The sequence below is a fragment of the Oncorhynchus clarkii genome, chromosome 30, assembly GCF_045791955.1.
Source record: "Oncorhynchus clarkii lewisi isolate Uvic-CL-2024 chromosome 30, UVic_Ocla_1.0, whole genome shotgun sequence".
NCBI lineage: Eukaryota > Metazoa > Chordata > Actinopteri > Salmoniformes > Salmonidae > Oncorhynchus > Oncorhynchus clarkii.
The window spans coordinates 5,694,821-5,983,178 of record NC_092176.1 but is presented as its reverse complement, the minus strand read 5'-3'; the positions used below and the strand labels follow the sequence as shown (position 1 = coordinate 5,983,178).

The following is a 288,358-nucleotide window of genomic DNA, read 5'->3' as shown; positions in this document are numbered from 1 at the left end:
TGTTTGGAGGACAAAGAATGCTGAGTTGCATCCAAAGAACACCATACCTACTGTGAAGCATGGGGGTGGAAACATCATGCTTTGGGGCTGTTTTTCTGCAAAGGGACCAGGACGACTGATCCGTGTAAAGGAAAGAATTAATGGGGCCATGTATTGTGAGATTTTGAGTGAAAACCTCCTTCCATCAGCATGGGCATCATGGGCATTGAAGATGAAACGTGGCTGGGTCTTTCAGCATGACAATGATCCCAAACACACCGTCCCAGGCAACGAAGGAGTGGCTTTGTAAGAAGCATTTCAAGGTCCTGGAGTGGCCTAACCATTCTCCAGATCTCAACCACATAGAAAATCTTTGGAGGGAGTTGAAAGTCTGTGTTGCCCAGCAACAGCCCCAAAACATCACTGCTCTAGAGGAGATCTGCATGGAGGAATGGGCCAAAATACCAGCAACAGTGTGTGAAAACCTTGTGAAGACTTACAGAAATTGTTTGACCTCTGTCATTGCCATCAAAGGGTATATAACAAAGTATTGAGATAAACTTTTGTTATTGACCAAATACTTATTTTCCACCATAATTTGCAAATAAATCTATTAAAAATCCTACAATGTGATTTTCTGGAAAAAAAAATATAATTTTGTCTGTCATAGTTGAAGTGTACCTATGATGAAAATTACAGGCCTCTCTCATCTATTTAAGTGGGAGAACTTGCACAATTGGTGGCTGACTAAATACTTTTTTGCCCCACTGTATAGGGCACGAGCCTCTAAGGTGCAGGGTTGAGTAACTGGTTGGTAGCTGGCTAGTGATGGCTATTTATCAGTCTGATGGCCTTGAGATTTAAGCTGTTTTTCAGTTTCAATGCCCCAGCTTTGATCCACCTGTACTGACCTTGCCTTCTGAATGATAGCGGGGTGAACAGGCTGTGGCTTGGGTTGTTGTTGTCCTTGATAATACCCCAGCACCATCTGGAGAGCCCTGCAGTTGTGGGAGGTGCAGTTGCCATACCAGGCGGTGATACAGCCCGACAGGATGTTTTCAATTTGTGCAGCTGTAAAGTTTGTGATGGTCTTAGGAGCCAAGACAGCCTCCTATCTGTGTGGGTGGACCATTTTAGATCGTCAGGGATGTGTACGCTGAGGAACTTGAAGCTTTCCCCATTCCCCACTGTGGTCCTGTCTTTGTGCATAGGGGCGTTCTCCCTCTACTTTCTCCAGAAGTCCATGATCAGCTCCTTTGTTTTGTTGAAGTTGAGGGAGAGGTTATTTTCCTGGAACCACTCCGCCAGGGCCCTCACCTCCTCCCTGTAGGCTGTCTTGTCATTGCTGGTAATCAGGCCGACTATGGTTGTGTCGTCTGCAAACTTGATGATTGAGATGGGGGTGTGTGTGGCCACACAGTCATGGGTGAACAGGGAGTACAGGAGGGGGATGAGTACGCACCCTTGTGGGCCCCTGTGTTGAGGATCAGTGAAGTGGAGTAGTTGTTTCCTACCTTCACCACCTGGGTCCGGCCCGTCTGGAATTCTAGGACCAAATTGCACAGGGTGGTGTTTAGTCATTTGGGTACAGGAACAATGGTGGACATATTGAAGCTAGTGGGGACTGCAGACTGGGATAGGCAGAGATTGAATATATCTTTAAACGCTCCAACCAGCTGGTCTGGCGTGCTCTGAGGACACGGCTAGGGATGCCGTCTGGGCAGGCAGCCTTGCGAGGGTTAACACACTTAAATGCCTTACTGACGTTCATAGAGATCGAGAGCACACAGTCCTTGTGTTATCCTCAAATGGGGCAAAAAAGGTGTTTAGCTTATATGAGAGCAAGTCTTCGGTGACCGCGACGTGGCTGGTTTTCCCTTTGTAATCCGTGATTGTCTGTAGACCCTGCCACATAAGTCTTGTCTCTGAGCCGTTGAATTGCGACTCCAGTTTGTCTCTATACTGACGTTTTGCACGTTTGATTACCTTACGGAGGGAATAACCTTACTGTTTGTATTCTACCAAATTCCAAGTCACCTTGCCATGGTTAAATGCGGTAATTTGCGCTTTCAGTTTAGCATGATAATACAAACATCTGTGTGCTCCATTGATGTATGTTTGTGCGTGGCTTGATTAGTAATGCCTAGGAATACAAATGTGAACACTACGCCATTTGAGAAAACAGCTATCTATGTAAATAGTTGATGATTTTATGCAATTCATTATTACAACTGACTGAACAGTCACAGATGCTATGTGTCAGTATGAGTCAGTTCTCATATTTCTCCCCTTTCAAGGTTATACAATTACAATTGCATAACTAATAGGCTATGTGTTTGTAGATTGACTAAGGTTATAATGACTGGGATCATTTTTGCATATTTTTTGCTGATTTCCAAATGGCATGTAAAAGTTTTAATTGTATAGAAATGCAGTAAATGAGCTTCAACATTTCAAAAAATTCCTGGGGGGGAGATTCCAGACCTCACTAACAGTTGGACTGCAGAGTGAAGGAAAAGCATCCAACAAGTGCTCAGTATATGTGGGAACTCCTTCAAGACTGTTGGAAAAGCATTCCATGTGAAGATGGTTGAGAGAATGCCAAGAGTGTGCAAAGATGTCATCAAGGCAAAGGTTGGCTACTTTGAAGAATCTAAAATCTAAAATATATTTAGATTTGTTTAAAACACTTTTTTGGTTACCTCCTGATTCCATATGTGTTATTTCATAGTTTTGATGTCTTTAATATTATTCTACAATGTTGAAAATAGTAAAAATAAAGAAAAATTATTTAGTATATGTAAAGACAAGATTTAATCAAAATGAGTCTGAAGGGTGACAATATTAGCCTCGACACACCCCTATAATTCACATAATTTGTGAATGAGGCCCAGCATATGTAAAAAAACAATACCTTTTTTTCTGCAACTTTTTAAAATAATAGTCACACACCTAATATAGCCTAGCCCAGAGGCCTATATGTTTTAATAAGGTTTGTATCTCAACTAAAATGGCCAAATAACTTCTTAAAATTAAATACATTAATCCACTTTACAAGGGATGTAGAGCCTAACTGGCATATATAAGCAGTGCGTGAGTTTCAAGTTTGGGGAATAACATTTTCATCATAAAATGTACCTTTATAATAAAAGCATTACAGTACATGCATAATAGCATTTGCGGTAACTTTTGATAGTGGTGTTTTCTGCTAATGGAACATTTGCTCTTTTAACCTACTACCATATGCACATTGCTGCGCTTCTAATGTGAAAAAAATTGCATCCCCTATGTGTCTGTCTTCACTTGTAGCCTGTGAGAAAGACCCAATTCCAGGCATTATCAAGTGCTTGTCAAATTGTGAAGGAGTGACTGACGTAGTGTGTACAGACTGCAGAAAAAAAACAAAGCAGAGCTCGTGCCTTTCAAGCAAATTTTTTCAAATCATCATTAGAGTCGCATCATGCAGCCTTACAATGTATTAAAAATCAAAACATATAGCCCAACATTTTATTAATAATAACTAAAGTTACATTATTAATATCTCAAAATGAAGCATATAAGAATAGCAATTGTTTTGTTAACCGCTCAACACAGAATAGCGCACTCTCTCAAATCATTTGAAGAAAATATCCTTTCTATTTTATTCACCTTTCTTCAATTGTATTCTTCATACTACAACATTTTGCGATGGAATTCGAAGCAAATCTTGTGTGCAAAATGAACTAGTGTAGCCCACATCCATTTGGCATAGCCAGATCAGGACCTAACATAAGGACCACTCAGAGTATGTTATTCTGTTCTTCTGAAATATATTACATGTTCTTCATATCAGGCTTGTCTGAAATACATAAATAACGGATTTATGTTCCAAAGGTCTGCATCAGTGTGGAAGCCAGGAGATGCTAAATGTGTTTATTTTAATTAACGGTCGATTACCGCGAGACCAAAAGTTATTTGCTTGACAATAACTAGCTGACGAAAATTCATGACCACCACAGCCCTATTCACATACACTACATACGCACGCACGCACGCACGCGCGCACACACACACACACACACACACACACACACACACACACACACACACACACACACCACACACACACACACATATACCGACACAACACACATACTGTACATATACATTACACACACACACATACTTTGCACTCATCCTTTGCTGCTGCCACTCTGTTCTTTATTTTACTCTTGTTATTATCTATCCTGATGCCTAGTTGCTTTACCCTGCCTTCATGTACACATCAACCTCAAATACCTCATACCTCTGCACATTGATCTGGTACTGGTACTCAGGGGATATACAGTGCCTTCAGAAAGTATTCAAAACACTTTTTTGCACATTTTGTTGTGTTGCAACTTGAATTTAAAATGAATAAAATTACATTTATTTTGGTGACTGGCCTACAAACAATACACCATAATGTCAAAGTCAAATTATGTTTTTCAAAAAGTATACAAATGAATTACAAATAAAAAGCTGACATGTCTTCAGTCAATAAGTATTCAACCACTTTGTTATGGCAAGCCTAAATTGGTTCAAGTGTAAAAATGCGCTTAACAAGTCATATAACAAGTAGCACGCACTCCCAGTGTGCAATAATTGTGTTTAACATGATTTTTGAATGACTACTGTACCACATCTCTCCCCTTTCAGCAGAACAATAACCTAAAACACAAGGCCAAATCTGCTCTGGTGTTGCTTATCAAGAAGACTGTGACTTTTATGACTTAAATCTACTTGAAAATCTATGGCAAGACTTGAAAATGGTTGTCTAGCCATAATCAACAACCAATTTGACAGAGCTTGAAGATTAAAAAAAAAAAAGTAATAGGCTAATGTTGCACAATCCAGGTGTGGACAGCTTTTAGAGACTTTAGAGACCCAGAAAGACTGCAATCGCTGCCAAAGGTGATTCTTCAAATGATTGATTCAGAGGTGTGCATATTTATGTAAATTAGATATTTCATTCTCCATAAATGTATAAACATCTCTAAAAACATGTTTTCACTTTGTCATTATGGGGTATTGCGTGTAGATTGGTAAAAAAACTTATTTTAAATTCAGGCTAACACAGCAAATTGTGGAATAAGTCAAGGGTTATGAATACTTTCTGAAGGCACTGTAGCTCCATTCTTGTGTATTATATTTAATTCCTCTTGTGTTACTATTTTGATTTGATCATTTGATTTGATTTGACAAGGTCAAACAGCCACTTAACGTTTAAAAGCTTCCATTCCTTATTTCCTTGTTTTACTTGTTTGGAGAATAGTGGTTACGCGTTACATTTTTTTTTACATGAATAACAATCGTCCTGTATCTCTCTCACCTCTCTCACTGATCGACTCTCAGCTAATTCATACAATGAACCAACACTAGCTGTTCTCATAACCTCAATTGGAAAGAGAGCATCAACCTCATTTAAAGGGAAAAGGAGTTTAATATCAAGGAATGTATTATCTCTCGTATTCAGTACTATCTAAAAAAAAAACTACAATTGCACTAGTAACAGTACAATGCTTAAATGAATCATTTAAGCACTCTCTACTTTAAGTGCCAACATTTTGTCACTCGCGACAATCGTCAATGAAGTAAATTTAGCAGTATGGTAAATATTTCTATTGAATCATTGTCAGGCATTGGTGACAGCATGAGGGGCATGGAAAATGTTTATTTGTCAGTGTAACAATTGGACCATGTACTACCCAGGCTATTCTCTGCTGCCTTTTATTAGGAAGCGTTAACAAGTTGCTGTGCGGGCAGGCGGAGGATAAGTACACAGTAATTGACTCCTGCCCTCTCTTATTGTGTTAGAGGCCTAATAAAAGAGTTCTGCTTTCACAGGCGTTACAGACTCACAACGGGCCCGTCTCATTTGTCATCAGTGCTGCTCGCAACAAGCAAACGCCCTGGCAGCTGAACCTGTGCTTTATGATACTGTACTCTGTACTCTGGTAATGTGTGTGTGTGTGTGTCGCATACCTCTCTTCGTCTCCCATCTTTCCCTCCAACTGGCGTCTACCACGGTAGCGTGGCGGAGTGCTGCTAGTTCTCGAAGCTGGCTTGTGTCTGGGCAGGCTCCTTGGAAACAGGCTAGGGTGACAGCGTCAGCTTGACTCTCCTAATGAATGTCTCACTTCCTCTGGCAGTCTCCCCTTGCAGCGCTCAAGGCAGGCCCCACATCTCACCGGTCGACAGCTAGTGCCATCATCGGTGTGACCTAGCAGCCTCCAAACGTAGCCTGCAGACCCAGTGTCACTTTGGCTTTGGCAGGGGCCAGGGGATTGGGGGTAATGTCAGTGCGCTGTGAAGGGTAAACAGATTAATAGAAGCTAATGAGAGTGAGTGGAGCAGCATGGTCGATACGGACGGCGCGCTTGGGAGATGTAATGCTGCTGTTAGCAAGACAACGCTGCCTCACTCTCTCACTTGTACGCTAAGGGAATTGTCCTGGAATTTACAGTTTATAGTACCACGTATATTCCCCTGAGGAAATATGCTACAGTTGAATTCCTAATAAGTGATATACAGTAACAAAGCCACAAGAGGATTATACTCTATACTCTTCTATGCTGTACTATACTACTCACTCAATGACATTTTGTTTTGCCCATACCATAAATGCAGTGGTTACATGATGATTTGTTTTTAAAGCCATTAAAGGACATGAAATAACACCATTTATTAGCTACCTTAAGAGTAATACAAGCATTTATAGGCATATACCTAATTTCATGGAGCAAGACAGTGTATCAATTCATGTTACATTCATTTGTGACATATAATTCCAAATATGATATAATTTCTGGCCTAATGAAGCTAAAAGCTGAGCCCCATTGTCAGCTGTGACAAATGGCTATATCAATGTCCACTGATGACTCAGGGGGCCAGTCAGTCAATGGCTCAGACACTGACTCACCACTGGCACTACAATGAAATGAGTGTAATCACTGGCCAAGCAACCAGTGACAGTGTCTGTCTATGCTCTGCATTTCCTCTAATAGTGCTCCAGGGACAAATTATGCATTGATGATCCAGCCAGCTGGCCACAATGCTCTGTTTTATTTTGTTGCTCTTCGAAGTCATCTTTGAATGATGGTTGTCTGTGTTTCATGATACTTACATCTACAATATCGTAGACTGCAATGATGGAACCACGTGGTTTAATGCTGTATTCCTACCAGAATGTCTAAGTGTCTATGTATGTGGCCTGGGTCCACTGTTGCTCACCAGTAGGTTGTGTCCTCTATGATCAGAGATCAGAGTAGGAGTAGCAGTAGAAGCTGTTCCAGTGGGTCAGTGAAGGGCTTTCACTCTGCCATCCTGGGACAACACAATCCACAGCCTCCGTGGGCCAGATATGACCCGCCCTTTTCTTTCTATTTGATTGTTCTTCTCATGTCGTCCCTCTCTCTCTCTCTCTCTCTCTCTCTCTCTCCCTGACCTCTTTCTCCCCTTTTCACTCAATGTCTTCACATTTTCTGTTTTTCTTTACACTACGTCCCTTTTCTGAGGATATTCTCTCTCCTCGCCCCCATTCTTTCAGGGTGAACCTACATACGCTGACTGAAGACAGTAATCAAGTCACCTATAATCAGAGGGGATCCCTCACAGACACCCCCATCCAACATCGGACATGGTGTCTTCACCTAATTTGTCCCACCGTTCCTCATTCACCAGAGAGTGAACACACATCAATGACAGACATACATCATAATGTGAGTCTCTCTACCAGCATCAGGGTGGGGTGTCTGTGTGAGTAGATTGGGCTTAGGATCACAGCTCCCACATCCAGCCCCCCCCACAACAATCGGGCCCCCACAACAATCCAGCCCCCACAACAATCCAGCCCCCACAACCAGGTACAGTCAGCTCCAAAAGTATTGTGTGAGAAGGCAGAAATATCATACCCCCAAGACATGCTAACCTCTCACCATTGCAATAACAGGGGAGGTTAGCATTTTGGGGGGTATGATTCATAAAGTATTATCCATAATCATGGCAGCAGCCACATTATTGTAAAGTGTTTAGAAATATTATGTTGTTATTTACAATAAAAGAGACTCCAAAGTGAAACAATACATTGTTTACCATTCATTTCCATTCGGCACAAAATTATCTGAAACACAACCAAAACAAAGATCAAATGCATCCAACAAATGTGTAGAGTCACAGGCTTGATGTAGTCAATTCATGCTATGAATATGGGACCAAATACTTCACTTTTGGCTACTTTAATAGAAAAATAATTGAATTTGTCCCAATATTTTTGGATGTATCAGTGTCCCAATACTTTTGGAGGTCACTGTAGCTACCCAGCCCCTCAACCCCACCAGATTCCTACCCAGCCACACAGCGGACTATCATTCTCCTTCGAGAGGCTGAGAGTGAGAGGAAATTAGGAAAGGGTTTATAATCTGTCTCACAAGAGGCATGCATCTGGGAACGTGGATACTGAGATGAAGACCCTGTGTGACAGTAATGCTGATCCTTCATATTGCCTCCTGGATCCCTCTCCCACTATCCCCTGTCCCCCTCCCTATCCCCTGTCTCCTTACCCAACTGTGGCCCCTCACTGGTCCCAAACAGAAAGGGCGTGACAGTGACATGGCGAACCAGGGTCGCAACCTCACGTCCCCCATCATTAGAGGGTAGAGAGGGCAGGGACTTCCTGTTGATGTGGTGGCCAGGGAGGCCACCACACCAGCCAGGCCCCGTCCACCCCCGCCCCCTCTCTCGCCACCCCCTGTACACACACCCCTGCAGAGATGGCCACTAATTGCCACTTTCGCTGCCAGTGTGGGTGTGGAGGGAATGTCAGAGCACTGCACCGGCGCAGGAAAGCCACAGGACTCCGTTCACAGGGGGACCCTGGGGGAGGGAGCCTTATGTGAGCCACTAGACTCTAGCACTCGTTGGCCTCATTGGTCTGCAGGTTTGGAATTATTCTGCTGTGCTTAATTGATCAATTAAAGAAGTTCATTGGCTAGAGAGTCTCTCACCTGGTTTCTCAGGTCTACAAATGACAGAAACCAGTCAAAACTGAAGGCTATGGAGAAGAGGAGATGTATAATGAGTGTTTTTACATTGATGTTAATTTGATTATTTGCACTGCATTCATCGTGCAGCCTTGCTAACATTGATGCTGTGAGGCTATGTGTATGTATAGTAGCGATGTGGACTTGAGTCATGTGACATTTTGAGAGTTGACTTGGCAAAAATAAAAAACACTTGACAGTCGACTTCGACTTGAGCATCTATGACTTGGGAGTTAACTTGGACTCGAGCTGTAACACTAGAGACTAGAGAGATTTGGATTTCCCCCTCCTGAAAGAGCCACACCACCTTCCTCTCCTGTTGAATTAGGTTATTACACCCTGCACATACATTCTTGGCAATTTTGTTTCTCAAAGCGGAGAATCGCATTGGGTTGTATAGGAAATTACTGTTAAAACTTCTTATGACTTGAATCCCGCAAATGGGATTGATATGACAACAGCCAGTGAAAGTGCAGGGCACCAAATTCAAAACAACAAAAATCTCATAGTTAAAATTCCTCAAACATAGAAGTATTTTACACAATTTTAATGATAAACTTGTTGTTAATCTCACCAGAGTGAAAGCACACCAAAAGATTATGTTAGGTCTGCACCTAGACACAGAAAAACACAGCCATTTTTCAAGCCAAAGAGAGGAGTCACAAAAAGCAGAAATAGAGATAAAATGAATCACTAACCTTTGATGATCTTCATCAGATGACACTCATAGGACTTCATGTTACACAATACATGTATGTTTTGTTCGATAAAGTTAATATTTATATACAAACATCTGAGTTTACATTGGCGCGTTATGCTTAGTAGTTCCAAAACATCCGGTGATTTTGCAGAGAGCCACATCAATTTACAGAAATACTCATAATAAACATTGCTAAAAGATACAACTATTATGCATGGAATTATAGATACACTTCTCCTTAATGCAACCGCTGTGTCAGATTTAAAAAAAGCTTTACCGAAAAAGCACACCATGCAATAATCTGAGTACAGCGCTCAGACACCAAATCAAGCCATACAGATATCCACCATGTTGTGGAGTCAACAGAAGTCAGAATTAACATTGTAAATACTCACTTACCTTTGATGATCTTCATCAGAATGCACACCCAGGAATCCCAGTTCCACAATAAATGTTTGATTTGTTTGATAAAGTGCATCATTTATGTCCAAATACCTCCTTTTTGTTCGTGCGTTTAGCCCAGTAATTCAAATTCATGACGCACAGGCCAGACGAAAAGACAAAAAGTTCTGTTACAGTCTGTAGAAACATGTCAAACGAAGTATAGAATCAATCTTTAGGATGTTTTTAACATGAATCTTCAATAATGTTCTAACTGGAGAATTCCTTTGTCTGTAGAATTGCAAAGTCATGCAAGCTAACTCTCACGTGAACGCGCGTTGTCAGCTCATGCCACTCTGGCAGACCTCTGACTCATTCAGCTCCTATTCCCCCCTCCTTTACAGTAGAATCGTCAAACAAGGTTCTAAAGACTGTTGACATCTAGTGGAAGCCTGGAAGCCTTAGGAAGTGCAATATGACCCCATAGACACTGTGTATTTGATAAGCAATGAGTTGAAAACTACAAACCTCAGATTTCCCACTTACTGGTTGGATTTTTTTCTCAGGTTTTTGCCTGCCATATGAGTTCTGTTATACTCACAGACATCATTCAAACAGTTTTAGAAGCTTCAGAGTGTTTTCTAATAATATGCATATATTAGCAACTGGGCCTGAGTATCATACCGTTTACTCTGAGCACGTTATTCATCCAAGCTACTCCATACTGCCCCCAGCAATAATAAGTTAAATTCTGTTCTGCCTAGCGCAGATAATTTATTTCATGATCTGTGAAGTTTATTATGTAGGCCTACAGTATGTACTGTACTGTACTGGTAAGCCAACTGTAAGGAAAACAAAACATATTACCTGAATTTAAAAATGTAATCTAAATATATAAAACACTTAACCATTGACTTGAGGACTCAAAACCCAAAATGTGGGACTTTTGACTTGACTTGACCTGAGCTCTGGAATGTGACATAATACTTGTCCATTATTACTTGGGACTTCACTCAAGATTCAAGGTTAAGAATTAAGACTTTCTTAGGACTTGCTCAATTGTGACTTGGTTCCATCTCTCTGATGTGCAGTAGTTATCTAGTTATCTAAAGAAAAATGTCATGGCCAACACCAAGTCTCCGTCCTCCAATACAATTACATTGAGTGTATAAAACATTAACAACTCCTTTATCATTTTGAGTAGCATCCCCTTTTGCCATCAAACAACCTCAATTTGTCAGGGCATGGATTCTACAAGGTTTCAAAAGCATTTCACAGGGATACTGGCCTGTGTTGACTCCAATACTTCCCATAGTGGATGTCCTTTGAGTGGTGGGCCATTCTTGATACAAACGGGAAACGGTTGAACTTGAAAAACCCAGCAGTGATGCAGTTATTGACACACTCAAACCGGTACACCTGGCACCTAGTACCATATACGCTCAATGACACCTACATCTTTTGTCTTGCCCATTAACCCTCTGAATGGCACACATACACAATCCGTCTCAATTGTCTAAAGGCTTAAAAATCATTATTATCCTGCAGCCTCCCCTTCATTATCACTGATTGACGTAGATTTAACAAGTGACATCAATAAGGGATCATAGCTTTCACCGGGATTCACCTGGTCAAACTATGTCATGGAAAGTGTTCCTAATGTTTTGTACACTCCGTGCATATTAGAGACACTTTGCATTCTTTGCCAAGCAGATAAATAAGGGGCCTATTAAAGTGTGGCTTTTTTATGGTGGCGAGTGAGTTTTATGTTTTAAATATTTTTATAAGCTCTCTTCCACTCTTTTATTGACTACTCATGCCATCTGGAGCCTTATAGCTGTGAAGTGTTTTGTCTAGTTGAAGACTTTTGTCAGTGTGTTTCTCACTACTGTTCACAAACATAATATACAGTTGGGGACAGTGGGGTAAGTCGTGCCAAAGGGTTAGTTGAGCCACCCCTTGTTTCTCGAAAACCATCCAAAAAAGGGAATCATGTGAGAAAATATTTAGGAAGAGGTCATCATTTCATGGAGTCTGTGAAGGAAGAAACCACATGGAAAAAGTGGTAAGCAAGTTAGGTCCAAATTTCCACAAAGTCAAATTAATTTATTGTGTTATAGGTTCCATGATGCTTGTATCTAAACCAGGGGTGTCAAACATACGGCCCGAGGGCCAGATTGTGGTTTGAGTTTAAAAAAAACACAAGTAATGTACTTTAAAATAACTAAAACCAAATCGAAACTGTAGAAATTACAATGGGCGTACATTTATACAATTTATTGGCCGTGTCCAGCTCGCTAATAGTCACTGAAATTAAAGATAGACAGTACCTAAAATTCCCCAAAACCACGGACAGAGGACCACGCTAAAGATTCAGGGCTGTGAAACAAATTAGATTGACACCCCTGACCAAAGTAGATTGTTTTAAGTCGGTTTCATACAGTCTGTTTCATATGTTGGGACTCTATAAGCTGCAATATGAGGTCTTAAACCAAGCATGAATGTGCATCCTTATAGCTGTGTGGGTTAATGTATTCAAAAGGGTTCTTTGTGATAAATTGTGCCATTTGGCCAGGGGCAAGTTGAGCCAATGACTAATCAATATTCCCTGCTGGATTGCAGGCATTGGGCCACTTAGTTGGGTTGTTTTATTTAAAAAGAGCAAGGTTGGCCTCCCGAGTGGTGCAACGGTCTAAGGCACTGCATCACAGTGCTTGAGGCATCACTACAACCCCGGGTTTGATCCCAGGCTGTGTCATAACCAGCAGTGACTGGGAGTCCCATAGGGCAGCACCCAATTGGCCCACCGTTGTCTGGGTTACGGGAGGGTTTGAATAAGGGGGGCTTTACTTGGCTCATCACGCTCTAGCGACTCCTTGTGGCGGCCCGGGCGCCTGCAGGCTGACCCCCGGTCGTCAGTTGAACGGTGTTTCCTCCATTGGTGCAGCTGGCTTCCGGGTAATTAAGCGAAGGGGTTTAAGAAGCGCGGTTTGGGGGGGGGGTCATGTTTCGGAAGACGCATGACTTGACCTTCTCCTCTCCCTAGCCCATTGGGGAGTTGCAGCGATTAGACAAGATTGTAATTGGATCACAAATGGATATCACGGAATTGAGGAGTAAAAGGGTTGAACGACTCAAAAATAATGGCTTGAATGGAGTAAATGGAATGATATGAAACACATGGAAATCATGTGTTTGATGAGTTCGATTACCATTCCATTAATTCCGTTCTACCCATTACTCTGAGCGTTCCTCCCCAATTAATGTGCCACCAACAGCCTGTGGTTGGGATGTTGATGCTGGGTTAGTGATATACTGTATGACCCAGAGGGTCAGATTAGAAGACTGGATGCGTGGTTTAGTAGTGGCGTGGCTTTCAGATAGTTATTTCTGGCCACCCGTGAGAGTAAATGTCATCTGTTTTGCTGTATTGTTAACACATGTTGAAAACATACATTTTATGCCTGCAGCAGTCTGAGAGCTGGGTTGTATAGGCTGACGTAAAGGTAAAAATAGTCTGATGATGAAGGGTGGTTGGCTGGTTGGAGGACCAGCAGGGGCGTTTAGAGGTAGGGGTGGGAGACATTAAGAGGGGGCAGGTCATGGGCTGATATGCCACGGGTTCTGGCACACTGTGAGCTCCTGGAGCACGGGGCCAAGTTTCCAGTCAACACATGAGTCACTCAGCAGAGATGCTCCCAAAATAAATGGCTTCCCTGTTCCAGCAGGAACCACACCCTCTTGTGGTTTCTTGGAGGGGCAGCATGGGTATGGCCGGGCGATGGCCCCAGTGGGGTTTTTGGGGCCGGGTTGAGGGGGTTCGGGTGAAAGGGGGAGGTGATGGGGGTGTGTGGGAAGCATGGGGGTGTGTTTGAGTTCCCAAAATTGTAATGTTTGGGGCAAGCAGCTGGCACCCCCTCAGTCTTTACATTGTTTATTGTTTGCCGCAGTAGGGATTGTAAACAATGGCACGCCCTCTCTCTGGGCGTGCTGTGGCCGGGCCAAGGCTGTGTCTTGAGGCTTGGAGCTGGCTCTAACCCTTTAGACCAGCCTAGGCCGCATCAACACCCCGCAATCTACAACTCTATTGGCCCCTTGTGGAAAGTTTTACAGACTCTCCCTCCCTCCCTCCCTCCCTCCCTCCCTCCCTCCCTCCCTGTCCCTCCCTCCCTGTCTGTCTGTCTGTCTGTCTGTCTCCGCCAATCGTCCTTTCACCATGACATAAAAATGATGTGTGTGACACCAGTCTGTTGAAGCTTCGCAAGAAAGTTCAAAAGTGAGTGTAAAAAAAAGGCCTCTGTACAGTCTCTGAGAGAACTGCAAGTGGTTTGGCTTGTCAAAGGTCAGTAATCCAGACTAAACCAACATACATTTCCAATCTCTCTCTCTCTTTCTCTGTGTGTCTGTCTCTCTCACTTTAATTATCTCTCTCTCTCATCCTTTTAGAGAGACAAAGTGCAGTCAAGCAGAGAGACAGATGTTGGAATTTGTGAAGGAGACACCCAATCAGTCTAGGAATCTCAGAGCCAGGGTCTCTCTCTCTCTCTCATCTATATTAGCTAGCTCAGTGAGTCAGAGGAGGGACAAGAGAGCTGGGAGTCAGTCGTTACCCATGGTGACAGAGGTGTCATTCTTTCCATCTATTATGTATATCTCTTTTTTAATTCAATCAGGTAGTATAGTGGTCTCCAAGCAAACAGCTCAGGGACACACACTGAGAGATGTGATATAGAAGACAATCTTAGGGAGGCAATGGGGATGATCTGATCCCACCTAATGTACTTGATATAAAGAGTTGTCGAAAGCGTGTAGTGCACGGACTGATTTTGTTTTAAAGTACTTGCTAACCCAACTGCTGGTCATCATTGTCAAACATCTGGAACAAAAATCTGTTTTTGAATCTAGAAGAGTTGTTCACTGCTTGTGTATTCTTTGAAAATGTTCTCTAATATTTCAATTCGTATGGTAGTTATTGAAATTAAGAATAGCGACTAAGATGATGGCGTTAATACACACACATTCGAGTTACCTACAGTGCCTCATGCTCCAAACAAGGAAATGCTAATCAATGTACGGTATAATTAATTACATGAGTATGAGCATGTTGTTTATTCCCTTTTTGTTTGTTATTGTCTGTTTTTGTGTATGAACATTTCTTAATATCTATCCGGAGAAAAAAGTATCTTTTGGGAGTATCACCTTGCCTGCATGAGAGAGAAAAAAGATCAAACTGAAAGCATACACCCTTTAATCCACAAACGTTCACCAACACACGCAAACACAAAGACGTACACAAACATGCATGCATGCAAACACACATGCGCACGCAAGCACACACACACACACACACACACATTCACTAAAGCTTCTACGAGCTCCAACTTTGAGAAGTTGGAATGAGAACAAGAACAAGGAGAGTAGGAGAGAGCGAAACGATGGAAAGAAAGAAAGAAAAAACAACTGAATTGGAGCGTGAACGCATTGTCACTCGACGGAGTGTTGCAAACTCCAGGTTCGCTAACAAACAGGGACGACTCCCTCCTTGTCTTTTCCCCCTGAGGACTCGATGCGTTTGGGGAGATAATTGACGAGTCCCTCGGCATGTAGCGAGGGAGGGAACACTTCACACGGCTACACACAGCCACACACAAAGCTCAGCTTGGAGACTGTGTTTCTCTGTATATCTGTATGGCAAAACCAAGAGTGTATGTGTGTGTGAGGAGAAAAGAGTGATTGTTCCCGTCTTTGTATAGCATAATCCATTTCCGCTTCGGCTTGAGAAGAGAGAGAACCTGAAAAAGCTTCAGACTGCACTGAAAGAGGTCTGCTACTCTCTCCATCTCCATTGCTGTGGAACACTTCCCCGGTCTTACACGGTTATACAAAAAACATTCTGTCTGTATTCAACTGTATTCAACTTGTTTTCTTCCCTCGCCAGCTTAAAGATAGTGCCACCTACTTAGATCCGAACGACAACTTACAAAGTAAGGAAGCCACTGTTTGTAATCGATGGAATTTTCACAGTTACAATGCCTTCTCTTTTAGTCCTTTTAAAACGTGTTACATATTCTAAATAACTGTACACAAATGAAGGCAGCTGTTGATTTGGTTTGATAAAATTTCTAACAGGCTGCCAAATTATTGTGTGGTATGATGCCACCCGTTATGTTGTCAAATTAAAAAGGTGAAAATGTCTGCATTCGAGAGGGGCGTAACAAAAAAGGTCTGGAATGTGTATCTGGGAGAAATGACTGGTGCTCCTATAGCAACATTCAATTAGGCACTCTGAGCTGCCTTCAAGTGCTGCCAAACTGAGTTATAAATACCCACAATGGGCCGATCTGGTTGTCTACTGGGTTTATTTGGTCAACAGTTCTGTATGACGAGATTTCTTTGCAGGAGTCGTGAAAGATCTCAGACACAAATGACTTCTTAAACTGTGTTACCCAACAAATATCTAGCATACAGATTGTCTTGGTGGGCATAGTGCAAGCCTCTCAGCCTATCTGCACAGGGGTTGAATCTAAGGGAGGTATTGTTGAGACTAGGGCATCCAGACATGATTGGAGAAGGGGGAGAGGTTGCACAGAGACAAGTTCCCTTAAAATCTGACTGGGACAGAGAAGACTTCCTCAATCACCACATTGAGGAAGCTAGAATATCCACATTCCCACTCTATGTGATACATTTATTCATAGGAAAAAACATCAAAATATCCGGCTACTGTGAGCCAGATTACAAGCACCACTGACTGAGTTTTCCATGCACTGTATGTATCATAGATGACTCAATGAATATCATCCAATAGTGAACAGAACATTATGGATTTAGACAGGGTGACATTGTGATTTTGTGAAAAGGCAGCAGTGTGTGTGTGTGTGTGTGTGTGCACGTGTGCAAGTGTGAGTATGTGTGCACATGTTCGTGGGTGCATTCACGAGTGTGCGTGTGAACATACTTGCATGTGTGTATCTGTGGTGTGTGTGGGTGTATGATTTCTGGTTGATACTGTATGAGTGCTTTAGCTACTAATTTATAAAGAATGCAGCAATAAGTGTGTGTGCGTGCACACATGTATGTTTTCTTGGTGCCATGAGCTGTGTGTGCGGTAGAGATGGCTGCAGTGTTGAGTGTGTGTTCTCTGTCAGTCTGTCCCTGCTGTGGCAGCAGCTCCTGCTGAACGCCTCCGCACTTCCACCCCCTGTAGAGGACTTTGATTGCCGTGGAAACAGCACTTAAGGAGAACATTTGGATTGCCTCCTTTCTCATTTAAAGGTGGTGTTTAATTGGCTCCATTTAATAGAGAAAAAAATTAATAAATACATCACACATTGCTGTGTGATGTATTAGTCGTTGTGTGTTGATGAGAAAGATAAATAAAACCATGAGTGTAAACGCCAACCAGGCTCATAAACAAAAACACAATGTAGGGTGTTAGGGGGGGTAAAATAATAATTTATTTACATTACACCAAACGATACAACATACTCCCAGAAGCACAGTGCATATTTTTTTTATGTCTGTAGACCTTACCATTGCTGAGATATTACAACGTGTGTGTCCGAATTCTGGATGAAAAGGTCTCAGTAGATAATGCACGGGTCAATGGCAAAGTTTTTTCCAAAAATGGCACCAAAAGTATAGTCTTGCTAATACCATCCTCTCCACATCCTTGGCTTGAGTGTCTGGAACGGCTGCTTTGCTTTGTTGGCACGAAACGACGATTATGAAGGGACTGTGCCCTCAGACTTCAAGGCGTCACCCTATGCTTGTTGGATATCCCCGTTTCGAAATTGAACTAATCATGGTCTATTTTTTTATATAGGTCCGCCCCAGCCTCTCCGTTTCCTTCCAGCAAGCCATTCCGGGATAAGCATACACATACGGTAGCTATTTAGCTAGCACAAACCTTCAGAGTTTGGTCATCGTTTGCCACTAACATCTTGAATAGGGAGCATAAATTGTCACATGCACAGGTTTTGTACACTCAGTGTAAATATGTATATACAGTAGCAGTCAAAAGTTTGGACACACCTACTCATTCCAAGGCTTTTCTTTATTTGTACTATTTTCTACTTAGTAGAATAACAGTGGAAAGATCTAAACTATGAAATAACACATATGGAATCATGTAGTAACCAAACAAGTGCTAAACAAATCTAAATGTATTTTATATTTGAGATTCTTCAAAGTAGCCACCAATTGCCTTGACAGCTTTGCATTCTCTTGGCATTCTCTCAACCAGCTTCACGAGGTAGTCACCTGGAATGCATTTCAAATAATAGGCTTGCCTTGTTAAAAGTTAATTTGTGGAATTTCTTTCCTTCTTAATATGTTGGAGCCAATCAGTTGTGTTGTGAAAAGGTAGGGTTGGTATACAGAAGATTTGGTAAAAGACGAAGTCCATATTATGGAAGGAACATCTCAAGTAAGCAAAGAGAAACAACAGTCCATCATTACTTTAAGACATGATGCTTAGTCAATCCGTAAAATGTCAATAACTTAACTGAAAGTTTCTTCAAGAGCAGTTGCAAAAACCATCAAGCGCTATGATGAAACTGGCTCTCATGAGGACCACCACAGGAAAGGAAGACCCAGAGTTACCGCTGCTGCAGAGGATACGTTTATTAGTGTTACCAGCCTCAGAAATTGCAGGCCAAATAAATGCTTCACAGAGTTCAAGTAACAGGCAAATCTCAACATGAACTGTTCAGAGGAGACTGGCGTACAGCAGAACCTAGATCTTCTGCACAGATTCTGTCAGACCTGGGCCCTGACTGTAAATCTCAGTACGATCAAAATAATGGTGTTCCAAAAAAGGTTCAGTCGCCTGGACGACAAATACAAATTCCATCTAGACACCGTTGCCCTAGAGCACACAAAAAAACTATACATAACTCGGCCTAAACATCAGCGCCACAGGTAACTTCCACAAAGTTGTGAACGAACTGAGAGACAAGGCAAGAAGACCTTCTCTGCCATCAAAAGGAATATAGAAGTTGACATACCAATTAGGATCTGGATAAAAATACTTGAGTCAGTTATAGAACCCATTGCCCTTTATGGTTGTGTGGTCTGGGGTCCGCTCACCAACCAATAATTCACAAAATGGGACAAACACCAAATTGATACTCTGCATGCATAATTCTGCAAAAAATATCCTCAGTGTACAACGTAAAACACCTAATAATGCATGCAGAGCAGAATTAGGCCGATACCTGCTAAGTATCAAAACCCATAAAAATAAGCGATTCCCAAACCTTCCATAACAAAGCCATCACCTACAGAGAGATGAACCTGGAGAAGAGTTCCCTAAGCATGCTTTGTTCACAAACACAAACAGACCCCACAAAGCCCCAGGACAGCAACCCAATTAGACCCAACCATATCATGAGAAAACAAAAAGACAATTACTTGACACATTGGAAAGAATTAACAAAAAAACAGAGCAATGCAATTTGAGGTGGAAACTGAGCTGCACTTCCTAACCTCCTGCCAAAGTATGACCATATTAGAGAGATATATTTCCCTCAGATTACACAATTCGAAAATAAACCTCCAATATATAGTGGGCGAAATACCAGTGTGCCATCACAGCAGCAAGATTTCTGACCTGTTGCCACAAGAAAAGGGCAACCAGTGAAGAACAAACACCATTGTAAATACTTACATATTTATGTTCATTTATTTTCCCTTTTGTGCGTTAACTATTTCCACATTGTTAGACATAATATGACATTTGAAATGTCTATATTCCTTTGGAAGTTTTGTGAGCGTAATGTTTACTGTAAATTTGTATTTTTTTATTTTACTTTTGTTTATCTATTTCACTTGCTTTGGCAATGTAAACATATGCTTTCATGCCAATAAAGCCCTTAAATTGAATTGAGTGAGAGTGAGTGAGTGAGTGAGTGAAAGTGAGAGAGAGAGACAACAATTGATGGTTTAAATGTAGACTGTGTTGAGAGTTTAAGCTCTGAGCATAATGATCATGCACTAACACATTACCTTGAACTCTGTCCCACCTGATACCTGGTCCCCACATAGACTTAGACCAGTGGTTCCCAAACTTTGTATAGTCCCGTACCCCTTCAAACATTCAACCTCCAGCTGCAAACCCCCTCTAGCACCAGGGTCAGCGCACTCTCAAATGTTGTTTTTTGTTGCCATCATTGAAAGCCTGCCACACAAACACTATACGATACATTTATTAAACATAAAAATTAGTGTGAGTTTGTCACAACCCGGCTCGTGGGAAGTGACAAAGAGCTCTTATTGGACCAGGGTACAATAAATAATAGAATAATAATCAATCATTTTACTTTTTATTTGGTCATCTTACATACAGTATAAATATGTATTGGTTCATCGAAAATTGTGAATAACTGACCACAGTTTAATGAGAAGGGTATGATTGAAAGGATCCACATAGCTCTGCAATGTTGGGTTGTATTGGAGAGAGACTCATTCTTAAATGATTTTTCACACACAGTCTTGCCTGTATTTAGTTTTCATGCTAGTGAGGGCCGAGAATCCACTCTTACATAAGTATGTGGTTGCAAAGGGCATCAGTGTCTTAAATTCAATTTTTTCAGAACCGCGTGTTGCAATTTCGGTGAGGCTCTCTTGTTCAGATATCAGTAAGTTGACTGGAGGCAGGGCATGAAAGGGAACATGAATCCAGATGTTTGTGTCATCCATTTCGGGACAGTACCTGCGTAAGTGCGCACGCAACTCACTCAGGTGCTAAGCTATATCACATTTGACATTGTCCGTAAGCTTGAGTTCATTTGCACACAAAAAATTATACAATGATGGAAAGACCTGTGTTGTCCTTGTTAATGCAGACAGAGAAGGGCTCCAACTTCTTAATCATAGCCTCAAATTTGTCCCATACATTGAATATAGTTGCGGAGAGTCCCTGTAATCCTAGATTCAGATAATTCAAGTGAGAGAAAAAACATCACCCAGATAGGCCAGTTGTGTGAGAAACTTGTCAACATGCAAGCGGGCAGACAAGTGAAAATTATGGTCAGTAAAGAAAACTTTAAGCACGTCTCTAATTTTTTTTAAAACATGTCAATACTTTGCCCCTTGATAACCAGCATGTATGTTGTAAAAGTGTTACATGGTCGCTGCTCATATCATTGCATAGTGCAGAAAATACACGAGAGTTCAGGTGCCTTGCTTTAACAAAGTTAACCATTTTCTCTGTAGTGTCAAAATTTTATTTCAAACAGTCAGTCATTCCCTTGGCAGCAAGAGCCTATTGGTGGATGCTGCAGTGTACCCAAGTGGCGTCGGGAGCAACTGCTTGCACGCGCGTTACCACTCCACTACAGTGGCTTGTGAAAGTATTCACCCCCTTGGCATTTTTCCTATTTTGTTGTCTTACAACCTGGAATTAAAATAGATTTTGGGGAGGGGTTGTATCATTTGATTTACACAACATGCCTACCACAAACAAGAAATAAGACAAAAAAACTTGAGAGTGCATAACTATTCAATGTTTCTCCTTAAATCACTCATTCATTGTTTCCCCTTAAACCACTCAAGTGTTGCTTTAGCAGTATGCTTAGGGTCATTGTCCTGCTGGAAGGTGAACCTCTGTCCCAGTCTCAAATCTCTTGAAGACTGAAACAGGTTTCCCTCAAGAATTTCCCTGAATTTAGTGCCATCCATCATTCCTTCAATTCTGACCAGTTTCCCAGTCCCTGCCAATGCAAAACATACCCACAGCATGATGCTGCCACCACCATGCTTCACTGTGGAGATGGTGTTCTTGGGGTGAAGAGAGGTGTTGGGTTTGCACCAGATCTAGCGTTTTCTTTGATGGCCAAAAAGCTAGATTTTAGTCTCATTAGTCTCATTTAGTCTCCCACTTGCCTTTTGGCGAACACCAAACTTGTTTGCTTATTTCTTTCTTTAAGCAATGGCTTTTTTCTGACTACTCTTCCGTAAAGCCCAGCTTTGTGGAGTATACGGCTTAAAGTGGTCCTATGGACAGATACTCCAATCTCTGCTGTGGAGCTTTGCAGCTCCTTCAGGGTATCTTTGGACTCTTTGTTGCCTCTGTGATTAATGCCCTCTTTGCCTGGTTCGTGAGTTTTGGTGGGCAGCCCTCTCATGGCAGGTTTGGTGTGGTGCCACTTTTGAATAATGTATTTAATGGTGCTTCGTGGGATGTTCAAAGTTTCTGATATATTTTTATACCCCAACCCTGATCTGTACTTCTCCAAAACTTTGTCCCTGACCTGTTTGGAGAGCTCCTTGGTCTTCATGGTGCCGCTTGCTTGGTGATGCCCCTTGCTTAGTGGTGTTGCTGACTCTGGGGCCTTTCAGAACAGTTGTACATATACTGAGATCATGTGACACTTAGATTGCACACAGGTGGACTTTATTTAACTAATTATGTGACTTCTGAAGGTAATTGGTTGCATCAGATCTTATGTAGGTGCTTCATAGCAAAGGGGGTGAATACATACAGTGGGGCAAAAAAGTATTTAGTCAGCCAGCAATTGTGCAAGTTCTCCCACTTACAAAGATGAGAGAGGCCTGTAATATTCATCATAGGTACACTTCAACCATGACAGACAAAATGAGAAAAAAAATCCCATAAATCACATTGTAGGATTTTTAATGAATTTATTTGCAAATTGGCTGACTAAATCCTTTTTTACATTTTTTTATTTTTTAAACAAGTAATTTTTGGGATTTCACTTCACCAATATGGACTATTTTGTGTATGTCCATTACAGGAAATCCAAATAAAAATCTATTTAAATTACAGATTGTAATGCAAAAAAAATAAAAAATGCCAAGGGGTGTGAATAATTTTGCAAGGCACTGTATGTCTCACTTTCATGGCTTTTGCGCCATTAGTACAGATACCAACATGAGCAGCAGCTCATTCCCACGAGAGTGTAATGGTTAATGTAATTGGATGTTAATTATTTCACTTGGCTACCTGTTTTTGACATTGTGTTGTTATTTTGCTTAACACTATTTTATTTTTGGCTGTAAAACGAGGCTACTCAGACGAGAGAAAAACACTAAACCAAATTTATAGCCCCTTTGGAAAATATAAATGGACTGTTTGAAAATGTGAAGTAAAAAAAATGTAAATAATTATTTGCGTACCCCCGACGGAATTGCACGTACCTGACGTAGACTACTGTCTGTTTGTGTTGTGCATACTTACAGTATCAGTCTAAAGTTTGGGTTTTTCCTTATTTTTACTATTTTCTATATTGTAGAGTAATAGTGAAGATATCAAAACTTTGAAATAGCACATATGGAATTATGTAGTAACCACATTTTTTAAAATAAAGTTTGAATAAAAAATCAAATAAACAGATCAGAATATGTTTTATATTTGAAATTCTTCAAATATCTTGCACACTCTTAGCATTCTCTCAACCAGCTTCACCTGGAATGCTTTTCCAACGGTCTTGAAGGAGTTCCCACATATATTGAGAACTTTTGGCTGCTTTTTTCCCTTCACTCTGCGGTCCAACTCATCCCAAACCATCTCTATTTTTTTTAGGTTGGATGATTGTGGAGGCCAGGTCATCTGATGTACCACTCCATCACTCTCCTTCTTGGTCAAATAGTAAAAATAAAGAAAAACCCCAACTTTTGACTGGTACCATACATTATACCGACTAGTTGGTCAGAAAATAGGCAAAAGAGGCCAGACAAGCAAGATACCTGTTAAACATGACAAGCCTATTAATATCCACTCAACAAAAACCGAATGAGCCTCTGTAATGTGTGTGTGTGTGTGTGGATATACTGGTAGTGATTGCTGGGGGCATTTATAAGCCAGTGGTCTTCCTCCCTCCCTGCCTACTACTCTCTTCCCCTACTTTACTTCCTTTTTCTCTCTCCTGTGTGTGTGTGTGTGTGTGTGTGTGTGTGTGTGTGTGTGTGTGTGTGTGAGAGAGAGAGAGAGAGAGAGAGACCAAATAGGGCTTCTCTCTTCCGCTCAACTACCCATCTACCTAGCAGACTTGCTAAACAAAGCGTGTTAATCTCCAGTCACATCCACAATTCTACATGCAGACTCAATTTCTGCATGTCAAATTGTTCTTAAGAACCTGAGATGTAAACGTTTGTAAGATGATTTTACTTTCACCAAATTGAGAGAGCGAGAGAGGGAGACGAAGAGCACAGTGAGAGAGAACATCTCCCCCATAACCAAGTAGAACGCCCCACTCTCTCCCATTAGCTAACAGTGGCTAGCTATCAAAACAGCTTGTTATCCATCTACTCGCAGGAAATCTACAATTACTTCAACAATTCAGCATGATGTTCCCAAGAATCTGATCTGTGTAATGATAAAAAAAAAATTGTTTTGTCAAACGTATATGGTCAAACAGTGTAGATGAAAGTTTGCTTACCTTCTCAATCAGGCATTTTTTTGATTTCCCCACAAAACTCCTTCCATACATCAGTCAACTTGTATACTTCGAGTTGGTACTCAGCTCATTTATGATTGGACAAGATAACACCTGCCGAAATGGACGAATGTGAAAGCAGTATTTTCGGGAAAGCACGAAAAGTGGTTGTCGGAAGCGTCAATCTGTTCTGGCCCCACTGATTGAGGGAGCTCCCGATATCAGGGAGACATCCTCACGAACGGTTTATAAGACAACATTGACATGTACACACTTTATTTAAAAAAAATAAACATATTTGTGCAAAATGATTTCAATTTCATTCACAGTTGATCAAAATATCATGATTTATAAAGTGAGTGTCCAGGTTTTTTCACGTGACCTGACACCCTACTCTTTGTCATAATCAGAATTTGACACTGACTTATCAATGCATGTAAACACTAATAAATACACAGAGAGACTCTTAAAAACATATATACAGTACATTATAAAAAATAATGCATACTAGTCTAAAGGAGCAGCTTCTAATTTTGTGCCAACATCCATCAAACACCTCAACTTGTTTTTATTTGTATTTGTGTATATGTGTGTGTGTGTGTGTATATATATATATATATATAGCCTGTGATTGCATAGATTGCTTCTAATCTATTACGCTGAACATGTTTTTATGTTCTTGCTGCTATGTTGTTTTGCATCAACATGTCAACACACATGAAGTTGACTCTCAGGAAATTCATATACACACACTAACATACTCTTATAACGGATTAAGCCAGATGGAAATGTACTGCTCTGCTCTGATCACACCACCTCTTGCACAATCAAGACACTCGTCTCTGGACTGCAGGTATATTTACGACTTGTGGCAATCAACCTAACATACACAGTCACAGAGAAACATATTAAAATGCAAACACAGACATAGACACAAACACGCATGCACACACACACGAGTACATACACACACACACACACCTTCCATCGACACACAAACACACTCGTATCATTATTAGTTTGTGTCATCCATCCCTTCCACTTTCTCCAGATAGGAGTACTCACTGTGTCCATGGTCACCTCAGTGGGTCACAGCGGTCAGTGGTCATCCCTCTCGCTCTGACTGTGCTTGTGTTGAACCTTGACCACACCATGACCACATGGGGTGCCCCACGTTCAGGTGAGTGCCCTGCCGTCCGGAGGAGCACAAACCCAGTCCAGTCAGGTCCAGTATGGGGGCAGTGGGGTGTAAGTGGTCAAAGTGTATTTTAATATGTATTCATTACGCTGTGAAAGGGTTGCAGTTGGGGCTCGGCGATTGTGGCGCCAGCGTGTGATTGTGGCAAGACAGGCTGACCGCTCGAAAATGGCTGAGCTAACAGGGACAGGAGGCAGAGTGGCGCGACAGAGCGGCAGTCCAAGTTTGCTCTCGCCACCCGCACTAACACACCTTATAATTATAGATCATCACACAACAAACCACCACACACTGCAAATGCTTGTTAAAGGGAGAAAGACAGAGGGAGAGACTGAGAAAGACAGAGAGAGGGGGAGAAAGATGGAGAGGGACATTGTCAGTGTGCCAAAGGAGTAGGCTGGTTGTGCTTGGTTGAAACTGACAACTTCTGAAGAGACAGCCACCCTGCCATTCTCAGAACAAAACTCCTACACAGACACACAAAATAATAAATAAAGAGAGAAAGGAGAGAGAAACAAAGAACGTGAGAGAGAAAGAGAGAGAGAGAAGACCAAATAGAAGGAGATACAGATGTAGGATTTTATTTGAGCCATTTTGCTACAGCAGGAAAATAATCCTGGAGCAACAGGAAATGTGAATTATTATGTGGATATATTAATGGATATAATTAATGGACAGGTTTTGTAGGGGTTGGTAATTTTTTCATTTGGGCAAATTAAGTTTGACATTTTAAAGTGGAAATTACAAGAAGCCTTTTAGAAGCCTTTTTAAACCTTGGATACACAACACGTTTGCATTTACTGCTGTGCAAGACAATTCTTAGCAACAAAAGAGTGATCAAATTAAGATCCTACATCTGTACAGAGAAAGAAAAATAGTGAGATGAATCAGAAGAAAATGCTGGGAATATTTCTTTACCATTCCCACTCAACCTCTGAACATGCGAGAAAACAGTTTATTTGATGGCTTGGGATGTTTGAAATGGTGAAAAACTTGCTCCTGTCACCTTTGCCTTGCTATGGCCTGTGTTGCTGAGCGTGTGTTTCTCTAAGAGTAGTTGTTCATCTGCTCAACCTCCGCCTGTTGTGTGATAAAGACGCCCTGAGGGAGAAACAGTGGGACCTAGGGTGCTAGGGTTTAGCTGTGTTTGGTTGCTTACAACCCGAGGAGAGAAACAGAGACATAAAATCAATGATGATACGGTTAGTGGAGGTTTAAAAGGAACGTTTACAGAGTATCCCTGGGTGGAAGGTGATGTAGTTTGTGCTTATGAAGGCATGTGATCTAACTCCATCTTGGAATGGAGCAAGGTGCAAATGAACGGCTGTATGAAGCTGTTTATTTCTGAGTGCAAATAGGAATGTTTGTGTGTGTGTTTGCCTGTTTAGGTTTTGTGGCATAAATGAGAGAGTCAAGTTTGTGTGTGTGTGTATCAGAGAGACAGAGAGAGAGAGAGAGAGAGAGAGAGAGAGAGAGAGAGAGAGAGAGACAGAGACAGAGACAGAGAGAGAATGAATGTGAGATAATGAATGTGAGAGGAAATTAATGTGAGAGAGAGAGAGCGACACAGCCAGCCAGCCAGCGTGAGGGTGGGGCCACTATAGGAGGAAGAGGATAAAGGAGAGGGTTAGGGCTATGGACACTACTGCATCTCCTCTGTAGGGGGCAGTCTATCCTGTAATCAGTTGGACCCAACTCCCCTGTGATTCTACACTGTAAAAGGAGTCTACAGGGAGGGGGAGAGGGAAAGACAAATCGGTTAGTCCAGACCAGGCAGTCAAGATAAATTAAACAATTGAAGAAAGTTTAGCAAAAAAAAAGTTATATTCTTACTTGTGACCTTAGCGTAAGTTTATCTTGAGTGTAATAGCAAATAACGTTTTTTTTACAATGGCAAACTTCATCATCCAGTAGATCTGCATCTGCTCTGTAAAACAAGTCATGTGGTTGAAATGGCAGTCGTAATCACATGGGTTTACTATTGAACAGTATGCTTCCCGAAGAGATCACTGAATGATCCCTTTAATATGAAAGCAGCTTGATACCATCCCACACAGGCACAAAGACAGCATGCACCTCCAGTCAATGAGCCAAACAGATTGGCCGGTGTTAAAACCAGCATTTTGGATCTGATCCGATTGTGGGGCGAGCCAAACACTGGGAATGATTGACACTGATTTAGCATAAGCAGGTGTCATTCTCTGAAACATATTTCTGTTGCTCACTGTGTGGGATGGAGGAGGGTGATGGGTGGAGAAGGACCTGTCCATCAATGTAGATTGACTCATTGTTCAGGTTAATGTTTGTTAGATGCAATTGTGCTTATAAAATGTTATACATACACACACAACAATGGGGAGGGACATGTATCAGCCAAGATATAAGGCTCCATAGACTTTACACACTGAAAGACACAGTACAGAAAGCAATATTTTTTTTCTTCCTTTCGCCAGAAACGCTTGGTATCATGTCCCTCCCCTTGAAGTCACTACATAGAATCTGTTGCCGGGGCTCTGCCAAGTTGTGGGAAAATAGCACTTGTTGACAAGCTGCTTGAAACGCAATCAACGCACCTGCCACATTGAGAACCTGAAAGAAGCAACATTTGGATCAGGCACAAGGTTAAATCCTCTGTGTTGAGGACAGAAATACGTGCCAAATCCTCCTTTCAATCAAAAAGTACTCCAAACTGTTTCTCCACTAACTTTAATCCATGATGTTTGTGATGTGTATAAATTCATTTCAAATGTTGGTTTTGATTCATTATTTACAGGAATATATTGATACAAATTTCAAATTCTATCTTTTTTTTTTACCAACATGCTTATTTAAAAAAAATAAAACAGAGACAAAGTAACTATACACTTATCATGGCCCAATAACATTTGCTGAAGTCGTTTTAACATTGTGTGTTTACAGTATTTGCATCTCCTTTCTATCTCAGCTTATTGTCTGCATTGTGACACACGCCTGCCCTTTTCCTACGAGAATTACATTGAAGCCTGAGCTTTGTTTCATTAGAACCTGCACTGTGTTACCTACTTACAAAGCATTAGCGACCCGCTGAGTTCAGAGTGGATGAAGAGTGCTTCCTAATTGGAACTGCACAGCACAATGAAAGAATAAATTGCAATGGTTACTCCTATTTCAAGTTCATCATAATATTGGTTTTTCAACAGGAGGTGAAGCTGAGCCAAGTCAATTACCCTAGTGTCAATATCATTGTTCAGTCATCATTATTTTAAATGAGTCTTTAAAGAAAGAAATGAATTATTATGGATCTACGGCTTGACAGTTTCGTTGGAAACTAACATCAAAACAATGTTTTTACAACAGTGTTCTAATGTATATGATAGGAAACCTTGATAAGACCTTGTGTAGCACACGGTAGGCAGCAACTGTAAATGCATCCTAATGGAACGTATTGTCCATCAAATAATTATATAAATATTATTGTTTGCTCTAACTATGGTCTCGTTTGTTGTAAATATTGTAAATAGTGTTTTTTTTAAATCCATTACTGTTGATAATGTGTTAGTGAATTAGTGCAGAGGGTAGGGACTAGGGTTGGACATTTCCAGTAAATTTCCTAAAATTCCCAGAAATCCTGGTTGAGAATTTGTGGGAAAAAACAGGTAATCTGGGAATCTTCCAACCATCAATTTTCAGGAAAACTTTCTGTAATTTTGTAACCCTATTCAGGACCTTTGTCTTCGGGAGGAATGCAAATGTTTATACATTTTATGTTATCAAGCTGATGTGAACAAAACTAAAGATAATAATGTTCTACCAAGGTTTTGGTCATTTACATTGAGGAGCTGTCCAAACTTTTTTTGTTCCCAAAACTGAAGCCGCAAAGTGACATTTACAGAGGGGAAATGTTTTGAAGAAGAAACTTGATGGTTATTCCACATAGTATGGGATTGGGGGAAAGATTATTAAGTGTTATTTCTGTGGAATGTCTGCATAACAAAGTCCTCTGTGGCTGGGATATTTAATTAGAAGCTGAAGCAGAGACACAATTCAACGGAGAGAGAAAGGGAGGGAAGGCGGGAGTGAGTGAGCAAGTGAGGGAGAGAGAGGGAGAAGGGGGGGGGGGGCAACATCAATTCAAGACAGCTCCCTGTTTTTCCGGCAGGAGATTCCTCTCAGGTACATGCAGCCAACTGCTGCGCTTCGCCTCTTCCTTCGCCTGACCTATTTAGGTAATTGCACTCTTCATTAAAAAGCTCAGTCTGCAAGAGAAATTACACTTCCCCATTGGTATCTAGGTAACCTAATCTCCCTCCGGGGGCCTAATTGCATGGCATGATAACCTCATAGGCCGAGCCTCTTTAAATTTTCATCTCTTTTCAAATAATTATGGATCATTGGAGAGAGGTATTGATTTGATTCATTAACTTCCCGCTCGGTGCCAAGGTTAATGATTACATGGATCCCAATTATACGCTAAAGATCCACCGGACTATTTGCTTTGATTGGCTTCCACTTTATTATTAGCAAAGGCTGTGTTAAAACAATGCTCAGACTGAGAATTTGAGAAAGCTAATTGGATCTGGTAAAATCTGTTTTATTTCACTAGCCCCTGTATATGTACTTGACAAATGCAATGAATATGTATGGCTGAAAAAGTATGTTAGGGACGGTGGGAAGAGATTCAGGAGGGATTGGATGCTGGCTGCAGGGGTGATATGGTTGACCTTAGAGTGTTTCCTTTGAATGTCAAGGGGACATAGGACATCTCCCAAATTGGGTAAGAGAGCGATGATTCAAAAACATCATGTTGACTTGGCAGAGTTATGATTTTTCTAAAATGTGTACCTCCCAAAAAACAAAATGTTCCCCTAAAAGCAACAAAAATTGTACTGAAAAGACAGATTTTTTTTTTATAGATGATTTATTTTCTCCTATATTCAAATTATAATTCAGTAATTGTATACCGTAAAACTTCCATTAATAGCCCAGGCATTTATTTGCTTCAATCCCTGAACACAATCTGTGCTTATTAGAGACAGGCTTCAATTTGAGCCAGGCATCTACTTCCTTAATGCACACAGCTTTTGCTCCATTAAATGTTGAAAAGACTACTGTTTATTGTGACCGGTATGACCAGTATAAATATTATAATAACAAATCCATCGTCGATCAGACTTGCAAAAACTAGGCTGCCTATCATACGCCCCCCGATTTCACAATTCACAAACAATCTCTCACTAGTGCGCCTTGTTGCGCCTTGTATCCCCTGTAGTTGCAGCGAGATCACGGCAGATAGACTTCAGTATTCAACATTTGTCCAGGTACCCAGGACATCGGGTGATGCCTTCTATACTGTCCATTAGGGGCGAAACTGAGCACGCATTACTTTATGCTTAACCGTCAAGTAATTAAAAAATAATAATTAACAACCTATATTCTGTTTTAACGTACCTGTTTTCACTTCACCCATAGACATGTATTCCTCCCGCCTGGACAAACGTTGAATACTGAAGTGAGACCGTGATATCCTGTGGGTAGTTGAGCCGATCATGTCAAGCCACACTGCTGTGACATCCATGGCAATGTTTTTGCTCTCATTAATCTTTTGCACAATCGTTACGGTACTCACTGAAGTTCACTCATAAACCGTTCCTTTAGAGCCTGCGTTTATTTGAAGCAGGAGTTTATTTGCTGAAATGTCCGGCTATTAAAAGGGACAGGTGGCTATTTGAGATGACGTTTAATTGAAGTTTTACAGTATTTTACATTGTTTTCCTATTTCCCACTGTAAAGCTCCTTTATATTGCAGGTGAGTGAGCAGAGTTGTGAGTTCCTCCAGGGTGATTTGAAACAGACTTATGAGGACATTAAAACGACTGTAATGTCTAAATGATTTCCTCCATTAAGTTTCCTCTCCTCTCCTTTCATAATCATTTTTCTTATTTCCGACACAATATGCCAAGGAGGGGAAAGGAAGTGTGCTGTTGCGGATTCACAGACAAATTATGTCTCTCCCTCATAACGTCAAGGAAGCAAAAAAGCAACATTAATAAAGAGTGAGGAAAAGTACATTTGCCGGTTGTTTATATAAGTGGCGGCCTGTTCTGGCAGTCTGGCATGGCAGTCAGCTTGAAGGGCAATTGTGTGTCTACAAGTACGCTCCAAATAACCTTTTTTTTTTCTTCTCGCTGGCTGGACAAGCGGTGTGTGTGTGTGTCCTATTATGTAACACTCTAGACCCTGCCACTGCTTTTACTTTGCCACTGCCCCACATTCAAGACCTCCTGGCTGATCAAATGGAAAGTCATAGGGGATTCATATTACCCCAGGGTACCACATGACAAGCTCTTTTTATATACATACACATACAAAGTTCCCATCTAGACATTGGGTACATTACAATGTACATACTACTTCATACACACACACACACACACACACACACACACACACACACACACACACACACACACACACACACACACACACACACACACACACACACACACACACACACACACACACATATCTCGGCACTGTTTCTGGCCATCCACAGACCCGTCCAACCTCATTAGGTATGAAACACAATAGCCAAAGAAGGATGGAGTAAAGAGAGGTTACTATGATGCAATGGAATGGCAACTCCGCACAGGACTGGAAAGTCTAAATGGTCTTGGCGAAGTGGCTGGGCCCTTGTCTAAGCCTCTCTTGTGTCTAAGCACTCTGCTACCACTACAGTCTCCAGGGAGCTATTACAGTTATTCCACATGCCAAGGTCTGTGGAGGCTCAGGACAAACATGACAGACACACACACATATACAGTCACACGCACGCACACACACACTGAGCACACACACAGACCTGAGCGAAACAGACCCTCACAGACTGTCAAATAGTCATCATGACTATCCACAGTATGTCCACTGTGGCTAAGTTGTTAAAGCATTGCATGGTTGTGGGTTCGATTCCCATGGGGGACCAATTACATTTTTTTTAATGAAAATGTATAAACGCACTGTGTCGCTCTGGATTGAGCATATGCTAAACGATACAAATGTAGAATATTCATCTAGATAGAAACTCAACTTGGTGGTCTCTGTGTGTCTCCCAATGAAGACAATGGAAACACCTCAGTCATTCCACAGTAGCTCTGTGGAGACCTGAAGGCCCTGAAGGGGAGAGACTCTACTCCTGGTTCTTCCCTTCTCTCTCTACCATGAAGGCTTATGTTTGCTTTTACCATCCATCTGCTGGCAGAGAGAGTGCAGACAGCCTGGGCTGCTTTCGTTTTCCCAGTGTTTCAATTCACGGTGGTGGTCCGCAAAATTTCATAGGTACTGCAATGGTAATGTAAGCCTGATCCTGAGTCTCAGTAGTCTAGTTTGTAGGTTTTGACAGTGGCTCAGGGGCATCGGAATGGTTTGGTTGGACGGACTCTGTCTGTCTGTCTGTCTCTCAATTAGGCCCTTCATGAACCAGAGGAGGACATGGAGGAGGGGGGGCAACTTCCTCTCTCTCTCTCTCTCTCTCTCTCTCTCTCTCTCTCTCTCTCTCTCTGGCTCTCTCTCTCTCTGGCTCTCTCTCTCTCTGGCTCTCTCTCTCTGGCTCTCTCCCTTCGTTTCCCGTCTCCCTCGCTCCCTTTTTTCCATTAGCGTTTTATAGAGCACAAGGGGCCGTCCCTGTTGGGTCATTCTCAGCTGTTGAAATGGCAAAAAAAGTGAGAGTTTTAACAAGTGTTTTAAGAGCATGGCTGGGATCACTGGTCTCTGACTCTGAATGTTTGGAGTGTTAACAGGGCCCAGGACACAGCTATGCCCAGGCCCAGCCCCATGCAGACAGAGAGGGATTAAACCTGAGATGTTTGGAGAACTTCTGTTCCTCTTTCCCTCTCCCCCAACTAGACTGGTCCAGGCAGGGCAAGATCAGGTCTTGGTCAAAACTCCTTTGACGAGGCATTGAACTGACCTTGACTGAATGTTTCACTTGCATGATCTCTGATTATAAAAACAACAACTGGAAAACCCTTCAACATGAAAAAATCATCTGTGCCTGTAGCTAAAAAAGCACAAGAGCCATTGCAATATCAATAGGGCTTAAGAGGCACTTGTTAAGGTTAATTTACATAGAGTGTAAATACTCTGCATGGTCTGCTCAGCTCCAATCTCAGACCCATTCATTTAGCTCATTTAACATGGACTCTGATCTGAACAGATGATGTGTCCTAATGGAACACTCCATTCCGTTTTCCTTTGACCTCTTACTGCACTGGGCTGTTTATGCTATTGCTTACAGACGCTATTGTTGCCAACATTCAAACACAAATATTGATTTACTCACTCTCTCATTGCCAGAACCATTGGTGATATTCACCGTATGTAACCATGTATGCAGTTTTACTGAGGTCATAAAGGCAAAATAGCATATTAGATCAATACAAACAAAAACTGTCACATTATCAGATAGGTTTAGACTCAAAGTACAGTGCCTTGCGAAAGTATTCGGCCCCCTTGAACTTTGCGACCTTTTGCCACATTTCATGCTTCAAACATAAAGATATAAAACTGTATTTTTTTGTGGAGAATCAACAACAAGTGGGACACAATCATGAAGTGGAACGACATTTATTGGATATTTCAAACTTTTTTAACAAATCAAAAACTGAAAAATTGGGCGTGCAAAATGATTCAGCCCCTTTACTTTCAGTGCAGCAAACTCTCTCCAGAAGTTCAGTGAGGATATCTGAATGATCCAATGTTGACCTAAATGACTAATGATGATAAATACAATCCACCTGTGTGTAATCAAGTCTCCGTATAAATGCACCTGCACTGTGATAGTCTCAGAGGTCCGTTAAAAGCGCAGAGAGCATCATGAAGAACAAGGAACACACCAGGCAGGTCCGAGATACTGTTGTGAAGAAGTTTAAAGCCGGATTTGGATACAAAAAGATTTCCCAAGCTTTAAACATCCCAAGGAGCACTGTGCAAGCGATAATATTGAAATGGAAGGAGTATCAGACCACTGCAAATCTACCAAGACCTGGCCGTCCCTCTAAACTTTCAGCTCATACAAGGAGAAGACTGATCAGAGATGCAGCCAAGAGGCCCATGATCACTCTGGATAAACTGCAGAGATCTACAGCTGAGGTGGGAGACTCTGTCCATAGGACAACAATCAGTCATATATTGCACAAATCTGGCCTTTATGGAAGAGTGGCAAGAAGAAAGCCATTTCTTAAAGATATCCATAAAAAGTGTTGTTTAAAGTTTGTCACAAGCCTCCTGGGAGACACACCAAACATGTGGAAGAAGGTGCTCTGGTCAGATGAAACCAAAATTGAACTTTTTGGCAACAATGCAAAACGCTATGTTTGGCGTAAAATCAACACAGCTGAACATCCCCATCCCCATCCCCACTGTCAAACATGGTGGTGGCAGCATCATGGTTTGGGCCTGCTTTTCTTCATCAGGGACAGGGAAGATGGTTAAAATTGATGGGAAGATGGATGGAGCCAAATACAGGACCATTCTGGAAGAAAACCTGATGGAGTCTGCAAAAGACCTGAGACTGGGACGGAGATTTGTCTTCCAACAAGACAATGATCCAAAACATGAAGCGAAATCTACAATGGAATGGTTCAAAAATAAACATATCCAGGTGTTAGAATGGCCAAGTCAAAGTCCAGACCTGAATCCAATCGAGAATCTGTGGAAAGAACTGAAAACTGCTGTTCACAAATGCTCTCCATCCAACCTCACTGAGCTCGAGCTGTTTTGCAAGGAGGAATGGGAAAGAATTTCAGTCTCTCGATGTGCAAAACTGATAGAGACATACCCCAAGCGACTTACAGCTGTAATCGCAGCAAAAGGTGGCGCTACAAAGTATTAACTTAAGGGGGCTGAATAATTTTGCACGCCCAATTTGTCAGTCTTTGATTTGTTAAAAAAGTTTGAAATATCCAATAAATGTCGTTCCACTTCATGATTGTGTCCCACTTGTTGTTGATTCTTCACAAAAAAATACAGTTTTATATCTTTATGTTTGAAGCCTGAAATGTGGCAAAAGGTCGCAAAGTTCAAGGGGGCCGAATACTTTCGCAAGGCACTGTATTTTCTCTAACCCTTGAAATATAAATGGAACGTTCTCCAACATTGAAACATGTCTTTGCTGCAAGAACAGCAAAAGAAAAGTTGGTGGAGGCATAGTCTGGCCTTTTCTATGGCCCTCCAGTTAGCCATTGATTCATGTCTGGGGTCTTTGTGTTAAAAAAAAAACACACAAAAAAAACAGTAATGTCCCTCTCTAGGTACGGAACGATCTTGCAGTGTTTTGTATTGCACTCGTTGAGCCAGCCCTAAATCAGTATAATGTTGCACAGCCAGGACTTCTCCACCACTGGTTTGTTGCCAATTTTACCCAAGGCAGGATCCCTAATGGGTTATTCCCCACCTCAGCCCATCCATAGCTCCCAATTCAACCATTTGACAGTCTCTGGAAAGGTGCAGTTCGAGTTGTTTTCTCAAAAGTGTCTCAACATGTGGTGGTAAAGTGGGTTTCAAATATGCCCTGGAGTCATATAACAGTTTTGGCCAAAAACAATGTGTTGAAGAGGAATACATTGAGAAATCCTTGTGGTCCAATGTATTACAATGACCCTCTCCACTGGGATGGCATTACTGCTGTCTTACTACTGTATCTTTACAGTCTTATGATTAACCTCATCGTAGTTTACCCTCTAATAGCTTACCCTCTTAACAACAGTAGTTATTACTAAGCCATTATCCATATGAAGTATGTCCATAGAAAAAAACAAAAAATAGGTTTCCCCTAAAATTAAGAAATGAAATAGTGACAGAGAAAGAAAAACCCAGACTTATGCACAGAACAGTAGACACAATTTGGTGAATCAATCTTTGAAATGAGGAAGCTTCAAGACACTGGGCAGCTATTTTCACTTTGGCACTACTACTACTACTACTACTACTACTACTACTGCTGCATACCACTATGACTGCATTTACAATGCAGAGCTCCAATATCCAAGTTTTGGGGGAGAAAGTGTAGGCCTACATACTTTTTATATGTTTGTTGAAAACATACTTCAGGAAAAAATATCTCACCTGAAAAAAAATACAACTACAGTATATACAGTACCAGTCAAAAGTTTGGACACACCTACTCATTCCAGGGTTTCTATATTTTCTACATTGTAGAATAATAGTGAAGACATCGCAACTATGAAACAACACATGTGGAATTATGTAGTAACCAAAAAAGTGTTAAACAAATCAAAATATGTTTGACATTTTAGATGCTTCAAAGAAACCACCCTTTGCCTTTCTGACAACTTTGAACACTCTGGGTATTCATGATGTAGTCACCTGGAATGCATTTCAATTAACAGGTGTGCCTTGTTAAAAGTTAATTTGTATTTGAGCCAATCAGTTGTGTTGTGACAAGTTAGGGGTGGTATACAGAAGATAGCCCTATTTGGTGAAAGACCAAGTCCATATTATGGCAAGAACAGATCAAATGAGCAAAGAGAAATGACAGTCTATCATTAATTGAAGTCATGAAGGTAAGCCAATCTGGACAATTTAAAGAACTTTGAAAGTGTTTTCAAGTGCAGTTGCCAAAATCATCAAGTGCTATGATGAAACTGGCTCTCATACGGACCGCCACAGGAAAAGAATACCCAGAGTTACCTCTGCTGCAGAGGATAAGTTCATTAGAGTTACTAGCCTCAGATTGCAGCCCAAATAAATGCTTCAAAGAGTTCACGTAACAGACACATCTCAACATCAATTGTTCCGAGGAGACTGTGTGAATCAGGCCTTCATGGTCAAATTGCTGCAAAGAACCCCCTAAAGGACACCAATAAGAAGAAGAGACTTGCTTGGGCCAAGAAACATGAGCAATGGACATTAGACTGGTGGAAATCTGTCCACATTTGAGATGTTTGGTTCCAAACACTGTGTCTTTGTGAGGTGCAGAGTATGTGAAAGAATGATCTCTGCATGTGTGGCTCCCACCGTGAAGCACAGAGGAGGTGGTGTGATGGTGTGGGAGTGCTTTGCTGGTGACACTGTCAGTGATTTATTTAGAATTCAAGGCACACTTAACCAGCATGGCTACCACAGCAATCTGCCGCGAAACACCTTCCCATCTTGTTTGCGCTTAGAGGGACTATCATTTGTTTTTCAACAGGACAATGACCCAAAACACACCTCCAGACTGTGTAAGGGCTATTTGACCAAGGAGAGTGATGGAGTGCTGCATCAGATGACCTGGCCTCCACAATCACCCGACCTCAACCCAATTGAGATGGTTTGGGATGAGTTGGACCACAGAGTGAAGGAGAAGCATACAACAAGTGCTCAGCATATGTGGGAACTCATTCAAGACTGTTGGAAAAGCATTCTTCATGAAGCTGGTTGAGAGAATGCCAAGAGAGTGCAAAGCTGTCATAAAGGCAAATTATTTTTTGATTATTTTTAAACTTTTTTGGTTACTATTTGATTCCATTTGTGTGATTTCATAGTATATATATATATATATATATAGCACATATCAAACTTCTGCACCAAAGTTCCCTTGCATGTAGTGAACATTTATCAGGTTTCGTTTTACATAGTCAGCACAAAGAGTTATGTGTTCTGGGTACCTACTGTAGGGGACAGACCACAGAAGCCACATGATCTGCATATGTGAGCTGCTTCACGCTTAGGCATTTCTATCAGAATACATTTCTAAGGTCAGCCTATACCAAGAACAGTATGAATAGAGAGAGCATTACTGGTAAGGTCGCACCAGGGAATAGTACTGATACTCTGAGGACAAAGAACAGAAAGGCTTTGCTTGTAGGCCTATTGATTCATTATAGGATTTGATGACAAATGAAGCAGACAAATACAATTTAAACAACTTAAACAACTTATTTAAGCTTGCAATGCAAGTCATCTTGCAACCTTAGAGAGATTATGTGGCGCAATGTTGTTTTTTTGCCGTCTTTTTCCAGAGTGTTGATCTTGTGGAAGAGAACAGCTCTTTAAACCAGTGAGGTCACGCGTGATTCAAGTCAGCATTCGACGTCCAGCCATGTCTGAGGATGTCGGGAGATTACTTGGAAACCGGCCAGTAGGGGCAGCAGTGAGCACTGTTACCTTCAAGTAGGTTTCGGTTTTACTATGGCATTGTAGATGGGGATGGCGGATGGGTGTAAGCATCTGATTCCAAAGTTTGTTAGTTTGAATCCAGCGATAGAAAGTTGTTTTTGTTATTTTTGTTATAAGCCTATCCCAAACCTTAACCTTTACCTTAACCTTAACCATCCGGAGTTAATGCCTGACCTTAAGAATTTGTAGTTAATGCCTGAACATAACCCTAACCTTAAAAATTCAGAGTAAATGCCTAAATGTAACCTTAAACACTTTGAAATGTAAAATTTGGAAAAACTTGAGAAACATGGATGAATGTCTAATTCTGTCGTGAGACTGTGAGAGCTGGTAGCTTTTAACGAGCCTGTGTATCTAACCCTCAATAGACTCTCCCAAATCATCTATCACAAAGACACACGTGCACAAAGCTCTCTCTCTCTCTCTCTCTCTCTCTCTCTCTCTCTCTCTCTCTCACACACACGCGCCCCCCCCCCCCCCCCCCCCCACACACCAATTTCCGTGATGGAGATCCGGCAATCCAATCAGGCATGCCATCCTGCTAAAGCAGTGAGTTAACACAGCCAATTAGGTTGTATTTTGCTGGATGTTGATTAGTGAAGTGTTACCCCGGGGCTATGTGGAGGTAAACTACAGCAGTGAACGCAACTGGACCGCTGGCCACTGATGCTACCACTGACTTCTCCTCTTCACTGGGCTATTTGAGGGATGTCCAGTCACTGTGTGTGTAATCTGTTAAAGTAGAATAACAAATACCAAAATGGCACTCCAGTTCCCCCATTCCCAGCAGGCGTTTCGACCCATGGAGGGCAATTTGGACCAAGATTTATTAGACATAATTAACTGACTGCTCCGCTCCTGTCCTAGCACTGATATTTAATTTGCTCAATTAAATAAAGGATCATTTTTTTGTGTATTATTGTCTCTTACACCGGAAAATAATAGGTGCATACTGTGAATGCTTCCTGCTGAACACATCGATCTTCTATCCATACAATGGTATGAAGAGAGAAAAAACTATTACAGAGACATTTTTCATCTGCAGTAGTCCACCAATACACACATAATGTTATACAAGGGAACACACACACACACACACACTGTTTGCATGTAAACACACACACTGGTGGAGTGTTCATTAAAAAAAAGTCCACTTTGAAAGGACAGAAGTTTGGAGTGGCAATGTTTGATCATTGTCTGTGTTTATAAGTACTGTAGGTGAAACCCGTGTGCTGGTAAAACTGTGCAATACCACATTACAGGAATGTGTTAGCCAACAGTCATACTAAGACGTCCATAACTTTGACTCACGTGATTGGCACAGATCAGGAACCTACCAAGCCATAAAACACTTACTTTTCAACTTTTAGATTTGGTCTGATGAAACCAATGTGAAATATTGTAGGACAACATTAAAGGTCCTGTGAGTGAATGTTGGTTACATATTGTTTTTAATGAACTGAGTTAGTCATTCCATAAAAAATTAAAAATAAACAATATAATCAAATTGTATTTTTCACATGTGCCAAATACAGCCAATGAAATGCTTTCTTACGAGCCCTTCCCAACAATGCAGAGTTTAAAAATAAAATAGTAATAGTATGTTTGGTCTGCGTGTGTGTGTGTGTGTGTGTGTGTGTGTGTGTGTGTGTGTGTGTGTGTGTGTGTGTGTGTGTGTGTGTGTGTGTGTGTGTGTGTGTGTGTGTGTGTGTGTGTGTGTGCGTGCGTGCGTGCGTGCGTGCGTGCGTGCGTGCGTGCGTGCGTGCGTGCGTGCGTGTGTGTCGTGAATGTGTGTGGGTTTTGCGTGGGAGTGTCAATGTAGTGTGTGTAAGTAAGTCTGTGTATGGTTTGTATACAGTGCATACAGAAAGTATTCAGACCCTTTGAGTTCCTCCACATTTGTTACTTTAGAGCCTTATTCTAAAATGGACTAAATAAAACATTTTCTGCATTACCATCCTTGAGATGTTTCTAGAACTTGATTGGAGTCACCTGTGATAAATCCAATTGATTGGACATGATTTGGAAAGGCACACATCTGTCTATATAAGGTCCCACAGTTAACAGTGCATGTCAGAGCAAAAACCAAGCCATGAGGTCAAAGGAATTGTCCGTAGAGCTCCAAGACAAGATTGTGTCGAGGCACAGATCTGGGGAAGAGTATCCAAAAAGGTCTGCTGCATTAAAGGTCCCCAAGAAAACAGTGGCCTCCATCATTCTTAAATGGAAGAAGTTTGGAACCACCAAGACTCTTCTTCGAGTTATCCACCCTGCCAAACTGAGCATTCAGGGGAGAAGGGCCTTGGACAGGGAGATGACTAAGATCTACATTTTTCGGGCCTTCCTCTGACAATGTCTGATATAGAGGTCCTGGATGGCAAGGAGCTCGGCCCCAGTGATGTACTGGGCTGTCCTCACCACCTTGGGTACCGCTTTGCGGTTAATGGCGGTGCATTTGGAGTACCAAGTGGTGATGCAGCCAGTCAAGATGCTTTCGATGGTGCAGCTGTAGAACTTTTTGCGGATCAAAGTAACCATACAAAATCTTTTCAGCCTCCTGGGGGGGGAAGAGGCACTGCCGTGTTCTCTTCATTACTTTGCGGGTGTGGGTGGATAATTTTTCATGTCCTTAATGTTGTGGACACAAAGGAACTTGAGACTTGGTAGTCAACTGCATTCGACTACCTAGTCTCATGCTTTCTTCAGTTTCCTATGCGCCTCGACTCCTTCTCGACAGTGTAGAGATTTAATCTCCAAGCACTGGGACTACAGCACAATCCTACAAAAACTTTCACATCCTAATAAGCAGCTCCTGAACATGCAATTGACCGACCACTTCAAAGTAAAGAGAAAGAGGAGAAAATCTAGCAGTTTTCTGATTAAAGTGGTTAATTTACCTTGATTGCCAGTGAATTTCAGCTAATATTACTATAACAAATAAAAGACATAATGATGTAATTGCATTAAAGCAATACCAGATTCCACACTCAAATCCCTTACTGCTTGTGGCCCCATTCTGTCATGTTTTGTTCACACCCTCCGTACTGTATGTGGGAGCGGTAGCCTGTTACAAATATCCAACACTCATACAGATACAGTACCATCACTGTATCACTGTAAAATATGGATTTCTGCATATGAGATACGTGACTGATTCGGCTCGATTCGGTCTCATGTAGCAATATCTTTAATTGTGTTTTTTTATATTGGATAAAAGGGGAGACTCCGAGCTAGAAAAGTTTATGTCATAAACTACAGTTGAGGAACAATGGGAAAGTAATTCTGCTTTTAAAGTTGATAAACTTGTATCCTCACTTTTGAGAAAATGGCCCTTGAATGTTTTGATAAACCTACTGGAGAGCTTTTCCTAGTCTACACCATTCAGCATTGTTCACACCCTCTTAAGCCTTTGTCCCACCCATCTCTTTAATGATTCACATGTGAGGCCATGTACTAAACAACCAAAGGTTTCAAGACTAAAGGCTGGTTTATAATACGTCTATCGACAGTTGTCGCAGTGACATCATGAACATTCTATTGTCATCCAATATCAAACTAGTCATTGTTGTTTTGAAAAAGTATTAACACCAAAACTACAAGTTGCATGACATCAGCAGCCTGGTGGTCCAAAATAGCATAACTAGTCTATTTTAACACCAATAAATCCACCCATTTAAAAATTAATTTAGGGCTCCCGAGTGGTGCACCGGTCTAAGGTACTGCATCGCAGTGCTAGAGGCGTCCCTACAGACCCGGATTCGATCCCAGGCTGTGTCACAGCCAGCCATGACCGGAAGACCCAATTGGCCCAACATTGTCTGGGTTAGGGGAGGGTTTGGCTGGCCAGGATGTCCTTGTCCCATTGCGTTCTAGCAACTCCTTGTGGCGGGCTGAGTGCATGCACGCTGACTTGAGTCACCAGCTGTATGGTGTTTCCTCTGACACATTGATGCGGCTGGCTTCCGGGTTAAGAAAGCAGTGTTTGAAGAAGTAGTGCGCCTTGGCGGGGTCATGTTTCGTAGGACACAGGGCTCTTGATCTTCGCCTCTCCCGAGTCCGTGCGGGAATTGCAGCGATGGGACAAGATTGTAACTTCCAATTGGAAGTCACGAAAAAGGGATTCAAATAATTTAGTATATGTCAATCTAGCAAACTAGGGAACTAAAAGCAACTTTCGAAACAATGTTTGGTTAGTTTCTAGCTTGTTAGGTAGCTAGCTAAGTTCAAATAATGACCATATCATATAGCTGACAACGTCTTCAGCTAATTTGTCTTCATTATTACATGAAAATAAACTCACAACGAGATCAATATTTACAAGATAATGGTGAGCCAATTACACAAAATAGCTTATGGTTGTGAGTTTGATGATATAAAAGTAGTGCATTCTACCAGAGAATTTTAGAACTTGGACACTGTCTCGTTGGCCTAACGTTTATATCCTAATATGACTTTGGTGCAGGTCATGTTCTTCACATTACCGTCTCTGGTAAACACATACTATATCAAATAAAATAAAATTTGATTTTTCACATGCACAGGATACAAAAGGTGTAGTGAAATGGTAACTTGCATGTCTTTTGTTTAGACATGTAGCTAGATAGCTAGCTAGCAAGCTAAACAAGGAACCATAATCTCAACTCAAAACATTACTACCCTGCATGAATCTGGAGGTAGCTAACCCTTCAGGTTCAATGTCAGCTAGCTAGTGAACATTAGCCTATAACTAGGAAGGTAAATGTATCTGAGATATGAATGATATTACTACACAGATCATACACGTAACGTTACCTAGCAAGCCAGCTAATGTCAGCTAGTTAGCTAACAGTACGCTTTAACTTAAAATGCAAATTACTTTCTGACAAAATTCTAAACGTATAATATCTGAAAATATAGCTAGCTAGACTATCTTACCCGTATACTATCACAAATGCCATGGTTGCACTTAGTTTGAAGATGTAATCCGGAGACAGGTGTTTTATACAACAGCCTTCTGTGTGTACTCTTTTCGACTCCCTCTGCATATTTGCAATCAAACAGCAGCATTTTCTCCATCTCCTTAGCTATCATACTCTAATTCCGCCATGCATTCCACAGATTTCAAAATTCAGTCCTCCAGAAAGTGGAGAATAACACTTTTGCAGTTCTACTACATAATATCTTTCAAAGAATCTGCGTTAGAAATGATTACCTACAAATACTGACCAGCTCATGTTATAGACAGAAGTGTGCTACATGGCAGACCAATCCAATCTCATATCTCGGCATGTCCAGATCATCCATTATCTCATCCAATCATGGCTAGCGGGAAGGTTTCTGACTTTTTCCGCGGCTAAACCAACTAGGCTCAAAAATTAACAATTGCATTCGTATTTACAGATGGCATACACATTTTATATTAAGGCACATGAAAGTTCACATGTTCCAGAAGGAATTTCTGCCCCCAAAGGTTACGTTCAAATTCCTCTCCTGTGAAGTAGTGACGTGCCACATACGCCTAGTTTCCTGAAATGTGTCACGTATATGATATCCATTGATAAGACATTATCCAATGGTTATTATAAAATGGGTTGTTTGGATCCTGGATACTGATTGGTTGATAGCAGGGAGTTATACCCGCATTCCATGGGTAATGCATGTTAACACTTTCATTAAATTTATCAACGCTCTTCCACTGTCCCTCTGCCCAGCCAGTCAATGTATAAACATAAACATTTCCCTGTATGCCTATCTGACCTGTGCAACATTTTGCGCAAATGTTGTATATTAGTACGTGCATAAGAATTTGGTGAGACTGACAGCTTCTCTGAGCCTGGTGAATTAATTTATCAGGACTATTTTAATGGATTTATCCAAAGAAATTTAAAAACAAAGTTTACAAAAAATACAAAATGTTCATAGTTTGCAGTCAGCTGGCTGATGTGATTGTGTGTTAGCTTGCCTTTAGTTGGCTAGCTACTGTAGCTAGCAAAGGAGAGGCAAGGTTAGCTTAGCTATCCTCCATAACTACACTGAGTGTACAAACATTAGGAACACCTTCCTAATATTGAGTTGCACTCCCTTCCGCCCTCAGAATAGCCTCAATTCGCCAGGGTATGGACTCTACAAGGTGTCGAAAGCATTCCACAGGGATGCTGGCCAATGTTGACTCCAATACTTCCCACAGTTGTGTGAAGTTGGCTGAATGTCCTTTGGGTGGTGGACCATTCTTGATACACACGGGAAACTGTTGAGCTTTAAAAACCCAGTAGCGTTGCAGTTTTTGACACTCAAACCTGTGCACCTAGCCCCTACTACCATACCCCGTTCAAAGGTACTTTCACCTTGCCCATTCATTCTCTGTATGGCACACACACACAATCCATGTCTCAATTGTCTCAAGGCTTAAAAATCATTATTTAACCTGTCTTCCTCCCTTCATTTACACTGATTGAAGTGGATTTAACAGGCAACATCAATAAGGGATCATAGTTTTCACCGGGATTCAACTGATCAGTCTATGTCAAGGAAAGAGCAGCTGTTCCTAATGTTTGTACACTTTGCACACAGTGTATATTATTGACTTGTCAATCATCTGTTTTTTGCCTATTTCTACATTATTTATTAAATCATAATTTATTGAAGTTATTTTCTCTCATCATCATTAGCTAGCTAGCTACACATCAATGATTTGTTTAGTACAGCAACGTGGAACGAACAGAATGAACGACTGGGTCAAAACATCCAAAATAATTAATGACCAGCTCGTTTGGTTAGCAACTTCAGAACCTCATAACTAACAAGTGGCTTTTGCCCAGACCATATCATATCGTCTGGTGGAAGGATGAAATAAAACAAATTTACTCATTAAAATAAAGTTTTAATGAAAACATGTAGTTCATCTTTTTTTTAAGGTTGGCAACAGTTTTCTAAAAGCAATAATCCCCTCGAACCCAGTGATTATGGTATGATAATCCCTGGGAACAGCCCTCTGGCCTAAAGACAGCCCTTAGTCGGGAGTTATCACATGATAATCCCCGATTTCTCATGCCTTATTGCTTAAATAGTTTCTGATCAGTCTTACTGTAACAGCCTTTTCTAACGAGCCATCAATATAAGAAGCATATTGTCATAAATTGTTCAGCGTTTGCCTGTGATAACCATCTCACAGCAGGTAACAACCTCTAATTGTAAGGTTACAAATGTAACTTTTTGAGCAACCTGACAAAATGCACATAGACATCTGAGTAATAGAGCTGTCGTTCTTATTGAAAGCAAGTCTAATAAGCGGTAGATCTGTTCTATGTGCGGTATTTAAAAAAAAAAAATGTGTCTTATACTTTCAGTTTTCTACACCAGCTTCAAACAGTTGAAAATACAATATTTTTTGTTACGGAACAAATTTTTCACAGCGGTTTAGATGGTACAATGATCTAAACCGCTGTGAAAAATTTGTTCCGTAACAAAAAATATTGTAATTTCAACTTCTCTGCATGGCACAATGATTCTCTTCAATGCCTCCCGGGTGGCTCAGTGGTTAAGGGTGCTGTACTGCAGCGCCAGCTGTGCCATCAGAGTCCCTGGGTTCGTGCCCAGGCTCTGTCGTAACCGGCCGCGACCGGGAGGTCCGTGGGGCGACGCACAATTGGCCTAGCGTCGTCCGGGTTAGGGAGGGATTGGTCGGTAGGGATGTCCTTGTCTCATCGCGCACCAGCGACTCCTGTGGCGGGCCGGGCCCAGTGCGCGCTAACCAAGGTGCACGGTGTTTCCTCCGACACATTGGTGCAGCTGGCTTCTGGGTTGGATGCGCGCTGTGTTAAGAAGCAGTGCGGCTTGTTTGGGTTGTGTATCGGAGGACGCATGACTTTCAACCTTCGTCTCTCCCGAGCCCGTACGGGAGTTGTAGCGATGAGACAAGATAGTAGCTACTACAACAATTAGATACCACGAAATTGGGGAGAAAAAGGGGTAAAATTCAACAACAAAAAAAATATTATCTTCAATATACTTGCTTATTTTGCCACATAAACTGAAATTTGGTGAACTACTATAATTTTAGCAACCAGAAAATGGCAGAGTGATTTCTGCATAGTGCATCTTTAACACATACCTTTTCATCTATCTAGTTTGTAAGACAAAAACAATCAGACTGCATCAATGGCATATTGTTTGGGAAAAACAACAAATGTACTTGCTTCAAACAACATCTAATGATGAATACCAAAAAATACTACAAAGTTGTCATTAATGTCACTATTGAATTGCAAAAGGATAGAAATGAGGAAGAGCACAATTGGTCTCGTTTCACAGGTTTCATCACAGTCTTTTGGTTTGGGCGGTTATTGGGGGGGGGTGTTGGCAATGGGGGGGAGTTGTGGTAATGGTGCAGTGTGTGTATGTATATGCGTTCACGTGTGCGTGCATGCGTGTGAGTGTCTGCGTGCATCTGTCTCTATGTCTGTGTGTGAGTGAGTGTGGTGGAAACCCCCCACAGTCTTGACCTCCAGCCCAGCTGCTCTTGATGGCAGTGTTGAAACGCCTCACTTCCTGCGAGGCCGCAGATGCAGACAGAAACGGCTCATGATGACTGTGGGGGGATATTGACCACTCAGCGATGATACATATTTTTTCCATCTGTTCAGAGACACATTTGTGAAACGCGAGCCGCTCAGGAAGTACGAGCGCGTCTGTCATTCAGTCACTCAGTCAGAGGTGCCTCCCTGACTATCGACTTCCTGTCTCACTTCCTCAAAATTGAGAAGAGGCTTAGATGCGCTCAAACCCTTGATTTTATAATTTGTTGCTGCTTTACAGTATATGTTTATTATAGACAAGGAGTGGAAAACCAGCAAAGTAATCAAATCACATTTATATGAAAGTGATCTGAAATCAAAACAAAATTGCGATGAGTGTCCTTTTGTGACTACTCTAACATTGCTATCTCTCTGTGTATTTAATCAAGCATTGTCTGCATGTCTTTGTTTGTGTTGGAAAGAGAGATATGACTTATCTATGTGATTGTGTGTGTATGTGTTTGTGCAAACACGTGTGTATGTGGGAATGTGTGTGTTCGTGTGCATGTGTGTTTATGCATGGGTGCATGAGTGCGTGCATCTATGCGTGTGTGTGTGTAATTATGAAGACGAGAATGGGAATGCCCTCAAGCTGCTTGTTCCATCAGACAAGGCAGAGTCAGACTCAGATAGATCCTGTCTACCTTCCCTTAACCTTAATTTGTCAGGATGCAGCATGTTAAAAGGCCTGGGGACCATTGGAATCTGTCAACTAATTTCTAAATGTTGTTTTTCTGTGCCATAACAAAGGGGTTCAAACGTGCATCCACTCATGCAGCATGAGATCACCCACTCCTTTCTCCTTTGCATGTTGCTTTTTTTCATTAAGGGAGGTGCACCACTGAAATAGTTTTGCTTAAAGGTAGCCATGAATAAGTCTTAAATTCAAAAGAAGGTTACAAAAAACTTAAGATAATGTTCCTAAATATTTTCCTGATGCTACCACCTGTTTATTTTTGATGTAGGAGAACGTGCAGAGGTCATTACAGTGCATGAAAGGTACTAATGTTACGGTGCGTGAATGAGGACCCAAAAGCGAATCAACTTAAACAGAGCTTCTTTAATTACCAAACATAGGTAGGCTCAGATGGACCGGCAGATTCCGACAGGACAGGACAAGGTTATAGCAAACATGACGACAGTCTGGTTCAGGCATGAATGACACAAACAAACAAGAATCCGACAAGGACAGGAACAAAAACAGAGAGAGATATAGGGACCTAATCAGAGGGAAAAAGGGAACAGGTGGGAAACGGGGTGACGAGGTGGTTAGGAGGAGACAAGGCACAGCTGGTGGAAATTGGGGGAGAAAAGGTAACCTAACAACGACCAGCAGAGGGAGACAGGGTGAAGGGAAAGGACAGAGACAAGACAACATGACAGTACATGACAGTACCCCCCCACTCACCGAGCGCCTCCTGGCGCACTCGAGGAGGAAACCTGGCGGCAACGGAGGAAATCATCAATCAGCGCACGGTCCAGCACGTCCCGAGAGGGAACCCAACTCCTCTCCTCAGGACCGTACCCCTCCCAGTCAACTAGGTACTGATGACCACGGCCCCGAGGACGCATGTCCAAGATTTTACGGACCCTGTAGATAGGTGCGCCCTCGACAAGGATGGGGGGGGGGGGGGGGGAAGACGAGCGGGGGCGCGAAGAACGGGCTTAACACAGGAGACATGGAAGACCGGGTGGACGCGACGAAGATATCGCGGAAGAAGAAGTCGCACTGCGACAGGATTAATGACCTGAGAGATACGGAATGGACCAATGAACCGCGGGGTCAACTTGCGAGAAGCCGTCTTAAGGGGAAGGTTCTGAGTGGAGAGCCAAACTCTCTGACCGCGACAATATCTAGGGCTCTTAGTTCTACGCTTATTAGCAGCTCTCACAGTCTGCGCCCTATAACGGCAAAGTGCAGACCTGACCCTCTTCCAGGTGCGCTCGCAACGTTGGACAAAAGCCTGAGCGGAGGGGACGCTGGACTCGGCGAACTGAGATGAGAACAACGGAGGCTGGTACCCGAGGCTACTCTGAAAAGGAGATAGCCCGGTCGCAGACGAAGGAAGCGAGTTGTGGGCGTATTCTGCCCAGGGGAGCTGTTCTGACCAAGACGCAGGGTTGCGAAACGAAAGACTGCGTAAGATGCGACCAATAGTCTGATTGGCCCGTTCTGCTTGACCGTTAGACTGGGGGTGAAAGCCGGAAGAGAGACTGACGGAAGCCCCAATCAAACGGCAAAACTCCCTCCAAAATTGAGACGTGAATTGCGGACCTCTGTCCGAAACGACGTCTGACGGAAGGCCATGAATTCTGAAAACATTCTCGATGATGATTTGTGCCGTCTCTTTAGCAGAAGGAAGCTTAGCAAGGGGAATGAAATGAGCCGCCTTAGAGAACCTATCGACAACCGTAAGAATAACAGTCTTCCCCGCTGACGAAGGCAGTCCGGTGACAAAATCTAAGGCGATGTGAGACCACGGTCGAGAGGGAATAGGAAGCGGCCTGAGACGGCCGGCAGGAGGAGAGTTACCGGACTTAGTCTGCGCGCAGACCGAACAAGCAGCCACGAAACGACGCGTGTCATGCTCCCGGGTGGGCCACCAGAAACGCTGGCGAATGGAAGCAAGCGTACCCCGAACGCCAGGGTGGCCGGCTAACTTGGCAGAGTGAGCCCACTGAAGAACGGCCAGACGAGTAGGAACGGGAACGAAAAGAAGGTTCCTAGGACAAGCGCGCGGCGACGGAGTTTGAGTGAGTGCTTGCTTTACCTGCCTCTCAATTCCCCAGACAGTCAACCCGACAACACGCCCCTCAGGGAGAATCCCCTCGGGGTCAGTGGAGGCTACTGAAGAACTGAAGAGACGAGACAAAGCATCAGGCTTGGTGTTCTTAGAGCCCGGACGATAAGAAATCACGAACTCGAAACGAGCGAAAAACAGCGCCCAACGCGCCTGACGCGCATTAAGTCGTTTGGCAGAACGGATGTACTCAAGGTTCCTATGGTCAGTCCAAACGACAAAAGGAACGGTCGCCCCCTCCAACCACTGTCGCCATTCGCCTAGGGCTAACCGGATGGCGAGCAGTTCGCGGTTACCCACATCATAGTTACGTTCCGACGGCGACAGGCGATGAGAAAAATACGCGCATGGGTGGACCTTGTCGTCAGAGAGGGAGCGCTGAGAAAGGATGGCTCCCACTCCCACCTCTGACGCGTCAACCTCGACAACGAACTGTCTAGAGACGTCAGGTGTAACAAGGATAGGAGCGGATGTAAAACGATTCTTGAGGAGATCAAAAGCTCCCTGGGCGGAAACGGACCACTTAAAGCACGTCTTGACAGAAGTAAGGGCTGTGAGAGGAGCTGCCACCTGACCGAAATTACGGATGAAACGACGATAGAAGTTCGCGAAGCCGAGAAAGCGCTGCAGCTCGACGCGTGACTTAGGGACGGGCCAATCAATGACAGCTTGGACCTTAGCGGGATCCATCTTAATGCCTTCAGCGGAAATAACTGAACCGAGAAATGTGACGGAGGAGGCATGAAAAGTGCACTTCTCAGCCTTCACAAAAAGACAATTCTCTAAAAGGCGCTGGAGGACACGTCGAACGTGCTGAACATGAATCTGGAGTGACGGTGAAAAAATCAGGATATCGTCAAGGTAAACGAAAACAAAGATGTTCAGCATGTCTCTCAGGACATCATTGACTAATGCCTGAAAGACAGCTGGAGCGTTAGCGAGGCCGAAAGGAAGAACCCGGTATTCAAAGTGCCCTAACGGAGTGTTAAACGCCGTCTTCCACTCGTCCCCCTCCCTGATGCGCACGAGATGGTAAGCGTTACGAAGGTCCAACTTAGTGAAAAACCTGGCTCCCTGCAGGATCTCGAAGGCTGAAGACATAAGAGGAAGCGGATAACGATTCTTCACTGTTATGTCATTCAGCCCTCGATAATCCATGCAGGGGCGCAGAGACCCGTCCTTCTTCTTGACAAAAAAAAAACCCCGCTCCGGCGGGAGAGGAGGAGGGGACTATGGTACCGGCGTCAAGAGCTACAGACAAATAATCTTCGAGAGCCTTACGTTCGGGAGCCGACAGAGAGTATAGTCTACCCCGGGGGGGGGTGGTTCCCGGAAGGAGATCAATACTACAATCATACGACCGGTGTGGAGGAAGAGAGGTGGCCCTGGACCGACTGAACACCGTGCGCAGATCGTGATATTCCTCCGGCACCCCTGTCAAATCACCAGGCTCCTCCTGTGAAGAAGAGACAGAGGAAACAGGAGGGATAGCAGACATTAAACATTTCACATGACAAGAGACGTTCCAGGAGAGGATAGAATTACTAGACCAATTAATGGAAGGATTATGACAAACTAGCCAGGGATGGCCCAAAACAACAGGTGTAAAAGGTGAACGAAAAATCAAAAAAGAAATGGTTTCACTATGATTACCAGAAACAGTGAGGGTTAAAGGTAGCGTCTCACGCTGAATCCTGGGGAGAGGACTACCATCCAGGGCGAACAAGGCCGTGGGCTCCTTTAACTGTCTGAGAGGAATGTCATGTTCCCGAGCCCAGGTCTCGTCCATAAAACAGCCCTCCGCCCCAGAGTCTATTAAGGCACTGCAGGAAGCTGACGAACCGGTCCAGCGTAGATGGACCGACAAGGTAGTGCAGGATCTTGAAGGAGAGACAGGAGTAGTAGCGCTCACCAGTAGCCCTCCGCTTACTGATGAGCTCTGGCTTTTACTGGACATGAAGTGACAAAATGACCAGCAGAACCGCAATAGAGACAGAGGCGGTTGGTGATTCTCCGTTCCCTCTCCTTAGTCGAGATGCGGATACCTCCCAGCTGCATAGGCTCAGCTCCCGAGCCGGCAGAGGAAGATGGTAGTGATGCGGAGAGGGGGGCATCGGAGAGCGCGAGCTCCTTTCCACGAGCTCGGTGACGAAGATCAACCCGTCGCTCAATGCGAATAGCGAGTTCAATCAAGGAATCCACGCTGGAAGGAACCTCCCGGGAGAGAATCTCATCCTTTACCTCTGCGCGGAGACCCTCCAGAAGACGAGCGAGCAAGGCCGGCTCGTTCCAGCCACTGGAGGCAGCAAGAGTGCGAAACTCAATAGAGTAGTCAGTTATGGATCGATTGCCTTGACATAGGGACGACAGGGCCCTGGAAGCCTCCTCCCCAAAAACAGATCGATCAAAAACCCGTATCATCTCCTCCTTAAAGTCCTGATACTGGTTAGTACACTCAGCCCTTGCCCCCCAGATTGCCGTGCCCCACTCACGAGCCCGTCCAATAAGGAGAGATATGACGTAGGCGACACGAGCAGTGCTCCTGGAGAAAGTGTAGGGCTGGAGAGAAAACACAATATCACACTGGGTGAGGAACGAGCGGCATTCAGTGGGCTCCCCAGAGTAACACGGCGGGTTATTGATTCTGGGCTCCGGAGATTCGAAAGCCCTGGAAGTGGCCGGTGGATCGAGGCGGAGATGGTGAACCTGTTCTGTGAGGTTGGAGACTTGGGTGGCCAGGGTCTCAACGGCATGTCGAGCAGCAGACAATTCCTGCTCGTGTCTGCCTAGCATCGCTCCCTGGATCCCGACGGCTGAGTGGAGAGGATCCGAAGTCGCTGGGTCCATTCTTGGTCGGATTCTTCTGTTACGGTGCGTGAATGAGGACCCAAAAGCGAATCAACTTAAACAGAGCTTCTTTAATTACCAAACATAGGTAGGCTCAGATGGACCGGCAGATTCCGACAGGACAGGACAAGGTTATAGCAAACATGACGACAGTCTGGTTCAGGCATGAATGACACAAACAAACAAGAATCCGACAAGGACAGGAACAAAAACAGAGAGAGATATAGGGACCTAATCAGAGGGAAAAAGGGAACAGGTGGGAAACGGGGTGACGAGGTGGTTAGGAGGAGACAAGGCACAGCTGGTGGAAATTGGGGGAGAAAAGGTAACCTAACAACGACCAGCAGAGGGAGACAGGGTGAAGGGAAAGGACAGAGACAAGACAACATGACAGTACATGACAACTAATGTTAAGGTCTGATCTGTGTGCAACATGTAGGAAACCACCCCAGGGTGACACAAAATAAAACAGTCCTTATGGTCCCCATTACTCTTGATTTATGCAGAACAAATGAGTAATTTCTTGATACTTTGACTCGATTAGAAATTTTATTTAGATTTTTTTTTTTTGTGATCTCTCTAAGTATCAGAAATATTTAAATTGTTTTATCTGACTTTATTCTCCCTCTCTCTCTCTCTAATGTATTTTATTGACATGGGAAACATATGCTTACATTGCCAAAGCAAGTGAAATAGATAATAAACGAAAGTGAAATAAACAATAAAAAATTAACAGTAAGCCTCCCGAGTGGCACAGTTGTCTATGGCACTGCGCCACAGTGCTAGCTGTGCCAACAGAGACCCTGGTTCGAGTCCAGGATCTGTCACAGCCGGCCGCAACCGGGAGACCCATGGGGCAGCGCACAATTGGCCCAGTGTTGTCCGGGTTAGGGGGTTTGGCCGCCAGGGATGTTCTTGTTCCAATGCGCTCTAGCGACTCCTGAGGTGGGCAGGGCGAAGTGCACGCTGACACGATCGCCAGGTGTACGGTGTTTCCTCCGACACATTGGTGTGGCTGGCTTCCGGGTTAAGCGGGCATTGTGTCAAGAAGCAGTGTGGCTTGCTTGGGTTGTGTTTTGGAGGATGCACGCATGTAGAATTTAACATATTTTTTCTGGATTCTGATAATTAGCAGTTATTGGCCTAATTCTGCTCTGCATATATCACTTTTTGTTTTACATTGTACACTGGGGATATATTACTCTGAATTCTGAGTCTCAATTGGGTGTTTGTCCCATTTTGTGAATTCTGGTTTGGTGAGCGGACCCCAGACCTCAAAACCATAAAGGGCAATGGTTTCTATAACTGATTCAAGTATATTTAGCAAGATCCTAATTGGTATGTCAAATTATATGTTTGTTTTGATGGGGTAGAAGGCCCTTTTTGCCTTGTCTCTGAGATCGTTCACAGCTTTGTGGAAGTTACCTGTGGCGCTGATGGTTAGACTGAGGTATGTATCGTATTTGGTGTCTAGATGGAATTTGCATTTGTGGTCCTGCCAAGTGGACCTTTTTTGGAACACCATTATTTTTGTCTTACTGAGATTTACTGTCAGGTCCCAGGTCTGTGCAGAAGATCTAGGTACTGCTGTAGACCCTCCTTGGTTGATGACAGAAGCACCAGATTATCAGCAAATAGTAGACATTTGACTTCAGATTCTAGTAGGGTGAGGCCGGGTGCTGCAGACTGTTCTAGTTCCCTCGTCAATTCTTTGATGTATATGTTGAAGAAGGTGGGGCTCAAGCTGCATCAAGCTGCAAGCTGTTAACGACAATGCAGAGGATTTTCCCAAGGTTGCAGTTTATGCATATCCCACGGTAGTTATTGGGGTCAAATTTGTCTCTCTCTCTAATTATTTCACTCACTAAAGCCACTCATGAGCAGTTGATAGAGTGGTTGTGTGGTTGTGTATGACTTACCGTTGATGGGGAACGATAGAACGTTGGCCTCCGTGGTCTGGTTGCTGTGATGGACAAGTGGAAAGAGAGACAGACACTTTCAGTTCCCTATTCTGGCATGTGTAACTGTCCCTCTCTGGCTTGGCAAAAAATAGCTACCAACCGTGCACTACTTTCTGTAGAGTTCTGATTAAGATCAGCTTACTAATTTAACATGTAACTAAAATATATTACTTTATACCTGTACAGTATTTGGGAAATGAGACAAACGTTACGCTGCACTCACACTGTCAAATAAATGCTTATAATCCCTAATGAAATATGTCCTTGTTCTTGCATACATTTCTGAGGATGAACGTTTTATGAACATATAGGCCTACAATTCCACACAGATGCTAAATGGCATATAGGACTAATAGAAACAAATTCATAATCCAAACCAAACAGATTTGTGGGGTGGAGTAGATCATCAGAGTGCTAAGAACTTCAGTAGCCACAGCGAGGGAGTGTTTGTGCGTGTGTGTGTGTGCGTGTGTGTGTGTGGGTGGGTGGTAGTAGCTCGTAGACAGTTCAGCTGCTTGCTCCTCACCAGAGTGTGCCTGTGTGGCCAGCGTCTCCTTGGCCTGTGTTGCAGGAGGTCCTCCACAAGCCAAATCAATTCAAATTGTATTAGTCACATGTGCCAAATACAAAAGGTTGTAGACCTTCCTTTGAAATGCTTAATTACGAGCCCGTAACCAACAATGCAGTTAAAAAAATACATACGGAAAAGAACAAGAGATAAAAGTAACTAGTAATTAAAGAGCATCAGTAAAATAACAATAGCAAGACAATATAGGGGGGGTACAGATACAGAGTCAATGTGGGGCGGCACCGGTTAGTTGAGGTAGTATGTACATGTAGGTAGAGTTATTAAAGTGACTATGCGTAGATGACAACAGAGAATAGCAGTGGTGTAAGGGGGGGGGGGACAATGCAAATGGTATTTGTAGCCATTTGACTAGATGTTCAGGAGTCTTATGGCTTGGGGGTAGAAGCTGTTTAGAAGCCTCTTGGACCTAGACTTGGGGCTCCGGTACTGCTTGCCGTGCGGTAGCAGAGTGAACAATCTATGTCTAGGGTGGCTGGAGTCTTTGACGATTTTTAGGGCCGTCCTCTGACACCGCCTGGTATAGAGGTCCTGGATGGCAGGAAGCTTGTCCCCAGTGATATACTGGGCCGTTCGCACTACCCTCTGTAGTGCCTTGCGATCCTAGGCCGAGCAGTTGCCATACCAGGCAGTGATGAAACCAGTCAGGATGCTCTCGAGGGTGCAGCTGTAGAATGTTTTGACTTTTCAGTCTCCTGATGGGGAATAGGTTTTGTTGTGTCGTCTTCACGACTATCTTGGTGTGCTTTGACCATGTTTGTTTGTTGGTGATGTGGACACCAAGGAACTTGAAGCTCTCAACCTGCTCCACTGCAGCCCCGTCGATGAGAATGGGGGTGTGCTCGTTCTTTTTTTCCTGTAGTCCACAATCATCTCCTTTGTCTTGATCACGTTGAGGGAGAAGTTGTTGTCCTGGCACCACACGGCCAGGTCTCTGAACTCCTCCCTATAGGCTGTCTCGTCGTTGTCGGTGATCAGTCCTACCACTGTTCTGTCATCGGCAAATTTAATGATAGTGTTGGAGTCGTGCCTGGCTGTGCAGTCATGAGTGAACAAGGATTACAGGAAGGGACTGAGCACGCACCTCTGAGGGGCTCCTGTGTTGAGGATCAGAGTGGCGGAGGGAGTTTAGTCCCAGGGTCCTTAGCTTATTGATGAGCTTTGAGGGCACTATGGTGTTGAACGCTGAGCTGTAGTCAATGAATATCATTGTCACATAGATGTTCCTTTTGTCCAGGTGGGAAAGGGCAGTGTGGTGCAATAGAGATTGCATCATCTGTGGATCTGTTGAGATGGTATGCAAATTGGAGTGGGTTTAGGGTTTCTGGGATGATGGTGTTGATGTGAGCCATTACCAGCATTTCGAAGCACTTCATGGCTACAGACATGAGTTCTACGGGTCAGTAGTCATTTAGGCAGGTTACCGTAGTTTCAGAAGTGACATTCGGCAGAACACTGTCTTATTTACTGAAAGCATGTGAAGCTTTCCACTCCAGAAACATTTGTCCTGAGTGAAATAAAAAGGGGTTTGTCCTCGAAGGCCGCTTGGGAAGTGGTCCACAACACTCGTTAAGCAACTCTCAACCACATTGAAAACACAGGCCAGTCCACAACAGAGGTTTGTTTTGCACCGGCTTTGCCCTGCATTGCTCAGAGAATAGACTGCTTATTGGCCCCTCTGTCCATATGTGTCTCTTTACTTTGGAGAGTGTGGTGAAGTGATTATGTCAACAAGGAGAATTACTGTATTTACAGCCCTTTCCCATTTCATATTACCATATGCAGACGATTTCACACATGAGTGGTGCAGTGTTTTAGGGGTGTCACACTTAAACAGTGTTGTCCGAGATTGTGTTTCTAGCATGTTTCATATCATTCCAGTTTGGGATCTTAACAGCATGGGAGTTGTTCAAGAGCAGTACATAATGCTTTTATGTTTCACTTGAAGCGGGACACAACATGTAAAACATAATCAAATATTGATAAGAAATATAAGAAATGAGCTAAACTCACTTTGTTTCTCTTGAGGAGATCTATGTCTCCTCAAGAGTATGGAAATCTTTGTCGAGCGTATAGGCAAAAGGAAAAGAGGGAAATAAGTAAGAAGAAAAAAAGAAAGAAAGAACGACCCAGAACAGAACCATCAGAGGGGTCATTAATGAGCATTGCTCATGCTGTCATGGCAACCATTATCACAGTAATGTCGCTAATGGCATCGGAGACAGGGCAAGAGAAAGATGTGAAAATTATTGTCAGATTCAATTAGCTCCCTTCCCCCGAACTCAGCTGGTCTGCTGCAGGCCTCCATTGATTAGCTATCAAATTGAATGAAAAATGGGAGCAGTTGAATTCAGATACTCCTTATAGATAGAAGAAGTGGGCTGACCCCATCAAACAGCCTTAATCCTCATCATTACTGACATATTTCTGTGTATTAGGATGCAAATAACCACTTTCACAATGTGATCACCTTGACTATTGTTGATACCATCGCATGTGCAGTAGAGTATACAGCCTCTCAACATAGTAGGGTAAATTAATTCTATGTAATTTTGCAAGGATGTTGTCCAAGGATTTATGTCCAAATCAATATTTGATCTGAGTTTTTTACTGACACAAAAGTCACCACACATGAAGGTCATTTGATGGCCTAGTTTAGTAACTGTACATTATGCTCTACGTGTTTATTCAAAGTGACACTTGTGGAACCCAACTCTTTAAAGGGATAGTTCACCCAAATTACACAACATATTGGTTCATTTCTTACCCTGTAAGCAGTCTATTGACAGGGTAACCCATGCTTTGGTTTTGTGTATCAATGTTTGTCTTCAATTGCTACATTTTTTGCATTGTCGCCCAAAAACCAAAGTTAATATCTATGATATAAGTTGTTTTTGTGCATGTTTCATCTCCAAATTAAGTTACATTAAGATGATTTGGACATGCATTGGTTTTTGGACAAAAAAAGGCACCACCAAAACCAAAGCATGGAATGGACTGCTTAGATGGTAAGGAAATGGACTGCTTAGATGGTAAGGAAATCAATATGTCATTTTTTTACAAGTCAACCTGACACTAGTTATTTCCAGTGTAGTGTTTTGCACACCAGGACAAGATGGGTTCCACAAATGTCATGTGTAGTGGTGTTTTTGTGGACTTTAATGTAGTATTCAATGTAGTTTTATTGTGAACTGCACTATGCTGTAGTATTTTTGCAGACTGTAGTATTTCATGTAGTTATTTTGCAGACATTACTGTAGTATTTACTACAGTGTTTCTGTTTTATTATCTTTGACATAGAAGTGTAGAACTTATCCTTCAGAGAACCTATTCGAGAAATACTAAAAGAGCTAATTTTCCATCACAGGTAGGTTGGTTGGTTGGTTGGTTGGTTGGTTGGTTGGTTGGTTGGTTGGTTGGTTGGTTGGTAGGTAGGTAGATGTCTGTCTGTGTAGTTCAGCACTTCTGTTCTTTTATACACAATATGGTTTATATTTGGTATGTAGGTTTCTCATTTATGGGTGGCACAAATTGTGATATGGGGGAGGGGAATGGGCATGGTATATTCTAATTAAATACTGCAGAATTTATTATAGTTAGAAAAGTGTAGTGTTTTTGTGGACTGTATTATAGTATTTACTACAGTGTTTTTATTGTGGATAATACTGTAGTATTTACTATAGTATTCTACAGTATACTACAACATTCTATAGTAAGTACTACACATGATCGAGGGATCCTACGTTGTGTAGTATAGTATTCTACAGTATACCATAGAATTCTATAGTAAGTACTGTAGTATTCTATAGCAAACTTTGGTATTTTTTTATGTTGGAAATATCAACTGAGAATGAAAAAGTGGGTGATTCTTGAGAACGCTGGTGACTAAATGAGAAACAGATTGGGCTAAGAGGCAGGTGGTTAGAAGAGTGGGAACAAGTGAAACCATGGGGACGTTAAAGATCAGGGTGCTGGAATAATCCGGATTGATGAGTCTGATTTAGTCAACATGTTTGTGTGCTCCGGAATGGGTGAGGTTTTGGTAGCAGCCACATTAGAGAGTGCGACTCGGACGGCGAGATTCCTGTGGCCAGACAACGACAGCGCTTCTTGCCCACTCCACCTCCCTGATGTTTGCTGGCCCTGCAGTCGACAATAAACTCCAACTCAGAACATGCTCAACGTCCATATTTCCAGACTATTTTTACAGAGGGGTACAGCAGACCCTGGTTAGTCGACTCCCACTCTATTACTCCAACGGAAAGTCATTCATTAAAGGCAAAACTTTCAAACTCCAAAATGTTTTTGTAGCGGGGGGAGGTTTGCCTTTTCCTGAATGAGTTTCACCAAGGTTTGCATCCTAAGTATATTTAGATTACTAATGGCCTATGTCTACACACTGGGCTCGATTCAATCAGATCCGCTTTAGCCAACATCTACAGAGCAGTTGTTTTGGCAGTGTCAAAGGTGGAGCTACGTTAGAGTTGTCAAATCCAAAAGTGGCACCCGGCATTACACTTTCTCGAACTTCTGACAATGATCGCAAGAGCAGCTGCTCATTGGGCCAGATGATGACCATCAGCCAGGGTAGGGTGGCTCTCCCCTGAGCTTTGTGCTCCACTTTCTGGCTCTGGGAACACAGATCCTGGAGCCCTGGAGTCTCCTCTGGGATTATCTGTTTGGACTGGCAGGCAGGCAGGCCTGGGGTGGCTTTGGATCATGCAGTCACCCGCCCCCATCTGTGGAGAGGCTCCCAAATAGGGTCCAAGAGAGATAGAACAATATGACCGCCCGGACGTTTGTGTCAACAAAGAGAGTATGATCTTTTGTGTGCTGTTCGATGTGATGTTCATCAGGCAGGAGATGCACCTCCTTGTCTTCGGTTCTTGGAGAAGTTGCCGAGAGTGTGTCCATGTATTTCCCTCCTCTTTCTTCGCAGGGAATTGGAAGTCTTGCTTTGCAAGGAGGTATATCTCATCAATAACTTGAAAATGTTAGACCAATTCCTGTCTTTTTTTTTTAAATTGGTGAGTGTTGAAATGTTGGTGTTGACCAAATTGAAATAATATTATTCTCCTACATAGATTAATTGCTTAAAGAGTTTGACGAGATAATTTATTCTGGCCCACAGGCTGGGGACCCTTCCCTGATGTTGCGTTGGTATGGTTCACGTAATTTTAAAAGTCCAATGCAGCCGGTTTTATCTCAATATCAAATCATTTCTTGGTAACAATTAAGTTTTTATTCAAAATAGTCCAAATTTTAAAAAATAGTTTCTCAGTAAAGAGCCATTTCTCAAGCCAGAACTTTGCTAGGACTGTCTGAGAGTGGTCTGTGGGGAGGGGAAAACTGAATACTACATTAAAACTGCATATCAACATTTTCACAATTTCTCAGTATTATCCCATCCTCATAGTGTGGAAACATATACAAAACAGGAATATAATGTTTTGCCTGCACTGGGCCTTTAAATATTGCATAATGTTAAAGGACTGGGACTTCAAATGGTACATATCAAATTACTGCAATTACTATAGACAGCCATCTAAAACACACAGCATGAAGCTGTGTGCTTAAAAGCTTTTCATGTGTGATAAAGGCTCCCAGGCCAAGCCAAAAACCAAAAATTATATGAACTGCTGCAACCCTAGAGCTTAATGCAAATGGTAACTTCCTTTAATTCTTGCATAGGCTTTGGAAGGATGTTCCTTATAAAATTACACTGCTGTGGTTTAGTGCAAGTGGTGTTTAGTAATTGGCTGTGTGGGAGACATGTAAAGGTGATTGAAATCTAATAGCCACATCAAACACCCAACCTTATTAGAGTCATTAGTAAAGTGTCAAGTCCTTACTGTTGATCTGCTGCATCAATGTAGGAGTTAGTTTCTTGATGGAAATGCCTAGTCTTGATGACCATGGTTGGTTTGTTCCGCAAATTAAAAGTAGCAAAGATCCCTGATGTTCTTCAAAACATTTCAAATAAAGCTTGATAAAGTTTGAATGGGAAAACCAATGGGAATCTTTAACGCACACTACCCTTCCACTCAATGTGACTGACAGTGTTGACCCATTTGACTTTTACCAGTCTAGTATTATTATGGATAAATAAGGAGGACATGTAATATTCCATCCTTGTCAAACTTTTAGACCTGACTTTTTGCTCAGGGCTTATAGTAAACTTGGTAACACATTACTGTAGGTGTCCTAATTCATGCCTTCATAAAGCCTTTAAAGCAGCTACATAACACATTGCAACATTTGTCGTAAGCTATCATAAACAGTTTTAAATAGTTATGAGAAACGGCATAAGATATTACTAAACTAGTTATAAGGGGTGTCATAGATGACTGTTCATACTGTAGGCATATGCTCTAATGTCAACTGTTAATAAAAAATGATTTCACAAAGTCTGCATGACAACTTATATCATATGTTATTACATGTTACATAAGTCTGTGTCACATTATTACATTGAATGGAAGGACGGGTGCCATAACCATGTAGTATGCCATTATAGAGTGTTCAGACACATCAAGTAAAGTTACATTCATTTAAGGTGTTATGAACCGTTATGAATGTGCTTCATTCGAATGTGCTTAATACCACAGGATGAGATGAGGTGATCTCCAAGAAACATGGTCAAATTGGAGCACAGATGTATTTAGGATATATTTTTATTTAGACAACAAGACAAACTGCTAAGTTATACAAATTGCACATCCAGATATAAAGGTGGTCCACTGCCAGCTACATGAGCCGACATCTGTCTTCTTCCAATTTCAGTGATATGATTCACTGGCACAAGAGCTCAAGAGCTACCTAGCTAGCTAGCTATGCATCGATTGGGGCCACAGTGGGACTGCCCGTGCTCATGTCTTGGCCTTGCGGGTGAATGAATGGCTAGCTAGCTAGTGGCAATACTGTCAAATTACTGTTAAATGAAACACTTTGTTTGGACTATGTATAGAAGGGCTCTCCAACACTGTTCCCAGAGAGCTACAGTCAATGTTGGAAATACTTAGCTAACTACGGGGTGGCAGGTAGCCTAGTGGTTAGAGCATTGGGCCAGTAAACAAAAGGTTGCTGGATCGAATACCCGAGCTGACAAGGTAAAAACGTGTCGTTCTGCCCCTGAACAAAGCAGTTAACACACTGTTCCCCGGTAGGCCGTAATTGTAAATAACAGTTTGATCTTAACTGACTTGCCTAGTTAAAAAACAACCAATGAAAGTCACTGTAGCATGCACAAAATCCTGCTGTCACAATGTTGTGCAGAGCAGTTCATTGTTTCTTTTGTTGTCAAAATAAAAAAATCCAAAATATATCTGTGTGCCCATTTGCCGATGTTTCTTGGAGATCCTGAATGGATCTGTGAGACTCAACTCATCCTGTGGTATTAAGCACATTCATAACTGTTATCATTTTACTTAACCCTTGTGTAGTCTTAACACTCTGTATACTCCCCTTGTCCTGAGGGTAAAAAATGACCCGCCTTTACTAAACCTGTCATTCATCACAAACTTTGTGAATATCTGGGTTTCCCTCTTCACAATGCAGAAAGACTGCATTTAATCAGTGAACATCATTCGTTTTTATTACAACACACCTGTCATAATTGTTTTCTTTACTAAAGTAGAGGTTGATTATTATTATTATCATTATTAATATTATTGCTAAAGGTACTGCATAGGTGTAAACATTAGCCTAAGAAAGTAGTAGAAATGTGCAGAAAGTAGTTTTGAATGCATTTTATTTTGTTGGGAAATAATAACAGTCAAACTTTTTGGGCAACATAGTGATATATTATTATATACTGTACAATCTTCTCCCATTTTTTGAACCATTGACCCTACCCACAAGGTGTACAAACAACAACAATACATTTGAATAAAACAAGATAACAGATACAAAACAGAAATGTGGAGAACATAAATCAATCAACAGTAATTAGCACATGTAGGACAGCATGCAAGTGTGTGTGTATGGACTTTGCAGATGTATTTCTCACATGTGAAGCACATAGCATTTGTTTTACAGTCCTTCTTTGGGGGGCAGAATTGGCATCTCCTCCTCTTGCTTGCCCCAGCTGCAGCCTCAGGACAAGGACTGATGATCAGGACAAGATTCAGCCCCCTGAACAGCTTTCACAAGTGCTGCAGAGGGTGGTGTGCGGTGGAAGCGCTCCCTTCTTTGAATTTGTGGGATTACAAGTGCATTTCCCAGCTGCTCCAGGAACACCTTCCTCTTGTTCCGCCTATCAGGCATCCATGTAGGGTTGATCTTGTTCCATATAAAGAAGGCATTGTATGAGGACACATCATTGATGCTATGGAAGATGACCAGGGGCCAGCAGGCAGTCATCCTCTTGCAGCCGTAAATTCCATTCACCTTGTCCAGGTTGTCCACGACTCCTTTGTTGTGGTTGTAGTTCAGGATGATGGCTGGCTTCCTGTCCTCACAATCACTGATCTCAGCCATTTTGTGCAGTGTTCTCAGGAGGACCACACTCTTGTTCCTCTTTGGGAGGTAAGAAACTAGAGTGGTGGTCGGTTTGAAGGCAAACTTTGATGAGGCCTGTCTCGCCCTTTTGCGAGGAGTGCAGGGGGGAACTCAGGCTTTCGAACTGTGCCAACCATGGCGGGCTGTCATTTGTCTTTTAGTGAGGAGTGGCTTCCGTCTGCCGTGCTGTAGAGATGGTTGTCCTTCTGGAAGGTTCTCCCACCTCCACAGAGGAACTGTGGAGCTCTGTCAGAGTGACCATTGGGTTCTTGGTCACCTCTCCAACCATAACTTATAGAAATGTTGCGCAACATGAGCTCATGGACTCTCATGAAGTGTTTGATTAGATTTTTGAATACATTTGCGAAACAGCCCTATGAACAACTGAATAATTTCTGCACAAACTGTCAAAAACCCTCCCAGGGAAGTTCATCTGCATTCTCGTCGTCCTCACCAGGGTCTTGACCTGACTGCAGTTCAGTGTCTTAACCGATTTCAGTGGGCAAATGCTCACCTTCGATGGCCACTGACATGCTGGAGAAGTGTGCTCTTCACGGATGAATCCTGGTATCAACTGTACTGGGCAGATGGCAGACAGCGTGTATGGCATCATGTGGGGGAGATGTTTTCTGATGTCAACATTGTGAGTGCACCATAGTGGCCGGTGAGGTTATCGTATGGGCAGGCATAAGCAACTGACAACAAACACAATTACATTTTATCGATGGCAATTTGTATGCACAGAGATACCTTGACGAGATCCTGAGGCCCATTGTCGTGCCATTCATCCGCCGCCATCACCTCATGTTTCAGCATGATAATGCACGGCGCAATGTCGCAAGGATCTTTACACAATTCCTGGAAGCTGAAAATATCCTAGTTGATCGATGTCTTGTATACTCACAATACATGTCACCCATTGAGCATGTTTGGGATGCTCAGGATTGACATTTACGACAGTGATTCCCAGTTCCCGCCAATATCCAGCAACTTTGCATAGCCATAATGAAGATGAATTGGGACAACATTCCACAGGCCACAATCAACAGCCTGATCAACTCCATGCGAGGGAAATGTGTCATGCTGCTTTAGTCAAATGGTGGTCACACCAGATACTGACTGGTTTTCTGATCCCCTCCCCTACCTTTTTCTTTGTAAGGTACTGTATCTGTGACCGACAAATGCATATCTGTATTCCCAGCCATGTGAAATCCATAGATTAGGTCCTAATTAATTTACGAACAGTAACTCAGTAAAATCTTAGAAATTGTTGCATGTGGCATTTATATTTTTATTCAGTATACTTATGAAAGTTATGACAAATGTTTTAATGTGCTATATAGCTGTTATAAGAACTTTATGAATACATAAATAAGGACAGCTACAGTAAAGTGTCACCATAAACTCTTCTTTGAATGATGTCCCGAGCAGACAGTACGTGTCAATGATAAGAGAGCACATTGGACAAGTAGGGCCACTGCCACCACTCTAACATTATTTACAGAGGCAGGACACCCTAGCTCGCTCCCAGCTCTGGCTTGGTTATTTTAGGTAAAGCAGAACCAGAAGCCAGCTGTGACTTTCTCTCTCTCTACCTGGATCCAGCCTCCACTGCTGGCTTATTAGTGTTGCCACACCAGACCATCCTACCCTACAGCCCCACCGCTGTATTCACAATGCCCTCCAAGCTGACACAACCACTTTCTAGCAACCATTCAATCAAACTGTGTTACTGCTACCATCTCTCAATTAGGTTTCCTTCTTCGGCCCATTCCTTACCACACTACACTTTGTCTGTTTATTGCTTTTACATCCACCTCTGCTCCATCAGACCATTTGCAATGCCTTGATTAATCTTTCCATGTTTTGTATGTATGCATTCCCATTTGTATGTATGTATGCATTCACACTTTCTACTGCATACATTCTATAAACAGTCACTACATTTTCCATTCAAACTGGGAGAACTGGTGTGCACCATGTCACAACACAATAAGCAGCCAGCATCAGTAGCAAGCCAAACTCAGACTCACACAGCCATTGAGTCCTCAGTCCATCCGTCCCCACATCTGTACACCCTCCAAAATGATATGTAGCTGTCCCACATTTAAAAAACAGCCCATACTGACCAGCTGTGCTTGCAGGTCCTACATCATCATTGCTCATGGTTGTCGCGCACCCATACACAAACAACAACCACAAAACTAAAGGTATAGGTTACAACACAAATATACACTACACCAAGGCACGTGGTTTCCTACTTGTGTCCCCCACTCCCCACTCCCTTCTCCCATCTCACCCCCAACCACCCCAGCCTCACGCCTCCATAAGACCACCAAAAGGTATTGTAATTCAACGTCTCGGACGGACCACCAACGCTCTTCCTCACTGTGCTCAACGCCAACTCTCCTGCCAGTGGACAGACACTCTGCCAGCCCCTGGGACTTGGACTGAAAAAGACCCGCCTTGGACCCAATCTGAAATGTCACACTACTCTCTGGAGTATATTAAAGATAAACTCTCCCCTGTTTAATAAGACTGCAGTTGCATGCATTTGACTATTATAGTTGCATGATGGTTCACTTGGTTTGGTCAATATACTATGCTGCTGGTCATGTGCTCAAATATTATGGTAATTATATTTACCACCGAGTTTTATAATGTAGTTTGTTGTGAACACTTTCTATTGAAACACTTTCTATGAAAGTGAAAATGGTTACCATTGTTTGCTCTTATAATGTTATCATACAACTAAATGATAACCGGATTACAACATTCCCATATATTAAGGGAATGCTTCTTGTTAACACAGCGATGACAATTAATTTGCAGTCTATCCACTCATGGATACCAAAGCTCAATCTTCTTTTGTCATAGTCAGAAATCAATTTAGGAAACAGAGAATGTTTTTTCTGGTCCAGTCATTGTTCTAATACTCAATGCTGTATTGCTAATTCTCATGTAATCAAAATCTACATTTCTGTACACGCTCGTCCCTCCGACAAGGCAATTCATGAACATAGGGGTAATCACAATAATTATGTAGTGACAGAATATGCTGATTATGTGATTAAGTGTGCATGTAATTGGCAATATTGTTATTTTTAGCTAGAAGTTAATTGCTAATGGAGATCTTGTAATTGGATCAGCCAATTGCAACATTGCAAATCTATTAACTGCTAATAATTGCTGCAAAGTGAGAACAGAGAGAGTGGGAGGAAGGTGTTTACAGGGATAAGTATCTGTCTTTGTGGTGGAGCGTGTGGGGGAAAAAACATTGTCAAATGTTACACTTGCAGCTTTACCCTTATATGAGAAAATGTTGGATTATTTCCCAACGTGATTCTAACTAGTTTGTGTGTGGCTCGAGATAGAAGGGGAACAATATAGGAAAAAACCTGTATTACAAGGTAATCATAATGTCCTGTTCCTTGTTATATAATGGTAGGGACACAATAATACTTACTGTAATTTGACAAATGTTTTTCTGAGAAATGTGTTTATGGTAAAAATCAATTAGAGGATGCCAAAAACCACAGTCTCGAAAATAGCTTACGTGTTCACGGACATCTGTTTGTGTGTAAACAACCACCTTCTCCGTCACAAGCCGCCTATCCTACATGTAAATATACTATAGTAGACAGTGGTATAAATACTAGTAGTATTCACTGTAGTGTTTTTGCTGACTTTACTGTAGTGTTCATTGTAGTATGATGTAGTATGTACAGTTAACAATAGTATCAATACTCTAGTAAAATAAAACTTTAGTGTGTACACTATAGTAATTATTGTAGTGTTTTTGCGGATTGTATACGCAAAAAAATACAAATGCAACAAGTATGGTTGGTCCCATGTTTCATGATCTAAATTAAAAGATCCCATATATTTCTGTACAGCACTTTGAGATATCAGCTGATGTACGAAGGGCTATATAAATAAATTTGATTTTGATTTGATATTTGTCATACGCACAAAAAAAGCATATTTCTCAAAAATGTTGTGCGCAAATTTCTTTACCTCCCTGTTAGAGAGCATTTCTCCTTTGCCAAGATAATCCTGAAATCTAATCTAAGAAAAGCCAACTGACATTTACTCCTGAGGTGTTGACCTGTTGCACCCTCGACAACCACTGTGGTTATTTTAATTTGACTCTGCTGGTCATCTATGAACATTTGAACATCTTGACCATATTCTGTTATAATCTCCACCCGGCACAGCCAGAAGAGGACTGGCCACCCCTCATAGCCTGGTTCATCTCTAGGTTTCTTCCTAGGTTCTGGCCTTTCAAGGGAGTTTTCCTAGCCATCGTGATTCTACACCTGCATTGCTTGCTGTTTGGGGTTTTAGTCTGGGTTTCTGTACAGCACTTTGTGACATCAGCTGATGTAAGAAGAGCTTTATAAATAAATTGTATTTGATATGATTTGATTTGATCCATCCACCTTACAGGTGTGGCATATCAGGAAGCTGACTAAACGGATCATTCCACAGATGCACGTTGTGCTCGGGACAAAAAAAGGCCACTCTAAAATGTGCAACACAACACAATACCACAGATGTTTCAAGTCTTAAGGGAGCATGAGACTGGCATGCTGACTGCAAGCATGTCCACCAGAGCTGTTGCAAGATAATTGAATGTTAATTTCTCTACCATAAGCTGCCTCCAACGTCATGTTAGATAATTTGGCAGTACATCCTACCAGCCTCACAAACGCAGACCATGTGTAACCACACAAGCCCAGGACCTCAACATCCGGCTTCATCACCTGTGGGATCATCTGAGACCAGCCACCCGGACAGCTGATGAAACTGTGGGGTTTGCATGCCCAAATCATTTCTGCACAAACTGTCAGAAACCATCTCAGGGAAGCTGATCTGTGTGCTTGTCGTCCTCACCAGGGTCTTGACCTGACTGCAGTTTGGCATCGTAACCGACTTCAGTGGGCAAATGCTCACCTTCGATGGCCACTGGCATGCTGGAGAAGTGTGCCCTTCACGGATGAATCCCTGTTTCAACTGTACCAGGCAGATGGCAAACAGAGTGTATGGTGTTGTATAGGCAAGCGGTTTGCTGATGTCAACGTTGTGACACCCCATGGTGGCAGTGGGGTTATGGTATGTGCAGGCATAAACTATGGACAACAAACAGACTTGCATTTTATCGATTGCAATTTAAATGCACAGAGAGACCGTGATGTGATTCTGAGGCCCATTGTCGTGCCATTCATCTGCCGCCTTCACCTCATCTTTCAGCATGATAATGCACAGCCCCATGTCTCAACAATCTGTACACAGTTTCAAGAAGGTGAACATTTCCCAGTTCTTCCATGGACTGCATACTCATTAGACATGTTTTGGTTTGCTCTGGTTTGACGTGTACGACAGAGTGTTCCAGTTCCAGCCACTATCCAGCAATTTCACACGGCCATTAGAGGAGTGGGACAACATTCCACAGGCCACAGTCAATGACCTGATCAACTCCATGCAAAGGAGATGTGTTGCGCTGCATGAGGCAAATGATGGTCACACTAAGTACTGACTGGTTTTCTTACCCACGTCCCTACTTTATTTTAAAGGTATCTGTATTCCCAGACATGTGAAATCCATTGATTAGGGCCTAATGCATTTTTCTTTATTTAATGGTTTCCTCATATTAACTGTAACTCAGTAACATTTTTTAAATTGTTGCGTATATATTTTTGATAGTTAAAAAACTGTAGTGTTTTAGAAGACTGTATTCTTAGTATGTCTATAGTTTTCTACAATATACTAAAACATTCTATAGTGTTGGATTCTAGCTTGAAATAATAGCTATACTAGAAGTTAATGATTTCATGTAAGGGTCAGACCCTTTTTTTCAATTTCCACCTAAAATGACGTACTCAAATCTAACTGCCTGTAGCTCAGGACCTGAAGCAAGGATATGCATATTCTTGATACCATTTGAAAGGAAACACTTTGAAGTTTGTGGAAATGTGAAATGAATGTAGGAGAATATAACACATTAGATCTGGTAAAAGATAATACAAACACAAACACATCTGTATTCTTTTTTTTCAAGGTAATACATTGAGAAATGATTCATTTAGATGTTGTCCACAAGATTGCAGCAGTATGTGTGCAAAGTTGATCCGACTGATCCAGTGAAGAATTACATCACTGCACAATATTTTGTATCAAGTCTGCCAGGAGTTAGCCCAAATGTGCCAAATTGGTAAATGTATACATTTTGAAGAACATAACTATAGAGAACATACAAAAATCCTGGATCATTAGCTTCCCTACAGAAAATACACCAACCTTCACACATCTAGATAGCCGGGCTGGGTGGGTGTGGAGGCAGAGACAGCAGTTTTTTTCAAACAAAACTACACTCCATTTTATCTCTGGGACCCTCAGGGTGACAAATCAGAGCAAGATTAGTGAATGTAAGTACATTATTTACCTTCGGAGGTGAACATATCAAACCAGTTGCAGTGATAAAGGTGTTTTGTTGTTGTGCACCATCCTCAAAGAGTAGCATGGTATTTTCTTGCTGTAATAGCTACTGTACACAAGTTAGATTAACAAGAAGTTCAGCATTCTGCCCATATAAGATGTCTGTGTCCCAGAATGTGGGCTGTTATCAACATCATTCTAGTCACATGTTTGCATATTGAGCAACAACTGTCGCGCTTTAGGGACACCGATCCCGTAGAGGATAAGGAATGCATTTGGTGGGGTCAATTGAGTGTGGCTAAGAACTAGGGGTCTGGAAAGTTACTGAGTGAGGGAAAAGGCATTCATTTGGTTGCGGTCACTGATAAGGTTGGATAGCTGTGTATTAGTGAGGAATTTGGGCCGAGGTCATGTCAGGTCAGAACAGTTTTATTACACACACCACCTAGGTTCCTGCCTATCAACATACAGTGCCTTGCGAAAGTATTCGGCCCCCTTGAACTTTGCAACCTTTTACCACATTTCAGGCTTCAAACATAAAGATATAAAACTGTATTTTTTTGTGAAGAATCAACAACAAGTGGGACACAATTATGAAGTGGAACGACATTTATTGGATATTTCAAACTTTTTTAACAAATCAAAAACTGAAAAATTGGGCGTGCAAAATTATTCAGCCCCTTTACTTTCAGTGCAGCAAACTCTCTCCAGAAGTTCAGTGAGGATCTCTGAATGATCCAATGTTGACCTAAATGACTAATGATGATAAATACAATCCACCTGTGTGTAATCAAGTCTCCGTATAAATGCACCTGCACTGTAATAGTCTCAGAGGTCCGTTAAAAGCGCAGAGAGCATCATGAAGAACAAGGAACACACCAGGCAGGTCCGAGATACTGTTGTGAAGAAGTTTAAAGCCGGATTTGGATACAAAAATATTTCCCAAGCTTTAAACATCCCAAGGAGCACTGTGCAAGCAATAATATTGAAATGGAAGGAGTATCAGACCACTGCAAATCTACCAAGACCTGGCCGTCCCTCTAAACTTTCAGCTCATACAAGGAGAAGACTGATCAGAGATGCAGCCAAGAGGCCCATGATCACTCTGGATGAACTGCAGAGATCTACAGCTGAGGTGGGAGACTCTGTCCATAGGACAACAATCAGTCATATATTGCACAAATCTGGCCTTTATGGAAGAGTGGCAAGAAGAAAGCCATTTCTTAAAGATATCCATAAAAAGTGTTGTTTAAAGTTTGCCACAAGCCACCTGGGAGACACACCAAACATGTGGAAGAAGGTGCTCTGGTCAGATGAAACCAAAATGGAACTTTTTGGCAACAATGCAAAATGTTATGTTTGGCGTAAAAGCAACACAGCTCATCAACCTGAACACACCATCCCCACTGTCAAACATGGTGGTGGCAGCATCATGGTTTGGGCCTGCTTTTCTTCAGCAGGGACAGGGAAGATGGTTAAAATTGATGGGAAGATGGATGGAGCCAAATACAGGACCATTCTGGAAGAAAACCTGATGGAGTCTGCAAAAGACCTGAGACTGGGACGGAGATTTGTCTTCCAACAAGACAATGATCCAAAACATAAAGCAAAATCTAACAATGGAATGGTTCAAAAATAAACATATCCAGGTGTTAGAATGGCCAAGTCAAAGTCCAGACCTGAATCCAATCGAGAATCTGTGGAAAGAACTGAAAACTGCTGTTCACAAATGCTCTCCATCCAACCTCACTGAGCTCGAGCTGTTTTGCAAGGAGGAATGGGAAAAAATGTCAGTCTCTCGATGTGCAAAACTGATAGAGACATACCCCAAGCGACTTACAGCTGTAATCGCAGCAAAAGGTGGCGCTACAATGTATTAACTTAAGGGGGCTGAATAATTTTGCACGCCCAATTTTTCAGTTTTTGATTTGTTAAAAAAGTTTGAAATATCCAATAAATGTTGTTCCACTTCATGATTGTGTCCCACTTGTTGTTGATTCTTCACAAAAAAATACAGTTTTATATCTTTATGTTTGAAGCCTGAAATGTGGCAAAAGGTTGCAAAGTTCAAGGGGGCCGAATACTTTCGCAAGGCACTGTATATGTATTGGCTGTCTAGATGTACAAGGAGGAGACTCTGCCTAATAGGAGGGTACAAATACTTGCTGGTGGAAACATGTCTTTGTCTTTTCAGCTGTTTGACCCAGTGGGTGAATAAACATGGTTTGAGCTTTGACTAGTTGTCCGTTAGTTTTTCACTCTCTTTGTCAGAACCTAACAATAGTAAGTACTACACATGCTTGAGGGATACTACAGTGTGTGGTATAGTATTCTACAGTATACTACAGTTTACTACACAATTCTATAGTAAGTACTGTAGTATTCTTTAGCAAAGTATTTTTTTCACAAGTAGGATGTTTCTCCACCTGACAGCATTATCTTTCATATTACTGCAACACACATCCTCCACCAACTATGCTGATGTCCTGCAACAAAGAGAAGGAGGAAGTGAAAACGATTCCAACAATTGCAACAGGTGTTGGAATTAAACTAGATGAGGAGGGTGTGACCTCACATGAAAGAGCAATAAATTGTTCCTCGCTATTAGCAAGTGTGTAACTGGTTATAAGTAATTATGAGAGAGTGAGACATGGAAAAAAAGAGCAAGAGAGTGAGAGAAAGAGAAAGAGAGAGAGGAGAGAGGTGGGAGGGAGAGAGGGAGGTGTCCTGTATGGTACGATGTGCTGTATGTCATACTGTACTCAGAATGAGTGGCATGTCATTAAACGTCAGAGTGATGAACAATGTGAAACCGTGCTGATGTGTGTTCTTCTGCAGCTAAGCAAGATATAACATTGGCGACGAAGATGGTTGAATTCAGCTTACCGCCGCCAGCACCATTCCTCCCCGTGCCTGGTGAACCTCCAGTCCGTGGAATAACTGGCTTTAAAGTTTCAACACTTATCTCAAAGCTATGGACTTTTCTACAATCGCCAACAATCGGAGGACAGCACAGCTCCATCACTGTCTCGGTACAGAGGAACCAAGGAATTTCAGAGCACTTGGACCGGCTCCCATATTCACCTCTGCAGTCAGATTCCTACGGAACAACTTCGATGGGAAAGTGCGAGTGCTCCTCCGACGCTACCGGCTACGGAAAATACACCAACAGCCTGGTGATTCCATTCAAACTACATGGCTAATTTGAGGGATTTAGCTTTCTCTTATAACTACGGGACACGTCAGGATGAGATTATCAGGGATCAGCTGATAGAGGGGACCTTATGTGAAAAGACAATGGAGAAACTGATTTTTGAATTGGATAATTACTTGGAGCTATTAAATTAGCACTCCAGGTTGTAGCGGCTTTGGAATGCTCTACTATGCTAACAGACAGCTCTGCAGCATAAACTGGGCCTCCAGCCATTCTCACACAGCAGATTCAGCCCACGCAGGTGCACTACAGCAATCACGTGCTTCGCACGCTCTCCCACGTCGATAGCTGAATGGACACAGACACCGATAGCTGAATGGACAAAGACACCGGCATGCCCACACACCAGGCACACAGACAAACAGAAGTAGCTGTGGCAACTTTGGGGCTAACTCTCACGATCCAAGGGCTTCAAACTACCCAGCACATGGAAAGATACAGTGCCTTGCAAAAATATTCATCCCCTTGTCGTTTTTCCTTTTTTGTTGCATTAGAACCTATAATTTAAATACATTTTTATTTGTATTGTATGTAATGAACATACACAAAATAGTCCAAAATGAAATGAAAAATAGCTTGTTTAAAAAAATAATAATTTAAATAAAAAAAATGTAAAATTGCGTGTGCATATGTGTTCACCCCCTTTGCTATGAAGCACCTAAATAAGATCTGGTGCAAACAATTACCTTCAGAAGTCACATAATTCGTTAAATAAAGTACACCTGTGGGCAATCTAAGTGTCACATGATCTCAGTATATATTCACCTGTTCTGAAAGGCCCGAGTCTGCAACAGCATGAAGAAAGGGGCACCACCAAGCAAGTGGTACCATGAAGACCAAGTAGCACTCCAAACAGGTCACATAAAAAGTTGTGGAGAAGTACAGATCAGGGTTGGGTTATAAAAAAAATGTCTGAAACTTTGAACATCCCACAGGTCACCATTAAATCCAATACAATTTTTTTTTAAGGATATGGCACCACAACAAACCTGCCAAGAGAGGGCCGCCCACCAAAACTCATGGAGCAGGTAAGGAAAGCATTAATCAGAGAGGCAACAAAGAGATCAAAGATAACCCTGAAGGAGCTGCAAAGCTCCATAGCGGAGATTAGAGTATCTGTCCATAGGAGCACTTTAAGCAGTACACTCCACAGACTGGGCTTTACGGAAGAGTGTCCAGAAAAAAACATTGCTTAAAGTATAAAATAAGCAAACACGTTTGGTGTTCGCCAAAAGGCAAGTGGGAGACTCCACAAACATATGGAAGAAGGTACTCTGGTCAGATGAGACTAAATTTAGCTTTTTGGCCATCAAGGAAAACGCTATGTTGGGTGCAAACCCAACACCTCTCATCATCCCGAGAACAACAATGAAGCATGGTGGTGGCAGCATCATTCTGTGGGGATGTTTTTCATCGGCACGGACTGGGAAACTGGTCAGAATTGAAGGAATGATGGATGGCGCTAAATACAGGCAAATTCTTCAGGGAAACCTGTTTCAGTCTTCCATAAATTTGAGACTGGGACGGAGGTTCACCTTCCAGTTGGACAATGACCCTAAGCATACTGCTAAAGCAACACTTGAGTGGTTTAAGGGGAAACATTTAAATGTCTTGGAATGGCCTAGTCAAAGCCTAGACCTCAATCCAATTGAGAATCTGTGGTATGACTTAAAGATTGCTGTACACCAGAGGAACCCATCCAACTAGAAGGAGCAAGAGCACAGATTTGCATTAAAGAATGGGCAAAAAATCCCAGTGGCTAGATGTGCCAAGCCTATAGAGGAATACATCAAGAGACTTGCATCTGTAAATGCTGCTAAAGGTGGCTCTACAAGTATTGACTTTGGGGGGCGTGAATAGTTATGCATGCTCAAGTTTTCCATTTTTTGTCTGATTTCTTGTTTATTTTGTTGCACCTCAAAGTGGTAGGCATGTTAATCAAATGATACAAATCAGTTGGAGGTTGGACAGTTGGAGGCAGACATCATTGAGCCAGTCAACGCTGCTCACTGGATTTTAAACTTGCTGTGAACAAGGCTGTTGTCCCGGATAAGTACCCCTTGCCTACAGCTGAGGAGCTGGCCGCACAATTCCACGGCTCCAGGTACTTCACGAAGCTCGACCTGCGTCAACGCCTACTCCCCATCAGGAGATTTGGCATGGGTCCTCAGATCGTGAAAAAGTTATACAACTGCACCATGGTTGCATCACCGCCTGGTACGGCAATTGCTCGGCCTCCGACCGCAAGGCACTACAGAGGGTAGTGTGTACAGCCCAGTACATCACTAAGTCAAAGCTTCCTGCCATCCAGGACCTCTATACCAGGCGGTGGCAGAGGAAAGCCCTACAAATTGCCCAAGACTCCAGCCACTCTAGTCATAGACTGTTCTTACTGCTACCACATGGCAAGTGGTACCGGAGCGCCAAGTCTAAGTCCAAAAGGCTTCTCAACAGCTTCTACCCCCAAGCCATAAGACTCCTGAACAGCTAATCAAATGGCTACTCAAATGGCTATTTGCATTGTTTTAGACTGCTGCAACTCTCTGTTTATTATCTATGCATAGTCACTTTACCTCTACCTACATGTACCCATTACACCAACTAACTTGACTAACCTGTGCCCCAGCACATTGACTCTGTACCGGTATCCCCTGTATATAGCCTCGCTATTATTATTTTATTGTTGCTCTTGAATTATTTGTTTGGTCAAGGGCTTGTGTCACACCCTGATCTGTTTCACCTTTCTTTGTGCTTGTCTCCACCGCCCTCCAGGTGTCACCCATCTTCCCCATTTCCCCAGTGTACTTATACCTGTGTTCTCTATTTGTCTGTTGCCAGTTTGTTTTGTTTCGTCAAGTCTACCATCGTTCCTGTCTGTCTCTAGTTCCTTTTTTCTAGCTTTCCTGGTTTTTGACCATTCTGCCTGCCTTGACCCTGAGCCTGCCTATTGTTCTGTACTTTGTTGTACCACCCTGGATTACTGACCTCTGGCTGTCCTGACCCTGAGCCTGTCTGCTGTTCTGTACCTTTCGGACTCTGCTCTGACCTACTGACCTCTGCCTGCCCTTGATCAGTTGCTTGCCTGCCCCCATGTTTTTGTAATACACTTTTGTTACTTCGAAACTGTCTGCATCTGGGGCTTCTCCTGAGCCTTAACACTTGTAAGTAAGCATTTCACTGTAAGGACTGCACCTGTTGTATTCGGCACATGTGAAAACAACAATTTGATTTTTTTATTGTCTTCAGGTGCCCCTCCACCCAACCAGCAGAGACCTCAAGACCTTCGTCACACATGCTACACATGCATGCCTTTTGGACTTAGCTACGCCGCCAGCTGCTTACAGAAGGTGATGAACACCATCCTCGCTGAAATACCCGGGTGGCAGTCTATCTGGACGACATCATGGTTCACAGCCCTGACCTCAACATCCATGACCACCGACTTCACAGAGTATTCAGTGCTCTACCTTGGAACAACATGACCCTGAACAGCGAAAAGTGCACCTTTGCAGCTCCAGCCGTCAAGTTTGTGGGGTTCCACCTGTCAGCCAAAAGCATTGCCCCATTTATGTTGAACATTGAAGCCATCCACCCCATCCCGGAAACTACCTCAGCCTCTTAGGTGGCCTCATTCTTGGGCATGGCAGCCTATTACCTCCGGTTTCTGCCCCAATACTCTCAGACCCCAGCACCCCTTCGCCAGCTCCTCAAGGAGGACGAGCCATGGGCCTGAACTGTGGCCTGCTCAGACGCCGTCTGCTCACTGAAGAGCCAGCTCACCACAGCTCCAGTCTTGGCTCACTTTGAACTTGTCTGCCCCACTATTGTCACCTGGGACGCCTCAGCTGAAGCACTAGGAGCTGTCCTCTCACAGCTACAGAATGACATTGAGAGGCCCATCGCCCCACTGAGCAACCGCACTCTGTGGGTGAACGAGAAGCACTGGCCTGTGTCTGGGCGTGTGAAAGGTGGCACTTCTACCTGTACTGCCATTTGTTCACGCTCCGAACCGACCACCAGTCCCTCACAATGCTATCTACTGTCACAACCCAAGCCTCAGCCTCAACCCATTCAACTGGACATCTGGCGAGATCCATGGGCATGCAATCCCTCAACCTTAGCACTTCCTGGTGGTGATGGATGACCACTCTAAGTGGCCATGAGTGGTTCCTCTCGGAACTGTCACAGCACGGGCCATCAGGGTTATCCTAGACAGCCTGTTCATAAGGTGGGGCCTACCCTTCACCCCCACCAGTGACAATGGACCCCAGCTAACCTCTTTTGAGTTCTCCTCTTATCTCAGCAACAAGGGAATCAAACGCATCTGCATAGCCTACTACAACTCACAATCTAAATGAGGGTGGAATGCTTCAACCAAACACTGAAGAATGGCATCAGAGCGCACCTGGTCCAGGGGTGCACGTTCCAAACTGCCTTGAACCAAACGCTAATGCACTATAGAGCAAGCAAACACAACAACACAGGTCTCCCCGGTATTTCTCATGATAGGTTCTGAGATGGAACTGCAACTGGACTCCGAACACAGAGCGTGGAAGCACCGGCAACTAGGCGCGTCCAAGAAAATCAGGCAGTGACCAGGCACCAAAGAGCAATGAAACAGCATTTCAACAAGGGTGAAGAATTTCTCCCATTTTACAGGGTGAAGAAGCTGATCATCCAAGAGTCATAATGGAGCCGAGCCCAACGGCCTCAGCGGTGCAACAAAATGGCCTCATTCTGATCGGACCCCTTGTAGGTCAGTCGACAACTGGGGCCCACGGCCTTCATGCTGAGCAATGGATCACGCTGGCACGCAACCTTCTCAGTAAAGTCCATGCCCCTCAAGGAATTCAACTGCCCACACAACGGACATACAGGCCAGAGACACCAGCTGATGGACCTCCTCCACTACAACTACCCGAGCCCCAGCCTCTGTGGGCTCCCAAAGGTTCAGAGCCACAAGCTGTAGCGGCTGAAGAACGGCTATTCGGGCATGACCTCGCCCTGCTCGTCTGGAGGACTACTTAACATCCTTTCATTCTTATGTTCCATTAGGTGTCTTAGCCAACCTCCAGGTTAGTGGACTAAACTGTCTAGTTTGGAAAGTTGTTGTTTACCTCTTCCGTTTAAGGGTTCATGTTTCTTTCTTACAGGTATCATGCTCGGTTCTTGTCCTATGGACATTTTTATATATGGTACCAGTCCCTGATTTGGAAAGGGGGGGTGCTATGTATGGTACGATGTGCTGCATATTGTACTGTACATTGTTATGGTTCACGTATGAATGGGTTGTCAGAACGAGTGGCACATGTCATTAAACGTCAGAGTGATGTACAATGTGAAACCGTGCAGATGTGCGTTCTTCTACAGCTAAGCTAGATATAACAGGAGGCCTGTACTGTATCATCTGACTGGGGGCTCTTCTCTGGTGCTATCAGATGGAGGCGTCCAAGTGATCAGTCTCCTAGCCCCTCGCAGTGCAGTGCACGGCCCAGTCACAGCACTGATAGGACGGGACCATTAAAAACCTTTTATCAGCCCAGCACTGGTGTGATTGAAAGGCTCTGATAGCTTCTCTGTGATCCCCGCAGTCTCGGGAAAATCACTCTTTATCAGTCATCGCATCCCTCACTACAGAGAATAGAGCGAAAGAAAAAGAAAGGTCCAGCTAGGGAGAAAGAAAGACAAAGACTGCTGATCTAGGTCTTTGACTGTCACGGGGGAGACATTGTCTGCTCTCCAAAAGACAGCCCATATATGATAGGATCAGACTCCTTTTTATAAAGACATTTGCAATGTCACATTTCTTTTCCAGTTAACAATGTCACAAACTACAAACACAACATAGACATCAACGCAGTGTCGCTGAGAGCTGGTGCCCTCTGGTTTTCTATGGCTCTACCTTGTCTCCCTTGAGCTGCAGTCATTTCAGCCAGAGGGCTATAGAGGCCAGGGCATGGTGTAGGACAGAGGCCTGGGGTACAAAGGCATGTCCTTGAATGTAGGGGCACTTGACTGGCGTGCAAAGGGCCAGCTCATTGGCGCTAAGCCTGAGTGCCCTCCTATCAGTGCAGACAGAGGAGAGCCCAACCCAGGACTCAGTAGAAGGCTTCGAAAGAACAGGTAAGGATCAAAGGAGAGAGAATGTGTGTGTGTGTGTGTGTGTGTGTGTGTGTGTGTAGGGCAGACTCCAGAAATACAGTGCCTTGCGAAAGTATTCGGCCCCCTTGAACTTTGCGACCTTTTGCCACATTTCAGGCTTCAAACATAAAGATATAAAACTGTATTTTTTTGTGAAGAATCAACAACAAGTGGGACACAATCATGAAGTGGAACGACATTTATTGGATATTTCAAACTTTTTTAACAAATCAAAAACTGAAAAATTGGGCGTGCAAAATTATTCAGCCCCCTTAAGTTAATACTTTGTAGCGCCACCTTTTGCTGCGATTACAGCTGTAAGTCGCTTGGGGTATGTCTCTATCAGTTTTGCACATCGAGAGACTGAATTTTTTTCCCATTCCTCCTTGCAAAACAGCTCGAGCTCAGTGAGGTTGGATGGAGAGCATTTGTGAACAGCAGTTTTCAGTTCTTTCCACAGATTCTCGATTGGATTCAGGTCTAGACTTTGACTTGGCCATTCTAACACCTGGATATGTTTATTTTTGAACCATTCCATTGTAGATTTTGCTTTATGTTTTGGATCATTGTCTTGTTGGAAGACAAATCTCCGTCCCAGTCTCAGGTCTTTTGCAGACTCCATCAGGTTTTCTTCCAGAATGGTCCTGTATTTGGCTCCATCCATCTTCCCATCAATTTTAACCATCTTCCCTGTCCCTGCTGAAGAAAAGCAGGCCCAAACCATGATGCTGCCACCACCATGTTTGACAGTGGGGATGGTGTGTTCAGCTGTGTTGCTTTTACCCCAAACATAACGTTTTGCATTGTTGCCAAAAAGTTCCATTTTGGTTTCATCTGACCAGAGCACCTTCTTCCACATGTTTGGTGTGTCTCCCAGGTGGCTTGTGGCAAACTTTAAACTACACTTTTTATGGATATCTTTAAGAAATGGCTTTCTTCTTGCCACTCTTCCATAAAGGCCAGATTTGTGCAATATACGACTGATTGTTGTCCTATGGACAGAGTCTCCCACCTCAGCTGTAGATCTCTGCAGTTCATCCAGAGTGATCATGGGCCTCTTGGCTGCATCTCTGATCAGTCTTCTCTTTGTATGAGCTGAAAGTTTAGAGGGACGGCCAGGTCTTGGTAGATTTCCAGCGGTCTGATACTCCTTCCATTTCAATATTATCGCTTGCACAGTGCTCCTTGGGATGTTTAAAGCTTGGGAAATCTTTTTGTATCCAAATCCGGCTTTAAACTTCTTCACAACAGTATCTCGGACCTGCCTGGTGTGTTTCGTGTTCTTCATGATGCTCTCTGCGCTTTTAACGGGACCTCTGAGACTATCACAGTGCAGGTGCATTTATACGGAGACTTGATTACACAGGTGGATTGTATTTATCATCATTAGTCATTTAGGTCAACATTGGATCATTCAGAGATCCTCACTGAACTTCTGGAGAGAGTTTGCTGCACTGAAAGTAAAGGGGCTGAATAATTTTGCACGCCCAATTTTTCATTTTTGGATTTGTTAAAAAAGTTTGAAATATCCAATAAATGTCGTTCCACTTCATGATTGTGTCCCACTTGTTGTTGATTCTTCACAAAAAAATACAGTTTTATATATTTATGTTTGAAGCCTGAAATGTGGCAAAAGGTCGCAAAGTTCAAGGGGGCCGAATACTTTCGCAAGGCACTGTAAGTGACATAAGCGGTCGCTAGGGGGCCTTTCACCCCCCCCAAACAAACAAGAAAGATGAGGTGTGGTCTCAATTTACGGTTGAGTTAGAATAGTAGAACTTACACAACGTGCAAGTTTATAATTTGGTTGTGCATCAGGAGTTTGTATTGTTTTGTCAGTCACTGACAGTTACTCAATTAGCCATGTCAGCTAACAATTCTTAGATTGATAAGTTAGTCTAGTCAGTTATCTAAACTTGTAGTCATCATGGCCGAATACTAACCGGGCACACAGGGCACGTTCCCAGGGGCCCTAACCTCCAGTGGGTTCCCATAGATTTTTTTTGTCACTCTCACTCAGATATCATTAACAGGGCAGAAGTCATGACAAAATGTGTAGAATTGAAGGGAATTAGCTTTAAAACTGCAATAATGGCAAAATGTGTAAAAATGCAGGAAATGTTGCCTGCTCGGTGGTAGAGCCCTGTATTGGCATGAATTTGAACCCCTAACCATGCTCACAAAGTTAAGGCCCTACCCTATTCAGGCCCGATTGCTTCTGCCAAATTTAGGGCCCAGCCCTGCCCGAAATCAGAAATAGCGAAAGAAAATTTAGTAGCCTAAATCCATTAGCTTCTCCTTTCGGTCTGTCACTTGCTCCCTCTGAGTGACAGAGAGTAAAATCTCACTTAGGGCCCACAAAAGGCTAGAGCTGGCCCTGTGTGCGCGGGTGTGTGTATGTGTCTTTGTCTCTGAATCAAATAGGCTTCGCAAAAATAGCATGGTCACTGTGGTAGAATGTTTTTATAATGCGATTTTAAGTTGATTTAAGTCCCATCTGGTAGCCTAATTTCAGATGTGTGGATGTAAACAGGATTACTAGATACATTGTTCATCTTGCAAAGCATAGAAACAAACTATTACATTAATCTGACTATTAATCATATTATTGCGTGCATGTAACCGTACTCAATGACTTATCGACTCACACGTTAGAGTGAGGAAATCACAGAGGACTAGATTGAGTTGGAATCTAATTTTAAGAGTAACTCATATAGGTTGTCAATCTGAGACTCCCTGGAGTTTGACTCCCTAGATTTAAAGGCAAAGTTAGAGTTGCGTACGGAAGTTGAAAGTCAGTGAAAGTTTCTCTAGTCTTCTGTGCTGTTGATGGATGTAGAGCACCCGTTTGGGATTTACTTTGAAAACACTTTGCCATTGAAGGACTAATGAAGCTTGTCCATCTCCAGTATCCAGTCTGAGACCAAGGGAGCACGCACACACACAAATACACACACACCCTCTATCCATCCTCTGACTAAGACTTCACATCGCTGACATCACTTACACAATCAAACAAAGGCAATCATGCAGGAATGCAGTGGTGTAAAGTGCTTAAGTAAAAATACGTTAAAGTACTACTTAAGTAGTTTGTTGGGGTATTTATACTTTCTTTCTATTCATATTTCTGTAAACTTGTACTTTACTACATTCCTAAAGAAAATAATATACTTTATACTCCATACATTTTCCCTGACACACAAAAATACTCGATTACATTTTGAATGATTACAAGGACAGGAAAATTGTTAAATTCACGATCACATCCCTGGTCATCCCTACTGCCCCTGATCTGGCGGACTCAATAAACACAAATGCTTTGTTTGTAAATAAGTGTTGGAACATGCCCTCCGCAAATAAAATTTCAAAAACTAAAATGATGTTGTTTGGTTAATATAAGGAATTTGAAAATGATTTATACTTTTACATTTACCTTTGATACTTAAGTATATTTAAGACTTTAACTCAAGTAGTATTTTACTGGGTGACTTTCATTTTTACTTGAATCACTTTCTATTAAGGTATCTTTCCTTTTACTCAAGTATGACATTTGGGTACTTTTTCCACCACTGCAGGAATGACAACAACATCCCAGAGGTCTGTCTGCGTACACTGACAGAAAGTAAGGGTCGATGGGTTTGTGTCAGAGTTTGCAATGCCTTCATCCAGTATAGCCTGGGGATGGTTTGTTTGAACAGCGAAAGCTAAGGGGGATTCAACGTCAGGCTGTGTTGCAGTTTAACAGCGCAACTAATAAGCCCAGGTCCCAGAGTCACCCCAGCCAAGGTACCAATTCCACGGAACACTAGATTTCTATTAATTAAATCATAATTGGGTTTTATATATTTATTTGCCTGAGACATTGGCAGAAAGAGGAGAAAGATTAGGCAGAGATTTGCATGTAAAATGTACGAGCTTCATTAGGCTACCTTGGCAAAGACGGAAACGTTGGGCTGCCTGCGGGGCACACAGATGGCTCTGTATGTTTGCTAATTTGCTCCTCTTTCAAGGTCATTAGTTCTTTTTGGTGAACTTTCAAAAGTTTGTTTGAGGTGGGTGGGTTTTCGATGTGTGCTGTGTGACAAATCATTTTGTTACCATGTGGATGCACATGGATATATTGGTTGGATAGATATCATTTACTGTCAAAGAGTGGGTTGAGTCAACATAGGTTGTGTCTAAAAAGGTCTATCAAGTGAGATCCTGGTCAAATTAAAAGTTACACAAGTAGCAAAGAAAGCAACAACGGCCAGACTGTGAACAAACACATCAATTATCCCATTAAACAAAGAGACAAGGGCAAGTGAAATGCTATGTCCTCAGAGAGAAAAGAACATGCATCATCTTCCCCCTTGTTTTATCATATCTGCCCCATGAAGGTGTAGAGGTTTCACACAGACAGCATATATGTTGTTCCCTCCACAACAGGAATACATACAGACACATTGTACTGCCTGCTGGAAGTAATCTAATCAGCATCCACTCGGCTGTTTAGATTACCTCATTACTCAATGGTGGTCTGGGAAGCTGAATCAAGGTTTTTAAAGTGCAATTTTCACCATTTTCTCTTCCCTCTTTAGACAGGACTGTTTGGTTTTCTTTTGGCAGGAAATTAGTTTTGACATAATGTATTTTTGCCCAGGCAGCATTACATAAACTCTGACAGGGCTGGCACGATGTGTGTGGTGCTGCTAGCTTTGTTTGCCTAAAGAGTCACCGCTTTTCTGTCACTCAAAATGGGTGTAAATAATTTAGATAAATTCGGCTGTTTCTCTAATATTTCATGCAGGCATAATGTTAATCTCCTACTGAGCACTTGTCTTGATGGATGTCTGTATTCTTCTGTTTCTGTGTTTGATTGCATGACTGGTGTCAATTATTTTGTGAATAATATTTTTTAAATCATTCTAAAATGGTGTCATATAAAGGTTTATTTTTATACACTGTATTTGCTGCACATCATACATTGCATTACATTCAGATGTAATGTCTTTACATTTACAAGTCAAATCAGATGAATTAACTTCTAATCATCAGTGTAGAACGGATAATTCTTATCAAAAAAACATATTGCAAAAAAATAAGCTTTGTAAAATGTACCATACGGCTATGAAGCACAAAATGTGTGCCATCTTTGTCTTTGACTGAATCCTTGGATCATCATTAAAAGTGGAACTGACAGTGTTTTAGCAACATTCAATCGTATCAAAATCTGGTCATATACAGTACCAGTCAAAAGTTTGGACACACCTACTCATTCAAGGGTTTTTTCTTGATTTTTACAATTTTCTACATTGTATAGTAATAGTGAAGACATCAAATTCTATGAAATAACACACATGGAATCTTTTAATAACCAAAACAAATACAAATATATTTAATATTCTTCAAAGTATCCACCCATTTCCTTGATAACAGCTTTGCACACTATTGGCATTCTCTCAACAAGCTTCATGAGGAATCCTTTTCCAACAAGTCAGCCCAAACCATCTCAATTGGGTTGAGGTTGGGTGATTATGGAGGCCAGGCCAGGCCATCTGATGCAGCACTCCATCCCTATCCTTCTTGGTCAAATAGCCCTTACACAGCCTGCAGGTGTGTTTTGGGTCATTGTCCTGTTGAAATACCAATGATCGTCCCACTAAGCGCAAACCAGATAGGATGGCTTATCGCTGTTAAGTGTGCCTTGAATTCTAAATAAATCACAGTGTCACCAGCATCAACACACCTGATCCTCCATGCTTCACGATGGGAATCATATATGCAGAGATCATCCATTCACTAACTCTGCGTCTCACAGAGACACGGTGGTAGGAACCAAAAATCTCAGATTTGGACTCATCAGCCCAACGGACAGATTTCCACCAATCTAATGTCCATTGCTCATGTTTCTTGGCCCAAGCAAGTCTATTCTTATTATTGGTGTCCTTTAGAAGTGGTTTCTTTGCAACACTTTGACCATGAAGGTCTGATTCGCACAGTCTCAAATCAAATCAAATTCTATTTGTCACATACACATGGTTAGCAGACGTTAATGCGAGTGTAGCGAAATGCTTGTACTTCTAGTTTCGACAATGCAGTAATAACCAACGAGTAATCTAACCTAACAATTGCACAGCTACCTTATACACACAAGTGTAAAGGGGTGAAGAATTTGTACATTAAAATATATGAATGAGCGATGGTACAGAATGGCATAGGCAAGATGCAGTAGATGGTATCGAGTACAATATATACATATGAGATGAGTAATGTAGGGTATGTAAACATATAAAAGTGGCATTGTTTAAAGTGGCTAGTGATACATGTATAACATAAAGATGGCAAGATGCAGTAGATGGTATCGAGTACAGTATATACATATGAGATTAGTAATGTATGGTATGTAAACATTATTTTAAGTGCCATTGTTTAAAGTGCCTAGTGATACTTTTTTAACATCAATGTTTCCATTATTAAAGTGGCCGCGGGTTGAGTCAGTATGTTGGCAGCAGCCACTCAATGTTAGTGGTGGCTGTTTAACAGTCTGATGGCCTTGAGATAGAGGCTGTTTTTCAGTCTCTCTGTCCCTGCTTTGATGCACCTGTACTGACCTCACCTTCTGGATGATAGCGGGGTGAACAGGCAGTGGCTCGGGTGGTTGTTGTCTTTGATAATCTTTATGGCCTTCCTGTGACATCGGGTGGTGTAGGTGTCATGGAGGGCAGGTAGTTTGCCCCCGGTGATGTGTTGTGCAGACCTCACGACCCTCTGGAGAGCCTTACGGTTGTGGGTGGAGCAGTTGCTGTACCAGGCGGTGATACAGCCCGACAGGAATCTCTCGATTGTGCATCTGTAAAAGTTTGTGAGTGCTTTTGGTGACAAGCCGGATTTCATCAGCCTCCTGAGGTAGAAGAGGTGCTGCTGCGCCTTCTTCACCACGCTGTCTGTGTGGGTGGACCAATTCGGTTTGTCCGTGTGGGTGGACCAATTCAGTTTGTCCGTCGCAACAGTTAATGTTGGGCTATGTCTGTTACTTATTTATTTGGGCTGTAATCTGAGGTGAAGTTAACTCTAATGAACATATCCTATGCAGCAGTAACTCAGGGTCTTCCTTTCCTTTGGCGGTCCTCATGAAAGCCAGTTTCATCGTAGCACTTGAGGTTTTGAGACTGCACATAGTTTTTGAGACTGCACTTAAAGAAACTGTCAAAGTTCTTGAAATTTTCCGCATTGACTGACCTTCATGTCTTAAAGTAATGATGGACTGTTGTTTATCTTTGCTCATTTGAGCTGTTCTTGCCATAATATGAACTTGGTCTTTTACAAAATAGGGCTATCTTCTGTATACCACCCTACCTTGTCACAACACAACTGATTGTGTGAAATGTAATTAAAATTAACTTTTAACAAGGCACACCTGATAACTGAAATGCATTCCAAGAGACTACCTCATGAAGCTGGTTGTGAGACTGCCAAGAGTGTGCAAAGCTATCATCAAGGAAAAGGGTGGTTACTTTGACGAATCTCAAATATAAAATATATTGGTATTTGTTTTACACTTTTTTGGTTACTACATGATTCCGTATGTGTTATTTCATAGTTTTGATGTCTTCACTATTATTCTACAATGTAATGTAAAAATAAAGAAAAACCTTTGTATGAGTAGGCATGTCCAAACTTTTGACTGGCACTGTATATTCCTATGAAAAATATGACGCTTTAGTTATGCGTGCACTTAGTTTGTGTCAATTTCATAAATTCATAGAATGTTTGGGAATGAAATATAGTTAGGCATTTGTGAAAATGCTATAGCAATATATAGTGAGAATGCGGCCGTGGACAATTAATAGACACTGCAGGAAATAAAACCTAATAAAAACATATATCTTGTCCAGGACCAGAGCCTACTCAGACTGGTGCACCATAGCCAATCAGAGCTACAGTTGTCCTATATGCAAATAAGCAATTTGTCACACCCGCCTGCCGTCGTTCCCTTTGAACTGGACTGTGTGTTTACAGGCAGTAGCAACAGCGCAACTTAAATAAATCATTGGCATTTGCCAAAAGTCACAAATACACCTGAATGGATTTCTGCAAATACATAAATTCCAAAGGAATCCTCTTACATTTTGAAACTTCAAAGTCCTATCGATCAAACAACCATAAAAAGTCACATAAAATCTCTCCCTCAGTCACCTATGTACATCATCAACAACAACATAAACAACTAATTCCCTGAGTGAGATCAGGGAGCAGGAACATTAGAGAACCACTCTCAAACTTTGTAAACTAATTGGCCATCAAAATTCTACTGAAACAATGGGGAATAGTAGCCTGCTCGTCCTTTCTGCAACTTCCCTGCCAATGCATGCTTGTCCCAACCCATCTTTTGACAACATCAATGCCAAATACAGCTAGCTAACTTGCAAAGCAATTCACATTTCTTGCTAGCTAACCAAATGACACCTGCATCTCTAGCTGTAGCCATCAAAAAACAATATGAGGGGAAGAAGTCAGTCACTCACCCACTGTAACGATCGTTGTAGGTGGAAGAAGGAGAGGACCAAGGTGCAGCGTGGTACGTATTCATGATCTTTTAATTACACTGAAATCTAGAACAAAAATAACAAAAACGGAACAAACGAAACAGCCCTGTCTGGTACAGAGACAGAGACAGAAAACAACTACCCACAACTCAAGGGCGAAACCAGGCTGCCTCACTATGGTTCTCAATCAGAGACAACGATTGACAGCTGCCTCTGATTGTGAACCATACCAGGCCAAACAGAGGAGGGTCTGGGTGGGCATCTGTCCGCGGTGGCGGCTCTGGCGCGGGATGTGGACCCCACTCCACCTCTGGGCTCACTTAGGTGGCGCCTTTGGAACAGTGACCCTCGCCGCCGACCCCGGACTGGGGACCCTTTCAGCGGACTCCCGAATAGACGGGAGACTGGCAGCGCCGGAGTGAAGGGCGACTCTGGCAGCGCAGGGAGTGACGGGCGACTCTGGCAGCGCCGGAGTGACGGGCGACTCTGGCAGCTCCTGACTGACGGGCTGCTCTGGCAGCACCTGACTGACGGGCGGCTCTGGCAGCTCCTGACTGACGGGCTGCTCTGGCAGCTCCTGACTGACGGGCGGCTCTGGCAGGTCCTGACTGATGGGCGGCTCTGGAGCGTCCGGACTTGAGGGACACACAGGAGACTTGTTTCTTAGAATAGGCACAGTACTCACCAGGGTGGAGAGATCTACTGGAGGGCTGGTCCTTGGAGGAGGCACAGGATAGACCGGTCCGTGGAGGCGCACTGGAGGTCTCGAACTAAGGGCCTGAACAACCCGTCCTGGCTGGATGTTGATTTTAGCCCGGCACTTGCAGGGCGCAGGCACAGGACGCACTGGGCTGTGCAGACCCACGGGAGACACAGTGCGTAGGGCTGGTGCCATATAACACGGACCGAGGAGACGCACTGGAGACCAGATGCGCTGAGCCGGCTTCATCCCTCCTGGCTCAATGCCCACTCTAGCAGGACCGATACGAGGAGCTGCGATGTAGCGCACCGGGCTATGCGCTATGCGTGCGCACTGGGGACACCGTGCGCCTCACCCCATAACACGGTGCCTGCCTGTTCAACCTCTCACCACGGTAAGCATGGGGAGTTGGCTCAGGTCTCCTACCTGACTTAGCCACACTCCCCGTGTGTCCCCTCCAATAACTTTTTGGGGCTGCCTCTCGGGCTTCCTTGTCAGCTTCCGTGTTCCCTCGTGCCGCTGGTTCACCTCTCCTGCTACCTCCGCTCTCCTTCCAGCCAGGATCTCCTCCCATGTGCAGGATCCCTTGCCGTCCAGAATGTCCTCCCATATCCATTCCTCCTTATAGTGCTGCTCCTCCTCACCACTCAAGGGCAAAACCAGGCTGCCTCAGTATGGTTCTCAATCAGAGCCAACGATTGTCAGCTACCTCTGATTGGGAACTATACCAGGCCAAACACATGGGAACTATACCAGGCCAAACACATAGAAATACAAACATAGAACAAAACATTGAAGGCCCACCCCAACTCACGCCCTGACCAACCTAATAGAGACATAAAAAAAGGAACTAAGGTCAGGACGTGACACCCACTTCTCCAGTGACATGACATCCTCCCAGCAGATAGCTAGCTAGCTAATGTTAGCCTCTGTGTTTTTAGCTTTCTAAATAAATTGCTAGCTACATAAATAGATACACTAGTCCAGGGGTGTCAAACTCAATCAGCGCACGGGTCATTTTGAAAAACACAATGAATTCGAGGGCCAGGCATAGCTCATTTGTTGTTGTTTTTTAAACGAGCAACTGTGACCTAATCCGGCAATTGTATTATTAGACCAAATACGTCCCTTTATAGTGTCTACTTATGTACATAGGATACTGTATATAGCATTTTAACATAATAAAACTAAAGAGATAAATCATATTGTCCAACCTTTGCTGCTATGCTTAGCCGCTATGCTTGTGCATAATATGCTGCGATCCTAATCAAAAAGCATTTAGCACAAAACAAAAACAAAAACGTAGCCATAGGTTTGTCGTTACATTTAAACTTAAAACATGTTTGAAATGTTTTTGCACTGCATGGATCACCTGTGCGGTTGAATGCAGCATTACTGCATGGTGCACTCAAAATGTATTGTAGTTGAGTGGCCAGACTAGGCTAACACTCAAATGTTGCTGTAATAAGCCTACATGTTCCTCCTTTGCTGGTGTTTTGTTGCAGGTTTAGTTTTTTGGTTATTCATTGTCAAGCTTTAAAAACCGATGCCAGACTGCAACATTTTAGTAGCCTAGCTAGAACTGTGGCATGTGTCTGTACACTTTCCCTCTGCTGCACGCTGTAAATGGGACACACAAAAGCAGGGCAATTGAAGTTGAATTCACCAATGCGAGCGTATCAGGCTGTAATTTCATAAAGTAGATGACTCAACTGTTGACTCATTTATACTCGCCTGTGTGTCCTATGCGGCCCACGGGCCTTGTGTTTGACACATGTGTGCTAGCCTATTAGCCACCTTTGACTGACTTGTGATCATTGCCCTTGCTCATTTGATTGTATTGACATTCCCTGCCTTAGTTACATTCGTCCACTATTGTTCAAAATAATGAGTAATTGAAACTGAAACAGTGCATCCCGAATGGGTGGAGGAAGAAAACAATGTACCATGCCAGCTGTGATTTACGTCATACATTTTCTGAGGACTACCAAGAAATGCATTGGTGAATTATATGAATCATGCATTGAACTGCAACCATCTATTCTGCTAATAATGCCTTACTGTATATTATGGGATTTTGAATCAAACATAACCTATTTTTAAAACCTCTTATAAAGTTGGTTTTGAAGCAGAAACATGGAATTTGACATTGTTGTAGATATTATGGTTGTCTATTTATTGCATATCTGCAAAGTAGTTAAAATGCTGTCAGTTTCACTTTAAAACAATGTAAAGGAATTTGTTTCCAATAAATCGACTTTGACATGAGAATGACTACATTCAAAGGGTTAAGAAAAGATGTGGTAAAACCATCTGAATCAACAAAAATCTAAGCCACATCAGCATATTGCATATATAAGAGTATATCATATTTTAGCATTATAATTGGTTTCAACCAAGAACACAATAGAGTGAGTTACCAAGAGAATGAGAGAAAAATATAGGCTGAGGCATGTATCCATCCAGATTTTAGTATAGACATAATGTAAGTGTGATAATTCAAAATGAGCATGTCGAATTCTTCTGCTTCTGAGATAGGCAATAGTACTTTGTCTTTCAGGGCCATGTTTCACTTAATAATAAAATAGAAAGGGGAAAAAAGTTTAATCAGCCTGCATATTATTGAAGACATACTGCAGACGGACGGCCTTTGCTAGTAGATAGAGAATTAAAAAATTTGACTTTTACTATTATCTAACTGCAATTAGTTTAACCCTTTTATCTATCCCCATTTGTAACGCTATTTGGACCATTTCACAGCGCCTGGAATTGTGGCCAGTGAGAATAAAATTGATATAGTTTGGGAGATACAGTACCATCAGCCCAGAGGGAAAAGGGGAGAGCCTCATCATTTCACAGTCCATCCTCATGGCTTAAATCCAGCTACTAGCCATATAGGATTCGGTATTAGTTCATTTCTCTTATATGAATCATGGCGGCTTGAGAGTGGGGAATTTAATCTAACGCCATCCATCTTTTCTTTATCACCCTCCATACACACTGAATGTTAACTGCATTTACAGTTCACATTACAGGTCAAAAGTATGAGGTCAAAATATGACGAAAGGCATAAGAAATCCTCACAGAGGCTTCCCTTAATTTCTTTGACAATAATAATTAGATATGTGTGAAATACCTTTTTGCCAAAACACGCCACACACAAAAATCACAACAAAAGTTAGGACCTTAAAGACTGTAGTAGTAAGTCCTCACTCTAAAACCAATTTTATTCTTCAGGAGATGAACAGGAGAAATAAATTATGATTTTCTCTTTCCAGATATTATTTTGACTAAGACATCTTATTAGTATACAGTGAAGAAGTCTTTAATTAAGGTATCTGAAGGATTTTAATGTCTTGGGATTGTCACTTGTTTTCTTAAAAGCCATTATTCAACATTCACTAATGAATGCATTGTATTTATTTGTGTTATTTTTAGCATTTTCTTCATGCTAATTGGCTGCTTTCATAGTTCTTTTTTTTTCTTCAAATTAGGGCATTGCAGTTACTTCAAAATTTCCCTGCATAATTTGAGCTTTGATTGATTTATTTATTTCTGTGCAACTTGCTACATACGGACAAGGTCAGACTCTTGAGGAAAAGCTAATAGGATCCTGGTATAATGTGCTCCTCTCAGATATGTATAAGTTCAACGCCATGCCATACATTTGAATTGTGAAGAACAACACATTAAAGATAGTAGCGTTAGTTGAGACAACGTAGTTTTGCATCCAACGTTGTAATGAACAACAACAGCAATAAAATGCAACCCCTAGTGGGATGGGTTCAACAACACAAACCTTGACCCTGCCCTAATGGGAATGCGAAGAATTCTCACTATTCTCCACAAAAGGGGACAGAAAAAGGACAGAGAGAGAGAAAGAGAGAGAGAGAGAGAGAGATCGTCCATCATTCCTTTTGTCTCAAGGACAATGTCTGAGGAAGAGGTTTCACTCATCCAGGTCTGCTGACCACTCAGAGGTTATCCTCTACATTGGAAGGGCTGTACTGCAGTGATAAAGCAGGAGTTATCCATGTGTTATCAAGGTTATCAATGGAGGTTGTCTGGTACTATATGAAACAGCAACAGGATTGTGTTAGTAACATGTATGTTCCTTTGGGAAGGAAATTAGACATATCTCACATGACCAAGTGTGTTTAGCCTACTACATATCGAGAGTAACCTAATTGTAGATCTGTTAGCTGCTCATACATCATTTTCCTATTTGGGAAACTCCCTTGTACCAGACGGGGAAGATATAGCTAGCGTGGGCCAATAAAAAACAATCCAACTTCATAAGTTAAAGACTGCACAAACTTACTGTTTTTAGTACAAATAAAACATTTAAAGAAAACTCTCACAGTATACACATGCTATCAGGTGAACAGGAACACATAATATGCCATTGAGAACAAGATGATTAGCATCTTAGCATTGATAGCATTGACGCAGCTGATGCACCATGCCCAGGGACTAATATCCAATACCCTTCGTACTGGCTCTGGTATGATATTGAATGAATGGAAATGAACTGACTATGGCTATGCTCTGCTGAAGCAGTATGTAGTACAGTTTGTGGGTTGTAATGTATTTTTTGGAAGATTGTGTGAGGCAACTCTCTCCTAGTAGGCTCTAATGGTCAGTGTGTGATATAGGCCTGGCTGGGCTCCTCTGACAGTGAGAGAGGGGGATAACACATAGATGAGGAGCAGGCAGGGAGGGAGATGGAGAGAGAGCAGCACTCAGACACTCATTAGCCACGAGCCACTATCTGAAGTGTGTCAATAGACTGATGTTACAATGGTGTTAAAGCCCTGTCCAAGAGAAAGAGAGAGAAAGGTAGCAAGGAATAGGGGGATATATCGAGAGGGCGAAGAAGATGAAAGAGAGAGGGAATGAATAGGAAGAGAGAGGGAGAGACAATGAGGTAGATGGAGGGAGAGAGAGAGAGAGAAAAGAGAGAGATCCCCCACCATTCCAGCACCTGTCACACCTTGAGATAATCATCCATCATGTCTTGCTGGTGACTGGAGGGTGTGTGGTCCTTTTTAATGGCTGCCATTGACACAATTCGTCTGCTCTGCCACCCACAGCCTGTCACCAAAGTACTACTGTTGCAATGGGTTCTGTTTTATTTCACCCGCGGCCGAGAGAGGAGAGACATATGCATCCCTGTCTTAAAGGAGCCATTTAGAAAGAAGGTGATGCACGTTTATTTAAAATAAACAAAATGCAATCATATTACTATTAAGACTGTATGGAAGCTAGTGTCATTGAGCTGACAACTCAAATGTCATAACTCAATCAAGAGCATATTTTTTGGATACTTTTCTTCATTTTTCATTTCACTTTTCTTTCACTTTTTCATTCAAGTATGAATTAATATCATCCTTGTATTGTAAAACATATTTTTCAGAGTAGACTTTTCGATTATTTGAGTGAATTTTGGACTATTACAAGAGTAGACTATTAGAATGTAACCAGAGTAAACTTTAGACTATTACCAGAGTGGATTATCAGAGTAAACCAGAGTAGACTATTAGACTATCAGAGGAGATTTTAAAACTGCTACCAGAGTAAACTCTGAAACTATCGGAGTAAAATGGAGCCCCTTTGTTTCAGGGCTTTTGGGGGAGGGGGGGGGGGGGGGGGGGGGGGGGGTTAGGATAAACATGGAAAATTGGGTCTCTGGTAAACACATGCTTATGAGATCTTATATGTTTTGTACTACGAGATCATCTTCATCAGATAACGTAACTTTTTGTGAATTTTTAAGCATTTATGTAATCAAAACAAGGCTTCATAATTCATAAAGTACATGTTAACTGATTGATCATCTCCCATAGAACAAAACATATAAGATATCCTAAGCCTGTGTTAACCTCAGACCTTTTTTTCGGCGTTTATCCCAAACCCCATTCTTTTTACCTATTAATTTCCCACATAGGAATGGCTGAGCGAACAAGTGGTAACTCATATCTGGGTTTTTGGACTACAAGCTGGCGAGCTGTATAGCTCATCTGACATGGCTGGAAGTCCCATGGTGCAGTGGGGTGGGCAGGAACGTGAGCGGAAGCTGCTTAGCTAATGGAGGACCCCGGTGGGAGGTAGCACAAGCCCAGGGCCTCTAGCGAGCTTTAACAGAAGGCCAGGAAGATTCCCGCCTGCTGTGGTTTCTCAGTTTCAGATGATTCTAGTTTCAGGTGACATGCATCATGCTCTATTAGCAGACTCTTCCGACCACAGTTTTCTTTGGCAGCCACACAGGTTCTGCAGCTCCAAGCCTAGGACTAGTTTTCCACACGCCGCCTCCTCCATCAAACACATACACACAAATATACATAAACACACACATACATTATATAGACACTTAGAGACACACAAACTCACCCACACATATGGGAACACATACTGTATGTACTTACAACTAAGGATCCATGCACACTTACCAAAACACTACATACATACGCTATTGAATGAAACACATTGAGACTCTTACTAGAATCAGACATACAGATACAGATAGCAGACAAACACCACCACCTCACACACATATAGGCATACACACCTCCCACCCACCAGCCCCCAATCACCACACACACTCCCAAGTATTGTCCATGCCCCAAAAGTTGATACCTGCCTCGACAGACTAGCGATGGAGGTATTGGGCACCAGTGGTGTTTATGAAATACAGAACTGTGTCCACACATTCTGCAGCCTCTGTGAAGTGGTCAGATACAGGTCCCTCTCCCTGCCCTCAGCACACAATCCTGCATTCTGGGTGGCTCCAGGACATAGTCAATGTCGCCTCACTCGCTCTTCCTTTCTCTCCTTCTTTCCTCCCACCTTTTTTCTCTCTCTCTTCTTTTGCTCTCTTTTTCGTGGTGTTTTTCCTCCCTCTTACTCTTTTTTCCTATATTCCTCTACGTCTCCCTTTCTTTCTCCTTACCTCTCTTGCTCTCTTGTTTTCTTGTGTTGAATTAAAGGGGAATTTCACCCTGGCTCTGCCATGACATATAGTCATTACTATATTAATCTCTCCCAATCTCGGGGAAAGAGGCGTCAATACAGTCCCTGGATTGAATACAGGCTGAATCACATCCGGCCGTGATTGGGAGTCCCATAGGGAAGTGCACAATTGGCCCAGCGTTGTCCGGGTTTGGCAGGGGTAGGTCGTCATTGTAATTAAGAATTTGTTCTTAACTGACTTGCCTAGTTAAATAAAGGTTAAAAAAAGCACAAAGTCCAGCATTCATAGCGAATTCTGATACCACCCGCTAGGTAGAGGGGGTGTGCTCAAACATGAATAATGGCACTGTTTACTTCAAACCAGTGTTGACAACTTAGCAACTTTGTCGCTTTATTTAGTGAGCATTCAGGCCCCTCTAGCGACACATTTTCAAAAAAGCGACTAGCAACAAATCTAGCAACTTTTTCTGGTGTTATTGGAGACTTTTGGAGACTCTGACGTGAAAGCACGTATCGTTCTTACTCTTTTCAACGAGCAGCGGGTTCTGCCGTGGGCCCCACACCCGTCCCAAAGCACTCACAGGCGGCCCAGTACTCGCGCAGCAGTCCCTCCCAGCTGCAGTCCCTCCCAGCTGCAGTCAGATCAGGAGATGCTCACCCCTCCCTGTCCAGTCTGCAAATGAATCGCGCATGCGGGAAGCCGCCGCTGACTATACCACCCTGGCTTACATTTAAAAATAATAATTAACCTGAACTAGTTACCATAATTTTTTCACATTGCCATTGACAGTTTTTTCTATTGTGTCTTTTTGGTCCATTTAGATTGTTAAATGTAGATTGTATACAAAAGACATGTAAAAAAAATCTTATGGTTAAAAATGTTCATGTTTTACTGTGACTTGTTGTAGACTTGTTGTGGACCATAAGGATAAAAACCAAACCAAAAATATTATATTAAAAAAATTAAATAAAACTAAGTAACTCTGCCAGAGTGTCTCTTTTGGGTCACTTTTGCCAGTCCCAAGCCCAGATAAAGGAGGAGGGTTGGAATTGTGACATAAAAAAAATAAGAATCGACAGAAGAAAGTTCATTTGTAGTTCTAAACATATTTAGGGTATTTTATACTCACTTTTTGTCTCTCCCACGACGTTATTCCTCTCTCCTACAGCGTTCATCACAATTACATGCACATGGCCAATTATGCAAATTCGGTGATGACGTCATTTAGCGACTAGTGAATTTTAGGACAAGCAATAGCTACTTTCCTTACTGAGGAGTTGGCAAAACTGCTTCAAACGACCACACACAGTAATGTCAGAACTTCTCTAGGCAAGATTTTTTTTGTCATCATTCCTATCCGGTGTTGTGTGCTAATTACAAACTAGCGCAAAAATGAGTTATCTTTCACAATGATACCTAAAATAGATTCACCCTGATCCTGCCAGTGGCTTGCGGCTATCAAGAATGATGCTGGGACCGAAGATTATTAGAAGCATTTTCAGTCTGAACTTTTTCTTCACAACAAAACAGAAGATTCTCAATTAGAGGTAACCACAGCGTTAGCTAGCTTGCTAGCAGAGCTGGGTAAGTTAGCTAGCTAATGTTGCAGTCCTGTATTGAACTCTAAAAGCCATCAGCTAAAGCAATCTCTTGGTATACACAGAGTCAATCAATTTCGCCTATGCCACAGTAGTCACTGCTAGACTCATACAGTGCCTTGCGAAAGTATTCGGCCCCCTTGAACTTTGCGACCTTTTGACACATTTCAGGCTTCAAACATAAAGATATAAAACTGTATTTTTTTGTGAAGAATCAACAACAAGTGGGACACAATCATGAAGTGGAACGACATTTATTGGATATTTCAAACTTTTTTAACAAATCAAAAACTGAAAAATTGGGCGTGCAAAATTATTCAGCCCTTTTACTTTCAGTGCAGCAAACTCTCTCCAGAAGTTCAGTGAGGATCTCTGAATGATCCAATGTTGACCTAAATGACTAATGATGATAAATACAATCCACCTGTGTGTAATCAAGTCTCCGTATAAATGCACCTGCACTGTGATAGTCTCAGAGGTCCGTTAAAAGCGCAGAGAGCATCATGAAGAACAAGGAACACATCAGGCAGGTCCGAGATACTGTTGTGAAGAAGTTTAAAGCCGGATTTGGATACAAAAAGATTTCCCAAGCTTTAAACATCCCAAGGAGCACTGTGCAAGCGATAATATTGAAATGGAAGGAGTATCAGACCACTGCAAATCTACCAAGACCTGGCCGTCCCTCTAAACTTTCAGCTCATACAAGGAGAAGACTGATCAGAGATGCAGCCAAGAGGCCCATGATCACTCTGGATGAACTGCAGAGATCTACAGCTGAGGTGGGAGACTCTGTCCATAGGACAACAATCAGTCGTATATTGCACAAATCTGGCCTTTATGGAAGAGTGGCAAGAAAGCCATTTCTTAAAGATATCCATAAAAAGTGTTGTTTAAAGTTTGCCACAAGCCACCTGGGAGACACACCAAACATGTGGAAGAAGGTGCTCTGGTCAGATGAAACCAAAATTGAACTTTTTGGCAACAATGCAAAACGTTATGTTTGGCGTAAAAGCAACACAGCTGAACACACCATCCCCACTGTCAAACATGGTGGTGGCAGCATCATGGTTTGGGCCTGCTTTTCTTCAGCAGGGACAGGGAAGATGGTTAAAATTAATGGGAAGATCGATGCAGGACCATTCTGGAAGAAAACCTGATGGAGTCTGCAAAAGACCTGAGACTGGGACGGAGATTTGTCTTCCAACAAGACAACGATCCAAAACATAAAGCAAATCTACAATGGAATGGTTCAAAAATAAACATATCCAGGTGTTAGAATGGCCAAGTCAAAGTCCAGACCTGAATCCAATCGAGAATCTGTGGAAAGAACTGAAAACTGCTGTTCACAAATGCTCTCCATCCAACCTCACTGAGCTCGAGCTGTTTTGCAAGGAGGAATGGGAATATTTTATGGGGTTACATGTGGTTAGAGGTAGCCTGAGGACCACAGAGTACTTACCCGACCAATAATCAATTTAGTCAGAAACCTGCAAGGGACACTGAAAGGTATAAAAATCAAGACTACAACAGTAATGACACAACTGCCTAATTCCTCTCTGCAGATTCTCAAAACACAATACAAAGACATGTCTACAAAATTCCCCTGCAAAGGGCTATTATTGAAAATAATGATCTCTCAATGGGCTGGGGCAGTTTACAGACAGTACTTTGAGATAAGGAAGGTTGTTTGTTGTTGTGCTAAGACAGTAAATGTATTGTTGTGTATGAGAACGTTTGAGGTGGCATTTCTGCTCAATCTCCCATACACAACCATTAATACTGGAAAATAACTGCTTTCCTAAGACTTTTCACACCTTCTTTAGCCCGGCAGGCCATTCAATTTGTCTCAAAAGCAGCTCCCAATGTCCCCTCATTTTCCCCAAACCATTCGCTAGCCGGTTCCATTCGGTTGATACCTTTATGAACAAAGGCATGCTGCCTTACATCACCTCCACAAAAAGCATACAATTCTAAACCACAACCATGTCTTTCCAGAAGATAGCATACAGACAAAAAGGGAGAAAGGACTTATCTAGAAAGTCTGATTTTCTAGGAGACTTCTAAAACACATGGAGGAATAGAGACCGCAGCAGTTCAACAACCAGGACAAAAGAAAGATGAGTGAGGGGTGGGGGTTGGAAGGTGGTATTGCGGGTCACAGGCTTTGGCAGCACGGTAGTTTGTTTTTCTGCCCATCGGTGGTGGGGGGGACACTGATGTCCACTACATTGTTGCCTGGAGACTCGTCATGTGCTGATCTGTCAGCTATCTGCTTCTGTGATACGATTCGGTGGATTTCTGTGCAGTACCAGCAAACCTTCTGCAAGAGGACCAAACAGTTGGTGGTTAAGGAGCCCTATACCACTTTCGGCAGACTCTTATCCAGCTGGCCGTTCACTGCCATTTGCACCAAGAATCTCAGATTCCCCAGCCCACCACTGCCAGTGTACCAAAGCCAGATAAAGGACTATGGCTAAAGGTTAACACAGGCAGCCCAATTCTGATATTTTGAGCAATCAGATCCTTCTGAAAAATATCTGATGTGATTAAGACCAATTAGTATAAGAATATCAGAATTGGGCTGACTGTGTAAATGCAACCAGTGTGTGGCTCAGCATAAGACAGCTCGGTGCACCTGCCTTCTTCCCCCGTGTCCGGACTTAAGACTTTCAAATCGCTTTGAGCCCGTATACCAGCTGTCTTCTGCCGGGGGCTTGGGTGTTCCATCCATGACTGTGGATGCCCCTCCAGCTACCTCTCCCTGTCCTAGTCAATCAACTGCCTGGGCACAGCCTGGACCACCGCGGCACCCCTCTGCTCGGTCCTTTTGGCATCTCAGCAGCCCTCTAATCAGGTGAGTTCTGTGGCTCTGGCTTCGCAATCTGCTTTGAGACACGGCAGAGGCCAGATCATTCTAGAGATTGTGATAGGGAGTTCGATGGTAGGGAATATATCTGTACCTGGGGTAAATATTTTGTGTTTTCCTGTGGCAAAAGTTCAGAATATCACCAGGTTACTTCCCAAGGCTGTGAGTCAGTCACTGGGGGCTGATACTGTCATAGTTCATGTAGGGTCAAAGGACATTATAAAGGGCAGCTCAGAACAGCTGAAGATGGATTTTAAAGAACTGATTGGGTCTCTACTTGACACCAACACAGGGAGGGCCCTCTGCCCTCCCTAAATCGTGGTATTGAATGGTTCAGCAAACTTTTAGCCCTCCGTAACTGTCTATGAGACTTTTTCAGTTCTGTGGGTGTAACATTTATTGACTAATGTGATACCTTCTGGAAACAAAGCTCATATTATAAGAAGGATGGGATCCACCCAAATCATTTGGGTTCCTGGATCCTTTCACATCATTATAAGGTTGCTTTCAGACAATGATTTATCACTAGACCAGCTCCAGCTCATTTAATCCCTACCATTGTGTCGCTGAGCTGTCATAATGCTTCAGCAGATGCACATTATCTTAGGGGTGTTGGAAGACACAATGCTGATCCTACAGCTATTATAAGCAGTAATCATACTGTATGCCTATGAACCATAATAATATGGTTAGCACTGAGGTGGTGTGTCCTAGTATGAAGTTCACTGTGTGCAGCTCACCCTGCACTAATAAAAAATAACCGAGCATGTCTACCTATGCTAAGCTTCCCAGTAATGTAAGAAAAACAATCAAGTATCCCAGAAAAGTGAGAAAAATAGCCCACATTAACATATGTAGCTTAAAGACCTCTTAGAGCTACCCCCCTACTTTTTAAAATTTCCGCCTGAAGATATTCCCAAATCTACCTGCCTGGAGCTCAGGCTCAGAACCAAGGATATGCATATTCTTGGTACCATTTGAAAGAAAACACTCAGAAGTTTGTGTAAATGTGAATTGAATGTAGAAGAATATAACACAATAGATCTGGTTTACATAATACAATGAAAAAAGCATGTGTTTTTTATTTTTATTGTTGTATCATCATCTTTAAAATGAACAAGATAAAACAACCATTCAGATATGATGATGGGGACAATTTCAGTGAAAAACATAAGATGGCAACAGTACTTGTGCAACGTTTCAGAATGATAACTTCCAAAATTAGTGTTTTTTATCATGAAGTCACCCAGGTGTCCCACACAAGTAGCCCAAATGTACCCAAGTGGCCAAATTGGTGAAGTTATACATTTTGAATGGAATAACTATATACAAAATACCAAAATGGTATTCTAACACACACCCCCCCCAAAAAAATTGAGAAAAAACATGAACAAAACACTTTCAATATTTGGAAGACCCTCAGTCCTCTCAACAATATTATGCTGCTGATGCCAGGTGCCATTGCACATCCATGCCTGCAGAAATACATTTGCGCAAATGAACACCACTTGTGGCAGGAGCTGGATGAACCAGCTTCAGTGAGGGATGGACACCTTGGCACTGGGGGCTCCCATTCGGAGTCAATGTCACTGTGAAAGAAAATGTTCAGTTAGAATAGTTTCACATATGAGCCCTGTATCAACAGGTATAATAAACATATATATATATATATATATATATATATATATATATATATATATACAGTGCCTTGCGAAAGTATTCGGCCCCCTTGAACTTTGCGACCTTTTGCCACATTTCAGGCTTCAAACATAAAGATATAAAACTGTATTTTTTTGTGAAGAATCAACAACAAGTGGGACACAATCATGAAGTGGAAAGACATTTATTGGATATTTCAAACTTTTTTAACAAATCAAAAACTGAAAAATTGGGCGTGCAAAATTATTCAGCCCCCTTAAGTTAATACTTTGTAGCGCCACCTTTTGCTGCGATTACAGCTGTCAGTTGCTTGGGGTATGCCTCTATCAGTTTTGCACATCGAGAGACTGAAATTTTTTCCCATTCCTCCTTGCAAAACAGCTCGAGCTCAGTGAGGTTGGATGGAGAGCATTTGTGAACAGCAGTTTTCAGTTCTTTCCACAGATTCTCGATTGGATTCAGGTCTGGACATTGACTTGGCCATTCTAACACCTGGATATGTTTATTTTTAAACCATTCCATTGTAGATTTTGCTTTATGTTTTGACTCATTGTCTTGTTGGAAGACAAATCTCTGTCCCAGTCTCAGGTCTTTTGCAGACTCCATCAGGTTTTCTTCCAGAATGGTCTTGTATTTGGCTCCATCCATCTTCCCATCAATTTTAACCATCTTCCCTGTCCCTGCTGAAGAAAAGCAGGCCCAAACCATGATGCTGCCACCACCATGTTTGACAGTGAGGATGGTGTGTTCAGGGTGATGAGCTGTGTTGCTTTTACGCCAAACATAACGTTTTGCATTGTTGCCAATTGTTTCATCTGACCAGAGCACCTTCTTCCACATGTTTGGTGTGTCTCCCAGGTGGCTTGTGGCAAACTTTAAACGACACTTTTTATGGATATCTTTAAGAAATGGCTTTCTTCTTGCCACTCTTCCATAAAGGCCAGATTTGTGCAATATACGACTGATTGTTGTCCTATGGACAGAGTCTCCCACCTCAGCTGTAGATCTCTGCAGTTCATCCAGAGTGATCATGGGCCTTTTGGCTGCATCTCTGATCAGTCTTCTCCTTGTATGAGCTGAAAGTTTAGAGGGACAGCCAGGTCTTGGTAGATTTGCAGTGGTCTGATACTCCTTCCATTTCAATATTATCGCTTGCACAGTGCTCCTTGGGATGTTTAAAGATTGGGAAATCTTTTTGTATCCAAATCCGGCTTTAAACTTCTTCACAACAGTATCTTGGACCTGCTTGGTGTGTTCCTTGTTCTTCATGATGCTCTCTGCGCTTTTAACGGACCTCTGAGACTATCACAGTGCAGGTGCATTTATACGGAGACTTGATTACACACAGGTGGATTGTATTTATCATCATTAGTCATTTAGGTCAACATTGGATCATTCAGAGATCCTCACTGAACTTTTGGAGAGAGTTTGCTGCACTGAAAGTAAAGGGGCTGAATAATTTTGCACGCCCAATTTTTCAGTTTTTGATTTGTTAAAAAAGTTTGAAATATCCAATAAATGTCGTTCCACTTCATGATTGTGTCCCACTTGTTGTTGATTCTTCACAAAAAAATACAGTTTTATATCTTTATGTTTGAAGCCTGAAATGTGGCAAAAGGTCGCAAAGTTCAAGGGGGCCGAATACTTTCGCAAGGCACTGTATATATATAGAGTACAGGGAACATAAGGTTTAATATATTATTATAGACCTGCCAGATCTGCTGTCTCATTTATATTATGACATTTCAGCTAGATCTACTGTCTCTATTATATTATGACAGACCAGCTAGATCTACTGTGTTTATTATATTACAACAGACCAGCTGTATCTACTGTCTCCATTTCACTTTGGCCATTGTTGTGGGCCTGCAATCCTCTCAACAGCCTCAAATAGGCTATTTCATTTCACAAATAATATTTTCTATAATTTCAAACAACGGCATTAGCATGAGAAGAACTTACCAGTCCAAAACGATGTCCTCTCCGTTCAAACAATTCCTCCATTTGGGAATCGCTAAATGAATCGTCCTCGATCAATTTCTTCTAAAATTGTGTGTACATCTGTATATCTAGACTTAGATTGAGCTTTTCCTGACTTAGTCGCCATACTGATTGATATATAAACAGCTGAATATGCGCTTTACCAAAACAATGCTGCGCGCAACATGCGTTGCTCCTTCCGGTATGAATCGCCAATGGCAAATGAACCTCTTTACGCCGGAGTTTACTACATGGGTTGGTCTTCCAACACATAAACATTACATATTGCCGTTTACCTCAGCTCATTGGCTATCTACCCAGCTAGATTTTAAGACGATCAGTGGTCATTGGGTTAAAATACAGTCAATCAACGAAACAGCGGGCAAATCATTGGTGCACAATGATGTCATTACTTGTTGTCTTCAAATCGGTTTCTTTCAGGCAATACGTCCCGCGAAATGACCCATCATGTTTGGTTGTGCTACAAACAAACCAGTTGATTGCAATGAAACCAAACATGACTGGAAAAGTCACGTTCTGTGTGTGTATTTACCTCGAATGTGTCGTCGAAAATGGAATGAGACGGAATTCACGACACAAGCGGTTCACAAAATGTTTCGTGATAGGCTATAAAAATGGATTTTATCAAACATAAAAACATTCATTGTGTAACAATGAGCATTGGGATTGCAAACAGAGGAAGATCGTCAAAGGTAAACAATTTATTTTATTGCAGTTTGTGATTTTGTTACGCCTGTGCTGGTTGAAAAAGTTGTTTTTTATGGGGCTCTATCCTCAGATAATCGCATCGTATTCTTTCGCAGTAAATCATTTTTTAAATCTGACAACGCAGTTGGATTAGCAAGATTCTAGGCTTTCAAAACATGTGGGACACTTGTATTTTCATGAATGTTTAATATGACTATCATTGTATGTTGTTAAATTTCAGCCCGCTACCTGGTTCCGTGCGCAGAGGGGTTAATAAACAAGGTTAATGAAATCAGTCATTTTTTAGGAACAGATGACATTCATATTCTGACAATCTCTGAAACTCACTTAGATAATACCTTTGATATTACAGTGGTAGCAATACATGGTTACAAGATCTACAGAAAATACAGAAATACCAAAGGTGGAGGTAATTCTGTTAAAATTCAGAACCACATTCCGGTAAAGCTTAGAGAGGATCTCATGTTAAATACTGTTGAAGTAATATGGCTACAGGTTATTCTGCATTACCTACAACCCATTGTGGTGGGAAGCTGCTATAGACCACCAAGTGCTAACAGTCAGTATCTGGATAACATGTGTGAAATGCTTGATAATGTATGTGATATCAATAGAGAGGTGTACTTTCTTGGTGATTAAAATACTGACTGGCTTTCATCAGGCTGCCCACTCAAGAGAAAGCTTCAAACTGTAACTAGTGCCTTGCAACTTGGTTCAGGTTATCAATAGACCTACCAGGGTAGTTACTAACAGTACAGGAATTATTATCATATCTTTACTAATGCTGCAGAAATTTGTTTGAAAGCATTATCCAAATCCATCAGATATAGTGATCACAATATAGTAGCCATATCTAGGAAAACCAAAGTTCCAAAGGCTGGGCCTAATATTGTATATAAGAGGTCATAGAACAAGTTCTGTAGTGATTCCTATGTTGTTGATGTGAATAATATTTGTTGGTCTGTGGTTTGTAATGACTAGCATCCACACGCTGCACTTGACACATTAATGAAATTGCTTATCTCAGTTACTAATAAGCATGCACCTATTAAGAAAATGACTGTAAAAACGGTTAACTTCTCTGGGATATGTGGGATGGTAGCGTCCCACCTCGCCAACAGCCAGTGAAATTGCAGGGCGCCAAATTCAAAACAACAAAAATCCCATAATTACAATTCCTCAAACATACAAGTATTTTACACCATTTTAAAGATAAACGTCTTGTAAATCCAGCCACAGTGTCCGATTTCAAATAGGCTTTACGGCCGAAAGCACACCAAACGATTATGTTAGGTCAGCAACTAGTCACTGAAACCATACAGCCATTTTCCAGCCAAGGAGAGGGCTCAAAAAAACAGAAATAGCAATTAAATTAATCAATAACCTTTGATGATCTTCATCAGATGGGTTTTGTTCGATAAAGTTAATCTTTATGTCCAAAAACCTCATTTGAAATTGGTGTGTTATTATCAGAACTGCATTAACTCAAACAAAACATTCAGTGAAAGTGCAGAGAGCCACATCAAATTCAAAAATACTCATAATAAACATTGATAAAAGATACAAGTGTTATGGAAATGGAAATATAGATAAACTTCTCCTTAATGCAACCGCTGTGTCAGATTTCAAAATGGCTTTACGGCGTAAGCACACCTTGCGATTACGTTAGGTCAGCGCTAGTCACAGAAAAACATCCAGCCATTTTCCAAAGAAGGAGAGGTGTCAGAAAAGTCAGAAATAGCGTTATAAATATTAACTTACCTTTGATGATCTTGATCGGAATGCACTCACAGGAATCCCAGCTCCACAATAAATGTTTGTTTTGTTCGATAAAGTCCATCATTTATGTCCAAATACCTCCTTTTTGTTTGCGCGTTTAGACCAGTAATCCAAATGCATAATCACTTGTTCAGATGAAATGTCAAAAAAGTTATATTACATTTCGTAGAAACATGTCAAACGATGTAGAGAATCAATCTTTAGGATGTTTTTAACATAAATCTTCAATAATGTTCCAACCAGAGAATTCCGTCTTTAGAACTGCAATGGAACGCAGCTACCTCTCACGGGAGTGCGCGTCATCAGCTCATGGCACTCTGCCAGACACCTGGTTGAAACAGCTCTCTTTCTCTCCCCATTCACAGTAGAAGCCTCAAACAAGCTCCAAAGACTGTTGACATCTAGTGGAAGCCTTAGGAAGTGCAATATGACCCCATAGACACTGTATATTCCATAGGCAATGACTTGAAAAACTACAAACCTCAGATTTCCCACTTCCGGGTTGGATGTTTTCTCAGGTTTTTGCCTGCCATATGAGTTATGTTATACTCACAGACATCATTCAAACAGTTATAGAACCTTCAGAGTGATTTCTATACAAATCTGCTAATTATATGCATATTCTAGCTTTTGGGCCTGAGTAGCAGGCAGTTTACTCTGGGCAGCTTTTTATCCAAGCTACTCAATACTGCCCTCCAATCCAAAAGAAGTTAAATCCCAGTGGATTGATGAGGAATTGAAAAAATTGTATGGTTGAGAGGGATGAGGCAAAAGTGATGGCAAATAGGTCTGGCTGTACAACCGATTGGCAAACGTACTGCAAATTGAGAAATCATGTGAGTAAACTGAATAAAATAGAAACTACACTATGAAACAAAGACAAATAACAAAGATTGATAGTAAAAAAAAGCTTTGGAGCACCTTAAATACAATTTTGGGCAAAAAGGCAAACTCCGCTCCATCATTCATTGAATCAAATGGCTCATTCATCACAAAACCCACTGATATTGCCATCTACTTTAATTATTTTTTTAATGGGCAAGATTAGCAAATTTAGGCATGGCATGCCAGCAACTAACTTTGACACTACACATGCAAGTATATCTGACCCAATTATGAAAGACAAGCAGTGAATTTTGAATTTCGTAAACTAAGTGTGGAAGAGGTGAACAAATTATTGTTGTCTATCAACAATGACCAGCCACCGGTGTCTGACAACGTGGATGGAAAATTACTGAGGGTAATAACGGCTGATATGGCCACTTCTATTTGCCATATCTTCAATTTAAGCCTACAAGAAAGTGTGTGCCCTCAGGCCTGGAGGCAAGAAAACGTTATTCCCCTTCCTAAGAATAGTAAAGCCCCCTTCACTGGCTCAAAAAGCCAACCAATCAGCCTGTTACCAATTCTTAGTAAACTTTTGGAAAAAATTGTGTTTGACCAGATGCAATGTGAAGAGAAAGAATACTGCTAAAGAGTTCAATGCCACGATTCAGAGAGGGCCAGATATGATGTGTCTTTTGTCAGTGTTTAGCAGAGAGTCAATCAGCTCTTTAAAATCCAATATCAACTGTTCAGAGCTGCCCTTCATAATGTAATTAAAACCCACATGGACTACGATAGAATTAATTTCCATGTGCTGGCGTAGTACATTCGGGAGCAGCTTAGTAATTTTATTTACTCAAGCTCCGGGATAGGACATTGTTTTTACACCAGGAACATGTTTTACCATGGAGCTGCCCAAAATCACAGCTGGTGAGAAGGATGAGGAAATCTATCCACTCCCATGCTTCACAGTATTCGGAGTACCGCTTATGGATGGGCGAGAGACAAGATAACTTGAGCCCGTTGCTCCCGGCGCCAGGTGCAGTCCGCCGACAGATGAAGCCCCGCTCGATCCAGAGCAGGGACGGAAGGTTGCCGACGTTGACTTCGAAATTGTAGAAGTAGGCACTGTGGCCGCAGACACAGGCAATCTCAGTGACGAAGGTGCAGGAAAATCAGGCTCCAGGACGGTGAAACTATTCGTTGTTTATATCCGCTCCGGGCCTCTCGTTGGGAGTGTAGGCTGCTTTGCAGGAGGCCGCTGTCTTTGGCTTCCAAGGCTTGTGATATGCAACCATTGTTGATTGCCTTGCTCCTCTTTCTGTGCTCCTTCAACTCTGCTATCAGATGGGGGAGCTCCGGGCAACACCGGCCAGTCGAATTACGACAAACGGCGGAGATGCATTCAACAAGCGCAAACGCCGTCCAGCCACCAGTGTAGAACATGTACAGTGCCTTGCGAAAGTATTCGGCCCCCTTGAACTTTGCGACCTTTTGCCACATTTCAGGCTTCAAACATAAAGATATAAAACTGTATTTTTTTGTGCAGAATCAACAACAAGTGGGACACAATCATGAAGTGGAACAACATTTATTGGATATTTCAAACTTTTTTAACAAATCAAAAACTGAAAAATTGGGTTCAGCTGCACACTGATGACGTATGTGGTCTGCTTGTGGCTAGAGGTATTGACATGGTATTGGCATGTTGAATGCACCGAACTGTCTGTTTGAACTACTGGCACACAGCGCGGACACCCATGCATAACCCACAAGACTTGCCACCAGAGATCTCTTCACAGTCACCAAGTCCAGAACAAACTATAGCAGTAAAATTTGATTTAAAAAACAGATAAAATACACCTTATGGAACAGTGGGGACTGTGAAGCAACTCAAACATAGACACATGCATACAAACACACAATAACACACGATAACACACAATGGCGGCGCACATATTGTTGGATTATTTTATGGCGCAAAAATAAGTATTTTTGTTCATGATGGAGCTTTTTTTTAATTCAAACTAACCCCCTGAAACTGGACACAGACATTTTGCGAGACTCCTGATTCCCTGAATCCAGGATGAAAAAGACATCGCTAAGGTTGGTCCAAAACTCTCTAAGCTACACCAAACATATGCCCAGGTTGTCAGTAGGACAAAAAAAAGAACAAAATTAGTTTGTACAATTTGAGCAACAGTTGAACTGTACCAGCATAATATCAACATTACGGAACACAGAGGTGACATGTACAACATTATCTAGCCTAATAAAAAGAAATGGGGCATAACCCTCAAACTTTGCACAGTGACCAGACTATACAAATGAGCCTAGGCAGACAGTATCTAGTATTTTTTTTATAGTAAAACCAGCTTCAATTTTAGAGATTTACAACAATACGTTTTTGTATTACTGTTTCTCCTCACTGATTGCTAGTAATCTTAGCTGGATATGCAATACCTATAATTTACATCTGTTGGGAATCCTATCCTGCCTTTAATTTTGTGATCGAAATGCATCCAAGGTCATAATCATAACCAATCTCCACCCTTGTCAATTATGTTACATAGCTAGCTTTTAAAATTGTTTACACTTGCTGATCTGACACGTTTACTAACAAGTTACAAATGCAAAGCATGGAGCCTAACAAGTTACCATTTGCTGGTAAACCTCCTAGCTTTAGGGGGCTGGTTGTAACATTGTAACTTGCTGTTTAGTAACTAGCCATATCTACAACTAAAAGAGAAGAGGTTTTACAATCAAGATACAAAATGTCTATTTTTAGTCATGTATGGCTACCAGTAGTTGTCTAACTACATAGTTAGTTAAGCTAGCAAAATAATTTGATTTCCCCCACTGTAACACCGTAGTATGTTAGCAAGCAGTACACAATATGGGTTTCAGTAATTTACTTAGCTAAGCACCGTATTTGTCATCTGCCCTCTTGGTGCTGGCATCGACTGTAGATGAGCTTCTAATGTTATCTAAATCCAAATATTTGTTTAGAATGCTTTTCGCTATATTCTGGTTGAATGTCACCATGTAGTTAATAGTTGCTCCATCTTCAAATTCGTGTTGAGAGGAATCATTTGAAGCCATTGTGTCTGGTCAGTTCTTCCAGTTATGCCCAAAGAATTGCTATTAAATCCCCCCCCCCCCCCCCCATCATCAAAACACCGGAATCCTTCATAGGGTGTATCATTCAGCGGGCAAAACCCTGACCTGCCTCCCTCCTGGGCACTTGTGTGAAACACATCTCACCCTCCTAGAAATGCCCCAGACACGATAAAAACAAGCCCATATTCCCCCAGGGTGAAATTTCCCCAAGAAGGAAAGAAAACATAGGCCTATGAAAGTAGACAGTGCTGGTGTGACATTGCCTACCTAAACACTGAAAGGCACTGTCACCTCCTGGGGTTTGCGTGGACATTTACAGTGGAACAACTTGAAATGGTGTACCTTTCCTTTTGGTATAGTGCACAGCTTTTGTGAAAATGACAACTCTGTTACAGCACAATATTCATTGTTTCAATATTATTACCCAATACAGGGCTGGCTGTACTGTAAAGTAAGGAGTAAGGCTAGGGAAGAGGCTTGGATGTACTGTAGTCTGGAATAAGGCCAGGCTTGTGAAGAGGCTTGTCTGATATACCTAATTGAAGCGAGAGGCAGACAAATGGGTTGACTGGAAACTCTTTGGGGTTTTTCAAGTGACTGTAACGGTTTCTCTGGGTTAGCATAGAGGGTGTCTATTTACACATGTCAAATCTTGTGCTTATGTCACGGGCAATGAATAAAGTGGTTGTGACAATTCATGCCCATTCACTGAGTAGCAGTGATTGAGATGTTTGGTCAATACACCAACTCCTTAGCAACCATTTCTGAAGTTAAATGGAACTGAAATTGATGCTCTGGCCGGTACCCAATACACACACAATTGGGTACGGCTTCATTGTGGCTTGTATAAAAATGATTGATTCTGGTTAAACCATTTTGCCAAATAATTGAAATCACCATAAAGGCTGTTCAATCTGAGTTACTGTTTTTATTCGTTTGCATCAGTTTAAAATGTTTTATGATGAATTCCTATATGGCGCATATTGCGAATCAATAGATGTTTTTCTCACCAATCTACAACAATACCCCACAATGACAAAGGGAAAAGTAGTTCTGTGAAAATGTTTTCAAATGTAGTGAAAATAAAATATAGGAAATACAGGTATGGCATTTACATAAGCATTCACACTGCTAGGTCAATACATGTTAGAATCACCTCTGACAGGGATTACAGCTGTGAGTCTTTCTGGGAAAGTCTCTAAGAGCTTTGCACACCTGGATTGTACAATATTTGAACATTATTATTTAAAAAATTATTCAAGCCCTGTCAAGTTGTTTGTTGATCATTGTTAGAAATACATTTTTGAGTCTTGTCAGATGTTCAAGCCTATTTAAGTCAAATATGTAAATAGACCACTCAGGAACATTCAACGTCATCTTGGTTATCAACTCCAGTGTATATGACCTTGTGTTTTAGGTTATTGTCCTGCTGAAAGGTGAATTTGTCTCCCAGTGTCTGATAGAAATCAGATTAAACCAGGTTTGCCTCTAGGATTTTCTTTGTACTTAGCTATATTCTGTTTCTTTTTATCCTAAAAAGCTCTCTAGTCCTTGCCAATGACAAGCATTCCCATAACATGATGCAGCCACCACAATGGTTGAAAATATGAAGTGGTACTTGGTGATGTATTGTGTTGGATTTGCCCCAAACATAACGTGCTGTATAAAGTTTATTTCTTAGATTTTTTTAGTTACAGTTTTACTTTGGTGTCTTATGGCAAACAGGATGCATATTTTGGAATATTTTTATCCTGTACAGTCTTCCTTCTTTTCACTCTGTCATTGAGGTTAGTATTGTGGAGTAGCTAGAATGTTGTTGATCCATCCTCAGTTACAGTATCTCTAATCAAAGCCATTAAATTATGTAACTGTTTTAAAGTCACCATTGGCCTCATGGTGAAATCCCTGAGTGGTTTCCTTCCTCTCTGGAAACTGAGTTATGAAGGATGCCTGTATCTTTGTAGTAACTGGGTGCATTGATACAGCATCTAAAGTGTAATTAATAACTTCACCATGCTCAAAGGGATATTCATTGTCTGCTTTTTTTTTGTACCCATCTACCATTAGCACAGGAGGTAGGTGGCACCTTAATTGTGGATGACGGGCTTGTGGTAATGGCTGGATCAAAATAGGTGTAATGGTAGTAAATACATTAAACACATGGTTTCCATGTGTTTGATGCCATTCCATATGCTCTGTTCCAGCCATTATTATGAGCCGTCCTCCCCTCAGCAGCCTCCACCAGGTGTAAACTAGGATTTGGAATCACATTCAGCTGAATCTCATCTTTTTTTTTATTCTGTGCTTTCTATAGTAGTAGTTTTTCCTGTTTCCTTTTATTTATTTTTTGAAACCTCCCTGGTCTTTGTGGTTGAATCTGTGTTTGAAATTCCCTGCTTGACTGAGGGGCCTTTATAGATACTAATTGTATGTGTGGGGTAGAGATGAGGTAGTCATTCAAAAATCATGTTAAACACTAATGTTGCAGACAGAGTGAGTCCATGCAATTTGTTATTTGAATGGTTAAGCACATTTTTACTCTTGAACTTTTTTAGTCTTGCCAAACAAAGTTCTTGAATACTTATTGACTGAAAACATTTAAGCTTTTCATTTTAAATTAATTCATAAACATTTGTGAAAAACATAATTTCACTTTGATAATTTAATCAATTATAAGTTCCGCCATTGGCGGATGTGGTGGATTGAGACACAGCCCATTCAAAAAACAGATATCTCTATCTTTTTTATTATGCTAATTGTATTTCCGTGGGGGTGCAGACATAGACCCTAGGTTAATGCACCACTCTGGATTGACCGATGGAAATGAATAAGGAAACCCTAAGAGCCAGAACACGTGACTTATGGGCATATTATTTACATGCTGTTCCTGCCACGATGTTTGCGGAGGGAGATAATTTGACAGTCAGATAAACCAGCAGACAGACAGATAAACAGACCTTTGGGCTGTGACAGAGATCTCACTGTCAGTCTCACTGTAAGTCCTGTTCCTCTCTCAACTCCTAACAGCCATGGGGCAATATTTGAGTAGACAGTCTCAAGTCTTCCAAATATTGAACAACATGGCTGTTTTTCTCTTGACTGTTTTTACTCTTTTTTGGGAGATGCAAATAAATCCCAAACAAACAAGCAGGCAAGCTGGTGAAGATTTGGCCTGACTCGTCAGAGAGGGAAGACACACACACACAGAGAAAGAGATGGGGCAGGCAAGTGGGTGAGATATTATCAGAGAGACTGACATTACGGCTCTGTCTGGCCTTTCAGACCACCCAGTTCTGGCTCTCATCACAGCTTGCTGCTGCTGCCACTGCTTTAAAGTGGTATAGTAGCCAGGCTTGGGAGTATGTGCCCATACATACAGGCTAAACCATAACTTCTTCACTCATTCGATCTCCCTCTCTCTTGAATCTCATGAATCTGCCTCTCATTGGATATCATGAATCTGTTACAGATACAGCATGCCACTCATTTAATTTTGATCAAAACTACTAGCTCTATCAAATACTGTCCTCTACTTTACGTAATATTCCCACAATTGAACGTTCCTGTTATCAATACAATTGAAGTTTAGTTTGAACTCAATCATGAAATATGAGCCCCCACCCATATGTGACACCATATCAGCCTTTTATGTAGTTCTAAAAGCGTCTGTTTGGTGTAGGAGTGGCAGAGTGACAGTTGTGTGGTGTCTTTGTGTTGGTACTGGTGTCTGAGAGTGTGTGTGCTCTGCATGACGTTGTCACACCTCTCCCGGAATCCTGCTCTGTTTCCCGCGGCGTTCCTGGATCCTGGAACGTGTCTCTGTGGTGCTGTAGGGCCGTGGGCGTCTGGCACAGATAGCGCTCTGACAGCATGGTGACGGACAGGCGGGAAACTTCCCCCTGCTCCCTGCCCAACACACTATCACAAAAATGGTGAAATAGACATAAATTACTTATTCAAAAATCATATATTTTTTTGTCCACCATAAGATTTTCTAGCTAAGTAGTTAAAGGGGTAGCTAACATGCTAGCTAAGTAGTTGCAAAGTTGCTAATTAGCTAAATTGCAAAAGTTGTCCATAATGCGATTCGGAACACACAGTGTTTTGTTTGCTAGACCTTTACGTTATATCCCCACCAATCCTACCCGATTAGGGTTGCAAATTAAGGGTATTACTGGAAACATTTATGTAACCTATCACAAGACATCTGATGGCCCTTTTGGATACTTAAGATTATCACAGGTGTCTGTAATAGTCTCTGGCCCTCCATGTGGACGTATCACATATAAAATATATGAAATAATTGAAAAGATGATTTAAAAGTAAATGACAAAGCTGTAAAACATTATCATAAATACAAACCATCAATTTAGTGAATACCATTGGTGTTTACAAACTTTTTTTTTTTACTATGCCAATACGTATTTGTTGTCAATGTTTTAGTGTCAAACTGGTGGTACTTGTGAAAAAAGTAAATAGTTGCAGAGTTAATAGAAACAATTGCCATTGTTGTATAATTTATATTTAGTTGAAGTTGGAAGTTTACATACACCTTAGCTAAATACATTTAAACTCAGTTTTTCACAATACCTGACATTTAATCCTAGTAAAATAATCTCTGTCGTAGGATCACCACTTTACTTTAAGAATGTGAAATGTCAGAATAATAGTAGAGAGAATTAATGATTTATTTAAGCTTTTCTTTCTTTCATCACATTCCCAGTGGGTCATAAGTTTACATGAACTAAATTAGTATTTGGTAGCATTGCCTTTAAATTGTTTAAAACCTCTTATGGATCCCTTTGCGTGTCAATCCCTTTAGCGGAATCAATTTGACAACATCCAGTGAAATTGCAGGGCGCCAAATTCAAAAACAGAAATACTCATAATAAGAATTCATAAAACATACAAGTGTTATACATCAAAATACAGTTTAACTTCTTGTTAATCCAGCCACAGTGTCAGATTTCAAAAAGGCTTCACCGCGAAAGCAGACCACCCATTATCTGCGGACAGCGCCCCGCATACCAACACATGAAAATCATACACTGCTCAAAAAAATAAAGGGAACACAATGTAACTCCAAGTCAACTCCAAGTCAATCACACTTCTGTGAAATCAAACTGTCCACTTAGGAAGCAACACTGATTGACAATACATTTCACATGCTGTTGTGCAAATGGAATAGACAACAGGTGGAAATTACAGGCATTTAGCAAGACACCCCCAATAAAGGAGTGGTTCTGCAGGTGGGGACCACAGACCACTTCTCAGTTCCTATGCTTCCTGGCTGATGTTTTGGTTACTTTTGAATGCTGGCGGTGTTTTCACTCAAGTGGTAGCATGAGACGGAGTCTACAACCCACACAAGTGGCTCAGGTAGTGCAGCTCATCCAGGATGGCACATTAATGCGAGATGTGGCAAGAAGGTTTGCTGTGTCTGTCAGCATAGTGTCCAGAGCATGGAGGCGCTACCAGGAGACAGGCCAGTACATCAGGAGATGTGGAGGAGGCCGTAGGAGGGCAACAACCCAGCAGCAGGACCGCTACCTCCGCCTTTGTGCAAGGAGAAGCACTGCCAGAGCCCTGCAAAATGACCTCCAGCAGGCCACAAATGTGCATGTGTCTGCTCAAACGGTCAGAAACAGACTCCATATGACTCCCTCCTCCATATGAGGGCCCGACGTCCACAGGTGGGGGTTGTGCTTACAGCCCAACACCGTGCAGGACGTTTGGCATTTGCCAGAGAACACCAAGATTGGCAAATTCACCACTGGCGCCCTGTGCTCTTCACAGATGAAAGCAGGTTCACACTGAGCACATGTGACAGACGTGACAGTCTGGAGACGCCGTGGAGAACGTTCTGCTGCCTGCAACATCCTCCAGCATGACCGGTTTGGCGGTGGGTCAGTCATGGTGTGGGGTGGCATTTTTTGGGGGGGCCGCACAGCCCTCTATGTGCTCGCCAGAGGTAGCCTGACTGCCATTAGGTACCGAGATGAGATTCTCAGACCCCTTGTGAGACCATATGCTGGTGTGGTTGGCCCTGGGTTCCTCCTACTGCAAGACAATGCTAGACCTCATGTGGCTGGAGTGTGTCAGCAGTTCCTGCAAGTGGAAGGCATTGATGCTATGGACTGGCCCGCCCGTTCCCCAGACCTGAATCCAATTGAGCACATCTGGGACATCCACCAACGCCACGTTGCACCACAGACTGTCCAGGAGTTGGCGGATGCTTTAGTCCAGGTCTGGGAAGAGATCCCTCAGGAGACCATCCGCCACCTCATCAGGAGCATGCCCAGGCGTTGTAGGGAGGTCATACAGGGTATTTGTGCGGGCTTGTTCTCTGTTATTTGGTGTTGGTGTATTAGTGTGATCTATATTTTTCCGGACAGTTTTAGTCCTTTGTATTTTGGACGGGTTGTTTCAGGCGCCCTTGTGTTTCGCATGTCCGTGTCTCCACTGTCTTTGGAATAAAATATCCACGTATGGAATTACCTGCTCTCTGCACTTGACTCCTCCACTCACCATTCATAGAAGTCGTAACAGACATTAACACCTTTTTTGTGTGTGTCACAAACTTCACATGAATAATTTATATCCATGTCACAATCATTTATGATAGTGGGTTGCCCTGCCTGCTGCCTGCTCCTGGTACAACTCAGAGTGTGTATTGTGTTGTTGATATCAACTTTGTACGAAATGTAATGACGATGATGCATGCAATCAGTGACACTTATATTCATGCCCCCACTGAAATTAATGCCCTGAAAAGATTTAATGCAACCATTAGCAGGGTGAGAAAGATACCAACTATCACAAAGAAGATCTTAATAAAATCGGTAGTGAGCTTGCCCCACAATCACTTACAAAATACACGTGCTGGCATATACCTTTTGTTCCTAAGTTTCTCTGTTTGTTTGGTTATTCACAAATGACATTGGCAATCCTTTATTCTTCTCTGGCAGTGGCCTGTAGGGGAAAGGCTAATATATTGTGTGTCAATTCACAGCATGAAAACTTTAAGATCTATATAAGGTTACAACTTATTTTCTAAGAGAAAAGCGAAATGCATTATTTATGAACATATTCCCAGTCCATGGTTAATTGTTTATTTTTCACAATGTTTTTGATCTAACCAGCCAGACATTTAGTGTAGTCTGGAAAGAGCTGAGTATTTCCATTACACTCTGTTAATATATATCATTATTGTGTGTCATAGTTAAGTTTGTGTTGGTTTGAAGTTTCGCACTCAGCTAAATCTGTTGGATGGGCCGGTAAACAGGTGTCCTGGACTCTCTGTTGTCACTAAAGATCCCATGGCACTTGTCCTGGCGACATTCCCAATCTGACCCTCCTACCATCACGGTCACCTAATCATCCCCAGCTTACAATTGGCTCATTCATCCCCCTCCTCTACCTTGTAACCGTTCCCCAGGTCATTGCTGTAAATGAGAATGTGTTCTCAGTCAACTAAGGGTTAAATAAATAAATACAACTAAATACTAAATCCCATAGAAACGCATTTAATAAAACATTCATGAATGGCAAAAGGGACAGTCAAAAACTAAATCATAAGAAACACCGCTCTGGCTCTGCCACCTTTCACCGCAGATGCGGAAGTGCGACACTGGTGAATGTGGTGGATTGAGATGCATCCAACGCAAAAAAAACATATCTGTAGCATAATTTAAGAATGATGGAGGCCACTGTGTTCTTGGGGACCTTCAATGCTGCAGACACTTTTTTGGTAACCTTCCCCAGATCTATGCTTCGACACAATCCTGTCTCAGAGCTCTACAGACAATTCCTTGGACCTCATGGCTTGGTTTTTGCTCTGACATGCACTGTCAACTGTGGGACCTTATAGACAAGTGTGTGCCTTTCCAAATCATGTTCAATGGAATTTACCACAGGTGGACTCCAATCAAGTTATAGAAACATCTCAAGGATGATCAATGGAAACAGGATGCGCGTGAGCTGAATTTTGAGTCTCATAGCAAAGGGTCTGAATGCTTATGTAAAAAGGTATTTCATTTTTTTTATTTGAATTTGCAAAAAATTCAAAAAACCTGTTTACCCTTTGTCAATTTGGGGAATTGTGTGTAGATTGATGAGGATATTTTTTTTATTTCATCCATTTTAGACTAAGGCTGTAACATAACAAAATGTGGAAATATTTAAGGGGTCTGAATACTTTCCTAATGCACTGTAAATGGACTACTGGGCAGTATAAAATGTCCCTCTCTGCCAGCTCTCTGGAAACAATACCTCACAACACTAACAAACTCAAAATGGCCACTATGGGGGATCCACTAGGTCTCCCCATTCCTTCCTAGGGCTCCACTCTCGGGCATCATTGGCAAACATTCAGCCTGCAGGCTGTGCACACAGCTCTGCTTTGTTTTGAACTGTTTTATAATGTAATTACAGGGAGCCATTTTCTTTATTCTTGTTTAAACTGCTTTCATGACTGTTTGATTTCATCTGCGGCCTGGGCGTTTGCTTCCACTAAAATCCCATCTAAATGGTTGAAAGTGCTGAGCAGGCAACTAGGGCCTGTAACGTTAACCCAGGAATGTACCCAGCACTGTTCATTAGAGAAAGCCTTGTGAAGAACACTTTGGCGTCTGTGTACTTCACTTCACTCTTCTACGTTGTTTTACTCAACGGCATATTGAAGAATATCTCAATCTGATTATACAAGCCCTATGATGACTGTAAAGGGGCATGTATATAGTAAAATTAAATTAAATTGTAGTGCTAGTAGAGCACCGGTGTGTCAATCTAAATTACATAACAAAACATATCCCCATCAAAATCCATCAGTTTAAACGGAAGAAGTTTGGAACCAGCAAGACTCTTTCTAGAGCTGGCCGCCCAGCCAAACTGAGCAATTGGTGGAGAAGGGCCTTGGTCAGGGAGGTGACCAAGAACCCGATGGTCACTCTGACAGAGCACCAGAGTTCCTCTGTGGAGATGCTAGAATCTTCCAGAAGGACAACCGTCTCTGCAGCACTCCAGCAATCAGGCCAAAATGGTAGAGTGGCCAGACGGAAGCCACTCCTCAGTAAAAGGCACATGACAACCCGCTTGGAGTTTGCCAAAATGCACCTAAACAAGATTCTCTGGTCTGATGAAACCTAGCTTGAACTCTTTGGCTTGAATGCCAAGCATCATGTCTGGAGGAAACCTGGCACCATCCCTACCGCAAAGCATGGTGGTGGCAGCATCATGCTGTGGGGATGTTTTTCAGTGGCAGGGACTGGGAGAAGAGTCAGGATCGAGGAAAATATAAATGGAGCAGTACAGTGAGATCCTTGATGAAAACCCACTTCAGGGCCTCAGACTGGGGTGAAGGTTCACCTTCCAAAGGGAAACGACCCTAAGTACACAGCCAAGACAACACATTCAGGACAAGTCTCTGAATGTCCTTGAGTTGCCAAGCCAGAGCCTGGACTTCACCCCATCAAACATCTCTTGAGAAACCTGAAATTAGCTGTGCAGCGATGCTCCCTAACCAACCTGACAGAGCTTGAGAGGATCTACAGAGAAGAATGGGAGAAACTCCCTGAATACAGGTGTGCCAAGCTTGTAGCGTCATACCCAAGAAAACTCAAGGCTGTAATCGCTGCCAAAGGTGTTTCAATAAAGTACTGAGTAAAGGGTCTGAATACTTATGTAAATAAGATACTTCCGTTTCAAAATGTTAATACATTTGCAAAAAATTCTAAAAACCTGTTCTTGCTTTGTCTTTATGGTGTGTAAATTGATGAGAGAAAAACCCCCAGTTGAATCCATTTTAGAATAAGGCTGTAAATCAACAACATTTGGAAAAAGTCATGGGGTCTGAATACCTTCCGAATGCATAGTATGTTTTCTCCCACGTTGGATATAAGCTTTTACTCAATGTGTCTTCTGTTATGGTCTGCATAGATCAACAAATATGAATATGACCAGCGGAGGGGATGGAAAAACAGGCATAAACAACTGACCGTGTTTACTTTAAAGGTGTTGAAACAAACATTTTCATACCTTTTTGTCCTAAAGACATCCTCCCACTGAATTATTCCATAAAAACCTCAGGAGTCTTTATTCCCCGTTATCTGATTTGAAGATGCTATCCCTTGCCTCGACAGCCTTGCCACACATTTTTACATAAACGAAAACCTAAATGTCCCTTGTCTGTCACGAATGCTGAATTACATTTTATTTGAACTTACTCTGTCGATTTTTCTTGGGGTTATTTCTTATATGGGAATTTGAGGCAAAATATTCACAGGAAAGCATTATTAAACTAACTTCAAAACATGGGTTTCTCTGTGTGGCTATAACAATGTATTTGCTTATCACCTAAGGCAAGTGCACAAGACGGTAGTACTGTATATGAATGTAATGCATGCATGCATACTAACCGAAGTTAAAGATTATCTATTATATTGACAAAATATTTGAGTGACCACTCTAACAATGGAAAAACATGTCATTAAAGATCGAGTTGAGGTGGTGCCATTCTAGCCAAAGAAAGGGCAGATACGCATGTGAACAACAGGCCATATAGATAGATAGATCATCTTTGTATTTGTGCCATTATATCATTTTTGATAGCATGGGCAGTGCCACTGAGGCAATCTCCATTTTAAAGTAGTACATTTTCTTCTTCATTGGCTGATTGCTCCCAACTCATAGGAATTCCCAAACAGTTGACTATTTTAAAATGGTGGAAGCACTCAATGGCAATGTCAATGCTAAAATGGGTTATATCTATATTGAGTCCTCTCTATGACAACAGTCACAACACTGATATAAAGTCTTTCTTTTTTTTGTTCCCGAAATGCTACATGCGATCACTTACATCAGTGTATTTGTAACAACCTAACCATTACAAAACGTATAATCGATCAAATAAGCCTCACATAGCAAATTATCAATGACATTTTTTGTTGACCGAATTTGACAGTCTCCTTGATCGCCACACAAAAAAACTCTCCCTTTCGCCACTTGCTCTCTGCCAAAGTCTTGAAGCCAGGGTCAGACAGACCCAAAATTCCAGATAGGCTGGTCCAGTTTTAGCCCAGTGGGCCTGTGTAACTTATTTTTTTACACAAATTGATCAATAACTGACTAATAAAGGGGGCCTCAAGTCAGAAAATGGGCTGGTGTCGGGCCCACTGCTTGTAGTTGTTTACAATGGTTTTGCTATGTGCCCGAAGGGTATGCTACGATGCAAGCTAGATAAACTCAGGGTTTTTTAAAGGTAACCAGCTACAGTTAGCTTCACGTTCCAGTTCAGGCTTCATCCATGTTACAAAAGGTGTAGTGCACCTGCCGCTTGCTCAAGACTGCTCTAGCTGGGCTTGTGACTGCATGTGCATGTGGCTAGTCGTACACCGTACTCTTTATTGAGACAATGCTGAAACATAAATCCATTGGCAAGTCATTGCCTTATTTTCACAATTGAAAGAAAAGTTTTCTTGCAAATTCAGCAGGCTATAGTGTGAAATAGGTTGTTAAAAGTGTATGTAGCCAGGTGGTAAAAGCAGTGTGTAAGAGTGAGAGCAAGCAATTACAGCTGTGGAATCCCTCTTGGGTCCAACCTTACTTTAGATGGGTAATTTATACTGTACCGGAATATATCTTATTTTGCATCATCTGCAGTGTGTAAGAGTTTGTTTTGTAATATTTATGCCAGATGGTCATGATAGCCTGTTGATACTTTCAGATTGACCTGAGGATCTTAGCTTTTTGCTAGCTGAATACCAGTGCTCTCAGAACCATGTTGTAGAGTTGATAACATTGTTTAAATCGTGAGTAATTATAAGAATGACATTCTATTTCAAGTAAAGCTTCAGGGTATTGTATTTTGTTTCATGTTTTATTGTAATTTATGTGTTGTTAAGGCATTTCCCCACTGCTTTATGGGCAAGATGAGGATTTTATCACGTATGAAGGTAAGACCCAGATTCAGACGAAGTCGAATTAACAATGGTTTAATAATCCAACACCTCTCCATCACTTTTGACAACTCCACGGTGTCCCCCTCCCAGAGTGGAAAGAACCTTGGCGTGACCCTGGACAACATCCTGTTGCTCTCTGAAAACATCAAAGCAGTGACTTCTGCAGGTTCATGCTCTACAACATCTGTAGAGTATGACCTTTCCTCACACAGGAAGTGGCACAGGTCCTAATCCAAGCACTTGTCATCTCCCGTCTAGACTACTGCAACTCTATTGGGTCCCCAGTGGCTCTGCTTGGCTGGATCAGCTTACACTGGATCAAAGCATTGGCACTAAAGCATTAGGGGAGGGGTGTAAAAGGGAAGGAGGGATGAGAGCTGGGGTAAGGGCCTAAGGGCTGAGGATAGTGAGGATGGTGAGAGGAGGGGAAGATTTTGGGGAAGGGTGTATAAGGGCTTGGTGTGCCTAGAACAGGAACCCCCCCATCAGCACTGGCTCTGGAAAGATCCCAAACAGCTGAGCTCTACCTACCCAACCCTTACCTCTCCCCTCCCCCACCTTACCTCACCCCACCTACCTCCACCAACCCCAACCCCCATGAGTCTATTTACTCATCCGCTTGTTCGCCAGCAGCGACAGCATCTCCTGAACCTGCCCCCCCCTCCACTTAGACAACCCATCCCTCCATCCTCCCCTCTGCCCTATCATCTTCCTCTGAGATATGATGAGCGAGGAGCAGCACATTACCTCTCTCACTGCTCTCCTCTCTACCTCTCCCGGCACTGTTATATTTCTTCTCTCACCTCTTCCTTTTCTCCTCCTTTCATATTCCAGGGTGCTTTTCTTCTTTACTTCCGATCGCACTTCTCCTCAAGGTATCAGTGTGTGGTATCTCAGTCGCTGGAGTTAGTGGAGTCTCTTAAAAGTGCTAGCTCATTAAGGGGGAATGTTTGGATATGCCTAGTTTGTATTTTTAGTGTGTTTGTTTGTGCAGGCTGTGTTCTCTGTGTCTAGTATGTGTGGTGTAAAGCAGAAGTATCGGAAAAGTGCTGAGTCTCATCCTCTCTGTTCCACTGTGGCGACCCAAAAACTTTTTTTCCCAGTATAACAACAGCATCCGTGTGCCATGTTGAACATTATGCTTTGTGAAACGATATGGTACACAGGCCTGCTGTGCTGTGTATGGCATGGCCCCGAACCTATAAAACCAACTACAAAAGGGGAATTTGTGTCTTATCTACAGTATATTATCTGAGGAAAACCTTTGAGCTATACATTCCTCCCAAGTGGGATGTGGTGTTTTTCCAGACATACTGTAGAAACTTGATGCGACATTGTCTGCTCCTGCTCTGTTGATTCCCTCTCTTTCCACGTACAAGCCCTGACCCAGGTCTCTCATCCTCTGAGATTGCTTTTTAATTGACTATCTGAAACAGAAAACCATCCCCTAACACATAAGGCGAAGGTCTAACAACCCAAAGGCTGCATTTTCAAGACTCATCACAGACAACTTTAGCATTTTAGCTAATTAGCAACTTTGCAATGACTTACTATTTTTTAACTACTTTGCAACTACTGTTAGCTAACCCTTACCCTAACCTTAACCCTTTAACCTACCTCCTAGCCCTAACCTTGACCCTAACCTTAAGCCCTAACCCTAAACCCTTGCCTGGTTAATGTTAGCCACCTAGCTAATGTTAGCATTAGCCACCTAGCCACCTAGGTAACATTAGCCACAACAAATTGGAATTCGTAACATATCATACAAATTTGAATCCGTAACATGTCATACAAATTGTAATTCGTAATTTATCTTACGAATTGAATTATGGACAACCACAAATTAATGCACAGTGTTTTCCATTAGCGCTGGCCGTCAGCTAATCAGCCGGTTACAGACTCATTTTCAGATAGCTACTTTTTCCACTTCATATTAAATAGGCTACTTTTCATTTAAAATTTTAAATTTGCTAGTACGTCGAGCCCTCTCCCGCTAGAATGAACAATATGCATTGTCTAGTAAGCTATTGATAAGATTTGCGCCAGTCAGTCACAATGCAAGCGTTAAAACCTCTTGAGTGTAGGGGGCAGTATTTTGATGTTTGGATGAAAAACGTACCATATTAAACTGCCTATTTCTCAGGCCCACAATCTAGAATATGCATATAATTGTCAGATTAGGATAGAAAACACTCTAAAGTTTCCAAAACTGTCAAAATATTGTCTGTGAGTATAACAGAACTGATAATGCAGGCGAAAACCTGAGAAAATCAAACCAGGAAGTGGCCTCTATTTTGAAAGCTCCAATGTTCCATATTCTGTCTTCGCTCCATTTAAAGGGATATCAACCAGATTCCTTTTCCTATGGTTTCCCCATGGTGTGAACAGTCTTGGACATAGTTTCAGGATTTTATTTTGAAAAATGAGCGAGAAAGATCACATCGCGTCATTGTATGGCTGGGTGCCTGCAGCGTTTTGCATGCTCAACAGCTTGGTGCAGCAATTTTCTCTCTCTCTACTATTGAAGAAGCTACATACCCGGTTGATATATTGTTGATTATATATTGTAAAAACAACCTGAGGATTGATTATAAAAAACGTTTGAAATGTTTCTACGAACATTACGGATACTATTTGGAATTTTTGTCTGCGATGTCGTGACCGCTCGAGCCTGTGGATTTCTGAACATGACGCGCCAACCAAATGGATGTATTTTGGATATAAAAATATATTATTGTGTAACTGGGAGTCTCGTGAGTGCAAACATCCGAAGATCATCAAAGGTAAGCAATTTAATTTATTGCTTTTCTGACTTTCGTGACCAATCTACTTGGCTGCTAGCTGTTTGTAATATTTTGTCTACTGAGAGAGATGTGCTTACATAAACGCTTGGTATGCTTTCGCCGAAAAGCTTTATTGAAATCTGACACGCCAGTTGGATTAACAACAAGCTAAGCTGTGTTTTGCTATATTGTTATATTTTTAGTCATTTATTTTGAATTTGGCGCTCTGCAATTCAGCGGTGGTTGACGAAAATGATCCCGCTAACGGGATGGGTGCATCAAGAAGTTTTAACAAGGGATAGCAGTCTGCTGTCTGTCCTGCCTCCCAGTAGAATTTGTTTGCACTGTTTGGTGAATGTCGAATTTCTTCACACCAAGGAGGGAGAGGGCATGATGCTTTTGAATTTGCACGTCCCATGTAGGCCTAATGTAAGTTGTATCGATTCATCGAATTCGTCGATTTAGGGCTTTATTCAATCAGATCCGCTTTAGCCGACATCCACATAGTTGATGTTTTGGCTGTGTAGGAGGTGGAACTGCATTAGAGCTATCAAATCCACAAGCGGCTCCTGTCATTATATGTTTACAATGCCACTGGCTGCACCGTTATGCATAACGACAAATCCCATGCAGCCTTGTTTACAAGTTCGAACATTGGAATGTGAGCTGTAATCTGCACCTTGATTAGGATTGTCATTATTTCAGTGAATGATTTTTAAATGTGAGCATAATTATTTATATTCAGCCCACACCTTCTCGTTCTGAACTTCTAATGAACAATATGCATTGTCTAGTAAGCTAATGATAAGATTGGCGCCAGTCAGTCACAAGAGAGTAGTAGTCACAACACAAACCACAGTTGGGTCACCTGCTATTGTTTTCCCTTCTACTTTCATACTGTTATGATCAGCTCATAACTTTTTATTTTCTCTTTCTGTCATCTCTTTCCGGTGGTCAAAGCAAGACTGAAAACAGTCTGGACAACCCATCACTCTCACTCTCCCTCTCACACTCTCTCTCTCTCTCTCTCTCTCTCTCACTCCCAGTTAATGTCACCTCTCCCCATCATTTCGAATCCCACCATACCTTCTCCACTATGCAATCTGGTTTCCGAGCTGGTCATAGGTGCACCTCAGCCATGCTCAAGGTCCTAAACGATATCATAACCACCATCGATAAAAGACAGTACTGTGCAGCTGTCTTCATCGACCTGGCCAAGGCTTTCGACTCTGTCATCACCGCATTCTTATCGTCAGACTCAATAGCCTTGGTTTCTCAAATGACTGCACCGCCTGATTCACCAACTACTTCTCAGATAGAGTTCAATGTGCCAAATCGGAGGGCCTGTTGTCCGGACCTCTGGCAGTCTCTATTGGGGCTCCACAAGGCTCAATCCTTGGGCCGACTCCTTTCTCTCTATATATCAATGATATTGCTCTTGCTGCTGGTGATTCTCTGATTCACCTCTACACAGACAACACCATGCTGTATAAATCCGGCCCTTCTTTAGACACTGTGCTAACAAACCTCCAAACGAGCTTCAATGCCATACAACACTCCTTCCGTGGCCTTTAACTGCTTTTAAATGCAAGTAAAACTAAGTGCAAGACCTTCAACCAATTTCTGTGTGCACCCTCCTGACTAGCATCACTACTCCGGATGGTTTTGACCAAGAATATGTGGACAACTACAAATACCTAGGTGTCTGGTTAGACTGTAAACTTGCCTTCCAGACTCACATTAAGCATCTCCAATCCAAAATTACATCTAGAATCGGCTTCCTATTTTGCAACAAAGCCTCCTTCACTCATGCCGCCAAACATACCCTCATACAACTGACTATCCTACCGTTCCTTGACTTCGGCGATGTAATTTACAAAATAGCCCCCAACACTCTACTCAGCAAACTGAATGTAGTCTATCACAGTGCCATCCGTTTTATCACCAAAGTCCCATATACTACCCACCATTGCGACCTCTATGCTCTCATTGGCTGGCCCTCACTACATATCCGTTGCCAAACCCACTGGCTCCAGGTCATCGAAAAGTCTTTGTTTGGTAAAGCCCTGCCTTATCTCAGCTCACTGGTCACAATAGCAACACCCACCCGTAGCACGCGCTCCAGCAGGTATATTTCACTGGTCATCCCCAAAGCCAACACTTCCTTTGGCCGCCTTTCCTTACAGTTCGCTGCTACCAATGACTGGAACAAATTGCAAAAATCTCTGAAGCTGGAGTCTTATATCTCCCTCTCTGACTTTAAGCATCAGCTGTCAGAGCAGCTTACCGATAACTGTACCTGTACACAGCCAATCTGTAAATAGCACACCCAACTCCCTCATCCCCATATTATTACTTACCCTCTTGCGCTTTGCACCCCAGTATCTCTACTTGCACATCATCATCTGCACATATATCACTCCAGTATTAATGCTAAATTATTTTCGCCTCTATGGCCTATTTAATGCCTACCTTCCTACTCTTCTACATTTGCACACACTGTACATAGATCTTTCTATTTTCTATTGTGTTATTTACTGTATGTTTGTTTGTGTAGTTTTACGGACAATTATTTTTGCTCTGACCTGCACTGTCAACTGTGGGACCCTAAATAGGCAGGTGTGTGCCTTTCCAAATCATGTCTAATCAATTGAATTTACCACAGTTGAATCAATGGAAAAGGGATACACCTGAATTCAATTTCGAGTCTCATAGCAAAGGGTCTGGATACTTATGTAAATAAGCAATTTCTGTTTTGTTTTTTTAACTGTTTTCGCTTTGTCATTATGGGGTGTAGATTGATGAGGAAAAAATGTATTTAATCCATTTTAGAATAAGGCGGTAACGTAACAAAATGTTGAAAAGGGGAAGGGGTCTGAATACTTTCCGAATGCCTGTTTTGCATGTTATTTTGGCATTAATGCGTGTCACATATCAGTTTGCAAACAGTGTAAAAAAAATAAATTAATCTGCATACAAACATGCTCACTGTTTTGCTTTCTTGAGTAAGGCAGCTCCAAAATACAGGTGTTTCATCCTAGCTCATTGCTTTCTGTGGCAGTGGGGCAACCTGCGGGAAAATATGAAGCATAGGGGTTGGTAATATTCTCTAGTTGCGCCGTGATTGGCTCAGTGTTCTGTCACTCATGGGGACACTACATCACTGCAAAATCTATGTGGAGAGCTTGAAAATTCATGCCCCTTGGGTGCTGCCATAGAGTTACATTAGTGCCCATCCAAGTGCCCATCCAAGAAGGCTGAATGTCATTGGCCACAGATAAAATTAGGTCAAATCACATTATATCTACAGTAGCTTTGATTGGACTGATATCAACATAATTTCAAAATCTTAGCTAGCAAGCTAGACAAGCAGTCATCATCATGAATTAAGTCAACAATCTTCTGGCAAACCCTTTTCAATCCTTGTCATATGAAGAGAAATTATACATAAAATGTATCGGTGCTCATCGGCCATTGCACATAAACATCACACAACCAGTTGGAAATTGCAAATTCAACAACGAGTGATTTGGAAAGAATCCGTGGCTAACTGCAAGCTTTGCGTGGTTCAAATCTGGGTTTGAAGGTCTATTTTCAAAGCTTAAAAGGATAAACATTCAACACCATGGCTCAGAAAAGGTTGACTACATTGGCCATGCTGTCAATCCAGCATGACTTCTGCCACGTTCAAAACAACTGGAAACTCTGATCTTGGAAATCTCAGACTTCCGTGAGTTCAAGACAACTGGTGAAAAACGAGCTCTGAACAGGTAAATAAATGTTTTACCTTCAGCCATCTCGGAATTCCAAGTCAGGAACTCTGGTCTCCAGACAATACCAGACTTTGATGACAGAGTTGGATGACAAAATTTGCCCACAAGAAGGACCGCCGCACCTCCTTCCTGTTCAAGTGAGCAGAGCACAACAAGGTGAGTCCAAAAAGGTATTCTATGCTGCTGCATAAATTATGTAATATGCCAGGGAGCTATGTATACTGTATCTAAGAAAGTATTACTAAGTGTATGTTTTGTAGTAAGCTGTTAGTAGCCCATGTGCTTCACCTTAATAATGTGGTTCCTTTCCCACTCATAATTTAGCCTACCATCCTGACTTGGTGGTGCACATATATCATATAGCCTGTTTTAGAGAAATGTAATCATCAAATATTGTAAGAGCTTAAACTGTCTGCTTATATGCCCCCTTTATTTATCCTACGGTTCTGACTTGGTGTACAGGGAGAAAACTGTAAGAATGGCCCATGTTCTGAATTCTGTTGCTGTGCATTTCAAAAGTGTTGAACAAATAGTTATATTGACTACGTCCATCCTGCTGTAGCTCACTTTTTAATGTCTTAATCGCAATTACGGCTTGCCTCGTATACGCTCGTCCCTCCCTGATGCCATAGTTTGTAAATCTCAAATGTTCATAGAATCCACATTTGTTTAAGCAAGTCAGCCATATCAGCTATGTTTTTTTAAAGGCAGTAAATGAGGCTGAATTAACTTATTTGCTGCCATACAAGGCTACGTTGATAGCCAGGTGTAGAAGTGGTAAGGATTCACTCCATGGTGCTGAAAAGAAAGCTCTGCTTTTGGGACAGCTTTATGTAGGCTCTGATAGTCTGTGGGCACCGTTTTTCACCGTTATAATGCAAATAATGTATTGTTTAGTGTTGTGTTGTGTAGTTTGCCCCACCAAGATTTACTTGCTAAAATCGCCACTGCAGAGGTCTATGTTTCACAAGTTTGGACAGTACAGTAGAGCACAGGAGAGAACAGTACAGCACATTTCAGAACAGTACTTTAAAGTCAAGAAAAGTACAGTAGAGTTCAGTACAGTACAATAGAGCACACTAGAGTAGAGCACCGTGTAATGTACTGCGTTGTAGTGTACTCTACTATACTGTATGTACTGAACATATCGACTTTACTGTAATGTATCTGTCCCATGTGGCTCAGTTGGTAGAGCATGGCACTTGCAATGACAAGGTTATGGATTCGATACACATGGGCGACCAGAAAAGAGCATCTGCTTAATTACAAAAAATGTAAATGTACTGAATTGTAATGTGATGTCCAAACTTGTAAAACATAGACAGCTATGATGGTTTGAGATGTGGTCTGGTCCCAACCAAGGTCTTGTTTGGGGGCGGAGCACATTATCATAATAGCGAGTGTGTAGAATAATATCTAAATATGCAAATATGTTTATTTCTACCTTTGCATACTTATTTTTTAATTTATTTTAACCCCCCTTTTCTCCCGAATTTCATGGTGTCCAATTGTTGTAGCTACTATCTTGTCTCATCGCTACAACTCCCGTACGGGCTCGGGAAAGTCATGCGTCCTCCGATACACAACCCAACCAGCCACACTGCTTCTTAACACAGCGCGCATCCAACCCGGAAGCCAGCCGCACCAATGTGTTGGAGGAAACACCGTGCACCTGGCGACCTTGGTTAGCGCACACTGCGCCCGGCCTACCACAGGAGTTACTGGTGCGCGATGAGACAAGGATATCCCTACCGGCCAAGCCCTCCCTAACCCGGACGACGCTAGGCCAATTGTGCGTCGCCCCACGGACCTCCCGGTCGCGGGCGCGTGCCCAGAATCTCTGGTGGCACAGCCCTTAACCACTGTGCCACCCGGGAGGCCCTACCTTTGCATACCTATTCAGGATACATTACCATGAAGTGAATTATATTCATATCCATAATTATGCATTTCTTTATAGTACAAATCAGGGACCCATGATGTGTTACTGATATTCCGTTACCGGATGTAAATTCACTTCACCTACTGGAGTTCAATAACCCTTTTTTTTGTCAAACTCAAGGTGACATTTCATAGCTTTCAAAAAATACATATTTCTACACACATCTTTGAATCTTCATCCGGAGCAGATATTTCACATTTTGGGAAACATGGTCCCATAATATACTGAGGGAGATTTTACCATAGTCCTGTTACCAAACTTTTGTTCTTCAGAGTTATTCCAGCAAATGTGATTTTGTGAAATTGTCTGTATAAATTGATCAAATTAGTCCTTGTGCATAGAGTTGTATGATTTGTTAAATAAGGTCATCTTTATTTCTTAGTCAAATGTGACCCTTTCTGTAATGCGAGGAAATTGGCTTGTACAAATTAATCAGGCATCACTGTAGTTCCTAAATGCTTCTGACAATTTTACAGGCGCTGGCAGTCCCAGTCTGTGAGTGGGAACACCGGCGGTGGCGAAGCAGCAGTCTTACCCGATGAGGAGATGTGGACGTCTGCCACACTTGGCCTATAAGGGCCCTGGGGTTAGAGAGGGTTCAGAGACCAACCACTCGTCAATACACTGCCAGTCCACAGGCCTCCCTCCACCTTGAAAATCACTTTGCCCAAAACAGAGAGAGAGAAGTGAAAAGGACGAAGAGAGGAAATGTAGTGAGTTACCATGACGAGGAAGCGAAGGGGAAAACACAAACAGAGGAGGGTGGGGGCTGGGTAGTCGGATGTGAGAGGTTGACAGCTTCGCTGGCTATTCTGGCGCCTATTGTGGTGGTAGTGTGGGCGTCAAGGACATTACACACCCCTCCTCTTTGACCCCCTCCTTTCTCCCCCTTTTTCTCTAACACATATCTATGGCTGTCTCTTTACACTTCCCCTCCTCATGTAGCTTACCCATCTTCCTAAACCTCTATCATGATTGTCACCGTCCGTTGGCTGTTACACTCAGAGACAGGAAGAACACCTGTGTCAGGCCAGGCTGCATCTAAATGGGGTACTGGCAGTGTGTGTGTGTGTGTGTGTGTGTGTGTGTGTGTGTGTGTGTGTGTGTGTGTGTGTGTGTGTGTGTGTGTGTGTGTGTGTGTGTGTGTGTGTGTGTGTGAGCGTGCGTGCGTGCGTGCGTGCGTGCGTGCGTGCGTGCGTGCGTGAGTACGCGTATGTATGTGTGTGCCCAATCATGTCTGAATTCACACAAATGGGTATGACGATGTGCTGGGCAAAGACTGGACAGACACAACAACTGATGTCAAGCCAACACTCAGACACTGAGAAAGGCTTGTCTGCTGTGTGTAATGAGAAAAAAAAGATAATAAGATGTATTGAACCAACAGAGTGGAGAAAAGAACAACAACAAATCAACAGAGCGAAACAGAGGAGTGAATAACACAGTTCAGATGAGGTGCCCACAAACAGCAGAAAAGGCAGCCCTGTATCGATTTGGAGTAGCAAGCCTAGCAGCATCAGGAGTTTTCATCTATCCAGGAAGTGTTTCTACACACACAGGATGGACCACGGGGGATATGAGCTGTGTGTGTTTGTGTGTTTGTGTGTATGTGTGTGTTTGTGTTTCAAGCTGCAGCCTTTTAGCTCAGGAAAGGCCTAAAGGTTGGTGGAATATAGGCAAATAAAGAATTAATCTTTCCACTTCATATGTAAATAACTGTGAATAATACAGTTATGTAAGTCTTTCAAGCACACACATCAGATATCCATATGGAAGTCTGCTGAAATGTCACATTTCTACTGTACAGTGACTCACAGGGCCACCTGGAATATATGACACCACGTCTACTGTGGCACAGGACATCCCTTTGAGGGGAACTGGGTCACCAGTCAAATATTCATGGGCTGTGGGCTTCGCTTCACCAGTGACTGCATAGAGACAAACCTCAGGACAGCATGGAGCTACCTGCCAGTTGCGGAGGCCCCAGAGCTACATGGCCTGTTTGGGTGAGTGTCTGTCATGCGATCTGTTGTCATGGGATAAGGTGACAGCAACTGGGTACACAAACTACATTTCTGCCGAAAGAGCTCTATTTTGGTGGCCTGTGGTACATTCTAATGCCTTGATTCCATCCAAAATACACAGCGAAATGATTAAATACTTTATTTAGTTTACCTCCCAGATTGGAAAAATGTGTTGTGGTATTGTATAGAAAGATGTGTTTTTACAATTTACATTTCTAAAAATGTGTGAATTCAGTGTATTATTAATTAATGTACTGTTTTGCTGCAAGATATGAATTGCCACAATGATGTTTGTTCTTCAAATAATGTATTTCATTAAAACACAACATTTTTGTAAATAACCCACATGATCTTGGGAAAATAAATTAAAGGTTAAATTGAAAAAATTAAAAGGGCTACATCAGTCTTAAGAATTATATATCTTTCCTAAATGTATTTAAAATTATATTTACTAGGGCCCTATATAATCCCATTTTTGCCTGATTCCATTTGGTTCTTTCCCATATTTTCCCCATTTAGTTTTTCCATGTTTCCATTTTTCCAATGTTTTCAGGTTTTCACACATTTTCTTTTAAAACAACTAAATTGTATGTGATAAATCCACAACCATGCTTAATAAATCACATCAGGAGAACACTTTGAGGTCTGGGAAAAATCTGGGTGTCTTTACCTCTAACACCTCTAATCCAGGCTGGATCACAACCGGCCGTCATTGTCCGATAGGGAGGCGCACACTGGGCCCAGCGTCGTCCAGGTTTGGCCAGTGTAGGACGTCATTGTAAATAAGAATTTGTTGTTAACTGGCTTGCCTAGTTAATTAAAGGTTTAACAAATATATATATAACATCCTCTCACTGTCAACTGCTGTTATTTTCAGCAAATGTAACATACAGTATGTAAAATATTTGTATGAAACATAACAAGATTCAACAACTGAGACATAAACCGAACAAGTTCCACAGACATGTGACTAACAGAAATGGAGTAATGTGTCTCTGAACAAAGGGGGGTCAAAATAACATTCAGTATCTGGTGTGGCCACCAGCTGCATTAAGTACTGCAGTGCATCTCCTCCCCATGGACTGCACCAGATTTGCCAGTTCTTACTGTGAGATTTTATTCCACTCATCCACCAAGGCACCTGCAAGTTCCCAGACATTTCTGGGGGGAATGGCCCTAGCCCTCACCCTCCGATCCAACAGGTCCCCTCAATGGGATTGCGATCCGAGCTCTCCGCTGGCCATGGAAGAACGCTGACATTCCTGTCTAGCAGGAAGTCAACCACAAAATGAGCAGTATGGCTGGTGGCATTGTCATGCTGGAGGGTCATGTCAGGATGAGCCTGCAGGAAGGGTACCACATGAGGGAGGAGGATGTTTTCCCTGTAACGCACAGCGTTGAGATTGCCTGCAATGACAACAAGCTCTGTCCGATGATGCAGTGACACATCGCCCCAGGCCATGACGGACCATCCACCTCCAAATCGATCCCGCTCCAGAGTACAGGCCTCGGTGTAACGCTCATTCCTTGGAGGATAAACACAAATCCGACCATCACCCCTGGTGAGACAAAACCGCAACTCATCAGTGAAGACCACTTTTTTCAAGTCCTGTCTGGTCCAGCGACAGTGGGTTTGTGCCCATAGGCCAACGTTGTTGCAGGTGATGTCCGGTGAGGACTTGCCTTACTACAGGACTACAAGCCCTCAGTCCAGACTCTCTCAGGCTATTGCAGACAGTTTGTGCACTGATGGCGGGATTGTGCATTCCTGGTATAACTCTGCAGTTGTTGTTGCCATCTTATACCTGTCCCGCAGGTGTGATGTTTGGATGTACCGATCCTGTGCAGGTGATGTTACACGTGGTCTGCCACGGCGAAGACGATCAGTTGTCCGTTCTGTCTCCCTGTAGCGCTGTCTTAGGCATCTCACAGTACGGATATTGCAATTTATTGCTCTGGCAACACCTGCAGTCCTCATGCCTCCTTACAGCATAACTAAGGCACGTTCACGCAGATGAGCAGGGACCCTGGGCATCTTTCTTTTGATGTTTTTCAAAGTCAGTAGAAAGGCCTCTTTAGTGTCTTAAGTTTTCATAACTGTGACTTAATTGTCTACCGTCTGTACGCTGTTAACGACCATTCCACAGGTGCATGTTCATTAATTGTTTATGGTTCATTGAAAGCATGGGAAACAGAGTTTAAACCCTTTACAATGAAAATCTGTGAAGTTATTTGGATTTTAATTAATTATCTTTGAAAGACAGGGTCCTGAAAAAGGGACGTTTCTTTTTTTGCTTAGTTTATATATAAGTAAGAAGAATATTTCAGGTGTTCACCTAGCAAATCAAATTTATTTGTCACATACACATGGTTAGCAGATGTTAATGCGAGTGTAGCGAAATGCTTGTGCTTCTAGTTCCGACAATGCAGTAATAACCAACGAGTAATCTAGCTAACAATTCCAAAACTACTACCTTATACACACAAGTGTAAAGGGATAAAGAATATGTACATAAAGATATATGATTTAGTGATGGTACAGAGCGGCATAGGCAAGATGCAGTAGATGGTATCGAGTACAGTATATACATATGAGATGAGTATGTAAACAAAGTGGCATAGTTTAAAGTGGCTAGTGATACATGTATTACATAAAGATGCAATAGATGATATAGAGTACAGTATATACGTATACATATGAGATAAATCATGTAGGGTATGTAAACATTATATTAAGTAGCAAGCAAGAGAGTGTTGCAAGCAAGAGGCTGTTGTTTAGCTGTGTTAATGTGTGGCACGAAAACAAATTGATGACAATAAATGTGATATCGTTCTGCCACGTAAGCATAGGCTACTTTGTAGATAACATTTAAGCAAGGTTTTCCATCTACCTGAAGTGTTTTCATTAGCAGCATTGCTAACGGCTACACAAAGTGGTAGACGCATGCACAGCACACACACACACATACAGGGGCATTCTTGTTAACTCTTCAGGAAATAAGAATCACTGATGCATTCTGTTCATGTCTTATAATAAACTTGGGCAAATTAATAGAACTAAGGGCAATAAATAATGGTATATTGTTGAATTCTGTTTTAATGCCGAGATATCATTAGGGCCATAATGATCATATTTGGTCCAGAATGAGGCTCTCCACTACCTATTGTTCTTGCAGTGATTATTCAACATCTTCATTGAGTGTTTCAAAATGTATCTGCAGATAATCGGCAAAAAGCCTAGGCCTACCAGTAGCCTATGCAAATTAGGGAGCCATATGAACAGCTCTCTCACCTATGTGAGTGGGTAGTGTCGCCTAAGCCATTCGATAGGCTACACTGACTAACGAGACGAGAGTCACTGAATTTAGCGTCACTCTCTGGCAAGTCCCAACATCCTAGGAAAGGAAACCTAGGAAATCCCTTGGTTTACTAGAATGGAATTACTCTTTGACTCAGATTTTTCACTTTAAAATGTAGGCTATGCCAAACAAAAACCATTGATTTCAACATTTGAAACCTCTTAAAGATCGTACCATTCTTTCAATTTTTGCGGAAAATGACATACCCAAATTGAATGACCACCATTGAACAGATTGTGTGAGGGATGGTGTATGTGTGTGTGTGTGGGTGTGTGTGGTCTGTGCAATTGTATCCATTATTTGTTTCATTACATCCATATGTAGGCCTGTATACGGTATTCTCTCTATATCTGTTCATTGTATGGTTGTGTGCTTCTTTGCTGTGTCTGTGTAATCTAGGTGTGTATGCCCAGGAGTGCGTGTGTGAAACTACAGATGGGTGTGTACTACTGAGCAGAAGATCACCTTGACTGTGGCCTATCAGAGAGCCGTGGGCTGTGGAGCTGAGGAGGCGGGGTTGGGCTGGTTTCCAAAATGCTGTTCTGCTCAGCATAGCCATCTACATCCCCCTCCTCTGACTGATTACAGGTAAGTCCCAGGTATAGCACTGCCCAGGGAGCCTATTAGAAAGCCAAAGTCAATGACGGCGACTACTGAGACAAAAACATACACCTAGGCCGCTACACCTCCTCCCACAACACCTGACCACCTTCTCCCCTCCTCCTCCTCCCCACCTCCTCCTCCTCTCTGTATGCTGGTCCTGTCAGACAGCTGCTGAACCAGGCTGTGTTCAACATAGGGATTTACCTCCTCTGTCTTATAGTATGGGCAAGTTGGTATCTCTAAAATGATTAGTTATAATAAAAGTGTATATGCTGTATCCTATCCTTATTTATTTGACCCTTATTTAACTAGGCAAGTCAGTAAAGAACAAATTCTTATTTATATTGACGGCCTACCAAAAGGCAACACGTCTCCTCCGGGAACAGGGGCTGGGATAAAAAACGTATGTATATATATATTCAATACAACACTACATAAAGAGAGCCCTACGTCAACAACATAGCAAGGCAGCAACACATGACAACACACCATGTTAGCAACACAACATGACAAGACCATGGTAGCAACACAACATGGTAGCAGCACATAACATGGTACAAACATTATTGGGCACAGACAACAGCACAAAGGGCAAGAAGGTAGAGACAGCAATGCATCACGCAAAGCAGCCACAACTGTCAGTAAGAGTGTCCATGATTGAGTCTTTGAATGAAAAGATTGGCATCTTGTCTTTTCTTATTTATCCACCACTAATAATCAAAATCACTTACACCATCTCTTCACTTATCACCTCTTCTCTTATATCCTCCTATTGCCTTATTTTTATTTTCTCTTCTTCCTCTGTTCTTCATTCCTTAAATGTGCTTTCCCCTCCTATACCCCACCCGTTAACCCCCCTTTTCTCTCCTCTATAACCCACATTTTTAAACCACAGGGAAAATCAGGAAGCCACTGGACAATGGTACCAGCCCCCTAGAAATCCACTAGCAATAAAATGGGAGAATTTTGCTGCTATTCTGAGACGCTCTGCCATTTTATAGCCAGTCAGCCCATTGCTCTGTAGTTTGTCTGGAGCGAAACACAGACCGGAACCCTCCAAGCTATTTTCAGGCCCTTTCTAAAAAAACTTTATTGTGAACATATAATTACAGGCCTTCTATGCTGTACTTATTTTCCAAACAATATGGTGTACTTTTACACAAGGACATGAAATTACTCTCCATTCAGAACGTGCTGTTAGACAACAAGGCACTTGATATACTGTGGACAGCCGAGCTACGATTGACTGCCCTGCTAAACCCTGGCTAGGAGCCTTTCTTCTCCTCTCCTGTGCTATGTTCTCTCTGCTCTCTAATTACCCACATGCCACTCTAGTGGCCATGTAATGATGGTGATGGTGATGATGATGGTGATGGTGACAGAATGACTATGGCCTTGTTGGCAACACCTCTCACTTCAATGTCAAATCTAGATGCAGAGCTGGGAGAGAAAGAGAGAACAAGAGAGACAGAGAAAGAGAGAGAGAAACATTCATCTCATTTTGAGCATGAACATTTAAAAAAAAATTGCTTACATTTTTTATAATTAAATAATTAAACAGAGTTAGCCTACTTATACATTGTTTAAGGAAATAATATATTTCATAAAGAGTATCTACGGGGAGGGTTGATAGACTTGTGAGTGATAGACAAATACTCTGTGCGAGTAAATTCCTTAGTGGCACTATTCATCCCTCTCTCCCTCCTTCCCTCCAGCTGGGAGGACTTCAGGGGAATTGAACCAGGCTCTCTCAGCCCAGGGAAGAAATTACAAATAAGTACTTCCAGCTTACTGGAAGAGCCACGTGTCAGAGGCTTCAGGCAGGGCTGGCTCTAGCCCTTTAGGGATCATAAGCGAGATTTGGTGGTCCATGGAGCAGAGATATTTTTTTTGCAATTTTATGACAAGTTTCATGCAACTCAACTGATTTAGCCAGCGGGCAGAGGGAGAAAAATGTCAGTTTTACAGCTAATTCCCTTCAATTTTACCCATTTTGCCATGGGGTGAAGATACGTTTTTTTTCAGTTTAAAAGCTAATTTCCTGCTATTTTACACATTTTGGCATGGCTTATGCCATGTTAATGACATCTGGGTGAGAGTGAATAACAAAATCAATGGGGACCCTGGAGGTCAGGGGCCCTGGGACACGTGCCCTGCGTGCCTTGTACCTTGCATTCTTGGTCGGTATCCGGCCATGATTACTACAAATTTAGATAGCTGGCCTTTTTTTTTTACATGGCTAATTGAGTGACTGTCAGTGCCTTACATAACAAGAGAAAAGTTTCTGATGCACAACCAAATTTCCAACTTACACCTTGTGTATTCTACTATCCTAACTTGCGGCTGGCGGCTTGTGTCCCTAAGCGACCGCTTATGTCGCTTATGCCTGCAGTCGACCCAGGCTCCAGGACAGGAAATAGAAGGGACATCTTAGACTGTCGCACAAAGGATTCTGTGTTCTAGGAGCACTCTGCAAGAGGCAGGCTGAGCCAAACTACAGTGTAGAAAGATGTAGAATACCTTTCATTTCTTTATTTTTCTCTGTCTCTTTTGGAACAAGTTGATGAAGTTCCTGAATCAATCAGTTCTCCAGTAACCAGGCAACAGCCCCAGTATTTTTTTCTCTCTCAGTCTTACTCCCTTTCTCCCTCTCTCTTTCTCCCTCTCTCTGCTCTGTTGTCACTCAGTCGTCAGCGGGCCCGTGTCTGACAGTGACTGCATTGTTCTCTCCATTTGTCACTGCTCTCCTTTTGGTCAGACAGCCGCCCCGGTCATAATTGGTGGAAATGTTACCAGCATCTGGGTCTGGTGAGCATCTCCAACGACAGCGGTTGTCCAGGCGGCCGACGTTGGCTACTACGCTGGAGTACCTGCCACTCAGCATTACCAGTGGCACGCCCAGAAGAGACAAGGCATTTCACGCTTCCAAGAAATGAGGCCGTTTGAGAGCAACATTTGATAATATGCTTATTTCACCTCCCCCACAACCCCCTCCACCACTAACCCCGACCCTCAGGGAAGGAAAGTAAAGGGGGTGGAGAATTTTTAATAGCACTTTGGGACAGGGCTGGAGAATGAATCTCTCGACAGCGCAACGTGTCATAATGTCATTTTTATAATGCCATTTTATATTTCTTTCTACTGTAAAATCACTGCCTCTATAATGACAGAAGACATGGGATTCTCGTTTGCATTGAAAAGAGAGGGAGGATAAATCAAATCAACTTGTATTGGTCACATACACATATTTAGCAGATGTTATTGCGGGTGTAGCAAAATGCTTGTGTTCCTAGCTCCAACAGTGCAGTAGTATCTAACTATTCACAACAATACACACAAATCTAAAAGTAAAATAATGGTATTAAGAAATATATAAATATTAGATTGCTCAATGTCGGAGTGGCATTGACTAAAAAACAGTCGAATAGAATACAGTATATACATTTGAGATGAGTAAAGCAGTGTGTAAACATTAAAGTGACTAGCGTTCCATTTTTAAAGTGGCCAGTGATTCCAAGTTCATGTATAAAGCGCAGCAGCCTCTAAGGTGCAGGGTTGAGTAACCGGGTGGAAGCCGGCTAGTGATGGCCATTTAACAGTCTGAAGGCCTTGAGATAGAAGTTGTTTTTCAGTCTCTCTGTCCCAACTTTGATTCACCTGTACTGACCTCGCCTTCTGGATGATAGCGGGGTCAACAGGCCATGGATCGGGTGGTTGATGTCCTTTTTCGCCTTTCTCTTACATTGGGTGCTGTAAGTGTCCTGGAGGGCAGGTAGTTTGCCCCCGGTGATGCGTTGGGCAGACCGCACCACCCTCTGGAGAGCACTGGTGTTGCGGGCGGTGCAGTTGTCATACCTGGCTGTGATATAGCCCGACAGGATGCTCTCAATTGTCCCGAGGTTCATCTATGGGGACTCTTACTCCCTTTCTTTCAACCCTTTCTCTGCCTCCCTCTCCTCTATTTCCCCACTCTCTTTCCCCTCATGACCATTTCCAATCCACTGGTGCGGTGGCAGTTCTCTGCCGGCATGAAATCCTGAACACTAATCTGCGTTTGTAGAGGTACCAACACCGTCCATGGAGCTATGGCTGTCAGGCAAGGGATAGTAATATTATAGATAGCCTTGGTTATATACCACCTATTAATATACCGTGTTTTCAACTTACTTGTGTTGATCAGAAACATCTGGATAGGTGTAAGCAATAGGGTGTATGCACTTTGAAGTAAATCTCTGCTCAGAAAGCCCTTACAGAAAGCCTTTAAATTGCTGAAATAAGTAAAACAACCCAATGATGAGAGTATAGTCAGAAGAACTGATACCTGACACGGAAATGGTGGCGTAACAGGAAGATTGGAATACCATGAACCAAGAGTTTTAGGTCAAATCCCAGGTGAGGGAGGACATGTTGAATGAAAATTACTGTACAAATGATATGCACAATGTGTGTAAAATATGTAGATTAAAAACACTTTATTAAGATGTGTGTGTGTGTCCTTAACTTTGCCTACAGACAAAGAGCTGTGAATGTGTCAGTGGTTTACCAATCATGGCCTTGATTGGAAAAGAAACAAGGCTTGATGTGGGGGGAGAACGTTTCTTTGGAATCTCCTGACCACTGATACACAGAAATCCCACTTGGCACAGATGACAATTCAACATCTATTCCATGTTGGTTCCATGTCATTTTATTGAAAGTATGTGTATAAACAACATTGATTCAACCAGTCTTTGACAATTCACTGTTATCCACACTGTGAAGTAGGATAATCACTTGGATAATCACTTGGATAATCACTTACTGAAGTAGTACGTGACGTATCAAGACGCCAACTCCAAGCCTTGACCAAAATAAAATGACATGGCAGACAATTTATCTCGCCTCAGATCCGTAACCAGTAGTAAATACATTTCAATTAAGGTTATTTTAAAAGGTAAAACTAATCTAACATTCCCGCACTCCAATAACATTGTCGCTGAGGTGGACTTGCTAGCCAGCTACAGGATTTGAGTTCTCAGCCATTTTCTAAACATAGCTAGCTGTACTCAGAGCTTGCCATTATGCAGCTGGTTAGCCTGCTATGATTACACCATGATCAACAACTGCTGACTCGTTCGATTTCAGACAAATACGGTATGTTCAACTTGTAACAGTCCACATTTCAGAGGATAACTGACTAAAATCAAAGACAATCTACTATATTGACTAGAGGTGTCACCTCTTCTTCTAAGCTGAAATGTAGCTAGCTAGCTATCATACTTGTCTACTGGCCAATAGTAACCAACCATGAACAGAGTATTTTTAGGCTACTACAGGAACCATAGGCTGCTACAGGAACTAGAGTGCCACTGAATTTAGTAACAATAGCAATGTTCTGCAATATTATCAATCACATATGCATCTTGAGACAAACAACTCTCTAAAACTTGATTTTCCTTGTTTTCTATGTCAATCTATGGATGGAGGTAATTAGGTGTACATTCCATGTTATGTTTTCAACTTGGTTTAAAATGCAGAAACAAAAAAAAATCATTTTAAGGACACTTGATCTTACAAGCATTTCGCTACACCCACAATAACATCTGCTAATCACATGTATTTGACCAATCCAATTTGATTTGGTCCCTCCTCTTGTTACTGCCTCATAGTGTTCACCCGTGATGTTCTTCTGATTTAGGGCAATAACAAAACATACATTGTAGTGTCAGTTGACTCAAATGATTTTTAAAACTATTGCTTAACTTGGTTAGCTAACTAACAAAGCACACAGTAATTGGTGAGTCAGCTGGCTAATTTGACTAACACCAACGCAACTAAGCTACCTACAAAGCACAGCTAGCTAAACCATAATTAGCTAGTGCTAGCGAGGCTAGCTAGCTATGTTAGCTAACACACATATACTGCATGGCTGAAGTTCAACAGCTAGCATCACGTCTAGCAAACTATAATGTTAGAAATGTAAATAAAACCAGTCAAATTACAAATATATGTATTAGCACCTAATTGGTGATTGTAAATTCGTATCTAGCTGTCTTGACTTGACAACTTGTGGTGGCAACTCTTGGTTGCTGCAGCATGTGGTGAGCTGAGATCTAATGAGAGTCCTCTCGCCATGGCCAGTGAATGCTCTGGCCGTGGCTGCATGATGTCAGTAAGTGGATTGGGGGAACTATTTTTTGTAGCCTAGTGAAATGGCAACAGTCAGTCATTTGGCCTCATGGTTTCTGACACTGCTGAAGTGTGCGGTAATTCCCTGGCAATGCACAGTCTGTCATGTGTGAATGCTTACATGTTCTGAGAACATGGCAGCCATGTTTTGTGCATATTTGGTGTGACGTTGGTTGGATGTTCTCCTAACATTCAGAAAACTTTACAACTGAATGTTCTTGCAACATCCCATGAAACTTGTCTAGAACATTAATATTGGACATTCTGAGAACATGGTTACCACATTCTGGGTAACTTCTGTTTGTCATTAAGGGAATGTTCCCCTAATGCAAAAACATGCTAAATACACCACATGAACAAAAGTATATGGACACCTGCTTGTCGAACATCTCATTCCAAAATCATGGGCATTAATATGGAGTTGATCCCCCTTTTGCTACTACAACAGCTTCCACTCTTCTGGGAAGGCTTTCCACTAGATGTTGGAACTTTGCTGCAGGGGACTTGCTTCCATTCAGCCACAAGAGCATTAGTGAAGTCGGGCACTGATGTTGGGGGATTAGGTCTGACTCGCAGTCGGCGTTCCAATTCATCCCAAAGGTATTACATGGGGTTGAGATCAGGGCTCTGTGCAAGCCAGTTAAATTCTTCCACAACGATCTCGACTAAACATTTCTCTATGGACTTCGCGTTGTGCACAGGGGCATTGTCATGCTGAAACAGGAAAGGCCTGTCCCCAAACTGTTGCACAGAAAGTTGGAAGCACAGAATCATCTAGAATGTGATTGTATGCTGTAGCATTAAGATTTCCCTTCACTGGAACTAAGGAGCCCAAACCATGTAAAACAGCCCAGACCATTATTCCTCCTCCACCGAACTTTACAGTTGACACCATGCATTATGGCAGGTAGCATTCTCCTGGTATCCGCCAATCCCAGGTTTGTCCATCGGACTGCCAGATGGTGAAGCGTGATTCATCACTCCAAGGAACATGTTTACACTTCTCAAAAGTCCAATGGCGGCTTAGCTTTACACCACTCCAGCCGACGCTTGGCATTGCGCATGGTGATCTTAGGATGCTAGGTGATGGAAACCCATTTCATGAAGCTCCCGATAAACAGTTGCTGAAGTTGCTTCCAGAGGCAGTTTGGAACTCAGTAGTGAGTGTTGCAACCTAGGACAGAATAATTTTACGTGCTTTAGCACTCAGCTTGTGTGGCCTACCAATTCGCGGCTGAGCCGTTATTGCTCCTAGACTTTTCCACTTCACAATAACAGCACTTACAGTTGAACTGTGCAGCTCTAGCAGGGCAGACATTTAACGAACTGACTTGTTGGAAAGGTGGCATCCTATGACGCTGCCACATTAAAAGTCACTGGACTCTGGCTGTGTGCTCTATTTTATACACCTGTCACAGGTACTCACAAGACCAACGAAGATGGGATCAATAACCGACAAGACAATGGTGAACAGGCACATACAGTATACAGCATACAATTACTAATCAGGGGAATTGGAATCAGGTGTGCTTCCGCCGAAGTTGGTCCCTCTCCTTGTTCGGGCGGCATTCGGTGGTCGAAGTCACCGGCTTTCTAGTCACCACCGATCCAAGTTTCATTTTGTTTTGTCTTCATTATACACACTTGGTTTCCATTCCATAATCCCTTTCTGTTTTGTGCGTGGTTGTCGTTTTCATGTGGTTACATTATTTTGTGTTCTGGATATTTGTGTTTTTCCTTGTTGGAACATTGCTTAATTTTGGAGTAAATTCTCTGCTTATTACTCATACCTGTGTCCTGCGCCTGACTCCGCCTTATCCATTCACCTAATCGTTGACAGATGTCTAGAGGCCGGTGACGTAGACCTCTGGGAACTGGTGCATGGAAAGAGCAGCAGTACCGGGGGAATCCGTGACGGTGACAGAAAAGGCATAGGGACCAAGACCAAAACCAACGCATATACAAAAACACAGGAATGTAATCCGAACAAAAGAGCAAGGTTAAACCTCTAATAAATACACGGGACGAGACCCATAAACAGTGAATGGGACGAGACACTTAATAACAATTGCACAATACTACACAGGACGAGATCCGTAATAGTGAGTACACAATACACGCAGCACGAAAGCCTAAACAAAGAACAGAACAAGACCACCGGACATGGGAACAATAACTGACAAGACAATGGTAAACACAGGGCACATATATATAATTACTTATCAGGGCAATTGGAATCAGGTGTGCGTAATGAAAATTCAAAAATCATTCTCTCTACCAAGAATTTTTAGCTGGGGTGCATCCTGTGATTGTTCTGTGTCCACATTCTTATTGTGTCCACATTTTTAGTGTAGATGTATGAACAGAAGATGCGTTGTGATTGAAATATTCCACTAAAGCATGATCTGAGTTGCAATTTGGCATTATTAAACCAGATCTACACCTGGAGAAAGGCCCTGGCTTTCTGATAAGGGTTACATTACATTTGATACACCAGTTAGTTTGATTTGATTAAATATGAAATTCTAATTTATCTTTCCCAGCTGCAAAATAATTTTTGCATTTTAGTCAAAACCACTTGGCTCATTCTGTGCAGAACATTCAGTGACTGTCTACTCTCCACTTGTGCAGCATATGTTTTGAAGACGTATCAAAATCTAATTACGGGACATTATGCATAATCTTTCGTCACTTCTACTGTATATCAACGTATTCATTGAATTGAACATAAATACTGCATACTGTACATGTGCGATCAGTGTTCACCTAAACAGAAACTGGATGGACAGACTGGAGGGTGAATGATGTCCATCAGTTCAGGATGCCTTTTAAATACACACATCACATAATATTTGCTGCTATTTCATATCCTTGCATGAGCAAACACACAGGTGGTCAGGGGAAGGAGGGGGCCACCCGGTCCGAGGGCATCATATTCAAACTGTGGCTGCTCTCGGCTCCTGACTGTCCATGGCCTCAATGGGGCCTGCCTGCCTCTCCCAAACGGATGAATACAGGTATTCAGTCCAGGAATCCAGCAGCCACCGAAATATCCAGTCCAAACAGACATGGTGGCTCTTCTAGGTAAATACAGAGTTGTGCCAAAAACACAGCCCTGACCGGCAGAGGCCTCTACGAGTCTAGTGTTCAGTCTATTTCTGGTTCCGGCTTTGTTACCCGAATAACGAAAATGAGTACATTTCTGTTTCACAACACTCTCATCCTTTATTAAATTGAAGTGAATATTGCCTGTAATAAACATTCAAAGCTGTGTTGGCACTTTGTTTCTGTGCAGAGAAACCGGAAATCAACTCTGAATTACAGACACTACATTATGCTAATCATTTTGGATGCTAGTAGAGGGACTTCACCTCTATAAGTGATAATTTGTCCAAATTATTGATCCAGATTTACTGGCCTCCATAAATCAGGAGACTGGAGAAGGCTTCATGTTTTGAGATATTCTTGGCAGAGACAAAGGGCAAACATGAGGCTTTGGAGAGAGCAAACAGTCCATGAGAAAACAAACCCCGACCACAGCCAGCGAAAACAAACACAACCACATGCATGCAGCCCTCCCTCCTTCCGCATCAGGCTCGCATAATCTCTATGCATTCAATTACTCTCTTTTTGTTTGTTTGCATGGGGGGTTGGAAGGAAATTATGTGAAATAATTTGTTACAGTAAGTGGTTTTACGAGTATTCAGTCATTACTGGGTATGTCATAGTTTACCTAGTTTGATTCCCACCATTACTTCAAATGTATCCGTTTTGTTTACTTATGATTAAAGATATAGTATAAATGGGTTTTAATTCAATGTGACGGGAAGGAATAAAGCTGTGGTCTGATTCCCCCCCTGTACTGTAGCCCAGGCAGAGGTGGGTACGAATCCAGCATCTGATTGGTTCAGGGTTTTGCTCGGCCTTGTCCCACTGTACTATTATAAAGCAGTGTGGACTGGTATGTTGGACAGGGTGGCAGCAGCAGTGCAGCAATGCTGCTGATAGCGTAACTACAGGCAGTACCGTAGGTCTCTCTGGGGGATAGGCAGCTCTGGTGAGACCCACTGGCGAGACCCACGTTTCTCACATTACCACAACGACTCGTTATCAGAAAGAGACACCACTGTTCAACTTCTGAAATAGTGGGGCCAACTTGTAGACAGGGCAAGGAGACGGGAGAAACCAAAGTGCTTGTGTCTATGATTGGTTGGATAACTGCATTAGAGAGTCAGACACAGCTATTGGCAATGATAGCGGTCAATCACAGTACGACTCATTGTTGATTGCTCTGTGTCGTATTTCAATGTTTTAGTAAGTCGATATTTATGTTGACCTAAATGATAACACTTGAAAGCAAATTAAGAATGCAATCAATGGATTTGAAAAAAATCACACAGTTTAATATTATTCTTTATAATCAGTTGATATTTAGCTTGTGTGAAGGCAGAATGAAGTGCAAACAGATATCAACAACTATTACTAACCTTTTACATTAAGTATGACTGGTATCTTTATGCAGGAGCCACATGTAGTCTGGGTAGAGAGAGTGGTCCATAGGCTTTCACATTTATTGAACATAATTGGCACTTAACGTCTTCAATTATTTATTATTGTGAAATCTGACAGTGCTGCTCAGAAGCAAATTGGGATCATCTTCCATGACCACCAAGGATTTGCAGATTGGAGGCAGAACTAAGTTTATTTCCTCTGCTCTACTTTTATCCTTGCAAACGAAGCGTTTAAAAGGATCACCCGTGACAGATAACCGCGTTACTGTACAGACGAATAACGTCGCTGCTCTTAAGATCCTGAATTTGCCTGGGTTTTTCTCTCTTGCTCTCACCCAGTCTAATTGTGCAGAAGATCCCGTGGGTTTTAATGTTTGACACAGCGAAACGCTCTTAAATCCTTCACACTGCTCCCTCCCTTATGAGGCTGTGTATCTTAAGAGCAAAAAAAAGGATGTATGTCTAATTCGCAAATTTATCACTTCGCAAAATGATGCATTAAATGAGAGGGGACACGCTCCAATTCGAAATGCTGACATTAGAAAAGAAGTTCTGATTTTGAAAATGGGTTTGGATGGGCACCCCGAATTCCCCACCTACCCACCCGCCCACATCCCCTCGGTTAAACTCACTTGTGCACTCTCTTTCTTCTTCATCTCTCAGTTATTATATCTCTGTCTTTCTCTCTCTTTTTCCTCTCTCTCTGTGGCATTGGTAGTGCCTATTGGACTAGGATGTATGCTCTGTACTCTATGCTTTGTGTGTGTGTTTTACAATGTATGTCTTTCTGCTGACAATCTTCAGGCTCATGTGAATGCCTGTTTATATGCCTGCTTGTTTAATTTCGTGGACAAGGCCAAATTAGTATCCTCTTATGGATTGTGTGCTCTTCAGAAGCCCTGGTTAGATTATCTTCTCGATTCTGCTAACCTTGAGAGACTAAGCACCATTATCAGGAGTACCTACTTAAGTCCATAAATCCATCATTGATTGTGAGCAGTACCGCTAATGAACCCTGAGGCGCACCACAGAGAGAGAATCTTCCCTCTTCTTCTTCTCTTGCTTTTCCAGACTATTCTCTCTCTGAGAAGGGTGTTCCCCAGCTGGCCTTGTCCCTCAAATTACTCCTCCATCATTTGCTCCACATGTAAACCTCTATACAGACAGAGGAGCCCTTCACATCCCCACTTAGACACCGGAAGGAAAACCTTGGTAACTCGTGGACAGAACAAAGAGGAATATTGGCCGGCCCACTGTTTAAATTTTGCTCCCTCTCACTGTACTAGACAAGGACTGTTCTTATTTAGAAGACAAAGTACCATTGACTTACAGTATATTCCATTTAAATTACTAATTTCTCAACTGGTCAATTTCCTGTATGACTGTGCTTCAAAACAGACTGAATTGGTTTTGTATTTGCTTGAGAGTGTGAATAAGACATACTGTAAAGTCAGTCACAGGGATGGGGTGGTCCTTTTCTCTGGGACTGAAACCAAAAATGAGGCATTTGAATGAAACTCAACTGGTAGTGTTGCAACAAACTTGGTCTGTAAGGCCTACCTGTCAAGAAACAAGTTAAAGACCAGTGTAAAACAAGTTAATGTCTGCCCACAAACCAGGATTCCATAGAGACGTTCAAAGGGTCGAGAACTGAATCGATGACAACCCCGTCCGCACATCTGGAGCTGAGGGGAAAACACACAGCACAATAAAAGCAGCACATTAAAAAGGTTCCTCTTTGACACTGTTAATGGCAGTAAGTCCACTGGTGAATTCATGAGGGGAAATATTACAAGTATCAAAATCTGTTGAAAGGTTATTTTGCAATTTCAAAGCGCTACTCTGAATAACAGAAACAGAAAGTTAGAAGTGGTACCCTCGCCATTCTTTGATAAACACACCTAACCGTATCACTCTCTGTATCTAAAAGTAGGAGAGAAACACTGTGGCCACCTAAACCGTCTGTACAAGTCACAGCCCTGGAAAACTGCCATCTTATTTTTGTACACTGACCTTCTCTGCCAGATCAAAATAGCCAGACCAGTATGAACTTCAGAAGCTGATACATGGTCATTTATTGTTGCCCAGTAGCTTGAGAGACATGACAGCAATGTCTCTGGCCCAAACTAGATCTGGCTGGTTTAAACATAACCAAGTAAACATGTTTGATGTTGTAATAGGAATTATTTGAAGGAGTTACACAATCATAACATGGGGACTGTTGATTATATCTAGTGTCAATCACACTATTTGATGTTGCATAACATCACGGTGTACATTTGTATTTAGTAGGATTGCAAAGGGAGGGTGTATTACTGGTAACTTTCTAAGTTTACCAGTAAACTACCAGAATTTCGGTAACTTTTAAGACATCTAGTGGCCCTTTAGCGTACTTCAGATTGTCATAGGTCTGTGAATATTTGTGGGCTGCTGTGTGGCCTTATCACATGTAAAATATATTACATAACTGAATAATGTGATTAAAAAATATATATATATGACAAACCTGTAAAACATTATCTTAAATATAAACCATCATCTTAATAAATACCATTGGTGTTTAATATGAGCATGAAATTATTGTGGACTGCAGGAAAAGGAGGACAGAGCACAACCCGATTCTCATCGACGGGGCTATAGTGGAGCAGGTTGAGAGCTTCAAGTTCCTTGGCGTCCACATCAGCAACATACTAACATGGTCCGAGCACACCAAGACAGCCATGAAGAGGGCACGACAAAACCTATTCCCCCTCAAGAGACTGAACAAATTTGGCATGGGTCCTCAGATCCTCAAAAGGTTTTACAGCTGCACTATCGAGAGCATCCTGACGGGTTGCATCACTGCCTGGTATGGCAGCTGCTCAGCCTCCGACCGCAAGGCACTACAGACGGTAGTGCGTACGGGCCCAGTACATCACTGTGGCCAAGCTTCCTGTCATCCAGGACCTCTCCACCAAGCAGTGTCAGAGGAGTTCCACAGGGATGCTGGCCCATATTCACTCCAATGCTTCCCTCAGTTCCCTCAGTCGTGTCAAGTTGGCTGGATGTCGTTTGGGTGGTGGACCATTCTTGATAAACACAGGAAACTGTTCACCCTCTGAATGGCACACATAGATAATCCATGTCTCAATTGTGTCAAGGCTTAAAAGTATTTTTTTAACCTGTCTCCTCCCCTACACTGACTGAAGGGGATTTAACAAGTGACATCAATAAGGGATCATAGCTTTCACCTGGATTCACCTGGTCAGTCTACAGTATGTTATGGAACGAGCAGGTGTTCTTAATATTTTGTATAGTCAGTGTAGACGCAGATATAAAAAAAATTATACTATACATGAATACATTTTTGTTTGTTGTTCAAGTATAAATGACCAAAGTTACAATAGACTGCCATAAATGATATGTTAATTACCCAAATTACTGAATGTTCTGGTATTTAGTGCTAAATTCCAATGGTTAATATAAACATACTCTGTTTTCACGGGATCATGCCTCTCTCTGGATATACTGTCCCAGTCCATAAAGCCAGCTGGGTTCTCAGTACATCGCGCAGACAGAAATAAAGAACTCTAATGGAAGAAGAAAAGCTGTGATGTATGTTTTATGATAAGCTACTCATGGTGTGATTGTGATAACGTACAGAAATACCTCACAATCACAACCTAGAATACGTCACAATCAAATGCCAAACTTATTACCTCCCAAGACAAATCTATTTGGCTATAGTTACAGCCGTGTATATTCCCCCTCAAGCCGATACTACGACGGCCCTCAAGGAACTACACTGGACTTTGTGCAAACTTGAAACCACATATCCTGAGGATGCATTTATTGTAGCTGGGGATTTCAACAAATAACATTTTAAAGAAAATACTACCGAAGTTATATCAACACCTTGACTGTAGTACTCACGCTGCTAAAACACTTGATCACTGTACTCGCCCTTCCGGGATGGCTACAAGGCCCTCCCCCGACCTCCTTTTGGCAAATCAGATCACGATTCCATTTTGCTCCTCCCTTTCAACACTGGTCTGACTTGTGGATTCAACAATTCAATAGCTCAGACACAAGACGTACAGTTGAAGTCATAAGTTTACATACAGTTCGGTTGGAGTCATTAAAACTCATTTTTCAACCACTCTACAAATTTCTTGTTAACAAACTATAGTTTTAGCAGGTCGGTAAGGACATCTAATTTTTGCAGGACACAAGTCATTATTCCAAACAATTGTTTACAGACAGATTATTTCACTTATAATTCACTGTATCACAAAACTAGTGGGTCAGCAGTTTACATGCACTAAGTTGACTGTGCCTTTAAACAGCTTGGAAAATTCCAGAAAATTATGTCATGGCTTTAGAAGCTTAGGCTAATTGACATAATTTGAGTCAATTGGAGGTTTACCTGTGGATGTATTTCAAGGCATACCTCCAAACAATGCCTCTTTGCTTGACATCATGGGAAAATTAAAAGAAATCCGGCAAGACCTCAGAAAAATAATTGTAGACCTCCACAAGTCTGGTTCATCCTTGGGAGCAAATTCCAAATGCCTGAATGTACCTAGTTAATCTGTACAAACAATAGTACGCAAGTATAAACACAATGGTACCACGCAGCCGTCATACCGCTCAGGAAGGAGACGCGTTTTGTCTCCTAGAGATGAACGTACTCTATGTAAACTTCCAACTAATACCTTTTTTGCACTTTTTGTTAGAACCTCTAAGTAAGCATTACACTGTAAGATCTAAACCTGTTGTATTCGGCGCACGTGACAGATAAACTTTGATTTGATTTGACTTCAACTGTATGTGGCAGGGTCTACTGACAATCATGGATTACAAATTGAAAACATGTCGCGTCGCGGACATCGACGTCTTGCTTCGAAACAAGCGAAACACCTTCTTCATCCGCTTTGAGGATAACACAGTGGCACCGACATGGCCCGCTCACAAGGACTGTGCCGTCTCATTCTCCATGGCCAATGTGAGTAAGACATTTAAGTGTGTTAATACCGGCACAGACGGCATCCCTAGCCGCATCCTCAGAGCATGCGCAGACCAGCTGGCTGGACTGTTTACGGACATATTCAATCTCCCCCTATCCCAGTCCGCTGTCCCCACTTGCTTCAAGATCTCCACCACTGTTCCTGTACCCAAGAAAGCAAAGGTAACTGAACTAATCTCCCCGTAGCACTCACTTCCATCATCATGAAGTGCTTTGAGAGGCTAGATAATGATCATATCGTCTCTACCTTACCTGACACCCTAAACCCACTTAAATTTGCTTACCGCCCCGATAGATCCACAGACGATGCAATCACCATCGCACTGCACACTGCCCTATCCCATCTGTACAAGAGGAATACCTACGTCAGAATGCTGTTTTTTGGCTATAGCTCAGCCTTCAAAACCATAGTACCCTCCAAGCTCATCATTAAGCTCAGGGCCCTGGGTCTCAACCCCGCCCTGTGCAACTGTTTCCTGGACTTCATGATGGTCCTCCCCAGGTGGTAGGAAACAACACCTCCACTTCACAGATCGTCAACACAGGGTCCCCACAAGGGTGCGTACTCAGCCCCCTCCTGTACTCCCTGTTCACCCAAGACTGCATGGCCATCCACGCCTCCAACTCAATCATCAAGTTTGCAGACGACACAACAGTAGTAGGTGTGATTATCAACAATGACGAGACAGCATTCAGGAACGAGGTGAGGACCCTGGCGGAGCGGTGCCAGGAAAATTACTTTTCCAACAACGTCAACAAAATGAAAGCTGATTGTGGACTTCAGGAAACAGCAGAGGGAGCACGCCCCTATGCTCTTCGACGAGACCACAATAGAGAAAATGGAATGCTTCAAGTTCATCGGCATACGCATCCCTGACAATCTGAAATGGTCCACCCACACTGACAGTGTGGAAAAGAAGGTGCAACAGTGCCTATTCAAACTCAGGAGGAAATTTGGAATGGCCCCTAAGACCCTCACAAACTTTTACAGATGCACAATTAAGAGCATCCTGTCGGGATGTATCACCGCCTGGTATGGCAACTGCACCGCCTTCAACCGCAGGGCTCTCCAGTGGGTGATGCGGTATGCCCAATGCATCACCGGGGGCACACTGCCTGCCCTCCAGGACACCTACAGCACCCAATGTCAGAGGAAGGCCAAAAAGATCATCAAGGACATCAACCACCTGAGACATGGCCTGGTCACCCCACTATCATCCAGAAGGTCAAGGTCAGTACAAGTTCATCAAAGCTGGGACCGAGAGACTGAAAAACAGCTTCTATCACAAGGCCAACAATAGTTAAATAGCCATCACTAGCCAGCTACCACCCGGTTACTCAAACCTGCACCTTAGAGGCCGCTGCACTTTATACATGAACTTGGAATCATTGGCCACTTTAAACACTAGTCACTTTAATAATGTTTACATACTGCTTTACTCATCTCATATGTACATACTGTATTCTATTCTACTGTATATTAGTCAATGCCAATCCGACATTACTCATCCTAATATTTATATATTCCTGAAATCCATTCTTTTACTTTTTAGATTTGTGTATTGTTGTGAATTGTTAGATACTAATGCACTGTTGGAGTTAGGGACAAAAGCACTTCGCTACACTCGGAATAACTGCTAAATATGTGTATATATCTGCTAAATATGTGTATGTGACCAATAAAATTCATTTGATTTGGATACCACCCCAACAGATCCACGGACAGAGGGAACCAACGTGAGAATGTTGTTTATCGACACAGCTTGGCATTTAATACCGTAGTGACCCCCAAGCTTTTACATTACAGCCTTATACTAAAGTTGATTAAAACTTCTTAGGGCCGCAATCCCGTTAACAGGATGATATGACAACAGCCAGTGAAAGTGCAGGGCGCCAAATTCAGAACAACAACAAATCTCATAATTAACATTCCTCAAACATACATGTATTTTCTACCGTTTTAAAGGCAATCTTGTTGTAAATCCCACCACAGTGTCCGATTTCAAATAGGCTTTACAGTGAAATCACCACAAACGATTATGTTAGGTGACCACCAACTCACAGAAAATCCCAGCCACTTTTCCAGCCAAAGAGAGGAGTCACAAAAAGCACAAATAGAGATAAAATGAATCACTAACCTTTGATCTTCATCAGATGACACTCATAGGACTTCATGTTACACAATACATGTATGTTTTGTTTGATAAAGTTCATATTTATATCAAAAAATCTGAGTTTACATTGGCGCGTTACATTCACTAGTTCCAAAAATATCCAGTGATTTTGCATAGCCACATCAATTCAACATAAATACTCATCATAAATGTAGATGAAAATAGAAGTTATACGCATGATATTATAGATATACCTCTCCTTAATGCAACCGCTGTGTCAGATTTCAAAAAAACGTTACGGAAAAAGCAAACCATGCAATAATCTGAGACGGCGCTCAGAAAATAAATACAATTATCCGCCAGAAATCAGAAATCACATTATAAATATTCCTTTACCTTTAATGATCTTCATCAGAATGTACTGCCAGGAATCCTTGTTCCACAATAAATGCTTGATTTGTTCAATAATGTCCATTATTTATGTCCAAGTAGCTACTTTTGTTAGCGCGTTTAGTACAAAAATCCTAACGCTTGTGCAGGTCCATCTGAACGTCGGACGAAAAGTTAAAAAAGTTAAATTACAGCTTGAAGAAACTTGTCAAACTAAGTATATAATCAATCTTTAGGGTGTTGTTATCATAAATCTTCAATAAAGTTCCAACCGGAGAATTCCTTTGTGTGTAGAGAAGCCATGGAACGCAGGTCGCTAATCATGTGATTTCCGCCTGACCAGCCCTTGGCTCTCTGCCAGACACCTGGCTCGTTCAGCTTCCATTTAGCCCCACAACACAGTAGAAGCCTCGTTCAAGTTTCTAAATATGGTTGACATCTAGTGGAAGCCCTAAGAAGTGCATCCATATCCCACTGTGAATTCATTAGGGGCTGGGTTGAAAATCGAACAACCTCAGATTTCTCACTTCCTGTTTGGATTTCTTCTCAGGTTTTTGCCTGCCATATGAGCTCTGTTATACTCGCAGACATCATTCAAACAGTTTTAGAAACTTCAGAGTGTTTTCTATCCAATACTAATAATAATATGCATATATTAGCAACTGGGACTGAGGAGCAGGCCGTTTACTCTGGGCACCTCTGGGCACTTTTCATCCAAGCTACTCAATACTGCCCCTGCAGCCATAAGAAGTTAAATAGCTTTTTACCCACATCAATCTACACAAAATACCCTATAATGACAATAGAACATATATTTTAAAAAATATTTGCAGATAAATCTTTGCAGTTTTTTATTTAAAAAACTGAAATATCACATTTACATAAGTATTCAGAAGCTTTACTAAGTAATTTGTTGAAGCGCCTTTGGCAGCAATTACAGCCTTGAGTCTTTTTGGAGATGATGCTACAAGCCTGGCACACTTGTATTTGGGGAGTTTCTCCCATTCTTCTCTGCAGATCCTCTCAAGCTCTATCAGGATGGATGGGGAGCATTGCTGCACAGCTATTTTCAGGTCTCTCCAGAGATGTTGGATTGGGTTCAAGTATGGGCTCTGGCTGGGCCACTCAAGGACATTCAGAGACTTGTCCTGATGCCACTCCTGTGTTTTCTTGGCTGTGTGCTTAGGGTTGTTGTCCTGTTGTTTGAAGGTGAACCTTCACCCCAGTCTGAAGTCCTGAGCACTCTGGAGCAGGTCTTCTTTAAAGATCTCTCTGTACTTTCTCTGTTCATCTTTCCCTCGATCTGACTAGTCTCCCAGTCCCTGCCGCTGAAAAACATCCAAACAGCATGATGCTGCAACCACCATGCTTCACCGTAGGGATGGTGCCAGGTTTCCTTCAGATGTGACGCTTGGCATTCAGGCGAAAGAGTTCAATCTCGGTTTCATAAGACCAGAGAATCTTGTTTCCTTTAGGTGCTTTTTGGCAAACTCCAAGAGGGCTGTCATATGCCTTTTACTGAAGAGTGGCTTTCATCTGCCACTCTACCTTAAAGTCCTGATTGGTGGAGTGCTACAGAGATGGTTGCCCTCCGGGAAGGTTCTCCCATCTCCACAGAGGAACTCTGGAGCTCTGTCCGAGTGACCATCGGATTCTTGGTCACCTCCCTGACCAAGGCTCTTCTCCCCCGATTGCTCAGTTTGGCTGGACTATCAGCTCTATAAAGAGTCTTGAAGGTTCCAAAGTTCTTCCATTTAACAATGATGGAGGCCACTGTGTTCTTGGGGAGCTTCAATGCCGCTGAAATGTTTTGCTAACCTTCCCAGATCTGTGCCTCGACACAATCCTGCCTCAGACAATTCCTTCGACCTCATGGCTTGTTTTTTGCTCTGACATGCACTGTCATCGGTGGGACCTTATATAGACAGGTGTGTGCCTTTCCAAATCATGTCCAATCATTTTAATTTACAACAGGTGGACTCCAATCAAGTCGTAGTAACATCTCATGGAAAGTCAATGGAAACAGGATGCACCTGAGCTCAATTTAGAGGGTATGAATACATATTTAAATAAGGTATTTCTGATTTTATTTTTAATATATTTTCAAACATTTCTAAAAACCTGTTTTCGCTTTGTCATTATGGGGTGTTGTGTGTAGATTGATGAGGAAAATGTTTTAATGAATCCATTTTAGAAGAAGGCTGTAGCATAACAAACTTTGGAAAAAGGGAAGTGGACTGAATACTTTCCCAATGTCCTGTACATCACCAAGGAACTGAAATGGTCCCACCACACCGATACCGTGGATGCTGAAGAAATTTGGCATGGGCCCTAAGACCCTCAGAAACGTCTACAGATGCACCATTGAGAGCATTCTGTAGGGCAGCATCAATGCCTGGTATGGCAACTGCAGCACCCGCACCCTCCATAGAGTGGTTGCGGTCATTCAAACGCATCACCAGGGCACAATGCCTGCCCTCCGGGACATCCACAGCACCCGGTGTTATGGGTAGGGCAAGAATATCATCAAGGACCTCAGCCCCCGAGCCACAGCCTGTTCAGCCTGCTACCATCTAGCAGACGGCGACAGTACAGGTGTATCAAAGCCGAGACCGAGAGACTGATAAACAACTTCTGTCTCCAGGCCATCAGACTGTTGAACAGTCATCACTAGGTTCATCAGCCTGTACATGGGGCAGCAGTCTCATCAGTTCACCGCCTGCAATCTGCCTGGCACTTTAGACACTATCACTAGGCGGATATCGCCCTGTGCTCTGCCTTGCAACTTAGAGACTGCTGCCCCATGTACAGTACATAGAGACATTGAACACTGGTCACGTTAACAATGTTGACATACTGTTTTACCCACTTTATATGTCACGTCCTGACCTTAGTTCCTTTTTTATGTCTCTGTTTTAGTTTGTTCAGGGTGTGAGTTGGGGTGAGAATTCTATGTTTTGTAGTCTAGGTTTTGTATTTCTATGTGTTTGGCCTGGTATGGTTCCCAATCAGAGGCAGCTGGCAATTGTTGTCTCTGATTGAGAACCATACTTAGGCAGCCTGTTTTCCCACTATGGGTGTGGGTAGTTGTTTTCTGTTTTGTGTCTGCACCAGACAGAACTGTTTCGGTTTCATTTCGGTCTCTTGTTGTTTTTTGTCATTCAGTGTTCTGTTCTATTAAATAATCATGAACACTTACCACGCTGCACTTTGGTCCTCACCTTCTTCCACCAACGTTACATTATATGTATTTACTGTAGCAAGTCATGGCTCATCCTATATAACTACTGCTGTACACACATTTTCTATTCATATACTGTCCATACTGTCTATACAAACCATTTATACATATATATTGTGGACATTGCTCAATCTGATATTGCTCGTTCTGATATTTCATGCATTTTTGTGTCGTGTAATTGTATTGCTAGACATTACTGCACTGTTGGAGCTAGAAACATAAGCATTTTGCTGCGTTTGCAAGAACATCAGCAAATATGTATTTGCGACCAATGCACTTTGATTTTGATCACCTTCTAATGCAGAGTGACCCCTTACTAGTATACCCTATAGATTTGAAGGAATAATAAAGAGCAACTGCTGTGCTTGTAACTTTACCTGGAATCAAGAGATCAACACAATAGAAATCAACACCAAACTGTATGAGACCATAGGGGGTTAGTGAGAGGAAGGGAAAATAGGGAGAAGAGAATTGTAAGGTAAAGACAAAAAGTTGACTAGCTTTCACTTCTCCTACCCCCCCACCCCCATCCCTTTGCCCAAGGGGTGAACAACTGCTCCTGATAGAGAGGCGGGGGGGGGGGGGGTGTTCAGTGTGTTCTCCTCTAGTGCCCCTGGGCATGCTACCTTCTCTCCCAACCCTGGTGATCTCCCACCATTTCAAAAACAGACGCTCTGCACACACACGCTCCCTCTCCACATGTGAACTCACACACACAGCTCTGTGATATCTCTCATCTTCTTATGCTGGGCTCTTTGTAGCCGCAGTGCCTGAGCTCGGCAGCAAACAAAGGGCTAAAAAAAGGAGGAAAGGGAATGAGAGTTGTAAAGGTGGAGGAGAGAGGAACGCTTGCTTGCGTTGTCGAGGCGCTGCCTGTTTTAGAGGAGCGCCGGGTGGTGAGCGTTCGCTAGCAGTTGATTTGGAGGGTCGTCCCCAGCTGTGCGCTGAGACAGGAGCGAGCAGACGTGGCAGAGACCCTAATTAGACGGGCCTAAGTGTGCTGAACTGAGGGAGAACCCCGGAGCGGGAGTGAACGCGACTCAGCCCCCACAAACACAGAGGGAGGAGAGCCCCTGCATTAATTACAACGTTTCACAAACCAAGCAAGACACCTCCATGAAGGTTTCTCTCAGAAAGCTTCCGTAACAGACAGAGGTGGAGAGAATGCAGTTATTTAGTTTCACCACAGGCTTTACAATGACATTCATTCAGCTTAGACCAGGCAGCTCAATCTGTTGCCTTGGTATCCAGGGAAGTACAGTGAACATGACCAACATTACATGTAAACAACAGGTATTTAATCAGAGTGCTTTTTGAAAGGGTGTCTTGGTGCACAAGTGTGTATGTGTGCATCCATAAAGTGTTAGTGAACACTTGAGCGTGGGCTTCAGGATGCCCGGCTAGCGGCTCCATCCTCTGAAAGTACCTGGCCTGGGACTGTTCCATCTAACAGAGTCTGCCACTCTCTGGCTGCCACCATGAAAGGGCCAGGGTTTGTTGACGAGGGGCGTGGATTTTGACACCTTGTCAGAATCCTCTCCTTTATAAACAACATAATTGAAGGGGTAAAAGGATAAATCAAATGGTTATTAAAGAGATGATTGATGCACCCGTGTGTCACACGGTGAGGTAATTTTGATAATGAATAGCTATCTCCCTGCGTGTTTATGCGACATACTTACTGTTGCTCCGAGTAGCTGCAGCTCAATCCTCTCTTTCCGCAGATATAAAGCCTATTCCATAACATGGGGCTTGTGAAAGCGATCTTTTTCTATACATGAGAGGATCCAGACCAGAAAATCGTCAAGATATCTGTAAAACTCAAAGCACTTGAGCTACAAGTCACCACCATCATCGGAAGATATGACTCTCACGAACACGGCAGTGTCAATTTAATTGGCTCCTTGACATCCACAAGCTTTACGGCAGTCGTTTGAACTCTCTGTCAGGGTCGTCCTCATTTCGAAGTGGTCTTCTCACAACATCGACTGTCCAGAGCGAACCATAGGAGCTGTAAACTAATGTCACCAATATTGAAAGGGGAGACTCTCATGAACCCGAAGGTGTCGGTTGATCTGCTCTACGATGCACACAAACAGTAACCTAGTACGGGACTGTAAAATTGCACACAAGATTCAGGGGATTCGTCTGAAGGTAAGCTGTAAAAATAGCACAAAATGCATAGGGGGTAAAATGTGCCACGAATAATGTGACCAAACTTAAAAGTCTCTCAGATATAGGACAGACATGTCAAAACCTTGTTCCTTCTGATTTATTTTTGGACCGTCTGTTTTGCCATGTACAAGTGTGTTATTCAATGTGTTTATATGGGCTATAGCATTAAATGCCAAATTAAAGGCTAAATTATCTATTTTATGACCATCTTAAAACAATTCCATATGCTAGTTTAGTAGGTATTTCTATCTAAGGTCTTTAGACCTACAGGGATTAAAGAAATGTCACATTGCTCTATTGCCAACAAAACATTGAATGTAGGTTTTCACTGAAAGAAAGATAAGTTTGCCCACATTTGGTGCCAAGAACAGGGTGAACAGTGAGAGGACATGGGACAATTGTGTGTGGTAACGGCAGACTATTTTGTGCTGTGTTAGCATAACTGCTTAATGTGTACCTGGAGGGTGCAAACAATGGTGTTTGGCCAAGCTCACACAGAAGTGTGTGTGCATGTGTGTGCATGTGTGTGCATGTGTGTGCATGCATGCAGAGAACTGCACTGCTCATTGGCACGTGTCAGGTGTATTCTCACCTGTTTCAAATCTGGGGGTGTCATACACAGACAGAGACATACAGGTAACAGCCAAATAAAGGAAACGCTTGTGTAAATGAGGGATACAAAGTATGTTGAAGCGGGGGCCCTTAAGATACCTTATGTTTGTGTTTCCTTTATGTTAGCAGTTACCTGTATGTCACGGCAAACAGATGTGTGAGCAACAACACTTCATGAATATCCCAGCAACTCACTGAGAGAGTCAATTAGAAAAGGTTAGCAATACTTACTGCTTTCCCTCTGCCTCTGCCTTTATCTCACTCTTACTTTTTGGCATAGGTACTGGCAGTGGTGACGAGGGCATGTAAAATCATATGTGCAGGTATAAACTCTCTAATCTGTGCTTTGCCTGTTGGGATTACCAGAGGATGCTGTGGCACGGCTGTCTTGTGACATTATTACAGAGCCATTTGGGACAACTTCACTGCCGTACTGGAATAACAAGACACCTTTCACAGGTTTATTTAACTGTGTTATACTGTGTCATTACAAACCAAATGTTTAGACATTTCCAAACAACCACGTTGATGGCATACATCGAAATAGGGTACTGCTCCTGGAAGAGCTCTAACGACACTGTTTGCAACCACTTATATTTCTCCATTTATTATAATTAGCTATCTCAAATTAAAATGTACATTGGCTTTATCTACAAGCCTCGCACTACATCCCACTCACTACAGCCTTTCCATACAGCACATAATTACAACCATGCTAAATAGGGTTGAACCATATCAAAACATAATTAATGCCAAATTATATTTGGGTTATCCATTGCTAATACACAGTTTTTTTGCATGCTAATGCCAAATGTTTTGAAACATTCCTGCAATTCAATTACTTGGGAATATCATTAAAGGCAACAAATTTCCAGTTTAATTTGTGTGGATTATATAAGTCACTCCAGAGCCACAAAATCCCCCCTTGGTAAGTGGATTAATTAATTTGAATCAATAAAGTCTCTCTGTCGAGTTTCACTTGCCTAAATAATGCGGCACTGACTTATCAGCTACAGTGTAGGTCCAAGCCCTGCACTTACAGCTCGACAAGAATTTACAGAGACAATTACAGATGTAGGATTCTCTCTCTCTCTCTCTCTCTCTCTATATATATATATATATATATACATACATACAGTATATGCAGCCTACTTTAAATGTAGTTGTTGTTGTGTTACTGAATTGTCCTCATGGCTGATGAAAAGTTTAGTTGTCGCAACTACACATGAAAAACATTTCAGGAACCACATCCTAAATGTTCAACATTGGTTTTGCTGTTTCAGTGTCATTTCACATTACAGGAAAGCATGACACCATTTTGCTACGCCTTAACATGTAAGCCAGCTCCATTGGATTACTCCACATTTCTGCTCGCATCCTAAACGTGTAAAGACAATAATTCATGGTATGTTTGATTTCTACTTTCAATTAAGGATTTACTTCAGCTGTCTGTCAATATGAAGATTACATTTTATGACTGGTGTCTGGTGTCTATATCCCGTCCCAATTTTGAAAAGGAAAACAAATTGGGAGTTAAATGCAAGGGAGAAGTGTGCAGAATTTCTGTGTCCTTTTGGAGCACTGTGTGCTTGAACAGATGTTGACAGATGAGTGACATTGATTGTCACTGGGGATATAAGGTACTGTACATGTGTGCAGCTATTGTAAGTGACCCTTATCACACTGCTGTACATCTGAGACCAGACTGATATTCTGATATCTCAAGTCACTCAAACACCTGATATTCATTCTGCATTTCTCTCTCCCTCCCTCCTACGGTCATATGTGAGGAATCTGATGGGGAGGTGTTGCATTTCTGTTTGTGTGTGTATCTGTCAGATGTCCAGTTGGGAAAACCTGCACTGCCACACTTTTCCTCGAACATAGGGATCAGTGAAAACACAAATCCAAAGCTAAACTGGTCATTCGCATTGCCAATTTTTTACAATCTATCAACATCTTCTTGTCTGAAAGCTAGAACTGATCAGATCTGAACTGATTATGGACTATAATTATGCTCTCTGCCTATGCCAGTCATCATACAAGCATGTTCTGTTTGTTGTAGTTTACAACCAAAGAGAATCCTTCCACTGTAAATTGACACTCTTGGAGGATGACACTAAATATAATGCCGTGCGGAGGTTTAAAGTACACCAAACAGATGGCTTACAAGAGAAAGCTTGTTTTGGAATGGAGGGACCACGGTTTACGTTATTAAATTGTCACATCTGTGTTGTAAATCACAAACCAAACCTGTTACCTAGAATCCTATCAAACTCACACAAAAGTGAAATGAAGAGGTGGGAGATGAAAGTATGATATCAGTGAAGGCCTGAATATGTCCATACGTTATGAATATGCATGAGGTTCAATCAAAGCACGATATTTTGTTTTCTTTTCTAAATCAGATTATCAAGAAACATGTAAAAGCTTGTGCAAACTTGAGGGAAAACAAAGGCATCTGACAATGTCGGGTCTACTGTAGCTCACCTCATCTGCTAGCTCTGGCGTGGGATCATTTTGAGAGCTGATGGATTGGAACAGGTATTTGGTATGGAACTGAGGACACATGTTTCATATTAACAGTTTCCTTAGAAGTCTAATGACGCTGAACATTACAATCCAAAGCTTTTTGATTTGCCAGCAGAAATGAAGCATCACATTTGTTAGTAACGAGCTACATTACCTAATCACAATGTGTGTGTGTGCATGCGTGTGCGTGTGTGTGTTTGTGCAAATGTGCATGTGTGTGTTTGTGTGCAAATCTGCATGTGTGTATTAGTGTTTGTGCATGTGCGAGTGTGTGTGTGCAAAGAGAGAGAGGAGGCAATTGTGGACCCCCACATGTGGTGAGTGAGTGAATCACTGGAGCAGAGTAACTGCCTTAGAATCCAATTGATCTCTCATTTCCGTTCCTGGAGCAGCAGCCTAAAAACACTCTCCACGCCACACTCCTCACCAGGCAATCAGATAGACCTCCGTTAAGAGAGAGACACTGGTGTGGTCATGTAACTGTGTTTATGGTTGGATATATACAGTATACTGTAGGCCTATAGTCTAGTGTACAGTCTACTGACTGCTTCAAAATGCATTGTCTACATGACTCCAGGTTCCAAAGTGATAGCTACTCAGAGTTGGAAAAAGGCCACCTTAGTGTGAGTAAAGCTTCAATATAAGACGGGAATTTTTATTTTCAAAAGTCATATGGACATCTAAACATATCCCTGTGCGGCAGCGGGAGTTTCTATCAGATTATGGTCCCTGACAATACAATACAGACATCAGTAGTTAGATTTTCAAATTTGCATAGAAAATAAGATAGAGCTAGAATTGTCTGAAACGGTGCGTCGATAAAAACAGCTTCGACGTAAAGACATCACACTAAAAAATATATATAATCAGCAAAAACCTACAATGCTGAATTACAATTATGTGGTCGAAGTGTTTCCATTCCATACCAAATTGGCAAAATGAGTATTAACAAGTTGCTGACAACCTATATGCCCTGTTTTGTCCTTTTCATATCTCAGCATGGATGAATGCAAGAATAGACTAATACTTGCCATATTCTAATAATTCTCATTTGCCAACGTATCGCCACGGTCCACGGCATGGTAAGTTGCACTACTGTAGATCTGAAATAATTAGATGGTGAAACTTGCATCCAGCCAACCAGAAAAGCAAGGTGAACTAATTCAGGCATTCTTGAAAGCCAGGCCAATCCTTGTTATTTATTTATTTTGGAAGCAGTAGTAATTTAGAAATAAATGTTGAGTGGAGCTTTATAGTTGTGATGAAATCCTAATTCGGCAATCCGAATTTATTTGAAAAACACTGTTCCCATCATCAATTGCCACAATAATTAAAGTCAGACAAAAGAAAAATCAAACATATTAATATTTTGTCAATCTTTACAAACTTTCTCCTAAATCTGCCATCCATTGCACTTCCCACATATATTTTTTTGCAACATTACTTTTGTCGAATAAACCAGGCCTGCTTACTGTCTTACTTACTGTCTTTTTTCCTGGTCTTAAACCATCTCTGTAGCACCAGAGGCTGTGCATCTCTTGTGCTTAACACAAAAAGAGAGTGTGTGACCTAACAACCTCTCTCTGTGACTGTTTTTCAGGCCGTTTTTTTCCTGACTCTCTTTCTGTTCTTTGAGTGGTGGGCACTTTAACCTAACACACAATAATGGATAATCCCCTCAGGGGGTGTAATGGCACTCCTGATCCATCTGCTCTGACCCTCCACAGCGCAGCAGAACCTAAGCCGGGCCCAGTGCTGCCCTTTCGAGCTGCTTTTTACTTCTCAGTCTCTCCTATCTCTGTGTGCACAATAGGTAGTGGACTTCAGAAATGATGGAAAATCAGTACAAATACACGCTTTTACAGGAACCCCTCCATCTAAAACTACTGCCACCTACTCACCATACCAGAAATTCCACACTAAACTAACACATTCCGTTTGCAATTCTAACATGCTCCATGGCATGTGAAAGGACAAGATAACCTGTTTCCGACACATTTGAACTCAAAATGCACACCAAACTAGCTATTCAAGTGTTTGTGAAAGAAAAGACGGTAGAATGGATTTGTTGTGTTACAAGTCAATTTGTGTTAACATTTTTGTTATCGTGGTAAAATATATATATATATATTTTGTATATTTTGTATATCATATATATATTATATTTCCAACACTTGGAATGGAACTGACGGCCCCTGGTTTAATTTGATCAGTTTCCTTAGAAGTCGAATGACTCTGAAAGGTATAAGTAGCACCAGCATAGGCCAACAGTGTTCTATGGGATGAGATTGTAAATCCAGCATGTTGGCACTCTGACCTCCCAGCACCGAGTTCCAGTGTTTTGTCACTGCGGCTGGATGCCTACATTTGTCACGCTGTGGCAGAGTTCTCTGCTGTTCCTCTGCCGGTTGCTGTGTCGGAGGTCCTCTTCCCAGCCAGATTAGAAAATGACACAAACACTGGGGTGGAAAGGTGTAATTGAAAATGGCATAAGGGCTGAATGGGAGACATTTAAATTTGGTGCTATTAAGCCTGCAGCTCGTGTAGCAGAGGCCTCCGAGGGAACACTTTGAAATGATTACTGTTCCTGACAGGGCCTCGGGAAAACCGTGAAGTCACTGTGTGTGTGTGTGTGTGTGTGTGTGTGTGTGTGTGTGTGTGTGTGTGTGTGTGTGTGTGTGTGTGTGTGTGTGTGTGTGTGTGTGTGTGTGTGTGTGTGTGTGTGTGTGCGTGTGTGTGTGTGTGTGTGCGCGTGTCCCCTTGACTTTTTCCACATTTTGTTGGGTTACAGCCTAAATTTAAAATGGAAGGAATGTAGATTTTTGTTGGGTCACTGGACTACACACAATTCCCCATAATCTCAAAGTGAATTATGTTATTTTATTCAACATAAGTTGAATGGACTCACTCTGTGCAATTATAGTGTTTAACATGATTTTTGACTGACTACCTCATCTCTGTACCCCACACTGTATCCCTCAGTCGAGCAGTGAATTTCAAGCAGTGAACACAGATTCAATCACAAAGACCAGGGAGGTTTTTCAATGCCTCGCAAAGAAAGTAACCTATTGGTAGATTGACATTGACATTGAACATCCATTTGAGCATGGTAAAGTTATGAATTACGCTTTGAATGTTTATCAATACACCCAGTCATTACAAATATACAGGTGTCCTTCTTAACTCAGTTGCCGGAAAGGACGGAAACCATTAATGGCTTTCACCATGGGCCCAATGGTGACTTTAAAATAGTTACAGAGTTTAATGGTGGTTATAGGAGAAAACTGAGGATGGATCAACAACATTATAGTTACTCCACAATACTAATTTAATTGACAGAGTAAAACGGAGGAAGCCTGTACAGAATAAAAACATTCCAAAACATGCATCCTGTTTGCAACAAGGCACTAAAGTATTACAACAGTACACTTTTTGTTCTGCTTCCACCAGACACTGGGAGCTGAATTCACCTTTCAGCAGAACAATAACCTATAACATAAGGCCAAATCTACACTGTTTTTGCTTACCAAGAAGACAGTGAATGTTCCTAAGTGGCCAAGTTACAGTTTTGACTTAAATCTGTGTGAAAATCTATGGCAATACTTGAAAATGGCTGTCTAGCAATGAACAACAACAACAAGTTATACAGAGCTTGAAGAAACTTGAAAATAATATTGGTCAAATATTGTGCAATCCAGGTTTGCAAAGATCTTAGAGACTTACCCAGAATGGTTCACAGCTGTAGTCACTGCCAAAGGTGATTCTCACATGTATTGATTAAGGGGTGTGAAAAATGATGTACTGTATATGAGATATTTCTGTATTTAATTTTCAATACATTTGCAAACATTTCTAAAAACATGTTTTCACTTTGTTAGTGAATTCAGGCTGTAACATAACAAATGTGGAATACGTCAATAGGAATTAATACTTTCTGAAGGCACTGTAAGTGTGTGTGTGTATTTATAATTGTGTGTGTGTGTGTGTGTGTGTGTGTGTGTGTGTGTGTGTGTGTGTGTGTGTGTGTGTGTGTGTGTGTGTGTGTGTGTGTGTGTGTGTGTGTGTGTGTGTGTGTGTGTGTGTGTGTGCATGATGCGTGTGTGTGCATGATGCACGTGTACACATGCATACTTGGACAAGTGTGTTTGTGATTTTGTGTGAGTTTCTCATGTAGCTCTAGGACACGAGTAGGCCTACTGTAGAAGTGCTTTAAATTGGGTGAGGACAAACAAGAGTGGAGTTTCATCAGCAAGATTTTCTCGCTGTCACCATGACATGAGCTAATGGAGGAAACAAGACACCTCTTAATAAAGATGCTTATTTAAGAAACACATCACTGTGTTCTAAGACAACTAAGAAGACAGAAAATGAGGCAGAGTCGTTTGATATCTTGATGCTTTTAGTTGTCTAACGGTAACTGGGAAGGCTTTCATTGTAAATAATACCTCAAAGCTTTATCATAATACTTTTTTACCTTTGCAAATGTGTTCATGTCGAACCTCTGCTAAGACAGACAGTTTTCTTTCACATAATGCTTGTAATTAGACTGACCTTATCTAATTACATTTCTGGCATTCATATTTGCCACAGCAAAACAACTGACATTTTCCCCTTACATAGTAACAGGTTGGTTCTCTGTTTTCCTCCATTGTGAGTTGTTTTTTATCATGTTAAATTAAGTTGACAGTAGAGCCAACACCCTAAACCTCTGGTCTGAGACTTTGTTTTCTCAAGGCAAAAAATAACTGTGGGTTACGGTATGTAACCCCGCTTCTCTGAAGGAGATGAGGGAGACATCTCACCATAGGACACGGCCTCTGTAGAGTTTCATTGGTTGAAGCCGTATTCTATCACCTAAAAGACCAATCAGAGCTTTGTGTGTGTGAACCTTGAAGTCTATATAGCATCCTGCAATGCTCTGGTTTTCTCATTCTAAGAAATACTCCTTGCACGAGTCGTACAAGAGGGGAAATCTGGTGAGACATCTCCCTCATCTCCTTCAGGAAACCCATAGTTATTTTTCAGTCAACTCGGTTTGACATCTCACTGTCGGAAACACGCGCAAAATTCCACAATTGCCAATGGCCTTGCCCTCCTGTAGGAAGGAGCAACCTACACTTCAGGTCAGAGATGGCGCAGTGACATCCAGCCAATATTTGTATCTCTTTTTGTATTTAACCTTTATTTAACTAGACAAGTCAGTTAAGAACAAATTCCTATTTACATGATGGCCTAGGAACAGTGGGTTACCTGCCTTGTTCAGGGGCAGAATGACAGATGTTTACCTTGTCACCTCTGGGATTCGGTCTAGCAACCTTTCGGTTACTAGCCCAAGATATAACTTCCCAAGGTGTGAGAGGAAGTCCAATTAGCTGCCACACAAATCTCAGAGAGAGAGATGCCTCTAAACAATGCCCATGAAGTAGCAGTTAGTGGAATGCACCCGGATACCCAGGGGAGATTGCCATCCCCTACAACTGTATGCCTTGGCAATAGCCTCCACTACCCAATGGGAGAGGGGTAGTGGGTCTTTGTCTGTACAAATACCTACCCGAAGATGGGTTGGAAAAGCAAACAAACAGTTGGTCACACCTCTGGAATACCCTTGTCCTGTCCATGTAGATGTGCAGGGCACACACCAGATACAATGGGAAGAGAATGGTGGGGGGTGGAAGGGAAAGAGATCAGTGGCTAGACTACTATACGTCATGGTAATGACTTTAGGAACGAAGGTGTCGTTATTACGTCTCCTAACCTTGGAGTGGTCAGGGGCAAATTGAGTGAATGAAGTAAGAACCTGAAAGCGCATGTAATATGATTGGCAGTGGCCAAGGTCAGCAAAGAACAGAAGGAAGTGCCTGAGGGCTAGTAACGTTGATATGGGCTCTACTCAGCGAGTCTGACCAAATGCCATTCACCAAACGCCCCTCGGACACTGCCCCTCATCCCTGTAGTGATGCATCCGTCATCACTACTTTGTGCGTGAGGACTCCCAGTGGGGCAGCCTTGCAAAGAAGATTGGGTCTCTTCAGCATTGAAGTGCCAATAGACAGAGGGAATCACACGTCTGTGCCAGTGGAGAGATGGGTTCAAGCTGAGTGAGGTCACCCAGCGCTGGAAGTCCAAGGGGATTATCACAATCATGGAGGCCATGAGCCCAAGACAATTCGGACAAATATCCATTAACTGACTGATGTTCCTGGGAAAAACACTGAGAGGCAGTGGTGAAATCCGTCCCTCTCTCCACATTGAGGGCTGCTTGACAGGTTACAAAGACCAGGGACAATCCATAGATTTGCTTCTGGGTCAGTAATAGCGCGCTCATAGCCCGATTTATCCTGAAGCCCAGAGCGAGAAGATGCGACAGCAGTTGGGCTGTTTGCTCCACTGTCTGAGTCCGAGTGTCGACGCAGATCAACCATAGTCAATGTATGTCAGGACTCTTAAGACTGACTTAGGCCAGGACTCTTATTAAGCGTCTCTCCCGTAAGGTGGGCTAGGGTGGCTTTGGCACACTTTGTGAATGTCCATGGGGCCAGTGACAGACCGAATGAGGCAAACCTCAGATCTCTCCTGTGTGTAGGATAAATTCTGATCATTGAGGTCTACTGACCCTGGGGCGATTGTTAAGGAGCCGTAAATCCAGGATGGAGACCAAGAAATATCGTCTGAAGAACCCCTGGTGAGCTTCCTCCCATTCTTGGCCAAGAGTGACTGTATATTGTCTCTGAGGGCTCATGCCGCTTCCACCTGTGCCCTGGACTGCACTATTCCCATGTAGTCTGTACCTCTGGCCTATGGTGCGGAAGACCCAGGAGGAGATTACACACCCTGTGAGGAGAGCTGAACAAGGCAAACAGTGGTTTTTAGCCACCCCAAAGGGGACTTATGGGTCTTGAGGTGGGGGGCTCATGTATGACCACCCTTGAAGACACTGGTCATCAAGGTCTGAGGTGTTCAGCCAGGGAATTTTCCATTGGAGGAGGGCTGAATCATCCCAATGAATCCATGCCATAAATCTCCAAGTGGGGATAGCCAGTGTCGTGTCTTTGGCTATGCCGGATAAAGTGATATGACATACTATTCTATAAAATCCTTTCTCTGTATTTAATATTACCTGATTGAGCTAATCATATAAATGTAATTAACTAGAAAGTTGGGGCACCACGAAATAATATTTATAGAGCTTTTATCTTCCGAATAAACTCTTAAAGACCTAGTAATATTTTACATCAATAGCAGTCAATATTAATCGTCACCTTATTTCAGTCTCACCTGAAAGTTGTAAATTCTTGGTTATCTTCACGAACAAGTTGAATCAGCAATACAAAATTGGGTTTAATTATTTATTTACTAAATACCTAACTAATCACACAGAATTACATATACACATAATGAATCATACCTTGATTACAAATTATATCATGAAGGAAAACGTCCCTAGCGGAGGGAACAGACATGACAGCTGGTTACACAAAGAAAAGGGGCTGGTTTGAGTGAAAGAGCGGGAAGACTGAGGAACAAAGGGAGAAGCGACGTCTCTATCGTAAATACAGTATCTTATGCATTCTAAATTACCGCCCATTTGGAAAATGCAATAAATATTTACTCTGAGCTGCGCTTCGGTAGGTTGGGATTAGATGGAAGTCCGTGTTGCCCAACGGAGTCCTTTGTCCTTTGTCCTTTGAAGAATGTATCTGCTGGTAAATTGTATAAGTTGTAGTAACGTTGTTGTGCGGTAGATGGGATACTCTGTCTGTTCTTTCCTAGCCCACGTTTGGCTAGGAGGTATCACTTCTGTAGTGAATAAGAGTTCAAAGTTCATACCATTCGCCTGATCTGCCCTAGAAAGCCTATGTTTATTAATTATTAACTTTTATTTAATCAGGGGAGCCCAATTGAGAGCAGGGTCTCATTTTCAATGGTGCCCTGAGGACATAAAATGAAAGATGCAACTACAAGATACAAGATAGAATAACAAGATACAACAACAAGTACATTGCATTAGTCCATAACAAACATCACAGGCATCATAAACACATTATTAAAGTCAATCAATGATAACAATTGCACACCTCGATGACCTAATTTATCATCAGCCATTTTAAACTGCCCCAGCAGCAACAGGGAATCCAAATGTAAAGAATTTGTAAGGGTTTCCAAAAATGTGGAGCTTTAAAACTGAAAGCGGATTTACCTAGTTTGGTTGAGACCCGAGGAATCTTAAACTTTACTAACCAGCCCTGTGAACGGGTTAAGTATCTCATGTTCGTATGCTTTAACAACAAAGTTTGGTAAGTCGGAAGCCTGTAGAGTCGAACTTTGAAAAACAATAAGGGAGCAATGAGGTGATCTACGGGACTTTAATGGGAACCAGCCAGCTTTTTGATACAGGATGCAGTGATGTGTATTAAAACATCACCTGTGATTAAGCAAAGGGGGCTATGGTAAATGGCATTCCAAGGGTTTAAGAGTAGTGACTGCTGCAGCAGTCAAAAACTGTTAAATCTGCCTCCTGCTGTTCAGGGAGAAGCATGATATGTTTCTATAAAATAAATCTACTTTAAATCTCAGCTTCTTAATTAACCAGCTCAACCATATGTTTTTTAAACGCAGGAACCTGCTTGATGAAAGAACCATCCTTTGCATAAATGTGTAACCCATCTCAAATAAATATTTCTATGAGAATTAGAAAACAGCACACATTGGGTTTTCCTGCATTAAGTACCAATTTTAAAACAACGAGGACTTTCTGCAAGGCAACAAAATCCGATTGCAGCTCCAAGCCTGGTTATGCGTTGGGCCAATAGCGTACATATTAACATTGTCATCTGCATACAGATGAATGTTACAGGTTTTTGCAGGTAGACCAATATTATTTATATAAATAGTAAAGAGGACAGGTCCCAACATTGATCCCTGCAGGACACCTTTAGTAATTTCAAGGTGGCTTGACTTGACACCATCAGAAAGCACACATTATGTCCTATCTGACAAATAGTTCCCCAAACCACTTGCAAGACACCTGATCGAGGCTCATTTCAGACAATCTTTGAATGAGTAAGGGATGGTCAACTTTATTCAAGGCCTTGGATAGGTCTATAAATATGGCAGCACAGTGACTCCTATGATCTAAGAAATGCAATATATAATTTAAGACAAGCGTAGCTGCTGAAATTGTACTATGTCAAGGTCTATAAACAGATTGGTACACATTAACAATATAATTTGAAGTTTAAAAAATTCTTAGCTGATAGTTTGGCAGTGATTCTAATATTTTTGCAAGGCAAAATTACAATCACCAGAACGACAAAACAAATTATTTTAGGCTCTAAAATTAGTTTATTATGATCACGTTAGATCCCACGACTAATTCTAAAAAAAATAGCTACAAATCGAGATATTTAATAAATAGTGATCCATTCTGACTACTACATTTGTCTTCACACAGGACCACGTTCTGACACATACCAATCACGGGCCGACAGGCTACGAGAAAGCTCCTGATTGACTCTTTCAGGCAGGATGAAAACAACTACATCAACCATGATCTTTAGCGATTTGTTTGGTGCCATTGAGCAACATGACGAGCTTTAAATTCAAATACTTCCGTCTTCATAAAACTTCATTGAGTTTTACATAGGAATACGTGGATGACATCAGCACTATTACCATCTTTATTTCTGTATTTTATATAACCTTTATTTAACTAGGAAAATCAGTAAAGAACAAATGCTTATTTTACAATGATGGACAACCCTATATACTGGTTTTAATTTTGATATTGCAAGTTTGGTCTAATTTACTCATGAAAGCTTATGAGATTCAGTTAATCAAGCAGTCATTCAATTTCTCCTGTCTTTCTGTGTTGTGTTCTTTAAACCAGAGATATAGGGCTGGCGCTCAAATTGGCCTGGCCATCACTTCAGAGATGGTGCCTGATGCCTCAGCCTGACTCACGCAAGATGAAGATAACAGCGGACTGAGATGATCTACAGCCCTTCACTGGAACCACAGCTGCTTAAAGAAAGAAGTTCTCTTTAAAATATTTGCTTCAATGTATTACATTGGGATTCGCTCAGAATCACTAATTGAGGAAGAACCAATCACACAGTGCCTGTTGGAGACAGACAAGTCGAGTGGCAAATGAGGTGAGTCTCTCCCTTCCTTATAAGGTGCCACTCCCCTGCCCTTTGGTTATTCCCGCCTCGCTTCCTTTGTGAAGAGCACTACTCTCTTGAAGCTCTCCTCAGAACTTCTTGATCCTTGTCTTCCTGCTTAAATGTTCTCAAGCGAACTGTGAGGTTAACTCTGCCTAACATGGGACCTCAGACCCTATCGGTAGTGTTGAGTACTGACCGAAAAGAAAGTTTTTGCTTTGTGTAGAAATTGTTTCCAACTTCTCAGTCTCTGGTGGTAGCTAGCATCACACAGCTAGTTATCGTGACTAGTGTAGCCCTCGTTGCAAGGCTTAAGCTATCTTGGCTAGCTCTCTGGAAAACATGCTAACGACACTAGCATTCCTACCTGCACAAACGGTAACATTGCTAGCTCCCTTCTCTTGTTTAGTTTAACCTATGTTCACTTGTTTGTGTCAACTAGACCAGCTGGTTTAGCCTCACAGCTCCACAGTTGAAGTCAAACTCTGCCCCCACACAGTTCCCTTCGGCTAGCTCTGGGCTAGCTACAGGGTAGCTGCTAGCTAGCTAACGCTTTAGTAGCCTAGTGGCTATAGTGTTCATACTGTGCTCATTCTAGCTAACCATTGGAAGTGAGGCTTCTAACTAGCTAGTTAACATCTATTCTAAGCCTCCTGGCTCAATATTAGCAAGCCCTATTCCATACAAAGGCCACTGCTACCCATCCCAGGGTGATCCAAGCCTAGCACCCCAGGTTTTTGCGCTTGCAGTTCCATGATTTCAGGGAAGGATTTTCACCTTCGATGCATAAATTGCTTGGAAAAGAAACATCCTCAGGTATCACTCAATGACCTTGAGTCCTGTGAGCACTGTAAAACGCTGACTAGGGCAGATCTGAGGAGGAGGCTCAAACATACCTCTGTCTTGGCCTCCCCTTTTACCTCTAGGCCACAGTTCCCCACAACAGATCCATGCTGGGGCGAGGTTATGGATAGCTTCGAATCCCTCCCCTCACTGTCTGAGGACCTAGTGTCAGAGGAAGACAAACTAGGGGATGACTAGGATGACGACGGTATGAATCTTGTGGGTCTCCTCAACTTTGCGATTTAAATGTAGGGTGAAGACTGTTCTCCCACCATATCAAGTGCCTAGGTATCCCTGCACCCAAAACAAGGGAGATACTCTCCCCCACTTGGAGTTTGGGCCATTCAATGTTTTCAAGTGAGCTGCGGCCAGACTTGGCATTGAGTAGCCGGCTCCCTTAGCGGGTCAGGCCTTGGTAAGGGACCTGTACGATGGGAAGACACTCCCATAAGGTGTGGCCCCTGTTAATAAACTGCTTCCCGCGGTCTCAGGTCGTAAGAAAGGCCCCTAACCAGTAAGATCCTTGCTAGGGATTCCAAATTCTGACTTGTGCTCTGATATCTGCTTCACTGATTTCTACTCTCGTAAAAGCCTGGGTTTTCTGCACGTTAACACTAGAAGCGTATTACCTAAAATGGATCAATTGAAAGTGTGGGTTCACAGTTCCAATCCAGATGTGTTGGTCATTACTGAGACGTGGTTAAGGAAGAGTATTTTGAATACTGATTTTAACCTTTCTGGTTATAACCTTTTTCGGCAAAACAGATCTATCAAAGGTGGGGGAGTGGCAATCTTTACCAAGGATCACCTTCAGTGCTCGATTGCCTCTACCAAGTCTGTCCCCAAACAATTAGATTTGGTGGTTTTAAGCATCAAACTTTCATATAGCTCTTTATTGACTGTTGCTGGGTGCTATCATCCTCCATCAGCACCGGCCTGTACCCTATCTGTCTTAAGCTCTCTCCTGGCCCCTTACAATAAGTCTGAATTTGTCCTGCTAGGTGACCTAAACTGGGACATGCTTAAACCACCTGACCAAATCCTAAAGCAATACGACTCCCTAAATATTTCTCAGATTATCACCAATCCCACAAGGTATGACTCCAAACACCCAGAAAAGGCTACTCTCCCTGATGTTATGCTCACAAATAATCCAGATAGGTATCAATCTAGTGTTTTCTGTAATGACCTTAGTGATAACTGTTTTACAGCCTGTGTTCGTAATGGTTGCTCAGTGAAACGACCTGTCCTAATTTGTTATAGGACACTTGCTAAAAAACTTTAATGTGCAAGCCTTCCTTTATGAACATGGCTGAGCTCTTAAATCATCACTTCATTAAGTCAGGATTTATATTTGACTCAGACATGCCTCCTTGCTTGTCCAACATTTCCTCATCTCCTACCCCTTCTAATGCGACCATACCTGATGTTTATCCCTATTTTCCCCTGCCCCTCTACAAAGTTTCTCCATGCAGCCAGTCACTGAGTCCGAGGTGCTAAAGGAGCTCCTGAAACTTGACCCCCCAAAAAAACATCTGGGGCAGATGGTTTAGACCCTTCTTCTTTTAAGGTTGCTGCCCCTATTATCTGACCTATGTATCCTGTCTCACCTTTCTGGGGAGGTTCCCATTGCTTGGAAGGCAGCCGCAGTTCATCCTTTATTCAAAGGGGGAGATCAAGCTGATCCTAACTGTTATAGGCCTATTTCTATTTTCCCCTGTTTATCAAAAGTTTTGGAAGAACTTCTCAAAAATCAACTGACTGGCTTTCTTGATGTCTGTAGTATTCTCTCTGGTATGCAATCTGTTTTCCATTCAGGTTATGCATGTGTCACTGCAACCTTAAATGTCCTCAATGATGTCACCATTGCCCTTGATTCTAAGCAATGTTGTGTTCCTATTTTTATTGACTTGGTCAAAGCTTTTGATACAGTAGACCATTCCATTCTTGTGGGCCGGCTAAGGAGTATTGGTGTCTCTTAGGGGTCTTTGGCCTGGTTTGCTAACTACCTCTCTCAAAGAGTGCAGTGTATAAAATCTGAAAATCTGCTGTCTCAGCCACTGCCTGTCACCAAGGGAGTACACCAAGGCTCAATCCTAGGCCCCACGCTCTTCTCAATTTACATCAACAACATAGCTCAGGCAGTAGGAAGCTCTCTCATCCATCCATTTGCAGATGATACAGTCTTATACTCAGCTGACCCTTCCCTGGATTTTGGGTTAAATGCTCTACAACAAAGCTTTCTTAGTGTCCAACAAGCTTTCTCTACCCTTAACCTTGTTCTGAACACCTCCAAAACAAAGGTCATGTGGTTTGATTAGAAAATGCCCCTCTCCACACAGGTGTGACTACTACCTCTGAGGGTTTAATGCTTGAGGTAGTCACCTCATGCAAGTACTTGGGAGTATGGATAGACCGTACACTGTCCTTCTCTCAGCACATATCAAAGCTACAGGCTAAATTTAAATCTAGACTTGGTTTCCTCTATCATAATCACTCCTCTTTCACCGCAGCTGCTAAACTAACTCTGATTCAGATGACCATCCTACCCATCTTTCACTGGCCAACCATCTCAACACCACGCGCCGTGTTACTAACACCGCAGGTACCTCCCTCACTGGAAAGATGGAGCGCTTTCCTGACTCCATTTATCAGAAGACGTACAAAGCCTCAGCCCAGTCAATCTGAGCATTCAACTCAACCTCTTTATTGATGGCTTATCAGGCCGAGTTAATGGAGGAGGTGGGGAATCAACTGTATTTGGACACCCTGAATCCAGATGCTTGGGATGAGATCTGTTTGATTACAGACCTTAACCTCTGTTCGTCCCGTAATTCCATCAAAGGCTGTGGTCGCACCATGAGCCTGGCGGTGGTGGGAGAGAGGGCACTTTGGTTAAGCTTGTCCAGTTTGACAGACAAAGAGAAAGTTGCACCCGTGATACCCAGGGAGTTGTTCGGGCCCACTTTCGTGCCCTTGCTCACATGGGAAAACGGAGGAGCTTTAATTTACCCCAATGTGCCCTCCTCCCTTAGACTCTCCCCTTGGTGCCTTTTCCGGTTACATACAGCCAGGGGCGGAAGTCAGCATGTTCGCACTTCCTCAGGTGTCATCTGACAAGTGGAACAGGATGACAGATTGCCATTTGCCTTCTACCGTGGTTCTCTTCCCATGCCCTGCAGCAGTTTGCCTCTAAACTGTCTATTGCTTGTAAGCGAACACATTAGAACAGTAGATCCCGAGACCACAAGCTCAGGCTTCCCGTTTCTACACTGAGCTTGGTTCACGCTGTGGGGCCACTGTCCACTCTACCTCCCCCTTTACGGGAGTGGCTGAGGAAATATTTTTGCTCTTGCTAACCCTCCTCCCAGGTCTATACAGGATGACAAAGCTGGGCATGGACCCCCCAGATAGAATTTGTGCCGCCGCAGTTTTGTTTCCCCATAAACGTAACAAATGGAAATGAATTACATTGCCCGATTTTGCCAGTGTAGCGCCACTGGGCTTGCCAGTAGGCTATATGACAGATGGAGGATGTAATAATGTAATATTTAGTTGTGAAAAAAATGCATTGTGATTGGGCACCTACCCAAGCAATGTCATGAGATACCGCCTTCATGACCTTGTTTAAGAAGCTCATTGGATCCCAGCCAGGGTTGGATCAAATTGACCGTTTTCTTTCTCACAGAGAGGGAAAAAAGTTGTTCACTTTTGCAGACAGCTACAGCTATAATAGGCTAGCTAGAAGCTACTAGCTTCGTTAAGTTTTGGTAGCAGTACGCTGAATAATTTTAGCTGGCTAAGCTTTGATCAGCATGGATTTTCAAAAATGGCTGGGCACTGCCAAGAGCGAGAAATCGGGGACAACAATGTTGAGAGCGATGCCGAGCTCACCATGCAGCTAGGGTCTAACACCAGCAGCATGAGTATAACATCACAACAAGCACCTGCACCTCTATTACCCCATCCACTAGCTCCCGATGACCTCTTGGATCTAACCAAAACTAAACTGGTCAATCTTGCAAAGTGAAATCGCAACCAGAGCCAGCAACAAATTAACCCTACTCAGTGTTCTTCAAAGATACGGCATGCCTTTGTCACCGATGCCGACTGTGCTGTTTGCACTGAAACATGGATTAACATTTGGGACGTCTACAACAATGTGCAAAAATTAGCATGTACGGCTTAAAGGGGTCCTATGGACAGATACTCCAATCTCTGCTGTGGAGTTTTGCAGCTCCTTCAGGGATATCATTGGTCTCTTTGTTGCCTCTCTGAATAATGCCCTCCTTGCCAGTTCTGTGAGTTTTGGTGGGCAGCCCTCTCTTGGCAGGTTTGTTGTGGTTCCATATTCTTTCCATTTTATAATAATGGATTTAATGGTGCTCCATGGGATGTTCAAAGTTTCAGATATTTTTTTAGAACCCTGTCCCTGATCTTTACTTCTCCATAACTATGTCCCTGTCCTGTTTGGAGAGCTCCTTGGTCTTCATGGTGCCACTAGCTTGGTGATGCCCCCTGCTAAGTGGTGTTGCAGACTCTGCGGCCATTCAGAGCAACTGTATTTATACTAAGATAATGTGACACTAAAATTGCACATAGGTGGACTTTTTTTAACTAATTATGTGACTTCTGAAGGTAATTGGTTGCACCAGATCTTATTAAGGGGCTTCATAGCAAAGAGCTTGAATACATATGCATGCACCACTTTTCATTTTTTTCTATCATTTTTTGAAGATTTTTTTTCTCCATTCACTTCACCAATTTGGATTATTTTGTGTATGTCCAATATATGAAATCCAAATAAAAATCACTTTATATTACAGGTTGTGATGCAACAAAATAGGAAATATGATGAGGATGAATACTTTTGAAAGGCACTGTATATGGATGAGCGATGGCAGAGTGGCTTAGGCAAGGTGCATTAGATGGTATAAAATACGGTATACATATTTGATAAGAGTAATGTAAGATATGTAAAAATTATAAAAGTGGCATTGTTTAAAGTGACTGGTAATCCATGTATTGGAGTGTCCAGTGATTGGGTCTCAATGTAGGCAGCAGCCTCACTGAGTTGGTGATTGCTGTTTAGCAGTCTGATGGCCTTGAGATAGAAGCTGTTTTTCAATCTCTCTGTCCCAGCTTTGATGAACCTGTACTGACCTCGCCTTCTGGATGATAGCAGTGTGAACAGGCAGTGGTTCGGGTTGTTATTGTCCTTGATGATCTTGTTGGCCTTCCTGTGACATCGGGTGCTGTAGGTGTCATGGAGGGCAGGTACCTTGCCCCCAGTGATGCATTGTGCAGGCCGCACCACCCTCTGAGAGCCTTGCGGTTGAGGGCAGGGCAGTTGCCATACCAGGCTGTGATACAGCCCGACAGGATGCTCTCGATTGTGCATCTGTAAAGGTTTGTCAGGGTTTTGAGTGACAAGCCAATGTATACGCCCAGGAAATTAAAACTTTCCACTTTCTCCACTGCTGTCCCTTCGATGTGGATAGGGGGTGCTCCATCTGCTGTTTCCTGAAGTCCATGGTTATCTCCTTTGTTTTGTTGACTTTGAGTGAGAGGTTGTTTTCCTGACACCACACTCCGGGTGCCCTCGCCTCCTCCCTGTACGCTGCCTCGTCGTTGTTGGTGATCAGGCAAACTACTGTTTTGTCGTCTGCAAACTTAATGATTGAGTTGGAGGCGTGCATGGCCACGCAGTCGTGGGTTAACAGGGAGTACAGGAGAGGGCTGAGCACACACCCTTGTGGAGCCCCAGTGTTGAGGGTCAGCGAAGTGTAGATGTTGTTTCCTACCTTCACCACCTGGGGGTGGCCCATCTGTCCAGAGATTGTTTTCAATTAAAATGTACAAAAATATATATTTTTTAATTGGCTTCTTAGGAAAGAGCAATTTCTCAAGCAAGAGTGGTCTGAGTGGGGAGGGGAAAATGGAAAATTAGCTGTTACTGGCAGAGAGACTTGGAACTCTCTTTCTTATTAGTCTATGAAATAACTTACCGCATGGTGATGTCACCATGGAAGGCCAAAACTTCATCCCACCAAAGCAGGCTGACATTTTACACTAAAAGGCATTATTATAATTTTCTGAATTTCATAGTGTTATTCCAACCTCATTGTGTGGAAATATACACTCAGCGGACAGTTTATTAGGTACACCCATCGAGTACTGGGTCAGACATCTTTTTGCTTCCAGAACAGCCTGAATTCTTAGAGGCATAGAAATGTTGTTTCATTGGTATCAAGGGTCAACTGGTATCAAGGGTCCGAAAAGGTTCTGCCCACCACTGTTGTACTGCGCCGTTATTTGCCTGTTTGTGTCCCGCCTGTTAGCTTGCACAATTCTTTCCATTCTCCTTCAACCTCTCATCAACAAGCTGTTTTAGCCCACAGGACTGCTGCTGACTGGATGTTTTTAGTTTGTCACACTATTCTTGGTAAACCCTAGACACTGTCATGAGTGAAAAGCACAGGAGGCCATCCGTTTCTGAGATACTGGAAACGGCGCAGGGCACAGACGATTATGGCACACTTAAAGTTGCTTAGGTTACTAGTTTTGCCCATTCTAACATTCAATTGAACAGTAACGAAATGCCTCGATGCCTGTCTGCCTGATTTATATAGAAAGCCATGTTTCTTACCCATATTTATAATGGATGGACGTGTCTCCTATTGGAGCTAAACATTTTCGTTAACAGGGTGGTGTACCTAATAAACTGGGTACTAAGTGTGTATATAACTGGGCCTTTAACATCCTTTTTAGCCTCTATCTCTGCCTGTCATATAAGATTCAACATTAACATAATAGGGAAATTTATCTGTTATGACGCTTTATGAAGGGAGCATGTCGCTTACGCCTAGTCTCTAAGCCTTTAGCCTCATCTTGGGAACTGTCTATTGTGCTTGAGACCTTTCGCAGCAGCCTTTTAAGCCACTGGAAAGGTTGGAGATGATATACACTACATGGCCAAAATACAACATTTTATTATGTTTAATTTTGACTTTAAAAAATGTTTTTTTACTTTTATCTTTGACCATCATTCTATCTCCCACACAGCAACTCCACTCCCACTTGTCTCCAATTCCATATACCAACCCTCAGCTTTCCTCAGCCGATCCTATCTTTCTCTGTTTTCCACCCACTCGGGTTTCTACGCAACGCATATCTTTCAACTATGCTGTGATGTTTAACGTACAATTTGTATGAATTGCATGCAGGTCGATATTACATTTTGTCCTCTTTTAACAACCCATGGAAGTGACTTATGGAAATTATTTTTAGCTTTCAGAGAGCAGTTTTTCTTGCGTTTTTCAATGAAACACACGATCTGTTATAGTCACAGCCGTGATTTAACCAGTTTTAGAAACTTCAGAGTGTTTTCTATCCACACATACTAATCATATGCATATACTATATTCCTGGCATGAGTAGCAGGACGCTGAAAAGTTGCGCGATTTTTAACAGAATGTTCGAAAAAGGAGGGGGTAGAAGTAAGTAAGCTGAAAAGCACGACGTCTTGAATCTTGCATTGTTTTATATATCAACTCATACACCATGTACCATGGAATCGGTACATCAAAAATCCCTTCCCAACTATTTTGCAATCTGTATGGAACATGAAGGACATAACTCTACCATTCCAATTTACAATATAATTTAAGAACAAAATACCCTTTTTAAATATCTTTCCCATAAATACAGGTATTTTATCAACCAGCACATTTGAGTTCAGCAATAATATTTGTTGTAATATTTGTTCTATCTTTTCAGGGGGATGAAATTGAAATTGTAGCCAGCTCTGCAATGCTTGTTTGAAAAAGAGAGACCCTGAAAAAAGTATAATTTTCAATTAATCGAAAATGAAACACTGCAATCTGCACAAATGCAAAAAGGCCATTTTTAAACAAAGCTTTTCTTAGTAATCTACTTGAGAACCATTTAGGGTTCAAATGTAACTTTGAATGAGTGAAGCTTTTAGAGAGAGGTTTAGTGCATTTATATTTAATCATCTCAACCCACCCAATTAATTGTCATTATATAGATAGACACGTTTTATTTTGTCTAGTTTAGCGTCCCAGATAAAGTGAAATATTTTTTGCTCATATGATTTGAAAAACAAATCATCAGGAGTAGGCAGCGCCATTAGTAAGTGAGTAAACTGACATATGACTAAGGAGTTAATCAGGGAAAAATTTTCCATAAATAGACAGGTTGCAGGATCTTGTCTATTTTTACAAGTTTTCTTTTGAAATTCATTGTGGAGAGCTTATTTATATATGTTGTGATATGAATACTGAGTATGTCTACTTCACCATCAGCCCATTTTATAGGTAAACTGCAGGGTAATGTAAAAGTTGTATTTTCTAATGATCCAATCCGTAGTATTGTACACCTATCATAATTAGGTTTTAGTCCAGAGAGTACAGAAAAGTTATCTAGATCTTCAATGAGACATTGCAGGGATTTAGCTTGCGGACTTAATATAAAACTTGAGTCATCGACATACATGGACACCTTTGTTTTTAAGCCTTGGAATTATAATCCTCTAATGTTGTTATTGGATCTGATTTTAATAGATAGCATTTCGATTAGCCAGAGCAATAGATATGGTGACAGCAGACACCCTTGTTTAACTCCTCTTGACAATTCAAAACTCTCTGAGAAGTAGCCGTTATTTACTATTTTACACCTGGGGTTGCTATACATTATTTTTTACCCATTTTATAAGAGAATTACTGAAATTGAAAAAATCCAGGCATTTATAAATAAATGCAGTCTTACTTTATCAAATGTCTTTTCAAAATCCGTTGTAAATACTATTCCTGGCTTCTTATATGTTTAATGATGTTCTATTATTTCTAGTAGTTGTCGTATATTATCTCCAATGTATCGTCCATGTAAAAACTATTTTTAATTCTGAGTGCTATGCATTTTGCTAGTATTTTTGCATCACAACATTGACGTGTAAGGGCCCTCCAGTTTTTTAGATAGACTGGGTCTTTATATTTGCCATCTGGGTCTTGTTTTAATAATAAAGAAATCAGACCTTCCTGCTGAGTACCTGACAGACTAACATTTCTATAGGAGTAGTTAAAACAATCTAACAATGGAGCATTTAGTATATAAAAAAATACTTGACATATACCTGTATGCCATCAAGCCCTGGGGTTTTTCCAGACTGAAAGGATTTACTAGCCTCAAAAAGTTATTCCTCTGTAATTTGGCCTACGCACTAATCTTTCTGTACATTTGTTAATTTTACATTTTTTATATTATTTGGAAAGAATTTCTTACCATAATCTTTATTCAGTGGGAAAGGATGAGACGGAAAAGAGAACGTCAAACATAAAAAAAATGTGCTTCCTCTTAAAATATCACTCGGAGAATCATAGATGACTTCAACTTCAGTAACGAGTTTCTGCAAATGCTTTTTGTTAGCGTTCCTGTATTGGAGATTCAGGAATAATTTTGTGAATTTTTCTCCATATTCCTTACAGTTTGCTTTATTTTTGTAATACATTACATTAGATCGTTCTTGAATAAGTTCCTCAAGATCTTTTTGTTTTTCCTCTGACTTATTTTGTATCTCTGTAGTATCGTTTTTATTGCTATCTACCTGCCCTTGTTAGTCTTGTCTCTTTAACTAGAAACTGCTTTTTTATTATTGAAGGAATATTGAATTGAATGACCCCTGAAGCTACATTTAAAGGTATCCAAAACAATAAGGGGATTTGCTCAACCTATACTGTACTGGAAAAATTCAGTTATAAATTATTTTGTCTTAGTGAAAAATAAGTTGTCCTCCAGTAAACTTTGATAAAATTTCCAATAACCCCGTCCACGTGTAAAATCTCTAAGAGTTATGTGAATGCCAATTAGATGATGATCCGATCACATTCTGTCTCCTAATAAGACTGTTTAACCTTTGATGCAAGAGAGAAAGAGACAAGAAAGTAGTCAAGACTACTCAAGTCTCCTCCATGTATATCTCACTAGGTCGGGTTTTTTAGTCTCCAAATATCCACTATTTCTAATGTTTCCATAATATTTTAATATATATAATAATATAATATAATCTCTTTTTCGTCCACTTTCCTATTCAAAAGGATCTACGTTCCTTGCGAATCATTCCTGACTATTTTCACATTCAGATCGACATTTTTGTTAATTAATATCATCACACCCTTTGAGTTCCTTTGTCCATGACAGGAAATTATTTCACCACCCCATTCCTTTTTCCATGCAACTTCATTGAAAGATGTAGAGTGAGTTTCCTGTAAACAGTATATGTTATATTCCTTTTCTTATAGCCATGTAAAGACTAATCTTCTTTTTTTATAATCTGCTACACCATTACAATTATAACTGGCTATACTTATTTCACCCCTGACCATAACTAGATACTATTCTCAGTCTAAATTGACCATAATTAGTGCTTGTAAAATTACTGCAATCAAAGGTATTATGAAGGTCAAGACTTTTAGATGTCTGATATTTAGAATTGAAGAAATAGGTTCTAGCAATATATATTTTATTCCCTTGCCTGTTTGCCTGTGAGCCAATTTGCATTTGATTTATTTTGAATAGCCTGGTAATAGGGCCATTTTTCTATTTTCATAATTGGGTGACACCTTACCTTTAGCCATACATAATTTCTCACCACCATGCATTTCCATCTCCTCCTCTTGATTCTTTATTTTTAATATGTTTCGTTGCAAAAACATGTTACTATTGAAGTTCCCTAACAGATTTCACTTGGTTTCCCAAATTAAGCATTGGGTAGCTGCAGGAACAGGGTTGGAGAGCCCATGACATACAGAGTTTGGGTGGTATATCACCTGTCGTGTTGCGAGAGCATGCTCCTCATTGATGCATAGAGTGAAATAAGTGTTCTTATACTTATTTCTCATATTGCTCATATTAACCACATGCTCAGCTATAAAACCGAAGTAACCTACTGAAAAACGTACAGATGACATGTGTTTTTTCCCCTGCCCCTCTTCCTGCCCATTTGATATTGGACTATTCTGAATCGAAACTAATTGACATATTAGTAGCTAGCTAGCTAGATAAACAATGAACCATTATTCCAACTCATGATGTTACTACCCTGCATGAATCTGCAGGTAGCTAACCTACCAGGTTCAACGTTTGCTAGCTAACATTAGGCTATAACTAGCCAAGCAAATGGCTCTGAGATACAAATAATAAGATCATACACATAACATTAGCTAGCTAACAGTTAACTTTAACTTGAAATGAAACCACTTTCTGTCAAAATTAGAAACGTGTAATATCTGAAAATGTAGCTAATTAGACTTTCTTACCCCTATACATCATGGATGGACGTGTCTCCTATCGGATGCCGTGGTTCCCTTTAGTTTGAAGGGAGACGTGTTTTTTCTCCTTAGCTATCATATTAGAATTCCACTGAATTCAAAACTCGGTCCTCCAGAAAGTGGAGAGCAACACTTATGCAGTTTTACTACGAGATAAAACATTTTTTAAAGCAGCGTTAGAAAGCACTACCTAGACATACTGACCAGCTCAAATAGACAGAAGCAAGCTATATGGCAGACTAATCCGAACTCATCTCTCGGCATGTCCAGCCCACTTATTATCTCAGACAATCATGGCTAGCGGAAAGGTTGCTGACTTTTTCTGTGCCTAAACCAACTAGGCTCATTATTTTTTTAAATGTATTCATATTTACAGATGGCATACAAGTTTGTTATTCAGGCACATGTTCGAGAAGGAATTTCTGACAAAAAAAATGCGTTTAGGTTTTTTCTTTAAAGTTTAAGTTCAAACGGCTCTCCTGTGAAGCAGTACCTAGTTTCCTGAAATGGATCACAAATGATCACTTTTACGCTCAACATAGCCACTTCATATGCGCACCACATTTATATGGATCAAACAAGAGCTTTACGCAAGAGCTACCAACTCTTCGTTTCTTGGGCACCTCCCTGCAAGGGTATGCACCTCCCTCGTCAACGACTCTCCTGATGGATAGTGGAGGCTTTTATGTTGGTTTATAATAGCAGGGGTTTTACGCTTCATGTCGTGTGTACTGTAGGTGCTGAATAAAGAGTTAGCCATGGCACCAGTCATAATCCATCTTTCAAAAGAGCCAAATGGAAGGGATAAAGTTTCAGTCAAAATATTGTTTTTGGACTGAGGTGTGCACACTCCCTCTTACCCTCCCACTTCATCTCTTTCTTCTTTTTCGTTCGTTCTTTCTTTCTTTCCTTTTTTTTCTTTCTGTCTTTCTTTCTTTCTCTCACTCTCTATGTCTCTCTCTATATAAATATAAATATATCTATATCTATATGTATCATTCTTTTGCTTTTCTGTGCTGTGTTTTATCAGCCAATGTCACAGGGGCCTTCTTAGAAAACCAACAGTGCTCATCAGAATAAGTCTTCTGAGGAGGGGTCTGGTTGGTCCATGTTGAGCCAGGCCGGGCTGTTGGGGCTGCCTGCGGGGAAGAGGTATGTGCTAGGTGGTGATTGTGAGCTGCGGTCTGCCCTCTGTCTCCAGGGCCGAACACACACAGAGAGACTTTGTGTGAAGCAGAGGGCTGAGAAGACACGCTGAAGTCAGCTCACGCCACACAGAGCACAAACGCAGGAAAAACACACCGCCACCGCTGAACCCCCCCCCCCCTGTCTTTCACACACACTGTACATACGCAGATGTGCCGACACACACACACACACAGAAACACACACGTCACCTAAGGTAAGGTAATACTTTATGTTACAGCTACAGTGCTTTCAAAAAAGTATTCAGACATGTTGACTTTTCCCACATTTTGTTAAGTTACAGACTTGTTCTAAAATGGATTGAATATTATTATTTTTTCTCAGCAATCTACACACAATACCCCATAATGACAAAGCAAAAACATTTTTTTTAGAAATGTTTGCAAATGTATTAAAAATAAAAAACTGAAATACCTTATTTTCATAAGACCCTTTGGTATGAGGCTCAAATTGATCTCAGGTGCATCCTGTTTCCATTGATCATCCTTGAGATGTTTTTACAACTTGATTGGAGTCCAGCTGTGGTAAATTCAATTGATTGTACATGATTTGGAAAAACACTCATCAGTCTATATAAGGTCCCAAAGTTGACAGTGCATGTCAGAGCAAAAACCAAGCCATAAAGTTGAAGGAATTGTCCGTAGAGCTCCGAGACAGGATTGTGTCGAGGCACAGATCTGGGGAAGGTACAAGAGAATGTCTGCAGCATTGATGAAGCCCAAGAACACAGTGGCCTCCATTGTTAAATGGAAGTCGTTTGGAAACACTAAGACTCTTCCTAGAGCTGACTGCCCGGCCAAACTGAGCAACTGGGAGAGAAAGGCCTTGGTCAGGGAGGTGACCAAGAACGCGATGTTCACTATGACAGAGCTCTAGAGTTCCTCTGTGGAGATGGGAGAACCTTCCAGAAGGACAACCATCTCTGCAATACTCCACCAATCAGGCCTTTATGGTAGAGTGGCCATACTGAAGCCACTCCTCTGTAAAAGGCACATAACAGCCCGCTTTACAGCCCGCCAAAAAGCACCTAAAGACTCTCATACCATGAGAAACAAGATTCTCTGGTCTGATGAAACCAACATTGAACTCCAAGCATCACATCTGGAGGAAACATGGTACCATCCCTACGGTGAAGCATGGTGGTGGCAGCATCATGCTGTGGGGATGTTTTTCAGGGGCAGGGACTGGGAGACTAGTCAGGATCGAGGCAAAGATTAACGGAGTAAAGTACAGAGAGATCCTTGATGAAAACCTGCTCAGAGTGCTCAGGACCTCAGACTGGGTCGAAGTTTCACCTTCCAGTGCTCCCCATCCAACCTGACAGAGCTTGAGAGAATCTGCAGAGAGAAATGGGAGAAACTCCCCAAATACAGGTGTGCCAAGCTTGTAGCATCATACCCAAGAAGACTTGAGGCTGTAATCGCTGCCAAAGGTGCTTCAACAAAGTACTGAGTAAATACTGAATACTCTGAATACTTATGTAGTTGTTTTATTTAAAATTGTTCAATTTTATACATTTGCAAAAATGTCAAAAACCCATTTTTGCTTTTTCATTATGAGGTATTGTGTGTAGATTGATGCGGGGGTGGGGGACTATTTAATACATTTTAGAATAAGGCTGCAACTTAACAAAATGTGGCAAGTGCATTTGGCATGTATCATGCCAATCAGCATTATACAATATTTACTCACATTTACTCACATTAGTCACTCATGAACCCACAAACCGGAAGTGATGGACAGAAACATAAACACAGACAAAAAGAGAAGTAGAAGTACAAATTAATCAGGTGACGCTGAATCAGTAGCTCTCAGCCCGGCCGGCCAACAGCAGTAGTGATGTTATAAAAACATGCATAAATCCAGCCGGCCTTCCACAAATCTGTCAGTGGTTTCACTATTATTGTTCATAATTACCATAATTTGCTGTTGATGATTTAACGATAAAGCAACAGAAAAAATGGGAAAGAAAACGATGAAAGGAGTTTTCAGGGGAGGCGCCATGCCGAGTTTCCTATCGATCTTCTGTCACCTTGTCTTCGACAGAACGCTTTGTGTTCCAACTCTGGCGCAGCCTGCAGTCTCTAGAGCAGTGGCACGTACATCCAGCCACACCCTCTGTCTCACACACACACACACACACACACACACATGCATGCATGCATACACACACACTATCCTTGTGGGAACCAAACAATTGATTCCCACTCAAAATCCTAGTTTCCCTCACCTTAACCGAACCATAACTTAAACCCAAAACCCTAACCCAACATGTAACACCTAAACCTAACCCCTAACCCTAATTCTAATTCTAACCCTAACTGTAACACTAAACCTAACCGCTAAGCCTAAAATAGCCTTTTCCTTGTGGGGACTGGCGAAATGTCCCTACTTGTCAGAATGTTTGTTGTTTTACGATCCTTGAGAGGACTTCTGGTCCCCACAATGATAGTATAACTTAAACACACACACACACTATAAAACACAAAAATACTAAAAGAAACACATTCTCACACATAGGGCCATGGTGTGGACAGACAGTCTTCAGACAGGCCAGATCAGTCCTTGTTTAAGAGGGACAGTACGTTTGCTGGTACCCCTACTAGCTCCTGCGGTCCAGTACTGTACACTGTACCAGGCAAAACTGCCATAGAGTGCCAATCCCTCTTCCTCCTCCTCCACCTTGCCCAGACCAACAGACAGACAGCCAGGCTCCGGGGCTCGGTCTCCCCTCATTGGAGCAGACTCCTGTGGGGAGAGAGACAGGGGAGAGAGCTCAGGATCAGGCCTCCAAAGCCTGGCCCAATCACGCTGGGCGGGAAACCCCAGCCAAAATCAAGACGGCAGGACACCAGTTAGTGTTTGCATGTGTAAAGGCATGCTGTGTTTTGTACTCTCTGGGAGTATGTTTTGCCTTGCAGACCAATGGAGAGAGCATACACTCTTGAACACAGAGATGCTTGTAAAAGTTTGTAAATAATATTGTTTAATTCCTGTGATGATTCAACGTCCTGTAGTGGTATTGTTATGGACTCTATCATACATTAGTATAAAGATTGTAGACAAAGAGATCCCCCTCACTTAAAAAAACAGATAAGTGAATTTCCATTGTCCAGAACCATGTAAACAATATAACAGGATCAGATCAATACTAATGTGTTTGCACAAAGACAACAGCGTGATTCCCTAAACATCAGAGGATGCCGGTGCTCCAACCCAATCTTTAATAACAGTGTCCCCCTTTTCTGTTTAGGAGGAATATTCATCCATATTTCACTCATATTTCCAACATATCACCCCTCATATAATATTATCCATCTGTACATTCGTTTTTTTGATTTCAGTGGAAGCATGAAATAATATAGGAGTACCATTCAATATTGTTAGATTTTGAGATTGTCATATTTTGTCACTGGAAAATAACCACGTAAAAAGAAGTTCCTCTTCTGAACTCTTCCTCTTCTGAACTCTACTTTTGTGATTATTTAGTTGATACTAAGGCTTATTTCATTTATTCAACTTTCTTCTAGCTGCTTTGGATGATTTTATCGGGTATTCATTTAACTATTTCCTGAATATTGTGGTTATTTATAAAAATACTGTCATTTGTTTTATTTTTTTGTGCCCCTTATTGGACGGCAATATTATTTGGGGGGCAATAATCTAATGAATACATGCCACCGCTGACAAAGGTCTGGGTGTCACTGATCCCTCAGAGGACTAAATATACTCAGGAGTGACTGAGGCAGGTGGACCGGCTGGAGGGGAGAGGGGGACATGGGGTGGGGGTGGGTGGTTGGCCAGAACAACTCCTGAGTTCAGTGTGGAAAGAGATCGGAGGCTAAACACAACCCAAAACTGGGGTTTCTGTTCAAAGCCAGCTGGTCTGGCTTTTATACATGCAGGACATTTTTTGTTTTGTTTTTCAGTTAACTTTTTACTCTTCTTTTACTTTTATCTCTAACATGTATCTCTTTTTTTCCCACTTGTGACTGTTTGATTGAGCTGGCCTTCAATTGGTTCTGTAGGGTGATACTTCCTGGAGAAGCAAAGAACGGCACGGGTGAGTTTACAGAGCACAATCCCACCTTCCCCTTTTCCTCTCCATGGTGTACTGTGACTTTCTGCATGTGGAAAAATCAGGTTCTGGCAGTGGTGCTCTTTTTGCCATAGAGTGGATGATGGCATGTTCCAAGCCAACGGCAATAAATCTGTCAAACAACTAACTCTCTTGTAATATAGTATTCGCCTATTGTTAGTAAATTATTCATTTGGACTTTATTGAAAAGTGAAACAATAATTTTGTTGTGTTATCGAACCCATATGGACGGACAAGGGCAGATAATTGACGCTAGGTTGTTTTACCTTAGGTACTTACACTTAGTGCGTGACAGAGAACCAAGTGGATGGAAAATCTTAAGGGTTGAGCTATGCTGAAGCTGGAGATCGGGCAGTCACTAACAGCTGTTGCCAATCACTTCTGTGCGAGTGAATGGCCAATCGAGGCTCCTGTAGCTACATATGTCTACCTTTTTACTTCTCTAAGGCATGACGAAAGGTTTGACTATCTAAAGAAGAACTTAATAATAACAATACTGTATTGTGTATTCAGTCAGTTTGGGTTATTGATCTTCCTAAGGTTAATTGCTAATAACACCTCATTGCGCAATCTGAAATCCTCTGTGAGTGAAAAGCGCCTGGCTTCAACATGCTGTTTTCCTTACAAATGGCTTACACCTGCAAGGTAGCTACCTAAATGGCTGCTGCAGACGTCAATATCAATTTTTGTCACACAGATTAACACTAAGTAAGATATTACACGCTGAGCTGTGAAACAAAGAGGAAATGTGTCATATTCCACCAACTGAAGGGAGTTGATATTGAACCAACTGCCTCTATGAAGGCAGGGGTAGACAAATGTACTCAATAGCAGGCAAATGTCCTAAAACAACCAGGAAGAATTGCATATTCAAACAAAAGTTTAGTTAGATTTTTATGGATGCTGAATGGCTTTGTTAAACTTTTTCTTCAGACATTTGATTTAAGGAAGTCATTTTTGTATTGCCGATTGGGCATGTGGGAATGTTCTGGGAGCCTAATTTAGCAACCAGATTAAAGTTGATGGCCCATCAACAGGCAATTCAGTAGCAGTAATATCTATTATAACAATTTAATAATATCCATAATAACAATAATAATAATAATAACAGAGTTACTGCAAATGAACAAATGTACATTTGTATAATGGTATACATTGTACCATTCTTATTTCTCCCACCAAGATGATTGGGTTAATATAGAGTATTAACCTAGAGTCGCTGTCCATGCCCCCTCGGAAATCGAATTAGCATAATATAAAAATCCCCACAAAAATCGGTCAGTTTTAAGATAGACATATCTGTTTTCTTTTGCATCAATCAACTGTTTTAGGACATCGCATTTCCGCATCGGCAGTGAAAGGTGACAGAGATGGAGCGGTGTTTGTCAGACCACAAAACTGTCTGTTGGGTCTGAAAGGTTTGGCCTACAAAGAAAGATGAGACTCTCATGAACACTATGTGGTGAACACTATATGGTGATCCCCTCAAAAACGTATTGGGACTCTTCTGAAGTTGGTACAGATGATTTTCCATATATTGTTTTGATACTTCAAGGGATCTTAAAATTCTAAATCAAATAGAAAAATGATCATTGGTATGACCTTCTTAAAACAATTTCATATAGCTTAGTAGTAGGTTCAGGCATACATTGTGAGGCACAACCTTTTTTTTACCTCTTAACATTAACCCTGAAAAGAGGAGACATCTCTTCAAACCAGTTTACAAAGATCTCTCTTCACTTACAAACTTTTTGCCACCAAATTCCACCGCTTTGATCGGAAGCGGAGTTGAGAAAACCCTCTCTGCAGGGTGGCGAGCTCTCTTACGCAGGCATCTCTCTCCCTTTGAACCTCCAACCACCACCCCCATCCTGTCGCTTCGCTACCACTCTGTACCATTTCCTGTGTCACTTTCCTGTACCTACCCATCCTCTTGGAAGCTTCTCACAGTCTTGAACCACTCCAAATTGACCTTCTATCCGTAATGACAAATTACACTTATTGTGGGGTCAGTAGTACACCTGACAATCACAGCAAAAAGATAACCATGCGTTTAGGTCTTTGTTTGTATCTAAACTTGGCTACCTTAATTACAGAGATTAGACTTGAGCACATTGTCCTGGTCATTTTATAAGTCTGGTGCAATCGATATGCTTGTTTGGATTTACATTAAGCCTTACGTAGAAAGAAGATTGCGGAGAAAGCAGGATCTATAGGCGTCCATAGCTACTGTTGTGTTTTAATTGCTCTTGTTATATGGCTTGGCAGTAGTTGTCATGGTTATGCTGGATATTGCTGATCCAGACGCCATGATCTTTGGATACACAAGCCATGTTATCGTAGAAAGTGCAATTCATATTCAAAATAAATGATCACTTAACCAAGACGTATTATACACATGGAAGCAGTTTCATCGAAAGGACAAGTATCTTTGTTCCACTGTAATTGCTTGCAGTAACGGGCCTAGTATTTTTATTTTTTCCCCTTTCTCTTCTACTCGCTTTATTATTTCATTTCAAATTTCCACGTCCCAGCGGCAGTCAGGCCTCGTTTATGAAAAATACCTTTCCAGTCTAAGTCTACCCCCCTGAGCAGTGTCGGTGCCGTTTGTACAGTACGCCGCTCGGTTTCTCTGCCGCCCCTACAGAGTGCCAGTGCACTGGGGCTGCCTAAATCTACAAAACATTAATGGTGCTCGCACTACGCGAGGCAGCAAGCCTTTTGATCTGCAGCTAATCTCAGTGGCTTGCCTCCTGTCTGATGGCGTCTGAATAAGAATAAGTGTGACGCTGGAGGCACGGAGAGATTAGACGCCGCCTCACGTCTGCCACACTGTGTCTCCCTTTGCCGGGGGTCGCGGGGCCTACTGGATCATGTTAGGGCTGCGTTTCACATTAAAGCACAACGACTTCCATTTGCTTTGCTTCACAGCTAGATGTTATCAGAGTCAGTTGCTGTATGTGGGAGACACATGCTGCATAGTTCTGCCGAGTGATGTTAAGTAGTCAGGAGAATGGGTGGAGGTCACCGCTGCTGTAGGTAGTTGTGCTGTGTAGTGGTTGTCATGGGAATCATCAGTTCTATTCTCCCGTCCCCAGACCTCATGCCCTCATTTTAGGCCCCAGCCTTACTGATGCACAAACAGCTGTACCACTTTAACCTGGTGGTTTACAAGCCATGCAGGTGTCTGAAAGGCCCAAAGCCTTGCGTATGGACTGACCCTAGATCAGGTCTGGGCACAGTATTGAGAGGTCCTGGGGCCCAGGCTGAACAAGACCTAGGTGGAAGGACATCCTTGTCACGCAAGTGGCCTGGACTCTCAGATCTCATTTGAATAATTTATGATTGGATTTCTTTCCCCCTGTAGCGTGCCAAAGGAGTAGGGCAATATCGCCACAGGGCCTATCCCCACTCACACACATACTGCACTGTACACCCTCTAACCTATCAACCAATTCTGTTACACCACTCTTCTTCTGCCCATTATACCAGCTCTTATGGTGCTAAAGCAAGGTGTGCACTTGTGTTATGTAAGTGTATACATGTACTGTACAGAAGTGTGTGTACGTGTGTGTGTGCAGCATGCCTAATTGCATGTATACTTCAGGGGCAAATATATCATTTTATAATATAAATGAATTCAGCAGCTGGTGAAGAGCATTCAGACTGTGTCTTGTATATGCTGTATAATAACAGCTCAAAACTACAAATGATGATCATGTCAGATTCTTAAATATGATTTACCTTACGGCAGTAGGATTTATGTTAACAACGACCGATACTCTACCTTGATCAGTTTAAATATTCACATTATGACCATGACTGCTGAAATGTCAAATCACGTGTGTGATCTTTCCAATGCCACAGGGTAACACACAACATCTGTCAGGTACAGCCTCTGCTCAGCCTCAGGAAACACTGGTTGGCACCCCTCCACTGGAGAAAAAAAATGTTACGTTGGCATCCCCACTACACAGGCTCTGTTATAGAGGGGCAGAAACAATAAAATAACTCTGCCTGTTTCTGAGCAGTCAGGAGCGAATTACTTTCCAGCCGTTCAAAAGGAGGAAAAATCATTAGCGAGGGAGAAGCCATTCTTTTTTCTCTCCCATGAAGTCATCTGGAGACAAAGGGAACTTTGAGTGAAAGACTGACGAGTAGAGCGAAACCACAGCCATCCTGCGTTCTCTGAAGAGAAGAAACGAGGGAGTTTAGGAAGCGGAGACGACTGTCCCTGTCAGCGTTTGCGATTTTAGCAGCTTGAGGGGCTACAGCAAATGGAAGTTTATGTGAATATTAAAACTCTTCATGTATTGATTAAATATTCAGCACTGTTAATGAGACTGTGGGATGCTATCTACAAAGGAATGGCAATTCTTAATATTTTACGACCCATTGAAACAAAGATGTAGCAATGACATGTATACCTTCCATTAACAAGAAAACTGTGTGGGATACTATCATTTGCAGTTTCTTGTTAGATAGTTGAACAATGAGTCGTCATAAGTTTCACTGGCCAATGCCACGCATAGCTCATTTGCTAAGCCAATTGAATCAGCTTTGACAAGGGTCTATGGCTCCCCTATAGACAGCACCTATAACTGCATAACAACTCAACATGCCGTGCATTGGTCTCCACACGGAGGACATAACAATACTTTGAGCTTTCAACATCAAACCCTGGGAAAGCCATGTGATTATCGTATCATTATTTGAATAATGAATGAGTTTATCTATATAATGACCAGCCAAGTCTTGTATGTTTAGTCGTGAACCGTTTGGCAGAGCAGGGTAGGTGGTGGTTAGCTCAAGGTGAAGACCCAACACGTCCCCAATGGTGGCCTCACCCTTCAGTACCAATAGCAGTAGTTCAGCCAGCGAACACAGTCACACGACCGTGGGCCTTTTCCTGTGGGGTAACAGAAGTGTCAGGCAGAATAAAGGGAGAGCTTGTCCTGCTGCTTGTGCCTCATCCATAATGTATCAGAGGTGTAGTGTTCGGACGCTGTTTGAACAAGACAACATGCAAGCTACCAAAAGCATCTCTCACGTGGCAAAGCTCTGTGACGACTTCACCACTACTTCACCAGTCGTCAAGCAAAAGTTGTGGAAAAACCTTCAACGTGCAGTTACGATAGTCCGTCGACGATATCAAATGAATTCGACATCTAATAAGCTTTTAGCATCGAGAAGTACAATTGTGAACACGCTACCACTGTATGTGCATTGCGTCGTGGTATTGTAGCTTTCGGCCTACAAAAAAATTTAGTTATACATGCCTCACCCAGAAAATCGCCTCTAGCTAAATGAAAGCTCTTTAGGACTTTATGGGGGAAATAATATAAAGTACTGCCACAATGAATAGTGAAAAGACTGGATCTCCGCATTGTATGGAGGAATATTTTACAGTGCTCTTGATCCACTGCTAGTGGGGGGAATAGTGAGGAGGTCGGGCAATTAAAAGAAAGATAGTAATGCTAGTTGAGCCCTGTATTGGACTGTAGGTCTGGGGGTTTTACAGTACAGTATAATCCCCATGTGTCTCCTGCTAACGTTACTGTCACGCTCTGACCTTTATTTCCTTTGTTTTGTATTTATTTAGTATGGTTAGGGCGTGAGTTGGGGTGGGCAGTCTATGTTTGTTTTTCTATGATTTGGGGATTTGTATGTTTCGGCCTAGAATGGTTCTCAATCAGAGGCAGGTGTCATTAGTTGTCTCTGATTGAGAATCATACTTAGGTAGCCTGGGTTGCACTGTTTGTTTGTGGGTGATTGTCTATGTTGATTGCTTGTGTCTGCAAAGTTCTCATTAGCTTCACGGTCGTTATTTTGTTCATTGTTTTTGTATAGTGTGTTTCAGTGTTCAGTGTTTTCTTTATTAAAATTCATGATGAACACATACCACGCCGCATTTTGGTCCTCCGATCCTTCTCGCCTCCCGAGCCGCCCCTCTGTCCCGAGCCGCCCCTCTGTCCCGAGCCGCCCCTGTCCGTGACAGTTACACTGCTTTTATGGGTGAATTCAGTGGCTCAGGCCAGAGAGGGTGACTGGAAAACCACTAGGTCGTACTGAACCATTAGTATCACTGAATCATTGGTAGTTCTGAACCATTAGTAGTACTGAACCATTTCTCACTTCCAGTAGAGAGGGGAAAAACCCAAAACAAAACATATTTAGATATCTTTCTGATACTTGACTTTTCTGACTTTTCAATTCCTACAGTGTATACAGTGTATACAGCTACACAACCTTTTCATAATTCACCACATGCAAATGCACTTCGTTGCACGATGTTCTCACCCTTGAAATGTGGGAAACTATTGTGTCATTGTGTACAGAAGTATATATTAAACACAACTGTCTTGCATAAGGGCATATGGCTTCTGTTAATTAAAAAGTGGCTTTCTTGCCGTTGCTTTTCTAATTATACTGTACAGTGGTATCATTCTACAACTGTAATTACTAATGATATTGCCTTCAGAGTTTCATTATGGGCTTTATTAATAAGGCAGACAAAATTATATGTAATGTAATGCTTTGGATCACTTACACAAATACTGCAGAAGAGGGGAAGAGAAAGATTCCACAGTGTATATCTTTGTCTCTGAATATTCTCCTGTGCACTGTGCAGTGAGTATTGTATTGGTGTATCTTCCATGAGATCAATAGCCAGTACATATGGTGGACTGATCTAGAGATCTCTGGCACTTCCGCTACTGTTTAAGCACAGTAGTAGATTGTAGTGTGATTGTAGTGTGGTACGCAGAGACACGCGCACACACACACGCACGCACACACACACAGGCATAAGCACTCGCACACACACACACACACAATCTATAGACCTATGGATCCTGTGTGAAGTGAGCCTGTAGGTCACTACAATGCATTTGGCCTCATCCTGTAAAATCAAGCCAATGTCAAAATAACACCTGTCTCTCTCCAACTCATTACGGAATAGGAGACAGAGAGAGACTGTTACACACCAACAATTAGAAGCCTCTTCAAATATGTCACTGCAGCGCTAAGCTGATTCTCCGGGGTGGGACTGAGTGCTTGACAACCTTATCAACTGTGACAGGCAGATTGTGTTTTCACATGAGCATGATCGACAACAGATTACACCTGGCCTGGGCTGTTCCTGTTTACCCAGGAAATGTATTGGTGTTTACAGTGCTCTTATGAAAGGCAGACCGGCTCCCTTTTTTTTCTACCCATTACAAAAACACGCACACATCAGGCAGCCTATTATGTGTCACATGCTATAAAGTCACTGCCAGAGAATTCTTTAAAGACTATCTGAGTAAGATCAATATCCGTAACCGCACTTGTGTGTTTGACTCACAACCAGTCATCGTTTTCCTCATCTCCTCCATGCACAATTCATGCCAAACCTCATGAAATTGCATTCGACCAAAAGCCTACCGTGTGTATATACAGAGTGACATATTTTAAATTGCATAATCATTCTGGCAAACAGTACATTATATGCATGTGACTGTCAATTCCCTTAAAGTGCTAAACATGTACAGGTTGGGAATTTCTCATAATGGGGGGGGGGGGGGCAGTGGGATCCAGGGGTGGGCTAAATGTTGTTTTATGGGAAATATAGGTCTATATGCTGTTGTACACAAAATAGTAAACTAGCCAAATCTTCTATGTCGGGCCATGTTAAAAGCAAAGGTATGTTGTAAATTATGCTCCGTGACCCTGCTTCAATTAGATGACGTGACGCATTACTAAGGGAATTAGATTTACTTAAATATGGTTAGTTGATTAACGGACAACATTCAACATTATATATTGTGGCAAGATAAAAGAGGGTGTAGGGGTTGCTATCAGCGGGCCATAATGATATGTAAGGCTACTTTAGGAAACTAGCAAGTCAATCTATTTACAAGGCAGGACAAAGACTATGAGGAGAGTGGGAGACGAGAAGATGTAACAATGTCCTGGAATGCCTGTTCACATGAAAAGAGAGTGGCACAACAATGTCTTCAGATTTGTAACATTTTGTCAGTAACCGTATACCCACAAGACAAAGCAGACTCAGTTAGATGTGCTGACCCGATCAGTATCACGCCTCTCTGCAATACGATCAAGTGCTATAATAACTCAATCCCTATATAAAGTTATCCAATATAAATGATATGATAATGTTACATACACATAGTGTTTGCCCATGATGCAGAGCACGGCTACTTTATTACTATTTTCATACTGTTCAGAGGCCATTGAGTTATACATTGTGCAGCCATAGTGGCATCTAATTTGCAACTCCTTCGAGTAAGTTCAGTAATTTGTGTGCGTTGACTGAGCAAGTCTCTTTACCGTAGACTCCTCCCTCTAGATCCTCGCCACTTCAGGTCAACTTTCCCAATAGTTGTATACTTTCAATATAGCCATTGCATCTCACACACACTCTTCTATAAGTGACTGGTTTACCCAGCATTCTCCCAGTCTGATTACCATCCTCTGATCTCTCCAAGTGCCAACCATTTGAAGACGACCTCAAACACTGATGAATTCGGATGAATCACTGACAGACTACAAACAACACACACACCACAAAGGGCATGGAGTTTGACGACTGAAAACGAAGGAATAGTGAATGTGGTGGTCTGTCAATCCATAGCAACCCCCAGCAAACGACACAATAAAAATACACAGCACCACCCTTTGAGCAAGGCTCCACAAATGATCATCATAAAACTCAGATTCAACTATCCTATACAAAGTGATACGATATGTTAGAGTTACTATGTGACCTGTGTGTGTGTGTGTGTGTGTGGGGGGGGGGGGTTACACTGTTTCAGCATGCTGAGCTTCACGGCCTGCCATTGATAACTGTCATGTTTTGTGATGGGCCTACTATGTCTAACACATTCTAGCCTATCAATTATTCTGGGGTTTAGTCAGAGGAAATGCGATTGAAGATGAAAGGGTCACGTGATGTGAAGGTGGTATCCCGAGTTATCGGACACCACAGGCTTCAGTTGCAGGCAGTAATGTCCGCCCGTCAAGCAGATTAGCAAGCGTGATTTATTTACGTCTGATTTCATGTTTCCCCTTTTTCTCTGTCTTGCCTTGTATTGTACTGAGGTGAAAGGCCTGTACAGGGGTTAAAATAATGCTAAGCGAGTCTATGGCCAGGAATACTTTTGACACAAAGGGGAAATTAAGATTGTTATTTTTCCAACTACTATTCAAGAAACTTGAGGTTGAGATGCATATAATTTGAATATAATAGAGTCCTGGTATTACCAGGCCTATCTGGGATCATCTCACAAATAGGTTTGGCTCCTCTGTCTTATCTGAAGAGGCATGCTTGCTGTTTTTATTGTTATCTTCACACTAATAGAGTGGATGTTTTCAAATCATTTGGTTGGGGGATAACACTTGCTAATTTCCTCATGCTTACTGTCTGTGTCAGGCCTTATCTTGTGAGATAACTGGGGACTGGAGAATGATTGGCAGATGCAGATGCTCTTGTAAATCCGGAACATTGCATTTTCTCACAGAAACATCTACTTGTGCAAAGATCTTGAATGTTTTTAGAAAATATCCTTTGACAAATTGAAACAATACATCATTATTATTACCATTATTATAAGTAGTAGTAGTAGTAGTATTGTGGTTGTTTCATCTAGGCCTATAGGCTATGCTGCATCCGATAAATAAATAAAAAACTAATTAAAGTAAACTATATTTAGCGCTTAATTAATGTCAGTGCGTAAAGTTAATAGAATATATTACAAGGACAACAACAACAGTTTGGTAACTTTAATTTGATGTAGTTGAAAACGCACCCTCCACGGTTATTTAGATCGCATAATCCTACACTGACAGTCCTTTCACGGTGCTTAATTGTCTGTCCTCTTGATCGGGTTTGAGATAGTAATGCATTATTGCTATGCCTCTTTCATTAAAGTAGTTGGGAAATGTGAGCCCGCCCCCTTTCAGGAGTAAAACCGATTATTTCTCCTCGCGCTAAGAGAGGGTGAGTGAGAGACTCGACCGGGATTGTGGGAGCGATCAGAAACAGCCCTCACAACATCATCAGCTACAGACGTCCACGGCTTTAACCGTCCCATTCCTTTCGCCGACACATCACTGGAGACCAAGCAACCATCCTCACTGTCCTCAAACACACTTTCAGACGAGAGACCGACTTGTTTTTTGTTGTTGTCATTTTAGACACACCATAGGCGACTTTTCGGCACGGTTCTTTTTTATGTTGCGTTCCTGCCCGTGCTGGATTTAAGTGCGTCTTTGCGAAGTCTATCCCTGGCACGCCACGGCTTCCTCTACGCTGTCATTCGGCCGGACGACACAGCCGGAGACTGCCTGTGGTATCTCACACTTACCGGACAGATTTCATGCATAATAAAGTGAGTAGCGTGCTCCTACATCTATAATTATTTTTGTCACATCCAGAGGACACGTTGTATCTCGAGCAGCGAGGTCTCTTTATTTATAATTGTATGTGTCCGTTTGACATCACCGGTATACTTGAGCGCGATTTTGAAGCGCGTTGCCTCCCAACAAACTATACAACGTAACCATGACCATTGTATCTCCAGACCTATAGGCTAAACGCAGCAAAGTAGCGTTTTGCGGAGTCTATTTACGAGAGTCAAGGTTTACGTCTTGTGGTATTGTTAATGTGTGCTTTGACCTTGAAGTGTTTATTTCCCACAATATCGCAACGCCGTATCAACAGGCGCACAATGGGCTACTAGGGCGACTCATATTCTCGGTATATGACTTATATTATGTAGTATTTAAAAATGATTACTCTGAAATATTCGTATAGGCCTATTCGTTTCAATATATGTACCGGTAGTCGCGTGTGAATCTACTGAAGCCTATGCATTTATAACGGGTCACAACCCAGAATAACATTCACAGTTTCTGCGGGTCCCACAAATTAGGAAAGTATGGACTGTTAATAATTAAATAATTGTAGGCTTATATGAGCGGCTCATTTTCTAGGTTGAATTCAACTTGTCAAAAGTTAGGCTCGTATTAGATAAACACATTTTACAATTCGACAAAGTTTTCCAAAGAATTCTGAATGAATCTAACTCAACATCACATGTTTTTCTGGTATATTATCAAGATGAGGGTTAGTTATTATACCTTACTGTTTTAAACAGTGTACAATAAGTCACATTCACACCCGTTAACTTACATTACTGCCAGGCCAAATGGTTCAGCTTCCCTACTGTATTTATAGTACGATGTCCATGTGGAATTATACTCAGTCTCTGGAAATTAATTATTGGTGCAAAGTAAGGCACTCAAGCAATGTAGCTAAATTGTGAAGGAAAGATAGCTTGGTGATGACTATTCTGACAAACTGAAGCTTTTTTCTTGGGGGTTAAGGAAGATCTAGTAGGTGGCCGTTTCTACCCATCAGAAAGATAAGGACTTATTCAGCTATGTGTATAGTGTGCTTATACACTTGGTGCTTGTAAATCAGGGCTCTATATTAATTGAATAAATATATTTAAAATATATATTATACATAACATATCGATATTGATAGCTTTTGGTACAGTAGACAATGTTCTGTTAACTGTTTTTTTCTTGAAATGTGTGTGTCTCTTTTACCAGGCTAATTTGAGTTTGTCATAAAGGGTGGGACAGGGAACACTACCTCAAATTACCTGTGGCAATTGCCATTGCTTTTAAGAAATGTCAAATACATTTGCATTCATATTTTGGCATAGAACCCCTTATCGATATTTGCACATAGAGTAAGGCTTGTTTCACATATTAGATTGTGGCTCTGTACTTTTCATTTCTGTTACCATAGGGAAACAGTGGGTAGAGGCTATAGCTAAGACTGAGTGTGTCAAATGCACACTATAATTGTATTCACTCGTATATATAAGATTAATATAATGCAACTTTTTCTACGCTACCTGTAAATTAGTGCCATCATTCGAGATGCAAATGAACTATTTACTCAATGTCATGATTTCTGCAAATGATTCAACTTTATTTAACTACCTTTTTTTTGCGAAAAGTAATTGAGTAGAGGCCGTGATTGTGAAGACATCCTGGAAAAGTACAGCCACATCCAGGGGCATTTGGTGTTGCGACCATCTCTGGGTTGTTTTGTGACTACTGTAAATACAAACACAGCTCAGTGCAAGGCTAATGTCTCTGATTTTATAAGTTCTATTAGCTTAGTAAGATTTCAGTAAAGTGTGATTTGTTTGCTTGATTTGAGGCGCCGTTGTATTTTTGGATTACTCAGTGTTCTTGACGTTCTGCTGTGAAATAACAGAGGTGAAATTGCCTTTGGCAAGGAGCAAAGGACGTACGCTCACGCCTATACTCTACTCTTTCCCACCCCCCCACCATCAATGAAGTTGTTCTGTGTGTCGCTCGCCTGTTGCTCTCTCGGGATTGAGCGTTAGGTTAATCTGCTCAGAGGGAAGGTGAGCGCTCGCATGTGGACACACGATTACACACAGAGGACTCTCTCAGCCAAGCTCTGTCATCTCAGAGACACACACATACTCTCCTTCTCTCTCTCTCTCCCTCTCTTTCTCGCTCTTTCCCCGGCGCTGCTTTGTTTCTCTTACTCTTCTCAGATCTGTCCTTCCTAACAAATCATTGGGGATTTTGGCTGCCGATTCACAAAACCAACAGTGACAACACGCTCTTACCCGTCTCATAAAGAGGGATTAGGGGGTCACGTGTCACTCTGATTGGCCAGCGCATTGAGCCAATTGTCGGGGCACGTTGCCGTACACCAGAGCCTCATTAAAGCTTTATTCAAGTGAAGGGACACCTTTTGAGCCAGGATCAATGCTTTTGCAATAATCCCAAAAAGTAGCTTCAGCCTCCTCTGAGTGGCCAGTGTAGTTAGAATTTTGCTTTGTAGTAGTAATTAATGAATAAAGAGAAGATTTACTGGTTGATATTCAACAGCATGACCTGAGAGAGTTCAGCTCTCTGTTGGCATTCAGTGAAATAAGGGAATCTGTCAAAGAGTGCTTGATTTAAGGCGTACACTAGCATGCTCCATAAACTCTAAAAAGGACTGCTAAATTTGTCCGCTTATGTTTTGAAGGGAATGGTCTCGACGTTGATACCTATGAGCACATGCTATATAAAGCATGGTTCAAAATAGGCTACCATCCTAACGAAGGCAAAAGTAAATCCATGAAAAAAAATTATAAATAGAAACATCACATGCGTTTACGTTTAAGCAAATAGTTTAATAGCCCATATTGGTGTACTTTAAAGCTGTATTTCTTTTTGTTGCAATGGTTGCAAATGTTTTGGGAAGGGGGTTCGCAGAGTTTGCTCAGTTAAACGCCAGTAAAACACTTTCATTTGCAGATTGCAGGTTTGCAAGATCTGGTGGTAGATACTGTAAGTACTCTTTAAACCCTTAGGCTTAAAGAAGTGAGTGATATGCGAAGCAATTACATTTCAGATGTGGAGGGCACATTAAAGTTCACATCATATTCTCACAAATGACTTTGTATTTTTGGTTGCTTTTTCCACTCTAAACGTAACGATCATACACCTAGGAACTCAAGCGTACAGTACACAGGACTCGCCGGGTACCTCGCCGGGTTTCAGTATGAGCCTGTGTTTATTTTACAGCAGGTGTTCCCTCTATGGCTAGGTATGGAAGGAATAGTGTTCTCTTTTCCCTTTTTGCACCATTTTTCTAGCTCATGAAAAGTATCCGAGCCGACCTCAGCATCTGTTTATTTAGTAATTTAGTGCAGATCTCACTTTTATTTTCCGAACTGCTGTATGTGTATATCTTCCCTGGTGTTTGTGGTTTTTTGCAAGCATTGTCTCAGTATCTTTATTAAGATGCAATTACTAATACAGTTAAGAAATAAGCACAAGAAAATAATGTAGTCCTTGAATGGTTTATGATGTATTTGAATGCAGATATGAGTGTGTCCTGGTTCACATAACGATGCAGTCTTCTGTCTCTATCTAGTAATTAGCCATGACGTTCAGCAACTTTTCCTCAGCACTGTAAGTGGAAGAGGGTGTGTGGGGTTTGTTCACTAGGGTGTTAAAGATCACAGAGGAATAGCTCATGCTTTGATGTTTAATTGTATTGTAAAACACATTTTAGAATATTTCAGCATAAAGTAGAATTCTAGCTGTGCTGTGCTGTGCTTTGTGTTTGGTGTTCCTTTTGTGTTGTTCGTTTTGTGTGTGTGTGTGTGTGTGTGTGTGTGTGTGTGTGTGTGTGTGTGTGTGTGTGTGTGTGTGTGTGTGTGTGTGTGTGTGTGTGTGTGTGTGTGTTGTTTGTTTGTTTGTCTAAGTTTTCTTGTGTCTGTTGGTACACATTTAAATAAAAATGTATGTATTTCGGTTTTCTTTCATTCTCACATGGAGGAATTGATGTCTGGAAAGATGGAATGGTATAAAAGAAAGTGTCGTTGTGAGGGCTGGAAAGATAAACTGAGGAAAAACAAACAGTTGTGAAGAGAAAGTAAGGAGACAGAATTTAAATACTTAAGAGATTGTCACGATTGAAGAGCGTGTAGGAGAGAGGGAAAGAATAAGTGTATCTGTCTGTTGGGCAGAAATACTGTATGTCAGTAGATTCATCTCATAACGTGTGAGAGAGAAGTTGTGTTGGGATCCAAACGGTCAACTAGACTAGATTAACAGGACTTCCGGCCTGCTTCTTCCTGTTTCCTGTTTCCTGTCAGGCCTGGTCATCATGGCAGCTGCTCGCTGGGTGGTCTGGGCAGGACAGGACCAGGATGGACAGACCTTAGCGCTACTGACCACGTACACTAATCATGTCACCAGCTCTAGCTTTTAACTGCAAACAGGCCAGGCTAAGATACACCTTAAACACCCACATATGGAGCTCACCATATAGACCTCACCATATAGACCTCTACCCTTGAATATTTGGATTGAGAGTACAGTAGACAACAGAGAAAGGAGGGTTGGATGTGATAAGAGGGAGAGAAACATTTATAGAAGGATCGGGAATTTATTTAAACAGTACGCGATGCATCAAGTAAGTTTGACAATTATATTATGAGCCTGGGTGGTATTCGTGTGGAGTAGATATGAATGGCTTTTACTGTATTCATGTATGTAAGGGTTGTCAGTAAAATGTAGTCTTCAGCAATTAGAAAAGCCAGACATAAGCCATTAAAGACTTCACGTTTTATTTTTGATTCTATATGTTTACTTTCAATAAAATATTCCCTGTGGTACGTATTTTTTTTTAATAGCTGACTTATTGCAGACGAAATCCAGACACCTCGTACTGTACGTGGGAAGCTAGTCTCCCAAAAAACAAATATAGCCTGCCTGGATCTGGAAGGGTCTATTTGACCTGCCCTAAACGTGGTGTGAAATAAAACTGGAATTAACTCCAAATCCTTTTTTTGGGGGGGTGGGTCAGAGGGGTGAGTTGTTTGCTCTTGGTGCACATAAACTCTGAGATGGAAGGCATGTTCCATGATAAAACACAGTGGCTGACCTGTGTCTCTGCCGTGGTGTGGTGTGGCGTAGCGAGGGACGACTTCTCCCTCTCTGTTCAGACGCAAGTCCCACCTCCCCCTTTGGTGTGGCATGCTGTTGGAATTCAACCAATGACAAGAAAAAAAAGAGGAGGGGTTCAAAAAAAGTGCACAAATATTTTCCCATGGCTGTAATTTATCTTTGTCACCCCTGCAATATAGCCGAGTCACTCTGAAACATGGTCCGGTAAGACACACAGAGGTTCCTCTGTGCCCTGGCCTCACATAATCTAACATCCATCTGAAAGCCCACCGCTGCCACCAATGCTGCCTGCCTGCCGCCACTGCCTTCTGCCTGCCGCAATGCTTCACAGCTCACTAATGGGTATTTTTTTTTTAAGATTCAGTGTTCATAATGGAGCCAGGGGTGTAGGCTACGCCATATGCACCCTGTGCTGTTACAAAAAAAAATAGATGTTGTTATAATAGTTGATTTTGTAATCGTTGACTGATGTATAAATGTTAATAATATTGGATCCAAGCTGATTATCAAGTCTGCATTTTTTTTTAATGCTCCAGGTTATTTTATGTCCCCCAAGCCACATCTCCGTAACCACTAGATCCCTAAGCAGGAAGTACTCCGTCCGAGTCCTCTGTTCTGCAGAGCACACAGCTTTACCCAGGCAGTGTCCTTGCCAAAGTCCACAACACTGTTGCTTTCCACTGTCATCGGTGCCATTCCCCAGGCCAGGGTCCGGGCCTTGAAAGAATGTTTCGTACAGGGCTGTCTCGAACACTCAGTGCCGGGGTGAGAAAAAAGAGGAACAGGGAAGGAGAGACGCAGAGAGACTGAGAGGGGGAGAGAATCAAAGAGAGCGACAGACACGTTCCTAAAGCTGACTTCATCTGGGTGTTATATGGCTGTGAAGGGCCGTCTTTTTGTGTTGCTCAATGTTAGACAACACTGACCGTCTTGAAGAATGTACCCTTTCTACTGCCATGTTCTAAACAATTGGTAACGTGTTTTCATTTTTTAAAAGGAGTTCAACGCTTTGATTGTCTGAAATCGTTCAGGATGTTTCCAGGTAGATTTTTGTTGCATTTGAAAAAAAAAATGGAAAAAAAAATGGGGAAAAAAACTTCACAGCATATTGATAATAACAGGTAAATATAACTTATTGAGCTGTGCCACGCAGAAAGGTACATATTCAGAAACTAATTTGGTTCAGAGTGAAATGAGGATTTCAACAAGTCAATATTCCAGAATGCTATAAGGTTCATTAATAATGTTTTTCATTTTCTTTATTAAATGAAACAAGTTTTATTTTATTATTTTCTATACTACAGTAATAATTCTTGAATTCAACAATATGTTTAGAAGCTTTAGTTAACATTTAATAAATCTACTTTATCAGCTAAACTTCGTGCCAAATAGGAACTTGTGCCACTGAAATATGCATTTAGGATAAGTGTGCTCCATCATATGAAATTGTGTAACTTTCCTGTGCAAGTCTACAGAGAAACATGTATAGGTGTCACCGCCTGGCATGGAGGGGTAGGAACGGACAGGGAAAATGACTTATATAAAATACAGTATCTCTCTCTCTCTTGCTCTCTCTCTCTCTCTCTTGCTCTCTCTCTCGCTCTCTCTCGCTCTCTCTCTCGCTCTCTCTCGCTCTCTCTCTCGCTCTCTCTCGCTCTCTCTCTCGCTCTCTCTCTCTCTCTCTCTCTCTCTCTCTCTCTCTCTCTGTCTCTCTCTCTCTTTCTCTGTGTTTCTCTCTCTCTCTCTGTGTCTCTCTCTATATCTATTCACTTTTTAAAGGTTTTCTGTCCGGCTCGCTATTTGCTTTGATACATCGACTTTTCCTACACTGGCTCTTCCAAAGTGCAACTCGTGATGTCATTCGTTTTATTCACACTTTGCAGATGCAATGTCTGGAGAAAGTGAGAAAGTGACAGCGAAAGAAAGGAGACAAGGAAAGAAGGAGAGACCAGAAAAGATGGATGGAAAGAGAGAGCGTTGAGGAGAGGAGATTTGCAGTGCGGTGTTTCATGTATAATGAATGAGGGGCCACTTTGTTTGAAACTTCAGCCTGGCGCTTCACTTCAAGCTTTGCTGGGCAGAGTGGGGCCTTGTGCTCAACACCAAACTCCCTCTGTGCTCTGCTGATGGATGCTTTCACCTGGCTGCCACTGTGGACCAGCCCAGTGGAAAAACAAATAACTCCTCTATGTGTGTGTGTATGTGTGTGTGCGTGCGTGCGTGTGTGTGTATCAAATTTGATTTGTGACACGCTTCGTAAGCAGCAGGTGTAGACTAACAAGGAAATACTGACTTACGGGTCCTTTTCCAACGATGCAGAGTTAAAGATAAAGATTCAAAATAACATGGCCATATACAGGGAGTCAATGTGCAGGTGTATGAGGTCATTGAAGTAGCTATGTATATATGGGTAGGGGTAAAAATGACTAGGCAACGGGATAGATAACGGTGCCTTTGTGTATCTGTGTGTGTCAGCTCAGACAATAAGACAAGGGATGAGGGAAGAGGGAGGGCTCGAGGTGAAGAGCAATGAGTGTTTGTCTAGGAACAGAGCTGCAGTGACACCCAGGCTCCACTAAGGAGAATACTGGCACCCTGCTCTCTACAGAAACAGCCCTGCCTTGTTATTGACTTAACATTTAGGGTCATAGTGTTATATTCTCTTGATTTTGGCATCGTTGTACCTACCTATCTTTCTATACAGCGTGTTTATGTTTTTTCGTGTGTGTGAGTGAGCGGTATTGTTTGGGCTAAAAATGGCCCCAGTCTTTTTTTTGGCACTGTGCTGGGCTCATGGTTTATAAATAGTTGAGGAAGTGTGGGGGGGATACCTACTGTGCTGGTCGCCCTCCTCCACAGGCCCTCTGAGGGCTTCTACGTCACATCCCGACCCCATTACAGTGCTCTTTCGCTGGGCTACTCCAGTTCAGCCCCCATGGGGGACTACCAAACAGGATAGGACTCACATAGAGGGTGTGAGAAAAGTCAAGCCAATGAGAAATTCCTCTACAGTTGGAGACGTTGCTGTTGTCGTCTTGGAGTGTGGATTTGAGCGTGGTCGAATGAGGTGACATTTTGGAAAATGAGGCTAGTGAACTGGTGATAATTGCATGTCTCTCTGATTGTTGAGACTATCAGCAGTGATGACAGCATTGGGCTGTGAGGGTGGTGTTGTGAAAGGAGTGTAAAATGGGTTGCGCTGGAGAAGTCTTTTCTGACACCCACTGCGTCTGCGTGTGTAAACTGGAGGCGCGATGTCCTCACTGTTCTTTGCCATCTATATGCAGACCTGTCATGTTAATTTCATTTCACAGACACTCTTTTGCCTCCCTTTAGAAATAGTTGTTTTCACACTGCACTCAGTCGTTGGGTGATCAGGTCCTCCCATGTATAGGACACGCATGGAATCAATCTTTGAATTGATTTGAGTCATATTTATCACACTTCTGTTAACTGCCGGTGTTGTTCAGTTTGGTTATGCAGCAGCCACGGTGGAAGGAAGAGCAGGGCTGCATGCACCCTCGCGCAATTTGAATGAATGATTTCGAGTGATCTGAGCTGAGCGGACAAATACTAGTTCTGTTGGTTTTTCCTGCTGCCTCTCAGTTATCCCCGGAGGCCCGAGGTCCTTCCCTCATGCACCCATCATAGCTTCTCTAGGATCCAGGGAAGGAGGCCCGAGAGAGGGGCCCGGTCTTCACCCTGTCCCGGCTGCAAAGGGCATCCATAGTACGTCTTTTAGAGAAGCGAATTGGCTTCCTCTGAGTAATTAACTCAGTTCTGAGGGAGGGTAGAGATCTAGATAGACAACACACACGCAATGCGAGTAATTCCATCACACATACCATCCCTGCCTTTGGCATCTTACCTCGGCCTGTTGTTCTCTTTCTAAATGAGCAGCACTGTGCACTGTGGTCCTCTTAATGGTGGGCCCATTATTATATTAACTAGGGCATCCTTGTGAAGAGATAGAGGGAGGCAAGGAGAGAGAGGGAGGGACGGAGAGAGAGATAGGAAGGAGAGAGAGAGAGAGAGAGAGAGAGAGGGGAGAGAGAGAGCCAGGGCTGGCAAGCCTCACTAGTAATAATCAAGTAATAGAGCAGTGTTTTCTTTTCTGAAGGGAATAGTACTGACTGTTATTAATGTGCTTTTGACAGCTTAATATGATAATGGGGCTATGATTATTCTCAGAGAACAGACCGTTTTTTTTATATGTTCTTCAAAAGGATGCCTGTCGATGACCCACTTCTCAGATGGTCGAAAACAAGGAAGAGCGAAACTCCACAGGGAGATAGGAAGAGAGAGAGAGAGAGAGAGAGAGAGAGCGAAGAGAACGAGGGAGAGGTGGGAAGAAAGAAAAAGTAAGAAGGAAAAAGCTCTTGTTAATATTTGCCGGAAGTAAATTCATAATCCTTTTCTGACTCCCCTTCCTCCATATTTTTACTTCTCCTCCTCCTCCTCTACGGGTTAGCTGCCTACCTTCCTGGGCTCCTCTTCCCTCTAGTCTAATCGGAAGAGAAACGCTGGGAACGATAACAGGGATTAGCTTCCGATGCTCGCTAGCTCCCCTCGGTTAAGTACACATGTAATGAGTTGTTTATTTGGGATAATGCGCAGCAGAAGCGGCAGGGGCCCAGAGTTGCCTTTCCCCCCTACAAACACACACACACACACACAGCCCTGGGACAGGTCGCATACTGGACTGGGTGGGTCAGGGGGAGAAGAGGGGGAGGAGGGTCCTTCATCATTCTCAGCCCATTCTTGAGGTCATGTGGCCTGGAAATGTTTCTCAGGCTGGAGAAGAAAAAAAATTTAAACTATGAGAAAATTAAGGGAGGGAACGGAGATAGAGAAGGAGAGGGAGCGAGTGAGGGAGAGATATGTGCCCACCAGTGTGAGTGTGTGAAGTGGAAAAAGCCGTTGGTTAGCGAAGGGGACGTGCTCTGCTATCATTATCCGAGGGTGGGGGGGGGGCGAGGTTATGTGAACGGAGCAGCTGTGCTCCGAGCTGAGGGATTTGAGGGGGGAACTCCAGCTAAGCAGCCAGGTTCTTCACTGTACTGTACGGTCGGACCAGAGCTGAGCCTTGTGAACCAAACCCCCCCTACTCAGCTAGCTCTTCACTTCCCAAATAAGAAACAAATAAATGTTGATGACGAAGGATAAGACTGCAGAAGTGAGAAAAAAACACAGACATGTTTTATATATGCCTCTCTAGGCATTTACTTTTTTCTTATCTCTTTTTATCTCTGGTCTCAAGAAACAGTTTTCATTCAGTGCAGATGGAAATTAGGACCAGAATAACAGTCAAAATACATGAACGAACGTGTAAAGCACTGTTAAATGTTACCTTTTTAGTTTGATACGGTCGAATCTAGAGATCGTCAGCGGATCGTCAGATAAAGACCAAACGTCTCTGTCACCATTTCGGATCACATGCTACAGAAACAGGACCAGGCGCGGCGACAGTGAGACAAGAGAGGGAGAGGGGGAGAGAACAGAGCAAAGCCTGACTGTGCTGTGCTAATGCATACAGCCTGCCACGGTATCCAACAACAAGGCAAAATATCACACATCTTCACATCACACGCTACTCCAACAACAACGACACACACAGAAAGGAACCTAGCTCAAGAACCCGAGGAGTTGAAAGCAAGCAAGGAGGATATAATGTGAAAGAAGTTGTATGGAAGTTTCTGGCGGGGAAATTAAAAGAGAAAGAAAATTCTCTTGTATGTTGAGAGCAAGAGTTAACAAAAAAATTGCCTTGCTAACATGGCACAGCATACACAGTATCACTTGGTGAGGCAAAAAGGAGGGGGAGTACCTTGACAGATTTTCTCATGGTGCGCAGTGGGCTAAAAATAGGGCTTGGCCAAAGCGGTAGTAGGGTTTTTGGCAAGAGGGGCCATCTTTGTGTGATACAGTGGCCTTTGCTATAGTCACGTACAGAGAGGAGACGAGTGCCTCTGCCAAGACGTGTAGCCATGCGGCAGTAATTTAATATTTGTTTGTCTCTTTTCATTTTCTCTCTCTCTCTTTCTCTCTCTCTCTCTCTTCCTCCTCCTCTCTAGAAGGGGTTAAGTAGCAGTAAGCTTTATCAGATCACCCGGGCTGAGGTCTCTTTCAAACCTCTTTTTGCCTTTTTGATTTTGTGCAGCTGTGCGGGCTCTTTAATCATACGGTATCATTTTTCACTTGCTCTCCTCTCATCCCTTCTTCTTCTTGTCCTCCCTCCTCCCCTAACATATGTTAATTCGCTGCTTTCTGTGACAAATTACGAGCGCTGTCTTTGATGAGGTCGGGTTGTGATGGTGCGGGGAGTGGAGTACGGTGGAGCTGCCAGCCCCTCGCTGGTCCCCCTAACCACTCCAAACAGAAGCGCGGCACCCAGCCGCCGTCTAATGAGAGGCTTGGCCTGGCTCTGGCATGGGTCTGGGCTTGGAGGGGCCGCCCCCCAGACTCATTCAGCTCCGCTAACAAAGTGTGATCTGTAGGTACGCCGCCTGCCCGCCCGCTCTCCACACTCAACACTAACTTTACCCTCCCTCCCTCACAGACACACCCCACTGTTGCTTAGAGGGCTGTAGGAGCAGGCTGCAGCTCAGCTACTGGGCATGGATTGAGTTTTTCTTTCAAACTCTGTTGATATACCATTGATATACTTAAGCAAAAAGGCACGAGGGGGTGTGGTGTTTGGTCAATATACCAATGCTAAGGGCTGTGCTAATGCACAACGTAATGCGGAGTGCATGTATACAGCACTTAGAAATGGTATATTGGCTATATACCATAAACCACCTGGGTGCCTTATCGCTATTATAAATTGGTTACCAAGGTAATTAGAACAGTAAAAAGAAACGTTTTGTCATACCCATGGTATGCAGTCTGATATACCACGGCTTTCAGCCAATCACCATTCAGGGCTCGATCCACCCTGTTTATGATGTAATTGATATGATTGTGGGTAGAGTTAAATATACGTATACACATACTCATTTAATTAGATAAGCTAAAGGTGTCCATTTTGTATTTGTTTCTCTGTATGTTTTACTCTATATTCTGGCCAACTCTGAATTGAAACAATGTGTTGTAGTACAACCTAAATGACTGATGTGGGGACATTCAAACTCTTTGTGTGTCTCAAGTTTACAGTGTGTGTGTGTGTGTGTGTGTGTGTGTGTGTGTGTGTGTGTGTGTGTGTGTGTGTGTGTGTGTGTGTGTGTGTGTGTGTGTGTGTGTGTGTGTGTGTGTGTGTGTGTGTGTTACAGAGATACTACCCGGAAACATTACACCAGTCTTGTTTAAACAGACACTAACTGGAACACTCGCAGTTTAATGATGTGCAACGTCAACAGGGCAACAATGCTGACCAATAATCAACCCAATCAGCTTGCGGTAGGCAGAAAAAATAAGAGGAACTGTGACATCATGCTAGCAGACTGGATCACATATTTTCCGATAAGCCAGGGAGGGAACAAGGGATCAGAGGGGTGGGGTATCAGAATCAGTATTTTTTTCAGAGCTCTCTCTGCTCGACTCTCTACCCTCTTCCTCTCTCTCTGCTCGACTCTCTCTCTTTCTCTCTCTCTCCACTCTGCGATCTAGGTTACTCGGTTTCCTTATGGAGCACAGGGACTTTAAAAAAAACAACAGAAGGTTGAATTTATGAAGGACATCCTTGTTGAAGTGTGCAACCTTCTACTTCTTTGCAAATTACCTCCACGCTGTGCACAGTCTCAGTTCAAGGCTGTGGCTCTCGCTTTAGATCAGCCAGACTGTTAGAGAGATACATAATACCACTGTAATGTTACACAAATAGGAATGCAAAGCATTGTTGTTCATCATTGCTGTAGTTTGAGCAAAGCGTGTTAAAATAACACCACATTACTCTTGCAAAGGAATGGTTGACGTATTTATACCTAATTTAGGGTAATACAATACAATACAAGCAACAGGTAATCATCAAGCCTCGATCCGAAGTCACAGAGAGGATGCTTTTTGGCTCAAGGCTCTGTCCGTTAAGGAGGTTGGTAAAAATATCCTGGACCATTTACAGTAACAGTCTAGCCGGCCTATTCTGGTAGATATACTCAGCATTTAGCTTCTAGTGGCCTAAATGTTACCATGGAGCCTGATGTGGAGGGTTGCCATGCCAGTTTTTTTAAGGCTGACTTGACCTAGTATACCCGAAACCACTCCCCAATCGCACACACACACATTCACACACACACACACACACACACACACACACACACGCGCGCGCGCACACACACACACACACACACACACACTCCACAGTCAGAGTCTGCGATCAGATCCAATCCGAGCCTACGTCGTTTTCTTTATTTTTACTATTTTGTACATTGTATAATAATAGTGAAGACATCAAACCTATGAAATAACACATATGGAATCATGTAGTAACCAAAAAAGTGTTAAACAAATCAAAATATATTTTTTATTCTTAAAAGTAGCCACCCTTTGCCTTGATGACAGCTTTGCACACTCTTGGCATTCTCTCAACCAGCTTCATGAGGTAGTCCCCTTGAATGCATTTGTTAACAGTTAATTTGTGGAATTTCTTTCCTTCTTAATGGGTTTGAGCCAATCAGTTGTGTTGTGACATGGTAGGGTTGGTATACAGAAGATAGCCTTATATAGTATGGCAAGAACAGCTCAGGACATGAAGGTCAGTCAATACGGAACATTTCAAGAACGTTGAAGGTTTCTTCAAGTGCAGTCGCAAAAACCATCAAGCACTATGATGAAACTGGCTCTCATGAGGACCGCCACAGGAAAGGAAGACCCAGAGTTACCTCTGCTGCAGAGGATAAGTTAACACTGTTTTTGTCGCTACGTGATTCCTTGAGTTATTTCATAGTTTTGATGTCTTCACTATTATTCTACAATGTAGAAAATAGTCAAAATAAAGAAAAACCCTTGAATGAGTTGGTGTGTCCAAACGTTTGACTGGTACTGTATGTGTGAACACTAGAGCAGAGAAGAGGTTATAAACAGGTCACACTTCAAGAGCACCTATGACTTGTTTTAGTGTTTCCTCATAGACTCTGCTAATAGGTCTATTGTCTATAAACACTTGCATATAGAACTTAGTATAGACACCAAGACAGCTCATGATGCAACTTTTGCGTGCTGATGGATCCCAACATATATATATATATATATATATATATATATATATATATATATATATATATATATAAATATATCCCTCAACTTCCCCATATTTTTCTCTGTGTCTGTCTTTCTGGATCGGCCAAGGCGAACAGAGGGGGAGAAAAAGGAAGCAACTTTGGAAAGTTAGTCCCATAATGGAGTATGCAAAATAGATTACTGTACACGATAACACAATACCGCATACAAGACAGAAAGTGCTAAAAGAAGGTGGTGAAAAGTGAATAGAAAATAAGCTGGCACCCACGCAGGAGTGTTAGCCATGTTAGCTTTAGCTTGTGTCTCTAATTGGGGCCAGGAGGGAGCATTTAGTAATTGCTGTCAGAAGATCACATTTTATTCTCTTCTTCACAGTCACTGCTGTAGGGTAGAGTGAAACAAATTGTCATCAGAGATTTCGAAATGAACAAAGCTTTTAATTAGGCTGATTTCGAATGAGCAAAAAAATAGAGAAAGAAAGTGCGATGGAATCATCGGCGGATCGTCGTCGTCTAACCACGTTGTCGGGTGTTAGAAGACGCCGCCGCCACGAGACGTCACGGAAGTTTGCAGCGTTTGAAAAGGAGACAAAGCGGGCCCCACCCCCTATCCCCTCGCCCTACCCCAACCCCAACCCCCAACCCCGAGCTGCTGAACATTGTTAACTATATCAACAGACATTGTCATCCTTGGCGGAGAACATAATTGGGGGAATATGTCAGTGATTTGTGTGTTCTTAGTGACATGGCCGTGGGCTGTTATCATGGGGGTGGGGTAGTAGTTATTGAAGGGAAATGCTTTTATTCTTTATGGCTTGCTTTCCCTCCTCCTTTCTCTGTCTTAGTACGATAAGATAGTTTCGTAAATGGTGTTGGTTTATTTCATCAGCATCTTTATGAGTTGAAGCAAGTCAAAAATCTTTAGTGACTGTAAGGATAAAGTAAGTGTGTGTGTGTGTGTGTGTGTGTGTGTGTGTGTGTGTGTGTGTGTGTGTGCGTGTGTGTGCGTGCGTGCGTGCGTGTGTGCGTGCGTGTGTGCGTGCGTGTGTGTGTGTGTGAGAAACGAGAGTCTGTGTTTTTATTTTATTTTTTATGTTCCAGTCCAGCAGTCTGTGCCTAAAGGGTGGTTGCACCTGGGGCCTACAGACCTACGTAGCACCATGTGATGTTAGGCAGTGGTTGGACGCTTACTGAAAAACATTACCCCTTCTCAGATGTGTATGCTTGAGGTGAACGTACTGCACAGACTGTGGGGAAAACAACGTGAGAGAGAGACAGGTGGAGAGCGAGAGAGGAAGAAGGGGAAGCTGCGGTGATCAGCTGAAACTAAAGCAATGTGATTCAGCGTTGAACAATGGTTGCTTTCTCCACCACACATGACATCGCTTTCATGTCCCTAACCATTGCACCACCACTACCACCTCACTCTTGTACACCTTCATCCTCCTGCCATCATGCCCCACCTGGAGTCTCGTTTATCAAAGGTACACAACAAAAAGACTATGCCTTGCGTACGGCAAGGTTAGTATTTATAAATTTTTAACTGGGAAAGTGTCTGTGTCTCCACACAAATCTCAGACCATGCGTACGACCAATTACTATTGGTTGATCAACTGCATTGCAAGCTTTTGGGGGAAATGGAGGTGTTTGGATGCGCTGGAATTATAATAACGGTAGGCTAATGAAAACCTTCCAATGTAGACTTGATGATTAAACAGATGCCTTTGCCAATGGTGAGAAGATCGCATAGCAGCATGTTTCGCCGAATATATTTATTGAACTTTTGTTATATAGGCCTAAATCATAATCATATTACAGGACATTTCTGACAAGACTGGTTTATTCCCGCTACACAACAAATATTAGGCTACCATTTATCCAGAAACTATAATGGCCCTGTTCTGATATCTCCAAATCATACAGCAAATGAGGCCATTTTTTGTTACCATAAAAGGTGAATGGAGGGCGTTTTCCAAGCAAGGTTGTAGCACTAGTTCATGGCTCTGATTTTTTTTCATGGAAACGTGTATATATGTTGCACGCAACAGTTTGATAAATCCCAATCATTTGTGGCACACCCAAACCCTTGAATCTACACACACGGCAGAATTGAATAAGACATTTACGCACGGGTTGATAAAAGAGGCCCCTGGACCCTGTCCACCCCGATGTCTTTTCGCAGTGTGGCAAGGATTATTTTACTCAGTCCATCGCCCTCTTCATCTTTACTCATGCCATGGAAAAACTAAAGGCTCACACCACAGCGGTGATTCACCAGAGCCTTTCTGGGGCCTTCCCAAATCATGGTTACCGCTACTTCTGCTTTTTCTGCTCTTCGCTGCTGCACTTTGGTCCACCGTGGCACACGGACATTGGTGTGTCAGATTCGCCAGTCTGCCCACTTACTTCACTCTGATGAGTAGCTACTGTTCATCCAATAATCTGCCACAGCACACAGAGAACCAGCTTCTACATGAACAATTTATCATTCACAACATTCCATTATTGCGCAACGCTCTTCCAAATAATATCATTGGCCTCTAAACCCACCATATTGTCCATTGGGGTATTGTGACTGCTTTGATTGTGGTTTTAATCACCCGCTCAATCCATGATAACCTTATCAGCTATTGCATGCATGAACTGTAGCTAGTGTCCCCAAATCACGTCTCTAGTCCTGATGCAGCAAAAGCCAACAGGCAGGCAGGCAGGCCGGCAGGCAGGCAGGCCGGCAGGCAGGCGACAGGGAGCAGTATTCAGCTGGCAGGCAGCTCTCCCTCTCACTCACTGCTTCCATTGGGCCCATGAAGCAGCTGCAGTTATACAGCTATTGGCCTGCTTTCAAAGGGTGGTTGACGCATTGTGTCAAGTCCCCTTATCCTTGGGGGAGTCAGCAATGGGCTATGGAAAGACAGCTCTCACCTGTCTCTATTTTGGCTCTGACCTGTCCGCCATTCGGGCCCTGTTTCCCTCTGCCTCCTCCTCCTCCTCTCCCCCCTGCTCTACCAGGTCAGAACACAATACTGTAGTAGTCAGCGCTGGACTTAAAAGCCCCTGTTACCTCACAGCCTCTCCACTGAGAGAGGAGTTGAGAGGAGTTTAAAAGGTTTTTATTTGTCTCTCAAAGCACAAATAGATGAAAGAGCACTGTGTGCTGAATGGATTTCCATTGGTCTGATAAAAATGCATGGCAACAGAATGCTAGTTGGAAATGCAGAGGTTCATTGATTGGATGAGGTTTCGCAATAGACATCTTGTAGCTTTTTTAGGTAAGTCAATAACCAAGCCTCTATCATTTGAACACAATTACTTGCATATGCCACTTTATTATTGTGTGTTAATAAAAGTATATAAATATTGTCTGACTGACAAAACGGACTTATTGTCCACTGCACATCAGAAACACACTAAAGACACATCATCAACCTCCTCATATATGTTTTGTTTCCTGTTTAAAGCCATTTGAAGGCTTCAGATTTTTTTTCTACTCAAAACTCATCGTGGGCGGGCAGGGTACTGTTTGGAGCTGCAAAACCAATTTCCACTTGATGCAGTTTTTGTGGAGGAAAGCAATTGCAGTTTGAGGTGCTGAAAGGATGCTCTGTAATGCACAAATGCAAATGCTCCTCTCTCCTATAAGGGTTTAATCTAGCGTAGTAACTCAAAAGGCCTCTATTCACCTAACACCGCCACACAAATATGCACTTCATCCATAATGTCACACGATCGCTTATAAAAGCCTTTAGTTTACTCTTTTTTTCCCTCCTGTTTTTTTTCTAAAGGACATTTAGAGAAGGCCTAACGGGTGTTTTGAGAAACCTTTTATACAGTAGAAAAAAGGGCTTTAGTCCTCTCGGTTCAGGTTTCACAATCACAACGATGTGTCCTGTTGCATCATAAGGAAATACAGATCTGATGGTGGGCAGTGCGGTTGTGGTGATTTTTTTCTCTTGATGGCTAAAAGCTGGAGAGATTTCTTCCAGAAGTATTTTTGCCACAGACATGCCTTGTTTCATGACATGGGATATGGAGGGAACCTCTGTTGGTCTTCCCAATGGTCTTCCCAAGGGTAAAACGCTGACTGGTTGAGGTGGGCAGAAGACTCAGACATCTCTTATTCTCCGGGCGGAGGGCTTGGGAAGCGCAGGGAGTTTAGGGAAGGAAGCACCTTTACACCTTTAATTGTCTGTGGCTGCTGATGTCACATCCTTCCGCTGAGTGTGCTGCGTGTGTGTTTCCTGACTTTCTGTCCACTGAGGTCCTGGGGGCGACTGGGGTGGGGTAGGGGGAGTGAACAGGGGGTAATGGTGGGTTTGGGTGTGCCATGAGGCGAGTCTTTGGGTTTGGGGTTCAGGGTGGGTTTAGAGTGGATACAGGGCCGTGGAATTGAGGTATAATATGCCGTAGATCCAGTTCAACAGCTAATCCAATCAATGTCAGATAGAATAGACTTTGTGAAAATGAAGAGGTAACTTGCCTCCCTTCTCTCCTTAAAGCTGCAATATGTAACTTTTTGGGCGACCTGACCAAATTCACATAGAAATGTGAGTTATAGATCTGTCATTCTCATTGAAAGCAAGTCTAAGAAGTGGTATATCTCTTCTATGTGAGCTATTTCTATTTCTAAGTTTCGTTTTTGCGTCTTTTACTTTTGGTTTTGAACACCAGCTTCAAACAGCTGAAAATACAATATTTTTGGTAATGGAAAATATATGTCATTGTGGTTTAGATGGTACAATGACTCTCTACACTATAAGTGCTTGTTTTGTCACATAAACTGAAATTAGGCAAACTATTCAAATTTTTCCATCCAGGAAATGGCGGAGCGATTTCTGCATATTGCACCTTTAACAATAGACAGTTCTCTCTCCACAAAAACATCTCTGTCTGCTAATGATCCAACTGTAACATGAGTTAATAGAAAGAGGCATGTACCACACACACACACACACACACACACACACACACACACACACACACACACACACACACACACACACACACACACACACACACACACACACACACACACACACACACACACACACACACACATACATACAATCTACACAGCCTCTGAATTGGAAGAACGCTTGAACACATTACACCATGATACACTGCTATCAAGCTAATCCCAGATGTACATTCTGCTAATCTCTTTAGCTGCTAACGCGTTAAATTAGCCCTAATATTTGGTGTGATTCACCACCAGCACAGAGGCCCACCTACGCACGGGCGACAGCCCAGGTTTAGGTCATTCTCTCATGTGTGTTTCCCAAAAGGACATGGGGACGTGGAGGGAGGGAGAGGAATTGATAGCCATTCGTCACCGTGCCTATCTGGGCCTGACAGGCGGAGAGCTCTGCGCTGCTTGATGTGCCACACAGAGGAGTCACTGCCTGTAATGACATTAGAGACACAATGAGAGAGGCAATACACAGTCCCCTGGCCACTGTCTACCCTCTCCCTCCCACACCCAGGCAACACACAGATAAACAGCTGCACCTCCACAAACAGTACACAACTCTAAACACTAGCCCTGCGTACAGTATGATTTTTTTTTTGGGGGGGGGGGGGGGGTATTAAGAGAAGATATATGACAGGGATTCTTAAACGAAACAGAGCCAAGAGAGTATGTGTGTGTGTACTCATATTCAGATTGTTCGGAAACTGTATTAAAGCAGTTTTTCCCCTCCTCATCGAGGAAATGGGAGTTTATTTTAAAAGAGAGAGGGTTTATTTAATGTAGCACACACCTCCTAAAATGATTACTTACTGCAGTGTAATATGTTATTTCAAATCCTCACAACCTAATGTCCTATGAGGATAGAGGATACTGCAGTTTTTTTCAATGCACATGCTATTAGCAAATGTGTATCAGATGTGCTATGGGGAGAGAGCGCCTTCGCCGCCGAGGTGGGGTTCTAGGAAAAGCACTCACCAATCCTGTCATGATAAATGTATTTCTCCAATTCTCAGCATCATAGGCCTACCTCGAGTACGGTTGAAAAATATAAAATGTCAGCATATGTTGGTGTATGTGTTCTTCATGAAGAGGACCTGGGTTTCAGAGTTGTGGTCCCTCATCATTCAGTATATGTTCTCGACATGTCTCTCTCTCTCTTCCTTTTTTTCTGTCTTCCCGCTCCCTGTACCAAAAGCCTTGTTTTGCACCATGTACATTCCTATCAAAGAGAGGAATTAGAGCTGAGGACCAGCCTAGATAATGTTCCTCTTTTTTTCTCTTCACTCTTTGATTATCTCTGGTGCAGTCCTCAACGACAGAACACGAAGAATACCCTTCCTAATATTGAGTTGCACCCCCCCCCCCCCTGCCCTCAGATCAGCCTCAATTCGTTAGGGCATGAACTCCACAGGGATGCTGGCCCATGTTGTTTCCAATGTTATCCCACAGTTGTGTTAACTTGGCTGGATGTCCTTTGGGTGGTGGACCATTCTTGATACACACGGCTCTTTCCCTTCATCTACACTGATTGAAGTGGACTTAACAAGTGACATCAAGAAGGGATAGTTTTTCACCTGGACTCACCTGGTCAGTCTATGTCATGGAAAGAGCAGGTGTTCTTAATGTATTGTACACTCAGTGGATACTGTGTCTATTGAGGCGAGAAGAAACGCTGCCGACGTGCTGTATATTGGTTTTTGGTGACTAAACACTTGGGAGTGAAGTGACCTAGAATCAAGCCTCATGGTGTACTGAGTGTATGTGTTCCCATCACCCTCCCAGCTCCACTTCTGAAAGAGAGAGAGAGAGAGAGTTGGTGAAAACAGAAAGAGTGTTAATTAGTGTTCATTAGATCTATGTGCTGAATCTCCCTCTCTCCCTCCCTTTCTCTCTCCCTCCGTCTGCCTAACAGATGGGAGGGTTGTGGTTAGAGCTCTTCCCCTCCCCCCTGAGAGGTCTGGTGCCTGTTCATAGATCCCTTTTTCGGCTTTTCTCTCGTTTTCTCTCCTCTCTCTCTTTCCCTCTGTCAGCTCTCTCTAGACTCTGCTACTTTTGAGTTCAGACTATTCTGTATAGGTATGGCCACCATTCTTTATCCCGCTCGCTCGCTCCCTCAGCCCATAATTTCTTTCCCAATGTCCACAATGACTTTAGCATTTACCCATACTGGCCCTCCTCCCCCAGTTGTGCTGGGATGCGAACATGCCATCCGTCTCACTTTGTTAAGGAGAGAGAGAAACAAAATCCTTCGGTCTCTCATTCCAAATCTCTTTATTTTGTCTGCTCTGTCCTCTCCCAATATGGTTTGGTTTTGGATTAGTGAATTGGCTTAGTGTGGCGTAGAAAACGTGTTAGTCTTGTGAGTCTTCTCTCTTCCTCTCTTTTCACTCTGCCCTCAACAGTGTCAGTCTCGTTCTTCTGTGGAGTACTCTTTGAGTGCATAAATGGCCAATAACCTCAGCAAAAAAGAAACGTCCCTTTTTCAGGACCCTGTCTTTCAAAGAGAATTCGTAAGAATCCAAATCATTTCACAGATCTTCATTGCAAAGGGTTTTGACACTCTCTTTCCCATGCTTGTTCAATGAACCATAAACAATGAATGAACCTGTGGAACGGTTGTTAAGACACTAACAGCTTACAGACGGTAGGCAATTAAGGTCACAGTTATGAAAACTTAGGACACTAAAGAGGCCTTTCTACTGACTTTCTACTGAAAAACACCAAAAGAAAGATGCCCAGTGTCCCTGCTCATCTATGTGAGTGTCTGTACTGTGAGACACCTAAGACAGCGCTACAGGGATACAGGACGGACAGCTGATTGTCCTCGCAGTTGCAGACCACGTTTAACAACACCTGCACAGGATCGGTGCATCCGAACATCACACCTGTGGGGCAGGTTTAGGATGGCAACCATAACTGCCTGAGTTACACCAGGAATGCACAATCCCTCCATCAGTGCTCAGACTGTCCGCAATAGGCTGAGAGAGGCTGGACTGAGGGCTTGTAGGCCTGGGCCTCACCAGACATCACCGGCAACAACGTTGCCTATGGGCACAAACCCACCGTCACTGGACCAGACAGGGCTGGCAAAAAGTGCTCTTCACTGACTAGTCACGGTTTTGTCTCACCAGGGGTGATGGTCGGATTCGCATTTATCGTCGACGGAATGAGCCTTACACCCAGGCCTGTACTTTGGAACGGCATCGATTTGGAAGTGGAGGGTCCGTCGTGGTCTGGGGCGGTGTGTCACAGCATCATCGTACTGAGCTTGTTGTCATTGCAGGCAATCTCAACGCTGTGCGTTACAGGGAAGACATCCTCCTCCCTCATGTGGTAACCTTCCTGCAGGCTCTTCCTGACATGACCCTCCAGCATGACAATGCCACCAGCCATACTGCTCGTTCTGTGTGTGATTTCCTGCTAGACAGGAATGTCAGTGTTCTGTCATGGCCAGCGAAGAGCCCGGATCTCAATCCCATTGAGCACATCTGGGACTTGTTGGATCGGAGGGTGAGGGCTAGGGCCATTCCCCCCCAGAAATGTCCGGGAACTTGCAGGTGCCTTGGTGGAAGAGTGGGGTAACATCTCACAGCAAGAACTGGCAAATCTGGTGCAGTCCATGAGGAGGAGATGCACTGCAGTACTTAATGCAGCTGGTGGCCACACCAGATACTGACTGTTTCTTTTGATTATGACCCCCCCTTTTTTCAGGGACACATTATTCCATTTCTGTTAGTCACATGTCTGTGGAACTTGTTCAGTTTATGTCTCAGTTGTTGAATCTTGTTATGTTCATGCAAATATTTACACATTTACACACAAATTTGCTGAAAATAAACGCAGTTGACAGTGAGAGGACGTTTCGTTTTTTGCTGAGTTTAGTTCTACCTTGTTGGGGTGGATTTCTCTCTCTCCCTCTCTCCCTCTCTCCCTCTCTCCCTCTCTCTCTTTCTCTCTCTCTCTCTCTCTCTCTCCCTCTCTCTCTTTCTCTTTCTCGCTCTCATTCTGGCCGCAGCGTCTCATGGTGGGAGGGCATCAGAGGGGTAAATCGGATTGAGCTGCTCTGTGGTAATCTGTCAGGGTGGTGGGTGATTACTGTCGCCAGCCATCCCTCCCTCGCCAGCCCTGGAGGAGGTAGAAGGGAGGGACAGAGAGAGGGAGTTGATGTTTGGGAGGCAGTGGGCGATCTCAGGGAGGACTGAGTTGCCTTGCACTCAAATGGGATGGTAGCAGGTGTGTGGGAAAGGGGGTTGAGGGTTGAGGGAGCGTTAAGGAGCTGGGGGGGATCTCGTGTTTGAGGGGAAGGAAAAGGGAGGAAGGGGGATCACCGGCGTGGGGCTAAGCAGCCGTACCTCACATCAGGCGTGTTGGTTGCTGGAGTCAAAGCCCAGATTAAATGTTCAAGACACTGTCAGGTTCTGATTGAGGTATGCTGGCCTGACTGAGGAATTTATATGTCGTTGTACATGTACTGTAGTTGTTGTGTCTGTGTCTGTGGAGTGTTGAGCACCACTGTTAGGCTCTAGTGTTAGTTTGTCTGATGACACTTTCGTCTTCCTGAAAGCACGTTGTTGTTTTTACTGTGAAGACTCCTTAAGATTTGTTCAGTGTAACCATAGAAAGTGTCTTGGAAGAATGAACCACTGTCTGATTTTTGATGCTTTTATCTTTAGTGCCGTTGTTTCCTATGGTTGCTAATGCAGTCAGTGGTCTTGTTTCCGGTGCTCCGTGATCGTGTCATTCGCAGTGGTGCTCCAAACCATCATCACATGAGTGTGGTTTTGTCACAAGGGTGCGAAAGAAGAGCACGCCTTTGTTGAGGCGTTAATGGGATCATTATGCAGAGAGAGAGAGAGAGAGAGAGAGAGAGACTCTGCATGCAGGATTCTGCAAAAATATCCTCAGTGTAGAACGTAGAGCACCAAATAATGCACCTACAGAGAGATGAACCTGGAGAAGAGTCCCCTAAGCAAGCTGGTCCTGGGGCACAAACATACCCCACAGAGCCCCAGGACAGCAGCACAATTAGACCCAACCAAATCATGAGAAAACAAAAAGATAATTACTTGACACATTGGAAATAATTAACAAAAAAACAGAGCAAACTAGAATGCTATTTGGCCCTAAACAGAGAGTACACAGTGGCAGAAAACCTGACTACTGTGACTGACCCAAACTTAAGGAAAGCTTTGACTATGTACAGACTTAGTGAGCATAGCCTTGCTATTGAGAAAGGCCGCCGTAGACAGACATGGCTCTCAAGAGAAGACATGCTATGTGCTCACTGCCCACAAAATGAGGTGGAAACTGAGTTGCACTTCCTAACCTCCTGCCCAATGTATGACCATATTAGAGAGACATATTTCCCTCAGATTACACAGATCCACCAAGAATTCGAAAACAAATCCAATTTTGATAAACTACTGGGTGAAATTCCACAGTGTGCCATCACAGCAGCAAGATTTGTGACCTGTTGCCACAAGAAAAGGGCAACCAGTGAAGAACAAACACCATTGTAAAACAACCCATATTTATACTCATTTATTTTCCCTTGTGTACTTTAACCATTTGTACATTGTTACAACACTGTACACACACACATATATATATATGATATATATGCATGCATACATATATATATATATATTTACTGTTTACTGTAAATTTTTTATTGTTTGTTTCACTTTTGTATATTATCTACCTCACTTGCTTTGGCAATGTTAACACATGTTTCCCATGCCAATAAAGCCCCTTGAATTGAATTGAGCGAGAGAGAGACAGACATATCAACAAAATATAAGAAAGCTCGGGAAATGGTTTCATAGTAATTTTACCATGGAATGATGTGTATACATTTGATGTGGAACTACCCCCGTTCACTTCCATGTATTTTACAGCCCCATAACGGGTTACCTTCAGACAAGTCTTGTGAAGCTTGTGGATGCCGTAGAGCAAAACAACCAACATGTACGTGTTCGTGAGAGTCTCGGCTTTCACATGAGTGTTGGCACAAACGTTGGCACACCTGTTGGACCGACTTCAGAGAAGTCCCGTGACACTTGTGGGGGTCGTAGAGCAAAACAGAGAACACCGTCGTGTTCATGAGAGTCTCAGCTTTCCATAGTGGGTTCATAGTTTCTAGCACAAACCGTTAGGACTCTGCCGATTGTTTTTGTGACAAGACCGATTTTCGGGATGTCTCCTGGTCTGACAAACACCGCTGACATTGATGAATTGGGTGGGTTGAGATGCAACCCATGCAAAAACGAGAAGTCTCGACCTTAAACAGACAGATTTTTATTTATTTATTAAGCTAATTACATTTCTGCGCGGGCACGCCAATTGACTCAAGGGGACAAGCTTGATTGCCATGTTGGAATGAGCATGTGAAGCCTGAGAAACTGTCAACCGGGAGACCATTAGGAGCCATCAGGCTATGGGCTATGTCTAACTGGCTAGATTACCGCTCGCGCCACCTCTCAGGAGAGATGGCCACACCAGTGGCATGCAGAAGGACAGGTGTTTTGAACCTGTGCTCTCCAATGCTGAGGATAATTCTCACTTGTGCTCCTAAAGCAAGATCAGATGGGAGTGTTACAGGGAAGACTTGTGTTTCCGCTCAAGTGAAGGGTCAAACATGCAGCAGTGTGTTCACTATGGGGGTTTGGAGGGGCTTTCCTGTGCTTTATGTCACTTAGTAAACACATGGCTTCAGGTTAGAGGGAGATCAAACAGGAAAGGAAAGATAGGGGGGGAAGTGTGTGTGTGTGTGTGTGTGTGTGTGTGTGTGTGTGTGTGTGTGTGTGTGTGTGTGTGTGTGTGTGTGTGTGTGTGTGTGTGTGTGTGTGTGTGTGTGTGTGTGTGTGTGTGTGCGTGTGCGCATGCGTGTGCGCATGCGTGTGTGTGTATGTGTGCATGCATACATGTGTGTGTGTGTGAGCAGTAGAGAGAGAGAGCGAGAAAGACTGACATGTCTTTTGGTGAAGCGGTGTTGTCTTCCACATCAATGTATCCGGCTCATGCTGCCAGGTGCTGGAAATCTGGTTCAGAAAGGAGAGAAAAGAGAAGAGGGAAAGAGGGAGAAAAAAAAGCAAGGTAGATGGAGGGTTTTTAATACGACGGCTCTGACAGCTCCCTGCATTGCACTGAGCTTAAATAATGGGATGCTCATTTGCATAACGAGGGACGTTATCACCTCTACTGTCAAAAGAAAACACAACAACAGCTCTTCTGCTCTTCCCTGAGATAGATTGGGTTGGCCTACTTTAGCACTCTGGAGAGAAGCACCAGAGATCTGGCTTACCCAAGCGCACACACACACATATGCACAACCTCTTTGGAAGTCAGCTATTTCACTCTCACACACACCATCGGTCCAGCTCAGCCCACACACAAATGCGAGTGCATGCACTGCACACGCTCAAACACAAACACAAACAGACGCGCACGCACAAACAGACAGACACACATGCACGCACGCTCATACACACACACACACACACACACACAGACAGTGGTGTAAAGTACTGACGTAAAAATACTTTAAAGTACCACTTAAGTCGTTTTTTGGGGTATTTGTACTTTACTTTACTATTTCTATTTTTTTTTCGTTTTATTCCACTACACTCCCATACGTTTTCCCTGACACTCATTGATGTCCAATTTATGCAACTATCATTATAACCCGTTGTCATCTCTACTGCCTCTGATCTGGTGGACTCACTAAACACAAAAACTGCATTTGTAAATGAGGTTGGAGTGTGCCCCTGTCTGTCCATACAAATAAAAAAAACATAAAAAATTGCACCGTCTGGTTTTCCTAAAGATACACTGGGCAAAAATCACTCTGCCATTTCCTGGGAGCTAAAATTCTAATAGTATTTCACTTTATGTGACGAAACAAGCAAGTATAGTGTAGGGAATCATTGTACCATCTAAACCGCTGTGAAATATATTTTCCATTCCCAAAATATTGTATTTTCAGCTGTTTGAAGCTGGTGTTCAAAACCAAAAAGTAAAAGATGCAGAAACTAAATGTAAGAATGGGACGCATAGAAATAGCGTACATAGAACAGATCTACCACTTCTTGCGTAGATGCTTTTCAAGGAGAGTGACAGAACTTCAGTAGTATTTTACTGGGTGACTTTCACTTTTACTTGGGCAATTTTCTATTAAGGAAGCTTTACTTTTACTCAAGTATGACAATAGATAGAAAAATCCACCACATATATCCCAGACTTAGGTACAACACACTCGCACACACTCATACACACACACACACACACACACACACACACACACACACACACACACACACACACACACACACACACACACACACACACACACACACACACACACACACACACACACACACTGTGTCCAGGTGGTTTAAGTTATGTTCTTTGTGGAATTTGGTTGTGTGGAATCAGCTCTATTGCTGTGATTTTAAGGGTAAAATCGATAGTGTTTTTGTCTGAACAAGGCAAGGCTAGGTTTTATATCAGCATCCAAGCCATTCTCCATGGTACCCATTTTGGAACCGTATTGGAGGTAGACGAGACTAGTCATACCTTGCTGTCGTTCTGTCAACAAACTGCTGTTTTTCGGGAGGAACAAACTGTATTTCTTAGGCTGGAGGTAATGTTACACTGTAGGTGATTAGAGCGTTTAAGTTAGCAGCACTTTCAAAACACTGTCAAACTCTCTGTGAACGAGGCGAGAGCCTGACAGCACTGTCTCTCCTCATAGTCGGCACGGAAATGCAACAAACCTGATTTGCATGATATCAACAGTGAAAAACACAGCGCTGCTTTCACAACATGTTGACGGATTCTTTGTCTTTCTTCACCCTCCCCTGTGGCTGCGATGATGTGACTTTTCTCTCCCCCACCAATCCCCCCCTGTTTTTTTTTGTTGCCATATTTCATTTCACTTAATGTTTATCCTCTCTCTCTCCTTCTCTCTCTCCTTTTCTCTCCCTCTCTCTATCTGTCTCTTTCTCTCATGCAGATACGGATGCTGGAATCTTTGAATTGATCGGAGCAAGTAAAGAAGAAGAAAGAGCAGTTTGAGGAAAGGCAGAAGAAGAGCAAGGAGAGAAAGCGCAACGTTCTTTAGGGAGAGGAGAGAAGAAAAGGACGGGACGATGGGGAGGAAAAAGATTCAGATCACGCGGATTATGGATGAACGCAACAGACAGGTAAGCCCCATGGAGAAGGGAGGATGGATGAGTGGAGGGTGGATAGGAGGAGGAGTATAGGAGGGGGTGGGGAAACACCTTATTGTGGGCCTGGGAGAGAGGACGGTAGGTGTGCTGACTGAAGTCTTCGGGAGTCTGGATAGGATGGTGTCTTAGTGGTGGTGGTGGGGGGAGGCAGACGGGTGTAGGTGGGATAGCAGGGTAGCCTAGTGGTTCGAGTGTTGGCCTAGCAACCAGAAGGTTGCAAGTTCAAATCCCCAAGCTGACAAGGTACAAATCTGTCGTTCTGCCCCTGAACAGGCAGTTAACCCACTGTTCCTAGGCTGTCATTGAAAATAAGAATTTGTTCTTAACTGACTTGCCTAGTTAAATAAAGGTAAAATAAATAGCAGGATGATTGCTATGGGTACCCTGGGGGTAGTAGTGGGTCTTGTTTTTGTTAAAGCTAGCGGCCCACTCTGAGGCTAACGGGCAACAAACACTGGTGACACCCTTTCATACCCTATCACACCATGCCACCCGCTTTAGGCCATGGCAGTTTAATATGACTATGCATGGGGGTGGGAAGGGAGGGGAAGGGTGGTAGAAAACACAAACAAACAACCAAACAGAGACGGGCTGGTCCGAGGTGGCATTTACTTGCCACACACTGCAGAGCCCGAGAGAGGTGGGTGGAGCTGAGAGAGGTGGGTGGAGCTGAGAGAGCACTGAGAGGCGGACATGCTCCCTCTGTAGCTGAGCTAGTTATTGGGGCTTCTGTAGTTTTCGTCTCCCGGTAGAGATGCACTTCTTAATTTGATCAGTTTTTCACAGCACGTAAATAATCTACGGAGCAATTTCAGTGCCAACCAAAAGTGTATTTGAAATGTTGAAGTCACAATTTTAACTTGTATTTCATGATTTCAACTGAATTGAATTAATATTTGCATTCAGTTTTAAAATTAAATGTCTATTTAATTGAATATTCAAATTCAATATTTAAACATACATTTTCTAAATGGTATACATACATACATATTGCATTAATTGTCTATGTATCAAGTTTACAAACCATAATTTCAAGTAAACCAAAGTTTAAGATATTCAGCTTCTCAGATGCATTCAGATTCAGTTTATGAATTCAGTTCTCTAAATTCAGATTCAAAACCAGTGACAACATCCTGGTACTTTGCCAGCTAGGAAAGGAGAAGAGATAGATTCAAATGCTCTCTGTGGTAAACAGAAGCTTCAGGCGGTTTCTGAAGCCATTTTGAATTTATTTACCTTCTATGAATTTGGCTCTAGCATTTGAACCGCTTTGACTTTAAGCTATTATGACCCCATTCCTGAAAGCTAAGACTCTCTGGAGCATGGATGTGCTCCCCTCTATGATGATCACAGCTGGTTGCGACTTGCCCTAAGTGCCAGATGGCCAGTCCGCCCCTGCTTGAAACTAGACTATGTCAAACACAAACTGACACATCAAACTAACACGTCTTCGTGTCTCAGGCAAGGTTCTCGTCACATAAGCCTGGATCGCCAAACCACGCGTGTAACCTTGCTGGATCTTGACAACGTGCACTAGTGTAGCAGATGGGGGATCTGTGAAACTCACAACTGAAGTGTTGCCCCTAGCACGATTGAAGAAGGCCTTTTTTTAATAGCGTGGTGAGTTGAAATGTTCAGGAGGGCGGGCACAAGCTCTAAATCATTTGGACAGTAACCCTCCAAAAAGTCATTCATAAACCTTTTTCATTTCCATGTGTACTATGAAGCTAAGTGTTTGTTTCTTTGGCTTCAGGAATGTGACTCAGGTCTTGAAAAATAACCATTTTTACTGATTGAAGGTATAAGGGGATATCAGGGAACAAATGCCGTGGTCGAGACTACGACGGCTCCAGTGCAATGAGTGGAGCTTCCTCAGGTGTCCAAAAGTGCTAATCAGACCAAGAGCCTAATGCTTCTTAGGTAGTTCTTCATGCGAAGCGACAGTTACAGGGATGGTAAAAAAAAAACAGCTTGATTTCCATAGCAACGTCAGGGAAATTGGGAAGAAGGAAGTGGTGCTTCAAATAAGCAGTTCTACAACATCTTTAATTGAACCTCTCATTCTCCTTAATTGCCGTTCACAACACATCACGTAAAGAGATTAAATGTATAGGAAGCTCTGGGGACAGGTTGTTTGGATACCGGACATCCCAATAAATTGGCAGATGGATTATCATCTTTAACAGTTCAATGGGGGATTGAACAAAAAAAGCTGTTTCCGAATTTGTTCATACTGGTGAACCGACTTTTGAGTTGTGTGGTTGCAATATGAACAGTCCCTTATCTCTGGTATATCTTAGAATGCATCATTCAGTTTCAAGTTTAAATTGTGTGCAGCGCAATGGAAATATTATGCACAATGTCTCTGGAAAGACTGTCTGGGTTGGAAATACTCAGTAGAGAAAACAGTCAGGCCCGCAACCTGGACCTACATACAGACCGTGGTGAAAACATTTACAAACAAAAATGGAGGACTTAAGGAGACCAGGGTATTGGCCAGACAAAACCTGCTGAGTTCAACAATAAATAGTGGGTGAATTTATCCTCAAGCCGACTACTTTAAAAAAAAAAATGTTAAGCTATTTGATGTGTCATTTTTTATTTAAAAAAGTTCATGAATAGCAGCTAAATAGCAGCTAAATACGGCATATAGATAGTACACTGCATAATGAAACAATCCCTAGTAAGCGAGTGTTTTAAGGGTGGACTGACTGTATTGTTTGGCACTAGGCTGGTTTTACGCACAACAACTTTCTATCCAAGCTGGGAGAGAACGCGAGGACGGCTCATGTCATGCAGGTTCATGTTGTCTATACAGGACAGTTGTATATTCTAACACATCTATTGTAGCTGATTAGTATGCTGTTGCATCAAACATATATTTAACCATCTGCAATGTTTGAATTTCCAACTTTAATTACAGAACACGTAATTGCAATACTGACACCAGCCAGCAGGCAAAAAGTGGCAGCATTGCAACACTGTGTTTAGCTTCGTGAAATGTTAAGACTTGAGAAAATGACGATAAAATATGCCCACCTATAATTTTATGGCTATTAGCTAATGAAATGCTATACATACTCTGGTACCACAGAAAGCCTATAATCGATTCAACAGGCATGCAGCCACATAGATATGTCGCAATTTCAGCACCATGGACAGCAATCGGTAGTCTATACTTTGTGATAACAAAGGGTCACCCCACCTCTGTTTTGGCAAAGGTCTGAGGGATGGACCTAGAGAAATGTAACAACTCTCAAATTCATAGACAGAGCTATGGATACAAGGACTGACCATCCATGATATCAAAATTATAGTTTTAACATGTTTTGAGGCTATACAGTGTTTGACTAAATGTACTTTGTTTCCAACCATTGGAGTAAAACAAGCTTATATTTTGAGTTCTGGTGGGGTATGAGAGTTGAACTAAGCTCATGAGGCATTTACAAGTTGTATTTTTTAAGAATAAATGGGTATTTAGCTTTAATTTATAAGTCCTAAAATGTTTGTAAAACTCAGGATTCTAGATTTAATGTTTAATACATTTTAGAATATGAGGCAAAAATGTAGATAAAGGCAAAGTATTTATCATCAATATCACACAGCTGGCTTCATTTGTGGCCAGATCTTAAAGTAAGTTTGCGTTTTTTTTAAGTGTTTTTTCTCCAATTTATGCTTTGGCCACAAACCAATATAAGATGAGTCAACAACATTATTTTAAAGGTGAGATTTTCAATGGACAGTTAATTGAAATAGAAAGCGACAAAACATTAGCCACACAACCCAGGAAATGGATGGAGAAAAACTTCTCTCTCTCTCTGCCCTCCAGGCCCACAATCCATCACTTCCTGTGGCACCAGTGACCACCGCCACTCTGTCAGCTCCCTGTCAGTCCAATTCGATCCATATGCTGCTAACGTGCCCCCTCCCCTCACAGGTCACACACACCCAGGCTGTCCCTCCCTCCCCAGTCCTCACCACTCTGTGAACCATTATCCCATGCAACTTACTGTCACAATATTCAATGGTTATTACATCCAGCACAGTTGTTGAAAGACTATCTAAGATCCTTCTACTGTGCTTGTCATTCTGTATGGGCTAACATCTAACAGAGTGGCTCACTGACCCCTCTAACCTCTGACAGTATGATATCTCCACATAAACACTGTCATTGGGCTCTCTTCACACTGCCATTGTGACTTGACATAAAAATGTGCTAGAAATCAATTGGACTCCCCTGAAGTGGCTGTTGCAGCTGGGTGGACTGAGTGCTCATTAGTGAGACAAAAGAAATAAGAGAAAAAGAGAGAAGATTGGTGAAAATAGGAGGAGGGGAGTGGAGCTGTCATAAACTGTTATTTCCTACTTGACTTTCTGGGAGATCTACAGTTGTTCCCAGACATCAGTGACAGGTCATTGGAGTCAGTGTGTTGTAGTCAAAAGGAGGAGAGACAGAGAGAGGGAGTGTGGAGGAGGTCAGGGAGTTTCAGTGGAGAAGGCTATCACGTTGCACCAGTGCCCACTTCCTGTCTGCTGTTATCTCAGTCTCCTTTCCCTCCCTCCCTGTCCCACCGCAGACCGGGCTCACCGGTCGCACCAGGCACTCCGGCTCCCGAGGATGAGGAGGGGAGAGAGGGAGACAGGAAGGACACCTGAGGGGAATCGATGCCACAGATATCCGGGTTTCGCTTACAGAGAGAGAGGGAAGGAGGGAGAAAGAGGAGGGGGTAGAGAGAGAAAGAAAGTGAACAAGCATATAACAGTTTATACCTGAGGTCTTATGTAAGTCATTTTACACAAGCCTTTTTACACAATCATTTGCATTCATATTGATACAAAATCCTGATGTAAACTTTTTAATCAACTTTTGAATAAGCTCTTTTGCTTTTTGCCGTACATGGCAATGGTGGTAAAATGACATCAGTTCTCTTATGTCTGAGCCTAGCAATAAGGATATGAAGGTGACCATCACAAGACAGAAGCCTTTGGCACACAGAAACATTTTTTTTTTTTTGTCGAAATGGCTGCCTGGCCTTTGCATATTTTCACTTCCCCTTTGAGGAAACCTCTGTGCGCTTCAGCCAAATAAACATCAGAGGTGTTATCTTTAGCCTCCACATTCTTCGCATGTTTGTGTTATTTTCATGCAAACGAGCTCCCAGCCTGCCCTGAACAAAACTCTTATGACTTAAAATCTACTTAACGCTCACTAAATCACAATCAATCCATACATATGAAGGAATAGATCAAAATTAGTTTGAAGAGGCAGATCTTATTTTCACTCTGACTGGTATGTGGGCAATCAGGCCGATGTGGCTGTCGACATTTGACCTCTCATTTCATACTATCATTGCTATTGCGGCACAATGTAGACATTAAGGGAGCCTTTCACCTCTACTCACTAGAAGCGTCCGCTCCCCTGCTCTCCCTGCCTTTTATTGAGTGGCACCGTTCTGTTAGGGCTGTCAGCACCACCCTGCCACCCACCGGGCTCCGTAGCCCACCATGGCGCCATCATCGCGGGCACGGAACCTCCGTCTCTCTGGGCGGCCACTTTGGCCTGCCACCCCCAGGCCCCGAAACACTTCCCCTGAGCAGGGGCACCACGGCCAGGCCTCCCTGGCGTTGAATGCCTGCCCAGAGCTCTGGACAGAGGGCAGCAGTGTTTGAGCCCTGGCTCCCACCCCCCCGGCCACTCAGACCCTCTCCCAGCCCTGGGCACATGAAAGAGCCCCCTGTGCCATAAACGCATGGGCCGCAGACAGAGAGCAGACACACACACACACACACACACACACACACACACACACACACACACACACACACACACACTTACATACATTTGTATTTAACACACACAAGCACTAGTACATTTAAGTAGAAACACTGAGGAAAACACATCTACCATTCGTCTTGTCGTTAATATCCAGGGTCAGCCATCATGGATTCCAGCTAATTGGGTATAATTGAGGGTAATGCAGAGTGACAGTTCAGCCGTGTGTGTGTGTGTGTGTGTGTGTGTGTGTGTGTGTGTGTGTGTGTGTGTGTGTGTGTGTGTGTGTGTGTGTGTGTGTGTGTGTGTGTGTGTGTGTGTGTGTGTGTGTGTGTGTGTGTGTGCGTGCGTGCTTGTGTGACAGTGGGGGTGGTGGGTTGCAAAGGGGAAGAGCCCCTTTAGAGGGGCCATAGGTTAAACATGGATGAGGTCATCAGTCACAGGAAGTAGACCGCTGAACCCCAGCAATCACATCCCTCCCCAATCACATCCCCCCCAGTCAGGACTCAGAGAGAAGCGAACACAATGATATATCTTCTTTCTCATTTTTCTCTTATGGAGACAACCACAGCACCTCAGAACGAGACATGGTTCTTTCACTCACGACAATTGTGCCGTGTCTCCAATCAACAATGGCGTGGTGAGGAAGCTTGCAAGGTAAATTAACAGCAGGAAAATAATGAGGCCCTCAGGGTATTTCGTCACCCCTGCACTCCTCTTCCCCAGTTTCCCACCTTTTCTCATCTCTTTCTTTTAGTGATCGTTACCTATGCGAGCCAGGCTCCTCTGTGCCAGCCTGCTCAACCCAGAGAGCGCTCGCAAAAATACCTCACCTTTCCTCCACTTCATGCCCTCTTTTGTCTTCTTATCTCTTTTATCTGCCTCTTTTGTGCTCCTCTTGTGCTGCCATTCTCTACTTTGTCCTCTTTTCGTGCGTTTTTGTTTCTCGACGATTCACACGAAAGTCCAAATAAAATTATTGGTGTTTCCTTTTTCCTTCTTTCCCCTCTATCGTTCAACTTGAGCTCTGTGCCACGAGGCATTTTCATCCTCACAAATGAATGAAAAGGAAAAGCTATTTTGGTGAATCTCGCCACCAACACGGCCCTTGCACGGCCCAGCAGGCAGTGGATATATGACTTTCCACTTGTGGTTTTACAGAATAAGCAGGGACATACAGAGCACGACCATACTCGGACAGGAGTGCTTTTCTCAGAAATCAGTGCCTCTGGGAAAATAAAAGCCAATGCAGTCTCTGCATTCGCCATTCTTCATATTGTAATGTCCCCCAAAAAATCTGACATTAGTTATTGATAGACTTCAATTGATTAACTTCAATTGTAATGTTCAAATGTGATCTCTTGCACAGGACCTTTGTTTTTGCTGTACTCTGAAAGTCTAGGACAGGCTATTAGGAGTGGGTGGGTGCTGGGTGGTGCAGGGGAGTAGAGTAAGCATATATTAGAGATGTGAGCTGGAACAAAGCTCCTGTTGTCATCATGCATCTCCAGAAGCCTGTTTGGCCCAGAAGGAGAGTTCAAGCCCAGGTCTCGGGTCTCCTCTCCTTAATCCTTTTGTGTGAGGAGTCCATCTCTTCCTGCTTTGGCTTCTGACAATGAGTGTCTGTGTGGAGGGCATAGGGCTGTGGCGGTCATGAAATGTAGCATCTCCAGGCTTCCACGCATATAAGCTGCATTCAAGCCGCTGACGTGCGCCTTTGGAGCGTCTACAATTAAAAAGTTGAATAAATAAATGGAACAACACCAACACAATAAACCCATTATTTATTTTAGTCTGGTCTAAAGAAACATTGTGATATGAAGAAAATGTATGTCAGAAGAACAGAATATGTTATCTGGCTATGCTCCATGCCATAGTCTGTAGGTGTGTTCTTTTAGCAGACCAGACATGCTTATTAGTCCCCTTACATTATTTTATATTATATGATGTTATAATCAGAAGAATATAATTTAACTTAGCTGAATAACATAGAAAGATGATTTTCCCCATTCCGGAGCAAGTGTGCATATGAAGTGGCTATGTTAAGTGTAAGAGCAGCTGAGAAATAAATATAACAATACTTATTTTACTCCACCCATCAACCACTGTTTTGCAGAGCAGGCTCTCGCTACGCGACAGGTGATAATTCCGCCGAAACTCGGTGTGCTATGGGCTCTCCAACCCTGTTCCTGCAGCTACCCAGTGCTTAATTTGAGAAACCAAGGGAAAACGGTTCGGGAACATTGGCAGTTTTCACAAGGAAACATATTTCACTAAACTGTTGACAGCCCCTCTGCACACTTGAGAAAGGAATAAAGGACAGAGAGAGGAGGAGATGGAAACTTATGGCGGTGAGATATTCTGTATTGCTAAAGGTAATGTTTCAGCCTATTAATGATGAAAATATTTTTAAAAATCCCTATTACTTGGCTATCCAAAATCATATACAAATTCAACAGAATTGTAAGCCGCCCTGCACAATCAATGAACCAACAGCATCATCGATGGCATTACATTCTCTCCCAGACTCGTGGATAGACATTTTGAAGCACAGCATAAGGTAGCCCAGTCCGTCCAGTATGCATAGTAATATAGTCCACACTCAAAGGCGATTACTCAAAATCTGATCTTCAATCAGTTTACTTTGTTTCTCAGCAATGCATAATATGCGGTAGGCTATGTATTGTATTGTATTGTATTGCAATCTTAATTTTAATTCAGGTATTTTTTTCGGGCTTGGACTCATAAGCCTGTGCATATGTATAAGTTCAAATATGCATACGGGTGTTTGAATGAATCATCACCTTAGAAAGCGCTGTCCATCTTGTCGTGTTAGACTTTGAAACAACATCCACAATGACCATCTTTCTTCAAATTGATCGTCAGAGTGAGGCGAGTTTTAAAAGTATGATAGGCGTACTCTTTTGATGATAAGTGTTTGATGTGATTTTCGATTGTATTTGCATTGACGTCAGAGTGGTTAGAGGGACTATAGAGCCCTGACTACCAGGCCGTTAGGGCCCGAATGGTTGTTAGGGTACTTCCAAAACATGTCCTGAGGGCATAAGAGGAGATTACCGTGACTCAACGGTCACGTGAAATTTTACTGCTGTCATGACTCATGTGTGGCGGTAATACGGTCACCGCAACAGCCCCAGGAGGGCCATGGTAATGAGTGCTGGTGTGCATGAGTCTTAACAAAATGTTGTGTGTGTGTTTGCTTTGTTAAATGCCTGCTCTCGGTCCCTGTCTTTCTTCTCCTCCCCCCCCCCAGGGAAGTGCAGGCAGGAGGTGGGAAGCAGAAGCGAAGCCATTGTGAAGGGGAAGCCACCGGGCTCTTCCTGTTATGAGAGGAAATGCATACAAATGTGTTTCCTGTGCCCCCCCCTCCCTCTCTTCATCCTCCCCCGTATGCGGCAGAGAATCAGCCACTCAAATCAAATCAAATCAAACTTTATTTATCACACGCGCCAAATACAATAAGTGAAATGCTTACTTACAAACCCTTAGCCAACATTGCAGAAGAGTTAATAAAATATTTACCAAATAAATTAAAGTAAAAAACAATAAAAAGTAACACAATAAAATAACAATAACAAGGCTATATACATGGGGTACCGGTACCGAGTCGATGTGCTGGGATACAGGTTAGTTGAGGTCATTTGTACATGTAGGTAAATGGAGCTCCTTGTGGTAAACATGTTTGTCCTATTTGTTGATGCCCTCCGTCACGAGGGGACAGGGAAGGAGGGTGTATAGTATGTGAGGAGGCAGGATGTTCAGCCTCTGACCCGTTGAAGTCCTCTAGCAGACAATGCCAAATCGTGAGGCCTTTGGTGGTTTTAATGCACAGGGTATATTCTCACTGTGCATCCTAAGACCATGAACCATTCTGTGCAACAATAGGTTTCTAACTCTAGGGCCCCTGAGAATTCTGCTGTGAAAACACACTCATTCACAGTTTGTTTGGCTTACACTGTTCTCCCCACCAAACCTCCAGCCCTGATAGCAGCAAAGGTGCTACAACAATGTTCTGTTATTAGCATGTTGATATTGCTGACAATGGGATAGGAGATATTGCTAGTCCTCCACTGGACACTCCATTCAAGGCAAACGTAACTGACTACATTTGATTACAGAGTGGAAAGGGGGACCAGAACATTGGTTAGAGATCCCATAGCGACAGGAAGTGCCTACGGTGACATCACCGGCACAAGGGTCGTGTCAGACGGTTAATTGCGTTCACATGTGGGCATTATGTGAGGTCAGTGACTCACAGTGCAGCGTTTCGCAAGCCAACCAGTGAAATGCACCACCACTAACTAGGCCTACCCACTCCATGTTGTAGTAGATACATTCACATGCACATATGGTTGATCAGATGCATTACTTGTATTTTCTATTTCCATGTGAAATACAAAACAAACATTGTTCCTTGTGAGGTGTGAGGTTGTGGTGCATGTGACTTTGAAAGGGTGTCCGTGTGTACTGTTTATACGTGTGTGTGTTTTTTTTAGGTACAGTATAGGTGTGAAGATTATGGAATGGGTTAGGGTTGTTATTTTTTATGTAGGTGTTACTAGGTGATTTTTTTGGTTTCTAGGATATAATATGAGCTGGAGACACAGACCCCCACTGTGCCATGTGCGCTATCAACCACTTAAAAAATAAAAGTTTAAAGTGAGTGGGTGATGCCTCCTCTGAGCCTGCATGTTCGCTCAGCTACTGTTCTTCCGGTAGAATGTACCTTTCCCTAAAGCCTCTGGCACCAGAACGTCAACTTCCTGTAAGTTCCTTCAACTTCCTGCCACCTGAGGAAGACACCACTTAGGATGTGTTCCAAACTAGCCTCACATGACCTTCGAGTGGTGTCTTGTTGAGTTTGTCATGTAGCAAGTAGCCAGCAGCCAGCAGGCCTAGTTAAGCCTTGGTGTTTGTATTTCTGTCCCACTGCATTATAGATTCCAGTGGGCTTGTTATGACAGTTAATCATCCAGTCGCTACCTGCCTTTGGTCCTTGCGTCTGAACGGGGGTTTGTTTTTTTTAGCATTTTGGTATGACTGTAAATGTCACCATGGTATTTAAAGCCCAACGGAGCCATTCTGTGGTGAATCATTTGAGTTGTACTGAAGTCTAAGAGCCTATTTCCATACGTCATGGGAAGGGGAGTTGAAAGCGTGTCCTGTCTCTTCTTTCAACCTCTGTTGTCTTGAGCCTTGGTGGCCATTCGATATGGAGCTCATTGTGGTGTGGTGACATCATTCCCCAACTGAGAGGGAAGGCTGGAACAGGGTCTGTAGTTCATCTGAGGTTGGCCTATACAGAATGGCGCTGCTCATATCATCGTAGAGAAGAGGATGTCATTTGATATTCGATTTCCGTGGTGCATCCTGTCAGATTTCATTTCAGGAAAGGAAAGGCAAAACTCTATTGATATCTATCCGTCTTCTTCTCCTCTTTCAGTCCTGAGAGATTCTCAGCTGCTGAAGACCTCAATGATACACTGAAGGACACTGTAGGAAAGATCTGTATTGATACATTTATTCCTTTACTGGTACATTGATCTGGTCCATCCATATCTGAAGTTTTTGACTCCAGAACTTTCACACTAGTAGACCGAAACAGTTGGCAGTGCTCCTAATCTCTTCCTAGTCATTTGTATTCAGGACAAGTGTAATTGGTTTGTTATTGGGGAGGTTTAGCTCTTGTGTTTTTGGCTCATGTAAGGTGTCGGTAGAGAACAGAAGAGACAAACGCTTCAGTTAATCAACATGCCTCGATCATTACCAACCAGCTGGGCACAGTTCTGGAGATCTCTCTCTCTCGCTCCACTCTCATCAGCTTCCTGCTCCAGTCAAATATAAAGGAGAGGAAAAGAGAGAGAGAGAGAGAGAGAGAGAGAGGGGAAGAGGGAGAGATGTAATTGAGTATCTATAGTCTTGGTGATCTGGAGAGGTGGCAGAAAAGTCGACACTTGAATGTTTCTTATTGTCCTATTAGACCCCAGGTAATTATCATGTTATCACAGGGTCGTGAACCAATCCGATTCCTCCTCCATGCAGAGAACCAATGTAAAAGCACGGGATAGTGTTTATGAAGCAGACACCTAGTGGGTTTCACCTACTGCACTGGTATGACTCCAGCCACCCAACTTTTCTCTGCTACCGCACGGCAAGGGGTACCGGAGAGCCAAGTCTGTGACCAAAAGTCTTTTAAAGCTTCTACCCACATGCCATACGACTGCTGAAGAGTTAATCAAATGGCTACCTTGACTATTTGCATTAATCCCCTTTTTATTTGCACTAACTCTCTTGCACACTCACTGACTCTACCCACACACTCTACCCACACACTCACACATACTCTACTCCAACACACATATACACACACATACACACACACTACATACGCTCACACACACACAAAACACAAACACACACACAACTCACACATAGACACACTTTCACACTCTTCACATACGCTGCTGCTACTCTGTTTATTATCTATCCTGATTGCTTAGTCACTTTTACCCATATCTACATGACAAAAAACGACCGTGCCCCTAACATAGAAATCAGAATGTTTCAGATTAAAATAACGTACTGAACAATATGTGTTATTAAATGTGCTAACTATAAGCTTCTGCTGCTCTATACTACAATTGTGCAGATTTCTAGTTTCCACCTTCATCCTTTGCCTATATTAACAGTATTGCAAACATGTTTGGTTCCTAATATTAACAGAAGCTGTGTGTCGTGATATTTTTATGGTGCTTTATTCTAAATAACTACACAATTGGTGACTTATTTTTTTTTTATATGGTATTGTCGTCAGTCTTAATGAAGAAATTACCAATGATCCATGTTTCAGATTAAGAATGTACAGTGCCTTGCAAAAGTATTCGGCCCCCTTGAACTTTGCGACCTTTTGCCACATTTCAGGCTTCAAACATAAAGATATAAAACTGTATTTTTTTGTGAAGAATCAACAACATGTGGGACACAATCATGAAGTGGAACGACATTTATTGGATATTTCAAACTTTTTTAACAAATCAAAAACTGAAAAATTGGGCGTGCAAAATTATTCAGCCCCCTTAAGTTAATACTTTGTAGCGCCACCTTTTGCTGCGATTACAGCTGTAAGTCGCTTGGGGTATGTCTCTATCAGTTTTGCACATCGAGAGACTGACATTTTTTCCCATTCCTCCTTGCAAAACAGCTCGAGCTCAGTGAGGTTGGATGGAGAGCATTTGTGAACAGCAGTTTTCAGTTCTTTCCACAGATTCTCGATTGGATTCAGGTCTGGACTTTGACTTGGCCATTCTAACACCTGGATATGTTTATTTTTGAACCATTCCATTGTAGATGTTGCTTTATGTATTGGATCATTGTCTTGTTGGAAGACAAATCTCTGTCCCAGTCTCAGTTCTTTTGCAGACTCCATCAGGTTTTCTTCCAGAATGGTCCTGTATTTGGCTCCATCCATCTTCCCATCAATTTTAACCATCTTCCCTGTCCCTGCTGAAGAAAAGCAGGCCCAAACCATGATGCTGCCACCACCATGTTTGACAGTGGGGATGGTGTGTTCAGCTGTGTTGCTTTTACGCCAAACATAACGTTTTGCATTGTTGCCAAAAAGTTCAATTTTGGTTTCATCTGACCAGAGCACCTTCTTCCACATGTTTGGTGTGTCTCCCAGGTGGCTTGTGGCAAACTTTAAACGACACTTTTTATGGATATCTTTAAGAAATGGCTTTCTTCTTGCCACTCTTCCATAAAGGCCAGATTTGTGCAATATACGACTGATTGTTGTCCTATGGACAGAGTCTCCCACCTCAGCTGTAGATCTCTGCAGTTCATCCAGAGTGATCATGGGCCTCTTGGCTGCATCTCTGATCAGTCTTCTCCTTGTATGAGCTGAAAGTTTAGAGGGACGGCCAGGTCTTGGTAGATTTGCAGTGGTCTGATACTCCTTCCATTTCAATATTATCGCTTGCACAGTGCTCCTTGGGATGTTTAAAGCTTGGGAAATCTTTTTGTATCCAAATCCGGCTTTGAACTTCTTCACAACAGTATCTCGGACCTGCCTGGTGTGTTCCTTGTTCTTCATGATGCTCTCTGCGCTTTTAACAGACCTCTGAGACTATCACAGTGCAGGTGCATTTATACAGAGACTTGATTACACACAGGTGGATTGTATTTATCATCATTAGTCATTTAGGTCAACATTGGATCATTCAGAGATCCTCACTGAACTTCTGGAGAGAGTTTGCTGCACTGAAAGTAAAGGGGCTGAATAATTTTGCACGCCCAATTTTTCAGTTTTATATATTTTTGGTTTTTATACCAAAAATACAGTTTTATATCTTTATGTTTGAAGCCTGAAATGTGGCAAAAGGTCGCAAAGTTCAAGGGGGCCGAATACTTTCGCAAGGCACTGTATTACGAATTCTTATAAACAAGGCTAACCCTCTTCTGCCGTATGCATAATTCATAAAAATATGCCTAAATAACGTACACTAAATAAAAAAATTATCCTGAGCTATGTGGACTGTAAGTGGTACCTACAGAGAACACGCTTCTGTGAGACTGCAACTGTAGTGTCAAGACATTAGGTGGGCATTCCTGAGTAAGTTCAGCAGGAGATAAACCATAGCAGAAAATGACAGTATTTTGCCCATCCCCGGGCAGGCTTGGGTAGAACAGGTTAAGGCATTTGTCCTTGTGTTTGTTCCCTGTAAACAAAACTCCGAGGCTACACTGCACCAAGAGCCCAGCGTCGAGCCTTCTTGTGAGCAGACTCGTTTACAATGTCTTTAAAGTTTAATTTACTAAGCTAACTGGTTTTGCAGCTAACTGGATCGCAAGGCTGTTCAACCCGTCTTGGCTCATTGTAGATCTTAGATAGTTCTTTACAAGTTTCAGCTTACTGAAGGCACGTTCCCCTCCAGCAACTGTTACAGGCATTGTGCAGAAGATTCGCGGTGCAACGCACACCTCTCCATAAATGCTCTGTCGCTGCATCTCGTGGATGGCATTTAGGGGCTCTTCAGGACAAAATACCATCTGAAAAAAAGTGGCACCATGTATCGTCTTTATATGTCGCACTTCATTTTCAAATCCACCTGTGAGATCTTTTGGAGTACTTGCTTCTCAATTTGTGGCAAGATAAACTAATTTGGTTTTCAATCATTTTCCTAAATGTAAGTGTTGGTGAAAACTCCTCGCATACTGCTGCAATCGTGTGGAACCGCATGTCCAAATTACTGATTGTCAGGTTAGATTACTCGTTGGTTATTACTGCATTGTCGGAACTAGAAGCACAAGCATTTCGCTACACTCGCCTTACCATCTGCTAACCATGTGTTATGTGACATACAATTTGATTTGATTTGATTATACTATCCAGAGCCATATAAAACACTGTGTTGCGAAATCCAGTGTCTGACTTCTGTTCACCTGCTATGTCATCTTCAGTCTCATCAGGGAAACGTTTTATTTTTTTTCTGGCTGCTCCTCTGTTCGTGGTGAAACTGAGTCGTTACACCCATTTCATTTGCCACCGTGGAGGCTTCTGACAGAAGAGCGTCCCCATTGATTACGCAGAGCCTGTATTTCTTTGCCTTGAGTGTGAGCTGCTTCAGTGTCCAGAGAAATATTTCCTGACTGAAGAATTAGGCTTCCATTCTCAATACACTGCAAAACGTTTACCCAGAAAGTGAGCAGGAAGATTGCCTTCTCTGGCCACAGTGCTTGGATCATCTAAAACCTCGTCTTCCTCACTTCGAAACTGTCCATACTCTTCCTTTCTTTCATTGCTTGCTTGTTCAATCTCTTCTGTCACTCCTTCACTGGCACTGCTGCTACTCTTTAGCTCCTCTTCCTCCTCCCTGCTCTCCTCTGCATCAGAGTCTGTCTGACAGCTTTCTGCTGAGATCCTGCCTACCTGGGGCTCTCTGGGCACTAGGAAGTGAGTACACAAAGGGAATGCTAGGTTTCATGTTCGCTCCTACAAAAAGGTTACCATACTAAAAATCTACTACGGAAAGAAAATACTTTTTAACAGTATATATATCAAATAGAAAACGTATTTAAGTCTGTCTAAGTCATCATGTGCCTTACTTTACAATGTAAAAATGGTTTAGTTATGCTGCTGCTGCTGCTACAAAACAACTGCCTCACCTCCAAGGTCTGCTGTTTCAACTTCATGTAGTCGGCACACGTTGGGATTTTTGTCTACAGCAGTAGTAGTAGTAGCATCTACAGTATGGGTAGGTAGGCTACATTTTAGGTTTTAATTTTAGTCTAGCTAGCTAACAAATGTCACGCAAATATTGGTGAATACAGTTATAATAATATCTAAATAATAGCTAATTAGCTAGCCATAGCTGGTAGCTCATCATCATCATGTTAATAATTACTGCTCTGACTGAGCCGAGTGAGTCCACTGTAGGCAGCTAGCTACCTGTAGCTAGCAAGCTGTCAAGCAGAAAGATGCCTGATCTGATTATGGTTATACGTTTTAATTTTCATCACAGATTTTTTTGTCTAACATTTTTTAAACGATAAACAAATCATTTTCAAAAAATGTAGGGACCCTACCAGGCTAGGGCCCCATGAATCATTCATGTCCCCCCCCCCCCACCCTTTTCTTACTTTTTAACTCTGCATTGTTTGGAAAGGGCTCGTAAATTAAGCATTTTACAGTAAAGTCTTCACCTGTTGTATTCGGCGTATGACTAATACAATTTCATTTGATTTGAGCAGTGTTATACTATCACGGATGGTAACAGACACATGATTTTTAAACAACTTGCATGGTTCTATTTGGAAACCTAAATGGTACCTTTTATGTGTGTGTGCGTGCGTGTGTTTCAAGATGATGTGCTGAGGCACTGGGCCTCAAACATGCATGCACGTACACACGCACACGCACACACACACACGCACACACAAACACACAAAGGTTCCTATATGTGAAGACTGCCTGCATGGTTTCTGTGGAGCAACATTTATATCTACCTGGTGCTTCAGGCGCTATATAAAACAAAGCTCAGCGAGCAAACCCCTGGGCTATTTTTACCAATACAAAGTTGCATCTCTAAGACTGTTAGAAGTCTTAGCTGTACTCTCACAAGCGCACAATGGAGTTAGTGTGTGTGTGTGTGTGTGTGTGTGTGTGTGTGTGTGTGTGTGTGTGTGTGTGTGTTTGTTTGTGAACGAGCGGTTGATACGCTCCAATCATATGAGGGGTCGATATAAAGACTCAGATGTTCTATAATAAAGTGCAGTATGCTTTGATGTCGCCCACAGATGATAAACTGATCTGGCTCATTATCTCTTTAAGACAGATCACTCTCGGTTCCTAAAAATTCTATTCAGCTTCTTTTTTTCTTCTTGCCCGAGTAGATGGACTGTTACAGTAACCTCTCAGTGGGAGGTCGCAGTGGAGAACAGCCCTGACTGTTGAGAAATTCTCTCAAGCAGCTTCAGTTTCATGATTTATGAGTGGAAAAGCTATGATTGCGCCAGATTTCTCTTTCTTCACACATTATGAAGGAAAACAGAGGTCAAGGATGGTGTTTTATTCTATAATACAAAATAATTAGATGTATTTATGAAATGTGTTAATAATAAAATGTAGGATCAGATGTGGGAAAATCCAGTTTGGTGTTGACACAGTGGGGTCTGGTCCGGTCAGGTGTACAAGAACTGAAATCCCCCCATTCCAACCCCCAACAAGGAAAACACAACACACATTCCAGTGCTGAAAACCTGCCTCCCCCTAAATTCACCCTCAGACGTTCACCCTGTAACCTCTCTCATTCTCTCTCCTCCTCTCTTCTTTCTCCCTCTGTCTTTCTCTCCCTAGGTGACATTTACGAAGAGGAAGTTTGGCCTGATGAAGAAGGCGTATGAGCTGAGCGTGCTGTGTGACTGTGAGATCGCCCTCATCATCTTCAACAGCACCAACAAGCTGTTCCAGTATGCCAGCACCGACATGGACAAGGTGCTGCTCAAGTACACGGAGTACAACGAGCCCCATGAGAGCAGGACCAACTCTGATATCGTGGAGGTGAGTCCCCGGACACCGTACACACCACACATGTTCACACATATACACACACACATGCACGCGCACACACACACACACACACACACACACACACACACACACACACACACACACACACACACACACACACAAATTGATACTCAATGACCATAGACTACTAAAGAGTAAGGCATCCATCCAAAGTGTACAGACAACTATCCCTTGGGCTATGTCTTATAGAGACAGGCCCCTATAGCCCGTGGCATCGGTAAGGCCCCTATTTCCCCTGGCATTGGTAAGGCCCTACAGCCCCTGTGAGATTTAGCCCATAGTTAGTGTCCCCTTGGCATTGTTGTGACTCGCGCTCCAGGGGATGTGTTATCCTAGGTCGCCGTGGCGTGGACATGGGTGATGTAAGCCTGGCTCAGGAGGACGTTAAATGGCTGTGTCAGGTGAGCCGCACACCAGGCCGCGGGGACAGGCCAACATGCTCCAACGTGATCAACGTGACCCTGGTTACACAACAGTCACCATGCTGATCTGCCTGACCCTGGTGGCCCACATACAAACACATATGCACGCACGCACACACACACACACAAGCGTGCACACACACACACGCGCACACACACACACAAACACACACACAGTGACTTTAGATTACACAAAGGTTCCCTCTTAAACCGACACAGGCACCCGAACACACAAACACACATACCTGGCTGCACACACAGACACGCAAAGATAACATGCGAGACGAACCCTTGACACAGAAGTACAGGATCATTATGTTTTAGGGAGACATAAAAGAGAAGAAGAGGGTTATTTCTTAGTGAAGTTTACTGACCGCTCCAAAAGTATTAAAGATTACACAGAATAATGAATGCATGCTCCATTGTTGTTGTTGATATACTTACCATTTCAAGTAAAAAAGGAACATATCCTACTTGGAGTAGCTTCTATCAAAAGACAGTGCACTCAAAGCATTCTCCACATTAATGATGAACACATAGACACACCAGACCGTATTCATAAGCATAGAATGCATTTAAGGAGGCATGTACCATATATCATGTTGGTAGCCTTAAGATATGCTCTGCTTGCTATTTGAAACGTACTCTTACCAGACGCATTAGATTATGTTGGTTAAATGCATTGGTCATATGCATTGCTATGTATTAATTACTGGAAAATTATACATTTCAGTGGAATTTATTTTAAGAACACATTTTATCCAGTAGGCCTAGATACGGCCCATCTATAATATAGTATTTACATATAATGTACTGTATGTAGTACCCCCAAGGCCTCTTTGTGTTCTTATGAAATACCCTAATTCCCCTACCATGCAGCGGCATGTAATTCATGTCCAACTACACGCAGAAAGATAACAAGCCTGCTCTCCGTGTCATTTATTTTACATTAACAAATTTAGCAGACACTCGTATCCATATCATAGCCTACATATCCAGTCTCTGCATATAAGCCCTTCGGCAACTGTAGTCGGTGTATTAGTCTCTCCTACAGAGACCGTGAAGAGAGCCGTCACATGTTTCAACAAGCGCCCGTGACCAGACCTGCAGGGGCTTTGAAGCGCTCTATTAGCCGAGTGGAGGATGGCTAACGCATAAACAGCTGTGTCTGAGGAGCACACTAAAGAGTCTAGCGGAGTAGTGCTGTGGCTCTGGCTTCTGTGATCTCGAGGCGGACATGGGTTCCGCTCGCTCAGACCGGACTCGCAGCGGGAGAAATCGATCTGAAGAGGCCATAGCCTTAAGCCGCGGCGTGGTAAAGGGATTGGCCACAGGGCACCCGCGAGCACGTTTAACGTGGGAGGTGGGTGGGTGGGGGGGGGGGGGGGGGGGCTGGATCTCTCCTGCCAAGCCTTGTGTGCCGCTGCTAAGTTACGTCACAGGTGGAGGATGTGGGGGGGTGTGAAGGGGGGGGAAACAAAGGAGACTTCCTGTTGGGTAGGAAGAGCAGCGCATGGAGACAGGAGGACAGTAGGACAGGGAAGGCCGGTCGTAGCAGGAGGGTGTAGGCCAAAGACCAGATAGCAATATACTACCATGTGATGTAGTTGATATTAGTGTATGACTATAGATCTGCAACTGATCAGATATAAACACAAGCACACACACACACACACACAAACAGAGCATCTCAGTGTTTTGCGATGGGCTGCTGTGCCTGGAGGTGTAGTGGGAGGAGAGGCAGTGGTAGAGGAGCACAGTGCAGCGTGTGGGCGGCTGGCAGACAGGCCTGCTACATTAGCAATAAAGCTCTATGTAATTATCATGTCTTTGGTTGATAATTAGCGTTGTTGGGAGAGTGGCACTGAGCGGGTTGCACAGCCTCTCCAGCTACAGTATGTTTAAAAGGGACTCCAGGGCCCTCTCTCTCACTCTCTGTTTTTTTTCTCCTCTCTATTCTTCATTCATCTGGTCGTAACTTTGTTCAGTAGCTGCTATCAAGCTAATCAGGGCCGTGCACAGACCTTTTGGGGTGCGTGTGATTAAACAAAAAAAAGGGCACCACCCGCCCAAAACAAAATTCCCACAACCACGGTCACAGACTCATTGAGCAATTAATACAAGAAGAGTGGGACAATTTGTTCAGTAAAGTATTTTGCAAAACTACTTTGAACTGGAATAAATGCTGGACATGTTAACAATGACCAACACATTTCCAGTCAAAATAAAAAATTGTAAGAAATACTGTACAGATTTAAGATATTCATTTGCTCACCCTGTTGCAGGAGAAAATGTAGTGTATTTTGAGGTTTAAAGAAGCTTCTGAAGTTTGTAATTTCCACTTAGAAATTTCAGACTTGATTTTCCCTTACGAAAAGTGTATCAACCCCAACGAAAATGTCCATGAATTATAATCCGTATAATAATTAACATTTCCTTTTGTAGAAGGATATTTTTCCTGCTGTAGCAAACAGGCTCAAATCACTTAGGAGTCTGGGCGCAATTTAGATTTTGGCCACTAGATGGCAAAGTTTTAGACTGATCCAATGAACCATTGCATTACAGTTCAAAATGCATCAAGTCTCCCCAAATGTGCCGTATTGGTCAATTGATACATTTGTATAAATACAGAGAACATACATAACTACAGAGAACATACAACAAGTATATGGTAATAAAAAATGTAAGTTTACATAAATGATGGATAATTAGCTTCCCTACAGAAAAGACACTAACCTTCACACATCTAGATGACCAAAATCTAAATTGCGCCTAGACTCCTAAGGGATATAATGGCCTTTCTCTTGCATTTCAAAGATGATGGAACAAAAAATACATAGAAAACACATTTCTTTCTTTGTATAATATTTTACCAGATCTAATGTGTTATTTTATCTTACACGTTCTTCTAACTCTGGCCTCTCAAACCAATGTGGACATTCTGGTAATATCTGAAACTTGGCTAAATAATAATCCAACTGTGCCGGGTACTGATACGTCTCTGGCTGGCTATACGGATTTTTTTACAGAGTGTGCAGAGGTGGAGGTGTTTCCATATTTAAAAAAGACAACGTAAATGTGTCTGTATCCCTGTCCCTAAGCAATTTGTTCATCTAGTCCTAAATGTGAGCCGTGGTAATAATGCCCAACTCCAATTAGGGGAGGGGTGGTAGGATTAGTGGAAAATAATAAAGAAGATAAATATATTTTTACAATATATATTTAAAATAATATATATATTTAATTTTAAAATGATATGGGGTATTGGAAATGATGCAGACAATTAAATTGATAGAAGCCACAATCTATCTGCAATATTAAAACTCATCTACCCTCTATAAAAAAAATATTTAATAAATAATAATTCCCAATTTACGCCAGTGGGAATTTATCGCCCTCCCTCTGCCTCAACATGTGCCCTTAGCCAATTGTCTGACTTGCTATCTAACTATGCTAAATCTGAACTATTACTTTTGGGTGATCTTAATCTGGATTGGTTGATGCCAGCTTCTGATAGGCTGAAAGATATCTGCGTTACGCTAAATCTAGCTCAATTGATAACTGAACCAACTCGGCCCAACTTTGAACACCCTGAAAATTCTACAATATTAGATATATTTTGACAAATACTCCTGTAAGTATACAGCCAATGGAATCTTTGCTCATGAGTTGAGTGACCATTGTCCCATTGCCCCATAAGAGATGCAAAGCTACCTAAATCTCACCCTCACATTATTACAAAGAGAAAGTATAGGAATTTCAATGAGATACAATTCTTGTCTGATCTGGGATTGTGTGAAAAGGGGCTGTGTCAGATATCACTGACTTGGATCAGGCCCTAAATTGTTGTACTTTTTTGCTCAACTCTATTGCAGATAAGCATGCTCTGTTAAAAAAAACAAAGGGTAAGGGATAGAGCTAATCCCCCGTTCACGCAAGAACTATCAAATAATCTTCAGAGAGAAATTTAGCTCAAATTTGGGCTAAGGCCGACAGATTCTACGTCTGACTGGTAGTCCTTCAGGGGCTTGAGAAATAGATGTCTATCCCTGGTTAGAAAGGCAAAATTTGTATCCTTCTTGAACTGTGTATCTGAGAATGGTGGGAATCCAGATGACTTCTGGAAGATAGTCAAATCTCTCTCTAAAAAAAAAAACTCCAACCCCTCATTACCCCAGCAGGTTATGACAGCCTCTGGTCCCATAACAGATAAGATGGACATCTGTGGTGCTTTTAACAACCAATTTGCCTCAGCGGGCCATCTATTTGATCAAATTGCTTCTGAAAACTCTGATTCCAGCAGAGGGAGTTTACTCGCCTGAAGTCAGGTCGCAGAGAATGATACAATCCCAGGTACACATTCCTAACTTTAATTTAAGTAATTTGATGTCTATGATGTACAAGTGCCTTACTGAAGATCAAGGTAAAGGCTGACTCACTTGATCCCTTGATCCCACTCTTCAGTGAGATTATTTACAACCCCCCCCCCCAAAAAAAAATAATTGGGGGGGGAAATTATACCACCACCGAAAAGGGCACTTTTGAGACTGGAAGGGCAAAGGGACATGTGCTCTACACAAGTAGAGCCCTATCTGTGCATGTGCCTGATGCTAATCCACGAGGGGGAAGATTGAAATAGACAGAAGAGGGAGAGAGAAGAGAGAGGAAGGGAAAGAAAGAGAAGAGGGAGATAGAGAAGGAGGTTGTGAATGGCTCGATGACTCACTTAGGGAAAACTGTCTCAGTTGAGGATGACACGACCACAAATATATGTACAACCAAAGAGACCAAGATACCAATGTTGTTCTCAGCGACATTCTGCGTTTTGAACCTTTTTGACACCATCAATTGGAGGGAGAGAAAAACTCTTTCAAACTGTAATATCATGAACAAGCACTGCGGAAAATTGAATCAAGATGGTCACCAAAGTCTAAGCAAGGGAAACCAGCTCTTTGCCAATTACTGTGATTGGAGCACAGCAGCCAGGGTAACAAGAGATTAATGATCCAATCCAATGGAAAATGGATGTTCAATTGGAACATGATAGGCCCATCTGTTTCTGAGTATTTTCTAGTTGCCTCCATTGAAGGATTTAGGTATACTCTAGTATTCTTAAACTATCTCTTTAGATTCTCATTTAAATAGTCCTACATGAGAGCATCAGATGCTAGACAAAAGTTGGGAAGGTCCACATAATTAAAGTTAAAGACATTAATATTTAATTTATTGAATTCATTATTTTAATCAATGTTTAAAAAAACAAACACGCATAGTGTACACACAGCTAGGCTATCTGGTTGTGTTGTTGTCCGAACGGCCCTCTGAGTCTCCTCTTGGCAGGTCTGTAGTGCAGTTTGCCACTGGCTCCAGATGAAAAGCTCCAACACACAGATAGATTTCCTATACTCTCCAGCTGCCAGGGCGGTTTCCTGGACATGTGAGCAGCATTAGTGGAGAAATGGGAAGCCGTGTTGGGAAATGACAGGAGAATGGATCTATCCTTTCCTTTTTTATACCTTCTCACCAAGAGTCTTCTCCGAGTTCTCATTGGAGATTTATGACATGGATATGGGGATTCTTAATTGCCAGTGCACATGAAAGACCTTTTTACTTCTAGTGGGTAGACAGAGCCAAGCCAAATGTGGCTGGCGCTCAGTGCAATCGAACAGCCCCAGTCCAACGACACACTCTCTGTGCAGCCTCTGCCAAATCCCCACTCCACAACGTGTTTGTTTTTCCTCTGTGAAACAAAGAGCACACGTTTCAGATGGAGCTGGAGGGTGTAGATTGAGTACCAGCCTAGAGGGGAGGGTGGGGTTTGGCTTGATAGGGGATAGTAGGAGGTGTGGCCGTGATGAAGGTCATAACCTCAGCCTAGTTTAGTGCCCCACGCGCCGAAGCAGTGGCCACGGCTTCACATGGGGCGCCACACAGGCACGTGGCACAGCCCTCAGCCAGGAGAGGAGGGAGAGGAGGTGGGCAAGTGGCCAATCCCATTCCACCCCAGATTAACCTAATCTGAGAGTTCACTTCACCCTTTAATCTTAAAGAGCAGCAGCGAGAACCTGCCTGACCACCCTCCCTCCCTCTCCCCTCTCCTTTATCTCTCTCTCTCTCACTCTCTATCCTCACCTAGCGGGAACTTCGGAATGAGAGGGGGAGGGGGAGCAGAGGGATGGTGAGAAGAGGGAGGGAGGCAGGCTGGTAATTATTTCCAAAGGTCATTCTGTTAATGACTACCTGCTTGGCTAATGAGATTCAGTAAAGCTCACTCACGATGTTTCGCTGGCGTATGTTTCGCCCGTGTGCCGAGACGTGTGAGGAGAAGCACAGGTGTGACTGCAGCCCAGCGTCAGTCCATCGGAGGGAGGGAGGAGAGAAGAGAGCAGGAGAGAATGGAGGTGGGAGGGCATGAGCGTGAGAGAGAAAAAGAGAAATGTACCAACATCCACACACATTTATTATATGCCTCACACAACATTTAATTTGGCAAAGAAACTAGATTTTTTTTTCTCCCACATTTATAAATACCAGGGAGACTAATTATCTGCGTTCAGTCTAATTTGCCTCCAAACTTTTCCTTACGACTTAATTAAAGCATTTTTTCTCCATCGTGTTCTTGCACGTCAACAGACTCCGAGCATGTGATATCCCTTTCAAAGTGCCAGTGTGCTTTTGCCTTATTTCTTGTGAAAATATTTTCAAGCATGTGTGCTATTCTATGTACTTATTTGGATTCTAAACAGCAGAGAGAACATTGGCCTTAAGGGGTTTTCTCTGTGGATTGCTGCTCAATGACTGCTTCTTCTGCCTAACAAAGAGCCCTGCTGTCAACTCCTCCAGTTGCTGTAAACTCCTCCAGTTTAAATGCCTGCACTAATTTACCTCCCCCATTTCTACACATATCAACGTCCAGGAGAAATAAGGAAGTTATCATACGCTGTCTTACAGTTGTCCAGGTTGATGTTGGGCTTGTGTTTGACAGACAGACAGACAGACAGACAGACAGACAGACAGACAGACAGACAGACAGACAGGGTGTGTCAGCAAGAGGCTGTGGATAGATCAGCCACGCTGCTTGTTTTTCAACCTGAGTTGAGGATTAAAGGACGGAAGCTGCTTAGACTGCCTAAGTCAATTAACCTTCTGACCGTGGCATGCTAACGGCATAGGGACAGGTCAAAACAAAGACTGGCATGCCATTTCATCTTTATCTGCCACATATTACATGCTTGTGAAACATCTTCACAGGGTTTCGCGTCATGAATTCCACCAACGTTGAGGCATTTATTTGTACTCTTCCAGTCAGCCCTCCCTAAACCCCCTGTCCCAAGAGCATTTGCGTATGTTTTTTTCTCTCTCTTTCCCCCCCACTCCAGTCTGTGTTTTCCTCGCACTTCCCTGCGATTATAAACAGCTGCGGAGTTCAAGCAGTGCCACGTTAAAATGTGTATGTTTCAGATGTCCAAACTGGGAGCCCCCACTCCTCTCCCTTCTCCCTCCCTCTCTATTTTTGTCATTCTTTTCCCCAATAAATGCCTCAAAAACCGGTAGTGGTCTAAAAATAGATTGTGGCGGAGCTAAATATAGTGCTTGGTTGGCGGGGCTGGCTATGAGAGTGGAGAAGAATAGGCATGGAATAGCTGTGTGTGTGTGCGCGCAAAGCGCCAGGTTGTTCATTCAGTCTCCCTCTCTCACGACAGTGAACACTTGCCTCCAGAGACCACATGCACATGACCCGGGTGGTCAGAGACCCAGTGGTGCCAATAGACATTTGATCCTCGGGATAAAGGATTTCATTCACAGCTTTTTTCTTTCTCTCTTAGACTCCCTGTCTTTTTCTTCTCCTCTCAGAGAAATGAAAGGCACAGCTTCCTTGAAGTTTATCATGCTTCATGAGCAGCCTTGTTTCAACCCGTACAGACTGAAAATAACACACACACTCCTATGCATCAGACGTTTTAGTCATTTAGCAGACACTCTTATCCAGAGCAAGTAAGTGTCATGTTCAAGGGCACATTGGCAGATGTTTCACCTAGTCTGCTCAAGGATTTGAACTAGCAGCCTTTCAGTTACCGGCCCAACACTATAACCGCTAGGCTGCCGCATTATGTCACACGTAGACAAATCTCTATTATTTGTTCATCAGGTTTCAGGTAGTCAAATGTTCAAGGGGTAGTTAAAGTCCTGTTGGGAGTAAGGCTTAATGACATTTGTCACAAGGGTTGAGAAGGGAACTAACGGCAGCTTCACCTCCATTGGGGCTTGAAAATGTCAAGTCGTTTTCACACAAGTTAATTGGCAGGTAATCACCCCTAGCAGGAGTTACAAATCTGAGAGATGTCACCCACCCCCACGGCCAAGGCAACCTGCTGGTGGAACCATAATGAGGCCTGCATGCTAAAGATAAGCTAAAACCTCTCCTCACCATGAGTTCACGGCAGCGCACGGTATTGTACAGAGCCATGATCGCATGGAGCTCCCTTCCATCTCCAATTGCTCAAGCAAACTCCAAAATTACCTTTCAAAAAAAAAGATTAAACAATGTCTTATGGAATGGCAGGGACTGTGAGATTGTAAAAGTCTGTAAAAGTCTCGCTTGCTTTTAGATTCCTCTTTTGGGAGAAGCAAAAGACAACATGGCGGTGTGCGCATGCTGATTACAGTCCTTAGCTCAGCATTTTGTTCCACATCAGACAGACAGACAGACAGCCAGTCCAGAAAAGCAGAACTCCTGACTAGGAACTACAAGTAGCGTTTTGATCATTGCAAACATTCTAAGGTCCATACAAGCGGAAGTCTGAGGTACTCACAACAACAAAAAAGGCCTTTTAAAATAGACCTTTTGAAATGTGTCAATATTTTGTCCCTGTGGTATGGTGTAGTCGTGCAGTGGCAGGCCACTTCTGAGGCCACGCTGCCAAGCGCAGGCTCTTTCACTACACAGCCCAAAAACACTTCACGCCAGTCATTAAGATGAAATGATGCCTTATTCTTTGAAACTATTTGTGGAAAACTTTGAATATTGAATATCTATTCTTATAGCTGGTGTTTCCTGCCATGCCCCTCCCATGGTGGTTGTGGACAGGGAGGGAGGGAGGCAGGGAGGGTGTGGAAACTCAAGGTCACAGCGTGGAGGTCAAACGGCTGGTCATTGTTACTCAGGGCCTCCAGGCCTCTTTCCTGTTGTGGCACCAAGCGATAAGCGACACAGAGACAAAAGACGATAACTGAAGATTGGTGGGCCACCGAGGGGACGGACGGGGTGGGGATAAAGACGACAGGGTGTAGACTCTCTCATTACAGCCAGAACCAAACATTCATGACCAGCTCTTATGTAGCCAGGGGGGTTACAGTACGTACAGTTATTCTCCTAGCGTTACTGGTCAAATACATGTTCTTGGTGTCCCCTGCAGAGTTTTTTTTAAACCCTGGAGGCTAGGAGGGGAGGACATTAGAGATCGGGGTACAAGTGTCCTCTTTATCCTTCTTCACTGTGCTGGCATTGTGCCCTTATAGTGGCTGGCTCATTATGAGTGATTCACTGTGAATGGTCACACTGTCCTCCTGACTGAGGATGCTGCTTCTGCTAACAGTCTGATACAGTCTGATATTGACATGATTTGGGCCGCGAGTGCTTCTTCTTTATGGACAGCACAGTCCTCTTGTGCAGTGGCTGAGACTTGTCTCTGAAACACTCCTGTTTCTCTTTGGACTCCATGACTACTCCACCAGAAGCACCACATCCATGTCCCCTTTCCCAGTTTGAATGGGATGAAAATGAATTGACAGAGGACACGCATGAAAACACCCTCTGTCCATTTCGCATTCTGCTTTTCGTTTAACTCATCCTCCAGTATGGTGATCCCAGACAGCTGTAATTGCACACTTTGGAGAGCAATATTACCAAACGGATTCTAACTGCTAGTCTTTGATTCCTGATTATAGTGTTCCAGAATACCAGGACCAGGGGGCTTCAAAGCAGCCAAATCACTGAGAAGTCATTGATGCATTTATTCATTTTTTAAACGTCGCCTCAACCCCATTGCAGTGGGATTCACAAATTATAACCAAAAAGTATTCTGAATTCGGGGTCCAATAGATTGCCACACATGCACACGCAGATGCACACACACACACACACACACACACACACACACACACACACACACACACACACACACACACACACACACACACACACACACACACACACACACACACCACCTATCTCTGGGCATATCCTCTCTCTCTACATGGTACTGGCATGCTCAGACCACGCTTCATGAAACTGTGGCCTTCCTGTCTTTGGTCTGCCATCTGCTTCCAATAAGCTAAGCCAGGCTGATCCCTCTGATGTTCCCCCACTTGCACAAGTGGCTGAGAGAGAGAGAGAGAAATAGAGAGAGAAGAGAGAAATAGAGATGGGGGGAGCTAGCAGTCCGAGCACTCTATTGCTGTATCCCACCGCTGGCTGCCACCAACAAGGCATCTGTGAATGTGCTTAGAGTGCAGTAACATGACGATGGGGCATGAATCCACAGTGGGCCCCTGCTATCTTGTTAGCTGTGATGGGAAAGGACATTGTTTCTCCCCATAGCTCCTAGTCATTCACAATGGGCTGCTCTCACCAATCTGCTCGGGTGAAATTGAGCATGGTACTTTGTCATGGTGAGGGAGCTCTGTTCTCCGCCCTGTGGCCTCACCCCACACACTTTTGCACACATGGATGAGAGGTTGCCACACACTGGTATGATGGTGTGTGTGTGTGTGTGTGTGTGTGTGTGTGCACCATATTAGACCCAGACAATGACACTCTCTAGGCTCAGTCAGAAACGTGACCAGTAAGAAGTTGTTTATCTCACATAACAATCCCTCATGATTTTCCCTTTCTTCCACACGCCAAACATGATTAACCACAAGTTACCCTGTTATTAAAACCCTTTAATGTGCTTATTTGGCCCAGTGTTTTTCCACCAGCAAGTGCTGAATTTGACCACAAAAGTACAAGAAGACATACAGTGCATTCGGAAAGTATTCAGACTCCTTTACTTTTTTTCCCCTCATCAATATTCACACAATACTCCATAACAACAAAGCAAAAACAGGTTTTTAAACATTTTTGCGCAAAAAAATCATAATAATAACTGAAATATCACATTTAAATAACTATTCAGACCCTTTACTCAGTACTTTGTTGAAGCACCTTTGGCAGCAAGTACAGCCTCGAATCTTCTTGGGTAGGACGCTACAAGCTTGGTACACCTGTATTTGGGGAGTTTCTCCCATTCTTATCTGCAGATCCTCTCAAGCTCTGTCAGGTTGGATGGGGAGCTTCGCTGCACAGCTATTTTCAGGTCTCTCCAGAGATGTTTGATCAGGTTCAAGTCAAGGCTCTGGCTGGGCCACTCAGCGACATTGAAACCTGTCTTGAAGCCACTCCTGCGTTGTCCTGGCTGTTTGCTTAGGGTCATTGTCCTATTAGAAGGTGAACTTTCAACCCAGTCTGCAGTCCTGAGCGCTCTGGGGCAGGTTTTTATCAAGGATCTCTGGACTGCTCCGTTCATCTTTCCCTCGATCCTGATTAGTCTCCCAGTCCCTGCAGCTGAAAAACATCCCCACAGCATGATGTTGCCACCACCATGCTTCACCATAGGGATGGTGACAGGTTTCCTCGAGACCTGACGCTTGGCATTCAGGCCAAAGAGTTCAATCTTGGTTTCATCAGACCAGATATTTTTCTCATGGTCAGAGTCATTTAGGTGCTTTTTGGCAAACTCCAAGCGGGTTGTCATGTGCCTTTTACTGAGTAGTGGCTTCTGTCTGGCCACTCTACCATAAAGGCCTGATTGGTTGAGAGCTGCAGAGATGGTTGTTCCTCTGGAAGGTTCTCCCATCTCCACAGATGAGCTCTGGAGCTCTGTCAGAGTGACCATCGGGTTCTTGGTCACCAAGGCCCTTCTCCCCCGATTGCTCCGTTTGGCCGTGCGACACAATCCTGTCTCGGAGCTCTACGGACAATTCCTTTGACTTCATGACTTGGTTTTTACTCTGACATGCACTGTCAACTGTGGGACCTTATATAGACAGGTGTGTGCCTTCTCCAAATCATGTCTAATCATTTGAATTTACCACAGGTGGGCTCCAATCAAGTTGTAGAGACATCTCAAAGATGATCAAATGAAACAGGATGCACCTGAGCTCAATTTCGAGTCTCATGGTAAAGGGTCTAAATACTAATGTAAATAAGGTATTTCTGTATTTATTTGTAATACATTTGAAAACATTTTTAAAACCTTTGTCATTATGGGGTATCGTGTGTAGATTGATGAGGAAAATTATTTATTTAATCGATTTTAGGATCAGGCTAACACTTTCCGAATGTACTTTATTTACAAGAAAACTATCGTTCTTTCGGTTTTCACTGATCTTTATTAGATAAGGCCATAGTCATTGTCCATAATTTTGTATGCTCTGCTCTCACCCAAAATCTATGCAGTTAATGTTGTTGGTCTTGAGGACCTTGCGAAACATCATCCCCCCATCTGTCACCATTGGTCATAAACACATTATTGAATGTACGCCTTAGCCGTCATACCCCACTGCCAAGATAACCCAGGGATGAGGCCACTGGAATGATCACCAGTTAACACTCCCAAAATACGAGCCAAAGCCCCCACCTGGGCAAAGGTTGTCTCCAACAAGCAAACGAGAGAGAGAGAGATGGTCTGGGTGGCAGAGTTCCCAACAGCCGAACCCTGGTATGGCATGGGCTCTAGCGTCAGCTGTCCCTCACGCTGCGTAAAACTAGAAACCAAAATAACCTGTAGTATACCCCTTGAAATACCCACCCAAAATCACCCTGATTACAAAATAACATGTTCCAAGAAATATTATTATGCATTACATAAGTGTGCATTGCATTCGTGGTTTTGTAATGTACCTTCAAAAAGCATATATTCTCAGCTTAGGGTGTGAGGTGTGAGGTGGGGTGTGGATGCGAAGGGTACAGATGAAGAGGGTACGGTATGTAGGACACAGTGTCTACACTCCTCCTTCTGCACACAGGCCCCCTGACAGGCCGAGCCAGGAGGGAACATCATGAGGAAGGAGTTTAATTAGGAGCACGCCTCCAGAAAGGGAGAGACAGAGACAGAGACACCGAGCCAAGCAGCCGAGCAGTCTTTCCTCTCTCGCGTTCTTGCTTTCTTTCTGCATCACTCTCTCTCTCTCTCTCTCTCTCTCTCTCTCTCTCTCTCTCTCTCTCTCAATCCCTCTTTTCCTCCTGTCTTGCTTCCTCTGTTTCTCATCTCTCTCTCTTTCTCTCACTTCAAAGTGTGTCCAGGATGGTCTATTGTCTGCTTTGTTAGATTGTTCTCCACTCATCAATATAGCTTTGGACTGTGGATCACGGAGCTTTTATCTCCAACTGCTATTAAGATGTCAGCATCTTGGTCTTCGTACCGAGGTATTTTTCTCCCCTCACAATTATTATTTTTAGATAGACAGACGGGAAACATTTGATGACAGTGAAAATATGTGGGAATAAAACAGCGTCGATTTGAGCATTTGACGTGAGTGAGGTGTTTTATCACTATGTTTGCATTATCTACATATCCCCTGAACAGTTGTTTATTTTCCTGTCATTTCTTGACATGGTGTATTTATCTTTCTCTCTATATCGACTATGATTACATTAGCGGGAAAATGTATATTTTTACTTTTATTTATCGTTTTTATACACTGGCCACTTATTTTCTCGCTTTTGAGATGATGTCAGTGGATCTAAAACAGCAGGCCACGATTGGAGCAGCAGTGGATGACGGAGTAGACTGGGTAAGAGAGGCAGGGAACTAAGGAGAGGTCGATGGGCCACAACGACAGAGGGAAGCGAGACACTTCGAGAGAGAGAGAGAGAGAGAGAGAGAGGCCTTCTATGGCCATGTCATGGCTGCATTGCCTCTGATTGGCTGCTGGGCTGGATGGCAGCACTTGGCAACAGGTGTGATGTCCCTGACAGGTGGGCATGTCTGGGATGAGTGGCATAGTGACCTTGCATGGCACCCTTAAACTGCTGAGCCCCGGTGGAAAGCTAAGCCAGGGCCACATGCCTCAAAGTCATATGACACTCCCACCCTCCGTCCCACTACCTCATCAACACCCCCAGACAGGCCCACTGCCCCATATCAGTCACGCCATATGGGTCTCAAGTTTGTAGTACAGTTTGTTACTGTACTACACAACTACACTAAAGACCAGAGCAAAGTCCCCAAATATTTGAAAAAGGGACAGAGAGAGACACAGAGAGAGACACAGAGAGAAACACAGAGAGAGACACAGAGAGAGACACAGAGAGAGACACAGAGAGAGACAGAGACACAGAGAGAGAGAGACAGAGAGAGAGGGACAGAGAGGCTAGTGAATCTTGACACGCTACCTCACCACGAGACGCCTCCGGCATCAAACAGCGATCTCACAAACGAAGCCCTCAGTTCACTAAAACCACACTTTAAAAATAGCTTTATTCTCCTGACATCAGAGATGACTGGAGTGTTATTTGTTTTAGAAACAGGCGGCTCACTCTTAGTCACTTCTATCAATTTACAGTAGTGCGCTTCTCTGCTTGCGACGACAAGCAGAGTGTCACACAAATGAGGAGAATAAAATGGTGAGATTAAATTATTTTAGCATCTCTCTCTCCCATTATCTCACTCTCTCTATTTGTCTCTAGCATTGAGACACACACACACACATATGATCACCATCAAATCTAAGCTGCATTAAAGATAATGTAGTTACATTGGTGGGTGTGATAGGGAAGCCCAGATGAAAGCGTGAAGCGCTGTCGTCTGCTCAGACAGGAGCGGGTTTGTGATACTCCTCCTGTAGACTAATCTCCTTTTATTAAAGCCGGCCTCTGTGGAGGAGAGAGCGAGGGGAAGGGAGGGAGGGGAGGGAAGTGGGTCTTTGATGGAAGCTCTAACTATCAGTTGCTACACCTTTCATTTCACTACTTCACTCACTGTAAATCTAATCGACACAATATGGGACACATCTCTGCACTCAACACTGCAGTGTGTGTGTATGTACACACACACATAAACAAACACACAAGCATATGCAGATCGCTCAAGAGTAGGGTTGCAAAGGGAGGGTATTTTACTGGAAACTTTAGAAGTTTACCAGTAAACTACCAGAATTTTGGTATCTTTCAAGAATTTCATGTAATCTATTACAAAACATCTCGTGGCCTTTTTGGGTACTTCAGATTATCACAGGTGTCTGTAATTATCTCTGGCCCTCTGTGTGGCATCATCACATGTAAAATATATTAAATAATTGAATAAGATGATTTAAAAATAAAATATAGAATGACAAAGCTGTAAAACATTATCCGAAATATAAACCATCAACTTAGTGAATACCATTGGTGTTTCAGCATGACATTTCCTTTATAGATTTGTTTTTACAAACTGTATTTATTTTACTATATCAATATGTATTTGTTGTCAATGTTTTGGCATCAAACTGGCAGCAGTTGTGAATAAAGTCAATAGTTGGAAGAGTTGCAGAGTTAATTGAAAATAATGCCATTGCTGATTAGATGCTTTGTCCATTAATTAGGCTATTTTCTTGAACCATATGGTCTATCTACTCAAAACTCATGGACAATATGGACACAGATATAACAAATGAATGCTATATTGTCTATGAATAAATTATGTGTGGTTTTTTTCCCTAGAGGACACTCGTTTAAAAAAAGAAGTGTTTTAACCCTATCCCAAACTTTAACCCTTACCTTAACCAATCGGAATGAGGGCCTGCATGTAATGTTTTAACCCTATCCGAAACCTGGATCAGAAGGTTGCGTGTTTTTAGTTTTTTAGTTTTAACCCTATCCTAAACCTTAACTCTTACCTTATCCATTCAGAATGAGTGCCTAAACGTTATGTTTTAACCCTATCTAAAACCTTAACCCTTAACTTTCAAAAGGTGGTGTTTGGAGCAACTTTGAAATGCGTTGTTTTGGAGAAATGTGGATAAACGTTGTCTAATTCTGCAGTGAGACTGTGAGAGCTTGTTGCTTACATACCTAAACACACAAATGAAAACACACGTGCTGTAGATACACAAAAACAACACGTGCAGAGAAACGATGTTAGATATAATTGTATCACTACCACTTTAGTGAGATACTGTATATCTTGGTCTAACGAGGGATAGAGAGACAGCTCTTCTCTTCCCTTTCCTCCTTCGGTGGCATTGAGAGAAAGGGGGGGGGGGGGGGTGCTGTGGCCACAGAAACAGGATCAGGTGGCCATCAGGTGGCCAAGAGAGAGATTGCTGCCTGTATACACAGTCTGTCAAACACACACTCTTACACTACCACAGACCTGCCACACACAAACCCAACGCACACATACATCTGTAGCCATAACAGTCCCATTCCGGCCTCCTCAGCTGCCAATGTCAGCAATATGTTTTATTTCAATGTTCATCACTGACTGTGTCTCTGTGTGATTACAATGTATATAGTCCCCATGGCGCCTCATTTGAGAGAGGAGTATGGATTTCATGTATTGTTAGTGAATGCTATTAAATCATTTATGTTCTTCTGAATGTTTAGCTACATGTTAACTTGTTGACAAGGACACCGCTATGTCCCCACCCCACTCCATCCCATCCCACATTGATGGACATGGGAATAGATCCTGTCAAAGCACTTTATGCCACACCAAGGACCACATCCCATTTAGCCCGTCAGTACCCACTTTAACCTCTGTGACACATTAGGCACACACACACTTTAAAAAATTTTTTTTTTTACACATCTCATTCATCATTCCTTCGGTCAGTTGAGTCCATTCTCAGGATCCATTCTAACAAGGGCGTAATTCACATTTCCTCTCCCCTGCTCTACTCTGGGCCCTGTTCCCCTGCCCTTCAACTGTGTTGTGCGACTGCTCTGTTTGCAGACGTTGAGAAAGAAGGGTCTAAACGGCTGTGACAGCCCCGACCCCGACGCAGACGACTCGGTCGGCCACAGCCCCGAGTCTGAGGACAAGTACAGGAAAATAAATGAGGACATTGATCTGATGATCAGCAGACAGAGACTGTGTGTAAGTACCGCCCGACACTCCCTGAGCCTTCTTCTCACCCTTCTCTCCCCCCTCTCTCTCTCTCTCTTTCTTTTCTTTCTTTCTCCCTTCCTCCATCCATGTGTCTGCTGTCCATATGATGGGTTTTTATTGGTGGGACCCGGCAGGCATTAAGCAAGAAGGAGAACAAAGGTGGCGAGAGCCCGGAGCTCGAGTCTGCTCTCACCCTCACCCCGCGCACTGAGGAGAAATACAAACAGATAAATGAGGAGTTTGATCACATGATCAAAACTCATAAGATACCTGTAAGTACTGGACTTACACAGCATGCAGTCTCAGCTGGCTAAATGGCGGACGCTGAGTAACAAGCATCCAAATTAACCCTGCACGTCTGGAGAAAAAAACACAAGATAAGACTTCCTCATACTTTGAAGCACCTATACATGCGTGTATTCATAGCAGCTAACTCATCTAAGCGTCATTACCTTAGTGGTTTAGTTCAAGTATAGTGCGCGCTTCGCCTCTCACACTCTTTAACCTCTGGCTCCATTTGTGACATCACACCTTTAACCCTTTACCCATGATCCCTTGCCTGGCTCTCAGGAGTGGTGTGGTTTGCATGCAGTTCCTCTTCTCCTGCGCCCACGCTATACACAGCTCAGTCACCCGAAACAACAGAGGGACAGATGCTAAGGCTCGAAAACAACAGGCACATAGGCACACACACCTGTGCAGATGTTCACACCCTACTGTAGCCCTCATTACATAAATGTGAATAAAACATTAAATGAAGGCCCTCCCTCACTGTAAAAAAAAAAAAAAAAAAAACACCCACAAGTCTAGTTGATTCAACTCATTACTAATAAGTAACTGGTTCCAGACTTCTTTTGTTTACTCAACTTTTGGTCAAAGTGTTCCCAGAACAACAAAAAAAATGTTGGCCCAAACCTGGCTCCAACTTGAGAAAACATTGGCAGAAATTCTGTCAACTTACGTGTTTGCTCAACTTGCCTCATACATTCTTTCAACCACAAATTATTATTTGGGCATCTTACCTCAACAAAAAAGTATGTGAAACTAGTTACACAAACAGTGCTTTTAATATACAATGTTTTCAACATACATGCAGTATTTGACACACGTGGACATACATAATTGCATTGTTCATGTTCTTTTGTACAGTAATTATTGTTCATGTCGCACCTGGGATTTGAACACACAACTACTTCTTCATGGCATTACTGCCACGCCACCATGCTTGTGTCAATTATCAGTTAATTATCAGTTATTCTCTCATCATTGCTTTGTTTTACTTATTTAAGCAATTTTAGTTTTTTTCTAGATAGTTGTCACATTTTTGTATGGCATATTATTCTGTTTTAATGTTACTCCTTAAACACTACGATAAATACAATTGTTTTCCTTGAGTGTACTTTTAACAGAGCCGAGATTTACTTTGAAGAGCAAAGTGTAGCAATACAGATGAAATCAGTAATTGACACAGAGATGGAGGCGTAGCAGGAATATTGGAATGCTGTGAACCAAGAAGTTGTGAGTTCAAATCCCAGGTGAGAACATGTATAAAGGAACATGCACAATGTAATCATGTGTGTCAAATACGTAAGTTGAAAACATTGTATGTTAAAAGCACTTTGCCTTTTTTTTTAGGTAAGATGCCCAAATATACATTTCTAGTTGATTGAACACATGAGACAATTTGAACAAACATATCATTTTAAGTTGACATCATTTTTGACTATGTTTTCTCATGTTTGGGCCAACAATTTTTTTTTAAGGCAGTGGAACCAGTAACTTAATAATATTTATTTGATACAACATTTGTATTTATTTTTTTACAGTGGAGAGGGCGAGGAGTGCAGTTGTAATAATGAAGGTGGTGAAAATCACATCTAATCAGTAGCAATATATTACCTCGCTGTCATTCAATGATCACTCAGTTGTGACTGTAGAGATGGACCAGTGTCGACCATAACTTCAACTGCACAGAGTAAATAAAGGTCTTAGCAGTTAGTCAGTCCCAAACAACCACAAAATGAATGCCACTCTCAATGGAAGCCAAGTGAGCTCCGCTCTCCATACAAACGCCCATATTGGAATGGTTAGCATTATAGCCATGGAGAAAGAGATGATTCCACAGTAGATCATCGAAAGGGAACAGTAACCTCTGGCAGAGTACTGTAGAGAGGGTGGAGGGGGTGTTGTGGTTAGAGGCCGGGTCGGGGTGAGGTTGGGTTAGGGTTGGGGTTTGGATGGGGGAGAGCAGTGGCAGTAAGGGTGTCTGCACACAACAAGTGGCAGTTCAGTATGTGGTCATGACGTCTGCCTAGCATAGGGCCTCTAGGTCACAGGGGAGGATGAGTGAAAACAGGAAGGATGGCACCACTGAAATGACAGCTTGCAGAGGGGGCCCACTGTACGCACACCCACCCACCCACCCACTCACTCACACACACACACACACACACACACACACACACACACACACACACACACACACACACATTATGAAAATATTTAAACGTGAAATAGAATAGGAGGTGCTCACTTTTGAGCAATTTAAGAAATCAACCCGACACCCAAGACTGCTGGCTAACCCGCGTCTGCAAAGGGCTTCAGCAAAAGCCCGAAAAGAGTGTGAGAGAGAGGGAGAGATGGCAATGAAGACGAGGTGAAAGTCAAGGCTTTTGGACCCCACAAAATTCTATTTGTGTGGCTAAAAGGGAAAAGTTACAGGGGAGAGAAAATTGAAAAAGAAGACGAGGTAGAGCTCATATCCGATTTCCCCTGGCTGATGCTCTCACTGATGAGCCCTTCCATCGCTCTGGGACACATGGCTACAATTAGGACTATATTTTCTACTTCTTTAAGCTAACATCCAGGAGCGACCACTTCCAGGGCACTCCCAAGGTTAAGCCCTATGGTGGAGTGACACGATAAACATGACGAATCTGTCGCTTGGGGCCTAGGGGCCTAGCTACCAACCAACCTCATCCACATGCTGCTAGTCTTACCTGCCACTTAAAAAACACTTGATCTCGACATGACAGAGACATACCTCTATTTTAGTAAAAACCTGAGGATGGTGTTTATATAATATACATTTACCAAAATCATATATAGATTTCCAACATCGTGCTCCACAAAATTTAGCAAATTCAGAACGAGTACATTTGTAGTAGACGATATCAGATTCCCTATCTGCTTCAAAAGGATATGTGTATTGGAATGAGAAACAATGACCACACAGTGAAAAGTTGTTGTTGTTGTGTTTTCTGAGATTCACGTTCTTTTCCCTGGAAGCCGGCTACGTTAGGAGGTCACCATGTTAATCAAAGGGTGAAAACAGGCACCGAGAGTCAACGATGGGGACGTAGAGAGACAAGTATATTCACATGGTAGACGGTGGCTGACCCTTTAAAGATGCCACTGTGGGAAGAGAGAGTCCACATTCCACAAACACATTGTTTTCTCTCATTCCTGGGTGACAAGTAAAAGTCCCTTTCGGTTGTGACATTATCTGGCCGTTGACCCTTTTTTTCGTATGACTGTTCTTTCTATCTCCTTTTATCGCTTTCTTTCTCTCGCTCACGGTTTCATTCGAGCTGTGATATTTCTTTAGCGTTGGATTCTTTTGGTTCTCTCTTCCACTGTAATCTTTAACAGTTATCTCTATGCCTGTGTATTCTATTGTTGTGTTCGTTTGTTTTGTCTCTCTATTGTGTTTAATCATGCGTTCTTCCTCTTTTGTCTCTCTCTCTCTCTCTCAGCAGGGCGTGGCCCCCTCCAACTACGAGATGCCGGTCTCCATCCCCGTTAGCAACCAGAACAGTCTCATCTACAGCCACCCAGGAGGTTCCCTAGGCAACCACAACCTGCTGCCCCTGGCACACCACATGCAGAGGAACAGCATGTCCCCCGGTGTCACACACAGACCTGCCAGTGCAGGTAACACACAAACAAACACAAACTCTTTAAAGAGAAGCCCTCCATAACCATTCAGGGGAACGCACAGAGGAAATAAGGTCAGCTCTACTGATTGATAGTTAATTTAAGGGAAGGTGACTGAATATTACATTCAAACCAAGTCAGCAATCCCCTCCATTTACTGTGAGGCACTGTCCTGGGGATGTCAGGCCCTATGTATAGGTTTTAAGTTACTGGTGACATAAGCACATGAGGCCTGTCGGTTTGTTATTGTTGTCTGAAGGCTCTATTTTGTCCCTCTGGGCAGTAGCCTGCTGCCCACACCCTCACCCTGTCATTAGGCCTGGATGCACCGCGCACCGGCACAAAGTAAATATGAGTTTTGGCGCTGCCGCCACCACACTAACCGCACATGCTCACGCTCCTCCCACTCCTCCACCTCGCACGACTTAAAAATACAAATACGCTATCGTCCAGTATCCACTCGCAGCGTCCGTTTGACTAGAACTTATGGTTTGTTGGAAAGCTGTGGCATTTGGGTTTACACACACACACACACACACACACACACACACACACACACACACACACACACACACACACACACACACACACACACACACACACACACACACACACACACACACATCAGCCCTGGCACAAAAGAAGAAGGGGCTGATGGTTAAAGTAACTTAGACAGAGTGTCACTGAAAGGCGAGAGAGGAGAAGGGAGCTGATGGGATGTGGGTGTGAAGGAGGGAGGCCTCTCCTCTAATGTTTTCCTCTTTTCCTCTCATCCCTCTTTCATCTTTCAGGTGGCCTCATGGGTGCTGACCTCACCACTGGTGCGGTTAGCAGTGCTGGTAAGGATGGCATCCTCCTTCTCACACACACAGATAAACACACACACAGGGCACCCACTCTCCCACCCAGACCATAAAACGCATGACTAATACCAACCTAAACTAAAATTGAGTTCCTGTCCTTGACGTGTTGATTTTAATGGTCTTGGAGTTCCTTAGGGAATGTTTGTCCAGTTCTGGGTCCGTGGTACATCCTGGTCTCGGCTCAGCAATTCTCTAACAAGTGGAAAAAGGAAAGAAAATGATATTAGAGTGGGTAGGAAGACATTCAATCACAAAAGGGAAGGTGCTGTGTATGTGAGTTTTAGGGATCTTAGGGATCAGAGGTGTTATACCTATGCTTTTATTCATCCTTCTGTCTTCTGCACTCTCTTTCTATGTGTCAAATCAAATCAAATCAAATTGTATTAGTCACATGCGCCGAATACAACAGGTGTAGTACCTTACAGTGAAATGCTTACTTACAAGCCCCTAACCGACAGTGCAGTTTAAAAACATATGGATAAGAACAAGAGATAAAAGTAACAAGCAATTAAAGAGGAGTAGTAAAAAAAGAACAATATTAACAGGGGGGTACAGAGTCAGTGTGTGGGGACACCGGTTAGTTGAGTTAGTAAGAACAGTACATGTAGGTAGAGTTAATTAAAGTGACAATGCATAGATGACAACAGAGAGTGGCAGTGGTGTCAAGAGGAGAGGGGGGGGGGGGGGGGGGGGGGGGGCAGGCAATGTGAATAGTCTGGGTAGCCATTTGACTAGGTTTTCAGGAGTCTTATGGCAGGGCTAGAAGCTGTTTAGAAGCCTCTTGGACCTAGACTTGGTGCTCCGGTACCGCTTGCCGGTAGCAGAGAGAACAGTCTATGACTAGGGTAGCTGGAGTCTTTGACAATTTTCAGGGCCTTCCTCTGACACCGCCTTCAGGGCATTCCTCTGACACCGCCTGGTACAGAAGTCCTGGATGGCAGAAAGCTTAGCCCCAGTGATGTACTGGGCCATTCACACCACCCTCTACTACAGAGGGTTGTGTGTGACTCAGTGTGAGGTGGCCGCTGTTCCAGAGGTTATTTGTTCGCTTTTACTTTGAAAAGCAAATTGTCAGTGGTGAGTGTTTTGACCTAGTGTTTGCTGCAGATGTTCTTAGAGAAACACACACACAGCCCCTTGTGCCACTCATGCCACGGGTGCCTTGCGATCAGAGGCTGAGCAGTTGCCATACCAGGCAGTGATGCAACCGGTCAACTGCTCTCGATGGTGCAGCTGTAGAACCTAGTCCCAGGGTCCTTAGCTTATTGATGAGCTTAATGTGTGTGTGTGTGTGTGTGTGTGTGTGTGTGTGTGTGTGTGTGTGTGTGTGTGTGTGTGTCTGTGTGTGCACGTGTGCGCATTATGTCTTAATGAGCTGAGCATCATCACACTGCATTATACGACCCTTTAACCACTGTTTATTTCCTCTATCCTGACAACACACATACGTCTCATTTTGTTTGGATATTTTAAGTCATTCATAGGCTATCTACTATCATATGTCTTGAGCAAAATAAATTTAACATGGGCGTGGCTCGCCATGCCATAATGTTCATGTGGAAAGTAAATCAGGCCATGTGTTTGTGTGTGTCTGCATTTATTTGCATGAGTTTGAATGGATTTACATGTGTGTTTGTGGGGTCATATGTGGTCACAATTTGCTGTACAGATTATATTCAACGGTTTGTCTTATAGTCAGCTAATAGGCAATTGGAGAAGCCCTCACAGATAGGGCACAGACAGCAGAAGGAGAGGGGAGAGTATTAGACTGTGTCTGGGGGGGTTAGTTTCTCAGTAAGGGGTAGGGGGGGTCAAGGGAGCACAGCTGGGCAGCCCTGTCTGGTCCCCAGGGCTCCCTGGTAGGGGTCAGAGCCCGGTCCCTCTGTCTGGCCCCTCACACACTCACACACACACACACAACAGAGTCGTTTGTTCTAGTGTGTGTTCCGTCGGCAGCGTGCTCCGGAGCGTGCTTCAAATGTAGCCTTTGTGTCACCGCGGCAATGAATAGAGGCACTCTGTGAGGACCCAGTGCGCTGAAAACACGCCATGGAGAGAGATTCATGTGGAACTAAAAAATATTCCATTAAAGTCCCTCTTAAATCTTACAGGGGGAAAAACCCCATGATGAATATTCAGCCATTCATGTGTGCAGGGGGAGAAACAGGGAGAGACACAGATGGAAGCGTTCTGTGAAGCCGGTCATAGGTTTTAATGATGTTCTGGGTTGTGTGTGACTCAGTGTGAGGTGGCCGCTGTTCCAGAGGTTATTTGTTCGCTTTTACTTTGAAAAGCAAATTGTCAGTGGTGAGTGTTTTGACCTAGTGTTTGCTGCAGATGTTCTTAGAGAAACACACACACCGCCCCTTGTGCCACTCATGCCACGGGTGCCAACATTGTTAGACAGATTTGATTGATAAGCAACACATGACACAGTGTGATACTGGAAGGTCGAGTTGTCACCTCCTTGGTGTAAAAGCGGTGTGGCAGGGACTTAGCCTATTGATGAGCTTTGAGGGCACTATTATGTGTAAAGTGTGTGTGTGTGTGTGTGTGTGTGTGTGTGTGTGTGTGTGTGTGTGTGTGTGTGTGTGTGTGTGTGTGTGTGTGTGTGTGTGTGTGTGTGTGTGTGTGTGTGTGTGTGTGTGTGTGTGTGTGTGTGTGTGTTTACAGAGAGGTGACAGTGTTTTTACTGAGAGGTGACAGGGGCTGGTTCATTCTCCTACACGGTGAAACAAGCAGGCAGAGCAAAGATCAAACCGCTGCTGACAGCTACATACTGCAAATACACAAATGGACATGGAAGGTGTTCTAAAGCTGGGAGTGGGACACCCTTCATCGACCTGCTCTCATTTTCTCTCTCTATATCTCCATAGGTCACAGGCACATGCACACAGGCTTGACACACACACACACACACAAACACAAACACAAACACACACACACGCGCACACACACACACTGAATGTAGAAAATAATATTGAGTTGTACCCCCTTTTGCTCTCAGAACAGCCCCAATTTGTCAGGGCGTATACTCTGCAAGATGTTGAAACCGTTCCACAGGGATGTTGGCTCATGTTGACTCCAATGCTTCCAACAGTTGTATCAAGTTGGCTAGATGTAATTTGGGTGGTGGACCATTCTTGATACTCACGGGAAACTGTTGTGCGTGAAAAACCCAGCAGCGTTGCAGTTCTTGACACAAACCGGTGCGCCTGGCACCTACTACCATACCCTGTACAAAGGCACTTAAATATTTTGTCTTGTCCATTTACCATCTTTATGGCACACACACAATCCATGTCTCAATTGTCTCAAGGCTTAAAAATCCTTCTTTAACCTATCTCCTCCCCTTCATCTACAGTCGTGGCCAAAAGTTTTGAGAAAGACACAAATATGAATTTCCACAGTTTGCTGCTTCAGTGTCTTTACATATTTTTGTCAGATGTTACTATGGAATACTGAAGTATAATTACAAGCATTTCATAAGTGTCAAAATATTTTATTGACAATTACATGAAGTTGATGCAGAGCGTCAATATTTTCAGTGTTGACCCTTCTTTTTCAAAACCTCTGCAATCCGCCCATGGCCACATCCTGACTGATGGCAGCCCATACTTGCATAATCAATGCTTGGAGTTTGTCAGAATTTGTGGGTTTTTGTTTGTCCACCTGCCTCTTGAGTATTGACCACAAGGTCTCAATGGAATTAAGGTCTGGGTAGTTTCCTGGTCATGAACCCAAAATATAAATGTTTTGTTAGTTATCACTTTTGCCTTATGGCAAGGTGCTCCATCATGCTGGAAAAGGCATTGTTTGTCACCAAACTGTTCCTGGATGGTTGGGAGAAGTTGCTATCGGAGGATGTGTTGGTACCATTCTTTATTCATGTCTGTGTTCTTAGGCAAAATTGTGAGTGAGCCCCCTCCCTTGGCTGAGAAGCAACCCCACACATTAATGGTCTCAGGATGCTTTGCTGTTGGCATGACACAGGACTGATGGTAGTGCTCACCTTGTCTTCTCCAGACAAGCTTTTTTCCGGATGCCCCAAACAATCGGAAAGGGGATTCATCAGAGAAAATGACTTTACCCCAGTCCTCAGCAGTTCAATCCCTGTACCTTTTGCAGAATATCAGTCTGTCCCTGATGTTTTTCCTGGAGAGAATTGGCTTCTTTGCAGCCCTTCTTGACACCAGGCTATCCTCCAAAAGTATTCGCCTCACTGTGCGTGCAAATGCACACACACCTGCCTGCTACCATTCCTGAGCAAGCTCTGTACTGGTGGTGCCCCGATCTCGCAGCTGAATAAACTTTAGGAGACAGTCCTGGCGCTTGCTGGACTTTCTTGGGCGCCCTGAAGCCTTCTTCACAACAATTGAACCGCTCTCCTTGAAGTTCTTGATGATCCGATAAATGGTTGATTTAGGTGCAATCTTACTGGCAGCAATATCCTTGCCTGTGAAGCCCTTTTTGTGCAAAGCAATGATGACGGCACGTGTTTCCTTGCAGCTAACCATGGTTGACAGAGGAAGAACAATGATTCCAAGCACCACCCTCCTTTTGAAGCTTCCAGTTTGTTATTCGAACTCAATCAGCATGACAGAGTGATCTCCAGCCTTGTCCTCGTCAACACTCATACCTGTGTTAACGAGAGAATCACTGACGTGATGTCAGCTGGTCCTTTTGTGGCAGGGCTGAAATGCAGTGGAAATGTTTTTTGGGGATTCAGTTAATTTGCATGGCAAAGAGGGACTTTGCAATTAATTGCAGTTCATCTGCTCACTCTTCATAACATTCTAGAATATATGCAAATTGCCATCATACAAAATGAGGCAGCAGACTTTATGAAAATGAATATTTGTGTCATTCTCAAAACTTTTGGCCACGACTGTACACTTATTTAATTGGATTTAACGAGTAACATCAATAAGGGATCATAGCATTCACCTGGATTCACCTGGTCAGTCTATGTCATGGAAATAACAATGTTTTGTACAGTGTAGATATACAGTACACAGAATAGACCCTGGCACAGCTCAACAGAAACATAGATGCACTCTGTCCTGTTTGCCAATCCTCTAGTCCAAGACAAGAGCCTTGAGACGAAGACACAAGGCCTATTCTTACAAAAAAAAGCTCAATGATCCCTATATCTTTGTCCATAGTCTGCATAGATACAGTAGAAGGTGTTAGTTAGTTAACTAGCATGGCGCCATAGTTCAGTTGGTGGATTCAGATTTCAATGCACGTTAGGCCAAACCTCAACGGAAGTGCCTGCGTATCGAAAGTGGGATGGAACACACCCGTTAGACCACAACAGGACATCAGAAATTGTTCAGTAACAGTTAAATGTACATTGGTTTAACCACACCAGCCATGTGTGTGTCTTGTGTCGTCTGTCTGTCTGTCTGTCTGTCTGTCTGTCTGTCTGTCTGTCTGTCTGTCTGTGTGTGTGCATGAGGCCCAATAGGCATATGTGGAAAGTTGCACCTTTAGGCAAGGCAGCCAGTGTGTTAGAGTACAGTCACAGTGTGGCATCCCCAGACTTCCTCTGCCTACATAAATAGCCTTCACCTTTGCATCTCCACTTCAAATCGGATGATGTCGCTGACTCTTATCTGGACAGTGAGTTTTCATTTGGGTACTTCCTCAAAACGGTTGCTTCTTGTCTGCCTCAACTCACTGCTCTATTCTGCAGCGTGAGGTGGTAGCGGTAGAAGGAGAAAGGTTTGACTGTCAGTTTCAGTGTCGGGAACGATCATGTCTTGATGTCTTGGACTCACAGAGCGGCTGCATGTCTGTAGTCAGATGCTTGCTACTGTATTTGCTTATCTGTAGCCAAGTTGTTAAGATCCGTACCCAATCCATGTTATAATCCAAGTGTCTTCAGTTCAGATCAACCTACTGTAAACCAGTCACTAGCAGCTGTAGAGAACCTCTAGCATCCACATCGCTTGCCAATTGCCTGCCTTAGGTAATAAATCCCATCTCCTGGGCCAGTCTCCTGTCATATTTAGAGCCTGAAATGTAAAATGGCTGCCTGAAATCCCTTCCTCACCGTACACTCAGCCTCTGGGCCGGGAGCTATGAATCAGATGGGCTGTACAGTAACAGCCTTACCTTGACTTGACCTGACATACGTTGATAGCTGTCACGTTGAAGTTTTTTAGTCTGGGATGTTTTGGACAGTCTCAGTTTTTCTACACGTAATTCTCCAATATTTTCTAGTCTTTTCCGGCTGTTTTGATTCGCTATTCATGTCTCTCCACGTGGGCTCACTCCACAGCACAATAGTCCAGCGATGAGGATGAGAGAGAGGCAAGCAGAGCTGATGAGGCAGCTGGATGGAGTGGCTCTAGGAGAGGCTCCCATACAAAACACACAGGTGCATCCATACACATGCTCTGTGCACACGTACACTGTCATGCACAGACACACCTCAATGGACACATGCATTCATCATTGACATGTACAGTAATAGACACATTCAAAGTCACACACACAGACAAGTACTATCTGACACACACACACACACACTCACACATAAACTCTGACACTATATTAACACAATGTTGCACATAGGGACCCAAGCATGCAGACACACGCACACGCACACACACACAGTAACTCATACATGGATGCGCGCACACTGTTTTTCTAGTTGTTGTTTTTTGTCACAGCCTCATTTTCTTTCACCGCTAGCGGTCGTTTACTCTTCAGATTGTTCAAATTGAGCTTTCGAGACTTTTCATTTCCAAACAACAAAAACCTCACTCTCAAATTAAACGAAGATCAGCGGGGGGAAATTGCCCAGGAAGACATCTGCGACTCATTTTCCCCTGGAGTATATGATTAGGAAATTCATTTATGTCTAACGTATAATTCCTGCCCCTCTTTCAAGTGGGAAACGTCCATACTGCGCTCTCTGTTCTACCCCTAGGAATGGGGGGAAAAAGCAGGCTGCGGGATTGGGTTAGAAACAAAGCATATACACTGCTCACTCTCTCTCTCTCGTTTTTAATGGGATGTTGCTGGGAGGGTGCCCCACTGGTTTGTGTGTGGCGTGGGTGCTAAACTCAGTCCTCCAGTCAGTCTGTCAGAGGAGGAATGTGGATTGGGTGTCTACCCCAAAGCAGGGTCTTTGTCTAGAAGAGGCAACACATGTGTTTAGCGCTGATGGCCAAATGATGGGTCCTGTCCCTCTGTGGTCTCCAAGGCCATAATTTGACGTTTTTAACACGACTCACTGGCTAGATGCAGGGTAAATGACAGTGACAGAGGTAAAACGGACATTTCTCGAAGAAAGGAAAGAATATGTCCTCACAAACCAACCAAATCAGGCGGATATGGGAGAATTGTGTGGGATCACTGGGTGAAAATGACCTCTCTCTCTGGCTCTAGGACAGTAGCATCTCCACTCCTCCACTAGTTGAATAATTTTAATATTTGAAGTAATGGTTTCCGCAGTACAACGTCAAATCAAACTTTGCTTGTCACATGCGCCGAATACAACAAGTACCGTGAAATGCTTACTTACAAGCCCTTAACTCTTCTTAACTCTTAACTGTTGGTTAAGAAAATATTTACCAAATAAACTAATGTTAAAAATAACATTTTATAAAGTAACAAATCAAATAAATGTATTTGTATAGCCCTTCGTACATCAGCTGATATCTCAAAGTGCTGTACAGAAACCCAGCCTAAAACCCCAAACAGCAAGCAATGCAGGTGTAGAAGCACGGTTGCTCCCTAGAACTCCCTAGAAAGGCCAAAACCTAGGAAGAAACCTAGAGAGGAACCAGGCTATGAGGGGTGGCCAGTCCTCTTCTGCGATTATAACAGAACATGGCCAAGATGTTCAAATGTTCATAAATGACCAGCATGGTCAAATAATAATAATCACAGTAGTTGTCGAGGGTGCACCTCAGTTGCTGAACAGTTGAAACTGGAGCAGCAGCACGGCCAGGTGGACTGGGGACAGCAAGGAGTCCTCATGCCAGGTAGTCCTGAGGCATGGTCCGAGGGCTCAGGTCCTCCGAGAGAGAGGAAGAGAGAAAGAGAGAATTAGAGAGAGCATACTTAAATTCACACAGGACACCGGATAAGACAGGAGAAGTACTCCAGATATAACAAACTGACCCTAGCCCCCGACACATAAACTACTGCAGCATAAATACTGGAGGCTGAGACAAGAGGGGTCAGGAGACACTGTGGCCCCATCCGATGATACCCCCGGACAGGGCCAAACAGGAAGGATATAACCCCACCCATTTTGCCAAAGCACAGCCCCCACACCACTAGAGGGATATCTTTAACCACCAACTTACCATCCTGAGACAAGGCCGAGTATAGCCCACAAAGATCTCCGCCACGGCGCCAATCCAGACAGGAAGATCACATCAGTGACTCAACCCACTCAAGTGAAGCACCCCTCCTAGGGACGGCATGAAAGAGCACCAGTAAGCCAGTGACTCAGCCCCTGTAATAGGGTTAGAGGCAGAGTCTCCCAGTGGTAAGAGGGGAACCGGACAGGCAGAGACAGCAAGGGCGGTTCGTTGCTCCAGAGCCTTTCCGTTCACCTTCACACTCCTGGGCCAGACTACACTCAATCATATGATCCACTGAAGAGATGAGTCTTTAGTAAAGACTTAAAGGTTGAGACCGAGTCTGCGTCTCTCACATGGATAGGCAGACCATTCCATAAAAATGGAGCTCTATAGAAGAAAGCCCTGCCTCCAGCTGTTTGCTTAGAAATTCTAGGAACAATCAGGAGGCCTGTGTCTTATGAACGTAGCGTACGTGTAGGTATGTACGGCAGGACCAAATCAGAGAGATAGGTAGGAGAAAGCCCATGTAATGCTTTGTAGGTTAGCAGTAAAACCTTGAAATCAGCCCTTGCCTTAACAGGAAGCCAGTGTAGGTAGGCTAGCACTGGAGTGATATGATCATTTTTTGGGGTTCTAGTCAGGATTCTAGCAGCCGTATTTAGCACTAACTGAAGTTTATTTTAGTGCTTTATCCGGGTAGCCGGAAAGTAGAGCATTGCAGTAGTCTAACCTAGAAGTAACAAAAGCATGGATCAATTTTTCTGCATCATTTTTGGTCAGAAAGTTTCTGATTTTTGCAATGTTATGTAGATGGAAAAAAGCTGTCCTTGAAACAGTCTTGATATGTTCGTCAAAAGAGAGATCAGGGTCCAGAGTAACGCCGAGGTCCTTCACAGTTTTATTTGAGATGACTGTACAACCATTAAGATTAATTGTCAGATTCAACAGAATATCTTTTTGTTTCTTGGGACCTAGAACAAGCATCTCTGTTTTGTCCGAGTTTAAAAGTAGAACGTTTGCAGCCATCCACTTCCTTATGTCTGAAACACAGACTTTTAGCGAACGATAACGTAATAACACAATAACATAACAATAACGAGGCTTTATACAGGGGGTACTGGTACCGAGTCAGTGCGGGGGTACAGGTTAGAGATAATTTGTACATTTAGTTAGGGATGAAGTGACTATGCATAGATGATAAACAATGACTAGCAGCAGTGTACAAAACAAATGGAGGGGGGGTCAATGTAAATAGTCCGGTGGCCATTTTATTAAAAATTCAGCAGTCTTATGGCTTGGGGTAGAAAATGTTAATGAGCCTTTTGGTCCTAGACTTGGAGGTCTGGTACTACTTGACGTGCGGTAGCAGAGAAAACAGTCTATGATTTAGGTGACTGGTAGCTCTCTCAATTTTATGGGCTTCCCTCTGACACCGCCTATTATATAGGTCCTGGATTGCAGGAAGTTTGGCCCCAGTGGTGTACTGGGCCGTACACACTACCCTCTGTAGCGCCTCTGTAGCGTGGTGATGCAACCGGTCAGGATGCTCTCGATGGTGCAGCTGTAGAACTTTTTGAGGATCTGGGTACCCATACCAAATCTCTTCAGTCTCCTGAGCGGGAAAAGGTTTTGTTGTGCCCTCTTCACGACTGTCTTGGTGTATTTGGACCATCGTTGGTGATGTGGACACCAAGGAACTTGAAACTCTCAACCCGCTCCACTACAGCCCCGTTGATGTTAATAGGGGCCTGTTCGGCCTTTTCCTGTAGTGCACGATCAGCTCCTTTGTCTTGCTCACATAGAGGGAGAGGTTGTTTGCCTGGCACCACACTGCCAGTTCTCTTACCTCCTCCCTATAGGCTGTCTCATCGTTGTCAGTGGTCTGGCCTACCTGTTGTGTTGTCAACAAACTTAATGATGGTTTTGGAGTCGTGTTTGGCCACGCAGTCGTGGGTGAACAGGGAGTACAGGAGGGGACTAAGTACCCACCCCTGAGGGGCCCCAATGTTGAGGATCAGCGTGGCAGATGTGTTGTTGCCTACCATTACCACCTGGGGGCGGCCCGTCAGGAAGTCCAGGATCCAGTTGCAGAGGGAGGTGTGTAGTCCCAGGGTCATGGGCACTATGGTGTTGAACGCTGAGCTCTAGTCAATGAACATTATTTTCACATAGGTGTTTATTTTGTCCAGGTGGGAAAGGGCTGTGTGGAGTGCGATTGAGATTGCGTCATCTGTGGATCTGTTGGGGCGGTATGCGAATTTAGGCAGGTTATCTTCGCTTCCTTTGGCCAGGGACAATGGTTGTCTGCTTGAAACATGTAGATATTACAAAGTCAGTCAGGGAGAGGTTTAAAATGTCAGTGAAGACACTTGCCAGTTGGTCCGTGCATGCTTTGAGTACACGTCCTGGTAATCCATCTGGCCCCGCGGCCTTGTGAATGTTGACCTGTTTAAAGGTCTTGCTCACATTCTCTAACGAGACCGTTATCACACAGTCATCCAGAACAGCTGGTGCTCTCGTGAATGCTTCAGCGTTGCTTGCCTCGAAGCGAGCATAAAAGGCATTTAGCTCATCTGGTAGTCTCGCATCACTGGGCAGCTCGCATCTGGGTTACCCTTTGTAGTCTGTAATAGTTTTCAAGCTCTGCCACATCCGACGAGCATCAGAGCCGGTGTAGTAGGATTCAATCTTAATCCTGTATTGACGCTTGCTTGTTTGATGGTTCGTCTGAGTGCATAGCGGGATTTCTTATATGCATCTGGATTAGTGTCCCACTCCTTGAAAGCGGCAGCTCTAGCCTTTAGCTCGATGCGGATGTTGCCTGTAATCCATGGCATCTGGTTGGGATATGTACATAGGGTCACTGTGGGGACGACGTTGTCAATGCACTTATTGATGATGCCGATGACTGAGGTGGTATACTCCTCAGTGCCATTGGATGAATCCCAGAACATATTCTAGTCTGTGCTAGCAAAACAGTCCTGACCACTTCATCTGACCACTTCCTTATTGAGCGAGTCACTGGTACTTCCTGCTTTAGTTTTTGCTTGTAAGCAGGAATCAGGAGGATAGAATTATGGTCAGATTTACCAAATGGAGAGCGGGGGAGAGCTTTGTATGCATCTCTGTGTGTGGAGCAAAGATGGTCTAGAGTTTTTTTCCCCTCTGGTTGCACATGTGACATGCTGGTAAAAATGTGGTAAAACTGATTTAAGTTTGTCTGCATTTACGTCCCCGGCCACTAGAAGCGCTGCTTCTGGGTGAGCATTTTCTTGTTTGCTAATGGCCTTATAGAGTTGGTTCAGTGCGGTCTTAGTGCCAGTTACGGGCATGTAATACGTCAGCCATCCTCTTCGGCGCCGTCTTTAGCAGCGCCGAATACGGCAAACATGCTTTGACATGCTACTGTTGTCTGAGGACAATCAGACAGTAATGACGGTCTTTTGAACAGTATAACTGATGGCTCCCTCTCTCTCTCTCTTGTCTCCCTCTCTTCTCATTAGGCAACGGCTACGGGAACCACCACCGTAACTCGCCCGGTCTGCTGGCCTCTCCAGGTAGCATGAACAAGAGCATGCAGGCCAAGTCTCCCCCACCCATGAACCTGGGCATGAACAACCGCAAGCCGGACCTGCGCGTGCTCATCCCCCCTGGAGCCAAGAACAACATGCCCTCCATGGTGAGTTGCTCGTTCACTTTACCCCCAGGCCCAGTTCCAGTACTGATCCCATCCCCCCTCACCCCTGTTTGTCCTTCATCTTTTTTTTTTACACATGTCCCTTCAGTTGATTTTCTTTGTATATGTTCTATTGTCTTCTTGAGTGTTTGTTTTAAGTGGCTGAGGCTGTCCGATATATGTGCTGTCATAAGTTAGGATTTTAACAAGATAGATAGACTGTTAGTGGAGTACAGCAGTAATAATTAATTTCCTTTTTTAAATGAGCTTCTGTTTAGTAGCCTCACTACTAGCAGTTCCATCCTTAGTACCACACCCGCCTGCTACCTCCATCCAATGAAACTAATTTGAATGTATCGCCCTCCCCTCTAATGCCGTCAGTCTGAGGATGTCAATCTGCTATTGGTAAGTTGGCCCGTCACTCAAACTAGCAACCAAAAATAATAACAATCTCCAAACACAGATGTCATCCACCATCCTCAGTTAGATAGACGGGAGACGAGTCATTATGCTTTAACAATAGAAGTACATCAACCCTAACTGAACCAGTGCCTTATTGTTCTATGGGTGTAATTGTGTTGCTCCCAAGAGCTGCTCAAAGGTCAGTGATTACTTTTTACGAATTTAAGGTTAGGATTGAAGTAAAGAGTAAGATGATCCTCGTTGTCCACAAAGGGGCAACCTCCATGATCTGCGGCATGCGTTGTACATGTTGGGATGAGGGGGGGGTAGTTTAGCCAGGACCTAGGGTGACACCTAGTGGTATGTCTGAGTCATTGCATCCTATCATCTTTCCTCTCTCATCCCACTCATTCCACCCCCTCCCTCATTCTTTCCTTCTATGTCTGCTTGAGGGGCGTTGCATGGCACCTTAGCATACATGCTTCCCCTCTCTCAGAACCAGGAAATGAAAGGCAACAAAAGGAACACTTTTATATGGCATTAAACCGCCATAATTTCTGCACCACCCTGCCACAATAAAGTGCCTCTCCCAGTCGTCGCTGTTTCTGTTGCCATGGAGACCAGCAGGGTTACTATAGAGACAGCGGAACCTCAGAAGGGGTGGTAAATGATAGGGTTGGCAGGGTTCAGCAGTGCCGCGTGTCAAGTGATTAATTTCCAAGAAGCTGGCATCTTGTTCATTCTTCTAGCATCTGCGGAGCAAAAAAACAAAACAACTAAGTCTATTTTTATTCTCTTTTTTTTCTTTGGTGCTGACTTTATTTGTGATGGCACTCGTGCTTTTCCGTCTCTCTTTTTCTCTTCCCCTCATAGAACCAGAGAATAAACAACTCCCAGTCAGCACAGTCATTGGCCACCCCTGTGGTTTCAGTAGCAACGCCCACCCTACCAGGACAAGGCATGGGCGGTTACCCATCAGCCATCTCCACTTCATACGGTACTGGTAAGTACCACTGCTTTTACACATGTTCTACACAAACACACATGCATATACACACAAACACAGTCTTTGTCACATATAAACTCTACATCAGTGTGTGTGTCCTTATTACTACTTTCAGGGTATCATTGAGTCTGGAAAGTGAACTATACATGGAACACACTCGCCCCGCTATTTATGTTTTTATTTGAGGATTTATTTGATTCTTATTGATTTGATAAGATCTATATCTCACACATACAGAATTGCATGACTTCACAGACATGATAGTTATTGCAAGCATGCTCATTATCAAATAAATATAGCATTTTAATGCAAAATCAGCCAACAATAAGTTGTCCGGCCCTGAAACATGGCCTCATCGTAATGTGATGTTAAAAACATTTAATTTCAAAAACCTAACAGCAGGTGGTGCTGTTCCTACACATATATCCCTCAATGCAACACTCCCACACCCACTTTGTGACTCATTGGCACCTGTGTTGGCCCAGCAGGAAACAATGTATAAGGAGAAAGAAATTGACTGTTATACTATTCATTTCAGTAGCCATAATTCAAAACAAATGTACTTTACAAACCTTGTTGAACTGGCCTGAACTGGTTTTGACTGGTTGCCTTCTCTCTCTGTGTATGTCTGTGTAGAATACTCGCTGAGCAGTGCAGACCTATCCTCCCTGTCCGGCTTTAACAGTGGTAGCTCCCTCCACCTGGGCTCCATGAGCGGTTGGCAACAACAACACCTCCAGAACATGCAGCATTCGGCCCTCAGTCAGCTAGGGTGAGTATATGAAAATACACACAAGCAGTAGACAAATCAAAGAGAAGTGAAGCTTGAAATGAAGCTTGTTGGTGTAACTATAGTGAAAATACTGATACATATTGATATGTTTTGACTAGATATGATATATGAATGGGGCGATTTGTAGTAAACGTGTGTGCCTGTGTGTAACTGCGGGTGCATGATCATGTTTCTTTACTCTGTAACCCCTTGTGTTTCCTTTCCTTCCTACAGAAATTGCAATAGCAATCACTTATGTCAGAGTTCAAATCTCTCCCTGCCTTCTGCTCAAAGCCTGCACATCAAGTCCGAACCTGTTTCTCCTCCTAGAGATCGCACCAGTAGCACACCGTTGTGCTACGGCATCCATCAGCAACATAACCCGTCGTCCCGCCAGGACTCGGGCCACTCCCCTGTCGACAGCCTGAGCAGCTGCAGCAGCTCCCATGAGGGCAGCGACCGGGACGAGCACAGGAACGAGTTCCACTCTCCACTGGGACTGTCTCGGCCCGCCATGGACGAGCGCGAGAGTCCCTCGGTCAAACGCGTGCGCCTGTCTGAAGGGTGGGCCACATGATAGCCCAGCGTTGGCCGTTGCCCAAGCCCTGCGACGTAATGATGCCTCGACACCATCGCCCTCTATATCAACACGCGACACGTCACTCACCCCCAGACCCCGTGCTCTCTCTCTCTTTTTCTCTCTCTTTCTGTTTCATTGGAGGAAGGGGGGCACGCTTTTCTAAATTTAACTGTAATGTTTTCTTTTTTCTTTTTGCGGAGTATGTGTGCTATACATATTGAAGTTCTATAAAGCAGTGGGGATGGGACTGGTGATCCAAGATAAAATGGGTGTTGGTTGGGTTTAGGGATATTTTTGGTGGGGAGCTATGCATTATTTGTGCCGTGTGGAAAAAAATGATGCATAGATATTTACACGTGTGTGTATGTGTAAATATATGCATATCAACAAATAAACCACAAAAAAGTCAGGTACTCTGTTTTGTAAAAGTACTTACAACTTGCCTCAATGATAATCAGTGACTGGAGGAAAATTGAGAGCGTATGTTGCTGAGCGAACAGCCTAGCACTTGAGTTGGTCAACCAATACATGTGTACAGAGTCAATTTCATTGCTAACTTTCTCCGTAGTTCTCCCTTGCAAAATGTATGTTACGATAGATGATGTCATGTTGCAGGTTCAACGTATTTATGTAAATAGAGGGGGCAGGGGCAAAGGGGAGGGGTCAAACGTGGCTATACATTACAGATTATTCATATACAAAATGAAAGCTAATATGCAACATTTGAAGGATTGTACAGGTATACCCCACAGGCCCATTGGTAGATGTGAGGAATCAAGATGAGAGAACCCATGCTAAACATAAAGCTCCTCATCAAACATGGAGCACATTGATAGGACCATCCTTTTACCCAAGAGCCATGTTAGTTGAATCAAGAAACCCTGGGTCTTGTATGAAATATTCAGTAAAAAAAAAACTGTTGTACGATAGACTTGCTTATATTTTCATATGAAAGGTATACAATGCAAAGCAATTTTGTGGCTTTTTGTAGTTTCTATAAGCCAGAATGTGTTTTTTGATAGCTTTGCTAATATAAGACGGATAGTCCGATGAGAAATTAAAAAACCCTAAGCCATGAAAACAGACTGAGAACCCATGCTTAGCTGAACTGTTTTCTCTTTCTAGAGGTTTCGTTTTTAAACGTGTTTCTAATTATATATAATAATGATAATATTAAGAATCTTTAAAAAAAAAAAAATCTGTGAATTAACATGCTTGTGTATAGCTTTCTAATATATAAATATATATAATAATGTTTTTTCTTTTTTTTCTTAGTGGAGTTTTCTATGTGCAATTGCACATATTGTCTGTTTTTTTGTTTTATTTGCGCCTGGGACAGTGCTGTTCAGAGGCGTATTTAGTCTAACCTTGAGAACCAGTTGAACAGAGTTGTGTTTGTGAGTAAATTCAGAAAGATAGATCTCTTTGCTGACAAACAACATATTTGTGGAAACTGTGTGGGGATTGGAACTTGGGGTTAATGCCCATGCAGATGACATGCGTCATGCCAAATGAACATTTTTGACATCACCCATGATGGCCCATTTGTGCATGTGTCAGTTTCTACAACAATATCCAACAAAATCCTCTTTGATGGGACCTTTGACCCATGTATTCTGTATATTTTGAACATTTTATTTAATCTTTTCACTGCAAATCCTTTGCCAATTATTACAATGAGACCCAAACTTGTGTGCAGGACACCACATAAATCCAGATTACAATATTTATTTGATAGTTCCAAATTGTATTTGTGTCAAATAATCAAGCTGTTGAGTATATCGGTGGTCTATTGTTAATCACAAGGAGTTGTGTCATATTTGACCCCACTCAGTCCAATCACCAGCGCAGTGTTCCACAACCTCCTCAGCAGTGTAACATGAAGCATTCAAACAAGACGTTGTAGGAAAAATGTACATGCTGGTTTGGGAGAAGTACAACAGTTGATTTCAGACAAATATATATATATATATATATATATATATATATATATATATCTTTTTTTTTACATGAAACTAGTCACATTTCTCTCTGCCTCTCACTCCTCAGTCTGTTGTCACTCAAGTGTTATGGTATTTCTATGTGCATATTTCATGCGAGTTCACTATGTTGTTGCTGTATACAGTCTGTGTAGTCAGAAACAGGGGCAGAGCCCCTACTGTGTTCTTTCTTTTTTTTTATTCAATACAAATGGTAAAAAAAAAAAAACATGATATTTCAGGCAGCATATGTGTGGAAAACCAAAGCCAGTGGCATTTCTGTGTTGTAATATTATTCAACTTTTATTTTCACATTCATTTATGGTTATTGCAAGCATTGAAAAAAAAAAACATCAATAAAAGCATTTGCTCAAAATGTAGAATTGGTTTCCCATTTCAATTTGATTTGGTCATACTGTTCATAGTTGATAGAGGTTGAGAATACCATCACATGTCCTCCTTGAGACATGGCAGGTATAGTAGCTAGTACTTAGTAGCTATAGTGTCGTGTTATCAGAATGCATTTCCTTGTGAACTGCGGCTAAAATCATAAAACAAAAGTGTCATTTTTTGTATATTCATTGAGTCATTGAGTATCATGGAAAAGTATGTTTTCCAAATCCTACTTTTGTTAATTTAGCTGATTGAGTTACTTTGCTGTTTTGTGCCACCTGCTCACTAATGAATTACGGAAAACACAACACCAAGAGCTCCCTTTATTTGAGCTGTGGTGTATTTTTTGAGGTGTAGGTGGCATTTATTGATATTGTGTAAGCAAAGACATTGAGCATGCTTGATTTATTTCATATTTTATTTTGGTTATGGATTTGAAGCATCTGTATTTCTTCACCTGTTGATCAGTTGTAAAATGCCATTATTCTGTATTAGCCTCTATACTAGTCCCTCTAATTGACTCACCCCAGTACCTCAGCTACCGTTTGATCGGTCACGTCTAGTGCAAAGGGGAGACCATACACT

General features: G+C 42.7%; 1 protein-coding gene and 1 pseudogene across 8 annotated transcripts; one reads left to right on the top strand and one right to left on the bottom strand.

Annotated features, from left to right (window-relative positions):
• Positions 1–156,605: 156,605 nt before the first annotated feature.
• On the bottom strand, positions 156,606–227,306 carry LOC139390206 (uncharacterized; annotated as a pseudogene).
• LOC139390170 (myocyte-specific enhancer factor 2C-like) lies at positions 191,174–286,599 on the top strand. 8 transcript variants are annotated; one of them, XM_071137398.1, is made up of 10 exons: positions 191,174–191,470; positions 230,187–230,376; positions 248,052–248,255; positions 265,684–265,827; positions 269,598–269,772; positions 270,567–270,614; positions 282,469–282,644; positions 283,917–284,046; positions 284,686–284,821; positions 285,056–286,599. In XM_071137398.1, exons 2-10 carry the CDS (start codon positions 230,323–230,325, stop codon positions 285,396–285,398), a joined length of 1,410 nt encoding a protein of 469 aa, XP_070993499.1. In that variant the 5' UTR covers positions 191,174–191,470; positions 230,187–230,322; the 3' UTR covers positions 285,399–286,599. The 8 variants fall into 8 exon arrangements, with proteins under 8 accessions (XP_070993499.1, XP_070993497.1, XP_070993504.1 ...); XM_071137396.1 differs by having other exon boundaries at positions 191,210–191,470; positions 269,595–269,772; XM_071137403.1 differs by lacking the exon at positions 265,684–265,827 and adding an exon at positions 265,974–266,111 and having other exon boundaries at positions 191,212–191,470.
• The last annotated feature ends 1,759 nt before the right edge of the window (positions 286,600–288,358 follow it).

What these genes read in the sequence shown, in the direction of transcription:
- LOC139390170 (XM_071137396.1), top strand. Translation starts at nt 230,323, where the DNA reads ATGGGGAGGAAAAAGATTCAGATCACGCGGATTATGGATGAACGCAAC. An exon ending in TGGATGAACGCAACAGACAG is followed by an intron (nt 230,377 to 248,051) that starts GTAAGCCCCATG and finishes TTCTCTCCCTAG; the next exon opens with GTGACATTTACGAAGAGGAA. An exon ending in CTCCACTTCATACGGTACTG is followed by an intron (nt 284,047 to 284,685) that starts GTAAGTACCACT and finishes ATGTCTGTGTAG; the next exon opens with AATACTCGCTGAGCAGTGCA.